The sequence below is a fragment of the Gobio gobio genome, assembly GCF_949357685.1.
Source record: "Gobio gobio genome assembly, chromosome: 11".
Lineage (NCBI taxonomy): Eukaryota > Metazoa > Chordata > Actinopteri > Cypriniformes > Gobionidae > Gobio > Gobio gobio.
The window spans coordinates 21,332,605-21,620,962 of NC_137104.1; the positions used below are offsets into that span (position 1 = coordinate 21,332,605).

Consider the following 288,358-nt stretch of genomic DNA (forward strand, 5'->3'; position numbering starts at 1 on the left):
TTTATACACTACCCTAGAAAGCCACATCCTAAGTGCACTTGCGCCATGCGCTTCAGACCATGCGCTCAGATCCTTAAAATAGGGCCCTAAGAGACCTTAACTTCTTCATTTGTGACATTACTTTTAAAATATCCAAATATCAATGAAAGTATTTTGTCAATTCACTGACAGGCTTTAAATACAATCAGGGATTTATATTGACATCATGAGAGATTAAAAGGGGCATGTAGCAAAAACATCTGCCCTCTTCTGATTACGTAAGGATGGCCAATGACATGGCTTTGAATTTGACATGAGCCTTATGTCCAGAAGCCAGATTTATTTTTAAGCCCATTACATAATCGTTTGTCCTAGGAATTAAACACTCAAGGTGAAGAAGGATGTGGCTTTCTAGGGTAGTGTATACATTTACAGTTTTTTTTATTCGCTTTGGTACTATTTTCACAAGCAAGGTGTGCATTTTCAAAACTCATAGTGCTAATATCACAACAGATCATCAAAAGTGCACTTTTTTCAAACATTTCAGCATATTTTCAATTGTGTTAGTACAATACACAAAACTACAAAGTATCTTTTTCACCACAAAAAATAACTGTTTCATCTATATAAATGTTTCATTCACAGTAACTGCCTTTCATAAAGCTCTTACTATCAAACTTTTGATTTGCATCTCTTCTCATTCAGTTTAATACATTTGTCTATTATTTAATCCAACTGATCTCAATGGTTAATCAATCAATCATTTGGTTCACCTATAGATTTCTTTTAGATATTGATATACATAGATTCTACTTTGTTTGCAATTTCCGATATGGATAACCATATGTAATTAATTATTTTTATATTATAAGCGATTTATCTTAGATTATAACTACTATGTTCAAAGTGCGTGCGCGTGTGTGGCCTGGTAAACTCTACATTATGGGGACAAAATGTCCCTATAAAGATGGCAGTATCCTAATTCCTTGTCCTTGCGCGGACTTTTTTTTTTTTTTACTGTAAAGTAAAAATGTAGAAAGTTTTGTGTGAGTGATAGGTTTATGGGTAGGGTTAGTGTAAGGGGAGAGAATATACAGTTTGTAACCATTATGCCTGCTTATACCCAGAAAGATAGTGAACCAGACGTGTGTGTGTGTGTGTGTGTGTGTGTGTGTGTGTGTGTGTGTGTGTGTGTGTGTGTGTGTGTGTGTGTGTGTGTGTGTGTGTGTGTGTGTGTGTGTGTGTGTGTGTGTGTGTGTGTGTGTGCAGAGTAGAGCAGAGTAGAGTATAAGGGAAAGGAAATAGTAAATGACAATGTAACATCAGATCAGAAATGCATCAGAAGAAGGGAGATGGCAGATGGCACCAGATACAGCATTTTACATTACAGTATGTATGCATTTGATACTGAAAACAGATTACCATGTTAGAGACTGCCACATTACTGTAACTCACCTTTATAAAGCTCAACTACAGTAGATTCAGTCATATGGTACAGTGAGAGCATTTACTGTATTGGCAGCAAACTCTGTTCTATAGCCCAGAACCTCATGGCTGTGTCGTAACTTCATCACACCTTTTGATAACACACTGAATAGATAGATACTATTACAAACATTATAGATTAAATTACATAAATTAGGTAATGTAAGTGTATTTTCTTATGAGACATATATAGTCTGTGTTACTGTAGATAATTCAGCAATGAGGGAGATTTGAAACATGTATCTTGGATTGTTTGCTGTTGGATGAACTGATTGTTAAAAGTACTGAACTGAAAGAAGATCACACTGTTGTGTTTCAGTGATTAAACCAAATGTTCTCATTACATATTACAATAATCTTGTGTTTGAAACAATGATTATGTGGACTGAAGATATGTGCCACTGAATGAAAGCATTACATCAGGTTTTGAAAGAATGACGAGCTGTGTTACAAGTGTGATCAGTTTAGATTTTTGTACTAAGAGTTTTGAAAATGTGCACCTTACTAGTGAAAATAGTACCAAAGCGAATAAAAAAAACTGTAAACAGGTTTAAACTGGATTCGAGTTAATTGTGAGCTACATAGATAGATAGATAGATAGATAGATAGATAGATAGATAGATAGATAGATAGATAGATAGATAGATAGATAGATAGATAGATAGATAGATAGATAGATAGATAGATAGATAGATAGATAGATAGATAGATAGATAGATAGATAGATAGATAGATAGATAGATAGATAGATAGATAGATAGATAGATAGATAGATAGATAGATAGATATAGCCTTCATCTGTTTCTGCACTCAGCAAAAAAACTTAGTTGCACATTCAGGAGTTTGAGACTTTCATGTGCAGGTGGGTATTTGTGCAAAGACACACAACACAGCTCAGTGAGACAGATGATCTGGTTTAAAGTGCTGACTCCTGACCACTAATAATAGCACAAACATCACAAAAACTTACTTTAGGCTGAGTGAGACATTTCAACGAGAAGATACTGAATGCATAGAAAGCATTTTACCAGCTGTACTGCAGAAAAAGACTCTTATACCCTCACTGAAGCTGACTGTTTGTTGTCATTTCTGTTGTCATTACTGTTGCAAAAAATACATTGATAGGAATAATCTCTCTCTCTCTCTGCATATACACAATGTACTGGGAGGTTGTGAGCTAAATTGTCCAATTAGTTTTACAACTAGGGGTGAGCGGGGCACAACCTAACACTTGGTTAGTTGTAACACACATGGTTTAAAACTTTCCACACATGCCAGCATGACAAAACTTAGTAAATTTACTAGTTGCCATATCAACACTATAAACAGACAGAAATCTTTGGAAGATATTACTGAACATTTATTAAACCATAGCAAAAGTTAATTTTGTATCTCTGTTCTTTGTGTTTATTTAAAATGTGACAAATGTGATATTATTTTAATCTTATAGGCCTATCTGTTATTTAAGAGTTGAGATAATTCTTTAATGCTGATCTAACCAGCAGAAGACACGAGCCAGGTTGAAATCCCAGTAAACAATGTGCCCCATGAGAAAAAAAGTGAATAAAGACAGAGAGTCAATATTCAGAAATTATTAATTATTATTATGTTTTGAATTGTGATGTATAGCTGTATTTTGCGATGTGTTTTTGTTGTCAAACTAAACATTTTTTTTTTTTTTTTAATTATTAGAAAAATGCCATTATTTGAAATGAAAAAGTTGATAGTTGTATTTTATTGACAAAATATTTTAGTTTGTCTATATATATATATTTTTTCTATTAGATCAGATAACATTTAAAGTTGTCATATGGTCATGTTACATTGTATTTATATATAGTATAAGTATTTAGTCCGCCACCAATTGTGCAAGTTCTCCCACTTAAAAAGATGAGAGAGGCCTGTAATTTTCATCATAGGTACACTTCAACTATGAGAGACAGAATGAGAAAACAAATCCAGAAAATCACATTGTCTGATTTTTAAAGAATTTATTTGCAAATGATGGTGAAAAAAAAGTATTACTTACAAGCCATGTTTCTGCCTGAACTATTTGCCAAGCTCCAGTTGCTAACCTGGGCACCTGTTCTTAATGGTATCAAATTAGGGGTTGTTCAACTAGTCTGTTTTGGTCTTTGTGTGACTTTATAGCTGAACTATAACATAAATGCCTGTATTGATACTCAAGCACGCTGCATACCTCTTGCCATTTTTGTAATCCTATTTGAAAGCCCCCATCCCCCAAGTCATGCAAGTCATGCAATCAGTATCAACCTGCATTGTCCTTTTAATCCCAAATTGTGACCAGACTTTTTTTTCTTTTTTTTTAGGCTAGTCCCAGATTGTTTTTCTTTTTTTAAAGTAGACTGGCGCTTTAATAAAAGCTGGTTTAGTCCCTTAACTGATGTATCCCACTTGGGTTGCTGCTGAGGGCCTGTTCATACCTGGTACTAAAGCGTTTATCAGTCCGATCACAAGTGGAATGCTAAATACAGGTGTAAATGGGGTCTAAAATGTTTTGAGCTTGTCCTTTTGACTACAATTTTAACCTTCACTCATGAAAGGCGTCTTTATAAACTGTTTCCAGAGTGTGACATTAACCAGTCTAAACCATGTCAGTTCTTATAGAGATTTTGAACGTGCTTTTTGTTTTTGTTTTGTTTTTGTTTAAGTGCTTGTTCTTGCACCATTAAAGACAGCATGTGGGAGGCAACTTGACTGTAGTGTCCATGCTGTCAAGGAAATGCATTCCATTTTAATTATATTTAACTGGTTTGAAGCGCTAAATATGTTAATAATGTTGGTGTATTAGGTTTGTGAAATAAACATTTCAAAATGGGGTCTCATATGATAGTCCATTTTAGTGTCACATCATTAACAACCCTTTCATGCATGGTGTCCACATTTGTGGAATGTTAATTTAACTCCATTTAGGGTTCCTTTATCATGGTAATTTTCTCCAAACCACTTGAGGGCAGTGTCAGAGTAGATTGACAGCAATATTGTAACAGTGGCTACTGTCTTGTATTCCAAATATGCATTGCTTGATGACATCATTAATCCAAGATGGCTGACAGCAATAGCCATGTGCCAAATGCCCCTGGCACAGTATCTGTGAAAAACTTTTACACAAGGAGGTCAATTGAGCTAAAAAAAAATTATTAGTATGTACAGTAAAGTATGATGAATATGTTAGTATTTTATAAACAAAAATTTAGAGTACAATGTAGTTTTTATACACCAAAAACTAACTGTCCATGTATGTGGACGTCACAGTGGAGTCAGATTGCATAAAGTCTGATTTCTGTAACCATATCTGTTCTATTTTTGCAAATATGTTTTGAATTGTCTTATAATGTAATAAAACAGACATTTAACAAATATAGCAACATAAATAACCATTCAAGATGACATATTATGGCATTAAATGGCAACTTTACACATACATACTTAGACAAATTTGCAATTTGCCTTCCAAACAGGGACAGCATAGGTCAAGCACTCAGTACAGAATAATACAGAATATCCCAGAGGACAGTGGACGTGTCGTGACAGCATTGATGAGGAGTATGTGCCAGCAAAGCCCAGCCCATATTGCTACTAGGTTTCCGCATATATGTGACTCGTCATTGTTCCTACACTATGTTTTATCGTTGTTATATTAATGTTTCTAATAACTGAGCTGATATACATAGCATAATATGACATAATAAAAACACAATGTTCCATATTGCAATCTGTGGCTTTATGACCCATTGTTTGCCTTTGTTGCATGGTTTTAATTCATTTTTAAATAAAACAAAATTTTTGTACAAATGAAAATTGATTTAAATTTTAGCATCATATTAAAGTAATAAAAAGAATCTTAAAACAATAATGTTTTCCATAATTCATGCATGAAAGGGTTCGTCATGTTTTGGGAGGAAAATTTATCAAATGTAGGTCTGTGGCCAGTTGCATAAACTGCTTAAACTAGCCTTAAAAGTTAGTCATCTAATTTCTTCATGATTTTTCCTAACTGTTTAAATTCGGTTGCATAAAAGGTAGATCAGTCTAATTTGAATCGGGAAAAGTTTGATTGGTCAACTCTTTCGTAACTGCTATAGGTAAAACTAGTTCTTAAGACAGAGTCTTAACATAGATGCTAGGATTGTGCAACTGGCCCCTGTTGTTAAAAAATAAGAAGCTGAGGGCAAGTGGACAAAAATGAAAGGCTGTGTTTCAATTCACTTTTTCATGCCCTTCCCTCATTGACTGCAATGTATAATAAGATAAATGAACACGACAGTGACTATAAAGTTGTAGAAGTTCATACTGACATCTTTTTGTGTTGCTGATGTGTCTCTAGTTTTCTAGATGTTTTTTGCTGATTCTCTTTTTTGCTGATGTACTTGCTCGCAACCCAAGATGAGCCACTGAGGAGCATAAATAATCAGGGACATGTCTTTGATTTCACATAACTTATTGATAGAAGTGAAGTACTGTAACTATTTCCATTCATTCACTTTTAATGAGCTCGTTGGTAGTTGATCCTGATTACATGAATATTGGCAGTGCTTCATCACATCTTTATCAACTTTAAAGGTAGGGTAGGCAATTTCGGAGAGGCTAGCAATAGCAAGCTAGCTTTGAAAGCATAAGATCCCATCCTAACTTGATAGCCTCACGAAATGTGCTGATGACGTGTCTGCGCAAAGGTATGGTAATACATAGGCTGACATCCAATCATTGCATTTGGACCAAATGCAATGATTGGATGGACATTGTTTGGTCCTGAGAATTCCACAGAAGATATATATATATATATTTTTTAATATTTAGAGCACTTCTTTTTTTGATTATCAGGATGTGAAGAGAGTTTAAATCAGTATAACAAAAAGTGTTTCTGAAATATAGCCATCCTACCTTTAAGAGACAAAATAAAAACTAGTGTGCTAAATATTATTATGAATACTAGACGGATCAAACTTCACAAAACTTCACAATACCACCTTTGACCGATATTTTCCACTTTTTTTTTGCAAGAGTGCATAAAACACCTACAGTACACATGTGACATGGAAAGTGAAATGTAGTCTTGCTCCCCAGTTAACATGAATCAGGGTTTGTTAAATGGTAAATCGAACCCTATACCGGCAGATAGTGTCCCAGAACGAAAATGAAGCAGTTGGAGATTATAATTCTCATTTGGGTGTGTGAAAACAAAGAAGGGTTAAAAGAGTGACGGTTAGTGTAATGGTTAACTTGCATAATAATAAGACCATGTCCTTCCAACAGGGGGCAAAGTGAATATATAGTAATTATTTATAATAATTATGGTTACATTATTTAAATTACATTGAGTGTAATCCATGTTTTGCATATTAACTAATGTTTAATGCTAAGGGTTAGAGGTTTGTTCAAATCCTAAATATAGAGTGCTGCAGGAATAAGCCTTAAATCCCTGAAACGAGTTAGCATTTTAGCACTACTGGTTCCAACATCCTGAAGTCAATAGGTTTTTTGGATTGTTGTCAGCAGTCATAAGAACACAAGTACAAAAACAACAATTTACCCCTGCTTATATTTATTTCAGTTAATAGCTATAGTTCATAACTATATATCTGGGTACACTGTTATTCCCAAGGCTCTCCACCAATGACAAAGTCATTTTCTGATTAAGTGCTGCTTCTGAGTGACTGAGTAAATGCCAGGCTAGCCTGGCCAATGGCACGCTGGCACAGGCTGAATCGCTCTCTATCTCACTCAGCTGGGCATCATGCCCACTGTTTCTGTCAACAGTGCCTACACACAGGTTTAAAACACTCATCCAAAATAGCCCTTCATCTGTATTTAGTGCTCTGTCTCAGCTCATGCATAGAATAAATCATAAATATTCCTAATCCCTGTGTGTGTTTGTCAATGATTGCTGCCCTTCTCACACATAAAGAACAATGTCTCTTAGACATTCAGGCAAACATACAATTACTCCCACACACATGCCTATACAAGCGTGAGGCCTCATGCTGAACGCAGGCTGGTGTGGGCGGCTCTGTGCCAGCGCTGCTGCTGTGGCGGCCCCACAGGAAGAGCCCAGGCCGCTGGTGTATGTATCCTCCTGTCTCACTGCTCGAGCAGATGTTCTTCAGACGTGGAGATCTGTGTGATGCACATCTCCAGAAAAGGCTTATTTATAGCTCACAAGCAGCAACACCTGTTATGCTTTCCTTATGAAACTTTTAAAAAGAGTATATACTTTAAGGTGCACTATGTAAATTTTTTTCAGTAAAATATCCAAAAACCTCTAGGCCAGTGTTATATATTTTGTTCAGATGAGTACTTATAATATCCCAAATGTTTCCAATTGTTTGTAAATCGTGAGAAAATTGCTATTTTAACCAAGGAACTGGAACGTGTGAGGGAGTCGCCTGTCAATTGCGTCATATCAGCGTTACCCTCGGTTTTATTTTGCAGAAATGCTTTACTCTTACTGCAGTGTGCAACAAGTGTCATAGCAGCCGGAGAGCGAACTCATATGATAAACAGAGCTGCGTTACCTCATACTCATGACCGGAAAAGCGGAAATGGCGCCGGCGACTGTGGCATAGTAAAAGTCACGCTGCTTGCGAGGCGTGTGTTACGTTCTTCTTATTAACAATCGCTCCAGCGGCCTTGCTCAACTCCCACAACACTCAGTCCTGCTCTGCTTCATACTACAGTAACGTTAATAATCACATCCATGAACATGATTTCTGCCCGAGTCCTATCCTGATTCTTTTCCACCGGGAAGAACACATCCCAAGATTCTGCGCTCAAACTTGACGTCATCAAACTATGCCTTTGTTTTGAATAGGCGACCACTAGCGGGCGGAAAAGTTACATAGTGCACCTTTAACTGAAAGTAATTCATTGACCATGTGCAAAGACCCTCCTCTTTTTATTGCTACGTCCGACAAGCCATGGGGCACCACACATCATTTTCTCACACAGTGAAAAATACATCACGGAGCAAAGAGAACACTGACAATGCGCCGACAGACAGGTGCACTTTAGAGGGGGGGTCGGCGTGCCCGGCGCATGGTCCAAAAGGGTTTTACCTATAGTCTTTTAATATTTTGGGCATAACTTGCAATAAACCAATCATCTCCCAAAATACATCTTTATATTGTTTTAACAACGGATAGTAAAGTTTCGGGTAGCGACAGACTTCTTCACACAGCCTCTCTTCAAATTTGAAGTCCATGTTGTTTTTCCAGCGCATGCGCAGTTGGTGCTTTTGTTTTCCAGGAAATGTGTGTACTCCCTGGACCTCTGCTTCTCACAAATAATATCATGTATTGTGCACGTTATTGTTTGACAGACATCGATGTTGTGATTCAAATTATCAAAATAATGTGGATTTGAAAACATTTGGATCGTAAGGTAATAATTATTTATTTCTTAGCCGACAATTATTCAGTGAAGTGATTGATGCCCATGAGTGTATGTCGATGTTTTTAGTTGTAATATTCCAACCGAATTTGGAAGTTATAACGTGCGTAAAGGTATGATTTTAGGGCAATTATAAAGAATGTTTTTTGTTTAGTTCATTATACTTATTTTATGGAATGAAGTTTATTTCATGGCTTAAAGCTGCTGTCCTTAACTTTTTTTGTGTTCAAGATTTACAAAAATGATATAATGAGAATGTACAACATGAATCCATTTTCCAAACCATGTTTTTGTCTTACCCTGAATCATTATGGTACACTTATAATAAGTGTTTATATTGGGACTATTTCAGGCCAGACTGGTAGGAACCGCTGCGTGACTCGCACAGTCCCTGCGTGACTCGCCATAGACATAAACAGAGAGAAGTAGCTCCGGCTGCAATGTTCTTTCGCAAGACGCATGCAGTTCTATTTATTAACCGCTAGAGCACCAAAAGTTACGGACTGCAGCTTGAAATAAATAAACAAAAATTTTACATTCAGCTATTTCAAAATAATTTACTTTTGAGATTTTTTTTTTTTTTTTTTTTTACCAGGAAAGGAGTGGTTTTGATGTACAAATTAATTTTTATTGTCTATTAACAAAAATCTTGAAAATGCAGATCTTATTGTAAATAATAGTGAAAAATCACTTTTTAAAACTGTTGTTCCAGTATTACCCCTTAGCAGATCTTGGGCCCTATCACACACCTGGCACAATGCGACGCCAGGCGCAAGTCGCAATGCAAGTGTTTTTTGCTAGTTTCAGCCCGACGCAGTTATCATTTTCACATCCAGCACCATGTTATTTAAATAGCAAATACACTCGGACCCAACTGTCCGCCCATGGGCATGCTGGTCTGAAAACGAGGTGTGTTCAGGCGCATTTTTGGCGCGTTGCTATTTGGAGGCAACTGAAATAGACTGCGCCATTAACCAACAAAAACCTAGTCTAAAGTCAATGGCGCAGTATTTTTTGTGTTAATTAAAGTTTGCGTTAGTAATATGCGCCTATAGGTACACAACACGTGGCTTACATCACAGGGACGTACCACAGCAGCACACAATATGCCAAATATGAAAAATAAAAGGATTACAATGTATTGTGTACATAAAGATAAAAATGCCTACATGCCATAATGGATAGTCATTGCATGTATCAGAATTGCAGTATATATGCATTAATGACAAATTAAATTGGCTTCTTATTTAACCAATCGAGGCAATACCCTGTGTATTGCCATGATTGGTTAAATAAGTAGCCAATATCAACTAAACGCTGGATTTTCAAAAGTATGTGAAGTGAGTGGCTCTATTGTTGTAGTAAACTTGCACAACATTCTTGAATGAATCATTTATAGACGCACACCAGTTTTGCAGGGACATTGACTTTTTCACGGCCCTAAACATATGACACGGAACAAAACGAACTGTGATTAGTTGCGTTACATGTCAGTCAAACGTCCTCTTGGGCGGTCCTTGGCCAATGATAGCTGTGATGGATCCCAGAACTTCTGCCGTCAGTCTGAAGGTCTGGCTACACGAGACTAGGTTGAGGGTGTCTATATTCCGCCATGTAAATAGCGAATCCGCCATCACGCAAGTGCAACTGGCTTTTAAAGGGAATGGGAGGTGAGACTCTGATTGGTTTATTGCACGTTACGCCCAAAACATAGCACTGACTCATTAAGAGACTTTGTACAACACTTTTGGACCATACACCTGGCGTGCCAACCGTTTTTTTCCGTCATTAAACTGGCAAAAGTGCATCTGCTCACATCATTAAAATAGGGCGCTTTGAGTCATATTCGAGTAAAATGGTTTCCCGAACGAGAAAAAAATGTAGGGCGCCCTCAAGACGGTAAACACATCATCAGAGAAGAGAAGTGATGTTGCTGCAAGAGGGAGGGCAAGTTATTTTGATTAAAGATTAAATATTACAAGGGCACGTGAATTTCAATAATAATAATAATGTGAACAGATAAATCATTCATAAACACTGCAATATTCCAGAATATTCCAAAAAAAGAACTGTCAATTTTGATTTCATGGTGACTTTAAAAATAGCGATCCACTCAAACAGAACGATGCCCTAAGAGCATCAGATGAGATTTGCATTCTTGAAGTGTTCTAGTTTCTAGGTCAGTTCAACAGTTCAACAGACATCAAACCAAGCTGAACAAAAACTCATGCTCATCTGCCTGGCTGAGCAGGTCATATATTCTTAATATTTATTCAAGATAATCAGACCATACAGTGGAAAAATAGGTTTGTGTGCTGTTCAAAGGCATCTCTTATTTATCCCAGTTATTTGTCAGAATTAAAAGATACGAGCTGGCGGAGAGTAAAGTGGAATTGATTCATGTGTCCTTTACATAAGAGTGTGCATTCAGATATTAACTGAGAAATAATCTATCTATGACCACACATATGTAGATTGGGTCACGCTCAGGGAACAGACCCGTGCAAAGGTACAGGCAGATGGTATAATTTACGTTTGAATTAATTGTATAATCAGAATCCTAATTAAAAAGCTGTCATTGGAAAAATGGCATAATTGAGTTAGCTCTCCAAGTGCATTCATCTGGAATTTTATTAAGTAGATTAAATGTTATTTTAGCACAGAATGAATTTGAAGAACTCTCAGAAAAGCTAAAATAGTATTTGTTTCTCTTAGAAAAAAGGTACATGATGTTACAATTATGTACTTTTTATTAATTAATTCATTGTACCATCAATCAATCAATCAATTAATTTTTATTTATATAGCGCCTTACAGCAGCCAAAAGGTGCACAAAGCGCTTTCCAAAACAAGCATCAAACGACAACATAAAAACAAGTCCAACCAAGCAAGTCCAGCACTAAGAGTCAAAAGCTTGATTAAAAAAAAAAAAAGCAGTTGATTAAAAAAGTGTGTTTTGAAAACACTCAGCACTGTGATGTTTCGGAGGTGCACAGGGAGTGCATTCCACAACTTTGGTCCTTGAACACTAAATGACCGGCCTCCAAACTTTTTATACCTGTATGTTAGGGTAACCAGAGAAATATGATCAGAGGAACGGAGTGTTCTGGCTGGCTGATATGTTTTTACTAGATCAGTGAGGTACCATAGTGCATAGTACACCTTATAACACCATGGATTTTTAAGGGCATTTTTTTTCATATGAATTCATGTTTTAAGAGTTTAGATGTATAGGCCTATTCTTGGTGATTATAGGTAATTTTGTATTCTTAATAAATTCAATAAAATATTAAACTCACAATTTGTGAACATTAAAGTTATATGATTTATTTTCATCACAAGAACATAGTATGATCTGTAAACAATTTTGCTACAATTTCGCTGATTTCATGTCCTGACTGCTGCACCAACATGAAACTGTCAGTTTATTAAGAAATATTCTGGATGTTTCTTTGCTTTTTCTATTCTCTTTATCAAATCATGTTATATTTTTCATATATAATTTACAATATTTTTTATGAATATATATACTGCTTTAATTGGTAATAAATGTAGCTATGGATTTTTTATGCGTCCTCATAATCACTTTCCACGCTATTAGACACAGTGTTAGTCTTTTGTAAAATTTTAAAAACATTTTGCACAAATATCAGAAATATTATCATAGGATGGGATGAATTATGTGATGTTTTGTGATAATAGCAGTTTGATAAAATGACAGAATTTGATATGATTTCAGACGTCTGTCTAACTGTCTTTAGCTCTATTTTAAATATATATATATATATATATATATATATATATATATATATATATATATATATATATATATATATATATATATATATATATATAATTATTTTAATTAATTTTTTTTTGTTTCTATTTTTTAAATAATCAGGTTTAAATTTTGAAATTTGATGTTCCGGAGCTTGACCAGAGCATATTTCTGAAAGTCCGGTATAATATATAGGCCTTTTTTTAATTAATTTTTTGACAAGGTATATAGTTCATTAGTAAATGATCACAGAATTGTCTTTATTTATCTAAATCTAAAAGAGTGTCACCATAGTGTTTATATCATCAGAGGCTCCTGCATTCTGAGCATGTGCTGCCCTCATCAGGCGAACAGCTTTCAGTATTGTTTCAGTCAGTCCTCCACAAATTCACAGAATTTATATCAAGACGCTTTGTTTTTCTCGCATGAAAATGTTTACACGTATGCAATTACAATTATAAAGAGCTCATAAAGTGTGCATTTCTTTCATATTAAGGATCAGAGCACATCGGCTACATCTGCTTTAGGCTACAAAAGAGCTATTACACAATCAGGTTTAATTCGGTTCTTATGGAACACGACTGATAGAATATAGAATGTAGGCTATCTTGAGGATACTGAGGATCAGTATTTATGAAATTCCATTCAATTTCCAATCCATCATTTTTTCACCATCTCAGAAAGCGTAAGATCCATTAAGATAAGTGAACCTACTGAAATGAATGATAAAGTGGCATAAATGCAGCAGTCAGAATTTCAAAAGGACTTAGAGGAGATAGCCTCTTTGATGAGGGGCTTCATCAAGGCCAGGGCCATGTCTGGAACACTGAACACCATTTTTTTTTATATATATATTGACCAATGATGTTATTAGAGATGCTCCGATCAGCATTTTTGGGGCCGATCACCGATTACCGATCACCAAGATCATGATCTGCCGATTGCCGATCACTGCCGATCACAGAATGGCAATCTTTTATATGCTAAATGACTAAAAAATGTAAATGTAAATGTTTTATCTATAATCTTGCAGAGTTTGCACCATTTGTAGAAATGAAACTAACTCTAAATTAACTGAGTCAAGATCTTGAAGAACCACCAAGTGTTTATTTTAGAAAATGAGATAACTTAAGACTATTGTAGGCCATCTTTCCCAAATAAATGTATATAATAAATGTATATAATTCTCACCTAAATATTTGATCATGCAGTGCATTTTTGTTTTTAAAAACAATTTTTCAGGTAGGTCTAACATTAGTATTGAGGTAAGAAATACTAAAGACATTTAATAAGAAATCAAATGTAAATTAATATTGGTCTTCCCTGAATAAATTAAATTAGATTCATCCTTACACTTAAGGTTGCAAAAGTTAGTCATTCAAGAGCAGTGGGTGTCATAAAGGTTCAACACAAGACAAAGAGAAACTCAGAGACAGCAGCAGTTTATTCGACAGCTGTCACTTTAAGAGTGAACACGGTTACGGTTACATGCAGTTGCACAAATGTTCACTCGCGAGTCACGACGGGGTTTACGTGCATACTCGTCAAGACGGTCATTTAGTACATACATATGTGTGTATCTGACCATTTCAGCGCACTTTGTACTCGCAAGCTTTTTGTGAGATGGCCTGTGTGTGTGTGTGTGTGTGTGTGTGTGTGTGTGTGTGTGTGTGTGTGTGTGTGTGTGTCCAGACCGTGCGCGCGAGTGCGGTTTGAACACTGGCAAGACTTAAAAATAAATGCAAATGATAAACTTTAGTGACAATGCGACACTGCCTCGATTGTGCAAAGTGGCAAATCCTGTGTCAACTGAGCACCTCGATTTTAGTGCAGATGCGATGCGCTGATGTGAAGCCATTTGAGCATTTTGAAAGGGAGAGAGAGCGCGCGCGCACGCTGTGATTCACGCGCGCTGTTTGTGAACTTATGTCCCACAGAACGTTTTCAAATGACTGCGAAAGTTATCTAATATAGAAATATGAATTGTACCTCACCTTCAGCATTATAATTATTTTACCCGCACTGGAAAGAGAATGAGACGGTGTCGCTGCATATTATGCCCTAGCTCTCACAGCAGGCGCGGGGTTTATGTGTCGTCAGCATGCGATCGGTTCATGAGATCGGCCTTTTTGGAGACCGCCGATCAACCATCCCAAAGCGATTATCGACCGATCATGATCGGTTGCCGATCGATCGGAGCACCCCTAGATGTTATACTGCTGAGGCAGACCAGCTTTTTTTCTTTTTGTGATCAAAGGCTGGCCCTTGTACTCCGAACAGACGAGCTACTGTAGCTCAAATTGCTCAAGAAGTTAATGCTGGTTCTGATAGAAATGTGTCAGAATACACAGTGCATCGCATTGTTGCGTATGGGCTGTCAGGATGCTGACCCCTGTCCACCGCCGAAAGCGGCAACAGTGGGCATGTGAGCATCAGAACTGGACCACGGAGCAATGGAAGAAGGTGGCCTGGTCTGATGAATCATTTTATTTATTTTTTTACATCACGTGGATGGCCCGGTGCATGTGTGTCGCTTACCTGGGGAACACGTGGCACCAGGATGCACTATGGGAAGAAGGCAAGCCGGCGGAGGCAGTGTGATCCTTTGGGCAATGTTCTGCTGGGAAACCTTGGGTCCTGCCATCCATGTGAAACACTTTGACACATACCACCTACCTAAGCATTGTTGCAGACCATGTACACACTTTCATGGAAACGGTTTTCCCTGGTGGCCGCTTTCAGCAGGATAATGCCCACTGCCACAAAGCAGAAATGGTCTGAGGAGCACAACAATGGTGTTGACTTGGCCTCCAAATTTCTCAGATCTCAATCCAATCGAGTATCTGTGGGATGAGCTGAACAAACAAGTCTGATCCATGGAGACCCCACCTCGCAACTTACAGAACTTAAAGTATCTGTGGGATGAGCTGAACAAACAAGTCTGATCCATGGAGACCCCACCTCGCAACTTACAGAACTTAAAGTATCTGCTGCTAACATCTTGGTGTTACCAAGCACACCTTCAGGGGTCTTGTGGAGTCCATGCCTCGACGGGTCAGAGCTGTTTTGGCAGCAAAAGGGGGACCAACACAACAATTAATTAATTTATTCTTGTGATGGATTTCTTCAGTGTCATATGATCTTTCAGAAATCATTTTAATATGCTGATTTCATACCATAATCTTTACCGAGTGTACATTTTACTCTATTTCTCCACTAGATGGCATAAAAGGCTGATGAATTGTGTTCTTTGACCTCCATCATTTGTTCTCTAGTCTAGTTGAGAATAATCTTCATAAAGCTGTTTATAACATTCTGCAACAAACTGACTACTGATGCTGCTTTCACATGCTCTGCTTGTTTTATTATTAATGGTCTTGTCATTTGCAGACAGTAAAATTGACCCAAACAAATCCAGTCAGACTTTGAGGACCAGGGCCGGACTGGGACAAAATTTCAGGCTGGGAAATGTCACACCCATCCAGGCCATCCCATTTATCGATTTATTTTCGAATGCTGCATTCGGGAATTATCACTTTAGTGCATTGGGGCAATTATATATAATTAAAAAGGCAATAATATTATAATTAAAATAATTTATTATTTTTTTAAAAAGAAAGAACGAGGCCGGGCAGCAGGCCAAATCAGTTGCCAGGCCACCGAGAATTCACCCGGTGCTCCCGATGGCCAGTCCTGGCCTGTCGAGGACACAAAGAAGCCGTAACGCGTAGATGTACTTGTCACTTGTTTTTATAAGATTAAGCCATGATGAATTAAAGGCTTTTTAACTTTTTCTACACCATTCGAGTGCCTTGGAAATTCTTTATTTATGGAGGACACAAAAAAACAGGACAGCATTTCTAAGTCTAATAGACTACAAATGAGGACATGGTTGTGACTTACATCATAGACAAAATATCATAATCATAATCACATCTGAGAGATGCAGAGGAAAATGACAGAGGTAGTATTAGCAGTGTTTTTATTTGTTTATTGGTTTGTTAGACAACACATAGCAACAAGACAAAGGACACTATCAATGCATAGCAACCAGGCAGAATACCCTAGCATGTTTTTAACATTACAACAACTGAGAACACACACTATATTGCCAAAAGTTTTTGGACGTCTGCTTTACACGCACATGAATGATCATCCCATTTTTAATCCTTAAGGTTTAATAAGCCTTTTCAGCTATAACAGCTTCAACTCTTCTGGGAAGGCTTTCCACATGGTTTAGGAGTGTATTCATTGGAATTTCTAACCATTCTTCAAGAAGCACATTTGTAAAACTTTGTCTGAGGGCCCCTGTCAGTGCTTACCACGTTACATAATTCGACTGATTTGGAAATTACGTATGGTGACCGCGCACAGCTTTAAAGGAAAGGAGCGGAAGCGGCATCATGTTTTCATAATCAATTTAAAGCAAAAACGAAACTAAAACACAGCCCTAAATAACTGATTCTTGAGAGCAAGGGGGCCTGGTGATTTGGGGGCCCTACGCAGCTTGCGTACTCTGCTTTTGGCTCTGGGTTGAGGTCGGGACTCTGTGCAGGCCAGTCAAGTTCCTCCACACCAAACTCGCTCATCCATGTCTGGACCTTGCTTTGTGCACTGGTGCACAGTCATGTTGGAGCAGGAAGGGGCCATCCCCAAACTGTTTCCACAAAGTTGGGAACATGAAATTGTCCAAAATGTTTTGGTATGCTGAAGCATTAAGAGTTCCTTTCAATGGAACTAAGGGGCCAAGCCCAACCCCTGAAAAACAACCTCACACCATAATCCCCCTTCCACCTAACTTTACACTTGTCACAATGCAGTCAGGCAAGTACCGTTCTCTTTGCAACCGGCAAACTCAGACTCATCCATTGAATTGCCAGACAGAGAAGTGTGATTCGTCACTCCAGAAAACACGTCTCCACTGCTCTAGAGTTCAGTGGCGGCGTGCTTTACACCACTGCATCCGACGCTTTGCGTTGCACTTGGTGATGTAAGGCTTGGACGCAGCTGTTCGGCCATGGAAACCCATTCCATGAAGCTCTCTACACACTGTTCTTGAGTTAATCTGACGGGCACACAAAGTTTGGAGGTCTGTAGCTATTGACTCTGCAGAAAATTGGCGACTTCTATGCACTGTGCGCCTCAGCATGAGCTGACCCCGCTCTGTGATTTTACGTGGCCACAGTACATTGATCAAAAGTGACAGTAAAGACTTTTATAATGTTATAAAACAGCAGCAAATCATCATATTAGATTACATCACATGCATAAATTACATTTTAAAATACATTCAAATTGAAAACATTTTTGTGGTAATATTTAAGAATATTACTATTTTTTACTGTATTTTTTAAATAAAATAAATGCAGTCTTGGTGAGCACAAGAAACTTCTTATACAGCATATACATTTTGTAGGCTTTTATAAAACGTTATTTACATGGAAGGATCAAATAGTACATTTTCACTAAAACACTCCCCCAGAGAGATATTGACATTCATTAAGCTGGAAGGTACAGTATTAGGAAAGCTAAACATCTTTAATCCATCTACTACTTGTAGGCAGGCAGTGGTTTTTACAGTCACAGTAAGATTATTGTCATAGAGATTGGGTGATCAGGGCTATCATCCCTGTGCTATTTAGCTTCACAGATTAATGCTATTAAAAACAATCAAGTGTTTATGGAAAAATACAGCTTTTTAGAAGAAGTACCAGTTTGCTGCATGGTCTGTTGTTTCTAAGGTGTGGGTGGTGGATCATGGTCCATGTAATGACAACCAAACAGGATAACAAAATGCTTCATAAAGCAGTAAGTTAGCTATTTGACACATAGAGCTCTGTTAAACTTGCTTACATCAGCATGTTTAGGTTACATTACAGACTCCCTGATGATGTGCGCTAATTATCTATTTTCATTTGCAGTATGGGATTAAAACAAAACACACACCTGTAAAGACTATCCCTTTAATTATCACATTGAAAAGATAGAATAGATACTAATGTGTACTAATGTTTAAAACCATAACATCTAAATTAATGGATTTTATTCAAGCCAAAAATATTAAACATCACTGACTTAACCTGTACATTAGGTTACAGTGATAAATCAAATTTAAGGGTTATACTGGGTAGAAATAGCTTGCTAAGATAACAATTACCTAGTTCTGGCATGAAACTCTAGATGGTGCAGGATGATAAGTCTTTAACTCATTTGGTAGTGATTACATCATTATCTACATAGCACAGCTGATTGGTGGCTGTTGCATCAGCGGCCAATAAGCTGCGGCTCAACATTCAAACACATACCGGTAGTGTTGCTGTTGGCAGTCTGCAACGCATTTTCAGAAACTCTCCACCTTCCCCAGCTCCACCTGTATAGATCTGACCTATGAATGTATCCTGGGAGATACAAACATTTGAGAGGCTGTGGGGAGAGGCAGGGAAAGTGTAAGTCTCATTTCTTGGTTTCATGTTGAAAGGGTGTTCGTTGCGAATATTTAGATAGGGAGACTTTTTTCATACATTCTTTGTTTAGCTCACGGGTAACTTTTAAAAACAATCAACTTTTAAAAAGTTGTTGTTAAGCATTAGCTTAATACGTTTATGTTGAAATTTTATTAAATAAATAACAAAAAAAATTCACAATCTGTCTGTAAATGTTTGTATCTGTCTGTAAATGTTTGTTGTAGGATACGTCGCCAGTTTGGGGGTATAAATTCATTGAAAAAAGAAAGCTTGATTGGCAAAGCGTCACAACATTTTAGCCATATTTTTAAAAACATTTATTCTCTCATAACTTAAACTAAACATTATTTGTAAAATTCTGTTGAACAATAAGCATAATGCCTATTTATGAATATATTATAGCGTATCATATTTAATACGCAAAATTTCTAGGGCCTATAAATTATCATTATGACCAAAACTTTGCTGAAAAACCTGTTGTACACAATCTACTTCATAACTTCTGTCTTCTGATTGATAGTTCAGCCATTTTTCATGGACCAACCAGCACTGTTTTTCAGTTGTTTTCATCTGTGAACATGTGCTAAATAGATGTCTGTTTTCAGATTTAAGTGAAGTTCAAAACATAATTTCGGGAGGAGTGAACCCATGTAATCTTTCAATTAGCAACGTACACAAACGCAAATTCGGGAGGAGTGAACCCATCTAATCTTTCAATCAACTGCTAAGCATATAAGCAGCCTCCTACCTCCTTCAGGCATCAGTCGTTTGCATCCCTCCACCTCCCCAACTCCACCTACTTACATTCATGTTTACCTTTCTCTTCTTCCTAGCACTAGTCGTCCCTGGGGGGTAAATCTAAGCTTGAGTGGAAGCGGCTTCCTCGAGCCCCTCCACCGCGGACAGCAAGCCAAATATGCTAAAAACCTTATCAGCTAAAGAGTATATGGGTAAACGAACTCGTGAAAAACGTTTAAAACATCTAGAGATTGAATAGACTAAACTCGTTCTGCAGTACCGTTGCTCTCACTGATGGTCCGAAAGGTGCGTAATAGATAGGTTATAGGCTTAATTAACTTTTTTGTGTTAAAGGGGGGGTGAAACACTCAGTTTCAGTCAATCTCGTGTAAATCTTGAGTACCTATAGAGTAGTATTGCATCCTTCATATCTCCGAAAGTCTTCAGTTTTATCATATTTATAAAAGAAAGATACGCTGAACCGAGTCTTTCCAAAAAAAAAAACGAGTGGCTGGAGGCGTGTCGTTTGGGCTAAACAGCCACGAGCGTGCGCAGCTATTGCATTGAGAGCGTCTGAAAGCTGTGAAAAAACGTGGAAAAGAAAACGTTATCCTAAATAAACCATTACTATCAATCAGATTCAACCACATACAGTATATATGATCCAGAATCTGATCTGGAGGCTGAAATTGAACAGGAGCAGCAGCAGCAGCAGCAGCAACTACTACAGCAGGACAATGTGGTATGTACTGTAACTGTATATATTTGCTTAGCAGCTTGTCATGCACAAGTTTTACAACATATGTGTGTTTACTCATGGTTTATGAGGACATAAACCAGGTTTATAAGGACTTAAAGTTAGCAGTAGCAAGCGGAACGGTTTTGCACGTAATGTTGTTAACTTGAGGTGCACTTACATGCCGATAGCTAACAAATCAAAGACATTTGAAACAGTTTTACTCACCGCCTTCTTCTAACGCACAACCATAAACCTTAATCGCTGGGACAGCTCCATCTTTCAGCATTAGACGAGTTACAAATCTGGAGTTGAACCGGGCCTTGTTTATAAAACGATCGTTGCGAAATACAGGGAACAAACAAAAACACTTGCACAACTCCGTTGCTGTTCCGGAAAAACAAACTGCATCCACTGTCCCATTAACGCTGGGTTCTTTGGGAAGCTGTATAGGGTTGTCTTGCCCTGACAACCAAAAACGCACTTCTTTGGTGAAATTGTTGATTTCGTGAAGTCCTGTGACTGCAGCGCAGCCGGCTTCCCTAAAGCCGGGCAAAGCGCGTTAATGGGCGTACATTTGCTCTCTCGCTCTAGTCGCGCGCCAGAAATTTTTGCCACAGAAATACTCCTTAAAACGTCCAACTTTTTTTTGTTGAAACTTTGTCCATGTTTAGCATGGGAATCCAAGTCTTTAACAGTGTAAAAAACTCAGTATGCATGAAACAGCATTTCAACCCCTAGTGAGACACATAGTCTCACTTTTAGCTATGTCTTTTAACTATTATATAGCCTAAATATTTCAAAGGACAAAAATATGAACTTTAACAATTCGCTTTACATCATTAAGTCAGTTGTCACTTTACTTTGCGTGAGGCCCTGGGGAGGCATGAGGCCCTGTACGGTCGCATACTTGGCAAAGCCCTTGCGATGACTATGGCTACGGTGGTTAATTCATGTATGTTACATGTGCAGCAGCAGCAGCATGCTCACAGCAATATTGGCAGTACCAAGTCTCTGCACTTGCTCTACAGGGCCAATGTCAAATACATTAACATTGCCATATCATTACCATGCCAATCTCTATTATCATACCAGTCTCCGAAGAGTTTTCATGACAGAATTACAGTTAACCCTCTTAATAGTGTACCGTAGATTTGAATATGTGTGTTTCCCAAACTAAAGTGTGACCAAAGGGTCTACACTCCCATGCTTCATGCTTATTTTTCCTAAAAAGCCTAAGTTTAATACAAACCACATTGGACGAATAAATGCTAAATTGCCGCCTCGTAAAACAGTTCTCATGAGATAAAGTTGGAATCTCTGTTTTCTAGTATATGAAGTATGTGTGCAGAGGCAGAGCTAATCTGCCTTTAATCCTCTAATTGAGTTTCAGCAATCACTGCCTCAGATTGAGTCTAATATACACATGCACTCTCTCTCTCACACACACTCCTTTAAAACTCAGCCGTGCAGTCAAGTGTATCTCTCTGTCTCTGCTATAGCACTATTCCGCATGCACTTTCTCATCTGCTTTCACCCCACAACTCTCCCTCTCTCGCTCTCTCAAACGTTTCAGTCCCTCAACTTTACTTCACTCCCTCTTTCTGCCTCCTTCAGTTTAACTCTCTTGACCTGTCAAAAGATTCCCTGTGTCCTGATCATTTGCAATTATTATTTGCAGGATATTCATGCTGCTCTTTCTGATACATTGAAAATGAATAGCCACTGGTGCCTCCATTAAAAATGCCTTAAAAGTAATCACTATAAGAGCTTGTTTACAACATTTTCATTTTAAACAGCTCTGTGCAGACTCCTCATTGCCATGGAGATTCATCAACGACCCTTAAATTACAATCATTGTTCAGTGATACTGCATTTCAAGGCTGTTTATGAGTGTGTTGATTCAGGTGTGCCCCTTATGATGTGTGAGAGCCATGGTCTGAACCCTGCTTTAGCAATGTAATTACAGACTGAGATTTGATCATGGCCGGCCATCAAAGCACAGTACGTGTCGTGAGTGCTGTGTGCTGCTGTCTGGCTGAAGATGAAGGATTTTGCTCCAGTGCTCCAATGGATCCATTTCTATGTTATCATTACCGCACACATCACACTTTCCTGCTAAACTAATGCTTTTGTTAAGGATGGCAGATGTAGTCATTGTTATCAAGCCCACTGAGAAAAGTCATGTTGTGCAACGATAGAAGTTTAAAAACACCATGAAATCAAAATGAACAATTCTTGTTTTTATTAAAGGAACACTCCACTTTTTTTGAAAATAGGCTCATTTTACAAGTCCCCTAGAGTTAAATAGTTGAGTTTTACCGTTTTTGAATCCATTCGGCCGATCTTTGTATCTGGCGGTAGCACTTTTAGCATAGCTTAGCATACATCATTGATTCTGATCAGTCCATTAGCATCTCATTCAAAAAATTACCAAAGACACTTTCAATATTTTTCCTATTTAAAACTTGACTCTTCTACAGTTACATCGTGTGCTAAGACCAACTGAAAATTAAAAGTTGCGTTTTTCTAGACCTATATGGCTAGGAACTACTTTCTCATTCCTGCGTAATAGTTGCGGATCTTCGCGGCAGTACCATGGCTTCAGCAATGTCTGATCTGTGGCAAGAAAGTATTGTTGGAGAATATTATTTATTAATATTTTTAGTCAGTGATGAGTTTAGTCAAACATTTTTCTTCATGATAATTTTTGTTTATGACTTCTTTGGATTTGAACAGATTATGTGTTTTGTTAACTCTGTAACAAAAACCATAAACTCACATAAAAAGCCTAGAGTCAAACTACCCAACTAAAGCAAACACTAATCACCATAATGGTGACCAAACATTTTCAATAAAATCATCAACATCTAAACCTATGTTAATTATAGTTAACAAGAGCTTCTATGTCTTTTCAGGGTTGGAGCCAAACTCTACAGGACAGGGACTCTCTAGGACCGAACTTGCCTTCCCCTGCTCTAAGTAGAGGAAAACTATGGTATAATTGTACAATAAGGACCAATTGTGTACCTGTAAAGGTACAGTTATACATTTTGTTCCCCAAGGAACAAAATTGTACCTCCATTGTATCTTTTTGAGTGTGGAGAAAGGTATTTAGTTCATCATAACATCGTAATATACATCATATACATAATTCACCCCCTATAACAGAAAACTATACCAGGATTCACCCTCAAGCCATCCTAGGTGTATATGACATTCTTTTTTCAGATGAATAAAATCGGAGTTATATTAAAAAAGTCCTGGCTAATCCAAGCATTATAATGGCAGTGAATTGTTGCCTCGTTTATGAAATCCATAAAAGTGCATCTGTCCGTCCTATAACTGCTCCACGCGGCTCCGGGGTGTTAATAAAGGCCTTCTGAAGCGAAGTGGCACGTTTGTGTAAGAAAAATATCCATATTTAAAACTTTATAGACTAAACTAACTACCTTCCGGCGGATTGCCGTACGCATTGATTTACGGCGAAAGAGTAACCCCTGACCCTTGAACCCTTGACGCATGCATACTGACGAACGCAGAAGCGCAGAGGATAGAGCAAAACAAAACACCAGTCATGAATTAGAGTCTAAAACGAGAATTTTTAAAGAGAAATGGCGGAGGATTTCGATATAAGAGAAGAGGGGCTTGAGTTTGTTGCCCAGCACTATCCGCGAGAAGCATCAAATCTTGCGATGCTTCCATACATCGCGTCAGGCCATAAGTCGAATTGCGTACAGCTTTCCGCCGGAAGTTAGTTAGGTACAAATTTAATCATAATTAACTGGATTGGAAAGTTTGAAAAACAATTTTATGTTGGCCTGTTGAAAAAAGTTTTGTTTTAGGTGTGTTGCTGGGTAGTTGCTATACAGTTGCTGTAGTGATTTTATATGGTTGCTAGGGTGTTCTGGGTGACCTTTTGTAATGGAGTTGGTGGTCCAGTGGGTTTAACCATGGAACTGATACGCAGAAGATTGCTGGTTCGATCCCAGCAGTTACCACCAGTGTGTCCGTGAGCAAGACACTTTACTCCATGTTGCTCCAGGGGGATTGTCCCTGTAATAAGGCTTTGGATAAAAGCATCTGCCTAATGCAGAAATGTAAATGTTAATAACAGAATCTCAGTGCTTTACTATTTCGGCATTTCTTTCTAATGTTAGCAAACTCCGTTTTTGTTCCTCCTAAACTTGCACAGAAACGTGTGATTTATAATTACAGACATGTGATTTATATACCATTCAAGTAGCCTGCCTAATATTAATAAAACTACTTGTCTAATTTAGTAATGATAGACCTAATCTAATGAGCTCAGAGACAATTAAAGTCTTTTGATGTGTCTTGACTTGGTGCCCTGGATCTTGACATTTTGTTATTTACTTTTTAAACAGTAGATGATTATACTTTGTGGTAATGCAACCCTTTCGGGTATTCACACAAAATAGTATGTCATAAATCCACTAGATCTATGCATGGATGCTTGTTTTGGTGTTGCCACCCTTTATAGTAATCATGCCACACCCTTGCCACCCTAAACACATTTCTAGATCCACCCCTGGACATTTTTTATTATTTATCACAATAAACTATTCTCCAACCAAGTAATATAGTTAATTAGCATTACTTTATGACACAGAGTAATTGTGCATATATCAATCTCTTAACAACGGCTTCCAACATGGCTAAAGCATTCAGAGTCAATCTGTTTTACAAAGAAAACGCAGCACTTATCAGGTTAGATCAGGTCTGATTTAATTTCCACAAATCCAAGAATAAAGCTGGCCATGGACAACATGTATTATGAATATTTCATCCCAAGCCTGGCACAAAGTTTGCATATGTAACTGTATAGAGAAGCAATTAGAATGGTGCCACACTGCATGTTTGATCACTTTTATGCCTGCCATCAGCTTAATATGACAATCCTTGTGGTGAATGTAAATGAATCTGGAATGTCAGCTTTGCTGTCTACATAATTTTAGCTCATTAGTAGTTAAAAGCTCTGAAGCAGTTTGCAAAACTTATGTCAGTGCTGTGGTATTCATGAGATTTGTCTTTTTGACTAGGCTGGGGACGAATTAAGAAAGCATGAGTCTGGCTGTTCAGGTGGGAGATGCAGGTTCAAATCTAGCTTGTTAGTTCTGCAATTTTCTCCCTATTGATAGTTTTAATACAAAGCGCTAAAAATAAGGCATGATACAGTTGTTACATTTGGTATGTTTTGATTGTAGATCAAATTTCTGTTTCAGATGTCAGGATCTATCACTCAGTTCCATACTACATGACTAATATTTTCACATGAAAAATCAGCCCTTATATTTCCCCTGTTCATAGGTTTTATTGGCCTCTTGTTGACCTGCTCTTCCTGAATATGATTAATATCCTCATGAAGCTACTGTCTGTTCCTGTGGAGCAATATTTAAATTAGCAGGCAGCGCAATACACCGAGCCATTACAGTTCATGATTTGCAGAGAGTAAATGAAATGAATCTAATAAAAGAGAAACTGACACTGTTAGAGAAACAAACAATGGTGATAAGCTACCATTCTGTTTATTAAATGTATTTCTGGGTTAAACTGAAGCACCTTCATCATTCACCAGTTGCTGGTAATGCTTCTGCTTCTGCTTCTGCTGGTGATGTTGTTTTGTTTTATTTTATTTTATTTTATTTTATTTTATTTTATTTTATTTTATTTTATTTTATTTTATTTTATTTTTTTATTTTATTTTATTTTATTTTATTTTATTTTATTTTATTTTATTTTATTTTATTTTATTTTATTTTATTTTATTTTATTTTATTTTATTTTATTTTATTTTATTTTATTTTATTTTATTTTATTTTATTTTATTTTATTTTTTATTTTATTTTATTTTATTTATTATAATTTGTTTTGTTTGTTTGTTCTGTTCTGTTTTATTTTATTTTAGGTTGTTTCATTTTATTTTAAGTTGTTTTGTTTTTTTCTGTTTTGTTTTGGGTGTGTGTGTTTCAAGATATTCTACATTTGTACATAAACATCAGGACTTACTGAATGTTGTTCTTCTTTTTTTCTTTTTTTACCTAGCTGCTGAGCAAATGGCCTCTCTAAATCTCTTTAATACTAATTTGGAAAGTATGAACCGTAAAGAAAAGAAGGCCAATCCAATTACATAGGCTTCAGCATAATACAATAAGAGTCACAGAAATGGAGGACGAGAGAGCTGTTTCAGACCATCTGAAGATTATTTTAAGATGCTCATTTAAAATAAATAAATAAATGCTTAATTAGCACATCTGAGAGCTTTAGAGACACCATGCTAAAGTAGCCATTTTGAAGAAATGTTCTGTATTCTTTTGGCAGAAATTTCAACCAAGTACAAAAGGCAGACTTGCCTAGGCTCTTCACATTGCCAGGGACCTCCTATAGACATTGGCTGCATTTGAATATGCTTACTTCCCTCTTATATAGTAGGTGAAAAACAATATGTGAAAAGAGTAGTATGTCTAAAAACTGGCATCCAAAGGACACTTCACAATCCCATGAGGCCACAGGGGAGGAGTTGTGAATGGCAGTGAAGCAATGCCACTGACGCTGTTCACATGAAAATGACAACATGATGGATTACATTCATACTACCTTTTTATTCATACTACCTTTTTAATGGTCACAAAGTAATGACTTCTTCAAAAGAAGTACTTAGAGAGTATGGAATTTCGGACACAGTCCTTGTATTTGAACTTAGTGGCCACCTTTTTGCTGTCTGCTTTATTCTGTTATGACTGCTACTGTTTTCTGCCTAGTGGCAGTCGTAATGAATTCATTTTTTCAGTGTTTCTGTTTGTGTCTGCAGTAAAGGAGCACCAAAGAAAGAGCATTGAGCTTCTGTTTATTGACCATCGTGTGATGAATGAATGAGGATTGAATAGCTACCCATATAGGAAACATGAACACCAAAGTGTACAATTTTGCTCATAAATCAATCTTAGTTTCCAAACCAGAAAGAATGACTTTTGTTGAGAAATAGATGTACTACAAATTAACAATTTAAGTAGTAGTATACACTAATGTTGTGTAAACTACTACTATAACCAACAGTATCGTAGGGTCTGTAAGATTTTCTAAGTTGGGGGAAGTTACATTTCAGAATGATTTCTGAAAGATCATGTGACACTGAGGACTGGAGTAATGATGCTTTTCCATCACAAAAATAAATACAATTTTAAAGTAGCCTATATAAAAATAAATATAAAGAGTTTTTTTATGGTAAGAATATTTATAATATTATTATTTTTACTATTTTTGATTAAATGTAGCCTTGGTGAGCAAAATAAGAGGCGTTTCCTTCAAAAACATTAATATATACTGTATATATCCCTATGTATTTGTAACAATATCTTGCAACTGATCATGCTTGAGTAACACAGACTTCAACATTCAGCATGCAAAACACAATGGTAACAACTATGGTAGCTATACTAAGTCAAGAGTAAACCTACAAAAAAAAAAATCAAGTACTCTCTACAGTTCTTTTTTAGTTAATATAACTCTTATGTAAGTGAACTATACTAACTAAGCATTTGTGAACACAACATACTATTCCTATTTCAATTTACTTGTTTTTTTAAGGCAATCGGTTTGCATGCTTTTTCAAGTAAGTCTAGCTAATTAGATTTTACAGTGTGATAAACTCCCAACTTCTAAGATCACCTAACTGCGTGACGAAAATTACGTTAATGACGCAGCTTCATGTACTTCTGTAATTTATTTGCGTTAATTACGTAATTGCAGACAGAAAGCCATGCTTTCTTTTAAAGCGGTGCTGTAAGTTCAGGAAGCCATAACGATGCAGGAAGTTCAGGGGACATAGAAAGCATCTGGCTTACACAACTTTATAGGGAAGAACAGGGGTGCCGTTCTTCAGTCCTGTTCCTGCAGATCTACCTTCCTGCCAAGTTCAGCTCCAACACTGATCAAACACATCTGAACCAGCTAATTAACATCTCAGCAGCTCTTGATAATTACAGACAGGTGTGTTGGAGCGGGGTTAGATCTGAACTCTGCAGGTATGTAGATCTCCAGGAACAGGACTGGGCACCCCTGGGGTAGAACAATTTGCTTATCAACTCATTTTGAACTAAAAGATTGAAGAACTGTGGAAAAAACGTAGGTGGCCTACTTCATCTTTGAAATGCAGAAATGTGTGTCTCTTTAAGAGGACTGTATGAACAGATGGCCTGCAAGAGATACTGCAAAAACTTTCTGTGTGTGTGTGTACTTCTCAACTCATGGCAGGAACTCCTGCTGAGGAGTGTTTGACACAGGTCTGAACTGACTCTGTCGCCTGCTGCTGTGGAAAAGTCCATGTTTTCTGTATTTAAGCTCAACTACGGGCATATGACAGATTGGGTTGCAAACGATCCTGCCTGTGCAAAAGAACACACCTGCCGGAGTGACAGAACACCTGCCAGAACATGTCAAAACACTACCTGCTTGCTTCCCACTTCTCTGGCTGTGTGTACAGCCGTCTTCAATCAAACCCCCCGTGAAGCCTTACAGTTTTTCTGATTTCACTGACACCAGTGCAATACTCTTGTAAATGTATGTTTTTCCTCTAGCGGTAACTGTAAAACCTTGTACAAACACTCTCTCACCTCTGATTCTAAGGAGAAGCCAAAGGGAGCTGCGATTCAAAATTCGAAAGTTGCCCCGAGCATAGTGTTGCTTAGCAACCGCCTCCTACCTTCACAGTCATGTAGCTGGTAGCAGCTTTCAGAGTAGTTAAACTGCAGGCCTGGACACTGAAGTCTGTTGGGGCTGTCATCCACACATGCCTCAGCACCTTCCTTTTCATTTGCTTTTCTTCATCTTTTGCTTCAAAATTATCTTTGAAAGATTGAGATTATATATTCAAATCAGTCTTTTTTTCACAGAGCCCTGCAAGAGACATCAGCAAGTGTCTGTATAGGGCTCCAAATACTGCACACAGAGCATGCATCATTGGATCAAGTTTAAAACAACAGACATCAAGTCAAGTGAAATTTAAACATATATGGTGGAACAACTTACAAACACAGCCTGCTTTATTGCACAAACACACACACACACACACACGCACACACACACACACGCACACACGCACACACGCACGCACGCACATTATAACATAATTATTATACACACATGTTATAAACAAAGCGCATGCAATATCTCAAACAATTATTTCATAAAAGCATGCATACACAAACATTACACAAAGCATTATAAGCAAGCATTATATGACTAAGACAAAGAGTGCACTTTTGCATATTTAGACATACTAAATAGAGCATGCATTTTACAACAAATATTAAAAGGCATGCAGTATTATATAAACATTGCACAAAAGCAATGACTATTTGACAAAAAAGCATATTATTGCATCACTGCAAACATACTCAACAGAGCACAAATATTACACAAAGTGCAGTCTTTATTAAGAAGAATGCAGTATTATTTAATCATTGCACAAAAACATGAATGCATTAATATTATACAATTATTTATTTATGCATATATATATATATATATATATATATATATATATATATATATATATATATATATATATATATATATATATATATATATATATATATATATATATATATATATATATGGGCATACATTATTGCACACATATTAAACAGAGCATATCAGGCATAATATTTTGACCTAATTAACTAATATTGTGTTGGTCCCTCTTTTGCTGCCAAACAGCTCTGACCCGTCGAGGCATGGACCCCACTAGACCCCTGAAAGTGTGCTGTGGTATCTGGCACCAAGATGTTAGCAGCAGATCATTTGGATCGGACTTGTTTGTTCAGCTCATCCCACAGATGCTCATTTGGATTGAGATCTGGGGAATTTGGAGGCCAAGTCAACACCTCCAACTCATTGTTGTGCTCCTCAAACCATTCCTGAACCATTTTTGCTTTGTGGCAGGGTGCATTATCCTGCTGAAAGAGGCCACAGGCACCAGGGAATACCGTTACAATGTACATGGTCTGCAACAACGCTTAGGTAGGTGGTACGTGTCAAAGTAACATCTATGAATGGCAGGACCCAAGGTTTCCCAGCAGAACATTGCCCAAAGTATCACACTGCCTCCGCCTGCTTGCCTTCTTCCCATCGTACATCCTGATGCCATGTGTTCCCCAGGTAAGCGACGCACACGCACCCGTCCATCCACTTAATGTAAAAGAAAACTTGATTCATCAGACCAGGCCACCTTCTTCCATTGCTCCGTGGTCCAGTTTTGATGCTCATATGCCCACTGTTAGTGCTTTCGGTGGTGGACAGGGGTCAGCATGGGCAGCATGACTGGTCTGCGGCTATGCAGCTCCATACACAACAAACTTCGATGTACTGTGCATTCTGACACCTTTCTATCAGAACCAGCATAAACTTCTTGAGCAATTTGAGCTACAGTAGCTCGTCTGTTTGATCGAACCACACAGGCCAGCCTTCGCTCCCCACGTGCATCAATGAGCCTTGGCCGCCCATGACCCTGTCGCCTGTTCACCATTGTTCCTTCCTTGGACCTCTTTTGATAGATACTGACCACTACAGACCAGGAACACCCCAAAAGAGCTGCAGTTTTGGAGATGCTCTGACCCAGTCGTTTAACCTTCAAAATTTGGCCCTTTTCAAACTCGTTCAAATCCTTAAGCTTGCCCGTTATTCCTGCTTCTAACACATCGACTTTGAGGACAACATTTTGACTTGCTGCCTAATATATCCCACCCTCTAACAGGTGCCTTGATGAAGAGATAATCAGTGTTATTCACTTCACCTGTCAGCGATTTTTGAAAAACGCTGTTGAAAGTAAATCGGACCAAGCACCACAACAAACTTGTCGTCAGGAGGAGGGGGTGTGTCCACTGATGATTGGAGAGGAGAGTGAGCTGAGCAAGAGGGAGATTTGAAGAAAGGCTTTAGAAAGAGAGATGGCTGAGAAATATTACAAAAGAGAAAAACTCAGGAATATCACTGGAAAAAGGAGGGTTATGATCAGGCAAGAGCTTTAGGATGTGCGTTAATATTAGAAAAGATTTCCAGCGCTGAAAACGGGCATGAAAACGGACACAGAGGTTGTTTTTGCTCCATACGTGAGTAACATTGGTTTTGAGTGTGTGCTGCTGGCGTCTAAAAGCGAATGCTTTCTTGTATACTCTTGTGTACTGTATGTAAATTTTTGTTGTGTTCAGGAATATATTGTGTTCAATCGTCATCTTAGCTTTATTTTTTGCGAATAATGATTTTGCTTCGCTTCTGCTATGATAAAAGAAACGCTCTTGCATTCCATGTCCGTGCATTTTGAGGGGCAGAGCAATGAAAAAGGGGTGGGTTTATTTGGGTGGATTTCAAATATTTCAACAACGATTTTGAGAAATAGCATACTGCACTGTTAACTGATAAATAAGAACCAACAATGAACCGAACATAACAGGGAGTATAAACAAAGTCCCTTTCAGGCAAGTCATTTCACTCGGCAGTCATCTTTGAAACACCTCTCGGGCAGCTATTTCAATCATGCGATCTTTGAATGGGGAAACATCAAATCTCAAATCTGTTCACTAAGCTTATGATTAAATTTCATATTTGAAATCACCAAAGAATTCTGACAACAACGGTCTCATAAATGTTGATTCTAAATGCTCAAATCTTGACAACGCTAGATAGTAGTGTTTTACATTTTTCACATCTGTGTAGTTTGATGTGTAATCATTTGATGGTTTGTTTGTAGAGAAAAACACTAGCTATGTTTGGAAGAGTTAAAATAGTTTTAAATTAAATGTTTGCGTTTGCAAGAGATGTGTGACGTTTTGCATGTTGTGTGTGTTGTGGCTTTGTGTGTAGAGTTTAGAGAAAAGGAGCCATAGTTTTAGAAATTGTAAGCAATTATTATAATTTTTTTTAATTCAATACAGTGAATGAAAAACGGTCTCCCAGTGGCTAACATTATTGACAGTTTAGTGTTAAGTGATTAATTGACATCAAAACAAAAGATAACATGTATGCCTTCATCTCCGCAAAAAATAATGAACTCAGACAAGCACAGTGCCGACTTGTTTTCGATCAATTCTTTTTCATGAATTAAAATGTGTGCAAAGGACTGTGGGTGATTGAAGGACGTGAAGGAAGCACTTCAAAATGAGCTGAATGAAAGACATGAAACAAAGGCTCCCATAGCTTATAGAGGGTATGCAATGACGTCACTTTCCCACCGGAACACCCCCTCAGCCGGACTGAGTGGTAGAAGAGCTGCTTCATGACAGGATTTAAAGGGATCCCCTGGTGTTAAGACTTGTATGGCTTAATATGACATAAATGATGTCTCTTACTGAAATTTCTGGTAGAAAACCCATGAAAGATCTACGTTATTTAAAAATCCATTATATATTTGGACAATGGGCGGCGCCATTTTGTTTGCGTTTTATGTCGATGACGTAGAATGGTTGCACTCGGCAATCAACTGGCGCTACCTGTAGCTATTTTTACCACAACACAACTCGAAAATTGTTTCAGAGTTAAACAAAACCAATTAATTGCTTTGTAATTGCATTTAAAAAACACTCAAACGCACACGTACACACACCAACAGATCGGCGCGCACACACACACACACGCACACACACACACACACACACACACACACACACACACACACACACACACACACACACACACACACACACACACACGCTGATTTGTCACCTGGTTCCGATTCGGCAGGCCAGCACTCTCCCTGGCTGAATCCGAAATCGCCCCCTAAACCCTCATTCACTATTCCCTAATTTAGTCCACTAATACAGTTCACTTGAAGGAGTGAATGAAAACGAGTGCGTGAAGTCGGACAGCCGCTGTGTGTACATCAGCTGTACACTCGTTATTGTGGTGCAATGTGGGATTGAATGAGTGCACTCAAACATGTCCACTATGGTTTCGGACACCACTACAAATGGCTGTCCCCTCAAATAGTGCCCTATTTAAGGGTATTGGGGGGCAATTTCGGATTCAGCCCCTGTCGTGGAGACTGACGAGGGCAACAACACATCTCGATTGAGACAGAGCAGTCTGTCAGATATGTGTATCTGTCATATAGGGTATGATTTTACCCCAAAATTCAACATATTGACACAAAATAATAACTGTAAATCCACGTTGTGCCTGGAGTCCAGTTGTTTCTGTGAATTTCAGCGATACATTTGATTCTCTTTTCTGTAGCTTTCAGCAGTCTGTAAAAATATACCTCAGATTTCTTGTCAAATCTATTTGTACAGTCAATCTCAAAGCGCTTTCCCGTTTTAGCAGTTGTTTTGTATTTTTCGCGGCATTCTCTCAGAAAACAAATGCTGCCTCTCAGCCTTTTTGCCACTCAGTGGGTGAAACCGCAATTACTCCGGCCAGGCGGGGACGTCATGTGCATAACCTCTATATACACTCACCTAAAGGATTATTAGGAACACCATATTAATACTGTGTTTGACCCCCTTTCACCTTCAGAACTGCCTTAATTCTACGTGGCATTGATTCAACAAGGTGCTGAAAGCATTCTTTAGAAATGTTGGCCCATATTGATAGGATAGCATATTGCAGTTGATGGAGATTTGTGGGATGCACATCCAGGGCACAAAGCTCCCGTTCCACCACATCCCAAAGATGCTCTATTGGGTTGAGATCTGGTGACTGTGGGGGCCATTTTAGTACAGTAGTGAACTCATTGTCATGTTCAAGAAACCAATTCGAAATGATTCGAGCTTTGTGACATGGTGCATTATCCTGCTGGAAGTAGCCATCAGAGGATGGGTACATGGTGGTCATAAAGGAATGGACATGATCAGAAACCTAAAGTGTGCCAAGAAAACATCCCCCACACCATTACACCACCACCACCAGTCTGCACAGTGGTAACAAGACATGATGGATCCATGTTCTCATTCTGTTTACGCCAAATTCTGACTCTACCATCTGAATGTCTCAACAGAAATCGAGACTCATCAGACCAGGCAACATTTTTCCAGTCTTCAACTGTCCAATTTTGGTGAGCTCGTGCAAATTGTAGCCTCTTTTTCCTATTTGTAGTGGAGATGAGTGGTACCCGGTGGGGTCTTCTGCTGTTGTAGCCCATACGCCTCAAGGTTGTGCGTGTTGTGGCTTCACAAATGCTTTGCTGCATACCTCGGTTGTAACGAGTGGTTATTTCAGTCAAAGTTGCTCTTCTATCAGCTTGAATCAGTCGGCCCATTCTCCTCTGACCTCTAGCATCAACAAGGCATTTTCGCCCACAGGACTGCCGCATACTGGATGTTTTTCCCTTTTCACACCATTCTTTGTAAACCCTAGAAATGCTTGTGCGTGAAATCCCAGTAACTGAGCAGATTGTGAAATACTCAGACCGGCCCGTCTGGCACCAACAACCATGCCACGATCAAAATTTCTTAAATCACCTTTCTTTCCCATTCTGACATTCAGTTTGGAGTTCAGGAGATTGTCTTGACCAGGACCAGGACCACACCCCTAAATGCATTGAAGCAACTGCCATGTGATTGGTTGATTAGATAATTGCATTAATGAGAAATTGAACAGGTGTTCCTAATAATCCTTTAGGTGAGTGTACATGGTGAACCGGAAATGTCAAGTCAGGGACTGATGTGGCAGGAACAGTTTAAGTGTTCAAAATTCAGGCAAGGACTCCCTCTGGTGGATGGAGGCCTGTTCAAAAGTTCATATGTGGTTCCATAAAAAACATTCATGGAAACTTTCAATTGCACAAAAGTTCTTTATAGTTAAACATTTATAGTTGTTTTTTTAATGTTCTTCACACAAATAAATGTTCCATGAAAAGTTCTTATGTGGTTTTTAGCTGTGAAAACCCCCTTTTGGAACCTAGTGGAACTTATATGAAGAGCACATGAACTACCTCACATTTATAACTGAAGTCTGCCATAATTTATAAATGAGTTTTTGGCTAAAATTCATGTTCTGTATTAACTGTGGTCCACTGAAGTCATTAGTGCTGTAATAGGAGATTCACATTTCCCCATAAACCCTGTATAAGCTTCATGCTTAAGCCTGTGTCAGATTTTAATGCTAATCTGTGTGCTGGCCCGTTACAACTAACACATTCTGACATCAAACATGCCCAAAGGTCTCTGGTGCTGACCCCAGCCCTTAAAATACACAGTCAAATGTCAAGTGCATGCAGCTTTTCTGTTTCTTAATCTCCCTACTGAGGGAATGAAGGCAAGGTGGAGAACAGGAGAGACACTTCAGTTCAGAAGCTTTAAAAGCTCTTCCATAAAATGCACCATTGTTAAAATCGTTCCCTTTGATGTACAGTATCTGAATGAATTCAGGTCACAGTCTGAATAAATGAATGAATTGCAAAGAATGCTTGCACAAACAACTATCATAAGCACATATGGAGTTCATTTCAACACATGTGCAGGTCTCGTGTCAGTGGAGTGAGTGAATTGAGGAGTTGAAAAGTAGTATATGATCAGCTGAGGGTTCAATGGTTCATTCCCCGTGGTAAAATGTTCAAAGAACAAACAGTTTTATGCCTCATTACACACAGAATGTACACACTTGTCAAGTCTCATTTTAATGAGAAAAGGAAAAAGAATCTAGTAATCCAGTTTGCTGATCTGGCACACGTGTACAGCTGGAGTATGAGCTCACCGCAGTTACTGGGCAGAAGTGCACACAGTTGACTTTGAATAAGCACTGCACCTCAACAATAATATTTCATTTTTTGCTGGGAGGCGATTTTATTCACTTTGTGTTTTTCACATTCACTCTGTTCTGTACAGTTTTCTTGGGTTCAAATCAAACATGATCCACAGCTGCCCTACAGGCTCAGAGTGTTTTTGATGTAGCTTTTAAAGGGTTGCAGTGTGACTCCATTCAATTAGGGAACAAGACCTGTGCATTCATTATATCTACTATTTATCTCTTTCTTACACACATACACACACATGTTGAGTTATTGTGTTTTATGACATAATGATTTTAATACGGCACAAACTTTACAGTCTATCCTCTAACCCTAACCTTAAACCTAACCCTATCAGAAAACATTCTGTGTTCTTACATTTTCCAAATCAACCAATCAATCAAGCATAATTTAGTATGGTTTATAAGCTGTTGTCCTCATGGGAACCAGGATTTTGTCCCCACAACATAAAACAATTTCAGGTTTTACTATCCTTGTGGCAACATATGATCCCCACAATGTAGGGAATACCTGAACAACACACACACACACACACACAGACAGACAGACAGACAGACACACACACACACACACACACTCACGCACGCACGCATGCACGCACGCACGCACGCACACTTTGTCTTTGTGTATAGGTCAAGCTTTAGGTGCCCAATTTTTGTTTAATAGTCTTAAAACAGCATGTAATACAGTATGATTTCCAGCGTAGTTTATGCGCACGTTTTCGTATCGGATAGAAAATGTATCCGACTCAAACGAGTGCATACGTTTTTTATGTGCATTTATAGAATTAATTCGCATCTTGGTGTTTCCATTCAGCATTTTTTGATGTGATATCCCAAAATGCGCATAAAAATAGGTGGATGGAAACATAGCTTATTGACATTCAACAGTTGACAGTCATTCAAGCTCTCCAAATTTGCTAACGATGTGGGAACACAACCTCAACTAACTTTCAAAAGGGTGAAACAACAGTACCTTTACCCTCCGCGGTAGTTGGTTGGGAGGATGACATGAAGAAGTGGCCTCGTATCACGTACGGTAGACTTTTTTAGCTATTTTATAGATTCAGTAGCCTGTGATGGTAAGGCGATGAGCAATTTGAAAAGCTCAAAGGCGTTTCAGTATCTGTCGGAAACGATCTAAAAGCGGACATTGAGCCGAGCCTGAGCCTACACGTATACCATCACAAGGCATGGGTTCTAGCATCAGTGACAGGTGAAGCGGGTTGTTCATGTATTAGGGTTAGGACGCTGTTGTAGTCATGCAGCAGCACTTTTGTGGAAGGTCAGTAAATTAAGGAAGGACAATTAAGGACACGAAAATTGTATTGTTTATTGTATTGTGATATTATTAATTAACTAATAAATGTACTAAACTGAAATGTTTAGTGTGTGTCATTCATGTTGCAAATGTTGCTTCACAGTAACCTTCACTTAACCCTTGTGGCACCATCTGATTAAAAAAAAATAGTAAAAATTATCATTTTGAAACCTTGCCAATGATCCGAAAAACATTAGCCTCTTCACTAACTAGCACACAAAATACCATTGGTAAACTTCCGCCGCCTCACCGGAAGTTGTACCCACGTTCTTTTTTACAGTAGTGCCCCCCGGAGACAGGTGGATAGAGCAGTTTGTCCATTTAGGGCTACTGTAGAAGGAATGAATGAATCGGATTCTCATCAATTTTCCTATAGTGTGAAGTCCTATGGTGTGATATTAACATTTTTTAATTGTTTTTTAATTTTAAAATATAAAATATTTAGTTCAACAAAAACAAAAAAATCTATAATATTGACATATATTTTGAAATATATAATATATAATATTATAAAATAATAAAATAATATTAAAATTAATATTTGTAATAAATAAAACAAAATAATTAAATTATAATAGCTACATTTGCCATTTTATTAGTAAATTAAAGGTTTAATTTGCTTAGAAATATATAATAGTTCCTTGTACATTTCCCAGATTATTTGATGTGTCACACATAACATGTTAAAAATTTAATTGAAATATAATCTTATGAATGAATAATAGATTTAGCCGCAGTATGTACATGGTGGGGTGGGTGGAGTGTAGTTGAACATTCTATTTGATCAAACGTGTTTGTCAATATCCATCCTTAGGCTGAACGTCTTGGAACCAGACTGTGTCTTCCAGCTCCTTAATCTCCAGAGACACAGTGAGGTTGATCATGTGTCTGGGCTGTCCAAAGAACTAACAGCGAAATAAAATAAACAAATCAAGTTATTTTTGTTGCTGCAGACCTCTGGTGATCAGAAACCGCTGCGCGAAGGATATGTGGTGGCAAATCAAAAGCCATTCATAGTGCCTGACTGGATTACAACAGAGAGTTGTGAATTTCACAGAGCAACATGTGAAAGGGAAATGTTTTGTCTGGAAAACAAGTATTTGTCTCATAACACAATTTCTATTATATTTGCTACATAGTCTAAATCAATTGGCATTCAATTCTAGCATACCTGTATGATATTACTGTATGTCACCCAGAAACCTTTGCTCATATGGTTTAATATATATCCCAGATCCTTCTGAGATCAGCAGTGTTTATAATGCTATCGATGCAAGCACTGCAGACTTTAATGTTGGCTGCACCTAAAGGCGAGTGAGAATCATAGCCGCTGAGGTCATTATTGACATTATGGTGATTGAGAGGCATTGCTTTTGCCTGGAGTGCAGCGTGCAGGGCATTTCCTGCCTACGTGGCTATTTTCCACAGCTGCTGGGATTAGATTGAGTGAACCCGTTTTTTTTCCAATGTGCTTCCCACAAATAATGCTTTCTTACTATAGTCCTAAATGACGTCTAGGTGCTTTAGGGGCTTGTTAAGAATATATTTTTTTTTGTGTAAAGTTCTGTACCTTTAATAGGTTTTCCTTAAAGGGGGTATAACACAGTTTCAGCCAATCTCATGTTAATCTTGAGTACCTATAGAGTAGTATTGCATCCTTCATATCTCCGAAGAGTCTTTAGTTTTATCATATTTATAAAAGACAGATACGCTGTACCATTTTTTTCCGAAAACAGCCGAACTCGTGGAGGTGTGCAGTGGGTGGAGCTAAAGAGAGAGCGTGTGCGTGTCAAGAATACATTCTTGACATTATCCCTCCCTGGATAACTTTCTATTCAATATACGTTTGTGTTGTTTACATTATATGCACTTATACACCGATTGCCAAAAAAACACAAGCATTTGATGCAGTTTCACTCACCGGTTTCGACTCATGACCAGGAACAAAAAAAACACACTTGCAGAACTCTGTTGCTGCTCCGGAAAAAAACAAACTGCATCCACTGTTTAACGCTGGGTTATTTGGGAAGCTGAAAAAGGTAATCTTTCAATCACAACCAGAAACACACTTCTTTAGTGACATTGTTGATTTCGTAAAATGACAGCGCTGCCGACAGCTCCCATAACACGGACGAAGCTTGTTGATGTGCGCGCTCCCGCTTTTGCTCATGTGCACATGTGTTCATCCGGGAGAAGTGCCCATACAAGCGATTCCACCTATTAGGACCTCACACAGGCCCATACTCGAAAAAAAAAAAAAAACTTTCCGAAACTTGTTTGAATCCTAAACGAGTGTATTTGGCATATTTGAAATACTCCTATGTCCAACTCATTGTTTTTACATTTTGGCCATGCACGTTTAGCATGAGAATCCAACTCTTTAACAGTGTAAATCAGAATGCATGAAATAGCATTAGACTCCCCCTTTAATATATATATATATATTTTATTTTGTAATATAATTATTTATAATATTTAACTTTTGATTACAGCATATAATATGCTCCAAATGTAAAAAAAAATAAAAAATAAAAAAAAAGAATAATCTATATACTATGAAATAAAGTTATGTCTTAGGTTACAACTGTGAGCCTGGTTCCCTGAGAAGGGGAACAAGAGCGTTTTGGATTGATGCTATGGGGGAGCCATCAGCGTGACTGGTGTCTGAAGCATGTGTGGCAATTTATTGCCTGACAACAGTGCATGTCACAAGCGGAGCGCCTGTGTGCATAAAAGGGTGGCTGTAATACGAGACATGCAGGCATTCTCAGTGATCCAGGGTTACAGTCATAACTGCAAGACGTTAACTTTCCAAGTGGAACTCCGACACTGTGTCTTGGATTGACACTATGGGGAACCAATACCCACTACGCCATGCTGAGGGAATGCTTGCCTCATTAAGCTGGGAATACGCACAAACATAATGGGCATAGCATAAATTCACTCTGGTGCATTCAAATGACTCATATATACTGTATAGTGCCACCACCTTCCTGAGCCAATATCTTTAAATAGTAGGAGAAGACACCCAAGCTTCTATGCTCTATAGCAAGGGAAGTCCCAGCCTTTACAACCTTCCTCCCTTCTTTGCGGGACAGGCGTCATCCTTATTAGGCCCCAAGAGCAGAGCTCGAAGAAAAAATGGCTCAGCTATGTCAGCTTCTATTGCATTGACAAAGCGCTTAGGGAGTAGCCGACCAAAGAGAGAATCTCAACTACAACCTTCGATATTACCACTACATCCAGGGGGAGAAGGCATCTGAAGGGATGCAAACACGAGAGTGGCATAATATAATTGGCAAAGACTCTCGCCATCAAAACTCAACCCCTAGGGAAACCGTAGGAAAGCACCAGCTCTACTTATATACCCTAGCCTGTTCTCTCCAGGATCCATACAAGCCTCCATTCACTCGTCTAAGTTACAGAGTGCAAAATAACAAGGTGGGATGCTTTAGCAGGTACCTCTACTCAGGTTCTTTGAACATGGATCATACCCAACCAAAGGGGAGCAAAAAGACCCTACTTTAGGACCCAACAACATTGCCCGCCATACTTCAGTTCACCTTATTCAACCCTAAGCGGTACCCTATAGAGCAGCTTACTAAAGGGAGCATGCAAGGCGTTAAAAACTCAGTAATTAACCCTTCAGGCTACAACCTTCGATGTTGCTGCTCCTCCAAGGGACGACATCCTACTTGTACTCAGGCAATAGAGGAAAATAAAAGCAAGGTATAATGCAGTGTGGGCCTGGCCTTGTCTGGCTATCACCAGACCAAGCTCAATTTAAGATTGAACATTGGTCTGGGGAGTCTGCTCTGTATTTTCTACTGCACACGCGAGCATAAATGTGCATAAATTAAATGACTCTGTACGCAATTGGACAGTCCTTCAACCAATCAGACCACAAGAGGCGTGATCAACGGGCAACGACCCATCGCTTCTTTATCCGTCATCGTGATAATCCCTCCAATAGCGGGCCAGGTGGATAAGCCAGTCTGTGGTTGGTTCCCGCAAAAGTGTAACAGAAGCAGTAGAAGTGAATGTACAGGTTTTCAGACTGAGTTGCCGGGCGAAATCAAATCGCTGGCAGATCAGGCTGGGTTTACCCAGTCTAGGCCTGGCCAGTAACTGGGTGGAGATTCCCACATCACTAACGCATCACTAAGAATGCACTCCCTCCAGAGCCGAACAAGCTAGATTCTTATCACTCTTTCGAGAATCAAGTGAGAACACAGCTTCTTACCGTGAATTCTTCATCATCATTGCCTTCAAACGGACTCATGCAATCACTATATTCCTGTCCCTTTACACATTTTACACCTATAGAAACAAGCGGCTCCTGAAGACAAAAAAAGCTGATGACTGTAGTTACCTTTGTAGTTACAGGTACTCTGCTTGTGACGCCATGGACTGTCGTCAGCTAAATTGGTGTGTTTGTCACGCCTATGCCGTTCCACATAGTGTCAATCTAAGACGCAGTGTCGAAGTTCCACTTCGAAAGGGAGCAAACGGACTTATTATTCAGACGTATTATTTAAATAAATAAACAAACTCAGCATGAAACAATTAAATATATAAACCATTTTATCTTTCTTACAACCCTACATAGGGCAGCGGTTTACAGAATGGATTTCATTTATTGGTTTATAATTCAACTATATGTTTCATGTACATGACTGTCTTTGAATAACATCAGATTTGTGTTTAGCTGTGTTAATCTAATATTCTGCTTATTGAGCTCACAAATGATTCACTCTGGGATGGCGCTACATTTGGCGTCCAATCATTTGGAGAGGCAATCAAGAGGAGCTGTGGCTCCCTGCCTCTCAAATCAATTACATGTATTCGTTATGATATCTAATTAGCTTCATATTGACTGCTAGGATGTATCATTCATGTCGGATGAAATCCAACTAGTACTGGCAGCTGTCGTTATTCACACAGTTATGAAATTGTTAACTGGCAAATGGCGTTTTTGTGGTCCTTTGACAAATGAAACAAGTGGTCTGCAGGTAACAGCTGATTTAAAGATGACTGTGAAGGGTCATAATATATCCATTTTCTAATAATAATTATTTCCTCATGTTTAATTGTAGACTTGTAGATTTGGTTGTACTCCAAGGTCAATGATGAAGGTTTTGCTTGAAACTACACCTTTCTGCTGCCAAAAAGCATTTCTCTTTTGAAAGCTTTTGAAATGCAGTTAACTAAAACTAAAATCTTAACATTTTCATCACTTGTAATAAAATAGATGTTAACTGAAATAAAATACTGTATAATAAACTTGGTAACACTTTACAATAAGGTTACATTTGTTAAAATTAGTTACGAATACACTACATTAACTACAGGATTCTCTAGAATGTTAGATCATTTTTACATGTTCTCTGTGAGTGTTCTAAACCAGAATGTTGTGGGTGTTTGCCTGCGCATTGCTACATGGTTGCTAGGAGGTTGCTTACTGGCCCAAGTCAACAGGGTTTTACAGCCAAGTGAACTGAACATTGCTACTTTAGTTGAAATGCTACTTTAAAGAAGATTTGCTACTTACTAGCCAGTGGCAGGTGGTATCAGCCATTCTTAAGCCCTATTCGGATGGGATTCGTTTTACAAGGGTAGATGGAGTAATGCAATTTTACCACAGGACATCTGTAATGTTAATGGCCAATTCGCACGGGATAAGAAATCTCAGTAAAACGTGCAGAAGTGCGAGGGGTAACTTGATTTAGGTCTGATCAAACGATATATTAAATTAATAAAATTCTGATTGGATTCTGTTCGTAATAGGCACTTACCTAAAGCTACAATAAGTTTTGTGCCTCTGACAAATGCTTTCAACCTTTTTTTGATCTGAATGGTAAGCAGAAAACACTTGGGATTTCGCACAGACTTGTCCCACTGCCTAGAACGCAACTGAATGCGTTTTCAATTGCCTCCATACTTGAAAAAACAGAGAAAACTACTTTTAAACAGGAAATGACCGAATATTTACGTACGTATTTACAGCGGGTCTATTCGCACAGGATTAGTATTACCTGAGGTAATTTTTCCAGACCTTTTTCCAGAAGATAAAAGTCACCGTAATCTTTATTGACATTTTCCGTAATAATTACTGAGATGGCACATTAGGCCGGGACGAAAACCACTGAGAAGCTCTAGAAATAATTACTTTACTCCACATCTCCAAGTTAAACTAATCCTGTCTGAATAGGGCTTTAGTCTATAGACATTTGATTGGACCTTGTGAATATTTTTGGTTTATTTTCTGTTTCACATTAAATTGTAAAGTCAGCATGGAACGGAAGTTGCAATAGTCTTTTCGTCCAGATTGTGACGTACAGTATATTCAAGTGAAATGGCTTCTCTAACAAGACAAAATGTAGGGCAGGACTTGATTGTGGTCAGGCCATCAGAAATTGATTGGATCGTTATGGTTTGCTATTGCTGTGATCTCATCTGTGTGACCGGCTGTCCCGCCCTCAAACCGGTAAACACATCATCAGAGAAGAGATGCCGTTGCAAGAGGAAGGGGAAGTTATTTTGATTTAAGATTACAGGGACACATGAAAAATAATGATGTGCGTGGATAAATAATTTATAATACATACTGCATTATCCATGAAAAACCAGAAATGCCCATTTTGATTTTATAATGACTTTAAACGCATAATATATCATTTTTGTCCAATGTTTAGTAGTATAGCATAGATGAACTATGCTAACACAAATAAGCTAAAACCTACAACTTCACAATTTTATTTCCCTCTGGTTTTTAAATGAATGTCAAGTGTTATCATTGTGGTTACTGGGCAATTAAATAGGATTTTGACATACTGTACTTCAAGAACTCTCACTGTTTCTTTTTATCTTCTCCTTCTTCTCTTCATGCTCTATTAATGCAGTCTCTTTTCTCTCTCTGAGCGGTTCCCCTCCTGAGATGCTGAGTGGTACATTCCTATCTACTACTCACTGCTGCTCTGCCTCTCGGTCCATCAGACAGCCGAGCGCTCACTGCACGCTGCACTCTCCACAGCATCACTGGCCATACGTAGGTGTGCAAGTGTGTGTATGTGTCTAACCCTCCAGTGCTGCTCGTCTAGACGTTCAGGATGTGTGGCGGGTGGCCTGTGCTGTAAACAAACACAACACCCCCTGCCCACTCCGGCTCTCCCACTGCAAGACTCCTGGTCAGACTCAGCAGCGGCTCTGGGATGGCTACCCCAGGATCTGCCAGTGGCAGCAAGAGGAATTCCTGTAAGTGGCATCTCTCTTTCTTTCATTGCTGATGTTTTTTCTGACCCCACAGTGCTTCAGTGACTCCGCATGGGTTGTTTGTAGATGTGTGTGCTGGAACAGGGCAGCTGTTGATCAGGATTTCAGATAACAGTTGTTTACTGGACTTGGCTTTTTTTTTTCCTTTTTGGAGGGTGGAATTTGTGGGTGGAGAGCTATAATGTAATTCTGATCACTTCCGATGTTTATTAATCACTAAATGGCTTTGTAATAAGTTTAAAGAAAGAAAAAGAGACAGATCTTTTTTAGCTCAATGTTGTTTTTGGCTTCAGGATCCAGGATTTTACACTGGACTTCAGGTGGTGTCAATCATGGAAAAGTAAACAAATTTGTACTTAAAATCAAACATTGGAATTTAATCACATTACCATGAACTACAATATGCAAAATAATAGTTTTTTATTATTTGCAAATTATTGTGCCTCTTGAATTTCAAGAGCCAATAATTCATTGCACAGACCACTGTAGTTGGCAAAAACTGTTTATCCTCTTTTAAGCATAAGAATGTAATGTCATGAAGCCTGTCCATTTTGTCATCTGCTCAATTCGGCTAGCTTCTACCAAATACAGATTAATTTGCAACAAAGTACAACAGAATTTGATTGGACGCACAGCCTTGGGCGTCACAAAAGGTGTTGTTGACCGCTTCGACATTAACAATGACGTAAAAAAAAAGCATGTGTTCTCCATCTTTTAAATGTTGATTAACCTATTTATTTAGTTATGCTAACAATGTGTGCTTGTATTTTTTATTAGCATTTAACATTGCTCATAGTTTTCACTAGTTGAGAAGCGCTGCTCTAAAGCACTGTTGCTACCGTCTCCAAGCTGCAGTTGTATAGCTTTGTCCAGTGCTATTTTTCCACAAGAAAAACTTTTGTTAATATTTCATTGCATGTGAAGATGTTGGTGCGGCGGCGAGTGGAATAATAGCAGCATGTATGAGTCAGTGTGAAAGCTGTGTGAGAGAGAATCCTCAGGGGATGAACTTGAGTACTGAGTATTGATAGAGCACAGAGACACACTGTGATATCGCACACACATACATAAACAAAACCTCGCATCTCTATGTGCCATTTTTCAAGTGCTTTTGAGTCTGTTTGGCTTTTCATGTTGATTAGTACTGCAGGAGAGCTCTCTAAGTCTCGTTATTATGACGACCCCACCCATCCCCCCCGCCAGTCTCTCCTCCTCAGGATTTGATTTACAGTCAAGGCTCTCTCAGACCCTGGAAACCACATCCCAGAATTTCTTTAATTACTTAACCAACCAGCTCTCAATGACTCCTCACGCATTTCGGTTTCAAATCAGCATCAGAGTGGATAGTGTTTTCACACAAAATGGTTTAAGTAAGGCCATTGAGGTAATCTATCTCATTTGGATCTTAAAGGGATAGTTACCCAAAAATTCAGCCATTTACTCAGCCTTATGTTGATTCAAACATGTCTGACATTCTTTCTTCTGTGGAACACAAAAGGAGAAACTTTGAATTGTCATGCATCCACGCAAAATCTCATTCTTACTAGCGTATGATACATCAATCAATGAGACAAGACAAGAGAACCAATTCCCATTCATTTTCCTATTTTTAACCCTTAAAAGCATACATCAGGTGACGGGTCTTTAACCTTCTAAGTATTCCTTAAGATAAAAAAATTATAAAAGAATGCCTGTTTTCCCATTCTTCTTTTTTGTAAAAATTATATAGGGTGTGTAACAGTGTAAGTATATATATTTTTTCTGCACAACACTAATTGAATCTTTGATGACTGCATAAATGCAATTCACCTTTATTCCAAAAGGTGGCAATGTCTGATACACAATAGCCACTTTTCCACCATCGGACCGAACGGTTCATAGGCCCTGTCCCAAATGACACCCTAAACCCTCACGGTCTTCCTACGAGTCCACACTTTCATGACGTAACGCCGCTTTGACTGTCGGGAAGAAGTCCGCTGTGGAACCTGCATCAGTGCGGGCTCGGCAGAAGTGCGGATTGAGGGCACATATCGACTGCAAAGGGGGTGCTCACGAACACCCTTCTGAGACCTAAAATGACAAACGGGACACCCTACGGTCTTGTGGACTTAACGGGCACGCGGCAGCTATTGTAAGTCCACAAGACCGAAAGTGCATATGAAGTGTGCCATTTGGGACAGGGCCTTAGAATGGTAAGGAACGGTTCCAGTTGTGTTTCCTCTTGAGCCTGGTAAGGCACGATTGCAAACCTTTCTCGGCACGGTTGTCTGAATCGTGCTGGTAGAATTCGTGAAGTGACACTCAGGATTGGTCACTTGTCTGTTGCCTGGCTACCAGTTTCTAAGCACTCTATTTGAGCAACGTAAACAGAAATTCAGATTATGCAGATCATCCTCGATAACACGGTCGTTATATACATCTCGTATCATCAGTTGTGTTGTGTTACCAAGTGCTTTTGGACTGATGCTTTTGTATTACATTCCAAAGAGCGGCCGTTATCAGCCACACAGAGGAAAATGTAACCGTAACTGCACCAGCTGCCCCGGATTGGCACAGAATGGAATGGTTACGCAAAGAGAACCTTTCGGCCCAATGGTGGAAAAGCGGCTAATGATGACGTTTCACTCATAGTTAAAGGCATAGTTCACCCAAAAATGAAAATTAGCCCATGATTTACTCACCCTCAAGTCATCCGAGGTGTATATGACATTCTTCTTTTAGACGAATAAAATCTGAGTTATATAAAAAATGTTCTGGCTAATCCAAGCATCATAATAGCAGTAATAGTTGCTCTGTTTTTGAAGTCCATAAAAAATACATCTGTCCGTCAAACTCAAATAACATGCACCACACGGCTCCAGGGTGTTAATAAAGGCCTTTTGAAGCGAATCGATGTGTGGATCAAAATACATGCAAAATACCGGCGCGATCGTAGATATATACATAGATTCCTCATTAGTGCCTGCGTGGATCAGTTGAATGAGGCATCTATGTTTATATATCTTTGATCGCGCTAGTATTTTGACCTTATTCGCCGGAAGTTATGACGCTGGGAATACTAGATGACATTCGTCTGATAAGAGGTAAAAAATAACATAAATACTGTTCGGTTTCTCGCAGAAACCGATCGTTTCGTGTCTTTAGACATCAATTTGTCGCCACGAGCCGCATGGTTTAATTAGGATTTGTATGTCAATGTGTTTTTAACTCTCATTGCTCTCATACTCTAAAATATCCCCATTGACATGCATTATACGACTATCACACTGCAACGGTTGGAGTTAAAAATCTTAATTTGTGTTCTACTGAAGAAACAAAGACACATAACATCTTGGATGCCCTAGGGGTAAGCAGATAAACATAAACATATCGTTTTTGGGTGAACTGTCCCTTTAACAAACAGAAAACAAAAGAATAGGAAGTATCATCAGCAAAACTTGAAATGGCTCAGTGATTTACTACAGAACAAGTACTGAACGAGCAAGAGCAAGTACTTTTTTATAACATGAATAACAGAGAATTGTGCATGGATTACACATCAATACATTAGTTCAGTTAAATACGCAGCTAGCAATGTAGATGCATCACAATCCCCATAACATTATTTAAATACATTTTTGAATCTGCTTTTATAACTTTACTTTTATAACTAACAGGCATTTGTGTAAGTACTGAACCAACATTTTGAAACATTCAGTCCTCTTTATAAACTGTTCTAAGACTTCGCTGACACTGAAATAAAATTAAATTGCTTTTTGTTGCTATACAGTCTGATACAACACCATTTCAGTCCATTATCAATCAACAGATTAACCACGAAATACAAAAGCAAACTACATTAAACATAACATTTGTTTCACACGCTTTTCACAATAATTAATTAGTATGGATAACAGTATCATCCTCATCCGTATCAACCCCTCACATTTTATAACCAGTTTTACGAATACTTTATTGTCTTAACTCACAGTTAAAATACATCATTAAATGTTCCATACCTGGAAAAGGGGGGAAAATAGCGATTCATAAATGATGACATGAACCCATGCTGTTCTCTGTTCATGTTGTATTGACTGTAATGCACAGCACAGGTCACTTCTGCAGCCTAGATCCCCCCTACAGGATATTATCAGAATTACACCTCAGTCATACTACTTCATTTCGGTAGATTTCAAGTATAAAACAGAAATAAAAATCAACACTCCTAAATCATAATGATTGCATATTTCCTTATATGAATCATGTGGATTTTTATAACCACTACATGTGTCTTTAGTAAATCCTGGCAGTAGTTTTTTTTACGCCAAAATATTGTTTTTGACACAATGTTGTTAGTAAATCTGGCCCCAATTCTTTTATACAACTCATCTTAATGCATCATGTTTGAATGTATGCAAATGAGGACATAGATGAAGAGTGAATTTATTTTACAGAGTAATTAATTAAATTGGGTCTGTTCTTCAGATAAATTATTGGGTGTGTCTCAATCAGCTCCCTAGCTTCCTAGGTTGTGAATCAGTATATCATACATGACTGTGGCCGACTCCCTGATCAGTGCCCTGACAACTGAACTAGGGAGCTGATTGGGACGCACGTTAAAGCTGGGAAAGAGATGGGTCTTGTGCATGTTGCCCACTTGGGTCCCACCTAGTGGAAAGTGCCATTCTATATGAAATCCATGAGGGCAAGTAATATGGGGCCATTATGAAACCCGCTAACAATCCCATATTGAGCCCATTTTTTCACCCCTTTTCAAACCCACATGGGCCCCATATATAAATATTGTCTGGGTTAAAGCTGGGAAAGTGATGGGTCTTGTGCATGCTGCCCACTTGGGTCCCACCTAGTGGCAAGTGCCATCCTATATGAAATCCATGTGGGCAATTGGCATGGAGCCATTATGGAACCCGCGGACAATCCCATATAGAGCCCATTTTTCAGCCCATTTCATACCCACATGGGCCCCACATATAAATGTTGTCTGGATTAAAGCTGGGACCGAGATGGGTCTTGTGCATGTTGCCCACTTGGGTCCCACCTAGTGGCAAGTGCCATCCTATATGAAATCCATGTGGGCATATGGGCCCCACATATAAATGTTGACTGGGACCCATTGTAAGACTTCAGAATATAGGTAATTTTGATTACTTTTATGGTGCTCTTTTGGTCTTTCACTTTTATTGTATTGAAAACAGAAGCTTGGACATTCTGCAAAAATGTTCCTTTTGCATTCCACTGAAGAAAGTTGTACAGGTTGGAACGAAATAAGGTTTAATACAGTAAATAATAACATAACTTCTTAAAGAGGCTTTAGAAGATGCTCAAGTGAGGACTATTGTTGGATAGTCCTGTGTTGGATTTGTGTTGGATTTACACACAGCACTTTTTGCTGACAGCTAAAGCCAGTCTGTCAGTGAGATGACAGAGATGCTGATTAAAGACTATTGAGTAGAATTCAGCAGAGAGCTCTAATCTTACTGTCTTCTCGCTTGTCTCTCTCTCCTCAGCTTCATTTGACTTTATGCGTGCCGGATTCACTTTCTTTTACATTAAATATTAATATTGTTTAAATTAGCATGCAACAGAAATGACTAGTGTCTTTGCATTGAGTTAATTTGGCAGTCTGCTGTATAGCCTTTGCGCTCTCTATCGCTTTCTTCTGGCATTGCTCTGTGTTCATACACTGCAATTAATTCATAAGGATGACAGCTGCAGACATGGATTGGATTTGGAGGTGAGTCTTTGCGTGTGTGTTTTGAGTATGAACAAAAGGCAGTGTGGTGAAAGACGTTTACAGACGTGTTTTTGACAGTATAGAAAAAATTAAATTGCAGGTCAAAGCTTCTCTTCATAAACAGGATGAATGTGATTGATTGTCATGTTTATTATACTATATTATCATCAATGATATACTAGGATTGTAAAGGGACTTAATAAATAGAGAACTTGTTCATCTATATCTTCTTTATCCAGTACAAATATCCTCTCTGGCCTGCTATATAATTTTGTGAGTCACACACTTTGTCTTGATTGTCTCTATATCACTAAGATCGCAGAGCAGATCTGACTCATTATTCATCTGTGGGTTGACAGTCTCTGCTGAAATTCTACTGGTATAATCAACAAAGCTGTTTACAGTATGTTGCAAGCATGTAACACAACCACAACAAAACCAGAAAACTCTCATTATAATAAATAAACAGTGGAGATGTTGAAAATCATGAAAATGCTATTTAAATTTGCATTTAGTGTAATGCTGCTTAGTATAACTAAAATAGCATGCTAATGTAAGTCATTATTTTTTTAATAGGGCAATCTAATAATAATAATGTCAAATAATAACTGTCAAATATTCAAGTCAAGAAAGATATGATAAATATGATATCACTTGCAGCTCATTCGTCACACTGGAAACGGTCCAGAGGTAAAAATCCCATTCATCTTCCCCATAGGGGAATTGATTTTTATGAATAACTTATAAATCACTAAAGACAGACCTACTGTGAGCTACGAGGTTGTTAATCTAGCAATCTTTTTTTAATAATTGTATTTTCTGATTACAAGATTTTCTGGTGGAAAAACTCTTCATTGCCCACCCACTCCCATGAGTCTCCCTATGGTCTCAAAATACTTTAATATTTGTATGTATATATACAGTATGTGTGTGTGTGTGTGTATGCAGTATATGAGTGTGTATATAATATGTGTGCTTATAATTCTTTAAAGGGATGGTTGATTATGATTGATTTCACTTTTTAAACTTTAGTTAGTGTGTAATGTTGCTGTTTGAACATAAACAACATCTGCAAAGTTACGACGCTCAAAGTTCAAAGCTAAGGGAGATATTTTCTTTTAAAGAAATCAATTTTAAGGACTAACAAACGGCATGAGCTTATTCACGGGTTAGTGACATCAATAACCCTAAAATTTACATAAACCCTGCCCCGGGGAAAACGCAACAAAGGCCATGTTGAGAAGAGGAAGAGTTGTTGTAGAGCACATTTGGGAGTCTTCTCAAGGTGTCAGATCCTACTTTTCACATTTATTGCAATACAGTATGTAACACAAATGCAATAGCTGTCATAAAAGCAAGATGAAACTAGACTATACCTGTTCTATCTTCATGCAGCATATATTCTTTGGCTCTGAAGGCATATTACAACAGATCCCACACGAGTGATTTATAGATTATCATGATAGAATATGCTAATCAATGACTTGAAGATAGTTAACTCTATCAGCTATAAGTTCATCAACTAACCATTCAGAAACGTTGCATTCTACAGTTTGAGACATTTTCAGTGTGTGTCTGCATGAGGTAATCGGAGCTGCTAACACAAGCTCTTGAAGCGCCGCCCTCTACTTGAAAGGTTGCTGAGAGCAGCAGCTCATTTGCATTTAAAGGGACACACACAAAAACGTCACGTTTTTGCTCAACCTCAACAAGTGACACTTTTAACATGCTATAGAAATTATCTGTGGAGTATTTTGAGCTAAAAATTCACATACACATCAGAGACTTATTTTACATCTTGTAGAAAGAGGCATTATAGGACCCCTTTAACAAAGACTTCCTATAGGAAAAATCAATGGAAAAAAATACTGCAAAAGTGGGCGGGCACTGTTGCACTCAGTGAAAGGTGGAGCGCATTGCATTGTGGGATATGAATATCCCACACAGTGTGATGTAGTAGGTCATCTGGGTTTATGCAAAGGCAAAGTTAGCAAACTGAGCACAGTGTACAGTATATTGTCGGTTTCAACCTTCCAGATTTGAAAACGATACCGTTATCGTTGTCATGTAAACTACAAAAAATGTGAATTTGTGAAAATGGTGACATTGTGGGCATGAGTATTACGTGTTCAGTCTAGTGTTTCTTTACAAAGTGACATCACGATCCTGGCCTGGCAGCATAATACAGCATTTTTAATTGAGTCAATGTGATATGAGAAAGCTAGAATGTCTCCAAAGGGGAGGGTGTAGGGAGGATGTCTTAATTGCTTCTCATGTTGCCCTTTGTTCTTTACATGAAGGGAGGCTAAATGTCTTTACAACATCCATATAGAAGCAATCGTGATGGGAATACTGTGTTCAGTGTCATGCTGCATTACACATGTACAGTAAACAGTCTAGGGAGGTTGGCACAGCAGCACGCTCACACTCGGAGAGCACCTGTTTAAACAGGTGTTTGTACGGAAAACAGGCTTGTGCTGCTCAAACTACTTAACCTCCATGTGAGCAGTGAAGTGTGTTGACAGTGCTGGAGGTTGAAGGGGCATCTAAACATTTGGGAATAATGGACATGGATGCTCAGAACGAGAGCTGGAAGTAAAGGAGCAAAAAAAGAGAATGTTTTTTTTTATGTAGTATCTGTGCTGCTGCTGCTAATTGGCGGCGGATGTGGCTGAGAGTGCAAAAGGAGGACTCGCTCAGAGGGAATTATTCTATGTGTGTGAGTGTGTAGAAGACACACATGGATGTCTAGATATAATAGTTGAACTGGGACTGACCCATATTCCATATGCAGCTTTATATCGGGGTAAATGGAATGTTACTTGTGAATGAAGATGCTTTGCTGATTTACATTTTTCTTGGGTGATCAGGAAACCTTTTCTTCTAGATAGAAATGGCTCATTCTAAGGGTTCATTATGTAAGGTCTTTATACACCACTGAAAACATAGTTATGTGTATTATATTGCCTTTCTGTCAATAGATCCTCATAAACATTACACACTGCACCTATAATTATCAAATAATTCCAGTAGAATTAAAGAAGAATAAATAAATAAAATAAATACATAAAATCATTTAGGTAACAATTGAATTACCATGGAGTGCCATGTAAATATGGTAATTGTTCAGTACCATGGTATATCTGAAACCATCACTGTCCCATGGAACTGCTACAGTGTTTCCAGGGATGCCGGTGTAAAACGGATTTGAGTAATTAGCATATACTCTACGAATGTGTTTTTGAATAGCCATGAATTTGTGGGTTCTGTGATTGTGATTTTTCAAAATGAAATGGAAATTAAATAGGGAAGATAATTAGCTAGCTTATGCCGGTTATGTGGACTGTAAATCTGTTTTTCAGTTCTGCTATCAAACAGGTCCAGACATGATTAACCTGCTTGCCGGGATAATAAATATAAACATATGAGCAAATCTGTTATTTTGAATGACATTTCACACTAACAGGATTGTTTTCTCCCCTCAAACTTTTGATGAACAAACCTCTGTGCACAGTCCCCATCTGGGACTGTCTAGAAATGATTTATTCCAAATGATTTGAAGTTAGGTAAAAACCTGGAGGGTATGGTGCTGTATAGCAAGTCAAGTTTCCCTCAGAATTGTGATTCAATTCAAGTCCAAACCTCTGGTTCCCAGTGCAGGCAGATGAGATGAGACTAAGCCAGAGCACTGAGACCTCAGACTCTCTCAAAGAGGTTCAAAGGAGAGACAATTCTGAGATGAGATTGATATCCAATCTATGCTAAGGAGGTCACCCTGCTAGCGTCTTTATTAGGCGTTTTTTTCTGTTCTCGACTAGAGCATGAGAGACCCTACTATCCTTTTGATATATAGGTCAAAATACATAAATGAATTGTTGTTTATTGAAAATTCTGTCATCATTACTCATCCTAATGCAGTTCCAGACATGTATGACTACTTTTTCTTCTGTGGAACTATATTATGAAGAATGTTTTGGTTCCCATTGACTTCCATTGTGTATATATAATGGTCAATGGGAACCGAAGTGGTTTTGTTACCAACATTCTTCGAAATATCTTCTGTTTCACAGAAGGAAGAAAGTGATACAGTGTTGGAACATTATGAGGGTGAGTAAAGGATGAGAGAATTTACAGTGCATCCCACAGCGCTTCACTTTTTCCACAGTTTGTTATGTTACAGCCTTATTCCAAAATGGATTAAATTCATTATTTCCCCAAAATTCTACAAAAAAATCCCCATAATGACAATGTGAAAGAAGTTTGTTTGAAATATTTGCAAATATATTAAAAAATAAAACCGAAAAAAATCACATGTACATAAGTATTCACAGCCATTGCACAATCCTTTGTTGAAGCACCTTAAAGGCACCAATTACAGCCTCAAGTCTTTTTGAGTATATTGCTACAAGCTTGGCACACCTATTTTGGGGCAGTTTCCCCCATTCTTCTTTGCAGGACCTCTCAAGCTCCATCAGGTTTCATGGGGAGCGTCCGTGCACAGCCATTTTCAGATCTCTCCAGAGATATTAATCGGGTTCAATTCTGGGCTCTAGCTGAGCCTCAGAAAAGCTGAGATATATTTTTGTCTTTATAGTCTCCATTCGTGAGTGTGAAAGAGTAATCTCACACACACACACATGTACGTGCGCATACATGTACACAGGGAGGTAGACTGGGAGAGCAAGCTGCCAGTCTGTAGTAAACAGCCTTTTAAGCAAATTAGATGTGTTGTTTGACTTGGACTCTCAGCAGATGAGAGCAGGATTAGTGTCCCTTCTGCAGGTTAATTACAGAGGGACACACACGTTGGGTTTTACTGCATATTCTGTCCTCTAACCTAAGCCTACCCCTAAACCTACCCATCACAGAAAACTTTTTAACAGTTTTAGATTTTCAAAAAACTTTGTATGATTTATAAGCTGTTTTCCTCATGGGGACCAAAACATATCCCCACAAGCTCAGAAATGATTGCTATTACTATGTTTGTTTGGATATTTAGTCCCCATAATGCAATAGGACCACACACACACACACATACAGAAAAAGACAGAGTGCATCTCATGATTGTCCTCGTTCAATTTCATTTGAATTTCTCAATTAACAAGTTTGTTTGCCTATAAATTAAGATATTAGGTTAAACTCATTTGGCTTGCTGTCCACTGATGAGGGGCTCGATGAAGCAGCTTCAACTCGAGCTCTGATATACCCCACAGTGACTAAATATAGTATATGATTATAAAGGGCAGGTACTACAAGATGAAGGTGGAGTTTCGGGAGGTGGAGGGATGATGGCACAGCTGAGACTGGAGAGAGGTAAGCAGCTGCATATATAATCTGGCTGTTGATTGAAATATTAGATGAACTCGCTCCTCCCTAATTTACGTTTAGGAACTTCATTAAACTCTCTGTTCTGAGCAACTCTCAGAAATCAGCATCAGCACTTTGCTGCTCTTTTGCTAAGAATGTGGCTTTGCTGTTGGGTCAAACTGCTCCATTCTTCCGTTGTGACAGGAAATGTCTCAAACTATTAAAATTAAAATGATGAGATCTTGCTAATAAATAAACTTTACTCATGTTCGTAAGATCCATAATGCTGCGTTCACACCAAACGCGAATTGAGCGTCAAAATCGCGTCTACCGCGTCTAGTTTCACGCGCGTACATTTTGAATGCATTCGCGCGTCAGCAGAGAATTGGACGCGCGTAGAAATCGAGCGCTGGAAGCGAAATTGACGCGCGTTCAAGGCACTCCAGGAGAAATATGTCATAAAACACCACTCTGCCTCTTTTCATTTTCATTAAACATATATATTAAGCATTAATAGCCACACAAATGTGGTCCAGGCAACTCCTACATTATCTTCACTGCATGTATGTTTAAATATCCTTAAAATATAAAGTTATGAAACTTCTCTTTGCCCTCAGTCAAAACGATTTGGCAGACAACAAATTATATATTCATGAGAGCAAAGATCGCCCGTTAGATCCACACAAGACGAACCACTACAGGACATCAGAGCCAGCGGCAGACGCCAGAAGGACTGGCCGAGGAAAGGCTGCCTTCGCTGGGGTTATGAGCAGTGATTGCCCGGTGATAGCCTGGATCTCACAACTCCAAAAACACAAGATTATTTTTTTTAAATAGGCGCTCTCTTTATAAATAAACCACAGATTTGAGCTTTACACAACTACATTCCCACCTGAAAACGTCTTAAAACTACATTTTGTGACACAATAGTAGGCCTACTGTTTTTAATTTATGCAGGGTTTCTCATACACGTCACTTTACCACGTGACAGCAGCGAGCAGGCTCCTGATTGGTTAACGCGGCGCGAATTGACGCCAAAGTTCAAATTTTTCAACTCGGGCGTCAGACGCGAATTCGCTTCAAACGCGTGAATGCACAAAAGCACCATTCGCGTGTAACGCGCGTATCGCGCAAGACGCTCAATTCGCGTCCAATTCGCGCCATTCGCGCGAACTGGACGCGCGAATGAAGCGGATTCGCGTCCTTCGCGCCGCGCGTAACGCGCCTTCCGCGCCGCGGGACCTCCAGACGCGCGTCAACGCGCCTTTCCATTGACTTAACATTGAAATCACTCGCGCCTGACGCTCAATTCGCGTTTGGTGTGAACGCAGCATAAGAAAGGTGTGCAGAGCAGTAGGTGCAACGCACAACCGGTCAAAAGTCTTGATTTTTTAAAATAAAAAATACAGTAAAAACAATAATGTTGTGAAATATTATTACAATTTAAAATAACTATTTCTATTTCCAGCTTGGAAGGATTTCTGAAAGATCACGTGACAATGACAACTGGAGTAAAATTCAGCTTTGCCATCTCAGGAATGGAGTAATATTAAATATACTGTATATTAAAACAGAAAACCGTTATTTTACATTGTAATATTTCTCAATATTACTGGTTTACTGTATTTTAACTAGACCTAGACCTATTACCCCCTGTTGTACAGTGTCCGTCTGTGTGGTTGAAGAGAGTGCTTTTACAGTTTCAGCAGTCTATAAAGTGTCACATCCTATCAGCAAAGCAGCTTTGCAGGGTTATAATTGACTGTCCTGTAAAAATGAAATAAGAAGTAGAAGTTCCTTTACAATGTGTGTGTGTCTGAATGAGAGAGAGAGAGAGCGAGAGAGAGAGAGCTGTGATAGCACCTTTGCCCATTCAACCCACATCATACAGCACACAAAGACTTTGACAGCCGGAGGGAACATCTAGCGTATTGTAAAGGGCCACAATAAAAGGAAACATCAATAAAGGGGGATGGTGAGACTGCTCATCCATGCTTTTCACAGTCAGTGGATGAGCTACAATGCCCCTCTGGCTTGAAAAAAAAACATACTCTACTTAACTGTATCAGTGTCTTTTAATAATTTAAGTAGCTAACACTTAGGCACAGTAGTCTAACTCCTGTCTGAGAGAAAGAGGGGGACATTAAGGCTCTAGAATAGTTAGACATGACCAGGGAGCCATGTACAATATTTTCTCAGTTACTTTGCAACAGCAACAAAAATATTTCCAAACGAAGCCACTGGAGAATTGACCAAGCAACAATCTCTAAGCAACACACAGTAGTTGCATTCATCAAAAAATCATTGTTTTTAAATAAATGAGTTGAATGAATGATTCAGTGACTCACTCATAAAGTCAATAGCTGAAGCCTAAACTGCATACTGTCTGAGTAGGTACTACATTTGAATAAGAATGTACTTCATGACTGTAAGTTCATTATAGCATGAATGTGTATAGTATTAAATCCAGACGTACTACATCCAACATGTTATCATTGTCATGTGACCTACGTCAATTCTGATGCTTTACTGCCATTCAACTTCTCTCCCATGGCCTCATGGGATAGTAAAGTGTCCATTGGATGCGCACTTTAGAATCTCACCGGAAGTAGCAGGTTTGTCAGGACCATATAGTCAAAGATGATTGACAATTAGCATATAGTTTGGATTGGCGGTATGGTTCTGTTCTGGGCAAGAACTCCCTGCGCATTCATGCAGCCTAGCATGGATAAGAGCAGGGAGAGCAGCAATAACCCCCCTTAGGGTAAACAGAACAGAACCAACATGTATTGCAGATATCATTAAAGGGTTGGTTCACCCAAAAATGAAAATTCTGTCATTAATTACTTACCCTCATGTCGTTCGACACCCGTAAGACCTCCGTTCGTCTTCGGAACACAAATGAAGATATTTTAGTTGAATTGATGTCTCCATTGTCTCCAAATGTCTCCATTGGCACAATGCACGGTTCACTCTCAAGACCCTTAAAAGGTACTAAAGACGTCGTTACAAAGTCCATCTCACTACAGTGGTTCTACAATAACTTTATGAATCGGCGAGAATAGTTTTTGTGCGCAAAAAAACCCTAAATAACGACTTATATAGTGATGACGATTTCAAAACACAGCCTCATGAAGCTTCGAAGCGTTATAAATCATTGAGTCGAATGAGCAGTTTGGATCGCCAAATTTCAGCAGTTTGGCGGTTTGACACGCGATCCGAATCATGATTCGACTCACTGATTCATAACGCTTCGAAATATTGCATGCACTCGAATCCACTTTCCTTTTTCAAATGTAGACAAATCTACAAACAGACATTAATTTTATATTTTTTTATTTGAATTTAAGAAATACTGTGTTAAAATTAAATTATTATATTATATTATTATTAAAAATAAATAAATAAATAATATATATATATATATATATATATATATATATATATATATTTAATGTACAACATAGTTCAGGAATTTAGTCTGATTCAAGTGGAATCAGAATGCCAAATCCTGACTGGATGACAGGAGGAGCTGGGGATGGAGGAGGGTAATTAGCTCTGAAGAAATGTAATAGCTGCTGATGATACTGAAGGAGCTTATATATGTATGCAGTGATAGACATCGTATTCCTATAGGTAGCTGTAGATCAGCTGACAGCCAGCTGATGCGAGCTTGACTGACGTGGCCTGCCAGAACTAATGCTATACGCTTGATGTCATTCGGCTATTTGCTGACTGTTTTATGGATATGGTAAATTTGGACTTTGATACTCTTTTCATGTACTGTTTTTCACAGAATACATAGCAGGGAAATATACATATTTGGATGCAGCGAGTCACTTGTTTAGACTTCACTTCACACTAGGTGTGATGATGTAACCTGCAGAAAGCAATATCCACGACAGATTGGCAGCCTTTCTAAACATGCACAAATACAAATGGAGTGATACAATCAATGACTCCCTGACTTCATATCTGATTCTTTAACTCTTTCCCCGCCAAACGCCGAATTTTCCGGGTTTCTGTGTTTTCACTGTTATACACTAGGGGGCGCAATTACGCATCTTCTGAATGAGTACCAAATCTCCTGATCAAAACACAGGCAAAGAAGACGCAAAAAAACCAAGCGATCGTATGTAAGCAGATGCATAAAATAACGTGATCATCAACATTAAACATCACATAAATCAAAACTGCCTAATGTTACTGAATGAAATGTCGACCCAGAATGAGCTATAGGACTGTGCAAGCAGTAGGGTTGTTGATGGACTCGATCTACTCCATCTGTGTTTGATCATCACTCTGAATCTGATCTATGTGTAGTCTTTGACAAAAACGTGATTTTCTCAGCTTTTTCTCTCATTTTTGATCAAAATCTTGTCCAATTTGTGCCCACTGTAGTCAGTTTGGAGCCCTACTAATTTCTACTTATTTCAAATCCATTGATGTTCAAGTGATGTTGCAAGATGTTTCATAACAGAGTGCTGCAGTGTTTCTTGCATTTTGATGTGCTACACTATTTACTCTTCCTGTCACTGATCTGAAGGGATTATGGGTTCAGCTCGTAATGCCTCTCCTATTAGAGGCCACTCAAAATAGTTTGTGCCACACTGGATCTCTCCATGTTGTGGCCCCTCCAGATGCAGCAAAGCCCCTGTCAGACCAATGGCAAATCCAAACTGACACCCGAGTCGGCAACATCTCCCTGAGCCTGTCATTCTCAAAGACACGCTTGTATTTTCATTTCTGACATGCTCCCATGTCAGCCGTCACACTAACACTACGGCTAATGGAACGAGACTGAAGCACATCTGCAAAAAGACAGCAAGAAGCATTTTTTCCGGATTAAATCAATGCTTATGATGTATATACTGAATTACTTTACAAGATCCTTTTGATTTAAGCAAATAACAAAACCTCATCGTTTCATCGTTTAATTTAACCCTCCTGTATTCAGGTTCGTTTTGACTCGGAAGAGGTACATAAAAGTGTTTTTAGTACAAAAATTAAACTTTGGATATGTGTTAAAACTGTCAAAATACACATCATTTAATATATAATATATAATATTTAATATATAATTTAAAGGTGAACTATGTAGGATTTTTGCAGTAAAACATCCAGAAACCACTAGGCCAGTGTTATATATTTTGTTCAGTTGAGTACTTAGAATATCCCAAATGTTTTCAACTATTTGTAAATCGTGAGAAAATTGCTATTTTAACCAAGGAGCCGGGACGTGTGAGCTATGCGTGTGAGGGAGTCGCCTGTCGATTGCGTCATATCTGCGTCACCCTCGGTCTCCGGTTTTATTCAGTGAAACACTTTACTCTCACTGCATTGTGAACAAGTGTCATAGCAGCCGCCGAGCGAACGTCATAACTTCCTTTTCAACACACTCAGATATATCTAATACGATAAACAGAGCTGCGTTACCTCACACTCAGCACTGGAGAAGAGGAAGTGCCGCCGGCAACCGTGTCATAATAAAAGTCCCGCCAGCGACTATGCCATAATAACAGTCCCGCTCTTCAATCGCTCCTGCGGCCTTGCTCAGCTCCACAACACTCGCTCCTGCTCTGCTTCAGACTACAGTAATGTTAATAATCGCATCCATGAACATGATTTCTGCCCGAGTCCTATCCTGACTGTTTCCCACCGGCTGTGAGGTGAAGACCACATGTCCCGAGATTCTTCGATCAAACGTGGCGTCATCAAACTACGCCTTTGTTTTGAACAGGCGACCTCTAGTGGACGGAAAAGTTACATAGTGTAGCTTTAATATATATATATATATTGTTTATTTATTTATTTTTAATAATAATAATATAATATAATAATTAAATTTTAACAGTATTTCTTAAATTCAAATAAAAAAATATAAATATAAAATTAATGTCTGTTTGTAGATTTGTCTACATTTGAAAAAGGAAAGTGGATTCGAGTGCATGCAATATTTCTACTATAAATTCAAATAAAATGACAAATTAAATGAATGTCAGAATTTCACACACCAAATAGTGTAAATTTGAATAAAGGAAAGTGGGTTCGAAAAAAGAGAAGTCTACATTTCACTCTGCTACCACCTAATAAACCATTGTAGCATGAAAAGGAGATTTAGGCTGTTTATCCTCTTTTTTTTACCTCTTTTTTAATCTGAAAGTAAAAGGTTATGCAAATAAAAGTATTATTTTCTGAAACATTTCAGAGGAATATTGATGTTGTTTTGTTAGAAAAAGGATGTGTAGTTATGACTGTTTTATAAGCTTATGTTTCACCGGATCCGGAACATTAATCAATATGGTATCTATTTAAAAATATGAAGCATTCAGATCTTTACTATATGTTAGTGTCTTTCATTTGCTAATTATTGTATTTTTAAATTTAAAACGTTTTTTTTTTTAATCTAAAAAATACACATAAAAGTTCAAAAGTTGAAAGCCAGAAATTAGCATTTATTCAGATAATAATACTGCTACATAATTAAGATGTCACAAAAGATTTCTATTTCAAACACATTTTCACATTATCATCTTTCTATTCATCAAAGAATCCTGAAAAAAGTGTCACAGTTTCCTAAAATATTAAACCACAAAACTGTTTTCAACATTGATAATAATAGGAAATGTTTCTTGAGCAGCAAATCATCATATGAATGATTTCTGAAGGATCATGTGATACTGAAGACTGAAGTAAGCTTTGCCATCACAGAAATAAATTACATTTTAAAATAGATTCAAATAGAATACATTTTAAATTGTCATTTTTACAGAATTTTTTAATTCAGAATTCAGTCTTCTATCTTCTAGGACACAGGGCACAGGACACATCCTATTATCTGCTGTAATAACAGCACCTGTGTGCTGATGTCAGACAATGACACCCTCCGGTGTGTGACATGGATGAGCTCAGAGGTCACTATTGAATGCACCTCACAGTGAATGTCAACTTGTGATCTTGAGAGAAATGAACATGGCATTGTGAGAACTGTGTGAGCTGAAATGTGATTATAAATCGTAATTTGTATGACAACAGCGGCAGGAGATTTCTGTTTAAGAGGGCTACTTAGAGATCCACTCCTTGTTTCTTTTAGTTGCATCATAGGTTTGACTCTCATTCAGCCTGACGTGCAACTCTTCCACTCGTGTGCACAAATACATTTGCTTCCCTATCTAGGTGGCCTCATTAATAAGGCAGCTACTAGCCAGGTTCAAAGGGCCAACACTGGACTCTAATTAACATTTTACATTACACTGGTCATTCTCATACTTTTCCTCATTGTTGCCATTTCGATGGCAGTTGTTTTAACTGAGCGAGCTGTTTAACGGATTCCTGCAGGGTGTTTTGTGTGTTATTTGTTAGGAGTAGCCTATTGTATGGCACTAAACTTTAATGAATAGTGGCATTTTCAGTGGGCAGGAATTCTGTGTTTTCTCATTCTGTAGAGAACAACAGCCTGAGGAATCAAAGCCTTTCCATTTACACACTGATGTTCATTCTGAAAACCCAGCCTGCATGATTCACTTTTTCACCCAACAATCTAAATCATGTCATCATTTAACCCTATAAAGCCTACAGTATCAGATGCACAAATTCCTAAGGCCTCTAAATTATCAACATGATCAACTATGTTGTACACAATCTACATGCCTTCTGTCGTCTGATTTATAGTTTATACTTTTTTTTAGTAAGTAAAAGGCTTTTTAGTATAACTCTGAAGACGTCTCCTTTCAGGTAGCCTATGTCTTTTTGCTGTGAAATATTTACTGATTTTTATAAAGTAATCATAAGAATAACTTGTATATTGTTATTAATATTTCAAGATGAACACTTAATATATTAAAACAACTTTTTTTGTCATATCAAAAATCATATCATTTTAAAATGTATCAAATATATATATTTTTTATTTGTTCATTTCTCAATCATCATTGTATTGCATTTCATTATAAGTTTTGGCTCCCAAAATAAAATGAAAACTACAATTACTTTTTAGGACATAGGAGATATGGAGTGACAACTGATACTTCTTCCACAAAACTATTCATTTTATTTAAGGGAGTGTTTCACACACTAGCCCTGCTGTTTTATGGTTGAAAGCACGGTGATATGCTCAGGACTGAAGAGAAGTGACAGAAAGAGGAAGTCGGATCAATTTAAGCGAACTCTCTATGTTTAGAGCCTTCTTATCTAATCATCTTCTTGTCAGGCTGCCTAGTCCTTTTAGACAGGCTATCATTGCACCGTCAGACTACTTCTAAGCCCTTTATATCATATTTCAGGGTTAGAGTGGTATTTATAGCTTTATCGATATTAAGACACATGGCAGAATGCAGACAATTGTAATTGATACCCACTATGAGACATGCATCTGATTTAGCCAGTGGTTGTGCTAGCAGAACTCCCACAAATAGCAGCTTTACTAATGATAGCCTTTAAGAAAAGTGTGATTTTTTTTTTTAATTCCATGTGTGTTAGCGTTGATGCATTGTGTGCTCCTAAACGTTGACCATAATTAAAATGTTATTTATTTAAAAGGCCTCCAACTATAGCAATTCATGGGTTGGCTGTGTCTTCTGTTGTACTAATAATGGAACAATGTAAAAAATGTTTGTAGCTTCAATTGTAAAAAAAAATAAAAATACAGTAAAAACCTGTTCATTGGTTAATGCAAGTTCCCTCACAATATACATTTCATGTAATTTTACAGTAAAATACTGTTAAAGGTATATTTTTGGTAGTGAAAAAAAAAACAAGTCATCTTGTTTACAATGTAAAACCTTAAAATGACATTCCCAGAATTCCCTGTGTGACACTTCACATTTGATTGGTTTTTCATTTAAATAACTGTTCCTTATTATATATTTTTCTTATCAGTTACGTACATTAGGGCTTTATGTTGTACATCTCATGTTATTTTAGTGTCACGTTACTATGATGGTGTTTTGTATTTGTGTGTCAACGTGCACTTTCTATATATCATTTACCTGAGCTTGTTGAAAAGCTACTGTAATTCATAATGTGTCTTTCTCTTAACCATATTATAAGTTCATCATTCTTTCTTTCATCATTCGTCTTTCTCTTAACCATATTATAAGTTCATCATTCTTTCTTTCATCATTCGTCTTTCTCTTAACCTATTATAAGTTCAAAAAAGAACAATTGATATTTTAACAGGTTATTTATATCAGTGTATAACTATGACAAGTCTTTTTGTCTTTAAATCATTCGCAGGATATGAATTTGTGATATCAACTATTACATTTTCACTAGTTAAAATGTTAATTCTTTTTGAGTTTTTGTTTTTGTTTTACAGTATGCTTATCCCCTGCAGTGAAATACTATGGAGTCAGAATAGACTCATTAATAATTCACGCAAAAAACAAGATGCACACATGTGTAACCAATTTCACATGCATGAAACCAAATTCACGTGCACAAAAAACAATTCACGTGCGCAAAATAAAATTATATATTCATAAAATACATTTCACAAATGCAAAACACAATTCGTAGATTTACAACTGTGCACAAAAACTTTTGAATGTTTAAAATGTACACATTCATCCTGTAATGCGAATGTGCAAATCGTCATTCACGTGTGTGAATTGCCTTGGATGTGTGTGTGTGTTTTTGAGACTTTCCTGGCAGCGCAATCCTCCCTACACAGAGGAGTCGTACTCTTTAGCCAATCAGATTTAAGCTCATCAATCGGCCAATCATAACCGCGTGAGGGCGGGCCCACCTGAATGTTACGTCATCAGCGTTCGACCGCAGTTATGGCTAAGCAGCAGAGGTATGTATGTGAAGTTTGATCGGTTCATTTCTGTGTTTAATGAAACTAAGAACTTAGCAGTTAAGAAACTATCACTTCAACTGATCTTTGTGTGAAAATAAACATTTAGTAGTATTGATGGATTCTTATGTTTACTTCATAAAGAATTCTGCATATGCACACCATACAAATGTAGGATTTTAGAATCATAAACTCCATAGAAAGCATAACAATGGTTTGAATGAAGAGAGAAAGTGTATATAAATAGACGAATTAGATAAATAGATATTTTTCACGTGGTCTTTTATTTAACTATTATTTAATTAGGAAAGAGCAGTCACAACAGTGTGTTTGTACCTGCATGTCATGTCCACCACACATTCAACTGATAATAATTTATGTAATGAAGTGCATACATTGGAGACCATTTATATTTAATATAGGCTTTGTTTTAACTTTAAGCTGCACATATATGCAGTTTTATTGTTTCAGATTTCCCAGACAGATGATGTATGAAGTTGCAGAGACCAGTACCGTTACCTTACCATTCCTACTGTAATTCTTTCTAAACACTCATGTTGCATCCCTTCATTTTGACTGTTGTTTCAACAAGAGGCTGAAAGTCATGCATTGTTACTGTATTAATGTACACACTCAAGGAATTAAGCCCTGCTATGCATTATTAAATGTTCTTGTTTTATGTCAGAATTAAAAGATTCAAAGAGATTTGCTACAGTTGATGTATACGGTTTATTAATTTGAAAGTGTCTGAATCCTTTGGGAATAAAACCTATATGAAATGACTTGGCCATGATTAAAGAGAGTTCATCCAAAACATTTTTTTTTTATTCATTTACTCACCCTCAAGTTGTTCCAAACCTATATGAATTTCTGTTCTGCTGAACACAAAGGAAGATATTTGTAAGAATGTTTGTAACAAAGCACATCTCTGCAGCCATTGACTAACATAGCAGGGAGAAAAATACTATGTTAGTCAATGGCTGCAGAGATTTGCTTTGTTACATTCTTCTAAATAACTTCCTTTGTGTTCAGCAGAACAAACAAAACTCAGTACAGGTTTGGAACAACTTGAGGGTGAGTAAATGATGAAGAAGCACAACATGTAGTACAGAGCAATATAATATATATATATATATAAAACATTGTATATAAATATATTCTGTAGTTGTGAGATTGGCTGATTAACAGTTTGAAGCTGGGTTAGTTCTTCAGTCACGGGGCACTGGAAGCACAATGTCATTGCATGGCTGGTCAGGGATGTTGGTAGTGTTCCAGTAAGTGTCTTCTTTTCTTTTAAAGTAGATAAATGTTTATCGCCAAATGATACATTTAAGTGCAATACATCAGGTGAAAGTTAACAAATGAAATGTGTTCAATCTAGCCGCCACTAGCCCTTTCTCTGTCAGAACACATCAGATTTTGGTTTGATATTTAAAGCAGTCAGCACGCAGTACAAGAGCTGCAGACAGAGGAAGAGCAGGAAGCAGGACATGAAGTGATGGTAATATAATTGAATATAGTGTACGGAGTAATCTTAGTAGTATGATGTTAATTGCATCTTTGTCTGATCAGCATAAAAACGCTTTTTTGCCAGGCAAAGTAAAATGAATGCTTCACAACATTGTCCTGTGACATTAAAAATCTTGAGATGACAATACAGCACAGAACATGTAAGTACATGTGTACTGAATAGATTAAGACATTAATACAAATTATAAAAGAGAATAAGGAAACATGAATTTAGATGTTTGTGACTGGGTCACGCCAAAGGTGTACAGGAACAATACGTGTAATAACAATTTAACACTGTATACTGTTGCACAAATGGCAAAATATCTTCATCACTAAACAATGAGTGCTCATAAAAAAAATTGTACATAGTGAAAAAATATCTTGATGAGGCCAGTGCTAAATGGGAGCTATTGTCCACCCAGATTATTGTTTTACAATCATTTGTGTGATTGTAACTGAGAGAGATGTCTGTCTCTGTACCTGCAGCTAAAATACAAAACAAGCATCATTTCCTCTTCATATGGGACATCTGATTACCACAGCAGTTGCTTACATCTGTTAATATTGAATAAACTCACTTCAACTGATCTCTAAGTTCTTAGTTTCATTAAACACAGAAATGAACCGATCAAACTTCACATACATACCTCTGCTGCTTAGCCATAACTGCGGTCGAACGCTGATGACGTAACATTCAGGTGGGCCCGCCCTCACGCGGTTATGATTGGCCGATTGATGAGCTTAAATCTGATTGGCTAAAGAGTACGACTCCTCTGTGTAGGGAGGATTGCGCTGCCAGGAAAGTCTCAAAAACACACACACACATCCAAGGCAATTCACACACGTGAATGACGATTTGCACATTCGCATTACAGGATGAATGTGTACATTTTAAACATTCAAAAGTTTTTGTGCACAGTTGTAAATCTACGAATTGTGTTTTGCATTTGTGAAATGTATTTTATGAATATATAATTTTATTTTGCGCACGTGAATTGTTTTTTGTGCACGTGAATTTGGTTTCATGCATGTGAAATTGGTTACACATGTGTGCATCTTGTTTTTTGCGTGAATTATTAATGAGTCTATTCTGACTCCATAAAATACAGAATCACCATGGATGATGGCAAATATTTCAACATCTGATTGCTGAATGCCATTTAATAATTGTAAAAAGCTTTCGTTATAGATAAGTGAAAAAAGTACACCGTGACTGATAAAACATTTTATTGTGTTTTATTGTGACATTTCATCCATATTTTGCTGAACATCATTGTACACACATTAGTGTATGAGTATATATTTGTATAAATGTGCAAATGAAAACTTTGCTTAAGAAAGCACAGCACAACGGTGTCATCTTGTACATTCTTCAGTCCTTTGTATACAGTCTTAATTTACATCGGCTCATTTGCTTATGGTGACCTTGATACGTTGGGATTGTTGCAGCTTCCTCTAACAATCACCCTGGGAAATGTGTGGGTTGGCATGAGGATGGCACATATTTAACATCACACCATTTTACCTCTATCAAAGGGCAAAAGACACCAACAAGGCCATTCAGTCAACTCAAATTAACATGATATGTACAAATCTGGAGGGGTTAGAAAACACGACCCTGAGGAACACGCTTACATAAATGCTTGAATCTATTTTCGTCCTAGTGTCTTCCACCCCCCCAATCCCCCCTCCCCCGTTCCTTTCTCATGCTCGTGGCCAAATGCTTTTCATGCGTAAGTCCTGTATTCAGGAACTATAGTTTGGGGTCATAGCAAAAGAAAACTACGCATTTTTGCTTGACTTCAAAAGAGGAAGAAAAAAAGAAGACACACAGAAACACATACAGACATTATATAATATTTACTAATAGAGTGCAACAGTGCACCCACTGTTTCAGTAGCCAGTATCCTTACTTGTTATTTTATTCATAGGGATTTCCACAAATTATTTAGTTAAGACTTTTTACATATACTGTACATATGAATTAAATTACATATAAATATGATCTCTTATAGGGAATTTAGTTATACACATACACAATTTATCCATTTATTTACTGTATCTATACATAAGATGCAAATTACATTGCCCATAAGATATGCATGGGTAATGTAGTTCAACTATTAAAGCTATTTTATTTTTAACCATTGTTGAATCTATATGATGGCAATGAATGGCCTCTGTAACAGAGATAGTTGCCTTAGAATCACAAAAACTGCAAAACAAAAAGAGGATAATTGAAACAACCATGTCTCCACTTTTTCCACAGCAGTTTTGTGCTGAAATTGCAACACTGGGGAGAATAAATTCAGAGAAAGGACCAGACTATATTAAAGAAATATCTCACAATGCTAATGGTCTCAGCTGTTTGTGATAAAACAACATAATTTGGTTTTATTAGTTCACTTGTACTCATCATATAATGAAATTGCTAATATTTGTGGGAAATTATTTTTCACACCTGCAAGCATAATAGATTGCAATATATTAAGCTTTTGTGAAACATCATGTACGGGAATGCATCAGGTTAATGCACTACACATACAATTCTCTATTGTTGTCATATATCATTGGCTTAATATATGATGGAAACCACCCCTGTCTTTCAGTTGGTACTGTCTAATCGTATTGGTCTGCCCAGAGCTGACACCTCTGATTTTTCCCATGTGGATGTGGGAGGAGGATTATGAGCTCTGCTGGCTGTCACTAATGCACATGATTGATTGACAGCTTAATGTCATTATCGGAATATTACACTTTTGATGCCATTGGATTTCATTGAGCACACTGTTCTACTCACATCTGATGGGTGTGAATCTGACTCTGATCAATGCATAAATGAAAACCCGTTCCTGGGCTGTTTAGAAAATATTGAATGAATGAATATTGAAATAATACATAAATGTTTCGCCAATCATTATGAAATGTTCGGGTCTTTAGTGACCTGGTTCTATCTGACACAGAATTGATCTCTACCTGTTGTGATAATATAAAAATCTCCTGATATTAGATTACAGTTCATCAAACATCTTCAATACATGTTCTGCAAATACTCACAACGCTACGCAACCAAATACAAATACACTCTGCAAATACAACGCACATACGATCAGGATATTAAAATAAACAAAAAGATCACCTTTCATGTCATCAATAACAACACTGACCAGTAGACATTGAACAATAAGCATGTCCCATCCAGGTTTGACACTTGTTGAGTCCTCTTGAAACATTTCCATTGTGGTTTGTATCATTTGTAGCGGGTTTCTGTATTTGGTTGCATTGTGATTATTTGCAACACGTTTCTGTATTTGGTTGTGTTGTGAGTATTTGCAACGCGTTTCTGTATTTGGTTGTGTCATGAGTATTTGCAGCGCTTTTCTGTATTTGGTTGCATTGGGAGTTTTTGCAGCACATTTTTGTATTTGTTTGCATTGTGAGTATTTGCAGAGTGTTTCTCTATCTGTATCAGCATTGTGAGTATATGCAATGCATTTCTGAATTTGGTTGTGTCATGGGTATTTGCAGTGTGCACCTGTATTTGGTTGCATTGTGAGTATTTGAAAGCGTTTCTGTATTTGGTTGTGTTGTGAGTATTTGAAAGTGTTTCTGTATTTGAAAGCGTTTCTGTATTTGGTTGTGTTGTGAGTATTTGAAAGCATTTCTGTATTTGGTTGTGTTGTGAGTATTTGAAAGCGTTTCTGTATTTGGTTGTATTGTGAGTATTTGCAACACGTTTCTATATTTGGTTGCATTGTGAGCATTTGCAGAGCGTTTCAGTATTTGGTTGTGTCGTGAGTATTTGCAGAGCATTTCTGTATTTGGTTGTGTTGTGAGTATTTGCAGCTCTTTTCTGCATTTGGTTGCATTGGGAGTTTTTGCAGCACATTTTTGTATTTGTTTGCATTGGGATTATTTGCAGAGTGTTTCTGTATCTGTATCAGCATTGTGAGTATATGCAATGCATTTCTGAATTTGGTTGTGTCATGGGTATTTGCAGTGTGCACCTGTATTTGGTTGTGTTGTGAGTATTTGCAGAGCATTTCTGTATTTGGTTGTGTTGTGAGTATTTGCAGAGCGTTTCTGTATTTAGTTGCGTTGTGAGTATTTACAGCGCATTTCTGTATTTGGTTGCGTTGTATTTGCAATGCGTTTCTGTATTTGGTTGTGTTGTGAGTATTTTCAAAACGTTTCTGTATTTGGTTGCATTGTGAGCATTTGCAGAGCATTTCTGTATATGGTTGCGTTGTGAGTATTTGCAGAGCGTTTCTGTATTTGGTTGCATTGTGAGTATTTGCAAAACGTTTCTGTATTTGGTTGCATTGTGAGCATTTGCAGAGCATTTCTGTATATGGTTGCGTTGTGAGTATTTGCAGAGCGTTTCTGTATTTGGTTGCATTGTGAGTATTTGCAAAACGTTTCTGTATTTGGTTGCATTGTGAGCATTTGCAGAGCATTTCTGTATATGGTTGCGTTGTGAGTATTTGCAGAGCGTTTCTGTATTTGGTTGCATTGTGAGTATTTGCAAAACGTTTCTGTATTTGGTTGCATTGTGAGCATTTGCAGAGCGTTTCTGTATTTGGTTGCATTGTGAGTATTTGCAGAGCGTTTCTGTATTTGGTTACGTTGTGAGTATTTGCAGAGCGTTTCTGTATTTGGTTGCATTGTGAGTATTTGCAAAACGTTTCTGTATTTGGTTGCATTGTGAGTATTTGCAGAGCGTTTCTGTATATGGTTGCGTTGTGAGTATTTGCAGAGAGTTTCTGTATTTGGTTGCATTGTGAGTATTTGCAGAGCGTTTCTGTATTTGGTTACGTTGTGAGTATCACACTTACAAATAAGTCAGATAGAATAAATGGTATGCATATTTGCCGTGCTGTCCGAGGAGAGGGCTTCGAACTTTGTATTTGGCCTAAACCCAGAGTACTCCCCCTGTAGTCCTGGCTGTGGTAGGAACAAGCCAAGAGTGAGTCAGGATGCTGAAAACTGTTGAGGAATGTTGGTGGGTCGACTGTGTGTATATATATATATATATATATATATAGGCTTCCTCTCATGCTGATAGGATAGATTTGGTAATTGGTTGTTTTGGATAGATCAAAACAATAGCTCCTCCCAAACTTTTTTATAATAAAACGTCATGTTGTGAGTATTTGCAGAGCGTTTCTGTATTTGGTTGTGTTGTGAGTATTTGCAGCGCATGTGTTATCAAATTGATGAATATGTTTTCTTAATTTGCTGGTGTTTTTTTTTTTTTCTTCAGTTGAGCTCTCTCAGCCACCATGACATTCACATTAACCTGGAAATATTTGAAAAGCATTTTCATTTAAAACACTCTCCATTCACAATTCCGTTTTCAAAAATTGGTCGTCGACAGTGAATCTGAAAATGTATATGCATAAAATGTAATAAAAGCTTCCTGAGACTATACACAATAGTATTCTCAAGCTATTTCTTGTATGGTCATTTTATTAGCAAAATATCCCACCACTCCCTGCTGTGTTTAGGTTGCATTAAAAATTAAAGTTAATATTCTGTCATCTATGCAAAAATGTGATATGAAGATTGTACGAATTAAAATATGAATCTTTGAAACACTATGAAAGTGAGTAGCAAGCACAACATCAGTCAACTATAGATATCTATTGTACAATATGCGTCACATGACTAAACATACGTCATCATTTTAGAATATTATTTTCACAGTCCACGCTACAACGCAAAAAAAATGTGGTTCCAAATTTTTCCACTTGGACCTCAATTTTCAATGTACAAAAATGCTGTCTCAGTGTGGACAAAAGGCCAAAATGTAGAGAAAAAGGTTCAAAGTTATCAGATTAATGTGGATGTGTGAACTGACCCATACTCAATTGTATCGCTCCATCACAATCCCACATGCTCTCCAAGATCACAGTATCCTTTCCAAAACATTAAACACCCACTGCATGTTACTCTGGTGTTCAAAAGAAGCCAGCTGAAGCTGCTGAAAGCACAAGTCAGTGATCTCCATGTGAGTGTCCAGCCATTTGTGTGCAGAAGAGAACAGCGAGTATGAGGATGTGATGATGTGGGCGAGCGCAGGGGCAGCTTGTGGATGCTGTTTTTTTGTTGTTTGCTCGTTGCTTGGTTACCTGTTGAACATCATGCAGTGTCATTGCCTGTCTCCTACTCAAACCTACAGAATGCTCTTCAACAGCCTTGAAAGCAGTCACAAGAAAAAACATATCTAAAGTCATGGCAACAGATGCACCTGCAGAAGCTTCTGCAACATAATACGAAGTCAATTAGTATTTTTTAGTATTTCAATTCAAACAATGTATCTTTTTACTCACAGGATTACTCTTTCTTACATTTTGTTTTAGCTTTTCATACTGGTACTTCCCTTAATGACACAACATTGATGATAATGATACATCATTTGAATTGTTCTCTAATCATTGGTAATACAAATGCCAACATTAAATGGAAATTGAAACAATAAATTAATCATGTGAAAGGACCTTAACCTTCCTAATGCTTCCTAACTGCTGACACCTTTTGCATTCCCGGGTCATTTTTGACTCGGTGGAACGTGAGCTTTCAAGAGCTTATAAGCCATAACTTTGAACCATATTGAAAATGATCAATAACTTCAAAGTTCCGGATGGATGTTTCAGTGTTGTTACTAAATGTAGAAATTCTTTGACATTTTAAATTTTACAACTGTGACTCATTTTTTTTTTTTATATTCATTTGCAGTACACTTTAACCATATTTCAAAGAGAATAAAAATAATTATGAAATTACATATAAAGATGTACTTAAGTAATTTTATTGCAATTACAGTTTTTCTCCATTGATTTGGCTCATTTCTTGAAACAGAATTACAGTCTCAAAATTCTAAGTTAATTTGGCAAAACAGTCTTACAGTTCAGCACAACACTATAGCTCACTTGCAAAATCTATATCTCTCCCAAAACTGTTCACTCATGCTTCAAAACGAAATTCCTTTCCCATATAAAGAGTCAAAGATCCTTCTCAATTGCTTTGGCTCATTTCTTGAAACAGACCGGATGTTCTCAACACTCTTGGTGCTTTTGCCAAAATAACGTGGATGGTTCGGCACAACACCATGGTTCACCTGCAAAAGCTCATACCTCTGCAAGTCAAAATGTTTAGATTTTTTATCACTATGGCAGAGGACCATTGAAATATCCCTCATGTCCACCTTTCAGTCTTGGCCCAGTCCTTCATTGACAATGGTTACTGTACTGTTTTTTGTCTAGCTAACAGAATACAATTGTCTATAAAACGGAAAAAAAAGAAATAGGATTTTAGGGTAAAAGTAGCCTCCAAGGTTTGACATCACACATTGCAGTCATACTGCCAAGGAAATTGTAACCATTATCATTCACACACATAAATGAGACATAAATATTCCATAGTTTATGTTCTCAAATGTTTTTCTTGTCATTTTTAGTATCATAACATCCCATTGAGGTAAGATATTACTGTAGGCCTATCTCTCACACGCACGCACGCACGCACGCACGCACGCACGCACGCACGCACGCACGCACGCACGCACGCACGCACACACACACACACACACACACACACACACACACACACACACACACACTAAATGAATAGGTCTGGCTCTATGCACAGTGTCCTGTCCTATACAAAATATAATTTCATCATTGACTGACTACATAACTGTTTTCCCTGCGAAAGGTTTGGATGATGGAGGAGACTGTAGAGCGAGGCACATTAGGCTGCACTCGGCGACCTGCCTCCGCCATTGTGAGGCCATGGTTGATGACATGGTCTATAATTGTGGCCCGAATTTCATCCGGGACAGCATGGTGTATTCGTGCTCCTCGGCCTCTTCCCCCTATTCCACCACCACCACCCTTACTCCTCCTCCTCCTCTTCTTCTTCCTCTTCCACTTTATCTTCCTCGAGCAGGCAGTTGCCCTTGTTCATTCACTTGGCCAGGTGTCTCCATGTTCAGAAATTGTTCTGGTCCTGCATGGTCAAGCTCTTTACACACATGTTTGGCAGCATTCACAGTCATGGACAGCACCTGTCAGGTAACTAAACATACTGTTTGATTGGTCATCTGATATGTGTGAAACTCCTCCTTCGATAGTCAAGTTCTAGTTCCAGCTGACTGTCAATTGCTGTAATAAATCAAATGTTCCAAGGGATTCATATATGGTATTCATGGTAGCCTATTATGTTCTTGACTAATTTTGACAATTGAACAAGTGCATGTGATGACTTATACAATGAAATGACGCTGACACGTTTTGGAACGAACAACCATTAGACTGAGAATCAACAATCAGTTTAGATCAACAAGATCTATTCATTTGGAAATTGTGCTAAATGTCGGCTACCTGTACCTAATCATTTGCAAAGATGTACTGAGACATTGAGACATGCACTTAGGCATTTGCAATTTGATGAAATGAATGAGAAATGCTATTCTGTTATGAACAATTGCCAAGTGGTTTGGAGGTTTGTCCATGTTGTTTTGAGAATATAATTTCTGTTTCAAGAAATGAGCCAAACCAATGGAAAAAAACTGTAAGTGTCCGGAAACATTGCATTCCGTTCGCACTCAAGCATATTCTTTTAAAGTATATTATTTTTGTAATAAGTACAAAAGGTATGCTTTTAAAGTATGCTTAAGTTTACTTCTTTTTCACAAGGGTCACATTTCAGCTTTTTACCCATTTACTTGCATTGTACGTGCCTCACCTCTCCATTTTGCTTTTAAAGAAAAGAATGGGCAAGTCTAAATTATTATTTTTGTGGTAATCGACGCTATGCCACAGATGCTGTCATTTGAGTTTAACCTGTATTGAAGCCAGAATGTTTCCTTAAAGTCCCAATGTAGTCAATAATTTTATCCGTTTAAACTCATCTTTGATCACCAAAATTACATATTTAAATGTTTTTTTTCCTGTGAAAAAAAATGTCTTCATGCCTTAAAATAGCTTGAATACAACTCTACACCCAGGCTTAATTTGCCATACACGGAACCATGAATATGCAAATGAGCAAAATTAGCCCCACCCCATCAGATACACAAGCAAATTCAAACCGCGTTTTTGAGACTGTCTTTGGTTCACTGCAAGGACAAAATTCTCAGCAATGGTGTTGACTTACGAACTTGTACATGGTTTGTCTGAAAGCATATTAAAAACACTACATAGACATACAGGGAGTGCAGAATTATTAGGCACGTTGATTTTCTGATCATATTTTTTTTCCAGGCACATTTGACCAATTCCAAACCACAGTAATCCTAATAACTACTATTAATTTAGTATTTAATAATGTATAAGTGATATATAATTGTTCATGAAGGCTGGAAATGAAAAACACCTTATATTCAGGTGTGCAGAATTATTAGGCATGTTTTCTTTTACAGATAAATTGAGCCAAAAAAGAGATTTAACTCAGACTGAAAAGGCAAAAATTATTAAATGCCCATGAGAAGGATGCAATACTAATGCAATACTAGACATTGCAGTTAAGGCATGACCATTGGACAGTGAAATGCTCGTAGGGTCAGCAGGGTCAGACAAAAACATGTGGCGGAGAAAATTTAGTCTCATGAAAATTAGTATCTATAGAACAAATTGTATTTATCGTGCAATTTATATGGCAAAATTAGTTTTTACGTGCATATGTTCCGCAGTTTTCGCATGCATATGATACACACTTTATAACGTGTTGTATGCACCAGTGATGCGCGGGTCAATGTATAAACAACCCGCACCCGACCGACGTTTTCAACTAACCCGCCCGCAACTCGGACCGCAAAAAAAAAGAAGAAAATATTGTACCCGACCCGCTTCCTGACCCGCATTTTTTAAAAGTAGTAAATGCTCATCGTAGCTCATTGGGCCATTGAGAAAATGTTTCAGGCCCTGGCGTGGTGCGCTCAGAGGTGCAGCAGCGAGAGCAGGAAGTTCTTGAGGCGATCATTTTCCATTTCAGCTCCAGATGCATATTATTGATGAACGCGATGTGTTTCGACCCGGCTTGAAGAATTCATCAGCCCACATTTGGAAAACATTTGGAAAAGTGTGAAAGCCCTTAGGAGCGCAAACTGTTATTTTTCTGAATGCTGTATGATATAGCCTAGTGTTATGTAATACAGGCTTGATTTATTCATTTATTTCGTTTAATTTTCTTAACAATTAAGATGCTGCATGTGTTTATCCAGTCTAATCGAAGTGTGCGTCTCTCCCCCGACTTTCCCAACAAAAATCCCGCCCCCTCTCAGAAAATACATAAAACTGACTTTAAATGCGTTTAAAAGTAGCCTATTAAAATGGTACAATGGCATTGCTCAGTTCAACGTTTTGGGAAATCGGGCATTTTGTCCCGCGTCAGCATTTATTCAAAAGTTAATAACGCTCAACATTCAAAAGGTAAATAAGGATTTATTGACGATCCGACCGACCGTGACCCGAATATCATTAAAAATATTTTTGGATGACTCGTAACCGCGGGTAACCGCGGGTGGCCGCGGGCACCCGCTCATTTTGGATCAACCCGCGCATCACTGGTATGCACGTACCCCACACCACTAAACCTACCCGATGGGGTGACAATGTGTATCATATGCACGTAAAAACAAATTTTGGCATATAAATCGCATGATAAATACAATTCGTGCTATATATACGCACTTCATGAGAACGTGTTGTATAAACAACATTAAAAACTTGATTTTCACCACAGGGGTTCTTAATGGTAGTGCTTACAGTAGGAGGCCTTCTGGTGAGAAGTGTAGCAATCAGTAATTCTGAGGGTAGGGAAGCTGTCGCCCTAAATGTAAGTGAAGGATTTGTTTTGTCTTCATCTTCCTGTTCCTGCTAAACAGCCTGATACCCACTGACTTTGGGGCGGGCATCATGGGTCCATTACACATGAAGACATAACATGCTCACAGCTCGTAGCTCTGACAGAAATGTGAAGTAATAGTCTGAAGCAGTCCTTTGATCCTGGGCGGAGGCGTTTACAGCTGTTCAGCATGGATAATGCATTCTCTCAGAAAGGCACATTAAATAACACTGATCGAAGCTCTAGGCTGTTACATTTTTATACCCCTGACTGGGGTGGGGTGGGGTGTGAAGGCGGTTTAACTGAGACTTAGTTAAGATGTCAAAAGATGTTTTTTTTTATTAACCCTACTAAAGCACAGGAGAGATGTTACCGTTTTCTGGTGGTGCAGGCAATTTCACTTTTTCAATTTTCAAACTATGGTGAGTTCTTTGGCTAATGTAAAGTATAAGATAATCAATCAAATTGATTATTGGTTTGAATGATTGACTGATGAGAACTTTCTGACTAGCAGAATGAATGAAATATTATGAATGAGCTACCAATAAACACTAGTATATTTATAAATGAATGAATGAATTTATAATTAAATTAAGTTAAAAAAATTCTTAGTTCATGATACTGTCATTTACTGATGTTAACAAACTACATCATTATAAAGTGTTACATACGAATAAACAGACAGACGGACGAACGGACGGACGGACAGATAGATAGAGAAAATGAACCCCTTTGTGTCAGTCAACTAGATTCAAGGATTCAAATGCTTTGAATTCAAATGGTTTGTTATAGTGGACAGCAATGGTGCTTTTGTGTTTTTTGAGGGAAGTCAAGCTCTTTCACCAAACAAAAGCTGAGGTTTCTTGATGTAAATTAATATGACCTATTTCTCAGCACTACAGAAAGCAGCCCAGACAAGAGCAGTGTGAAATAGTCCACTAGGAGGTTCACACTCCTACGATCCTATACTGCAGTGTGCTGAGGAAATGAAGGAAATGGGACACGACAGCAGACACATCAGGCTAAATGAACAATGACAAGAAGAAAGAATACAGCCTGTGGACTTCCTTATGTATGTGTGTGTGTGTGTGTGTGTGTGTGTGTGTGTGTGTGTGTGTGTGTGTGTGTGTGTGTGTGTGTGTGTGTGTGTGTGTGTGTGTGTGTGTGTGTGTGTGGACTGGTAATCATCACGTTATGGGGACAAAATGTCCCCACAAAGATAGCAATATCCGAAATCCTCATCCTTGTGGGGACATTTTTAGGTCCCCATGAGGAAAACATCTTATAAATCAGACTAAGTGATGTTTTTTGAAAATGTAAAATTGCAGAATGTCTCCTGTGAGGGTTAGGTTTAGGGGCAGGGGCAGTGTAGGGGGATAGAATATACGGTATGTACGGTATAAAAACCATTACGCCTATGGAAAGTCCCCATAAAAGATGAAAACACTACATGTGTGTGTGTGTGTGTGTGTGTGTGTGTGTGTGTGTGTGTGTGTGTGTGTGTGTGTGTGTGTGTGTGTGTGTGTGTGTGTGTGTGTGGCATGTTTTCGTGAAATATCAGGACACAAATGTGTATAATGACATGGGTATGACACAGGTATTACAAAAAGAGGGTGAAATATGAGGACGTTCCCCATGTCCCCACTTTTCAAAATGCTTATAAATCACACAGAACAAGGTTTTTTTCACAGAAAGTGAACTGCACAGTCTCCTGTGAGGGTTAGGTTTAGGGGCAGGGGCAGTGTAAGGGGATAGAAAATACGGTTTGTACGGTATAAAAACCATTACGCCTATGGAATGTCCTCACATTTCACAAAAACAAACCTCAACTTCAACCTGAATGCACACTGACTCATGGGGACTTGTGTCCCCATGAGGTCCCCATGATGAAACAAGCTTATAAATCATACAGAATGAGGTATTTTTGAACAATGTAAAAATGCAGAAGATTTTCTGTGATGGGTAGGTTTAGGGGTAGGGTTAGTCTATGTCAGGAAAACGTCTATGGAGAGTCCCCCCAAAGATAGTGAACCAGACATGTGTGTGTCCAATATACCATGTTGTTTTGTAGGACTCTCATTGGTAAAGATCTCTCACAGTGAGAAAGGGGGAAAAAATGAAGTCTGTAAGATTCACTGCTGACTCCAAATGATACGTGGTTTATGATGTGTGAAACAATCCAGTCACGATATGTGCGTATGCGAGCAGACACAGACAGGAAATCAGTAACGTGCTGCGGCTCACCTGGGAGCACTTCAATCAAACTCCCTCTGCAAAGTCTTCATTTATTAAACATCTTCTATCTCTGTCTGGAACCATTAAGAATGACAAGAGTAACACCGACAGTGAAATCCTGAAGAACATGCTGAGCACTTTTATTCTCTCCATGAGCAAATAAAATCCATTTTGTCTTATCATTTTTAATCATTTTCTCTGACATCCATATGTCATTAACACCACTAAGTTCACAAATAAAGCAAAAGGAGCATAAATGGACTCTATAAGGCTGAAAAATATGCAAGCAAACCAAATATAATCTCATTTATTTTTTGGGGGAGTTGCACCATGACATATTATACAACCTCAACTTTGCCTTGTCATACCAATTATCTCATTATCTCATATTTTAATAGACTTATTGACCTTGACACACAGTCATGAAGGTCTGCAAGGGTCCTTCCTATAATGTAATTTTTTGTTTTAAGTTTAAGTTTGTTGCATGACTTTGATTTGGTGGAAGTTTTTCAAATATTAATAAGCAGTGGAGCTGTGTTGTTTCTACAAAATTAAAGATTAAGCCAATCTATTTAATAAGCTTTTCTTTTCTTTTTGTTAGCAGGACAGTTTTATTACCTGACCATTTCTGACTTTATGCTATTAAAATCAAAATTAATTTTTAATACAGAAATTATAAACATATACATCAGTGAAGACATAAAGTTGTTGAATATTATGGAAGCTTGTTTCCCCCACAGAATAAAACATTTTAAAAGATAAAGTCGCAAAGTTTATATCTCACAATTCTGCCTTTTTTTTCTCAGAATTGTGATTTTATATCTTTATATCTTGCAATTGCGAGTTATAAAGTCAGAATTGCGTGATAAAAAGTCAGAATTGTAAGATATAATGTCAAATTCTGGAAAAAATAAGAAAAACATTTTCTCAGAATTGCGAGTTTATATCTCACAATTCTGACTTTATATCTAGCAATTGCACGTCATAAAGTCAGAATTGCGAGATGTAAACTTTGCGACAAAAAATGAGTCGACTAAAAATTGCGACTTTATATCACGCAATTCTGACTTTATAACTCGCTATTGCGACTTTATATCATGCAATTCTCAGAATTACCATTTTAATTTTTTTATTCCAAGGCGGAAACAAGCTTTATAGTAAATAGACATTTAAGTTGTATGAGTGAATATTTATGTATTTATTATGCAATTAGAAACTACTGAGAAACAGTAGTCATAACTCTGAAATCCATCTCTGGTCCTGCATAGTATTATGAATTACATTGCACGAACCCTCATATCGTTTTATTAATTTGCAATAATCATATGTAGCAGTGTAAAAAGTCTGATCTTTCACAGTAGGTGAGATTTGCTTTAATTTCTCACTTGAACAGCCGCACTTTCTCCCTCACTCTCACCTTAACAGTGTCAATCCTAACCACTTCACACATAAAACCCCTCATGTAGAATACAAAATGGCATGCGATCTCGTGACGAGCCGTTACAGAGCTCTGAATGAGGCTAAATTAGATGGAGCATGGCATAGTAAGAGCCGCAGGTGTTGCCACACAAAGACTGAGATGTGAACTAAGGCTTGTGTGAATGAGTCTTTACAACAGCCCATATGGCAAACCAAGCTCATCGTCTTCCACTCAATAGTGCTCACTCTGCTTGCAGCACGAGTCTCTGTTGTTTCTACGTCCCTACAATCTGTCATTGCAATTACACACAAATGAAGCCATTACAAGAACACAAACCAAGATAGATGGAGTTTTTGTAGGGGTATCTGCGGGCAATCATTCATGTGCTCATTGGGGAATGACGCAGTCAATAAGTGGATCCAATTAATCGGCATTAAATCACACAGCCAGATGACTGCCATCAGAGTGATGACTATTAAGCATCCTTTCCTCCCTGTCTCCCTTTCTCTGGGGATCATCTAATTACGGTCTTTAGGTCAGCACCTGCTCTCTCATGCCTGCGTCTCACCTCTAGGTCTTTTACCAAATGTCTTCTCTTTATGTGGAAAGAAGAAATACAAATGTCTGGGCACAAGCACTGAGTATACAGAGAAACTTCAAGGTTTCATATAAGGCCTAAACACACAAGAGCATCCTGCGAACTCTGGCACTGGCAATAAGTTTGGCTCTGCTGCAAATTAAACATCCTCTTCTGAACAGTTGAGCATTCACAGCCCTGGTCAGAAAGAAGTGCGCTTAACTGTATTGAACGTGTACTTGTTGTGTACTTTAAATTCTTACAAGTATATGTAAACTGGACATAATGTAACATTAAATAAATAAAAGGCCACTTAAGTGTAGTTAAAGAGAGTACACTTTCATGACTATGTTTCTTAACGCACTAAAGTACTTTCAAATAGCATATTTTGTAATAATATCAATTGAAACATTTTACTTTAAAGTGCATTTTAAAACTATTTTGAAGTGTGCACATGTAAAGTACTTGATTATAATGTGTTATTTGATTTCATTAGAAATACACAACATTTCATTAGAAATTATATTAAAGGATTTACAGTAGTTCACATTCAATGCTTGGCAGAATATTCGTAAAAGTACACTTTAACCCTAGTCCAAATAGACAGAAGTAAAGGTTGTAAAAACGTACTTCAGTCCTAGTTAGATGGGTAAAAGAAATTGCATTTTACTGCATTTAACATAAATTTAAACTAGAATATATTTTCATTTAAAGCTGCAGTGTATGAGGATCATAAAAATGAGGCAATCTAATATACATAACTATGTTTTCAGTGGTGTATAAAGACCTTACATAATTATTACCTTAGAATGAGCAATTTCTATCTACATACACCGCGGGTCCCCTTACAGGGTAAATCGTAATTTTGCGCCGTCATGATTCTACAGAAGCCCTAAATGGACAAACTGCTTTACAGAGCGCTAGCTACTCTCTGCTGTCTCAGATGATGACATCTTTGTCCTGTGTCGGCCACCGTAGCTTCTCTATGTGCTTTGAAAGGGAGGGGTGAGCGGTGGGCGGTTGCAATTCGCAACCTACACAGTGCACCTTTAACTGCAAATTACATGGAATGAAATGTTTGAAAACATTACATTCAGTTTGCGCTTAAGTTTATCTTTATATTTTTCCATAAGTACTCTTTTAAAAAGTATGCTCAAAGTGTACTTTGTTATATAAATTAATATAAAAAGTATTAAAAAGATAAAAAGACCTTCATGTTCTTCCAGACCTCTATGACTTTCTTTATCACATGAAGAGAGAAATTTTGAATAATGTCACTTTTTTTCTATGCAATTCAAATGAATGGAAACTAACGTTCCCTTTCGTTCAGTCACTACGACGTACGTTAGTGACTAACGAATGGGGGTTTCGCTTAGAAGCCAATCATCTTCATCGTATTCAACAGCGCCCAATGGCAGTGCCAATGCCATGGGCATGCGGAATTTGCATGCGTAACTCCGCCCCACCTCGTGGGTATATAAGGAAGTACGCTGCGAACATCGCATTATGTTTCTGCTTTGGAGCCAAGAGGATCTCTTCACTCCTACAAGCCTGATCTGAGTCATCGACAGCTTTCGAGACGAGCAGCTTTCCAGAGGCGTTGGTGTTACGGCTCGTTCCAGTGATCATCATACTGCCTGCCTGCTGATCTGCGCAGTGGTCTGCTAGACAGCTGGTGTGTGGTCCCTGGGCGCTTCGGCGTTCTCTGCGAGGCTTTCCTCTCATAAAAGAGCTTACACGTGACGCGTCCTTTTCAGGATGTCTCGTCCGTGTACTTCTGGGTGTGGTCGGTTGCTTTCCTCCTCTGATGGGCACGAACACTGTCTGGTATGTTTGGGCTTTCAGCATGCTCAGACAGCGTTCGCGGATGAGTCATGTTCTCACTGCGGGAACATGACCATCGCAATGTTGCGGTCAAGACTCCATGACCTTCGTACTGAAGTGAGAGTCCCCTCTACCACACCCCGATCTACTGAGTCCCAGAGGCCCAGTACTTCGGCTGGTGGTCAGGGTGACTTGACGGTTACGGTGTGGAACAAAGCCCCGACGCTCATGCCTCGGGCCACACCCCCGTGAGGCATGAGTGTTCAGATGCAGATCGCGGGGCCGGCTCCGGCCCCCCCGCGCATCTCATTTGGCGCTCCGGAGGAGGATGCGATGTCGATCACCGCATCACAAGGTGGGCTCGAGTCCTCTGGAGATGATGACTCGGCTGTGCTGCCGCCCTCGGGCGTGCCAGCATTGCCCGAGTCAGATCCAGAGCTGACAGCCATGTTGTCTCGGGCAGCCGCGAGTTTAGGGATCGAGTGGAACCCTCCACCCTGTCCCGAACGCTCAAGGCTCGATGATTGGTTTTTGGGGGCTCGCGCTGACACCCGTCAGTCCTTGCCCTCAATACCTTTCTTTCCCGAGCTGCATGAGGAACTCACGCGGTCCTGGAAGTCCCCGTTGTCTTCCCGTGACCGTTCACTGACTTCCTCCGCCTTCTCCGTCCTCGATGGGGCGGCAGCTAAAGGGTACACTGGGGTCCCTCCAGTTGAACGTTCTGTTGCGATGCAACTGTGTCCTCAGAGCGCTTCAACCTGGCGTGGTGATCCTAAGCACCCCTCCAAAGCCTGTCGATTCACATCAACCTTGGTGTCGAAATCGCACAGAGCCGCGGGGCAGGCTGCCGCTTCGCTGCATGCCATGGCGATCCTCCAGGTCTACCAGGCCAGGATCCTCAAGGACATGCACGAGGGTGGAGTTGATCCGGGGCTCTTAAATGAGCTGCGTGCCGCCACCGACCTCGCTCTCCGGGCGACGAAGGTGACCGCACGCTCCCTGGGTCAAGTGATGTCCACAAATGTGGTCCAGGAGCGTCACCTGTGGCTGAACCTGGCCGATATGCGGGACACCGAGCGAACCCGGTTCCTCGATGCCCCCATATCCCAGGCCGGCCTCTTCGGCGGGGCGGTTGAGGACTTTGCCCAACAGTTCTCAATCGCCCAGAAGCAGACTGAGGCAATCAAACACGTACTGCCCCGGCGGCCAGCTGCTGCCTCCACCCAGCCGCCGGCACAGTCGCCTCAGTCTGCTCCACGCCGAGGACGCCCTCCTAAGGCTCCCGCCCCTCCCACCCGGTCCAAGCAGCAGCCTTCACCCGGGCCGGGTCGCGGAGGAAGCCGTAGGAAGGCGTCCAAGTCCCCTCAGGCCGCCCCGCGCCCCGCTAAACGCCAGGCCAAGCGGCGCTCCTGAGATGGACGCTCAGGGATGGGAAATTCTTTCAAGGAGATGGTAGCAGGACCACTCCTTCCCCCGGTGGAGGGCCGGGGGAGAATCCTTTGTTCAGCTGCTGGCCCCCGGGTCAGCAGCACCCTATGTTGGTCAAAGAAAGAATTAACACTCCCATCCCTGAGCCCACAGAGTCCGGTGATGACGGTGCGCGCCACCCACGGGTCCCGCCACTCGCATCCCACTCTGTCGCCAGCCTCCTGGCAGAGAAGACCCCAGTGGAACGCTTGTCCTTCCCTGGTCTCCTCTGTCAGGACGCAGCTGTCAACCGTGCCCCCGCACCGGGACGCCCCACAGCCTCCCATGTCCGGGCCGGTGACGCTGCATCGCTGCAAGCCCACACCGGGTACGTCTGTACACCGTATGGCCCCGCTGGTGCAGTTTCTGGATGTCTGGCTTCAGCTTCCAGGGCTGTCCCGCTGGGTCGAGCGGACCGTCAGGCGCGGCTACGCGATTCAGTTCGCGCAGGTTCCTCCCTGCTTCCGGGGAGTCCGTTCCACCATGATCGGGGCCAACGCCCCCGTCATGCGAGCGGAGATTGCCACCCTACTGGCGAAGGGTGCGATCGAACCTGTCCCTCCAGCCGAGATGAATTGCGGGTTTTACAGCCCGTACTTTATTGTACCCAAAAAGACCGGTGGGCTACGGCCAATCCTGGACCTGCGCGTCTTGAACCGTTACCTTCACCGGTTTCCGTTCAAGATGTTGACAGCGAAACGCCTTTTCGAATGCGTTCGTCCACACGATTGGTTTGCATCGATCGACCTGAAGGACGCCTACTTCCATGTCTCCATTTTGCCTCGACACAGACCGTTCCTACCGTTTGCTTTCGAGGGGCGGGCATATCAGTACGCAGTTCTACCATTCGGGCTATCTCTGTCCCCTCGCGTCTTTACGAAGATTGCCGAGGCAGCCCTTGCGCCCCTTCGGCAGCACGGGGTCCGCATCCTGAACTACCTCGACGACTGGCTCATACTGGGTCCCTCTCGAGAGCAGGTTTGCGGACACAGAGATCTGGTGCTCCATCACCTAGCCCGTCTGGGCCTTCGGGTCAACTGGGAGAAGAGCAAACTTTGCCCCGCGCAGAGGATCTCTTTTCTCGGTATGGATATCGACTCGGTCGCCATGTGTGCGCAGCTTTCGAGCGAGCGCGCGCAGTCTCTGCTGACTTCCCTTCGACAACTCGAGGGCAAGAGTGCGGTTCCACTGAAACACTTTCAGAGGCTCCTGGGGCATATGGCATCTGCAGCCGCGGTAACGCCGCTCGGATTGCTTCATATGAGACCGCTTCAGCACTGGCTACGCGATCGAGTCCCGAGATGGGCATGGCGGTCTGGCACGCTCCGGGTCCCAGTGACCCGGGCCTGCTTACAGACACTCACCCCGTGGTCGAACCTCAAGTTTCTACGGACCGGAGTGTCCTTAGAACGAGCTTCCCGGCATGTTGTTGTGACAACAGATGCATCATCCACGGGCTGGGGTGCCATGTGCAATGGACAAGCAGCCGCGGGCTCCTGGACAGGACCCCAGCGCCTTCTGCATGTCAATTGCCTCGAGTTACTGGCTGTACGGTTCGCCCTGCACCGCTTCCGAGCGTTGCTGAAGGGTCAACATGTGCTAGTCAGGACAGACAACACGGCCGTAGTAGCGTACATCAACCACCAGGGCGGTCTACGCTCCCACCGTATGTCTCAACTCGCCCGCCATCTCGTTTTGTGGAGTCAGAAGCGCCTGAGGTCCCTTCGTGCTGTCCACATCCCTGGAGACCTGAACTGTGCAGCCGACGAGCTCTCACGGTTTCAGCCTCTCCCCGGAGAGTGGAGACTCCACCCCCAGACGATCCAGCTGATATGGGAACGGTTCGGCGACGCACAGGTAGATCTGTTTGCCTCCCAGGACTCTTCCCATTGCTCCCTGTATTATTCCCTGACCGAGGGCACCCTCGGCACGGATGCACTGGCGCACAGCTGGCCGTCAGGGCTACGCAAGTATGCGTTTCCCCCAGTGAGCCTTCTTGCACGGGTACTGTGCAAGATCAGGGAGGACAAGGAGCAGGTCGTCTTGGTCGCCCCGCTTTGGCACGGCCAGACCTGGTTCCCAGAACTCTTACTCCTTGCGACAGCCCCTCCCTGGCCTATTCCTCTGAGACCGGACCTCCTTACTCAGAGACGGGGCACCTTTTGGCACCCGCGTCCAGCGTTCTGGAAGCTCCACGTGTGGCTTCTGGACGGGACACGGTAGGTTTGAGTAGCCTTCCACCTGCGGTGGTCGCTACCATCACTTCCGCTAGAGCTGAGTCTACACGACGTCTCTACGCGTTGAAGTGGAACCTCTTCGTCACATGGTGCTCTTCCCGCCAAGAAGACCCCTGGAAATGCCCGATCGGGTCCGTGCTATCGTTTCTCCAGGAGGGGGTGGAGCGAAGGCTGTCTCCCTCCACCCTTAAAGTGTACGTGGCCGCAATATCTGCCTACCACGATCTCCTGGGAGACAAAAAGGTAAGTCAGCACGACCTGATCATCAGGTTCCTGAGGGGGGCGAGGAGACTGAATCCTCCTCGCTCTCCTCTCGTTCCCTCTTGGGACCTCTCAGTAGTCTTAAGTGCTCTGCATAGGCCTCCCTTTGAGCCTTTGCGGTCGGCCGAGATTAAGTTCTTGTCTATGAAGACGGCTCTGCTGACCGCATTGGCCTCGCTTAAGAGGGTCGGGGACCTGCAAGCATTTTCGGTTGACGAAGCGTGCCTTGAGTTCGGGCCGGCTAACTCTCACGTGATCCTGAGACCCCGGCCCGGATATGTGCCCAAGGTTCCTACCACTCCGTTCCGAGATCAGGTGGTGAACCTGCAAGCGCTGCCTTTGGAGGAGGCAGACCCAGCCTTGGCATTGCTCTGTCCAGTACGCGCTCTCCGCGCCTACGTAGACATGACGCAGTGTTTCAGGACCTCAGACCAGCTCTTTGTCTGTTATGGTGGAGAGCGGAAGGGAAGCGCTCTCTCAAAGCAGAGGTTGTCTCACTGGATAGTGGACACCATTGTTTTGGCATACCAGCAGCAAGGCCGACCATGTCCCCTTGGTGTGAGGGCACACTCCACCCGGAGTGTGGCCTCCTCTTGGGCTCTAGCGCATGGCGCCTCGCTAACAGACATCTGCAGAGCTGCAGGCTGGGCGACACCCAACACATTCGCCAGATTCTACAATCTCCGAGTGGAGCCAGTGTCCGACTATGTACTCGCCCCTACGGGTGGCCGGTAATGGGCCAGGCTCAGGTGTCTTCGCTTGCTCGCCATTCCACTCCAAGGACTGGATACGTGCGATATTTTCCTCAGGTGAGCTCCCCGAGAGCCCTGAGCTCCTCCAGCACTGTCGACGCCGACATCAGTTCAGTCTGCCCTTTCGAGCCCAGACCCTCATGTCCGGCCAGGTGCTCCGTGTGCATGGTTCCCCTCCGGCGACCCCCACACGAGTATTCCCACCGTAAGCCTCCTCAGTGAGCAGGTGTCTTTCCCTTGGCAAGTCCCTGCCACCCCTAGGGTTAAAAATCCACCTTCGGCTGGTACCCTAGAGATCTTCCATATGCAACCCTCAGCGGGTCATATGTGTATTCTCTAAGTCCTCCCTACGGTAGGCATCTTGGCATTCCCTCACTGGGATATGCTTCCCAGTGTACCTTGGTATTCCTGTGATAAGTGGGAGTCCTAGGGCCTTAAGTGGCGGGATCTCACACTTACGCAGGGCACTGGATGACAGCTGAGTGGCGTTGTTGAATAGGATCCCCCATTCGTTAGTCACTAACGTACGTCGTAGTGACTGAACGAAAGGGAACGTCTCGGTTACGTATGTAACCCTCGTTCCCTGAGGAGGGAACGGAGACGTACGTTTCCTTAGCCACGTCAGCTGTGCTGCCTGGAACGCGGAGTTCAGTCTTGGCTCCTGCAGCAGTAACATAATGCGATGTTCGCAGCGTACTTCCTTATATACCCACGAGGTGGGGCGGAGTTACGCATGCAAATTCCGCATGCCCATGGCATTGGCACTGCCATTGGGCGCTGTTGAATACGATGAAGATGATTGGCTTCTAAGCGAAACCCCCATTCGTTAGTCACTAACGTACGTCGTAGTGACTGAACGAAAGGGAACGAGGGTTACATACGTAACCGAGACGTTTTCCAGCTTTAAAGTCCCATAAAAGTAGTCAGTATTACACCCTTTTCTAAACAAAGAGGTCTAATCAGGGAAAATTGTGGTCTAAAGGTTGAATGTGGAAAATATCCAATGTACGCTATTCAAAGTTGGAAACACTGTGGCTGTGCAGCTGTGAGTTTTGATATGGAATCCAAAAGCTCTTGTATTGTGCAGATTTTGCTAAGTACCAGTGGAAGATTAAAGGCCAGTTCATACCAAGAATGATAACTATAACAATAACTTTTTAAAAATAGCAAAGGAGTCCAACTATAATGATAACGACACAGGGAAATGATATCATTGGGATCACTTATGCCATGTTTTTACAGAACATTACTGCAGTGAGTGCTTACAATAAAGAGAGCGCAATGTCTGTTGGTGGTGCTTTTAGACTAACCATGTATAAATTCTTAAGTCAACACCATTGCTGAGAATTTTGTCCTTAATGTAGTTATTTTATAGTTATTTTTATTATTATTTTAAGTTCCAATATTGAAATTCTTAATCATCCAAAGTGCTACGATTTGCTAACATTCTGTGAGTCTCGACTCCACTAGAACAGCTGTTCTCAACCATTAGGCAAACATCCATCTCAAGATGACAAAATGCACATAAAAATGGGAAGATCCAGAGATCCCACTGTCTGGAAAACCTGAATATATAAGATATAGCCTAATTTTAAAACTGTGTAGACCTTGTAGACCTGAAAAATGTGTGTAAATTAAAGGTGCAGTATGTAATATTGAGTTGTCATATTATAATAACTTGCTGTATAGAATTGTTTTTCAGAGAAACAAGGGAACTTGTTTTCTAAATATCTGCAAACATATTATGTATGGTATTTTAATGCTTTAGTACAGTCAAAAAAAATTATTTAATGAATATACATTTTAATAGTTATTCCCAGCTCTACAATATTATATCATGCAAAAACCTCTGGAATACTAAAATGCAATGCTGCGTTCACACCAAACGCGAATAGAGCACCAGGAGCGAGTGATTTCAATGTCAATGGAAAGGCGCGTTGACACGCGTCTGGAGGTTCGTACAGTTCGTACAAATGACGCAAATTTGACACGAATTGAGCGTCTGACGCCCGAGTTGAAAATTTTGAACTTTACCGTCAATTCGCGCCACGTTAACCAATCAGAAGCCTGCTTGCTGCTGTCCCGTGGTAAAGTGACTTGATGAGAAACCCCACATAATTTAAAAATACTACTATTGTGTCACAAAATGTAGTTTTAAGACTTTTTCAGGTGAGAATGAGGTTGTTTAAAGCTCAAATCTGTGGTTTATTTATAAAGAAAGCATTTTTTTTTTTTATTATCTTGCATTTTTGGAGTTGTGAGATCCAGGCGATCACCGGGCACTCAGCGTTTATTAACCCCAGCGAGAGCAGCCTTTCCTCGGCTAGTCCTTCGGAAGTTTTCCGCTGGCTCTGATGTCCTGTAGTGGTTTGTCTTGTGTATATCTAACAGGCGATCTTTGGTGTCATGAATCTATAATTTGTTGTCTGCCAAATCGTTTTGACTGAGGGCAAAGAGAAGTTTCATAACTTTATTTTTTTTTAGGATATTTAAATATACATGCAGTGAAGATAATGTAGGCTAGGCAGTGCATTGCCTGAACCACATTTGTGTGGCTATTAATGTTTAATATATATTTTTAATGAAAATGAAAAGAGGCAGAGTGGTGTTTTATGACATATTTCTCCTGGAGCGTCTTGAACGCACGTCTATTTAGTTTCAAACGCTCGATTTATACGCGCATCCAATTCGCTGAGCGAATGGATTCAAAATGTTCAAGCGTCCAACTAGATGCGGTAGACGCGATTTTGACGCTCTATTCGCGTTTGGTGTGAACGGAGCATAACTATTTTAATTTTAATGATAATTATTTTAGTTATTTTTTTTATTTACATATACTGTAAACTAGGAGATTAAAATAAGTTTTTAAAACAAAACTAGCGAGCCTTTGAATATTCCAGTGGACACTAGCCGCTTTTCCATCGTTGGGCCGAACGGTTCTTAGAATGGTAAGGAACGGTTCCAGTTGTGTTTCCACTTGAGCCTGGTACGGCCCGGCAGGATTACAAACCGTTCTCAACCTGAAATTCTCGGCACGGTTGTCTAAAAGTGGCTTCTGAGGGGCCTTGGAGTCAAAAAGGTTAAGAACCACTGCGCTAAAAGTTGAAGTATTCTCTATAGCTCTCTATCTCTATATTCTTTAGGCCTCTGTATTTCTTAACTCAAAATTCTCTGGTCCTCTTTAAGACTCAGTATTCGCTGAGAAGAAAGTAAGGAGGTTTTGGTCTCAGGTCAGTGCATCTGGACAGCAGCAGCAAAGAGTGAAGCTCCTCTCAGGAGAAATAACAGTCTGAAGGAGAACTAGACTTCTAACACAAGCTGAACTGTCTTTCTGAGCAGCTCTTTTCTCAGACGGCCCTTTGGGAGCAAATTCAGTCTGGACAGGCTGAGAAGCAATATCTCATGTTTCTGTAGGCTGTCACACACAGACTCTTCTATTAGTCATAATAATCAGATTGCAACATCATCTACACACAAGCATATGCACAGAGCATCATTAAATTAACTGTAATGAGGCATTACATAATACTAACTTGCATTAGTGAGAGAATGAGTCTATTATGATTATAAAATGGAAACTGGGAAGATTAATCATGTCACATGCAAAGGGATAAGTGTGGTATCGTGGTATCTAGATGCCCATGTTAAAGACGATCGAGACAGTGAGTCCGAAAAGTTAAGTCAGAAGTCAGTGTATTGAAGTATGTGTGTGTGCCGTGAACAGACTTGGTTAAAGAGCGTGTATGATGGTAAATGGAGAGGAGACAAGCATGCACTGGAGCACTATTCTTTGATGAAAAAACAGAGACCAGAGCTGCTTCCCTCAGGACGACCACAGACATGAATTAATGGCACAGACAGACCAAACAAAAAGACACAAACACACATGCTGTGCTTTCTGCTAAACTGAATATCACACACACACGCACGAATGCACGCACGCACGCACGCACACACACACACACACACACGTTTGTTTTTGTGAAATGTGAGGACATTCCATAGGCGTAATGGTTTTTATACCGTACAAACCGTATTTTCTATCCCCTTACACTGCCCCTGCCCCTAAACCTAGCCCTCACAGGAGACTGTGCAGTTCACTTTCTGTGAAAAAAAACTTGTTCTGTATGATTTATAAGCATTTTGAAAAGTGAGGACATGGGGAACGTCCTCATATTTCACCCTCTTTTTGTAATACCTATGTCATACCCATGTCATTATACACATTTGTGTCCTGATATTTCACGCAAACATGCCCACACACACACACACACACACACACACACACACACACACACACACACACACACACACACACACACACACACACACACACACACTCACACACACACTCACACACACACACACACACACACACACACACACACACACACACACACACACACACACACACACACACACACACACACACACACACACACACACACACACACACACACACACACACACACACACACACACACACACACACACACACACACACACACACACAGAGGGTCAGGTCTCTAGTCCAATAAAGGAGCCATAGCTTTCCACATTCATTCCAGCTCACAGGAAAGCTAAAAGAGTCAGTGAAATTGATGGAAAGACGACAGAATATGAGAAATTGAGACAAAGGATAAGAGAGATACAGACCTGGAATTTCTGGAATCTGGAAACTGAGGGATGGAAAGAGGTCTCCTCTTCCCACAAACACTAAGCCAGCACAGTAATGAGATATTACTGAATATGTGGTTGATTCTTACTTTTTGCAGGACTATAGAAGTGCCACTACTATAACAACGATCAAGCTAAAAGTAAAAATTAATGTTTACATAAACACTTTACAAACTGACCAATAAATGTCCATATTACATATTTAAATACATTTTTAAAATGTAGTTAAATATAACAATAACACACACACATGTCTGGTTCACTATCTTTGCGAGGACTCTCCATAGACATAATGGTTTTTACTGTACAAACTGTATATTCTATCCCCTTACACTAACCCTACCCCTAAACCTACCCATCACACAAAACTTTCTGTATTTTTACATTTTCAAAAAACATATTATGTATGATTTATAAACTTATTTCTTCATGGGGACCTCAATTTAGGTCACCACAGTGACACGAGTCCCCATGAGTTAGTGTGCATTCAGGTTGAAGTCCCCACCGGAATAGAAAAAAATTTACACACACATAGGCAGACACACACACACACACACACACACACACACACACACACACACACACACACACACACACACACACACACACACACACACACACACACACACACACACACACACACACACACACACACACACACACACACACACACACACACACACACACACACACACACACACACACACACACACACACACACACACACACACACACACACACACACACACACACACACACACACACACACACACACACACACACACACACACACACACACACACACACACACACACACACACACACACACACACACACACACACACACACACACACACACACACACACACACACACACACGTTATGTTGTCATGTGTTATGGGGACTTTCCATGGACACAATGATTTTATACTATACAAACTGTATATTCTAGCCCCAAACCTTACCCCATAAACCTACCTGGCCGAGGGACTGTAAGAACCGAATGAGCGCCACCGGCCTCGCCCCATTCTCACGGTCCCTTGCCTCGCTGCTTTCCCCAATACCCATCACGCATTTTTACAATTTAAAAAAACATAATATAGTCTAATTTATAAGCTATTTTCCTCATGGGGACCAGCAAATGTCCCCACAAGGATTTCAGATTTTGTCATCTTTGTGGGGACATTTTGTCCTCATAACGGAGGATTTACCTGGACCACACACACATTGATTACTGATTCCTCTAAATTGTTTGTTTTAAAGATCCTATGAAATAAAAATGGGTGTTTTGTCCACTTAGTTCTTGTCTATTAGCTTTGAGGCCATCTACTGTATGCTAGAGTACTGTTGACAAACATCTTTTAGCAGACAATTTACAGTCTTTCACTTATTGGTGACTCATCTTGCAATCAAAGGCATGTCCATTTTTGTTATTGCTTTATTATTGCAGTTTCTTTGTTATTTAAGGTGCATTCAGTAGTTTTTAGCTAGTTTTTCCATGTACACCGCAATGGTGTTAGACGCTGCACTGCCCTAATGAACTAATGAGTTTTAAAGAATGGTTTACACAATAATTAATTCAATTACCTGTCCAACAAAACAAAAGCAACTTGGGCATCAATACTCATTTTCTCCATTATCAAATCTTTCCACCTTACATATGCCGTAGAGATGTTTAAGGTTTTTTTTTTTTTTCATTCTTTCTGGCTTCTGACCTTTTCTACTTCTTGTGACGTACAGGTACTGATTCACCTGTTGTCTCCACTGGTAAAGCATGATATTTTCACCTCACAGCACTACGCTACTATTGTTTCTGATGCGGCAGCCAATGAGAATTAATTTGGACATTTAGTGAAACACAGCGGGCCATGTCATTTCAGCATTAGAAATACATTAAGGAGGCTGACGCGTCGACCCTGCATAATTAAAAAAAAAACTTTTATAGAAAAATATTATGAGTACAGTCTTCATCTCACCCATTCAATGTTTCTTAATGTGTAAATCTTTTAAAATTAGCACCAAACTACTGAATGCACCTTTAATGCAGCAAAACAGATAAAAAAGTTTTACAACTATTCAATATTTCATTAGACCCTTCAGCAAGATGTACAGTAAATGCTATAGCACAATTAACTATTCAGCGTCACAGAGCTATGACGGCCGGACCCAGTTTTAGGAAATGTGGGCTAGTTATGTCCTGTCATGAGAAGACCTCTTTTCCTTTGAATATGCTGATTCAGTTCAAGCTGAGCAGAACAGAGAACTGAAAATCACTGCTAGACAGCCCTGACAACCCCCCGCTGTCCTGTCCGGACAAACGTATGCTCTTGGGAAAGCTCAGAGTGTACAGTCTGTGTTTTCAGAATGTTGCCTCATGGTTATCGCTCAGTATGAGATGACAAATTTGTGAAATGAAAAAATTACTTATTTAATCTGAACCTATCTCTGAGAACAGTTTGGCACTTTTTATGACAGGGTTATGTGTTTAATGCAAGTCTTTTGAAATGCTAGTTTACATCCCTAAACTCAAATGTGCTGCATGGGTGACTAAAATTGACAGAATCTTTTAACAGGTGTGCCTTATGACCTCTTTTTTCTTGTCCTCCAAACACAGCGGAGCTGGAGCATGCTCAGAGAGTACCGGAGGCGGAGCCTGTCCAGCCACAGGTAAAACTAAAGGACAGGCAAAAGTTCTTTGAAGAGGCTTTTCAGCAGGATATGGAACACTACCTGTCCACAGGATACCTACAGATTGCGGAGAGAAGAGGTGAGCTATGCCCATGCCCTCGGCTCAAACCTAAACCAGATCAAAATGTGTGACACTAATAAAAACAGATGCAGTTTAACAATGTACAATCTAACAAATGTTTTTATATCCCTGGGAAATGTCTCTTTAGATGATCTGGTACAAAAACACTCAGCAATCATTATTACAAATTAGAGTGCCAGCTCCACAGCACCCAACATATTCGATTGGGAAGGGTGTTCCCAGCCCTGAAGTGTTGCTTTCATCTTCCACCCGGTCAATTTGTCTAAAATGACTCAGGAGACACATGGTGCATGGAAATGTACAAAAGCAGCAAAAAAGGAATTGGAACAACAAATCCAATGGGTAATGCTGATATAATGGTAGATAAACTATACTGAAGCAGCCAATGGAAGGATAGAGAGGTGAGGCTAAGATCAGCCAGTGGGTCATTTAGAAGGTGGGGCTAGCAAAAGCCATTACTTCATTAGGTGCGTTTGACTTCATGGAGCGTTGCTCAGTCGAATCATTTTGTCCGACTTGAGACAGCGCTGACACCATATCACTGAGATGTATGCCATCATAGTACCACAAGAATGATTTGAAAGTCTTCAACTGGTTCAGTTGCTGCAGTTTCTCCAGAGTGGCCACACAAGCTCTGACGACGATATATACAGCTGTTTCATAATTGGCCAGACTGACCTTCTTGTACATACAGGCACTGTTCCCTGTGTTAAGCAGCACATAAACCTATGGGATAAACCGTACTTTCTGGTTTCTATAGGTAAAATTCAAACATATGTTTACCTGACACATATTAGATCTAATCCATTTCATCTGCGATACAGTACGCAAACACAGTGTCACTATGGGAAACAGAAAGTGTTTGACTTGACAGTTGTTTTCAACTCCTCCCCGACTGCAAGAGGCAAATCTTGCCAGCAGAAGTCGAACACACCTATTAAGAAAGCAGGTCTAAGATCAGCCATTGGGTCAAAAACAAGGGGTGGTAAAATCACCCAGCAGATTATTAAGAAGGCGGGCCAGAATAATCCATTAGGTATTACGTTAAAAAGCTAAAAATCTGCAGGGCTATGGCCCACCAGGAACTGAGTTTTTTTGCACCCCTAGGCTAGGATCAACTAATGGGTCATTAAGAAGGTGGGATTAGAATCATCCAGCGGATAATAAAGAAAGTGAGGCAAAGATCAGCCAGCGGGTCATTAAGAAGGCAGGGATACGATAGGCCATCAGGTCATAGAGAAGGTAGGGCTTGGACTAGACAGTGGGTAGTTAAGTAAGCAGTGCTTGGATCATCTAGCAGGTAATAAAGAAGGTGAGGCTAGGATTGGCCAGTAGGTCATTAAGAAGGCAGGACTGGGATTGGCCATTGGGTAATAAAGAGGGCGGGCTAGTATCAGCCAGTAGATCACTAAGATGGCAGATTGAAGATCAGCTATTGGGCAATAAAGTAGGCAAGGTTAGGACCAGCCAGTGGGTCATAAAGACGGCGGGCCTGGGATCAGGCAGCGGGTTATTAAAAAGGAGGGGCAAAATTCAGCCAAAATATCATAAACAAGGCGGGGCTAGGATCGGCCAGCAGGTCATAAAGAAGGCAGGCTATAATTGGCAAGTGGGTCATTAAGAAAGAGGGGCAAAGATCATCCAGAGGGTCATAAAGGAAACAGGCTAGCACAGGGATGCAAAACTCAGTTCTTGGAGGGCCACAGCCCTGCAGAGTTTAGTTCCGAACCCTGCTACAAAACACATACCAGAAGTTTTTTAAATAAGCCTGAACGACTTGATTTAGCTGGATCGGGTGCGTTTAAAGGGTTGAAGCTAAACTCTGCAGGGCTATGGCCCTCCAGGAACTGAGTTTTGCAACCCTAGGCTAGGATCAGCCAGTGCAGGGGTGGGCACTTCCAGTCCTGGAGGGCGACTGTCCTGCGGCGTTTAGCTCCAACCCCATTCAAACACTCCTGAACCAGCTAATCAATGTCTTCAGGATTACTAGAAGGCCCCAGGCAGGTGAGTTTTATCAGGGACAGTGGGCCTCAAGGACTGGACGTGCCCAACCCTTGGCTAGGGGGTCATTAAGAAAGTGGGGTTAGGTCATCAGGTCATAAAGAAGGTAGGAATAGGACGAGGCAGTGGATAATTAAGAAGGCATGGCTTGGATCATCAAGCAGATAATAAAGAAGGTGAGGTAAGGATTGACCAGTGAGTCAATAAGAAGGCAGTACTAGGATTGGCCATTGGGTCATAAAGAGGGTGGGGCTAGTATCAGCCATTGGGTTATTAAGAAGGCTGGGTTAAGATCAGCTAGAGTATGCCATTAAAATGGTGGGGATAAGATCAGCCACAGGTCATAAAGGATCAGCCAGTGGGTCATAAAGAAGGCAGGGCTAGGATAGGCCAGTGGGTCATTAAGAAGGCAGGGCTAGGATAGGTCAGTGGGTCATTAAGAAGGCGAGGCTATGGGCAGCAAGGTGGGAATATATGTTAATCTTCTCTCAAACCTTTATTTTAAAGGATATTATTTTTTGAGTATGGACTGGAATTATGTTGGAATTGTGTTTTGGAGAAATTCCCGACAAAGCGTGACACAGACTCTGAGTGTATGAGTGTACAGTTGTGTTTGTGTCTCAGTACTGTAAAAGGGGAGCTAACACGTCTCTCTCTTTGCTGTCCACCTCCCTGTGCCGCTGCGCTCTTACACAACCTTGAGGTACGCAGTTCACCGCTCTGCTTACTGATGTCACGCTCACACACGCACATGTGATGGGCATGCCTCACGCTGCAGTCTGTGTTTGTGAAGCATGTGCTAATGTCATCACAGAATCAACATGACTGCAAGGTGACGAATCCAGGACATAGCTTAGTACATCAAATGAGATCTGACATAACCAAATTTGTTGTTTTATTTGACAAGAGTTGACTCAAGAATTCTCTGTCCACAGAAATGCGAACTCCTTGTGTTAACATTCATCCTGGACTCAAATCCTTGATACATATTAATGATTGAAGTGTGATGCTGCAGTTATTGATGCTGTGGCTCTTCCTTTGGTTCACAGAGACAATAGGAAGCATGTCATCAATGGAGGTGAACGTGGACATGCTGGAGCAAATGGATCTGATGGATATGTCTGACCACGAGGCGTTGGATGTCTTTCTTAACTCTGGTGGCGAGGACAACAGCATGGCCTCACCGATGCTGGGTATAAATACACATAGTGATATTTCACAATAATCAATCTATATATTTACTCTGTTTTGTGTTTCCGTTCTGCACTGTAAAATGTAATTAGTTGAGTTTACTTGAAAATCGGAATTTAGCTTATTTTTGAGTTGATAAAACTTACTACACTTAGTAGAGGTAATTAGACGTCATTAGCAAAGGAGTATTGCTAACTCAATTTTACAAGTTGAGTATTTATTTGTCAACTTAAAGATTTAAGTACACTGAACTCAAAACCGTTTTCTTTATTACATTACTAGACAAATATGTGGAAACTTATTGCTTTTAATTTCTAACGCATGTATGCAAAGACAATCAAAAGAGTGATGGGAAAACAATGGACAGTGCGTTCATTTTTATTTATTAAACTGCAAATACTGTTCAAATACTTTGTGTATCAAAAATGTTCCTGAAACACAAACTTAAATAATTAGCTACTAGACTTTTAACTGCCTTTTAAATGAAGAAACATGCAGCATATCATCAGTGTTTCCTGGTCTTCACCTAGGCTGAAGCACAGGTTCTACTCTTCAGCTCAATGGTGAACTCACAAAACTCAACAGAAAATCTCAACGGCTTGTTACAAAGCAGTTTTACTTTATTTCTGTGCGTTTGAAGTCACCATTACGATGATTAGTGTTTGATTAAACACAAATAAACGCACGCTCCACTGTTGTCCCGACACTTTTGTGTGTCTTTGTATTGACAGCTTAAAACTTTGAGTAAAACATACTTGAGAAATTTAAGGCAATATTTAAATAATTTTAGGCATATTTGTTTAGTAATGTGAACAAGCTTGTTAAGAAAACGGTTTTGTTTGCTTGTACAGTGTACTTTGTTGACTGAACTAAGTAGCCTACTCAACTTTACCAATACTCAAGTTTTCTCAGTGGTTTTCTAAGTAAACTCAACTAATTACATTTTACAGTGTCTTTTGTTTTTAAGTGGAGCCTGATTGAGTTCTATAGATCTAAACCACTAGCTAATGACAAATGTGGCTTCCCTGTGTGGCGTCCTTCCTCATGTTTAAAGAACTCTTTAGCCTCACTTATGCTGAGATGCCAATAAATTAGTGCTGACATTTACCGCTGCCGTCAGCAGAACACGCTGAGATGATGTCTGTGCTGTTTGATTGCATCCAGAGAGATAAACAAACAGGTTTTACAATTATCACTAATTACAGTGCTGCACTGAAAGCCGAGTTCTCTGGATTATACAGGCAAAATGAGGACACTATACTTCCTGTTCCAAAGCCAAGTGCACTGCCTCGCTGTCTACCATTTACTTATGCACATGCCTATGAAGGCAGAATCCTAACTTAAAATGGAACCTGATAGTGACACATTCGTTTCCACTAGCGTTTGATGCCAGCATGTTGCTAAGCTAACAACTCGATTTCTACACTCTAAAAAATGCTGGGTTAAAAATAACCCAAGTTGGGTTGAAAATGGACTAGCGATTGGGTTGTTTTAACCCAGCAATTGGGTTGTTTTAAGCAAACATTTAACCCAACTGCTGGGTTAGTCCATTTTCAACCCAACTTGGGTTATTTTTAACCCAGCATTTTTAAGAGTGTAATACTTATTTTAAATACACTCTAAAAAAATTCTAGGTAAAAAATAACCCAAGTTGGGTTGAAAATGGACTAACCCAGCAATTGGGTTGTTTTAACTGGGTTAAAACAACCCAATTGATGGATTAGTCAATTTTTAACCCAACTTGGGTTATTTTTAACCCAACATTTTTTAGAGTGTAATACTTATTTTAAATACACTCTAAAAAAATTCTAGGTAAAAAATAACCCAAGTTGGGTTGAAAATGGACTAACCCAGCAATTGGGTTGTTTTAACCCATTTAATAAAAACCCAATTGCTGGGTTAGTCCATTTTCAACCCAACTTGGGTTATTTTTTAACCCAGAATTTTTTAGCGTGTAACTTTTTTTAACCAATACCTAGTATTGAAGGAAATGCAGTATATTTTTAAACTGTGTTTCTCCCAAGTACAAATTAGAAATACTGTCCTGCATCTAGGATTATTTATTTATTTTAGTTTTAAAGTCACAATGAAACGGAAGTATACTCTAAAAATGCTGGGTTAAAAATAACCCAAGTTGGGTTGAAAATGGACTAACCCAGCAATTGGGTTGTTTTAACTCAGCGGTTGGGTTAAATGTTTGCTTAAAACAACCCAATCACTGGGTTAGTCTATTTTTAACCCAACTTGGGTTATTTTTAACCCAGCATTCTTAAAAAATTCTTTAGTATTGTTTAGTATTGATGATACTTCTCCATGAAACGTATCATCATAATTACCATAATTACCAAATGACAACCTGGACGTACTTTGAGGTGTTCATGTCCTTGTCCTTATGCATTTCTATGGCAAAATTATTAACACCAAAATTAATAAGTAATTTGTGTGATCAATAGTCAAAACCCACAGGCTTTATTAATAAACTTTAGTTACACTTTATTTTAAGGTGCCTTTGTTACACTGCAATTATACATTTAAGTACTGAGTAATATTAAGTAACTACTTACTATAGGGTTAGGGTAGGATTAGGGTTTGTGATTAGGGTAACATTGACACTGTAAAACAAAGTGTTACCTAAACTTTTAAAGTTTATTTATCTTTGTTTACCAGGACTGTCCAAATGTGCACCAGGTACATTAAACTGTATTGTATGTCTTTCTTTTTTTATATTACTTTTGCGTTATTATGCAAGACATTAACAATAGTAATAATTATTAAACAGAAATATGAGATTATGAGAAGTTATAACTACTTAACTAAATTTTATTGCTGAAGCCGCCACCATTTTAGTGTTTACTTTCCACTTGACATTGCAGCAGTCAGGTGCTAGTCAGAGCTTTAATAAAAATGTACAAGTTTACAAATTCCATGAGAATGTGAATGCTTTTTACAAGAAGGAATCTCATAACTACGATAAAATCTATAGGTACATGCAATCTTTTGGAGCAGTTCTCACCAATGATGCTTTAATGTGCTGTCACATTTATCTTTGAACTGCTAAAATTCCAGGGGTGAAATGTAGTCATGCCATTAGGAATCCTCACAATTGGGAATTTTGCATGGGGGACATGTGATTTGAAAATTTCCCCACATGGATTAAAGTTTGTTGAACTTTTAACGTGCATTTGCCAGGTTTACCCATATAAAACTACTTGGTTTGGCAGTGACCACTGAGCAAGTTTGCTTCCTGCATTGCTATACTAATGACAATGGACGTGCTTTGCCCACATTTCTCTAATGTGACAGCGCTGTCACAATGGACGGTGGTACAAGTGGTAGGCATCTTACAAGGTTTTGGAAGAGATCTCCTGTCTCCTCCTGAATGTTGTCTGACCAGTGTCTCGTTTTTAAAGAGAAATTTCCATGCCTAAACCCTTTTGTTCTTCCTGTCTAAATGCTTCTCTCTCAGGTCCAGATGTGGAATCGTTCACCTCTGAGATCACTCTTCAGGTGCCCACACAGGCGGACCTGAGACACAAGCTTGCATCGCTGTCCTCCACCTGCACGGACTCAGCCAGCCAAGACACGGAGGCAGGGGAAGAGGAGGAGTACAACGATGATGATGATGATGATGATGAAGATGTTGAGCGGGGACAAGCAGCCAACCGTGGCTGTCTGCTTGTCCAGCCAGATCTGGAAGAGGTCGAGGTGGATGCCAGGTTACCCGAAAGAGAACAAAACAAGCCAATTAAGAACTGTGAGAGCAGCAGCTCATCATGAAAGCACAGAGGATGAACGACAGACTGTAAGAGGAAGTGATGCAATTAGCGACGTGCTATGCATTTGCGTCAAACGGAAGAGTACACATTTGTGTTTTATGAAACCCTTTTGGTTTTTGTAAAGAAATTCTTTGTCATGTGCTGTGAAGTATAAGCCCGATCCTGTGCCTGCCCTCACAAATCAATAAATCTCTTTTATTCTGTTGGACATTCACTGCATATAGGTTTGCTATTGTTGTCAGTTACAGCAATATAAAAAAAAGACAAATTACTAATTATATGCCTTTCACTCTACAAACTTAGTTTGATCAATTTCTATATTGTACATCAAGATCTGGAGTATTTCCAGCTTTTAAAATGGCTTTAGATCAGAAATGTTCCAAAATGTCAGAACTGTTGTGTATTTTATGAGGTACATGTCTGTCTCATCTTGTGTATAAAATCAATAATGCTTTAGAGGCCTCGGGCTCACCAGAGTATGACTTTCATTGTTATGATGAAAACACCAACATTTAGTCTATGAGTCAAGCTTCAATTCTTCAAACTGTCAGCATGTTTCTACACCAGGGAACACAATGTGGACATGTAGGGACTAGGAACTAAGTTCAAATGTAACATTTAAATTCAGTTTAAAAATCTCTTGCAGATCCTTGACTTTTAAAATATTCTAAGATGATAATATATGTACTTTTCACCTCTGTATTCACCTCTTATTGTCCAAGCACCAGGATTTTACACCAGGGGTCAATAAATGTACAATGGGCAGTCTGTAGACTACCACACTACTATTAGTACTAAATAAATAGTTATACAAAATAATTGAATAAAGACACATTAAAAGCGTATTATAAGTAATAATAATAATAATAGCTACTACTACTACTACACTACTTTGTATGTGTGTGTGTGTGTATTATTTAAAAAATTATATATTTTTAAAACTTTTGATTCATTTTAACTTTCATTAATACTACTACTACTACTACTACTACTACTACTACTACTACTACTACTACTACTACTACTACTACTAATAATAATAATAATAATAATAATAAAAGGTATAAATAGTATTTAATGAATATACTTTAACATTTAACATACAAAGACATATTTCAAGGACATAAGTATTATTAATATTACTAGTGCTAAACAGATATTTTAAAGTATTATTTATAACAATTTATTACTATGACTAAATATACAATTATTGGATATTTTTAAAGACGAGCATTTAAAAAAAAAAATTAAATATATTTTTTCATAAAATTATTTTTATTTGAATTACTGCTACTACTACTACTAATACTACTACTACTACTACTAGTAGTAGTAGTAGTAGTAGTAGTATTAAATAGTAAAAAAACGATTTTAAAGATGACAAGTATTATAATTTATAATTATAACATGATTATTAATAATTCTTTCAAAATGTGTTTTTAAATGTGGTTAACTAGTAATATAATCTTGTTATTAATGACAATTATACAGTTGAATTCTAACAAGAACCTCTGAGAGTCTGTGGGTCAGAAAAAAATTATCTTGTTTAACACATTCGCCCTTCAAACCAGTATAAAGGTCAGAAATGAAGGCACAGACTGACAGTGAATTGTCCATGAGTTTTTATTAAACCTTAAGTACAAATTGAAAAAGTAAAAAACAAAACAAAACAAAATAAAAACAAAATAAAACTGGCAATATAACCAACATGAAATCTTTCCTCGTGAGAGGAAGAGCTGAGACGCAGTACTAATAAATTAACTCGCCTGACCGTGAGCAAATCTCTCATATTGTAGAAAAAGGAACCAAAAACAGCAAAACAAATCTGAGTAAAATACATTGTAAGGCCATAACTTGACTTGGTTTTCATTAAATACTCCTAAAACAGTTCAGTCTTCTGTTAAGGACAACAACCAATAAATTGGATTATAGTTTTTTTCCCTTGACAGTCACCACTGGCAAGCTCAGTGCAACATGAGTAGCTACTACAATGTTGAATTTTCAGTAATGAAAATGTAAAAACCTTTTTTTTTTGTGAAAGTATTTTCCCTTTTCTTTAAAAAAGTAAACCTAAAAAACAAAACTAGGGGGAAATCGCGACTCCTTATCTTAGTCCTCAGTGATGTAAGCAGCACTTAAAATTTATACACATTACCAGAGCAACCCTGTATGCATCAAACTCCGCACAGCTGAAGAAACTGAAATGTAAGGCTTTTCTTCATCTGACATCATCCATCTATCTATCCTTTCCTTCTGTCACTCCAACAAAGGCTCAAGTATTAAAGACATTTACAGGATTATGTACAAAAGGTGATTTCCTTAACTTTCTTTAAATCAATGATACTTCTGCAAAAATGAAAAGACAACAAAAAGAAACAATAATAACAACGATTAAAAAAAAAAAAAAACTTGGACTTGTATTTCACATTTTACACCCTCTGAATAGTGGCTCTAACTTGAGATAGCAAAAACAAAAGATCAAATAAAAAGGCAAAAACACAAAATATAATAATTACAATAATATAATATAATAATTAATGTTAACTGGTACAGATGAATCAATAAGTCTGGAAGAATGGAATGTTGACACGATTGCACATCTAGAAGCGGAAAAAGCCTCTGGGCTCTTCCGTCCTGTGGGATAAGAAGGCTTGCGGACAGCACTTCTTTCTTATTACCTTTTTTTGTATTGATATACAATAAAAGAAGAAGAAAAAAAACAGCACCAAAAATAAAGAAAGATCTCCCCGCTAAACATCAGGCACAGTTATCGCTCGTAAGCGTCAGCGTGGGAGGAACCCTTCTCACTATCGGGACGGGACCCACTCATTCATTCCCCAACACCCGCTTCCTCAAGTACAGCTCGACCCGCTGCCATGGAAAAAAACAGCGTTCCCCGAATCCACAGAGGACAGTGTGAAATGAAAAGCAGATGAAAAAAACAAACAAAAAAAACAAAAACATTAAAACAAGACAAATTTCAAGTGTTTACCATCTTTAGAGCTGCGTATACCGCAGAGGAGCTGCATGGGGAGTAAATGAATTCAAATCAAAACAAAAGTGATGTCATAAAACAAAAACACGAAATGAAAAAAAAACAAAAAAAACAAAACAACGTTCTTGGGCAGCTCCATCAAGCACCAACATTCAAAGGAAAGGGGCCAGGAAAAATGAGGAGAGAAGCACCCATTTGTCCCAAGGTTCACAGTTCAGGAGGAGCGTGTGTGCAGTCAATGGGGCCGAAGACGAGGGGGAAGAGGGTCCAGGCAGAAAAGATGACATCATACTCACACCTGTCAGTGAAATGCACACCTGGGACCATGTGTCTCTTAATGCTATCAAACATCTGGTGAATAAAAACTAGTGCGCTAGTGCAAAAAAAGGCAGCCTGCTTTCAACACAGGAAACTCTGCCCTGCTATGTGGGTGATAAAAGACAGACAAAATGTAGGGAGGGAGAGGAAATCGATTGGTTGACGTAGGCGACCGTGCGGCGTTTCTCACGAGACGGCAGCGGTGGCACTTTTGGATAGGTGGGTTGGCAGGTGGGTCAGGGACAGCTCCACGGTGGCTCTCTTGCGGGGGCCGCGCTTGCCTGGCGGTTTGGTGGGGCTGGAGCCGTTACAGCCCTCTGCCACGCTTCTCACCAGGGCTTTACCGCACACCTGATTCACCAAACTATTGATCTGCTCCTGAGGGACCACACAGAGACAAAGAGAAAGCATGGTGAAAAACTGCAAGCCTTAGTGCTCAATTGGGATTTCTTGTTCGGATCAGATTTTTTTGATTGGCTGTTCACATTTCTTTTTAAATGTGGCCAATATCAGATTCGAGTGTGAATGGATCACAGTCCCAAACTGACCCGCATGCACAAAAGAACAATAGCTAGGTGGCGAGCAGCAAGCTGTCATACAGATGTAAACGTGGAGGAGTTTACGTGATCATTTATAAGCTGATTGTGTGTGAATGCAATAAGGAGAACGAAAATGAGGGGAAAGAGAGCAAAGTTTCTCTTTTCTATTTGATCGTTTTCCCTCAAGTTTTGCTTGTATAGAGCTGTCACCATACTTTAGACCTCAATGAGTTATTCTTAATCGCTTTGACTGTCTTAAAATTCTATAAACTGTAAGTGTAATTGTCACAACTGTTTATGGGACTCACTCAAAACAATTTCATTCATGCTTAAAAACCTAGTTATCGTGTGATTAAATTGGCCAATAACACCAAAATTAAATGCTAGCAAGAAGCGTTTGGGAAAACATTTGCGACAACTGCTTTCTATTTGAGTATATTTTAAAATAAAATGTATTTCTGTGATGCAAAGGTGAATTTTCAGTGGCCATTACCCCAGTCTTCAGTGTCACATGATCTGTCAGATATCATTTTAATATGCTGATTTGGTTTCCATCACAGAAAATAATGTTTTAAAAACAGTCAAATCAAAACAGTTCTTTGAAATGTTCATAATATTTCACAGTACTGCTGTTTTAACTGTATTTTTGATCAAATAAATGCAGCCTTGGTGAGCATAAGAGACAACTTTCAAATAGAAAAATAAAATAAACAAAACTAATTATTAAAAACTTTTGACCAGTAATGTATACAGAAATGTTCTGGGAAAAGGCAATACTGTAGTACAGGGGTTTTCAAACTGGGGTCCGTGGAAAAGTCTAGAAAAAAAACTGTAAAATTAAAAAAAAAAATAATAATCATAATAATAATTTGATTAAAATTAAATAATAAAGCAATAAAATAGATTTTAAAAAATTTGATAAAAAATATTAGTTATTAATCTATTAAATAAATTACATTAGATTAAAATTAAATAAAAAATATTAATATAAATAAAAATGTTATTAAAATTAAATAAGCAGAAATAAATAATACATATAGCAATACATGTGTATCGTCTATAAATTAGTGTTAAAGTGAGTGTTTATAAAAGACAGATGCCTGATAAATTTTAGAATGGGGTCCCTCACACATGGATACTCATATTTTGGGGTCCATGGCATCTAAAAGATTGAAAACCCCTGCTGTAGTACACAGAAAAAATCTATTTTTGTAGCTATGTGACATGTAAATAGAAAATATACATGCATGTCTGACAGATTATGCAAATTGAATGGATCATTTTGTACGTGCTTGCTCTTTCGATGAAAGACTTTAGAAGTTGTGAAGAGCGTGAGCATTTCACTGAGAATCAACTTGCTCAGAAATCATTTAGTGTGCAAATTGTAGATATTTGTACTTACTCTTTTGCACACGTGCCAAAACACATGCAGTTTGCTTAAATGAACAAGAAACTCAAATCTGGTGTGAACAAGAAACTAACAAGAGATCTGAACTTATTGTTTTGAGAGAGAAAAACAAAATCTAATTTCAAAACTGAGCCACAGCAATTAAATAAAAACTGTAACAGAACACTGGATCCACAGAAGCTCATTTGCATGGGGAAAATACATGCGCTTGCATCATTTCAGTGGTAATGTTTATCAAACGCTTGTTGCTAGCATTTGCCAGAGCACAACATTTTAGGAACGGACAGCAGCAGTACAGTTAGGAGGGTTGTTGAACCCTTGAGGGACTTCTAAGCAAAAGCATCACAACAGCGCCCCCTGCAGGTATGCTTCTGGTCATGTGTCTTACCTCATCGTAGCGGTACATCATCTTGAGGCCGCGGCAGCTTTTGTTTCTCTCCACGTAGTGCAGCGCACACTCCAGACAGAAAACCACATTTTCATTCTCCTGCACCACCTGCAGCATTAACAACAACCATTAGCTCAATTAAGATCATAACTCATTTGAAACACTCATGTGTTAGTGATGACTGAAAGTGAATTATCAGCATTGGAAGTAAATTACAGCTAGGAACACTAGAACTGTTAAGTTCTGTTAAGATGAAAAACTCCACAAAAAAGCTACTATAATGGTATACTATTATAGTATACCAAGAACAAATGATATTATAGAATACTACAGTATATATTGAAATGGTTAATAAAGCATATACTGTAGGCTGCACTGTAGTATAGTGCTGTATTGATTAGATCAGGGGTTCTTAAGCCTTTTAACTCCAAGACCCCCCATTGTCAAAGACAGCATTTATAATTCTCTCAAATTATTTCTGGTACTTCTGCTATTAATTACAAAACTGTACTTTCTACTCTATAAAATATTTTAGAGCTTGACAATTTGTCTAATTAATCAAATCTATATTCCTTATAAAAATGTCCATGACTTTTGAAGATTTTATTAATTGGCATGGATTAGAAATCACACTTTTCAAATTCCCTCATACTGTATATCCAGGTTTTCCAAGACCTTGAGAGCACCTGATTCATAAATAAAAATGACAGTTGTTGAGAAAACAAATTTAAATAAGATATATGTCATCATTATATTACATTTGAGGTGTTTTAGCTCTTTTTTTAGTTTTGTCTTATTCTTAATCATTTTAAAATTACCCTTAGTGGTTCCTGCAACAAATGGTATAGGTTATATGCACTACAGCATTAATATTATTATAGTATAGACTGTACTGACTGTCGAAGTACAGTATAGTTTTTACAGTAACACTTTAGAATGGTGAACACATTCACTATTAACTACGACTTTTGCCTCAATAAATTCCAAATTTTATGCTTATTAATAGTTAGTATTAGTAATGCATTTTTGTAACATTTAAGTTTAGGTATTGGGTCGGATTAAGGGATGTAGAATAAGGCCATGCAGAATAATGCTTTGTAAGTACTAATAAACAGCCAATATCCTAGTAATATGCATTCTAATAAGCAACTAGTTAATAGAGAAATAAACCCTAAAATAAAGTGTTACCATTTTTACACGATGACTCAATAATTATTAAACTATTGATTCTAAATAGTATATGAGAAATGAATTAGTGCATCCCAAATCACAGTATGTTGACAATAGGGTGTCAAATTTGCCTATATGATACACTATGATATAAATGTTTTTGGGCTTATATGGACTAATTTGGGAGTGTGTAATGGTTTCGAATCAAAGCTACAGTACAAGTACATGCTTTTAGAGCACAAACTAAACATTCAAATTAGGACAGAATCTCACCATAGATAAGTAGCAGAGGTGCTGGCACGTTTGGCAGCGTCTCTCGGATGACTCCAGCGCCAGCCACTTGCGTGGTTTCTTCCTGGTGTCAGCAGGTGATTGGTTGTTGTCATGAGTGCAGTAGCGTGCGGAGGAAAGCAGCCCTGCTTCATACAGTTCCTGCCTTTGCTTCATCTCTATGTTCCTGTAGGACATCAGCACACGCTCTTGACGACTGCTTTGCCATTGGTTATAATGTTTAAAGAGGCCATATTATGCCCTTTTACAAAGTCTTGATTTTGGTTTGAGTCTACTAGAATCGGTTTTCATACTGAGGAATTCCCAAATGAGGAATATTGTGATGTGTACGTTCCCAGAAGAAAACTCAAGACTACAATTGGGGCGTCAGGGAGTTCAGAAACAGTGCTTACAGATATAGAGAATAACTCCCTTTGTGCTTTGTAACTTTGCAGGCCTTTTTCATGCTCAAGCAGCAACATTCCCCACTAAATAAAAAGTTCAGAACCATCATGACTTCATTGTTTCCACATCAGGATGGGTTTGCTTACCTGAGATCTTTGAGAAGAGAAGAGATTGTACCAAGCACAAGTCTGTTTTCTCGTTTGGCCTCGGCTGTGGCGATCTGGTAGAGTAGCTTCTCCATAGAGAAGGGTTTTGCTATGCGCCTGCATTTCAGGTCCTGCGAGAGAAGTGCAAACATGTAGAGCGTCTTCGAAACATCTCGTAAACGTTTATTTGTCGTCCTGCAGGTGGATGTGGAAAATGTGAAAGTCTCACCTTAGCAGCCTCGTAGCCCAGGTTCATCCACTGTGGTGTGGCAAAGTGCACAGTTTCGGACACACTGTAGCCACAGCACACCCTGGACACGAACGCACCGGGGAAGACCACCACGAACTGCCCGCTCTGCTGGACCGTACGGTGGACCTTTATCCCCTCGCGACAAAGCACCTCCGGAGAAATCTGGAGAAATACACATGTTTAAGTTCTTTGTACAAGAGCACTACATTCAAAAGGCAATGTGTGCGTGAAGTCAGCAGAGCCAAAATTCCACACAAAGGTAATGCTATTTTTACTGACTTACCATTACATTCTTCTCCAGCATTTCCAGTCCCGGTGTGCCATTGGCCTGTAGCAGTGTGTGCACCACTTTATCAAGCTTTGTCTTTTCCTCAGCAGGAATAGAATACCTGTAATGCGACAGGCAAAACTTCCTGTCAGTGTCATTGTTTGAATGACATAAGGTAACAGCCCTGTCTGCTGGCCCCTAAACCGGCCTTGGCTTTATAATGCATGTAAGAAAAAAAACAAACAGCTGACACTAGTCTGAGTGAAATGCACACTGTAATCGGCTGTGTTTAACAGAGCACAGCGCCCTCTAGAGGTGAAAGATTACAATACAGCTGAGTAAGGAAAGACATTATTAGAACACAACCCTTTTACACTGATATGACTGTTATCAGTGTTAACTAAAACAAACGATTAATCTCTAGAATAAGAATTAGAAATTTTGCCTTGGCAACTAACTGAAATAAACAGCTGAAATACTAAAATGACTAAAAATACATTTAATTATTTTATTTAAAACAAAAGCTATATAAAGAAACAAAACTGATAAAAATGACAAAAGCACATGAATGAAAATGAAAACTGAAAAATATACAAATAAAAGTGAACTCAAAATTAATAAACACACACATATATAAGTGTATTTATAGAATAAATACTATAATAGTATATATTGTACACACAATTGTACACAAAACAACAATGCAAATTGTATGGTGTTCTGTTACATTCTGAAATATGTATGAAAATGTTTTAGATTTCCCAGATTATTAAATTATTAAAATAATTTAGTATATAATAACAAAACATTTTAAGATAATTATGTAAAAAAACAGTAACATGAACAATGTATACACTGTCAGCAATATTTATTTATAAAATGTAAATTATTAATAAATAACTATTAAATTGTGAATTATTCACTGTTATTTTATACTTTATTTAAATTTTTAATCATTTTTATTAATTTACTGTTTGTTAATCTGCTATTGAAATGAACATCACCTAACAACCCAATACTGTTTTATGGGGCAAAAATGTTCAATTCAATTATTTTAAAGTCAATGTAGCCCCAGTATCTGGAAACAAAAACTTACCAAATGCAATCAGCACCAGTGTGTAAGTAATCAATGTATGGAAGGCGGTTTTGGTCTTGTGACCAGCATGAGGTAGAAAAGACCATGCCGATGTTCAGCCAGGGAATAGTAACCCCTGTGAGATAGAACAAGAGAGATAGAGACAGAGAGGGGGGTGATGACTTATTCAACAAAGGAACTTTGTATGATGAGGAGAGGAGTGTACTTCCTGCAGCTGATGACAATAGTGCACTCACCAGGCACAGCACCAAGATGGCGCAGAATGGATCCAGAGTTATTGGGAACGACATTGAGGTTCCATCCATGCCTACAGAGAAAGAGAGAGCGAGATTATGGCAGAATAATTTTTATAAATGGTAATACATATTATGCCTTTAATTCATCTCTCAAAATGAAAGCAGCGCTTACTTGGAGAAGGGTTCGGACTTGCCCACAGGGAAGCCGCTTCCATGTGTGTTTGTGTCCACTTTCCCATAATGCACTGCTATATGGCAGTCCCTCTGCTCCACTATCCGCCAGTAATCTTGCTATATAAAGAAAAGCAGGACAGATGGAGATGAAGAGAAATGGCAGGATAAAGAAACAAGGAAATATGACAGAAAACAAGGAAACTACTGTTGTGGGACATGCTTACAAAACATGCAACATGGAAAATACATGCTATTATTATTATTATGAATATTATTATGTAAGTCACACTGCCTAAAATACTTGATTTTTCAGTGTGGATACTGGTCACTAGGGGGATCAGAATCCACATTTTACATCAATCATAAAAGTTACAAACTAAACCTGTACATATGTATCTGGTGAATGGTTAAAATACAGGAAATATGTGTGTACCTCAACTTCAGCAGCCCCAGGCTCTTTGTTGAAGCACATCATCATAGTATTTCTTGCTATTCTGTAAAAGGTGGTCAAAGATACCGATCTCCCCTGGAAAAAAATATTTTAAAAAATGACAATAAACAGTAAGAAAATGTGCAAAATAATCTGACATAAGCTCTCTTATTAACAGATTCAGGAAGTTCTCAAAAACAAGCTTTAGATTCAATTAAATATGTCAAATTAGCATTGCATTCTGTATATTGGTACCATAAATATGGATTGTTCTGCTCAAATTAAGGATAAAACTTCTAAAGTTCTTTATAGGCTGGTCTAGCTTAACACACACGTGCTTTTTGATATGGTTTACTTTAAAAGGCAGTTCTTTATTTCCTTTCTTTACATAGATGTCAAGTTAAGAACAGCAGTTTACCCATTCATTGTTCTACAAGTTGTCTATTTCCTCTTCTTAAACGCCACACACACACACACACACACACACACACACACACACACACACACACACACACACACACACACACACACACACACACACACACACACACACACACACACACACACACACACACACACACACACACACACACACACACACACACACACACACACACACACACACACACACACACACACACACACACACACACACACACACACACACACACACACACACACACACACACACACACACACACACACACACACACACACACACACACACACACACACACACACACACACACACACACACACACACACACACACACACACACACACACACACACACACACACACGTAGAAAAAAAAAAACCTCACTCTTCAACCACATAACAGCACAGATAACTATAGACAAAGGCAATCGCCAGGTACCGCACTGGAGATGAACATAGTGCTGTGTGTGTGTGAAGCTGAGCTGTGACCTATATTCAGTCACCATTCTGTAAAGAGGCCCACTCCCACACTACCGCCCAACAGAGTGTGTTACCTCAGACAACAACATTCACACAGACAGACGGGGTGCTATAAGAGTCAGCGGGGTATTTTTTATAGGGCTAGAGAAGCAGACGGAGTCAACTTACATCGACTATGGCTAAGAACTCAGCCTCACATACACCAGGAACTGAGGGCCTGGGAACAAGCCCTCTCACAAAACAGCCACTCTCACGATACCCACAGTTATAGTTCTTTTTCCTTTTACCACTGGTTCTCTCGCAAACACACAAACCACAAAAACTCTGCCCCATATTTGAATGAGCTGCCTCACTTTCTACATTAGCAAGCTGCCTTCTAATGCAGCATTCTAATCGAAATGAAACCGCATGAGTGACTGAATATAAAAGCTCTTAACACAACTCAACTGTGAAATTAAGTCACTTTTTTTTTTGGTGTGGTTCACATGAAGAGTGATTTTCACATGGCCTGTCTCAATGCAGTCAGGTGCTAGCACTTTGCTAAGCTAATAACTTGATACTCTAATAAACACATCAAATGCACAGCATGCACGAATGCTGGGTGAAATTGTGTTTTAAATTAGATGGAACTATTTTCTACTGGCATTGGTTTTAGTACCGAGTAAAACTAGAAGTCTCGGCAGATAATTGTACAAAAATACAAAAGTGTGCATACACTGCTAAGACTAATTTTGGCCAGAATGAGCACAATCATTTTGCTTCAATTCGGGAATGTGTAAAAGAATGTCTAAAATATTGCCAAGGCAGGCAGCTCACTAAAGCTGGTAAAAGATCTACAGTGTTTTGTACCTGTAAATCTGTCTCAGGAACAAAACAGATGCTCATGCTGGTAGCTTAGCGAGTCAAAAGAGAATACATAGCTCTGAAATAAAGCTTAGACCTGTGATGCAGAGCACAGCACAGAGACACATCCATCAACCACTGTAGAGCCAACCTCAGCAGCATTAAAACCAAAAACATAATATATTAAGCTTTCCTCCCTTTATTCCCAAGCGGTGTGGCACTGTGTTCAGTGTACAGACGAACATAGTTATCACACTTGATATTTTGGCACGTTCTCTGGCAGCTCAGTAGTGAGCCCTCTCTACTCTCTCTAAACACTTCATTACCTGAGGATATGGCACATCTGCTAGTCTGACTGACTGAATAAAGTGAATGAAACAAGTTTGACACACAATACTACCATTTCCGAAAGGAAGCACAATAACGTTAGCTTGCCGATTAGCTATTATCAGTAGGAGTGTCTATCACGTCCCTTACCTTGTATATACATTTGTGCTGGTCACTAAGAACACCTTCCTCTTCTGCCTCCTCTTCTGCCTCCTCACGGTCCACTTTCACCCCTTTCTTTTCCTGAGCAAACAGTCTGCGGCGGCCAGCCTGCCGCTGGGTGTCTGGCTCTTTGTTGTGATTGCGGAAGCCATTGCGGTGGTTGAGGCCTGTGAGTCCATTCTTGGGTTCGAAACGGGGAAGAACCAGAGACCGCTGGCCGCTATCCGTGTGGCCCTCCAAAGGTCCCCGCTTGCGTTCCAGAACCTCCTTTTCTGCCAGCACCTCTTGCTCCAGTTGGCAGTGCTCCTCAGGAGAGAGCAGGTCATAGGAGAGCAGGTACTGGAGGTAGGCCTCCTGGAGCTTGGCCAGACGATCCTGTGCTGATTTGGGAATGCGAAGCAGGTCGGCCAACCGGCTCCATTTTTTCAGGTCCATCACCTGCTGCATTCCACCCATGTCGCAGACAAGCTCAGAAAAACGAGCCAGGTCTACTTCACAGCCACCTGAAGGGGCGACAGAAAGAGGGAAGAATGCACAAACATATGTCAGAAACGTATATTAGCAGTTAATGTATCGTTTCCAAACATAACTCAACTAAACCACTGCAACTATGAAAGACTGAACCATCTGCCGCAGAATGAGTATTGACAGCTCCAGAGTTAAAATTCATTACATTTCCCGGTTCATTAATTCTCTAAATACGTTGGTGGAAAAATGGTGGCATCGTTATTTGTCTTTTAAAACATACCGAGACATAACGACTGGAGAAAGTGAGCTAAGGAACTGATGGAGCGTGAGCACCAACAAAGGTCAATTATCAAGTTTAAAACTCTTGTAGGAATTATTGCAGCATACCGGCAGCATTCTAACAGGCTCACAAAAAAATTATTTCTACCATATAATCTGACTGGATCCTCAAACAGCACACAGAATGCTGATGCAAAGCAATGGCTCAAAGCTGCTTTAAAACCGCATAAGCTTGTAACAGTGCTGGACAAGTTCTGGATAAACGGATTCAAAATATGGTATGAAGTAACACCAGTCCAAAATGTTCAAGTTATCCAGATTAAATTGTTCAGGTATGTTTAGTTAGGGTTGCCTTATACCAACAAAAGCAGCTGTAGTCAAAAGGTAATAAAGGGACTCACCTATAAGGGGCGGCTCGTCCATTGAGATGCCCTGAGATTTGAGGTGCTTCTTAATGCAGGCCAGTTTCTGAACATTGGGGCCCCAGCGCCGACCCAGCTTGTGGGTGCGCTGAACCTGTGTCACAAAACGCATCTCGTCGTTGAGTTTGCACTCTGGCCTCCAATCGGGAGGTGGCAGCACTCTGCACAGTCCACACGACTCGGCCCGTTCCCGTACTGAGTCGAGGTACACCAAAGGGTCCTGGAACTCCCTGGAGCTGGGCTTGAAAATGGGCACCTCCCCCTGGGTTGCCCACCCTGCCTTGCACCTTTCACGCTCCCTGTCTGGACGTGGTGAAGGTGTGTGTGTGGGCTCTGCTGGTTTGAAGGACTTGTTGGCTGAGGTAGTGGATGTGGTCCGATTGAGGGCAGGGTTAGTTTGGGCCCTCTGCTGTGCTTGTCTGATGAACATCAGTTTGCCAGCAGAGGCGCGCTTGGGCCGCTGACGTGCTGGCTCAGGGGTTGCGGAGTTCTGGGGCATGCCTGGGGAGGCTGGAGCAGCAGGGGGAGATGGAGGAGGGGCAGGACCCGTTTTCTGAGTAGGGGAGGCAGCCATTTCAGTGATACTATGTGCAATAGTGACGGTGTTGGGGGACTTGAACTGACTCAGGGCCTTCTTGCTGCGAGTTTCCAGTGGGCTAGTTTGCACTTTAGCTTTCTTAACCTCATTAACAGGCAGCTTAGTTTTGGCCTCATCACTCTCAGTTCCAGCTCCAAGGATCGTAATGGCATCACTTCTGCGTTTAGAATTCCGCAGTCCCTGCCGCACTTGTCGGCCATCTTCCTTCTCTTGCCTGGCACTGTGGCGTCCATTAAGCCTGCCATTAAGCCGGCCACCGTTAGTCATCTTATGCACCCCATTCGATAATAGCACCTGTTTGCGGGTTTTTGCATTGATACTTTGGGCTTTTCCTGAGTGAGAGAGCTGAGGCCGGCCAGGGCCGTTGCTGGTTGGATGATGAGAATGATGGAGGTGGTTGTTGCTGTAAGCACGGAGGCCAGCAGAAACAGCATGCTTGCTGTGGTTGAGTTTGGCTTTCTTAACCAGTTCTCGTTTTGCTTTGGTGTAGGTGACGTGGCCCTTGGTCACGGTGGCTGTGTACTTCACAGTTTTGGACGGCAGACGGAAGTCTTTCTGCTTTTTGGCACCGGCCGTGTGCGCGCCGGCTGATGATGCCCGTGTGAGTCCATTTACTTTCGAGACCTGAAGTGAACAGTGGAAGGAGATTGTCATTATCATGCTATATAAAGTGGATCAATGCAACTTACAAAAGGAACTGAGAATTCTCCTTCTCAAACCATCCCCTCAATCCTGACGGCAAAGAATAAGCTCCTAATGTCTATTTGCATACTAAGACAGTCACAGTGCATGTCTCAGCTGACACAATAATACGGACCACAACAGAGCTCCAAAAACTCTAAACCAGAGAAAACAGCAGGGGGAAAAAAAAGAGGGAGGGGAAGTGTACTTGATAGAGGGAGAAGAAAGAGAGGAATGTTTTTATTCAGTGCCAACAGCTGCACAAAAAAAAAAATCCTTAGAAGTAAAATTTAATCATAAAACCCCATTCAAACACCAATTCATAGATGGTTTTATACAGCACATTACACTAAAGTTCTTCAAATTTGGCTTTAATGCCCAAATAAAAGGATCTGTGCTTTCAGCTGATCTGAGGCCCCCAATAAACTTCACAGCAGAGCAGATGCGGCTTGGGTTACGCCCGGCCTCTCATTGTTTAACAGCCACCATGGGAATTGGACTATGCCAGGCTACAAACATAGTCAGCCTCGACTTCTCTCTTCACATTGTTTTCTTTGGCTCTATTTTTCCTGGCAAGACAGAAAGGGTTTGATTTCCTATGCGTGTGTTCTCACAGAGGCAAGAAAAGAAGATGCAGCCGGAGGGTTTTAGTGGGCTAAAACTCCAGGTGAAAAACACAATGTGTTTCTTTGCATTAGAGTTATCTCCAGTGATGCACCGATATGAAAATGTTGGCCAATACCAATAACCGATAATTATTTTTATCTGAAAGCAGATAATCGATATATTGGCCAATCAAAATGTTTATATAATTTTTGAGAGCCTGATTACAAAAACAAGTCTCACTATTAAAAGCCATGTCCCAAGCACACAATTATAATGTTCTCATTATAATTGTATGCAGCATATCTGATAGACCAATCATAATTCAAGCAATTCAAAACCATCATGGCAAACAGTGCACACCTGAAGCATCTCAGCTGAAGGAAATAATCCATTCCTTATCAGCTTTAATATATCGGCCAAATTTTCTTATCGGGCCAATAGCGATAACTTAAAAAAAATGAACATATATCAGGTGATACCAATATGGTGGCCGATGTATCGTGCATCCCTAGTAATCTCATTGGATGGGAAGGAGTCCTGACTTTTGGCTTAAAGTTCTCGACAAGCCTCAAAATAGCATACCACATGAATGATGCATTCAGGTATCCAAAGTTTTCTTTGAACAATGTTTGTGATGAATAGTTTATATAATGGCAACCAATCTCAATGCTGGCTCCAAAGCCAACCTAACTGAAGAAAAAGTGTATGTGTTACATTTTGTTATCTCTTCTTTCAATTAAATTCAAACTGTGTACTGCACATGATTCAGTTCCTAATAAATTTACTGACATTTAATTAAATTTTTATATGCATTTGCCATTTGGAATGCCTGTTATGCTTTTATCCTACTGGTCAGGATAACGAAACACCTATACAAAGAAAAAACATTGCTTCTGGTCACAATGTGAATTTTCACACTTGGTCTGATGGGGTTCATTTTATTACACAGTTTAGATTTTTGTTGGAGCCCTTTTGTGATAAATTCACTCTTTGTAAATAGGTCTTTAGATGTTGTGCCACACCCTCTTACAACCCTCCCCATCCCTCCCACTTTATTTCTCTCTTTAAAATCTCTGTACGCTCTTAATGAGAGGCTGTGTTGCGGTAACAGTGGCCAGGCGGCGGTGATCTCTGGGCCAGAGGTTTACTGTCGGACAGACGAGGAGATTGCCGAGTGTCTTTGAAGTAAGACATCGGCTGTATTGTATTCCTATCAGGTGCAGCCAAACAACAAAGAGAGGCTATTAAAAGATAAGGGGGACTGAAATGTGACCTCCTTCATCAATCGCTTCCCCTTGTCGACGGTGGAAAAAAGCAGCAGGAGGGAGAGGGGGAGAATATAAAAGAAAGCGACAGACTCCAGCCTCAGAGGCAGGCATGATGGATGCTCTCTGCAGGTAGAGTAAGCAAATGTAGCATGATGTCAGCTGCGGCCATGTCTATGTAGCCCCCGTCATCACACCCGCCCCCTTTTGAAATAACACGTCAGTGGTCTATGGCACGCCCCAGCCCATCTGCAGGGCTCTGAGAGTGCAGAATGTGATTGTAATGATAATCCCACTCAGCATAATGCCCGAGTCTGCTGGATGCTGAGTAGAGCTTGTGCGCCGACTGCGCAGCAGAAATTCCACGTCTGGCTCGGTGTAATGAGCGCCATGACCACTAGAGGGCTCACTGATCCCAGAACACTGCCGGAGGGTGCAAGCGAGCCCTGCCGCACGCTGCCAGCTATTATTTAGACTGCCTGAAAAGGTGGAAGAGAGAGAGTGAGAGAAACCTTGTAGGCGAGAGAACACAGGTCACTGGACTGTCCCCAGTGGGCAACCCTTTGAAACCAGGGGAAACGGAGAGTAGGCTGGAGGAAACATAGAAGAAAGCAAGGAAAGAGAATGGAAGGAAGGATGGAATAGTTAAAGGCCGCCCGGCCAGAGACGTGCGATTAAACCTGCTTAACAGCCAGAAACAAAAACAAGAGAACACACACAGTCAGCGGCCAGGCCAGCTCTCTGAAGTGGATCTTGGTCGCACGTGAGCGTGGAGGAGGACAGATGACATCATGTGTTGCTACAGGCCAGCTGCAGCAAAGCAGAAGAATTAACTGAGAACATCTGCAGCGCTGCAGCCCTCACCCCACACACACACACACACACACACACACAGAGTACATGTATATCTATTGGTTAAGACAAGAAAGTCTCTCTCTCAATTCAATTTAGTGCAAATTAGCTTACGTAAATTAAAATAACACAAATCACACAGATGGAGTAAACAAAAAATATATAAATAAGTTGTATAACAGTTATTTGCATTCAGTAATGATTAATGCCTATATTATATTCATTTGGCACATAGACATTAAGCAAACATGTTTTTATCTATCAAAAAAAATATCAATCAGGTTATTAGGTCACTGATTTATTATGTGTATGATCATTTGTTTTATTCTGTCTATAGGTCTATTTCCTTTGCATGTTTTATTGTAAATGTATATTATAATAATGAATATCTATAACATTAAATGAGGGTGGTGTTCAACACGCTTTCTCTTTGGAGAAAGTACCCATGGGCCAAGTACCACAAAGTACAAGAAAACTTCAAAGACAAAGACAAAATATCAAAAAGATTCACAAATATAGTCGTAATTTGGGACAACAATTAACACAGATACAAAAGCAAATCAGTTCAATAATAATTCTGCTAAATCTGATCCTGCACCTGCTGTGAGCAGCATGAGAACTCTCTTATTCCCTGATTATGCAAGTCTGTGCAATGGCAAACACTCATAATAAATAAATAAAATGAATAATTATAAATGTTCCACTACCATTTCTCTTCACAAAATGAGTTGCTGCACACCAATAATGTACTTTACAAAGACTATATATATATATATATTGCCGTTGATGATGGAAGTGTTTTTATAAATACTTCCTTTAAAACAGTGTATCATGTAATACTGTCTCAGTGTTACAAAAGTGTTTATTAATTGCTAAAATGGACAGTAACTCAACACATGATAAACATTCAGCTCATGTGCAAAGGGTCATGCACAGGCCATAGCTCTTCAACACCTGAACACCCTTCAGAAAATTGGCTTTTAAAGAGAGACTGAGAAAGAGAGAGTGAGAGGTCAACAGCTGTCTAATAGATTCTCACAGTATCGCGGACTATGCCGCATCTATCTGTGTTGTTTATTGTGTTAAGTACAGCAGATGAGTGGTAATGTGTTTATGTGCATGTCAGTATAATAACAGGCTTTGTCTGACTCAAGGGTTTAACATTGGGTCAGTCATTGCGGTTAAACTGTTAACCCGCCACTTACAGGTGCCACTGCTAAATTCTGATTCATCGCAATGATTGAAACCGTTCCAAACAGTTCCTCAGTTTGTACTCAGTTTGTAAAAAAAGGCAAAATGTCATCCCATGGTTGAAAAGCTTACAGTGTCAGTGGCATAAAAAAGAGAGAAAGAAAGAGAGAAACAGGGAGGCTGAACCTATCTTTCCCTGCTCTCTGAGGTTCATTGTTCACTTAATCAGTTTTGTGGCCCTCAAAGACGACAGGCTCGTTAATGCCGGAGATGGTGCTGGTCTGATTGTCTGAGGGCCATGTCAGGATCGATGTTCCCTACTGACTAGCAGATTGTCAGCGTGCAAAGCAACTTACATGGGCAATCACTGTACAATCCCTTGTTCTTACAGACACTGGGATGGTTAAGACGGGTGGTACCTGCTTGCGGAGTTCCTCTGCGGCTCTTCTGTAGTTGTGGCCGTTGGTGTTTTGGCTCTTGGCGGTGGCTGCCGTGTGCTTGTGGGAGATATCACCAGACGCATCACACCTCTCGCTACAATCTTTCCCCACAGTCGACTCTCTGCCTCTTGATCTGGGAGTGAGCTCTTTGTCCTTGTGTACCTTATGGCCATTTAACACTGGGGAAAAGAAATAACAAGGTTATTAAAATACACAAAAATATTTGGTAATACTATTTTAGTGTCCTTGTTACATATGTTACTATATGTTAATTTACTATAGTAATAGCTATAAATCAGGCATAATTACATACAACTAACAAAACCAAACCCTAATCCTAACTCGAAACCTATAGTACATGTTGTTAATTAATATTACCCAGTCCTTAAATGTATAATTACACTGTATCAAGGACAATTATTCAGAGTAATGTTACCATATCATCACGCTTAACACTGAAAATTACAATAATTGTAATGTGACGATGAGGTGTTGATATCTAAATCAGAGAAAAAGCATAGGTTCAAGTCGGTGGCAGTTGGATGATTGATATTAACAGCGAATTCGGTTGACGTTAGAACTGATCCGCATATCTCTAACTGACAGCTAGTTCTGTTGCCAGTAATGACTCGTGAGCCACCTACGGGTGCATGTGCAAGCATTCTCCTGAATATTGCCTTTTACTTGACTATTTATTTACACATGTGACCATGAAGGAACCCAAAAGATTACATTACTTTCATATTGTGGTGCTTGGATTACGTTACTGAAATACTTTTTTCTGCAGTAACTTGTAACTGTAATGGAATACATTTTTAAAGTAACCCTCCCAACTCCGGTTCTTGTTCTTGGTAAAACGCAAACAAAATAACAGATGAAATGCACTCAACCTGACCTTCCATTTCTGGTGTGAGGGATGGCCTAAATATGGGATTAATAAGGCAAAACAACCATTTGGTACTTTGATATGGTCATAAATAAAGTAGCAGGAAACATTTATGATGGGTGGAATAATTCCCAATTGATTCACTTAACATAAAAAAAAAAAAATAGGAGTATACAGTACACACTATTCCGTGAACATAGCTACTGTATAAAACACCAAAAGATGCACAGGCAGTCTATAGCAGTGACAAACAAAACCATTACAGAGAAAGAAAGAGCTTTGACAGACATGTGAGTGACAGAAAGTGTCAAAAGCAAAAACTATTAGGAGAAATAAATTCCACTGCAAGAAAAAACTTGCACAGACGAGAAAAAAAGTCAGCACTTCTATATATACTATAACCAGCCCTGAGAAAGAAAAATTGTCGAGTAAACTGTTGTGTAAAGTATCTTCATAAAGTAGCATAAACAAAAACAAAAAAAATAAAAACAAAAGTAAAGCAAAACCAAAATAAAACTAAAATGCAAAAATAAACTAAACAAAATAGACAAAAAAACTAAAAGTAAAAAACAAAACAAAAGTAAAGTAAAGCAAAACCAAAATAAAAGCAAAACCTCCCTCCCTCCCTCTCATCTGTAAGTTTGTTTTTAATATGCATTTGTACATGCACTTTTTTTCTACAGATAGCACTGTAAATAGTTATTTTCAGCATTTTTGGACAGGGTAGTCTGTCTGTTATCAGGCCCTCTGGACTGCTCTAATTAACACATATTCAAACTGTTCTCTGTATTTATGACTGCTCACTTTAATTTTACAGTGTTTAAATATCAACAGGCAGCAGAGCGTGTCAGCGAAGGGGAAACGGACGGGCTTTCGCGCTGTAAGGCTTGCACTTGGAACTGCTACCGACAGCTGAACTCAATAAAAGGTGTTTAATTTAGAAATGTAAACACGCCTCTGGGTTACTGAGGTTCAGCGAATGAAAGCCGAGCACTGTGGTTTCTCTCGCTCTGAGAGACACACAGAGAGAGAGAGACAGAGAGAGACTGGAGCTTTGCCTGCGCTCCATATTAAAGTGTCACATCTGACATGGGCCAGCTCAGACAACGGGCTGCCTCCAGTCACCGGATAAGATGAGGACAGACAGCACGAGAGCATACGAGAGAGAGAGAGAGAGAGAGAGAGAGAGAGAGAAGGACGGGGAGTTTCCTGATCCTGAGACAGTGTGCATTTCACGCATCCAACCACCTCAGGCGGTCAAGGTGCTCTACATAGACGAAACTTAAAAGATTATAAAAAACAAGGTGCAAATTCCTGAATCTGGGCCAATCTGGAGCAATGAAGATCAATTTTGAATAAAACTGAGCTAAATTATGCATGAACAAGAATAGACAATAGCTTGCACGCTGTCACTGAATCGGTACAGTATGTAATAATCATTGCCACTTACATACTGTACGTTTTAAATGGTTTCAAATTATTTCATGTTTTTACAATTTAGCAATTATATCATTGTCTGTTGTTCTAAAATTACATTATATAATAGTATTATCAGTGATAGCATTCACTCAAAATTATGCATTTCCAGAAAATTATGTATTAAATCTAATAGTGAAATCAAGCATTATGAAAAATATATAGTAGTTTAATAGCATCATTAAAATGACTTCATTTCGTCCCATGTGCTTAACACATAAATATAAACAAGTCTTTATCGCTGACGAAGCCATGTCTTTTGGATGCGAAAAAGGTTGAAAAAGACAATAGACAAGTGAAGGTTATGAATGAATGATTCACAACCTTAGTTGGAAATATTACCCTCTCTGCTGCTCAAATTGGCCTCATATCAGACATTTTCTTTCCTATTAAAACACTTATATATAACCGGTTGTCCCAGTGCTCCACATGGTCCAACACTGTTCACTTTACAATGGAATTCACTGTAATACAGTTGAACACATATTGATTCATTTGTTTGGATTGTGAATTAGGGATTTTCTTGAGCTAATATTGTATTTTCGCCCTCTCAGGAGAACACCGTTTTGTGGACAAACTGCAGAAATAAGATAAAAATGCATGCTGCCGCAAATAAAGCTACATTCTAAAGGAGGAACTATACATGCCAGCAGGCTTCAAAAATAAATTTGATAGCTACACTACCATAGAACTACAATACTTACATAAATGCTTACACAACTAATGTGTGCATATACACAGTATATGTATGTTTATATATAGATGGCAGATTGATCCTCTGATTGCTGTTAAAGACACTTCAACACACTAAATTAAACGCCTCTTGTCTTTCAATTATCTACTGACAGACTATTTTTGTTTGTTAACATGTTTCATTAACACGCATACTCCCCCAATACCTTGCTGCCCTTCTTTAAACTCACACAGCATCTATGAGAGTCTCAACAAAGTGCTCAAAGTGTCTTATAGGACTGTTTTTCCATCATTTGTTGGGGGTGTGTGAGCGTGTGCGTAGTGTACAGTGACACGTTGCCCGCCGTTACTCGGCACAGCTGTGAGCTGAATGCATAAACACCTTGTTACCGCCTTTCCTACTAAAGTGATAATTGGAGTGGAAAGATGGAAGCGTCACGTTCCACTCCAACACAAGATTCCCGTCTTCACACAAGAAGCGGCATTTCTCCTCTCTCTCTCTTAGTGCGCACAGCTTGCACAAAACATGTAGAGTTCCATTCAAAAACTTGGGGTCAGTAAGATTTTTTTAAGAGTCTCTTATGCTCCGCAAGGCTGCATTTATTTAATCAAAAATACAGTAATATTGTGAAATTGTTATTTCAAATTGTAGTAATGTTTTCTATTTTTTTATTAACTTTAAATATTATTTATTCCTGTGATGGCAAAACTGAATTTTCAGCATCATTACCCCAATCCTTCAGAAATCATTCTAATATGCTGACTTGCAGCTCAAGAAATATTTATTTTCTATTATCAATGTTGAAAACAGCTGTTTAATATTTTTGTGAATAGACAGTTCAAAAGAACAGCATTTATTTGAAACATAAATAATTTGTAACAGTATAAATGATTAATGCATCCTTGCTGAATAAAAGTACTTTCTTTAAAAAGAATCGTATCAATATCTGCTATGAAATCTCATAAATTAAGATATTAATGAGACTATTAAATGTAATTTATGATAATATTGCATACTTTTTCACACTAATTAATCATGTAATCATGTAAGACAAACTCAATTTTGCTGTGATTGTTTTTCACCCTCTGTTCTTACCGAATCCGTTGATCTTGCCAGTAGGTTTGCCCTTCTTGGGTGTAGACTGGCATGATGTGGATGCCACACTGGGTGTTTTCTCTTCCTCAATTTCATCTTCATCATCCAGTTCCTCCTCATCCTGAGAGCTGCCGAAGTAGGCCATGTTACTGGGTAATGCCGGTGAGCCTGATAGGCGGGAAAGAGACAGAGAGAGAAAGCGTTAAGGCAGCCACAGGCCCAGCACATTTACTGAGAAGTGGCCGAAGAAAATGGGATAAACCGGCACAGCTCTGTAATCTCAGTGTCTATTGCAGCTGTAATCCTCTCAAAATCAGCTGCTGCTCTGGATGAGATTAGAGACTGTTGCAGCCGTAGGAGCGCTCCTCTGAAGCCTGAGTACATTACATTCCCCTGTTTCTGTGTGTGCTGAGTGGAGATTTGCAGCCACAAGTGACTGTGTCTGACTGACGTTTCGTTTTAAGAGAAACCACGCTTTAAATAACACCAGCAGCACACTGCACATTGCACATTGCAGCCCCAACGTGAAGAGCCCCATAATACACCACTGCTTCTGGATCAGGCAAAGCTTGAAAGATAAAAAGTTAGGCGCAATACACACAGTATACAAACCCACTGAATGACATGAAACCTTCGGAACAAAACAGAACTAAAGCAAACAAAAAACTCAAAACAAAAACAAAACAAACCAACACATTCAAAACGAAAAAAATAAAATAAATGTAGACAGTCATAACTCCAATGCATTTAATTCATTTTATTTTATATAGATATAATTAACATCATAACCATGGTAAACTCACTAGAAAGTTTGTTGTTGTTGACTCAGAAATTGCTAGTAACATACTGAGCTTAACAAAATTTTGAAGTAGAAAGCCTGAAACAGCTTTTTTTTTTTTGTGGACACACCACATTACACAGAAGGTCCAGTAATAGCCAAACATCCATTGGCAACATCAACATTTCTCATACAAACATTGCAAGTGATGTATGTCAAATGCCTGTTGCCCATTAGCTGCTAAAGATGCCCCCTCCCCATCAGCGCAAAAACCTGCACTACTGCACGTCTGCAATTCGTCCGCACTACACCGGGCAACAATTATCATTATCTAGTGCTGTTCCCTGCCAGCCTCATGAATGAAACATGAGTGTGTCGGCCACGGCCCTGCAAATGTGCTCTCATTAGCTCTCTATTAACGTGAAGCTGCAGCCGGCGTGGCTGCGGTGATGATGTCACTGCATACATGTAGCATTTGACATGCCACATTAATAGTTATGGTCCGTGTGACAACATTTATAATAGCAATTGAGACAGGTTGACTGTTCGGGGGAACAAATAAAATGACTGAATGAAGTAGAAATCTTAATGAGGTGCTATTAAATAGACTTCTGTAAAAGAGAGAATTCTGCATTCACTTGAAAGTGATACAATGGATTCTTGTTTAAAATCAGTTACTAAAAAATAAATAAAAAAAATCCTTTTCAGAAATTAAAAAAATACTGAAATAAAATAAATAAAATAAATTTGATTAAAAACATTGCTTTGGAAAGTTTGAGCTGAAGTACTAAAATTACTAAACTAAAAACAAACTGAAATAAAAATGAAAGCTTTACAGAAATATTTAAACAAAAAAAACAATAAAAATTATATTTTTAAAAACTTAAAATTAAAATAAAACGGATAATAATATAATAATAAATACTCATTCAGAATATTTATAAATACTAGAAAAATATTCCAACTAAAATATAACATGGTTTCATAGATTTCATGTTTTTGGGTCATTAATGTAATACTGTGCATGTTAATGCCAATGTTAGGAGTGGTAGAATATTGATAAATTGATACAATTTTGAGGTAAAATATTACAATATCTATCCATCCCAGCATCCCCGTGACACTGCAGAGGATAAAACGGTTTGGAGAATGGATGGATATTATAAACATTTGAAATATTGGCTCTAACCACCTCACGTTTACAATCACATTCTCCACTCCAAGGATTGTCACTCATACAATATGCATGATGAGTTAGAGAAAGAAATTCCCGACAAAGACATAGATAAAGTAACTTCTATATGCTAATGTGAAAAACAAGACTACAGCCTGCTTTGAAACAAAGTAACTATGATGGTTACTCCATATGGCACAAGCCAAACTATTTTTAGCATCATTTCTAAAAACAAAGAGATTGAACAAAGGTGCCAACAAACAAACAAACAGGGCCACTTAATGTCAGCTGAACTAATTAAGAAAATGGCTGCCATTATCATTATCTTGCGCTCCCATGCTGTGGGAGGAAAAGGTCAAAACGCCAATAGCTCACAGACTATAGGGTTAGCCAGGGTCATGAATGGGGGAGGGAAACCGCTGGCATTGTAAGGCAGCCATTTTTTTTCCTAGTTTTAGATGCTCTGCAAAAAAGATGTTATTGTCGTGTAATCTGTTGCAGACGCCCACAGAATGAGTCTCAGGCTCATGAGGTTTAGCGAGTGCCCCAGGGAATGCTGGGTAGGGAGTAGCCCAACTATAGCTCCCGGTCACTGCCGTCAGGGGTGCACAAACCAGATTTTTGATCGCAATCATGCGCCGTCTGTCACAGCTTCTCCCCTCAGCTTCTTTCTCTGGAGCCAAATCTAAATCTGTCATCTCCCAGAGAGAAAGAAAATAAAAAACAGACTTTCCCCAATCCCCAATTATACGTGCTCTCATATTCACAGGCTGACACAAATCATAATTAAAGATGAAGGCATCCATTACAATTGTCAGTTTTAATTCAAGCAGAGACATAATTACAAGCAAAGTGTTCTACTTCAGATGCTCTGTTTTTGTCCCATCATATAAAGCAAAAGAGGTTAAAATTGAAGCTCAAGGAGAACCAATCAAATCTGCCTGAGCAGATGTCCTTGCTCTGATTGGATGTTTGGGTTGCCGTGCGGACTGTTTTGATCAGAAACATAGAGGGAGTGAGGAAGTATTCCTAAAAGAATAGTTCACCCAAAAATGAAATTTCTGTCATCAGTTACTCACCCTCATGTCGTTACAAACCTGTATGACTTCCTTTATTATGTGGTACACAAAAGGTTAGAGCATTGAAGAACTATCTGATCTTTTTGTCCCGTACAACTAAAGTATATTTTGTGAAAAAACCCTATACTTGCAGATAACAATATAAATTTAATTGTTTTGATGTGTGGGTTAACGTACTAAAGCACATGTAAAGTGCTTGATTATAATTTTAAATCTAGTGTGTTACTCGATATTACACTTAAAGTAGTTAATATATTTTAAATGTAATGAATTTGCAATTCAGTACATTTAAAATATATTAACTACTTTATTACAAATATATTTTATTACATGACATGACAAGTTTCAATAGAAATGGCATTAAAGGGTTAGTTCACCCAAAAATGAAATTTCTTCCATTAATGACTCACCCCAATGTTGTTCCACACCCGTAAGACCTCCGTTCATCCTCGGAACACAGTTTAAGATATTTTAGATTTAGTCCGAGGGCTTTCAGTCCTTTGAATGTAAGTGTATGCACACTTTGCTGTCCACGTCCAGAAAGGTAATGAAAACATCATCAAAGTAGTCCATATGTGACATCATTTGGTTAGTTAGACTCTTTTGAAGCGTCAACAATACATTTTGGTCCAAAAATAACAAAAACTAAGACTTTATTAAGCATTGTCTTCTCTTCCGGTTTAGTTTGAATCCGCGTTCACGACGCCACATTGACGCTGGTGACGTAAGACGCTGTGATGTGTTATCTGGTATCTGCTATCCCACCAGATAACACGTCACAGCGTCTTACGTCAGCAGACTACTTTGATGATGTTTTCATTACCTTTCTGGACGTGGACAGCAAAGTGTGCTTACACTTACATTCAAAGGACTGAAAGCCCTCGGACTAAATCTAAAATATCTTAAACTGTGTTCCGAGGATGAACGGAGGTCTTACGGGTGTGGAACAACATTGGGGTGAGTCATTAATGGAAGAAATTTCATTTTTGGGTGAACTAACCCTTTAAAGTATATTTTAGTTTACTATAAATGCTTGTCAGTTCATTCAGCAGTACAGTTTAACAATATTTTAAAAGAATTTTGAAATTACATATATAGATGTATTTAAGTCCTACTTAAGCGTCGAATATCACTCCACCCCCCCCCCCCCCCCCAGCTAATTGCATTTAATATTAATTTAAACCAATACATCTTCATTTAATTACAATTAGCAAGCGTCTTAAAACATTACATTCAGTTTACACTTAAGCATATATATTTTTTATTATTATTATTCTTTTTAAAGGATAATATTTCTGTAATAAGTACTCTTATTCACAAGGGTATAATGACCAGGGGCTATTTCAAGCTCTTAAAAGGTCAAAAAGCGCCATTAAAAGTATCATAAAAAGCATCTCAAATGATTTGTGTGCTAATTCCAAGTCATACTACGGTTTATGTGCAAATTTAAAGTTGATATTCACTGAAAAAGGTTCCCTACGCCATAGTTTACAAGTTCGCCCATTATGCCTATTAAAATTTGGCATGCAGTGCCACTGATGTCAAACCAACTTTCCGTGAACAGCCTTACACCATAGAAAAAAAAAGAAGCTATACAGGTTTGAAACCGCTTGAGGGTGAAAAATAATGAGAACTAATTTTTAGCTGATCTATCCTTTTACAGCTTGATTTGAACGGATCGCCCATCTTGACCCAATGTTGTCAAGGCTCCTGTCAGGTTAACAGGTTTTCAAGCAGGTCAAGGTGCATGGCAGTTGAGTGGAGAGATGTTAGACAGTTAGCAGCCCCCTTGTCTGGCACTATATCCCTTCTATGTGACAGCATATGGCACTATGGAGTGCACTAGAGAGCGGCGAGTGAGGGGAATAAGGGGGGGACATTAAAAACATTGTCTCTGGGATGTGGCGGCAGCAAGAATGCGAGGGGATTATGGATTATATCTCCTCTAATTTACATTCCTGAATGTCTGCAAATCCATTAACCCAGTTTGCCCTATGCTTGAGGAGTCGCCGGGAGAATTTAATCAGCTTGCTGCCCCAACGCCAAGCCGCACACGTCAGCGCACTTAATTGAATTGAAATCAGCTATCTTTGTTCTTTCGTAGCACCGCGCCAGTGCAACAGCTTCACGCTGACACACGTGGCTGTGGCTTGAATGCGGCTGCTGTGGCCTAAGAGACATAATTAAGAACTTTAAGACAGTCTACAATAGCCAAGAGACACTGGAATTGAACTAAATGCTCATGAGGACATTCAAATTCACATAAAAATACAGTTACAACAGCCTATTATAACACGGGCAATAGAGTACATTATTACTTTTGAAAAGGATTTAGTATAAATAAAATAAAAGAAGACATATTTTGCATTTTTTCTCAAGTACAATGTTACATTTACACTGCCACGGTAAGCAAATCACTTGAACAGTTCATTGACGTACGCTGATTCTCAAAAATGAATCAGACTTCCCAGCACTAAATGTATAGAAGAATTTAAACAAGAAATATGTCTCTCTATCATAAAGACCTCCAAAAAATGTTTAAAACTTGTTCTAAGGTATCATAAAAGCGGTCCAAAAAAAGCCTAACTAAGGACTGGGGCTGCAAATTATTGAAATAGTAGCAATGTTATTCTGCATTGTCCCTGTGAAATAAACAAACAAATAAATAAATAAACTATTAAAGATGGCGAAGACTTACAGGTCATAGAGGATTACAGGCATGGATGTCATCTGCACAGATGTCTAGATTACTTTAAATCCTAGTGTTTGACTAGATTCCTCACACACACAGACACAGACACAGACACAGACACAGACACAGACACAGACACAGACACAGACACAGACACAGACACAGACACAGACACACACACACACACACACACACACACACACACACACACACACACACACACACACACACACACACACACACACACACACACACACACACACACACACACACACACACACACACACACACACTTCTCCATGCAATGAAACACTCATCAGGATTTAAAGTGGCATGTGGTGTGAAAACATAAACAGCTTACGTCAGAGTGTAATTCCTGCATTGTGTTTGCGGCACATTACTTTACATTGCATCAGAACACACATATAACGCAATGCGAAAAAAGAAAAAAAAAAGATTTTAAAAACAAAAAACACTTATGTTGTCGTCTCAAAAGGCAAAACCCTAGAGATTACGTCTTTGCAAGACAAAAACAAAAAGCTTTTCTTTTGAAAAGACTGTCAGACTCATCACAACGTCACATTTATCACAGCCTGAGCTCTATTCAGCAGTCGGACCCAGCGGTCCGGTTGAATACTTTTTCTATGTCAGATAAGAGTGGCATTTCACTGGCAGTCAGCCATAACTGAGCTATTGTAGAACTGCCCATTTGACCCTGGCTATATTTACCCAGAATCCATTGATTGAAAGATCAACACTGCCTGCTTACGACCACCTCTCCTGATGGCTGGAACAAATATGCCAAAGTATATTGAATGTCAAGGATTCTTTGAAGGATAAAACGACATGGCGGTATGACAACTTCTTTACTTCTCATTACACCAGTGTAAGTGTAATGCCATTTGGACAACATTACGCTCCATACACACAAATATTCACAGCGGCTCAACTTCAGCAGGGGAGTATCATCTATAAATAATACCAAGGCTGGTGTACAGTTATTGAGGTGCGGCCCATCGTCTAATTGCCGCTGTGGAAAATACTGCTAAGAGAGTCACAGAGTTGAGGCTGATACGTAACGCCCTCAACGCGTGGATTTGGCCTCTCCATGACCTCACACGCCAGGCCAAGTCAAGTTACGGCCAAGTCTGAGAAGACCTGAGCTGACCCGACCGCATACATGGAGCATAACGCATCTGATACAACTAGCTAACATTTCATACGGTCGCTGACACAATCACGTGACAAGGTGATTAAAGACTACTTTTACAGAAGCAGCGAGCGATTGTTCATAACCATAAATTTGGGCTAATGAATGTCTTGTTTTCGGAAAACATGATACAGGATAGTTCTGGCTGCTATTCTGAAATCCCGGTGAGGAAGGAAAGTTTATACTGAAATGAGGCAGTCTAAACCATCTCCCGCAAGGTTTAAGTATTATGTTGTAAAAACTCCAGCCAGGGAATAAATTCAAAGTCCAGCAAGTCTATGTTCTCAATTTTTGGAGTGGTACAAACGGAACATTCTGCTTTCACTTTTCCTACCTTTTACACATCTCAGGACATGCATGAAACGTGAGAGAAACGTTTCTTTTTTGATCATTGAGTTCTTATACTAGTAAATGAATTTAAACAGTCAAATAAATATTAATATAAAATAAAAAGGGCCACACAAAGTCTACAGACAGCGCTAAGAGCAGAATTATGCGAAATCTATTGTGCATTTTTGTATTTTCTGCACAGATTTGTAGGGAAACCCCACAAAATGGACTGAAATGTAAAGTAACAATTGTTCGCTGAAAACATTAAATATTTTATAAATTAATTTAAATGAAATAACTTTCTCTATACTCTGATTCAACACAAATTGGCTATGAGGCTCTGTGCTACCCTGGAGCTTTTAGTTTAACGTGTTCTGTAGTAAAACTAATATTTGAGCTTCACTCTATAGAAATACTGTGTACCGACCTTGAAAGCAGGAGGTACCCATAATCCCTTGTGAAAGGCATAGCCTGGTTCACAGAGGTGGGTGTGTTTGTAAAAGTGTGTGTTTGTGACAATTTAGGCTGATAACACCATTATTCAACATGAAACAGTACCTCCTAACTTTGAAAGTCAACGTTTGTGTAGCAAGTGCATAAGAGTTCAGATGCCACCTCTGCCGTGACACCAGACAACAGTCCTACGGTTCAGATAATTTACCTGGACACCAGGTGAGCAGGCCAGAGGTGTCGGGCGAAGGCTGTAGGAAAGTTTATAATAAATAAAAGACAAAAACGAGCAATAGCAAAACCCCTAAAAGTTGGATTTCCCAAAAGGAGAAAACAAGAAGCTAATACGAACAACAACAAAAAACTGATTTGGGGAGGGGGGGTATTTCATCTTTCAATGCTGAGTGGTTTGGTTTAATTAATTTCCCATGGCTGAATTCTGACTGTTGCTGTATCACACGTGATGTTCAGGGGCAGGCAAATCTGACACTGGCGAAACCACAATAATTAACTGCGAAAAGCAAATTGGTTACAGCATATAATGGCTCAGCTCATTTTGTGAAACCAACACAAAACACATAAGAGTCTTCTTTAGTTCATCTAAACTGCTTCAAAACAAAGTGTCTAAATGGCCTCAACAATAACTCCTATTTTCCAAATTGGCATGTTGTAACTTGGCAAATTCAGCAACTAGTTGTTGCACTGAGTGGATAGTCAATGCTGCTGTATGCCCTATAATGATGGCAGTTACAATTTACTGCTGAATGTAGCAGCAGACACATTTATTGCACATTTAATTGTCCACTTGGACTGCAGTGCACTGTGTTAAGTCTTTTTTTTTTGGTGCAGTTTCTAATAAAGTGTTGTTTGTCATCAAAAGTAGAACATATTGTGGAGCTGCTACTAGAGATTATTTTCAACAAAAAAAATCATGCACCTTTACAACCAAACTAAATGAATAACCAAAATGCAAAAGGAAAAAATATACATTTGTCAAAACTATAATAACTCTGGATTTAAAGGCGAGAAAGCAAGGGCACTGAAAAATAAGGCAATACCTCGAAGGCATATGAAGGTAAGGAAGTCTTCTGTCTTGGGTTTGCGATCGGAGAGGAATGTGATATGTGTGAGCGGCGTGGGCAGAGAGGGGTCGGCCATCTTCACTGGCGTGGTGCTGGGAGAGTTGGGTTGAGACTGAGCAAACTTCCTCTGTGCATGCAGTCTGGGCCTGAGAGAGAGAGAAAATGGAAACAATAGATTTTAAATACACTTGCGTTCTATATAACAGAGACTTTATGGATACAATATAAAAACTTTTCTTCTGCAAATCCCCACTTGGCACTGGGACTCGGATAACGTTGCCCAGAGCAATACTTTTCTCTTAACGCATTTGCTCTTGCGATGGTAAAACTCCACTTGGGGCCTTGCTGTTGCCATGACTAATTCAGTCGATCTGGAACCCTTTCAAACACGTTTTTGGTCCTATTAGCACACAAGAGCTGCTATTTCTGATAGTTATCCAAATGCTGATAACTGGGTTGAGTACTGGAACAATACAAGCTACAAAACTGGGATTTTTTTTTTTTACCTCAATGAACTGATAGCAGGTGAAACATGGAAAGGTGCTTAAGGACAAGGACTGACTTTCAAATGTTTCATAAAAATCTGACAGTGTTTCCAAAAAGTAGGGACATTTTTTTGTAGGAATATTTTTTATAATAAACCTTTTCTGTCGGTCAGGAAAAGGTAGTAATGTTTGTTTTTAAATAGATAAACAAACTGCATGAGTGTTTTGTGGGAAGTTATTGATCATGTCAATTCATTTTGAAAAAATAGCGAAAGCTGAACCAAACTAAATGGTAAATGTGTTATGAACACTATTGTTGACCATCTCTGATTCATTTCAAAGTGGAAATACTGCTATTTTTCTCCCATATCTCTAGAATCAGCTTAGAAAATCTCTATGAGTGAGTGACTTGAGACAACGCTAGCAGACACTTGTGCTTCCTTCTTTAGCACTTATGCTGTCCAACTCAACCTCTGAATGTTGATTCACGTCAAGGCTACGCAATCAAGTTCTCCATTACGTGCTGCGAAGACTTCAGCAGCAGCTGATGACTGATAAATAGCACTAAGGATAAATCAAACTGCCAACATTCAAGGCCTCTCACACTCACTCATTACAGAGTCTCCTTCTGGAGACAACCAACTCACTGACTCTACATTTTAGTTCAACTCTCCACGGGAAACAGCATGGAATACTAATAACAGTGGAAAGTCGTATGTCTCAATTCCTCCTCCACCCTCCGTGCGCTGCCAGAGGAGGCACGCGTGTACGCACTTTCCATTTCAGCTGCATTTCATCATTTTACCCACACGCACTCCCCTCGGTCCACGCCTGATGTTTGCTGCCAAATATGTTCTCCCCACACAGAATTAAAGAAAATAACGGGGATGGGTAGAAGACAAACATCATTCACTCCTGTACAAATTAATCTCATTCAATCAAAGGACCGTGCCTGAGATGGTTTGCCAACCGCCAGCAGTTTTGACGAAGCTGCAACGGCATCGCTAATCAATTCTCACCAGCGCTGTGTTCAGCAGACAGATTGTTCCCCTTTTTTTCTTTTCCAGTCTCTCATGACTGTGACTGATGGCATGGGCACCTCACCTCCATTATGCCACAATACAAGGAGAAATGCTGTTTAAACTACTGTTTATGTATATTTTGAACAAGGTAAAAACACACTTTCTGACTAATTTGGAATCTTAATTTTGAGGTTCCTAAACCATTATTGAAGCATTTATGAAGAATAGTTGAGTAAGCTGTTCATTAAGTCTACATGTACTTTTTAAAGACACCCTTTTTGTAATACCAAAGCAAGGACAAAACTACCAAACTGTGATAGTTAACTATGAGAGTCGGGCAATTCAAAGTGTTGAAGTCTGAAAGAAGACATGAAGGAGGAGGAAAGAATGAGACTGAATGCCTCACAGACATGGATATAAACAAGAAATTACAGTGACCTATAGTTTATTTACAGAACAAAAAAATGGAAGTGGGCAAGATTAAAATACAGCATGTGTTATGTTTCAAAAAGGATGCATAATCACCCTATAAAACTGTATCATCTGTTTAAAAAGGAACTGCAGGTTCACACCCAAACGCTGACGTTAATTAATGGAGATTACACAGGCAAAAAGTTCATCGAAACATTGGAGATAGCTGGAGGACTAGATGACAGCTGAGTGAGATTTCAGCCAACAAACACACACGTCCTTGCCTTAAAAACATTGCTGCTAGATATTCAACAAAGCACTTACAAGCCGGCCAACTGCCCCATTATTTATTGATTGCTAAAGTGTTTCAGGCAGAGGTTTAACCTCATTTAGACTGGTCCAGGGGAGGATTGTTACTTCGCAGGAGAAATAATGAAAACAATCTCCTTTTCTTGCCATGGTTTTCATAAGAAACCTAAATATTTTTAGGAGCTGAGAACTGCTGCTTTAGAAGTATTAGCGCAACTAAGTACCAGAGTAGTTCTGATGCAGCTGTGCAAAAAAAGGATCCAATAAAACAAAGGAGGATGTCACAGTTCATCAAGTCAGTCTAGACTGCTCTCAATTTCAGAGACGGCCTGCTTTTATTGGACTATTTATCCTATCTGTTCCTCATTACAGGGTATAAGGGCCAACTGTTTGGCATGCGAGTATCCAGTGACAGAGACAGAGATGCATGCTGGGATAGACGACATGGTGTAGCGTAATCCCTACACATGATGTAAAAAGCTATTTTACAACTTAATGCATGGCTCTCACCACATCTATACAGTCTAAATACAGACCTCACAGACCTGAGAGAGAAACAATACAGCAAGTCTAAACAGAAAAGGGAAAAGCCCTCGGAAGACGCTATGAAACCGCAACTTTTCTGGGATGTTGTTGGCTTCATGCAAATGTGTGAGCTCTCTGAAAAAAGAATGGCTATGAAAACTTCTGTTGACTCTCATGCTCTTAAGACTCTAACAATAATTGCTTACTTAAATGATAGCTCTGTTTTAAAACCTAGTAAGTTCCCTGCCCGGCTTTTCAAAGCATTGTAGGCACTCAAAATACAAACGCTCTTTCAAAAATGCAGGAAACAAAATATTCAGCCTTCTCATTTTGGCCAAATTCTAAGACAGAATCACTTGTATCTTTTGGAGGAAAGACAAACCCAGAATGCATTGCACCAAAAATATTTCATTGAATACTGAAGACTCTCAATAAAAATAGCAACAACTGTTTAAATATTTACACCATATTTTTGCACTACGCACATTTGGGATTGTTAGATACCTCGTCGTTTTGCCTCAATGCTAAATGCCAAACTTTATTGAAATCATATGTGTTAAATACCATTTGTATGGCATAAGGCATTGTTGCATGTGTTCCAATTCAGCAACTGAAGGCTGGCATGAAGGTTCACAACATTTAGGACGTTGTTTTAGACGGTAGTCGCCCAAGTAAGCAGGATACAGCACATAACCTAACATGTTAAGTTTTAGAGCGTTCCAGTGTTTTGAAGCTCTGCTTATTTTCCCAGGAATATTTGAGGAGTTGTGGCTGTCCCCAATTATAGCATGTCTGTACAAATTAACGACACACTCCAAAAAGCCAGACTTAGTTTCAACTTCAAGACACTCCTGTCAGCCAGGGAACAATGATATTGAACCTTCTGTATTCTCAGCAAAGGAGAGTCTGTAAACTGCAATATGAGTGATGGAGGGTGGAGATGGGATCCAACCACATCCTCCAGACAGGATGGGTAAAGAGGGGCCATGAGATTGACTGATCTGGGCATTCCGGTTCTGCTGGTCTTTCCCTTCCTCAATGGGCAAGAGACACTGCAACACAATAGCCCCATGGAGCTTCCCAGCCTGTGCACTCCTTAATGGGACAGATATGGGTTCTCTTACAATGCCAGTCTTTTAACAAGAGGCTCATGCATAATTTACAGCTGATAAAAACCACAACAGGGTAAGGTCACTCCAGGAAGTAGGGCTATGATCCAATTACCATTTATCTCATGGAGGCCAAAAACTTATGATGAAGAGGTGTGACTGAGGGCATGTTTAAAGGGTATGAGGGCACGTTTAAAGGGTATTTGGTGCATTTACGTTCATATAAAAAGAGAGCAGACTGGTATAAATAGAGATGACCAAGTCATCCATGAGTGTCAATATATCTGTCTCTAGTGTCCAAGTCTCTATCTCCAAATCCACCTCCAACTTAAATTTATCTGCCTTTAACTGCCTTTAAATTCTGTCTGTTTTCAAATTATCTACCTCCAAAATTGTCTCCAGTTTAAATGTTTTTGCCTTCAAAACAGTCTACTGTTGTCGATGTATCTGCATCCAAAATTGCCTCAAGTTTCTAAATTTATCTATATTCAAAATATGCTACTATTGTCAAAGTATCTGCCATCAAATCTTGCAGTTTCAAGGCATCTGCCTCTTAATCAATCTACAGATTTCAAGTTACTACCTGAATTTCAACCGACATTTTTCGAGCTCTATACCTCCAAATTGGTCTACACTTTTGGTCAAAGTACCTGCATCCAAATCTGCCTCCAATCTGCCTCTAGTTCTTTCTCTCTCCTCCACCTGTGTGTAAGCGGGTGCTTAAGATAGAAGGACAACAAAGAGGTCAGAGCAAATTAGGCCTCCTGGAGATCAGCCCAGCTGGCCAAGATGTGGAGAGAGCCAGACAGAAGAGGAGTGGAAAAGTGAAGAAGGGGCAGTCAAGTGAAACATCCAAAAGGGAAAAAAAATGAGGGGCCAGCACCTGCTGGGAGGCACGGAGGGAGGGATTATGGCAGGATGTCCAGATTCATCCTCTTCTAATCCATGTGCCTCGCCCTTCAAAGAATGCCCCACTCTGATGTTACATGTGGAGCTCTTCTGTGTTACTGATTAGCTTTTAGGACAGCCACAAGAGAGGAGTTGGGTTTGCCATATCGGAAAGGAAAAGAATCAGTGATTGGATCCCTGGGGCTTAATGGAGGTTAGGAGAGGAGGTGAAGGAGAGTGACAAAATGCTTTGGTAACCTTTATGTTACCTTGCTTTACAAGCAACAGCTGTTGTGAGCTAAAGAGAACAATCAGAGGACACAGAGTGGTGTATATCACTGAAATATATGCATGAAGTCTAATATGATGGTGGCATAAGGAAACGCACACACTTTTACTGGTTTACATTACATATAATGACATGAAACATGTTAATGCTTAATCATTTGCATGTTTGGAAGTTGTCTCCAGTTTCCTCCCCTTTCAATGTATCTGCCTCCAATCACAGGAGGCAGCCACAATTGCCAACATTAAACAACTCAAGCGGTGCCATCAGCATCAACAGTAGAGGACACATATTAAACAAGCCTCATTCTGGGTGGCTAGTCACGTTCTGTGATCTCTGCTGGCGTTATGTGAAATCTTTGGTAACTTGATATCTCTCTCCTCGATCATAAGCGCACAGCATGACAATAAAGTAACACAGGTACTGCAAGCACTCTGGGAATCCACTGAATGCTTGAGCACTCTGTAGTGCATGTGATTGTTTTGAAGGATGGCACTCCTCTAAAAGAGCACCAAATTGTGCCGAACTGGAGGAAGAGTTGGAGGGCTTCCACAAACAAAAGCACATTGGCGGCGCCAGGGGTAAAAGGGACAACCCCTCTAGTGTCAGCACCTCCCCCCCAAGATCACGAAGCATCAAAGCATTCCACAGCGGCTGGAGTCACTCCTAATCTCAGCAGCAGGCTCTGGCTCTCTCCGGATCAGATGAGTGGAGCAGGGGAGAAGCTCACAGGGAGGGAGAAAGAGATGAATGATAGCAGGAGGGAGATGGATGGAGCCATGAAGAGAGGGCAGGCACTGATAGACCCCGGGGGCAGAGATGTTTGAGTTTTAGCAGGGAAAAAAGGGGGGGGGGGGGGGTGAATAAAAACCCTTTGTGTGCAACACTGATTCATTCAGCTTTTCCCTCAAGTGCATGTATTAACATGGAGGAAACTTTAAGATAACAGGATTGCTATCAAAAGAGAAGCGCAGCCCTCGTGGATCAAACAGTGGTCTGTAGAAAAAGTATGAACTGGAAGACAGTAAATATAAATAAAGGTATTTTTTGGATGCGTTGGTTGGTATGGCTCGCACCTAAAACCTAAGCTGGGCTTTAAACATGAACATATATATTTTTATATGGTGAAAACTGTAACTTAGGGCTCATCTTAAGCCTCACTTAAAGGGATAGTTCACACAAATATGAAAATTCTGTCATTGACTCACCCTCAAGTTGTTCCAAACTTGTATGTATTTCTTTGTTCTGCTGAACACAAAAGATGATATTTTGAAGAATATGGGTAACTAAACAGTTGATGGACTCCATTGACTTCCATAGTCCATGGGGTCCATCAACTGTTTGGTTACCAACATGCTTCAAAATATCTTCTGTGTTCAGCAGAACAAAGAAATTCATACAGGTTTGGAACAACATGAGGGTGAGTCATTTTTGGGTGAACTATTCCTTTAACTGACAAATCCTATAATATTTTGATATTCTGATAATGACCATATCATGATGTGACACTATTGTTTTTGTGACTGCAGAACAGACACTCATAATTCTCAGCACACAGCATGTGTATGTGTAATATGCCATCTATTTGATTTGTATTGTTAGAGATAAACAAGCATTGTAGATTGACTGTGATCTCTAACACAGTTTACTTTGAATCTACTCATTCAATTCTGCTCAGTACACATCCCGTCATCGTTGAATCCATCTTCTGTCATGCCCAGCTGCTCTATGCTATAGTATAGGCTGCACTAAAACTGATTGGTGACACACACACACACACACACACACACACACACACACACACACACACACACACACACACACACACACACACACACACACACACACACACACACACACACACACACACACACACACACACACACACACACACACACACACACACACACACACACACACACACACACACACACACACACACACACACACACACACACACACACACACACACACACACACACACACACACACACACACACACACACACACACACACACACACCTGTCAATCTTGTTTTTTTTTACTGTATACAAAGCATAACGATAATAAAATACCCTTAGCTATAGTGTCATGTCTCTTTGTATGTCAGTGTAGACTTGAAAAACATGAATGTTGCTCTGATGGTAAGTAAATTCGATTTACTTACCATCAAAAAGTTATTTAACACAAAATGCGATTAATAGCATTCATTTTAAATCACTTTATTTAATTTATAATTAATCACATTGAATAAACATTTAGTGTTAAAATAACAGCTGTAATTTAAACTATTCTTACTGCTATGTTACCAGACAGAGAAGGGTGAAAGTAAAGATTGATAAAGAGGAATGGCCAGTTTTTCTGTAAAGTCAAACATCTTTCATTCTCTCGCTGGCTTCTAGTACACATGCTAACTCTCTCTCTCTTTCTCGCTCTTTGCTAAATCTAAACCGCTCCAGATGGGCCACATGGTCCTGATAAACTCTCTCAGCAGCCTCTGCCAGTGCGGAGCAGCTGGCTCTGAGAGCGCGGTGAGGAGCCAGCGGCACATGTGGCGGGCAGCCCACGGCAGCCAAGAGAGCGCAGGGGGATCCCTGATTCTGGGTCATTCATGAGCCCGGTCTAATAAACAGCGCTGAAATGATAATTGATACAAAACGGTGACATAGCAGAAAAACGGAGCGTGGGTTGGGTTAGATGGTCAATAAAAAAATAGGGTAAATATTTGTAAACGAACTGTTCTTTCAAATTTAGTTCTTTGTAATTATTGAGTTGAGTCGATTTGCAAAACATTTCTAAACAATCACTCAACTGTAATAGTTTTGTTTGAGTGTAAGACGGTGAAGTGGAAAATGCTCAGCAAGTTACACAGATTCTGTAAAATAATGTGTTAATCAATACATTTTATATTAGCTTAAAGGGATAGTTCACCCAAAAATGAAAATTCTGTCATCATTTACTCACCCTCAAGTTGTTCCAAACTTGTATGAGTTTCTTTGTTCTGCAGAACACAAAAGAAGATATTTAGAAGAATGTTGGTAACCAAGCAGATAGAGCAACTATTGTAGGAAAAAAAAATACTATGGTAGTCAATAGTTGCTGTATCTGTTTTGTTACAAACATTCTTCACTCTATCTTCTTTTGTTTTCAGCAGAACAAAGAAACTCATACAGGTTTGGAACAACTTGAGGGTGAGTAAATGATGACAGAATTTTCCTTTTTGGGTGAAATATCCCTTTAAGAGAAAATTTGCTGACAGACAATTTTACTTTTTTTTTTATTTGAGTGACGATTCAAATGAATATTTTTTTTAACCTGTTCAATAAAAGTATCCACCTGAATGAATGTATTAACTAAAATTAGTCTAAAGTATTGTGTGGAGTTTTTAAATTACTTTTATTTTTAATTGAGAGAACATTCAGTTTAGGCTAAGGGTTAGGGGTTAGGTAACCCTAGTTAGGTAAGGTAAGGGGTTAAAAAAAAAAATTCACTAAAAGCAAGTTTGGGGTCAGTAAGATTTTTTTTAAATGTGCTCACTTGGCTGCATTAATTTGCATTTATTTGAAACAGGAGCAAAAAAAACATTAAAATTGTGAATATTCCAGTCTTCAGTGTCACATGATCCTTCAGAAATCATTCAAATAAGCTGATTTGCTGCTCATAAAAACATATTATCAATGTTACAAACAGTTGTGCTGCTTAATAGTTTTCATGAAATCATCATACATTGTTTCAGCATTTATTTGAAATAGAAATCTTTGTAACATTATAGATGTCTATACTGTCACTTTTTATCAATTTAATGCATCATTGCTGAATAAAAACTTTAATTCAACTACGGACTCCACATTTTTGAACGTTATTGAAAATATTAATTGAATCTCAAATGTTCTTTGTGTTAGTCCTCTGAGAGAATACAGAGAGCATAGACACTCTGATTCAGTAAAAGACGAGTGAAAGAGGCTCTTCGACCCTGGGCTGGAGAATAAATGAATGTGATTTTGATGACTCTCCCTGTGGAGCGCTCTACATTAGAATAAACTTTGGACCTGCATATACACTCCAGCTAATTTCTTATTGCTTTTCTGCCTACCTGAGTCAAGTTCTCTGCTCAGAACCATGAAAGATGTTTGGTATTGGATTGACCTTTAACCTTGCACCCTACTGCTCTGCCTTCATATATCACCTCATTAGTCAGGTAAGCCCAAAGACATGGGGTCACGAGGAGAAAAATACAAACCTGACTCCTCAGGGGTAACCTACAAGTACCACCGTTCATCAAAAAAAAATACAGCTATGAAATTAACATACACCTAAGGAGAAAAAAATATGGATTTGTGCAACACAAAGCCCTTAGCATCTAAACACACAAGAGATTGAATTATAAAAGGTAGATAACCTTTTTTAGCTATCATGTTTTAGCTTAAGTGCACTGCATCAGCATTAAACATTCCCAACCACTAAAATCCTAACATCATTTTTTTCGTTTCTAGGGATACTGATTTTTGGAAGGCAGCTGTCTGACTCTGAGGTGGCGAACGGGAACATGGTTTGTGTAACATTAGCAACACATTATTAACTGTTTGAAAACAGTCAAGCCAAAGGCTAATCATATTAATTACCGTTGTATCCGACATTGTGGAGAGTGATAGATAAAACGCATTACCATTCTAATACATCGACTTGTAGATGAGCCTGTGTGAGTGAGTGGAGGCAGGGCTAATTTGCATATTCATTTATCCGTGTATACTAAATGAAGCAAGGGTGTAGAGTCACATTCAAGCTTTAAGGCATGAATACATTTTTTTTTTTTTTTCAGGAAAAAACTTTTAAATATGTCATTTTTATGATCAAAGATGAGTTTTAAGGGATACAATTATTGACTACAGGGGGACTTTAATTCAATCGCTTGCGATTTCATTAAAGGCAACTGAAGGCTGTTTGTTACGTAACAGAAAGCTTAAGCTCTTGAGGCTGCGGAGTGGGGAGAGAAAGAGACAGACAGAGATACCAGTACTCCTATAAAATCCCTGCCTAAACCCCGTGTCCCCACTTAAGATGTCTGTCACTCTTTATATAGGGCTGCAACTTAACCTGCCAGTGTGGTTTAACAATAGAGCAGACGTGCTGCGCTCAGACAGGTGGTCTCGACTGGCACAGAGCCAGATGCTGAGGGCCAACGCCACCCTCCTCTCTGTTTTAACACATCCGTCTGCTGCTCATGCGTGATGTCACACTGATGCACCCGAACGCTGTCAGTCAATGCCGGGCATTAATAATACTGTGCGCAGCTAGAACGCTTCAAGACAAAAAGATGAAGGGAGAGAGAGCACAAGGACATGGGGGAGCTTTTCATGCACAAAATCAGAAAGAGATTTCTGCTGTTGGTACAAAGTCCGATCCAGCTTTTTCTCAGCCTGAACTGCCATCTTAAACAGAAAGAGAACATCTGACAAAGCAATCGCAGTATTGTAAAAATCTGTCATCATTTCCTCACCCTCATGTCGTTCTAAACCGGTATGACTTTATTTCCTCAAAGGAACATCAAATATATTGTGAGAAATGTATTTTTGTCCATACAATGGAGGCCAAAGGTCATTTCTTTGAATACAATTCTTTAAATTGTATTCTTTTGTGATTTATCAGAAAGTCGTATAGGTTAGGAGCGACTTGAGGTTGAGTAAATAATAACAAAGTTTTCATTTTTGAGTGAACTATCCCTTTAAGAGTAGGTAAATCTACTGTAAAATCAGTTACACCATAGACCGACACGCAATGAATTGGTACAATTGGTAGCTCATTTAAATAATGGTGCATTCATTTAAATAAATCTAAATCTTTTTGATCTTCGTGAACCACAGTGCAGGTAATACTAAAATAACAATTGTAGAAAATGTAGTATATTCATAGTTTCCGTTAGTCCAGGCGTAATGCACCAACTATATAATGAACAACTCTGAAAGCAAAGTATAACATTCAGTTCTGTAAGCTGATGTCCTGTTTATGCTACCCAGTGTCTTAAACTTAAATCAGACTCTCTTTAACAGATTTAATGCCATGACCCTCGTAAACCTGGGCAAAATATGTAGACTACTTCTTCTTAGCTCATCATAACAGCCTGGCACCTTGTGAACATGAATTCCATGGTGGACTGACAAAAACCTGTACAACATGAATCCTGGAAACTGGATAAAGCAAGACAATCAGACTGGTCCTTTTGGTTTCAAAAAACCTTTGCCCCCCAAAAAAAAAAAAACTTGCTGTGTTTGTTGTCATGCATCATATGGTCAGAGAAGAGTGAAACTATAGGCCTGTTTACACCTGGTCACTTCATGCGTTTTTCCTGATAGTATCGCTATCTGATTTCTTAAAACGGTTCCATTTACACTTGGCCGGCCGCATAAACCTGTGTGGTTGCTAGGGAGTTGCTATGTTGGTGCTAGGCAGTTGCAAGAGTGTTATAGGAGGTTGCTAGGGTATTCTGGGTGATTGAGCAGTCTTTCAAAAACAATCAAACAAACAAACAAACAAACAAACAAAAAAAAATGTCACCCACCCTAAACTTTTTCACACTGGTGGAGAAAATTGCTGAGTGGGAGTGAAGTGGAAATGTTAAAAGAATACACATTAAATGTATTGGCTTTATCAGTACAACTTCTTTCGTAACACACAAACAGATACAAACACATCAATCTAAAATAGGTTTTGCTTCTGTGTAAGACAAAATGAGAAATTTAGCAAAATATCCAATCTGCTTTTCATATAATGAAAGTGAATGGGGACTGGGGAGGTCAAGCTAAAATTTAATTGAACAAAGCTATCATCAATATAGTGTTTCCATGATACTTTTAATGTGTTTTTTTTCTTTATGGCCCTCGATTGCCCCAGTCCCCATCCACCATCATTGCATGGAGAAGAAAAGCAAAGACATTCTGCAAAATATCTGCTTTTGTGTTCTGGGGAAGAAGAAGTGTTTCATACTGGCTTGGAACAGAATGAGATTGATGAATGAGGACATGACTGGATTTGAATTTCTGGGTGAACTATCCCTTTAAGAGCAGTGTTCAAAACTCAAAGGTATTGCCAAAATAAACCCAAAGCACAGCTAATGGAGCATGGCTGCCATTCAACACAGCTCTCAACATGGCAAAATGTTTAAGAGCAAATCAAAAGACAGGAATCAGAGCGACCACAAAAGCATATATAGAAAAACATAAGTGCCGAGGTGAATTAAAACCATTGAGCATTATCAGTAACATTAAAATGACATGTCCTAACACACTTGGGCACAGCAGCCGAGATTATGGCCCACTGCTCCCACTCATCCAACCCCAGCCAATAGGCAGCCACGATTGTCTGCTGTGCAAATACCTCAGCCTGAGTCCTCAAACACAGGACATTCCTGCCCTGTGAATCAACTGGAGTTTGGAGCCAAACAGCCTACCTGAGAGTCTTCTTCTCACGCTATACCTCTCAATTCATCCCAGTGTACGGCTCCGAAATCATGCGTCATGCTACAATCATGTTTAATCGCCTCCTCATCGCAGACATTGATCTGTTGTACCATTAGAGTGGATTGAAGTATGTAGAACAACCAGCAGATTTAGAGGAAAATCAATGTGGCTATTATAGAGCCATATGTACCGAAGGCATGATTGGCCCATATGTCATGAATATAAGAGTGAGAGTAATACATTTAAAAAGTAATAAAGTAGTATGCAATGTTTATACCGTGCCAAGCATGCATGGAAAACCCCACTACAAATCACCAAAATACTGTATACAACCTAAAAAGTATCCCATAATGCAATGCTCTCAACTGGTGATGATGTACTATATTATTTTAATATTTTATTTAATATACACTACCATTCAAAAGTTTGGTAAGATTGGTTGGTAAGATTTTTTTTTATTAACGAAGTCTCTTATCAACAAAGCTGCATTTATTTGATCAAAATACTTCGTTTTGTGGAAACTCAATTTTTCAAAAATAAATAAATAAATAATCTTACTGACCCCAAACTTATATCAACATGCATATAACAACACTGAAAAGTCAAGTTATATGTGTATAACACTTGACCTAGGAGCAATGTGCTGCCTGTAGAGTTGCACCGGTGAACACTGACACGAATAGTGTGAAAGGACCTTAAGAAAAACACTAGTGTTTTATTCTCAACACCGCAAAGAAATGTTTGTAAAGGTGGCATTGGCCCAACACAAAAGAGTAATTTGGCAGCAACTGAGCAGCCACTACACAAACAATTCAAATGATCCTCTCTTTAAGAAGGGTTCTCAAACAAGTAAACACAAATACACACTAAAAAGGACGGGCCTCTTCAGCGCCTGCCACATTTGGTGCCCCCTTGTCTCCTCTAACTGGGCTTTTTGTGTGTATGCAGCGCGTCTAGGCGACTGCGATTTTAAACGAAGGATGGGAAGTTGCTGCTTTGACACTTGGCAGAACTTGGAGGCCTCTCGATTTCCCAATCCTGGGAATGCAAACAGCAGTCTTCTCCCAAACGGCTTTCCACATCCCTCCCCCTGCAACCTGGCCAGCCCCTGCACCTGTGCCTCTGTCTGTCTCTCCTCCCTTTCGTTCTCACTTTCTTTTTGGGTTTATTGTAGGCCAGGTGTGACAGACGTTGGCACTGCCTCAGTCAGACTCTTGTTGTTGTCTTATGTGGGCAGCAGATGCCTAATAAGTTGCCCAGCACACACACAAGTACACAAACTTCCAACACATTCAAAAGTCAAGTAAAGCGCCAAATGTTGTACAAGGAGTGATTCATAAAGGGAAAGCTCATCCAAAAATTAACATCCTGACATAATTTACTCAACCTCATGTTGTTTCAAATCTGTATGCAGACTTTCGTAGGTGGTATGGATGTATGGGTGGATGGATGGATGATGGATGGATGGGTGGGTGGGCGGATGGGTGTGTGAATGGATGGGAATAACAATTTCTGTTCTTCAAATCTGTCATATGACTTCAGAAGACTTGGAATATAATGCATAAGTTATATGGGCCACTTTTACGATACTTGTATGGTGCTTTTGAGTCAAGCTCTTTTTGAATCTTGAAAGTCTACATTAATTATAACTACATGAAAAATCCCCAACGTTTCTCAAAATTTCTCCAAATGTTCTTTAGGAATCATGCAGGATTGGAATAACATGAGGGTGAGTAAATAAATGAGAGATTGTTATTTTTGGGTGACCTATCCCTTTAAGACCAGGTTGCATGCAGACTTCTTCACGGCCCACGATGCTTTACCAATTACACTGCATCTGCTGCTCTGTACTTCTTTGTGCTTACTTAAATCTCTGCACTGCCCATCTCAAACCGTTTCTGCCTCTTTTTCGCCTCCCACTCGATCTGTCTCTCCATGCGAAGCTGTTTTAATGATGATGTCTACAGGACAGCGCTCTGATTATAACTATTATAACAGGGTATTAAGTGACAGGTAGAGCAGCGGCAGGTGCTGCACACTGATCTTCGCTCGCACACACACCATTTCTCTCTTGCGCTCTCCCATAGGTGCTTGTGGCTTGATAGACAGAACCCCCAACAGAAGGTCTCTGTGAATGTTTTTTTTTCAGGAGGGGGTTGAAACGGACATCTGCTGGGGTCTGGCCGCTGCGGTGTGGAAGTGCTGCGTTGTGTGGCGTTCGGTGGGCGCTGGGCAGCATCGTCTTTGAAGCGGCGCCTGCGCTTAGAGCTGTTTTGTTCTCTCGAAGCCGGTGGTGGGATTAATTCAGACTCTCGAGAGGAAGAAAAGCCTCTTCAGTGGGCCTACGCAACTGCTTGTAAGGGGGTTTATGGCACGCCATGAAAGTTGTGCCATTAAACAGTGGGCTTGATGAATAGGTCTTCCATAATGCTAATGCCACCGCATCTATGTGAATGTGTGATTGAGCATTGAATGTGGTCATACACTCAGATCAAAGTCAAATCCTGCTTGAAAGGAGATGGGCGATGAGCTCAAATGCTGAGTTATAATGCCAAGTACAACATAAAAGATAGGAATTAGAATGAGGTTAACACTTAGGCAGCTGCTTCACAGGTAAAACAATTTTAAACATTTTTATCATTAATTTTTTAGCAGTGAATGACATCTATTTCATTCAGTGTTTCTGTAAAAAATAGATGTTAAAAGATAATACCACTAATTCTACTACTAATAACAATATACAACGCACTAAGGATTGATGAGCTGCTGGGTTCATGAATATTAAATCACGTTATCAGCGTTCGCTCAAACTGATTTGCTGAAATCAAAACAGGGACGGTACTAGATGAGTGCCAGCCAATGAGATGGCCGATTGCACATTAGTTCCGCCCACTACCATATTTTCTGCTTGTTCTTAAAAGCTAAATAATTCCAAATGAACACTTTGACAGGAAAATACAACAAAGAATATGGCTTACATGTAGCGCGTCTTTTCTTTGTGGCATTAAAGACTCTCTCTCTCTCTCTTTGCGCGTGTAAGAAACACAGCACTCTCAGCAAAGCGACGGCGAGTTGTGTTTTTTTACGGTATGTCAAATACAGGAATGCTCCACATCCATTTAAATGAATTGAAATAGAACAAATCGCTTGACGGAGAACTAAACTCTCAAGCACTCAGTGTTCAGCGAGTGAAAATATGTCTATGCTAATCTTATACTTAGCCTCTATCACACACAATGGCGAATAAAATCTAAGAATATACTAGCAAATAGCTAAAGATAGATTTAGTCGCATATGCGAGATATTTACTTGCATTGTAGAGGGTTGCATTAGACTACATGATTGGATACAATCACTTCTTTCATGAATGTGCAAAAAGAGAACTACTACAGATAAAGACTTTCATAGAATAACGACTTAAATGTTGTCCTGTTCCTCCTACAAAGCAATAAAATGGTCCTTTTTGAAACTTCCTAATTCATTGTAAGCTCATGGAAAAGAATGACTAGTAGCCTACATTATTCACAATTTCTCTTTTTGTGCTGCACAGAAGAAATAGAGTCAAACGGGTTTGAAACGATGATTTAAGGAAGACAGAAGTTTTATTTTGTGTGAACCATCCCTTTGAGTCCTCCACTCCACCAATAAATGTCACACAAATCACAAGACGAGCTGCTTTGCCGGAATCCAAACACAACCAGGTCATTTGATGAAAAATATGAATCAACAGCACTGAAAGTGCATTGCAAGCTCAGTGTGGCCGAGGAAATTAGCAGTTTATGATTTTGCAATTGAAAAAGACCCATCACTTTGTCTTTCTCACCATTTCCAGCCAGCGTCTGCCTCAAAGGCACAGCTAAACAACAAAAAAAAGAACGCTTGTCTATTATGTTTCTTCCCCAAGCTGCTTGCATCCTCCCTCTCTCTTCAGAGCTTTTCCAAATCACAGATTACAACATCCTGAAAAATTACACGCTGAATAGTTAATTACTGCACTTGGACACATTAACTCTCCTGCTTTTTAATTAATAATTAAAAATGTTTAAGCATGTGTTAAAGTGACTAATTAAAAACGACCATGACAGCAATTCATTTCAAAGAATTACCACTTGTTATAAGGTCCTCAGACTCTTTTTAATGAAGCTGCTTCATTTTTTTCCTCACTGTCATTTTCTGCTAAATAAAGCCAGAAATAGAAACAAATGGGCAAATTAAAAACAGGAAGTCTGACATCTTCAGTAAGTGAAAGATCTCAGTCTGAGAATGCCATACTTAGGTCCTAATAATGGCATCTCTTTTAATACTCTCTTCTACAGCTGTCTTTAAAAGTGCCGCCTCAGCTGGAGTTGCCTGCCCTGGATCCAAACTCTTTAACATTGACCTCTGAGAGAGCAAGAGTGGGTCACTCACCTCTTTTTGGCCGGGCCGTCCTCAGAGTATTCGCTGCCTCCATCTGTGCTCCTTGAGAGAGACCCGACCTCTTTATGTCCTCCCTTAGATCCATTCAGCTGCCCATTTGACAAGGAAGCTGTACAGAAAGAAACACATTTTCACTTAAAATGGAATATCGTCACCACTGTGTGGTTTTACTCTAATCATGCAATGCAAAACTGAAAAGGAGCATGAGAAAATGGGAAATGGTTTACTTTTCCAACCGTAAAAGCAAGGAAATGTTGTAGTGTACTGGGATTTTATATGACGAAAGTCAATTTTAGACTACGAAATTGTGCTATTACTAATGCTTGAGTTAACAGATTCAAGGTGGGAAAAATGGGACGGTGTATCATTACACAAACAATTAGGGAGAAAATTGGTGGAGTAAGCAGGATATCAGTAGTAGTATTAGTTCTAATTAGTTGCAGTTAAGTTGAGTAGTGATTTTTATTACTGTTCTATTTATTTAATACAATAACTTATATTTAAGGTTGGAAACTCGGTCTCCTCCTCTCTGTCTCAACACTCCATCTCAACACTATTGGGTTTCAACTGGCAGAGAAACAATTAAATGAGCAAAAATAAGTGAAAATAAATAAATATTTCACATTAAGAGTAAGATAAATATTTCTTCAACACCGGTAACACAACATCGAAAGAGCTCTGGCCATTAATGCTAGTGCAACAAGGATTACAAAGGTAAATCTACATTTATGCGGCTCAGCTGATTTAGTGACATTCGTTAAGCGAATATCCAGAATCACCAAACATTCTCAGAGCTGGACCTCAAATCTTCAACCAGCCGGAAAAACAGCTGGAGAAGCAAGAAACTACAATAAAGCTGCAATCCAACGCATACATGAAAAGCCTTAAAAATGCTTCTCTTTCATATACGGACCAACATGGCTGAACTTCAAAGCATCCAAGTGAAGTCTTAAGAGGTCTATTCTCATAAGACCAAACATTGTCTTTGAGAAAATTGGGTTTAACTCCAAACAGAAAAAAAGTGACCTATATTCGAAATGACTCCTCAAGTGCAAGAGCAAACAGGCTCGCGAGCTTCTGCCTTCATCACAACACGGGAAACCAAAACCCGAGAGAGCCGGCCAAGCCAAGCCAACGTGGGTGGAGAGGGATCAGATGTAAACAGCTTAACGCGGGCTGCTCGCTTCCCGCGCCGTGTTTTACATATGTTGGTCTCACTTGAGTGGCTGTGTGAAAGACAGTCTGAGTCTTGCGGAGCCAAACGTCCTCTCTCGCTCTCTCTCTACAGGCCGGGAGAGCGTGTGACGGTTTATCAACCGTCTGTCCTTCAGGGCCTCTAATCATATTTATGCGTGTTTAACTAAGCCCGTCGCGTCACTACGTTCACCTCCTGGTTTCCACAGAGAGTGGGAAGTTACGCAAACAGTGTGGCGTTATGATGTGCAACCCATTAGATCATTTACACTACGAAAGAATGCAGAAATGTGGTATAGAAGTGTCCCGTCTCAGATCTGATGCTCAGAATGTAATTACAACACAAAGCACATCTAGACTGAATTATGACACTCCTAATGCACAAATTGCTTGTCCCTAGAAACCTGTCGCATCATGCCTGGTTAGGAGCTATTTTAGTGGCCGGTGACCTTGGCCACTTGTCTCAAACTGATCTGAGGATTAAAAAAGACAGATTATTCATTATATGTTTATACTTCTCTAGTCTCATCCACCCTATAAATCCTACTGTATCATATCTGATACACAAATTTCTAAGGCCTAAAATCATCAATGTAATCAAAACTTTGCTGAAAAACCTGTTGCGCACCTAAAACATGTTTTGTGTTGTCTGATTGATAGTTCATACTTTTTAGCAAGTCAAGACTTTTAGTTTAACTCAAAATGGCCACCGTGCCTTTTTGCTGTGAAATCTCTACTGATTTTTATAAAGCACTAATAAGAATAACTTTTATATTGTTAGAAGTATTTCAAGATGAACACTTGACATTTAAATTTAAGAAATTACACCAAATTGCATATTTTTACTCAGTCTAGGCCTCTGAATAAAGTTGAGGGTTTTTTGCTCCATATTGTAACTATATAATAATTTATTAATCATAAAAACCTGATGTATCAAATATGATGCTCAACAAAAAAAAAATGTCTAAAAGGTTCCATTAAAAAAAAGGGGGGAAAATTCTAGGAACAACATATAACGGAAAAAAAGAATCTGTGTTGACTAGTTGGCACTATTTACCTCCCTGAATTTTGCAAACAATTATGGCAGTTGCATTGTTACTTATTCTTAAAAGACACCGAAAAAATTAAATACTCACACCGTTTAATTTTAAGGGTTGTAGAGAAGTAGGAAAACCATCATGTGAATCTAAATTACAACTGCTTGACCAATATTGCAAGTGGGCTTTGGTGCAAAAATAAATGTTACAAAAGTGTAAAATACATCTCCTTTAATAAGAGGATGTATGGCCTGTGGTGGCAGACGCAGTTGTCCTCAACGTTGCCTCAAAATGGACGCCAGTGCCACATTGTTTGGAACACACATACCCAGACATTCCCCTTTTGTCTGTTTCAGGAGCTGCCATCACATGCAGTTTAGTTCCTTCAGACGTGTGAAGACTCTCCAACACTCATAGATCTGTGCATTGACTATAATGAGCTTCATTTAAAATGATCTGAGCTTATGAAAACAAAAAACAAAAACAAAATGCAAAGCAAAAAACTATTCAGAAACAAAGAACTATGGGATTATTACTGAGATGCATCAACACTTTGTCCATAGATACAGTTGTTAAGTCACAAAATGCTGACACACTGAAAAACAGCAGTGATTCAACAGACCAAAAAAAGTGCATCTGGTGAATGTTGACAGACAGACAGACAGACAGACAGATAGACAGATAAACAGACAGATAATCCATTATTGCTTGCTAATGTACAGATGATAGCCAAATCTGATGCTGAATCCTTTCATGTCAAAACATGCTACGCGTTCTCATCTGTGAACAAAGACTTTGTGCATCACCCTTCATTAAACACCCTACATTCAAAGGGATTACTGCTACCCTGAGGTAGCAACGCAACCTTAATGCATACAACAACAAGAAAACAAGATTAAGGGCTGTTGTGAAACAAGCATATTATCAGTTTAAGAGATTATTCAGAGACTGCCGTAGTCTACTCTCAACAGAAACCCCTTCAGCTCGAGTCTCTCTGCATGTTTACATGCGGAGTGAAGGCAGGGTGTTTGAAATGTTGTTGTTAGTTCCACTGGGACGAGCTTCACCTGTCACCAGACGACCACACAGCAACAACTAGTCAGATACAACAAACTTTGTTCAGAGTAGTTAAGAAATTTGTTTGCGAACAAAATAAGGTTGTGAGAGACTACATGCCATTTAATATGCTGTTTGTCAGCATCAATCATTTAGCAGACGGAACACTGAAAGTGTATGAAAAATATCTAAAAGTCTTTCAAAAATATTAACATCAGACAACAAACTCTGTTGTTAAAACTAGACTTGATCTAGGACCTTAAAACTGACATGAAACAATTTTACCAATATTTGTGAAACAATACTTTATACGAAAGTTAAAATACATCGACATACTAAGTAGTCAAGTTCGGTACTCCACTTCTATTAAAATCAATTAAAATATGCTATCTCTTCTCTAATTAAAGTCTTTGAGAAGTGTCCTCTCACTCCTGGCAGAAGCTTATCAACTGGTTAAAGGGAATAAAGTCTCACATCGGTTGTATTTCTTTTATTTTTCTTTCCATTTCCCAACAGAGTGATAAAAAGGGCAAGCCCATATCAAAAAAAGGCTTCCCCCTTTTCTCTGTCTGGCTGTGCAGACTCGTACGTATAAGGCCTGTTCTTTGTTCCCTTTAGAGTCTCAGAGCTCTTTTTAGTGAAAGCTCTGGCTTTCTGAGGCCCGTGTGAAGTGAAGTCCCACAGTGCCAAGCGGCAACGTCAGACGCGCTGCTATCAGACGACTTCGAAAGCTCTGAAGTAAGCTGGATCATATGGCACTTTTACACATATACTCACTGGAAACCTCCTTAGGAAGTTCCTTTGACCAGACAAAAGTAGATGTTTGCACTGTACTGAAAGGGAAAGTGCTCAAATCAAAGCTAAAATATGTATATTTGCAAACATTTGATGGAAAACATGTTCTGATAACCAAGAATTTAACAAACTGGTGAAAAACATGTCTGCAAAGTACAGTTTAACGTGTAACCACCATAGACATTGAGGGGGACAAGTCCCACCGAATAATTAGAAATGGCCAAATTGCCCCCCCACCCCAATATTTGATATTCTTGATACTGCTCTGCTGTACTCCATTACACACCGCTCTGTTTGTTGCTAGATGACAAAAGTAAAGTGTTAAATTTTTAGGTTGGTCTGCCTCAGCGGTCTAACAGCACTCGTCGCTGTCAGAATGAGTGAGATGGCCAATCAAATCAAAGAAGGCGGAGCTTGGTGTTAGAGCGAATTCCAACCATAGACCGTGACGTCACCCATAGGATTCTGAAGAGCAGCTTTGAAGCGTAAAGTAGGGTCGAGCTGGCCGTAGCCATTTTGGCAATTCCCAGATAACAGAAAATAGGCAAAGAGGCTGGTCGTGAGTGAATCTGAGGAGACGTGATGACTGACAGACAGCAGACAAACGGCAATCCACGTCACTCAAAGTAACCACGCCATTAATTATGCAGAACTTTAAGGCTTTATATAAACGTAAACTAATGAGTTACAAAAACACTAGGGCTGTAATCTCCCAGTCGATTAGTCGATTATTGGTCGATACGTTCTGGCTCGACCAAAATTTTGATTGGTCGATTTTTTGCAGCGTTCATTTAATTAGTTTTTGCCGCGTTCATTTAATCAGTTTTGCCGCGCCGCGTTCATTTGATCAGGTAGAAAGCACTAATTGCTAATGGGGGTGTTTTCATAGCACCCCTGTTTCACAGGTATCAGTCTGCCTTCAGAACACCCCCATTGTTTTCACTTCTTTTGGATTAGCCCAACCAACTGGCGAAGAGAAGTCTCTCGCCGGTCCTTTTTTTTCATTCCCCGCTGGTTCAAACGCACGACCATAGCGGTAAACTTGAGGAACGCCCATCAACATACACATGAGGGGAAGCGTCACAACACCACGCTTCAGTCGTGCCGCAAAAGTGGATCTGTACTGTCCGTTTTGCCGCGTTCATTTCATCAGTTTTGCCGCGTTCATTTCATCAGTTTTGCCGCGCCGCGTTCATTTCATCAGGTGGAAAGCACTAATTGCTAATGGGGGTGTTTTCAGAGCACCCCTGTTTCACAGGTAACAGTCTGTCTTCAAAACACCCCCATTGTTTTCACTTTTGGATTAGCCCAACCCACTGGAGAAGAGAGACAGATTGAAGAAGGCTAGTTTTCTGTAACTTATATTATTTATTTAATTGTGAGAGCGTTTTTTCTGCTCTTGATCTGGGTTGTTTAATAAATATTAATGTTTTATTAAAGTGGACGTGCCTTTTGTGTTTAAGAGTAAAAGCTTTAAGTTAATAGTCTATTCGTGTCTCAGCCGCGAAGCTGAGCTCAGCTGATCGTATGTTCGAGCTGCACAGAGCGGCTGAAATTATACTGTCTGTCAGTTATTATAATACATATGACAAAAACAATTGTCTAAATTATGTTGCATATTCCTCAAAAGTTCTTGTGATGATATTTAGTTGACAATAGTACTATATTTTGGGAAATCATAGGCTATGATATTGCGCAGGTGCACGTGACGCAACGCTGTCAGAGCCGACAGACTCGTGTGTCAAGACTCATTTCAGTGCAAAATAATCAGCTCAAAAACTATTTAATATACTGCAAATAGCCTAATAGTTTTTTATGTTTATTTATAATTAATTTATGCAGACAACAAGGCTACCAAGTACTTCGCACAGTGCGCAGCTAATTAATTTAACTTTTTTTTTCCTAACGTCATTTTTAGTCGATTTTTAGTCGAAAATTTCAGGACTTCAGTCGACCAAGATTTTCTTTGGTTGATTACAGCCCTAAAAAACACTCCCCTCACAGTTGTCATGAAGGGCAAAATTAGATATATAGACCAAAACCACAATTTGTACCAGGCTGTAAACATGTTTTTTTCTGCATTTTAACATGGGGCTCAATGAGATTCTGCTCCCTTCTGGAGCCTGTCTCTAGAGGCCAGTCGATGAATTGCAGTTTAAGTCACTTCCGTATTGGCTTCAAGAGAAACTGGGGGAGGTTGCCGCTTGATTCCAACGTAACACTTTAGTTATAGCAGTGAAAGACGTAAGTGCGAGACGTAAACAGCTAAGCATTTAATATTTGACAACTGTTTTACGATAAAGCATTCAACCAACAGTAATATCGAGTGATGCAAACTACTTGACATATTTCTACTACTAATGAAATGTCACCATTTTGAATTGAAAATATGACACTATGTAAATCATAACTGAATTTGACGTGACAAGAAATGTTTTGCATTTTTACATATTAGGCAGACAAAAATAAGAGTGAATGTATAATGCATATTAAAAAATATATTATTTTGCAAATAGTTTACTTCATAACTACAATAGAACTGGAACTTTTGCCACTCTTGTTTCTTTTTCCTTAAATCCCTTGTAATCCTTTAATTCCTTTAAATAAAACAATAAGACCAATACCCCACCCCCCATGAAAAAAAAAAACGTGTTTCAAATGTGTTTATATCCGAGAACCTTTTATACACACACTTAACTGCAGAAACTGAAATAACATACACTTTGAGTGTCCCTTATAAAGAACCACGATTGTCCCTTATTTTTGTCCCATTTTTTGTCCTTTGTTGTGTATGTTTGGATTATGTTGTGTTGTAAATAAATGCAAACACTTAAAAAAGTCATTCTTTTAATCTCTTTACATTCTTTGTTCTAGTTCCCTCACAGTCATTCAGCTGATAGGGCCATTAGAGCGAGTGTCTTTGTCTTTTTTTAGGTGTGAAAAACATCAATATTCATGATGATTCCTGGCCTCCCCGCATAAGTCTTCCTGACACAAAACATGTCTTACAAATATTCAGTATGGGTTTTATAGCCTTATAAATGTGACTTCCTTTCTTTTTTTTCTTCACAAACCACGCGTACGCATCATTTTCTCAAAACTACAAACTTTTATACACATGCTGCTCACATATTATTGCAGCAGAGTTTGTGCTTAAAACAGTGTAATCAGACTTTAGCCATGAAAATGTTACAAGTAACAGAAATAAGCACAAATGTCAGAGCATGTCAAAACACCTCCAGGGCCCAGAAAACAGCTCAGGGCTCAGAGGGTTAACTTGAGTGTTTAGATGCTCAGTGAAGAAAACATGTGTCTTACCATTAGGTCCTTTTCCTCCATTGCTGAGGCCGTCACAGAGCTGGCGCTTTTGTGCGCTCTTGAACTCCTTCAGCGAGAGATAGAGCACCTTCCGCACCACTCGCTCCTCCGACCACGGCATCCCATCATTATCATCCTGTAAAGTAAGAGATGATCAGCACTATATTAGAGACAGACATCAATGCAGCTGCTTTAGTAGAAAAAAAAAATCAATCTACAGCATTGAAAGAGAGAAAAGACGCGCACAGATCACACTCAAATGCACACAAACACACAATTCTCAGACCAATATCAAATTGTGTTGTGATGGTTCGTGATGACATCATTTTCCCTATTCTGTAGAATCAATGATTTGTTTGATCTTAGACTACTTCAAAAAGTGCATCATCTTTTAAGAATGGAACAAAGACAAGAACTTCCTTTCCAAAAAAAAAAAAAGACATTTCCTTTCCAGACAACAATCCTTGATAACATTTCTGAATCTATCTATAGAATCATTTACAACATGACTCACACAGATCAGGTTCTCACAGGCATGCTATAAATAGCAAAAGTGTAGATCTTCACAATACGGTAGTATTATTTAGTATAGAATAAAATATTTAGTGGCAGGAATCACCAGGATTCACCTCTTGAAGTTCTTATAGGGGTGCATACCCATGTTATAAAAGCTGTAGAAATCCCTGTCCAAAAGCATAACAGTCCAAAGTTAAAATTGTGGACTGATTGAAATGGGCATTGCAATATCTTAGCTGTCAGACAAGAGAAACTGATATGTATTGAAATTATTTTCTCTGTTTGATGTAAAAATGGTCCTGGTGATGGGAGCAATTAAAATTACATTATCATTAATAGATTAAATATTTAGACCTTTGACAGCAACTGTATTACAGAATGGCACCAAACAGGAAAGGTGAATTTATATGGATTGACTTGAGTAAATTACTAAGTGATGTCAGTAATGATTATTAATGGAATACAGTACAAGACAAGGCAATCAAAAAGGACTCAATCATTCGATTTGCTAGATTTGCAAGGAATAACTCTGTAGCAAATTATATATTTTAATGTGGTGAGTACATAAGTTTCAGTGGAATTCATTGTAGATGAGATGAAATACGCTAGAGGTTGCACATATCTGCATGTGTTAATATTCAGAGCCAGTTAAATAGTTATTTCCCACACAGACATTAACTGCTTCCTCTCTCTCAGAGCGCTCGTCTCGAGAGGGGAACTATAGACATTCCCGTGTCGTTGAGGTAGGAGAGTTGTGTCATTCACAGTCACCGTGCTAAAGGAGAAGCAAGTCAGTTAGACAATTTTTTTTTTAATGAATTAATTAAATGAATTAATTAAATCCTGAAAAGAGATCTCTATGTTCGATGCTTTGATATCTGACAAAAAAACACAGCCAACAGAAGTTGGTGCCACCAAACTAGACTTTATGGTGTTTCAGGTGGTTGTCAAGGAGATGCTATGCCATTGCCTAGGAGTTCAGAAAGATTTTAGCACATTGCTATGTATTTGCTAGGGTGTTCTTTCTGAAGGATCATGTGACACTGTAGACTGGAGTAATGGCTGCTTTGCCAACACAGGACTGCATTACGTTTTAAAATATTTTTTAGATCAACTAAATGCAGCCTGACTCGCTACAAGTAAAAAACTATTCCAAACTTTTGATCGGTAGTTTATGTGATCATCTACCAGCCAAAAAAATTAATACAAATAAAATAAAAGTCACCTGATCAAGCATATCACCCAACAAGACGCACAGTTTGGAGAAGCATCATTCATGTTCATTTCACAAAATGTAATGCTTAAAGTCGCCATGAAATCAAAATTGACCATTCTTATTTATGTAATATTGTAGTGTTTATTATAAATGATTTATCTGTGCAATTTAAAATTCATGTGTCCTCATAATCTTTAAACAAAAACATTAACCTTCCCTCCCCCTCGAAACGACTTTGCTTCTCTCTTCCTGTCATGTGCTATAGCGAGGGCGGGGCTATCACGATCTGTCTCGTTTCCTCCATTTTGTTAGCAACGCCCAACTTCCACTTATCTAATCAATTCCCTAAGGATGAAATCAAGCCCCGCCCTACATTTTTTCTAATTTCAGAAGCCGTTTCACTCGGATATACATCACAATAGTGGGAAAAAGAGCAATCGCAACTTCCATTTCATGCCAACTTTAATGCCGAGTTCAGAGTACACGATATCAGCCAGATCTTGGCACAATCTGCTTGACGTAGGGTGTCATGGTGATTCGTAAATGACAATGGACGTTGGGACACAAGAATCAATAATTTCATCTCATATAGTGTGTCATAGTGGACGACAACTTTTCTGCAAATTTTCACGATGTCACGAAAGAAAGACTAGCATGTTTAATTTTTCCAGTCCTCCACGACGGGTTCTGTCACATCTGTGATGCTGACCAATAAGAACACAGAAGCTCTTCAGTACACAGCTTTCAAACACGGCGAAACAAAAGCGAGACGATGGTCTTGGTGCTTCTAGGTGGAATTATGCAATAGAGGAAATGTTCTTGGAGCTATGGCAACAATACTCTTACCTTAATGAGGTTTCATTGAGGGACTACCACGACAGAGTGAAAAAATATAAATTCTGCTGATAGTAACGGCGCTTTAGCAACCCGGTGAATACAGGAATTAGCATTAAGCTAGTACAACCATTGTTTGATTTCGTTATTGTTAGGATAGTCGGAAGTCAGTCTCTAATCGGTCTTCTCGGTGAGATCCCAAAAGTCATTAAAGATGGCCAGCGATGATTGGTCGGGAAGCAACATATAGTCAGACATGTTTCTGGTCCACGACACAACAAGAATTTAGTGAGTCAAAACTGCATCTGACACAGTGACTAGCCTAACAGACACAAATATTGTGTCGTCTAAACCCAGCAAAAGGTTACAAAATAATTGTAATCCCCAATGCTAAGTTACTATAAAAGACGTAAAACCTTCAGCAAGCACCACTAACGCTTACTGAAAGCTACTGTGCTAGACCTGACTTTTGTCAATTTAATGATTTATAAACATAAACCTGGCCAAATCTTGAGGAAATGCCCAATTAGAGATGTAAGGTTTGCATGGTGGCATTGTTTCCTGTGGGGTTAAGCAGAAGGCGGGGCTTAGTGAAACAAAAGACATGGGAGTGTGTGCATGTGCGAGTTCCTGTGCGGGGGCTGACACTGACAGGTGAACATCAGATCTCCCAGCAGACACGTCAACAAACACACACACCTCGAGACTCCTATACGCACTGATGCGCTGCAAAAGCCTGACAGCAGCTGATTGGGCGTGTGGTGTGTGAAACCACCAGAGCACCTCGTTATACACACACACACACACACACACACACACCTACACACACAGACAGAACGCGGCTCAAAATAGCCTGCGTGCAAAGCCGCAGCTCAACCACAGCGCAGTTCTCACAGACACCAGTATTTGCAAATGAAAGTGTCAGTTTAAAGAATTAACTACATATTATTGCTCTAATGCACCATAGCCGGGGTCCTATGCCAAGAGACGGCAATAATAACAGCGTGCGAGCGCACGTACAGCACCCCGCGCAGACGGTGAGGTGGGCTGAAGCGCTCAGAGGCGTGATGCTGTCACTGGATCCCAGGAGCACAATCCAGCAGGCTGCCGGGGTAGGCAGCAATTACCCCGCGCTCGCTATCACCTCGCGGTCTGGCGCCGAGCCAGTGCTGCTCTGAATAGAGTATTACTGCTCAGAGCACACACACACACACACCTCGCCAGTCTGAAAAACTCCTCTCTCAACTCTGGGAGCCGACCACGAACGCTTTGCCTTCAAGTTTGTTTTCTTTTCTCCTTTCCACCCTCCTCTCTGTCCCCCCTTCCCTCAAACCCTGGCAAGCAGCCACAGTTATTTCCTTCTTGCGCTACATATAGCATTCCAGCTCGGAAAAAAATGCTGAGCTGGATACTGGCATTAACAGAACTGTAGGAGCGCAGCACGGATCGCTAGTCTGCAATAAAAACAACGATCAGAGGAATGGAACAATCATATTTCGGCCTTCAACGTTAAAACAAATGCCAAGTCATAGATGCTGTGCACAACTACAGATATTCAGTGTTAGTTTGCCTTTTGTAGCGTCCATTGTTCACGTCATAAACAGGCTGATGTCAGAACAGACCCATCTCTCAGGAACATGTAGCTATATAACGTTTACATTTAATGCTAATTTTACACTTTTCGGAATTCAAGAATGTTAAAAACTATTGAAAATGCCCACATTTACATTGCTTTGTTTGGATTTACAATTAAAATTACAATCATGACAGGATCCAAACACAATTTTCATTCAGTAGCCTATGAGAGTAGGCTATCCAGTCAGTATAGTATGTAAGCTGCATCTTGTTTAAAAAAAAAAAAAGTATATACATAATGCAAATTTAAAACAAGTATGAATGTCGCATTGTTAGGGTAGTCGCAGTGGCCTTTATAGAGGGCATCAGCATAAAATGTGTTCTACTTGTTTTCATCAACTCAACTAGTCATTGTACTGACAGAGCAACAGTTCAAAGTGAATTTTGCTGTGCAAGTAATCATAAGTTTAATTAAACTGTCAACATGTTTCTAGCTAGTTAACTGAACAACACACAATTCATTTCAGCAGTCACTCTATTGACCCCCCATGTATAAGCTGGTTTATTTCCGCCAACGACACAATAATGCAATGTGTTGGCCAAGCATTTGCATACTAGAATGTAGCATGTTTCTGGGCCAAATTATACTGTTTTTGCATGCTGTTATACAGTTTGTCGTTACACGTATACTTGAGTATGTGTACAGTGCCTGTGCCATAAACTTCATTATCAGCATAGTACACGTGTACTTTAAGCGTGCAAGAGAATTCTACAGTACAAAGATATTCTTAGTCATAACTTCTAGAGAGAAACAGCACAGAAACGCCTGTTCGCACATGCTATCCAATGAAGTACATGCTGAAAGGCTATGATCCTTTGGACTTAAGGATCATATAGGAAGCTAATCTGCCCACCTTGTGCACAGCCATATACACACACAAACTTGCTTGTGTCAGATAAAATTTGTCAAAAAGACAAGCATCAGAAAACTGCTCCTGGCAGTTACCGTGATGATGCCAGGCTCATTCATAGACTGGCAGAATTGGCTGGCAGCACCGGTACTCAGATGTGACGAAACACAGAGAGCTGGCACAAGCTAAGAGACGCCACTTACCCACGCCACACTTACGAACACTCACCCTGCTTCCCAAAACCCCCTCTGCTCTATCCCGGAGGAGCTCGGAGCCTCGTTAATGAGCACCAGGAGCACATGGGTGTGTGACAGAGCGAGGAGAAGTGTCTCTCATTCACACACACTCATGCATACACACACCCATCACATAGACGGCCCAAGTGGGACTTGGGGCTCCTAGCATACTTCAAGCATTCCAATGAGGGCATACGCAATGAGGATGCAAGATCCCCATCAGTCAACAAGACACCAGGCACGTGACATCACTTGCTCTAGGTAAATACAAAGTTTCTTTTCGAAAGGTTTAAAGACCCAACAGAGGCTAAATGAACACAGAGCATCTGTCTGTAACCACCATTGAGCACGCATTTCCTGTAGAGAGTGAGAAACTTCCCTTTTTATTGCAATCTTTTTTTTGCAAACATCCCCTCCAGACAGGCTGTTCAGCAGCGTTAACATACCCTGAGAGCGACTGAATCTAAAAGCATGTGCACACACCACAATGGACAAGGCAAAGTTCTGTTTGATTCAAATGACTAAGTTGATTAACAAAGCGGACTAGATTCATCTTTACTATTTTAGTAGTAGCCTAGTTCTTTAAAGGGAATTCATTTAACATGTGACTTCGCAGTGCTGTACTTTGCTGATCATGCTTTAGCGAGTTAACAGTCACAATCAGCCAAGAATCTGTGAAAGCATGCTAAAACCATTTAAATGTGTTACAACCGTCAACATGCTACGTTTGCAACAAATCCACTAGCTTGTACAATAAAACAACTCAACATTTTCAGCAAATATTTACTGAATCTTAAAAAGCCATGGTGCAATCATTAAGTATCTAAACTTATAACAGCTGTCCGGAGTGTAATGCATCAAAATCTTTGCTTTAGAAGCCTGAACACTAAAGAGTTCTTCTACCAAGTATCAGTCAATCAGATCGTAGAGTGAATGCACACCATATTAACACTGAAGAAAGCACGAATGAACAAAAGAAGAATTCCTTTATCTGCAAGTTCATACATCCTCTTTCCCAGATGAATATGAAATGGCAATGGATTCATTAGCAGGCGAATTTTGCGAATGGGCTCTTTTAAAAACGCACTGGAAGCCTGTTCAGATGAAAGACGCTAAATATAGCCACACAGTCCTGGATCTCATCAATAAAGAATGTAGGCCAAGCGCCAACTGAGATCTTTCTCTTAACATCAAGAAATTTGTTATAACACGAATTCCTCGAAAAAGACAGAGCAAGAGGGGGGGGAAAACAAGGCCGGGAGAGATGGCCTTAAAGAGCAAAAATGTTAAAGCGCTTCTTCCTCTCTCTACACGTGTCCTCCAGATGTTGGAGGAATAAAAGAAACAAGCACACATAGCGGTATTTGCCTGAGATTTGGGTCAGCACTGCAGAGCGTATGTCTACGCTTGCTTGGTCTGCCGTAAGCAGATTGAGGGTGATTTGTTTGAGAGCGAGGCACAGCTAGAGTCAGCCATGACAAGAAAGTGCTTTCGTTTTGTTTGCTCAGAGAAAAAGCCATAGAGGGGACGACAGAGGGAGAGAGGTGATCCAGTGCGGGAGGCCAACAGAGGCACCCCATTACACCCTCTACTTCACTGCATTGGAATGTCTGCACAACACGGCACTGCAGAGCTAAAGGTCTTTAGGGTCCTGCCTTTTAAAAAGTATTACTCCGTCTCCTGGGGTGTCACGTTAACCCCTTTTCGACCAGCAATGAGAAAATAAGATCCCTACCATTACAATGATGGGGTGCGTTGGACAGTCCCTCCAGAAAAAACGCGATTATGCGATCACATGATTTAATGCATAATCAGCCAAAGTCCGCATATTTATGCGGGGGCCGCATTTTTTCAAATACGCCGCACTTTTGCCGCGTAAATATGCGCGGCTAGCATGATTTCATAATCCCCGCATTTTCGTTGCAAAAAAGTAATATATATTAGCAGAAAGTTGAAAAATGTTTGTTTACTTCACACAAGAGCCGCCATTTCCCCCTATTGCCATGGGAACGTTTTGAAGTGACGTAACTACCCGATGCAAACGTCATTGAAAAGCTGCAAACCCCGTGGTGAAACCATAGATATCGGTGAAACCATGATGATGCACGCAAATTCCCATTTGCCAACAAAAATAACAGCAAAAGACTGCGCAAAGCAGTTTCCCGGTGTGTTGACCGATTTCAAAAAACAGCATCATGAAGCTTCAAAGCGTTATGAATCAGTGAGTCGATTCAGCGGTTTGGATCGCCAAAGTCACGTATTTCAGCAGTTTGACACGCGATCCGAATCATGAATCGACTCGCTGATTCATAACGCTTCGAAGCTTCATGATGCTGTGTTTTTAAATCGGTCATCACTATATAAGTCGTTATTTAGGTTTTAGCACAAAAACTATTCTCGTTGCTTCATAAAGTTATTGTAGAACCACTGTAGAGAGATGGACTTTGTAACGATGTCTTTAGTACCTTTTATGGGTCTTGAGAGTGGACAGTGCATTGTGTCAATGGAGGCCTTTCTGAGCCATCGGATTTCAACTAAAATATCTTAATTTGTGTTCCGAAGATGAACGGAGGTCTTACGGGTGTACAAGGACATGAGGGGAAGTCATTAATGACAGAATTTGTATTTTTGGGTGAACTAACCCTTTAAGAGATTGCACTGTGCATTGGAAGCACTCAAATGTCTGTTTTGTATAGCTACCTCTGTAAAACAGGAAGTTATTTTCTTAATTTTTTCAGAAGTTGTGGCATATTCCTTTTGTAAAGCTACAGAACTTTTTTGACTCAATGTTTTGTAAATTTGAGCCATGTGTTTATTAAGGTCTTCAATAAAACAAGATGAGAACTTAAATAAATATTCCCAGCATTTTCTGGGATGTAGTGCTTTTTTTCTCTTTTTCATCAAACCGCAGTTTTTGCAAGTTCCCGCAATTTTATCGCATAAAATTGCATAAATATCCCGCATTTTCCATCGCATTTTTTAAGAAAACGTGCCGCATAATCAAGGATTTTTGCCCGCAACAATCACAAAAAAAAGCCGCATTTTTCTGGAAGGACTGGTTGGAACCTGGAGCTTTGGAGTTGCTCAGCTGGAGCATGATCCTCAGGGAACAATATGAAAACCTTGCATCTTTGCTAATTTTTCTGCATCCATATTTTCACGAGAAAAACGCTTTTTAGAAACGCATGGTACGCGGACATTGTACACCAGGGCTGGGCGACTCTGGTCCTCAAGATCCACTTTCCTGCAGAGTTTAGCTCCAACCCTGATCAAACTCATTTGCCTGTAGGTTTCAGGTAATCCTGAAGACCTTGAATTGCTTATATCTGACTCATACCTTCTCAAATTTAAATCCTGCGACCCCTGACGACTCTGCATGTCATTCTGTCCTGTGGGTATGCTTGCATGGTGACTGTGCAGGGTTGCAAAAGCAGGTCTGTGTGTCGAGACAGGACAGCGGTTATTTCAACTCCGCTCCGCTGATCAGCTTGGCACCGGTGCTGTGCCGCGGGCAGCCCGGAGATGGATGGCACAACCAAGCTTAACATGCTTGACTGACAAATTGTCATCGCCAGTCACTGCCGTCAAGTGTGAAGCCCTGGCCAAAATGTAATAGATTTATAAGAGAGCCGTGTGTTTAGTTTTTACAGAAATAAATAAATGCCAGACTGAATTACAGGTTATGGGAGAAAGCTGGCCACCTTCAGTGCTACAGCTGGTCCAATAAAAAGAGGCTTTATCAACAAAACCTCCATACACAACAGACCCGGACTGGGGCCCCACCGTTTTTTCTACTAGCGACCAAGAGGCAGAAGCTTTGCTGATGAATTAACACAATAAATCTGCACCTCAGCGGCCTCCTGAAAAGCAGACAAAGATAAAGAAGGGAAGGAAAACAAGATGGCCAGAGAGATAAAGCATCAAGAGAGCAGTGCATCAGAGATGATGTTGATGATCAGTCATATGGCAGTATATCAAAGATCACATGGGCCAGGATTGTCCAATTCTTCTCATGGAGGGCCACCTTCCTGCAAAGTTTAGTTCCAAACCTAATTAAACACACCTGAACAAGCATAGCAAGGTCTTGTAGGCTGTATTCGAAATTGCCCCTATGCCCTCATTCACTATTCCTTACATTACACCACTAATATATATATAAATCATTAATATCAATAATATTATCCACTAATATCCACTGAAATTACCCAGAACAATTTGTCCCAGGAACTTTTCCCCCCCAGACCTGTTGCTGTCTGCGTTTCCATTGCGGTCTAAAGTATCGTGAAGATTAGGCAAATTAGTCCGGTGATGTAGGACTGCGCGCGACTTTCAAGTTCCTGCTGGATTTGGTCCTCCGCATAAAAGCTTAATAAAGCCTGAACCTCATCGTCGGTCCATCGGCCATATTTTTTAAACTCAATTGTTGATTCGAATAGCAAACAACTCTTACTGCACGCACCACAACAGACTTTTAAAAAAATGGTGGTTGAAATAAAATGCTGCGTGGAGTCAACCAATCAGCATGTTCAGCGCCCAAGTCCCACCCCTAAAAGTTAGTGAACTTTGAAAAAAGTACTACCTCACGAGCAGGGACTTTCTGAGTGGGAAATTTTTACCTGGAACTAAATTTAGGCCCTGGTCCCTGCGGTCGTACCACCCTAAAGTCCCTAGGGAAAGTGCCTGCGGTGGAAAAGGGGCTTAAATGAGTGAATGAAAAGTGCTGCATCAAATGTGCACTCATTATTTAGGGTGCATTATGGGATTGAATGAGTGTGCTCAATAATGCCCACTATGGTTTTGGACACCACATAGACACATACAAAAGAGGGCTAAATAGATCCAACTCTCTGCTGTGGTTGATGAAATCAACCTAGGAGAGGCTAAATGCAGGGTATTAATGCAGAGTAATTCCAACCAAACGCTCTCATTCAGTGTGAGTCTGAGCAGGCCTGATATCTGTCACAGGCTGCAGGAGACCACACACCTAAAGAAGCCTCTAGCTGTACTTTAAACACGTGGAACAAGGAACATGTGTTTAAAGGAATAGCACCATACAGTCATGAGCAATTAGGTTTGACCAAAATTAAACCATCCTACAGAAACAGGAACAAACTCTTCTGTGAGAGTGAGAGAGAGAGAGCTACAAGGAAAAGATGGTATAAATTACAAGGACAAATCCAGATGAGTTTTCCATGCAGGCATGTGCGAACGGCTCCAAATTCTCCCAAAAGGGTTGAAGAACCCAAATCAGGTTAACTTGATCTATTAAAATAGCTCAGTATTTGAAGACACCAACCACACTGGAGTACAGTTGTCTACAATTCCCACAACATTTACATGTTAGGCAGCATACAGAATTCAGAGCAAGATATGCTTGTTCGACTTCACCGACAAAGCAAATAGAGACTGACATCTGTCATTTTTTTATTGGACCAATACGCGTTATATTTGGTTATATTGTCAGGTAGACTCAGATGGTATCTGCCAACTTTTTTTCCACATTTTGTGAGCAGATTCGGGGGGAAATGTATCAAAATGTATTTAAACATAATTGTCCAGCGATTCACTTGCCAATTAATTAAAACAGCAAAAATATGAATATACCCACATATGAATGTACTCACAAATCACACAGAGTGTCGAAGAGCTGATCATGCGTGTTTAAAGTGTGCAGAATAACACTCCCTCTCACACACACACACAGAGATTAGCAAGAGTGCGAGCGCTCTGGACAGAGGCAGCGGTGTGTGACTGGAAGGAAACCCCACACATTAGACGTGTAAAGCATGAGAGATCTCAGAGCTCACAGTCTTACTGGATCAATACACTCAACACCAACAGAATGAAAGGAAGATTATAATGTAGCCTTCAATGACTAACACACCTTAATCCTATTAAAAGCAAAAGATTACACATGCACGCATACTGTATGTTTACCTATATACATTTATCTAAATGTGGACACATCATGGACTTCTATTGCTTTTAGCTAGTCACTAAACCGTGAATCTATCCCTAAAATGCAACCCTTTTTTCTCTTTTTTTTTTTTCTCCTGAGATGACATTTGTGGAGAAAATGCCTTGTGGAGTTGGTTCAGAGATCAGCCTTATGAAACTGGAGAGTTCCTGTCGGCGCTGTGTGAAGTCTTAATGCAGCTCTGCTAAATGCGTTTATATTACCACACCGCAACCAAAAACCCTAGACCCCCATCTTTCAATGCCTTTAACACCCTTTTTCCACAATTTATAAAACCTCTCCTTCACATTCTCCCATTCTTCCTTTTGATAAGAGATCGTCTAATGGATCTGACAGGTCGTCCTACAGCCTGTGCAAGCCTTTAATAAATAAACACAGAGATTTCTCCACTTCAGCAGCAGTTGGAGAGGAACAAAGCTAAAATCAAAGAGTGTAATCAGCATGGAGGGATTTAAGAGGAAATGCAACTCTTGTTTCTCCTGGGTGGCACAGGAAGATGTATACAAACCCACAACAGCCATGCCACCCACCATAACACAAACACACACAGATGGAAGGAAATCAGATTTTCAAGTGTGTGAACCTGAAGGTGGGACTTAATTGACTGACAAAAGCATCATGTGTGGGAACCTTCAAAAAAACATTTTGCTGAAAGATTTTGGAAAATGCCCCCCATTATATATACACAGTACTGTGCAAAAGTCTTAGGCACATTAGTATTTCCACCACCACACACACACATAAAAAGATTTGAAGTTAGTTATTTATATATTTTTCTGTAGTGTGTCAGTAGGAAATACCAGTTTAAATTCACAAACATTCCTTTTGCCATTAATTGTAATAATCCAGTGAGATTTTTAACAGAGGTCTGTCTAATCTATTACTGTCATTTTAATTTTCATATTTTAATGCTTATAAGACATTTAATAGATTCTGTTTTCGTTCACATTTTCATCACAAACTCCAGGAACACATTGTTTTGTGTGTGAAAATTCTAAATGTGCATAAGACTTGCACAGTTCTGTAAAAAAAAAAAAAGATTCTGCTGGGAAAAAAACAGACACAACTATCACATTTTCCAAGATCTAATCATATATTCCAATACCTCAAATCAAATGATACCTAACGCAAGGTAGTTGCGGTTTTCTGGCTGGTCCAGTACTGTAGGTCATTTATGGCTGGTTCAAGCTGGTATTGACCACCAGCTCGTGGACCTAGCTTTGACCTGGTATACCATTCTGGGTCACATTGGTTAAAGCTGATACATCACCTTGGACCACAAAAGATTTCAAAAACAGGTTTTATCTTGCAACATCTCAGCTTCTAGAGCTGTCAACTGTAATCTCCCTTCATGTTTCCTTGAATGCCTTGTTCAGTTTGGGCCTCTAAAGATCACGTGTAGAGTTAGCGGAAGCTCTTAATGCTGAAACACACACAAACATGAGTTTCTCTGAGTCATATGTAAGAGTTTAAGCTGGCGGTGGAGGGTTTGGGGAATCTATGCAAGGAAACACATGGTTTTGCTAACATCAGTGTAACTACAGAGAAGAAGTCAGAAGAACAAGTAAACAGCACGCTCATTACCGCTTAGCAAAAGTCAGCTGTTAAAACACTCCACTTACAAAATGTATTATTTTCAGAAAGTGGCAAAAGAAAATTCCAAATCCTCCACAAAACAAATGTAACTTTTCTGTGCTAATAAGGAATACATATAAGGATGAGGACAGAATAACCGCCAATTCAGCCACCCGAGTGACTCGGAGCACTCAAAAAACAATCCATATCATGTTCAATCAATATATTTGTGCTGGGCAGTGTGTGTCAGGCTAAGTGCGGCCATCAAATGGCACACACGGCAGGGGATGTTCAGCTTAAGTGGATGATGGGGAAATGGACTGCTACCGTTTAAATGCCAACATAAAGTTGTTTATGAGATCTTTGTACACCTACAAGACACTCCAATCTCAAAACTACAACTGAATCTGGAACAAAGCATTTTCCTCTGAAGAACATGGGACAGTTTAACTACAGCAGATACAACAGGTACTGTCCTCTCTCAGACTCCTAACACTGACATCAAGTTTATGTTTATTTTACAATTATCTAACACTTATTATCTAAACTGACAAAACATGGGAGATGTGTCATGCTGTGTTATAAACGCACACAATTTTACTGTGCATGCTATGCCGGACGTCTCACCAATCTCCATGTGGTGAATTGTTTGAGGGATCCGTAAGGGAGCGGACTGAATCACAGTGATAGATTTAATAAAGATATACTGTAGATTGAAGATATTTGGACACATTGAAATATTGGACATTGTGAAAGTTTTGCTTTACAATTACATTTTTCTCCCCCCTGGATAAATGAGCAAGAAGCCAATGTCCTACTCACAGCAATGTGTCTTACATGCACTTCTTTGTGTTCCTGACCTCTCCTCCTCTCAGTATCTCCATCCATTCCCCCATTTGCTCTTTGTGACTTTAGTGTAATTGACCAAAGTTACTTCAGTACCAGTGCCAGCCAACTGGAGGAGGGCCAGGGGCAGTGTTTGTGTGTGTGTGTGTGTGTGTGTGTGTATGTGTTAGGGTAAGGACGTGAGGGGACAGTAAAGCAGGTTTCTACTGATACTGGCCAAAGCTGACTCAGACAGTCAGAACTCAAAAGAAATGTCTGTGCTAAAACATCTCAATCCCATTTACAGAGCAATAACAGAAGAACTGGACCTTTATTTCAGTCTATAAACCACAGTCATAAAATGTATGAAATATGCTCATAAACTCATAACCACAGCATTATCGGTCGATTCTGACAGTTCAGCGCTAAAATACTGGGGGATTCGCTTTTAAGCACTTGGGACAATTGTAAAAGATCTCTCTCTCTCTGTCAACTAGCATCAGCAAAAATTACAAGAATATGCCACTGCAAGCCAACAACATTCTCAAGATGCCTGGCAACTCTAGTTAAATCTCTTGTACAGGGGCAATAGTGTCCAAAATGAACTTTATGCCAATGCAGAATGAACTGAGAAAATGTGCTGTATTTTCAAACTGCATTTTGCATTATTTTTAGACCACCCAAGTGTGCAAGAGGTATTTATTAAAATACATGCTTTTTTTTTTTTTACACTTTATAAAATGTATAAAGCTGTCTTCTATATTAGTGACAAACAGCACACGGTCACTGTCACTTTTGTTCATTGAAATAAAGCTGAATTAAGTTACATTTAAGTTTTTCTCCTAATATTTTTTTTATTTTAATTTTAAGGAAAATTAGAAAATGCTGCCTTGGCAACTAACTGAAATAAAATAAGTTTAATTAGAATTTTGAAAGTTGAAATGAAACTTAACAGATATATTAAAACATGACAAAAGCACATACAATTACTAAAACTTTAAACTAATTGTAAAATAATAATAATGTTTTAATTGAAAACATAAAAAGCTAATAATAACTCAAACGATTCATAAATACTATAACCGTATAATACTAAAAATAACACTGGAGTCATCATCATATGTGAGATGAGCTCTTCATATTTCAATTAAACAAAACAAAAAATTAATGTCAATCATCAATAAAATGTCATTTTACAGCCAATCATCAGACTTGGTGTCAATTTATAATTTCTGCTGTGGAATTGGAAGTGTAAGTCTGTATCTTTCTCTTCTGCAAATGTATGTGAAATTACACTCTTCAATTATATGTATTATAAGAAACTTGTGTAAACGCATATAACCATGTTGCCATATAAACATCTAGTTAGCAAGTGATTCAGATGTTAATTCATTACTTGTTAGACTAGCGCAAACGTGTTTTCATTTATAGTCTCTCTCATCACACTTAATTCAGACTGCAAACACAACAAAACTCAAGTAAAGCAATTTCCTTTGCCGTGGTGCTGCTGACATCAGCCTCTGTAGGTCACAGCGTGCCAGCAGGCATATCTGAAGTCATAACTTACACTTCAGGGACATAATTGGAAACCCTATTAAACAAAGTTATCAGACAAATAAAATGCTAAGGTTAATGGAGGCAAAACTGCTCGATTGTGTTTTTTTTTTTTGTTTTCTTTATATATTCTCCCCCTTAAAAGTGTTAAGAAAACTAAGCATTTGTTTTGGGGTGAATTTTGAGGGAAAAAAAACAACAGGAAAAGAGAAAAGACGAAGAGCAGCTAACAGACAGGGCTAGGACAATGTGTGCCCTGTATGGGGCTGAGAGGCTTGAGAGCACAGCACGGCGTGCGAGGATTAGCTTCTCTGCTCACAGCTGCTGTAAATATTTTCCAAACCATTGGCAAGAAAGCAGCAACTGCAGAGCTAGCTAACACCATGATGTTGCTCAGTGAGGGTTTTATGGCAGCGGGGCAAACAAAGCGCCACGTCCTGGGATGCCCTCCTGAGGTTGGCACGATCTCATCAGATTTCAGAGGTGTTTATGCCAGGCCACACTCCTGACTCATGCACTGGGAGACAAATTGGACAGCTGGGCGGTGAACACTGAGAGACTGCACATTATTAACTCTCGAGACCGCACTTCTACAGACTGACACAAACCATCTGACTTAAGAGATCTTAAACCTGCGCTGTAACTTATGCTGATCTTAAACGAGAATACTCCCTGTGGAAAACCCAAGCGCGACATGAGTACGATGATGTCTAGTTGTTCCAAACTGGTTATTTATGGTCATTGGCTGGCCAAGATGATTGGATTTTCAGTCTGTTTACAGTGTTAAGCCAGAATATGGAGTACCCTGAAAAAATTCAGCGAATATGGTCCAAAATCTATGAAAATACCTTTTTTTGCTTTAGGGATGAGATCAGTTTTGAAGATGCTGCTATTTACAATGCACAAAGCATACTGTATTTAAGTTAAACAAACACACAATATGTAAGATTTGTGGATTAAAATATCCAAAAAACACTAGAACAGTGTTTTATATTTTGTTGAATTGTGTACTTACATTATCCCAAATGTTTCCAAGAAGGTTTAAATCCAGAGAAATAAGCAATTTTAACCAGGACACAGGCCATGTCTGTACGTCACCTAGCAATGACATCATACCTGCGTTACCCTCGATTTCTGGTTTTATTTTGTAGAAACCATGGAAACAACAAAAACACTTTAATGTGTTTTATTAGACAGGTGAGCTGTTTGGATACATTCGTCGACAGAAAACGAATTATTGTTATATAGCTCAACACAGTTAGTCTTATTGTTTAAATGTCGTTTTCATGATTTACCGCGAGTACCATGTTTTACCATGTCTAATATCGATCAAGCTTACTGCAGTGCAACAAGTGTCTCATAGTCGCAGCTGAGCGAACACACATTGTAGCATTATAACATAACTTTCAACACACTCAAATGTATCTAATATGATAAAACAGCACTGCGTTACCCCACATACGCACGAGCGGAAGAAGCAGAAGCAGTCGTCTGCGTCATAAAAGCTCAGCGAAATCCATTCATCATCAAGCTACGTCTTTGTTTTGAATAAGCGACCTCTATGACGATTTTATTCATCAGGATTTGAGTGGATCATGATTGTTATATATTGTTACGTTACGTTGTACGTATGTTATGCTATATGTTTTGTTGTTTAACTACACAGCCTTAGTTATGTCAGTAGAAAAGTCATGCATTTTTATATGCGCAAACTGATGGTACCTTTTGATTAAATTGAGAGCCTATTGTGGAAGAGTCTTCAAAAATAAACAGCATGGGGTTGTCTTTCCACATAAGAATAAAATAAATAAATAAATAAATAAAATAGGGTCGCAAACAGCACCAGGTCTATTTGCTCAACCATAAACATTAAAGATGCACTAAGAAGTCCAGCCCATCCCAGAGAAACATTATGCCAACCTTCCAGGCCTCTCTCTGAACAGACACTTCCTCTCTCTCACCTCCATTTTCTCTCTCACTCCACCTTTAACAAGCTTCATAAATATACATCAGCTCTGTTATTTGGACACCTTGGCAGAGCAAGTGGTGCTTTAACTGTCAGGGAGTAACAAGCGATCCCTTCAGGAGCGTTTCCCCGCTTCATTACCTACACGCCTGGCACGCCGCATCACACCGGGCCACATGTCAATCACAAGACAAAGAGGAGGGCAACTCGGCCTGGCGTCGGAGGCACCAAAAACACCCTTCTCTTTATGGAGGAAACATTACACCTTTAAGACATGCAGCAAACATACAGGAGACAAGGATAAATACGAGCAATATATCGGTTAGGGTGAATTAGAGCAGTGCGGTATGATGATATATACCGTACAAGAGAAGAAATGTGTCAGTCGTTAAAGAATCAGCTATACTGTTTATAAAGCATTACATTCATGGTGCCATTTAAATCATTTTGCAATGATCCCAGTCTTCTCATTCATTTGCCATTCAAAACAATGTTTTTTTTTTAAATAAAATTAAATAATTAATATTACAAATAAATAAAAACAAATAATAAATCTAAAATAAAATGCATAAATAAATTAGATGAATTCCCATGTAACTAGAAAATAATTAAGACACTACTATATTGTTATGTAATATATTTGAATTTTCAGCAAAAAAAAAAAAAAAATGTATTGATGTGATGTAAAGGTATCAAGGTCATAGCGCCCACAAAACCTTACAGATTTACTCATTTTGATTGCATGAGTAAATACAAAATGTAGATTACATATAAAACTGATTTCAGAAATGACTTTTTAATATTTAACTCGTACCATTAAAAACTTGTATTATATATACTGCATTCAAAATACACAAGATACATGAGCATTATATCAGCCATCACCCAAACTGCTCTACACCAGCCATTGAAAAATGCATATGGGTGTAACAACAACGGGGCCACTGTTGTCAGTGCGAAAGGGAAAGAACGGTTATTATCCACCAATAAATACACAATGGACACCTTACACAAATATTACCTCACTGACATGCTAATTACTTGATTAGACTTACCAATAATTAAGGGAGGATCATCTTCACTCCATGACCTCTATTTTAAATGCAAATGAGTCTACTTTATGTGATAGTTACAGCTGCCCCAGGAGTGTTTTACAACGCAGGACTACAGTGTCGATGAATAACCCGCACAATATGCGGTAGGTTAAACTGTTATGATCTTAGTCACAGACGTCTGAGATCAACTAACCTTTCCCGCTCCCTTTAGTTAACCTGTGAGTGCCGTAATTGAATCCAACTTGTATGCACACACTCCATAACCACATCTATAGGCCCTCCATTCTGTCCTTTACGAGTGATGTAATTAAATTCTCTCCTGCCCCATCAACCCAGCGCAGGTCAGACAGCAGAAGCGCCAGCCAGATCCTGGAGAGTTCATGTGTGCTGCGCACACACACGCACACACACACACACACACACACACACACACACACGCGCGCGCACACGCGCACACACACGCACACACACGCACACACATACAGTTGTGAAGCATTTCCTGACTAACACACAACGCACATGCTAGCAGTTTCTATTATTCACCCTACATATGGGCCAGCATTAATTGAGACCAACAGGGGTCGAGGTAAACATATGTCGGCCACTAAACACACACACACACACACATATATAAAGTCAGCAAATGGGCAAAAATCTTTCTTAATAAAAACAATCTGGGGAAAGACTGAATACACATTAAAACTAGCCTTGAGAGAAAATAAAATAAAACAAAAACACAAAAAAAAAACCCAAAACTTAGCATAATGAAACAAAAACAAAGAAAAACAAGAAAAAAAATATAGCCTACTAAACGAAATACAACTTTTATTTAAATTAATCAATTACAAAATACAAAGCTATACAATATATATGCTATACAACCTTTACACTGACGTTGTAGGCAACTGGTGATTTCATAACTATTAATAAAGTTGACATCAAGCATCCCAGACTGCAACGAACCAAAAACATTATTGACCTGAACATAAAAAAAGGCCCAATACGGCTGAATAGAGCAAATGAACAATTTTACGAGAGAAACACACTAACATAAAAAGGCTCGTACTGGGTGAGAGGGGGCACAAAGCAGCAGCTGTGTGCTTCATATCGCCGCTGTGGCCATTTTATTATCACAAACCAAAGAGATGGCTTTATTCTCTCAGACATAACAACCCAATTTCAGTCCAATAGAAAATGAAATCTGCCTCTCTCCAGTATTGTGGCTTTTTCGTTCATCTATTAAATTGTCAAAGTAAGCGGGTAGTTACAAGACATGACAAAACAAATTCACAGCATGCCAAAGGCTGCAAGATATAGCGCTATGTGCAGAAGCACATGGGGAGAAGGATTTGAAGAACACGCGAGGAAAGGAAGACGAGAGGATTGTCCCCGCTGGGTGTGAAGTCTGACACGCGTCTGCTAGTTACAGTAAGGCTAATTTAAACTCTACTTTAAATTGAAATGTTTAAACTCAACGAACTTGGTAAAAGGCCATACTACAAGTTCAATATAACATGAAATGACATACGAATTGAACTTATTTCGGAGCGAAATCACACATTTGGCAGGAAACAATTTAAGAGGGGCAAGCATCATATTTTTATTAGATAATTTATACTACTACTACCACCATTTGTATGTAAATTGACAAACTGAGTAGAACAAAAACAGGCATTTAAGGCAAGACACTACAGGTAGGCACTTTTTGTCATGCACTGGTCAACTGTAAGATTTTGGGTTATTTGGCTTTTCATAGAAGACGTTTTTGAAGACTAGTAGAAAAAAAAAAACATGCAAAATACACTTTTAAGTGTTCATTGTATTGCACTGAATCTGTATGTGTCTGTAGATTTCAATTACAAATCATATCTTTAAAGGCCATTTTCTAATGCATCAAGTCAGAAATCTCCACTTCAGTAGCACTTAGCCCACACCCTTTTACCATTTTATTCCTATCTATATTTTGAACGTTCAGTTGCCTGGGTTTATCAATGTTTTATTATTTTAAAAAAAAATAAAAAAGATGGTTGTTGACAGCATTTTCTAATTTAAAAATGACTTAAATTTTTTTTTTTTAATTAAATTAGTTTTGACTAATAAGTCAACAAAATGAAACAAAAGTTTTGAACCTGGCTTTATCCAATTAGAGCATTATATAATACCTCATTCACATATTTAAACTAGTGCTGTCAAATCGATTAATCACATCCAAAATAAAAGTTTGTGTTTACATAATATATGGGTGTACTGTGTATAATTATGAATATTTGACACACACACACACACACACACACACACACACACACACAGTATATACACATGTAAATATTTCTTAAATATATACATTTATATTATATATAAATATATTTTATATTATACATACACATAAACATTATGTAAACAAACCTGTATTTAAAAATCGCAATTAATCGATTTGACAGCACTAATGTAAACAACATTTCGGAAAATGTTTTAATAAAATGTTTGGAATTCTTATTACAATCAATCAACTGGGATTGTAGTGATATATTAGTTACATTCTTTACCCTATTCACCTGAGTTGTCTTGCCTTAAGAAAACGAATAGGGTCAATTTTCATTTCATACAGACTTTTACTGCACAAGAATTTTAGCCCCGGGTGTTTCCTGTCCATTCATTCACTGGAAACCTATCAAACGATCTGTACATTTACTTAAGCAAATATGTTTGCGAACAAAGCATGATTAAGCAGGGAGGAAGTAGCAGTCACGCTCGTGTTGGGGTGTCCATGCGTGGGTGTGAGGGGTCAGGGCAGCCAGGTGGTCCTGGTGTTAGAGGTCACGCCCACCAGACAGCTTGCGGCGAATGGCTAAGCTCCAGTGCTCAAAGAGCCTGTCAATCAAGATTGATTATGAGGAGTGGGTGAATTTGCCCCTCCACTCCGGGCTGATCTCACCCCCCGTGGCCCTCTCTTCATCCCCCCGCTAAAGAAAAGAGCCTTTGCATGACAAAGTGGTGTGGATTTCATGAAGAAAGAAAGAAAAGAAAGAGAAAATGAAATGAAGAATCCCTTTGGGGTCCCTCAATCCCCCCATACATCCCAAAAGGATGGACTTTGGGAATAAAAGAAAGGTTCGGAAAGGTTACCCCTATCCGCCCTTTAATCTATAGGGTTCCCCCCTCAACATTTATCCAATATATTACGTGGTCGCATTCAGCCTTCAAATGTCAGAAAAAGTCACAGCACTGCTTTTTAATAATCACAACGGCATTTGTTGGTTTTCAGAAGCAAAACGAGGAGGATCCGACAGTCTCAGCGGAGGGTGCGATCACCAGAGCTGCAGGTGTTAACTTCAACTAAGTATTCAGTGAGCGGGAAATCAGCACCTTTAGAAAAACAACTACAGTGAAAAAATGTGGTGCAAATGTGTGATTAGCATATGACACGCACACACACACGTTGCTTGGCGCTCTCTCTCACTCTACTACTGAACCAATTACAATAACACTGAGTTTGAATTGTGTCGAAGCCCCCCTGACAAGAGCGATTACGCTCACCTTGTTTAAACAACGGCGCTTAATTAATACCAGTGTGTGAGGGCAAGCCAGACCTGATTCAGATTCCGTTAGCCACTTCCCTGCGAACAGGAGAAATAGCCGTGCTCAGAGGATTTCCTGGGAGCTGCAATTCACTGAAGAACAAATGGCCATGTTAATGACGGTCCGCTGCCAAACTGGGTTTTTGTTTAATATACATAAAATCAACTACAAGCTCACATTTTCTTTGCTATGCAAATTATAGAGTGTTAAAGGCCCACTTGACTTGAAACGTGCAGTGTTATTCAATGTGTTGACGTAATTTCCACTGAAACATGAAGACAGGGCGGGACATATCGACCAGCTCCTCCTCTTTTTTAAAACAGCCAATAGAGTTTTGTTTATAATCACAGCTCGGCCAAAGCGTTGATCTCAGTAAAGCCACAGTTTCCTCCCAATCTCGGATCGTTTCTCCTCCATATCACTTTAAAATATAGCATTCTATGCAGAATTCAAATGGGTCCGCTCTGTGTGTGCGCTGCGGAAGTTCGCATGACACTAACGTGAAACCAGACTTCATTTGCCCCAATGGAAGGCATATTTACCCTGTCTGAATCATTTCCTATCCCCTATATAGTGCACAATGTGCCATTCACGATGAAGAAAATAGTAAATGTGTGAACAAGTGACCAATTTCAGCTGCAGATTCAGCGTCTATTTATAATGTAGTAGGGCTGGCTTCAGATTCTAGAGAACTATTTAACTGGACAGAAAATCTGATGAGAAGCTGAAGTGCAGAGTGATGTCATCAAAATCATTGGTGGAAATGAGAGACTATAAAAGTTTTGAATGCTAATTTCTTCTAAATGCAAATTTTGTCATTGTTTTGGAGCACACCAGCTTATTAGATAACAGTAAGGCTAACATATCCATACTAAAAGCCAACTTTAATTTTGATTTCAGGGGGACTTTAAAGGGATAGTTCACCCAAAAACAATTTTTTTATGTTTAAATGTCAAAATACTGGCACGATCAAAGATATACGTAGATGCCTCATTCGACCGATCCGCGCAAGCACTAATGAGGAATTTATTTTATATCTATGATCGCGCCGGTATTTCGCATGTATTTTGACCTTATTCACCGGAAGTGATGGCGTGGGGACGGCTGATGCAGAGCCATAGAAAAAAATGAAATACATTTTTAAATATGGATATTTTTCTTACACAAACGCATCGATTCGCTTCAGAAGGCCTTTATTAACACCCCGGAGCCGCGTGGAGCACGTTATTTGACGGACAGATGCATTTTTTATGGACTTCAAAAACAGAGCAACTATTACTGCTATTATAATGCTTGGATTAGCCTGGACATTTTTAATATAACTCAGATTGTATTTGTCTGAAAGAAGAATGTCATATAGAGGGTGAGTAAATCATGGGCTAATTTTCATTTTTGGGTGAACTATCCCTTTAAGAAACTGGGTCATGAAAGTGTATTCACTGCAAGTTCACTTAAGTGGTGTTTTATTTCAGTAACATTAACAGTTTTCTTTTAAATGTACTTTGAAGATTTGAAGTACACTACAAGTGCACATTCAATACAATCAAAGTCAACATGAAACCGAGTGTTAGTCTTTTCTTCGCTATTGTGACATATAACTGAATGAAACGGCTTCTCGAACAAGAAAAACATGTAGGGCACGACTAGATTTTGTTTATCGGGAATCGTCGAGGTTTGCTATTGCTGAGATGTCATGTGAGTGACAGTTTGTCCCGTCAGGGGACATAATCATTAGAGAAGAGAAGACATACTGCAAGTATGAGGGGAACATATTTTGATTAAAGATTACAAGAGCACATTAATAAAAAAACAAAAACAAAGATTAACTAAGCACACTTTTATTGTGAACAGTTTAAAAAGTAATGCCTCTCTTCAGTGAGTTGCATGATTTGAGGTATCATTCAGGTCTATCTGCTGAAGTTTAGTATGAGTAATAGTGACGCTTGCCTTAGCAAGCACTGTTAACTCAAAAAGACTTATTTTGGACAGCGCTCTCATTCACTGCATCAATAAACGAACAGGACATTGATGCCAGGTTTTGATGGTTATGAATGACTGGCGGTGAAGACCTTGACTTCCTCTGTCTGAGGTTCTTCTGGAAAAAAGCCCTACCAAACAACATCCTTTCCAACATGTGGCGGAAAGAGCCAGTGAATACAAAAATGATATAGTTGACAATGACCCAAATGTGCCAGACTTCATAATTAATTTCTCTCCTTCCTCAAGGGTGTAAGAGGAGACTCCTTCTGTGTCATTCTATCTCACATGACTTTTGACCCCTCTTATCTGGAGCCGAGCATTGAGTGATGATCTGTGTCAGAGCTTAAATATTCCAATGCTTACACACCTTTGTGTGTAGTTAAAAAAGAGGTTGGGAGCAAATAAACGATTTACTTAACTACCTTTGGAAGTGAGATATCCTGACGCCAAAGCCTTGGCAACCCCCCACAATACCCTAAAATGTACAAAACGAACTATAGATTCCAGCAAAAGAAGCTTTTAAATTTGTAACTCTTCTTCATTCTTTCTCTCAGAGACTCTCACTGTGTGTCCCCTTCTCTCAGTTTCACACTGGCATTATTCCACAGCAGCGGCTGCTGGCAGCAGGGCAAAGCCAGTAGCAGGATAAGCAGGCCACAGCCGTACCAGCGTGCCTTCCACTCGCTCGCAGGTGTCGTGCATGGCTGCCATCTTTTTCACAACGGGGAAGGCTGAAAGCCTGCAGTGTTCAAGAAGAAAATGAGGCTGTCAATATCTGGTCACTCAGAGTCTTTCTGGGTCTTGTGTCTCTTAAGCCAGTGAGAATGTTTATTTTATTGGCTGGGCTGATCCACAAAGCATTTGTAAATCACTTAAAAATGTAAGGAATAATGTTGGACCTAAACCCTAACTCAAATAAAGCGCAATAGCAATGGCTAAATTATGCAAGCAACTAACCCAATACCATATAAATAAATGAATAATCAGACTTCTCAATGCATTCCTTCGATCTTTAACCCCCCCAAAAAAACACAAAATGGACCCTGCAGAGCAGACAGGACTTCAAAGCACCGAGCCACATCTCTGCTGCCACGTCCTTCATTCTGATGCGTGTTTGCGCAGCTGTGGATTCTTCTGCTTTAACTTAAAACCACTGGAAAAGAGCTTTCCAAACTCTGACAGGCAGGATCTCAAAAAGAAACTCTACCTGTCCAAAACACAGTGCATCTATACAGGTGATCCAATGGCTCTGATTGGACAATCGATGTTGATTGCACCAAATGTAAATCTATAGAAGTTGACAATCCCGGTTACCCTGTTACAGGGGAGCGAATACTCACACCATTACATAAACAACCTGCCAAACCAGTCCAGATCTGGGCACAAGCTCAATATCAAGGGAAAATCTGCAGTTTTGACCATGTTCGCAAATTAATTAACTAGTAATTCCAAAAGGAATTAAATTAAAACAATAACTATTCTTCCCTAAAATTTAACAATTAATATTTTAACTTGAAATTGTACCATTTACATCCACCATTACCCCGGTATCAGCAAACATGGCACTTCAAACAATAATAAACAAACAAAAACCAGTCTCCAAACATGTATAAACATTGAGTTATGCATATGCACTACCACTTTAACTTGTCAAACCAGTATAGCCTACCACTGATGTAGCAAAACTACTCCTTGTCACTACACGTCTGTGTGTCACTGTAAACTGTGAACAATGTAGCACGTGGGTGAAGCACATGCCATTCCTATTAAATTCGCACGTTAGCGGTTGGAACGCCTCTGTGTGACGTGACATGTTGATTTATGAGCGCAGTAGAAGCCAAACGTTGTGGACGAGGCCAGCACCTGTCAGCTGAAATCATACAGGGTCTGCTCCGTGCATGCTGGGTACACACCGGCCTCCACAATGCTCTCCGTCATGGAGAGGAGTCTACTTCAGAAATAAACAGATCAGAAAAGTTGGCCTGAAATGAACAGATGAGGTGAATGTGTTTTGAGCTTATGTGTGATCATGGCTGGTTGGGATTGCAACAAATGGTTTCCATCTCTGCTTTAAGATATAACTGGAGAAAGTAATTATTTTGATTCTAAAAATTATTATTTAGCTAGATGATTCTTTTAATAACCATTGACATATGTACTGTACATACATTAGTATGGTACTATAGGGCAAACTGCTATAGGCTTAAATGCAGGTGGACCTGCTCTATTACTACAGGGCCTGAAAAAGGTGCAAAGGTGACCCTTGTTCTAGATTAAATGCAATGTTCATTAACAACTAATGATGTTTAGTACCCTATCTAGTAAATCGCAGCCAGCAGTGTTCACGAGTCGGAGGCGTATAATTGTACTCTACGAGACTTTAATTCATCTCCAGTCTTTTAAAATTTGTTCGACATGATTTATTGCTCACCATAAAACAATTTAATTTCCTTCGTATTTTTTTCTGTAACCAAACTTTGCAATAACTTGCCTTTGTTCACTAACTGAGCTCCCAGCAGTTACAAGCACATATTTTTAGTTCAGCTTATAAGAAGAAAAGTCTTGGGGGAAAATTGTACACCAGGCTATATATAATCCATCTTTGTTCGTGCAGTAAAAAAAAAAAAGGAGAAAGAAATATGACAAGCATTCAATACCCGCAAAGCAGAGTCATGCTGGTAGCTTGTCAATTTCCATTACAGAAAGATTAGCTGTTAAGACAGCTGGTGCCAAGAAAATAAAAAAAAACCCTCTGTTTACTCCTGAAGAGAAAATGCTGCCGTCCACAGACGTTTTTCATGGAGGATCCGTGTAAGCAACCTCTTAGTACTAATGCTATTTTTTAGGATTTGAAGGAACTAGCAGAGCGTCTTAGACATTAATGCACTCTATAGTCTGAGCACTGACTGCTTTTTCAGCGCTATTGATTCCGGGGGTTTTTTTACATTCATTTTTTCCTTAAGGATTTGAAAAAAAAAAAACTTAGTTAAAGCATAAGCCATAAACCAAACCAACATTACAAACTTTCATTTGAATCAAAAAAGTATCTGAAAATTGGACAAAGACAAAAGGTATAAGACTGTGTATTAAATTTTAATTGGGAACTACAAATATTATGCATCATGGTAAAGCAATACATAACTCTTTATTCATCAAGTACCGGTAGATAAAATTGATAGAAACTATACATTTTAGTTCATTGCAATAAATAAATAATAAAAAAATAAACAAATATCGAAGCATTTTGAGAGCATATAAAGACTGACTCGATTACATCATTAAAAGGAGTTTCATGGGAGATGGCGCTCTGACTCTCTGATTGGTGGAATTTTCCTTAAAGCATCATGGGTAATGTAGTTTGAAAAAAATCAACATTGCTAGCAAGATATCAATGAGGTGAAAATGACACAAATATTAACAAACACCACGTAGAAGTGAAATGTCTTTGAAGACTCCAAATGAACAACAAACCACCACTCGTTTTTTAATGGGTCAGTCACACTCCCGGTTAAACCGCGGCCTAACCATAAACCAGCCATAACAAGCCTAGAAACACTATTTACACTGATGGTTTTGTACAAGTCAAAGCTCCTCCCCTTTCCCACAATGCTCTACTGTGCCAGACATCATCCCACAGGGGTCACATGGGACACTCGACTCCCAGATTTCCTGTCCACAATTAAGCCAGCCAATAATGTAGCCGGCGCCTGCCAGGACTGTAGGCACTCCCGCTCTCTCTGTCCTGCCAGTCTTTTACAGAGTGCAGTTCTGCTGATGGTGCACTGGGGTGAGAGGAGGGTACTTAAGAAAAACAGCCATCCATTCAGCACGGCCAGGAGACAAGGTCTAATGAGTTTACAGAGACCAGGAGAAAACACACATAACTCTGCATACACATCGACTCTGGACAGGCAGGCAGCGATGGAATGGAAGGATTGGGCGGTTATAAGAATGAAAACGGTCCACTGCCTCTCTTTTGACATGGCACATTTCAGCTCAGTGTTATAAATGATTGAGACACTGTTAAAACCGAAAGAGACGGACAGACAAAAAGGGGAAATATGAGTTTATCCTTCTTGCCACTGAAACAGAGGAACTTAGTCTGTGAGAAGGCCTGGTTGAAGCTTGAATCAGACTGAGGTCATCAAGCCACATCCTCTCTAGTACATATCAGTTTGTGCCAATATATCTCTAATTCCCAGAATGCTCTACTTTCCACTTCCAAATGAGGATCATGTGCAGACAAATCAATTTTATTCAATTTAAAACTGCCTTTGCAGGGACAATGAATGAAGCTCGAAAGAAAACTGCTAGATGATGCTCTGTATAGAAGGATGAAAAAAGAAACTCATCTTTGTATTGCATAATCATTTAAATTTGTGAAGTGCTTTATCCGATTGATAAAACTGACTAAAAAAAAGAACCGCTTGATGACAAATAATATTACATAAAGTAGATTCTGGAAAAAGAGAACATAGGAATCTAAAGGCCATTGGAAACCGTAAAAATGTGAATTGATTCTACCGTTCAAAAGTTTGAGGTTTTTTCACAACAATGTTTTTTTGAAATTGTAATAATATTTCAGAATATTACTGTTGTTTCTGTATTTTGTTTTATCTAATAAATGCAGTCTTGGTGAGCATAAAATACTACTATAAAAAAAAACAAAGACAGAAGTGAATATTAAAGCCACAACGATTCAGTTATCAATGTATTGCATGTTACAATTATCAATAACTAAACTATGAATCAGTCAACATCTGTCTGGTCCGAACCAAAACGAGCCCTTTTTGATGCAAGTCAGGTAATGACAGACAAGACCCTGAGCATGAAATGGAGAGTTAACATGGAGAGACAGCAGGTACGGAAAGCAAAGTGCTTTATTAGCCCTTCTTTCAGTCCCACACATACACACACAGCACTCCCTCACCTAATTTAGCCCAAGGATGACAGCACGTCAGTCTGCAAGAGAGGAAAGAGGGGCTGAAGGAAAGAGAGAGAGAGACAACTGCAGGTCATAAGACAGGCGCACCAGTCCTGTTAATGAAGGACAAGGAGGAAAGGGATGGTTCACCCAAAAAATGAGAATTGTGTCATTATTTTCCTCCTTCACACCGTGCTGTGAATCTGCATGAATCAAATGTTTGTGTATAATTTATTTAGTCTGATTTGTAAACTTGATCAATCACTATATTTTGGAGAGAGAGAGAGAGAGAGAGAGAGAGAGAGAGGTGGCCTTGAAACAAGTCAATACTTTATTTAGGTGAGCGTGCAGAAAATCTAGAGAGAAAACCATGAGACGCAGTGAAGAAAAAGCTGAGGTAAGAAAATAAATACTTAGAAGTCAGGAAGAACCATAAGTCAAAACAAAAACAAACACTACAGTCGAGACAATGTATAACAAAAACATGAGAAGATAAAAAGGACAGGGAAAGTGAGGTCAGGCTAGAACACACCATCTCCAGTATCACTGTGGCCTAGTCATATCCTCTTAAAATAGCTGTTATTTTGCAGCGCGTCTGGCAACCTTTCCTCTCACAAAATCACTTCTCTTCTACCCACTAACTGAGAAACACCTCTATGGTCAGTGCTAGCTGTGCACAGCTGATCAATGACGCCGATACGCGAACAGGATTAAAGTCTGTCCCTTAAGCCCAGAAGGTCACCGCAAATAATCTGCCATCGATTATTCTTTATGTCCCGGCTGAGATGGCGGGAACAGTAGTGCTAATGTCAGCTGATTAAGGTGCATGGACACGTCCCATCCTGTTCCGTGCTACTCGATACTCAATCGGCTTGAATCAACAACAGCCGCCGACACCCGCATCTCACACAGACCTCGGCCTGAGGTGAAAGACAGTGAAACAGGCACATGAAACAGAGAGAAAGTGATATTAAATGGGCCAAATTTGTAAATGAATAGATGTTCTGCTAATGCTAATGTAACAGTTTATGTAATTGCTTCATGGAAGGCTTCGGCTGTTTACATACAAAAAAAAAAAAAAGGTTGTCGGAAAATGCTGTGAATCTACTTATTTCAAAGAAAGTGGTGCATCGCAAGGCAATAATAACTCTGTTTATTAGTGTTAATGGTTTAAAAAAAAAAAAAATCAGCAAACAATATAACGCTGCTAATGCCAAAACGCTTGATATTACTTTAAAGGACACACAAAAAACGTATTACAGAACTGTGAGAGTTCTCCTTTTTCTTTCGCTCGTCATCAGTCTCTCACGAGATGGGCGTCTGAAAATCGTCATAATAAACCTGCTAAACTGCCAGGAATCTTGTAGAAACAAAACCGCTTCAAAAAGCACAGCCACAATTCCATTAAGATGAAAGCAAGCGTGTAATTATATTCTCTGCTTCAGTTTGGAAACTCTGCTTTGATTACGCACTCAAAGATATGGGCAGGGTGTGTCCCCAGTGCCACAAACACATTAAAACATCAGTCTGCCAGGATGTGTACATAAAGACATGTGCATATGACAGTGTGTGCACAGACAAGCCAATACAGGCAGAAGTGCTCCTGATGCGTAGCAAGGCAAAGTGAGGATACATCAAAATAGCAGCAGTATTGTGAATTATGGAAGAATCCAATAGCTCTACGATTATGATATGAGCTGGCATGGAACACTTCCTCTCTTACTGACCTACATTACACAAAAACACTCTTTCAGTGTCTCTTGCACAAACAAACATATACCTGAAGAGACCCTTTTAAGCAGTCAAATCATTTTATCCCTTAAAACGCAAATCTTTGATCACCAAAATGACTCATTTAAATGTTTTTTTTCCTATGAAAATAAAAATCTTCATGCCTTAAAATAGTTTGAATGTAACTCTACACCCTTGCTTCATTTAGTATACGTGGAGTCATGCATATGCAAATTAGCCCCATCTCCACTCACACCAGCTCAGAGACCCACTCAGTCAGCTTTTACTTAAGTTACTGTAGTAAACGCTCCACAAAGCTATCGCTCTTTACAATGTCGGACACATAACGATGATTAATTTGATTAGCCTTTTGCTTCCCTACATTATCAAACAGCTAATAATGTGTAACCATGTTCTAAAACGTAGTCAGACAGCTGCCGTCTAAAAATCTGTATCCTTAGAAACACTTTGAACATCATAGAACGTCAGTGGAGAACGGCATATATAGTTCATCATAACATACATAATTCACCCCCTATATTTCTAAATGTACACAATTTTTCATAACAGAAAAATCTACCAGTATGACTTCTCTCGAGACTCCCTGCTTTGCAGCTTAGTAATTATGATATGCTAAAGCCCACCCAAAACGTTGACGTGATTGGTTACAAGGTAGTTTGTGATGTCAGAAACACCAGCGATTTTAAACTGCGTTTTTTGAGACTGTCTTTGGTTCACTGGACTTAAGGGAGAGAAAAAAAAAACTCATCAATGGTATTGCACATGTTTTTTTTGAAAGCATATTAAAAAAAAAAAAACCCACATAGTCATATAAACTAAATAAAAAACTTGTTTTTCACCACAGGGGGTCTTTAACAGTTTCCTATGCGTCCCCCAGTAAAAATTATTTCAACTAATTTCGCTTGTGAAATAGGCCATGCCACTGGTTGAGATTAGGGCTCAGGCTGATCTGAGAACAATGACATACACAGACTCTAAACAAGCCTTTAGAGAATATATATGGCTCACACACACTCTAAAAGCCTCAATCCAGTGAACATCTAATGGAGGGAAAGATGTCCTCCAAGGAGCGAGCACTGGCCCAATGCATTAGATCAACTCAACACGCAGTTACACAGGCTTAATAAAGACAGAGTTTCTGTGCCTACACACTTGAAAGAATTTCTTATGTGGTGAGGGGGGACGACTGTGGGGATAAACGTGTTCATACAACCACTTAGCTCATGTCCCAGTTTACAGTGATGTTCGTCCTCACAGATCTCATCGATTTAATCTCTTCAAAAACAAAAAACAAAAAAAGGGTCACTATATTGAAGGTTGGGGGGTTTTCCTCCCTCTCCAAAAAATGGAACGCAAGACAAAATGAACATAGTGTGAGATGTTCTGTACAGTTATACGACCTCAAATGGGCCTTTCGTCAAAATCCCCCTCATCTGCAGACGTTCAGAATAAGGAGAAATAGTGAGGTTTGAGGGAATGGTTAACCACACACAGAAATAATGAGGAGAACATCTCAGTTCTCACCACTCTCTCACATTACCCAGCCCTTTGTGGTCTTCGGCTGGACCTGACAAAAGGGGCCATGGAAGAAATAAAACGCATGAAAGAAAGAAGAATAAATGAGAACAAGAAAGAACAAGGAAGAATGATGGAGAACTAAAAGACAACAGAGGAGAATGAAGAAAAGCAGGAAAGGAGGAGGACAATGGGAGAATGATGGAGACTGAAGAAGAACAGAAGAGAATGTGGAATAGTGGAGATCAGAGAAGAATAACGGAGAAAATGGTTGATTAGGGGACTGACAAGAGAGAAGGAAGGAAGGAAGGAGAGTAAGAATAAGATATAATGAAGGAGAATTAAGGAGAATGGCAAGTAGAGCTCGTCCATAACCTCATACTTGCTCTTCACTATCAAGTGCCAGTCTAAACATATCTAGCTTGCCCATTTCCAGAACCATCTGAAGCTGTTTTTTCTCGCGGAGGAGGTATCTTGGACAAGCTCCTGTCCACAGTCATGTTGGCTGAAGATGTACAGGATGCACTTTCTAAAATACATCTGAGCTCAAACATCCTCTGCTCACTTTTCACTGAACCCAAGCCCACTGCTCTGCCATACTGTACTGCTACTGTGTGAAGCTGTCATGGCGAAACCACTGTGTGGGCTTAAATATACATTCACTCATCACAGGGGGCTTTTTTCCGGTGGGGTAAGTAAATAAATGACTGTGATTAAGTGGAACACTGTCTCCAGGAGGCCACGGGTGGATTAAATCTGCTCACTCAGTCATTAAAAGGTGCACATGACCAGTATGGTTTTTGGCGTGACATTTCACCATTCAAGATTTGCCAGGCTTTTGTCCAATTGGTACCACCGTCTGACTCGTCTCCTCAGTCCTTTTGCCAACTCTATAATTCTGCCTACCCAGACGTCTTTCTTCCAGTCACCCTTACTCAAGCTCCACCACAACCTGGGACCAAGCCACCCAGGGACAGTCTACGGGAGGTCTACCCGGTTGCTTCGTGCAGACTTCCCCCTATAAACAAGTGGAGACACTAGCATAATGAAGTCATAGCCTCAAACCCTGAACCACATCACACAAGTCATTTCTATGCTACTAATGAGTCATATCTTTGTAGAGGACATGAAAGAAACATTTTTTGTGATGAGTCAAAGAACAGTAGCGAGAGTTTATGTCTGAATGCACAGAAAAACATCCAGTTGATGATGTCATGGAGCAGTAAATGACATTAGAAGGCTCAACCTCTGGTAACACATTTTCCCACTTTATTGTTTGAGAAACATCTAATAATTTAAATCAATTTCAAGAAAGTCAACCAAAAATGCACATGACTCATAAACATTAATGTTCATAATCAAACCCTATCACACAAACAACTGAAGAACTGAGCCCTGGATTAGAAGAAAATCACCATCCTAGTTCTAACATGACATGCAGGATTTGACAGGCAACCTCAAAGAAGTGATAACATTTGCAACCTCAGCCTCAAGTGACAGTGCTTTAACAATACCTTGGAAAAGTCTTAGATAAGTATATTAAACTAAATATCATGTGTGCTTCCTTTCTATTTCCGACCATTGTCCACTTGATAGGAACACTTCAGAGTTTTCAGACAGTCTTTACTGCTGGCTTGCATCCACACCATGTTCCCGAAGGGTGGAGTTTGGTCACTCATCCAACTCCAACTTCCCTAAATCACACACTGCCTTATCTCAACAAACATTCCTCCCTCCCTGTCCCCACCGGACATCTAAGTCCCTGTTTTTATTCTCGTTCTGTCCTGGCAATGTGTTGATTGGGCCAACTCATGTTTCAAGGTCCCGACAGGTTGCTAACCAGGTCTGAGTGGAACCAGATCTAGAACACACAACTTTTTGGGGTTGGAATTGGACTCCAAACATTGGCCTTATCTCCAAGCAACCAGAAAGCCAGCAGTAAAACTGCCGATCGGAATCTGTTAACATTGAATGCTCATTAAGAATCAGTTTACAGAGCCGTATTCCTCTAGGTTTAAAGACTTCATGCCTACAGAAAGGTGTCAGCTTGGCGGTCAAAGCAGCACTGATATACTGTTGCCACAGGTGAGAAAGACACTTTATTCATTCTTTTACCACATAAGCCTTTCAAACTTCCAGTGAAAATCCAGTTGCACATGACTTGTTCACATAACCCTTTCAGACGTAAATCAAAATGATCACCATTAAGACAGACCATTAAAAGGTTCATTAATATCTGGCAAGTTTGCTTCTTACTGGGCTAAAAATATGCTGTGCCACTAACTAAGGGGCTTGAGGAAGCTATTTTTAAATCATTCATGAGGTCATGGGTAACATCCCAAGGAATTCTTGAGGTCATGCCGACACACTCCAAACTCTCATTCCAGACATTCCTAAAGCCAGACTTAGCCTTTGAATGCTGACTAGCATCAAACGCCAAGAAGTGAAATGCAACGCTGAACAATGTGTGACTAGCACATTTTCTGCCGTGTAAACTGGCACAATGACACTGGAGGTGTGATAAAAGTTGGATGAAGAAATGACACCATCTTGACTAATTGGATTATTTTCTCACAAGCTCTCCTTTCGACCTCTCCCCTGCAAATGTACATTAAAACACATCTCACACCATCGGTACCAGACAGTCTGCTGTTTTGAGGTAAACTGAGAACGAGGGATCTATTACCTACTGAATAAAGTAACAGGAGCCGTGTTTTATGCAGTTGCTTCTGAGGGTCAGGTCTGCCTGCCAACATGACATGAAATTAAAATTGATCCAGTTTATTTTCTTCATGCATATTCCTGGTATTACATATAATTAATTGTAATTAGATGCGCCACTTCTGAAACAACATTTGTTTTCAAATGTTTTCACATGTTTTTCAGCTGATTTTACCAAGTCTGCTCAAGATTCAGCAAACAACTAGCCTCCAAAAAAAAAAAGAACTGTTTTAAGAAAGGGTTTATTGATATGTTGTGCATGCTTGTTTCTTCTGTGTTGTAGTTGTTGATCTGGCACCACCAGACATTCACTTGAAGCACAGTAAAGGGTTGAACCATTGTTCTCTTCAAACACCAATTTCCACAATTGGTTGGTAAACCAGACTGTCCAGAGAAGCAACAACAGTGAGATCTGGCCAAACATCTGTTCTTGAGAGCATTCATTAATCTCTGCCACTGTCTTACAGGAACCAGAGGACACAGCCTGGGATTTCAGATGTCCAGATATGCTGGTCACATGGTTGGCTTGCATACACAGCTCTCAGAAAAGTATTTATAGTACTCCCTGGCTGCTCTACTGAAGTGCCAAAGCCTCAAAGTCCCAACCCTCAAACACATTTTTCTCACTATAACTCAAAGCTTGCTGTGAAGTGCAGGATCATAATAAGATTCTATCAAGTCGCAACTTGCAGCTCAATTTTCAAGACTCAAGCATAAGATGCACTGGTACAAGGAGAATAGGTCTGTAATGCACCGAAATGCAAGTCAGACTGCTGGAATTGCAAAACAGCCGGCTTTCTCACCAAAGACACAGCGCTATTCAGCAAGCCGAGCCGGGGGAGGAATGGATCACACGTATCAGCCAGCCTTCCCATCCAGATCTCTCCCTCCTTCAGCGGCAGGAACTACCGAGTTCTCTGCTGGGAACCGAGCCTACAGTGTTCCCATTGTAAGGGCCAGTCACCCACACGTGATTGAGGAAGAAACTTGACACAAATGCTCCCATTCTGCAAGGACGTGGAAAGAAAAGAATGATGGGGATGTGGGGGGTAAACGGATGCGCCGTCACCACTGGCTGAACCTCTGGACCTTAAGTGGGAGGTAGATGGCCAAGGTACGAGAGCAACTGTGGGAAAAGAGACTGATGTTTAAGGCAACAAGGGGTCAATAACCAACATCCTTTACAGCAACTGGATTTGGAAAGAACATGACAACGTCACTTCTGATCAGCCCAGAGTGGGATACTTGTCACGGAAAAACAGAAAACTATTGATGCGTGTGCAAAATACAAAATATTGAAAATGGAACATTTTCAAAATGAACATCCTATTCCAAACATAACGACTCAAAGAAGAAGCCTTAGAGCCTTAACATTTAAAAACCAAAAGTTTACTCAACCTCAGTCGGAAACTGCATTACGCACACAGAGATCCATTTAGATATTTCCCCCGACGTGGGCCTCCAAGAAAATCAATGAAACGCCAGGAAGCGGTGCTGATTAGATTCCGCGATTCAGCTGCGTGCATGAGCCTTTCATCATGTTTCCTCCTACTCACTTCCACCTAAACATGTGTAACTGTACTTTTTAATCAGCTAATACACAGCGGCAATGAAAGCTTCCATGAGAGATTTTGAAACTTCACAAACCACCCACAATCATCCACGGTGAATAGCAACAATGACCAACAAAAAAAAAATGCTACAAAAACATACAGTAAGCTCTGTAACTTTACAGTTGGCATGGTGCCTTTTAACATTTTCCATACTAGCATTTTATGCCATTTCATTGTATACATGAACAGAAACTCGGGACATGGTTCAATAAGATTGTGATTAATTAAACTAAACCCAATAAAACTAATACAATCTTGGTGTATACAGGAGTATTAGTTTTAACTAGTAATTCGTTTTGCATTGGTCACCAAAAACAAAAATGGAAACTCATGTTTCTAGGCAACAGCCGGCTCAACACAAAACTGATTTCTGCACAACTCTTCACCTGTGATCTACATATATTTACAATCCGTACGAGTCAAAATGAAACTGATCTCAGAACAGACAACACTGACTTCCTGGTAAATGTCACTGGCAGGGAAGCACAAGGGAAACCCCATTTCCTTAGCATAGCTAAAAGCAGACTAACCTTAAACACGCATGCCCTTCACTCCACATACGCTCACCACTTGAGGTGCAGAATATACAGGGAACCACAGACTAATTTTAGCCAAATCCATCGTAAGAGATTATTTAAAACAACTTCTACGATATCCCCCATTCTAAAGGAGGTGCAAATGGGCTAGCATGCGTTTCAGTGAAGGCTAGGTTAATAGATTTACATCTGAAACTAGCTCAGATCCCAACATGCTTCAGTGATAACAATGAGGTGAGGCACAATAACATCTCAATACAAGGTTTGGGAGGGTACTACAGGAAACACAAGATGTTTCTCCCTAATTACAGGCAATTGCAACTGCTAATGTCAGGCTGAATTTAAATATCCAGGTTAAGCAGAGCGTTCATTCAGGTGCAGGTGACTCAGACACTTTCACTGAGAGGAAACAGTGACTGTAATAGAAGAGCAGATTGAAAATAGAGGGAGGGGGAAACACAGATAATCAATGCTCAGAATTTACCATCATCCTCCACTCTCTCCTTTAACAGTAGTTATGTCATGACAGAAAAAAGGAGGAAAATCTGAAGTTTTTCCTGAGGTATGAACGGCAAAACTTTTATATTTTCTGCTGAAAACACAAGTGACCATTGCCTGAGCAAAAGTCGTCCTCGCGATGCTAGGGTGTTGCTATGTGGTTTATATAGTGTGTTCTGGGCGATTTGTTAAAACGCTGTGAAAAAATTCTTGGTGATTGCTAGGGTGTAAAATACAAGGTTACTTCAGTCAAGCCAAAAGACCTTCCCTTTCAATTGTCTAGGTAAGGCTTGGGTCCCTCCTTCAAAAGTAAATAAGTCTTTGGAATGTTCCTGTTTTTATTATTAAAGCAAACTGCAACATCAAGCTTTCTGCATGTTAAAAAGTGTCACTCTCTCACTCTCTCTACACATACAGAGCCTTTGATTTGGGTGCAAATGAACTGAATGAACAATGTTTATGGCTGTTTAAAGAAAATTTCAACAATGGCAGATGGATTGGCACGGGGTGGGGGGGGGGGGATAAGTGTTGAGTGTCAGAAAAAAAAGACAAAGCAAGAAAGCAAAATTAATTTGTAAGTCGCTAACGGTGAGGCCAAAAAAAAGACAATTTTGAGAAATGTAAATTGGCAGGAATTTCAAAGTTTGCTGCGGCATTCAGCTCAGCGAAAATAAGATGCTGAAAATGGCACAGCTTCAAATAATCCCTCAATCCTTGTCAAATAAGGAACAGTACATGCTAAGAGAGAGATTTATTTTAAGGGCCAAAACACTGTGTTCTTGGATTGAGCACCTGAGCATTTACCAATTTTTGTTCCAAATGACATATTGCACAGTATACAGAATATAAATATATTTCTATAACTTCTTATGTTAATTATCTGTAGTTACTGTTTGTCTCCATCTGCTTGTCTGCTTGTTTGATTATCATAATAAATAGACTGCCTGTTATTTTGTTTGTCAATTGATTGTACTATTTTGTGAAGCGACCTCAGGTTCTTGTAAGGTGCTATAAAAACGAAACGTATTATTATTATCATCATCATTTACTATTTTAACAATGCATATTATTGAATAATACACATTTCAAACTGCTACACTGTGGTTGCTTGAACTCATGTTGTTGCAAGCTTAATTCTGTGAGTGGTGCCCAGTTATTATCTCTAAAATAAATATGGCTATTTTGCATAATCTAATAATGTATTCAAATTGACTTTGACCATCTCAAAAAACACAATTGACATTGTTTTTGGATGTCACACTGGAAATGGAAGGTCAAGTCAAGTGCAGTTGACAGTGAACCTTGGTTCTGTACTCCACATTGTATTCAGAATATTTGCATTCTTTGCATAGTATACGTACTGTACGCAGCAGAAAAATGGTAGCATTTCAAACAATTACCACAGCAATGCTAGGGCCTCTTAGCAGCCGGCTAATGGCAGGACAATACCCCCCCTCCCCCCCAGAGCCCCATTAGACCCAGGGATGTGCAGCGTACCCATCAAAAGTACTTTGTTCTCCTAACGTAGTGCCAGCCAATCAGAGGCCCTCTAGAGACAGCAAGCGACCACAGACTTGGCCTGGCATCTTCATAGCTCCGCCTACCTCTCTCCCCCTCCTACACCCCAACAACAGCAGCATGCTGCTCGCTTTCACAGCCATTCATTTGCTCGCTCGCACACTCTCCCTCACTGCTGCGTGAGTAGTTAACTCTTTCCCCGTGCAGGAGGCAAAGCAACTCTTCTTCTTAACCTCTCTGAGCTTTATGTTTACTCACAGGAGGCAACCAGCCATGCGGCGACAGAAATTTACACACGGGAGACGAGGGACTCCGAATGAATGGCTTCAAACGCACACACTCAACGGATACACAAATAACACACGCTCTGCCTCCTGGCCGTCTGGCTAATGTGGCAGCAGCCGTGGGAGGTCAGGCTGGTTTATGCAGGAAGTAAAACACGTTCTCTCTTCTATTAACAATAAAACAAGTCCTGAATTTTCTCGTGGCATTTAAAAACACCCTTGAATGACAAAACAAACGTGTTTAAATTTGATATGCAAGAAATGACTAGCCATCCAAAATGCAGCTAGCTGATTAGAGAGGTCAACTACTAGATTTTGTTCATTTTTATATTTTTAGTGGAAGCATAATGTAAAACCCTCTCGGAAAGATGAATCTTTAAATGAATCTCCTTAAAAAGGAATGTCCATTAAAAAAAATGAGTCATTTTTAAGCACCTCAAGAACCCTGCACTCCTGTTCTCTGCTGTATGTCTAGCCATTTTAAACGCACTATGTAAATGGACCCTAAGAAACGCATCCAATCAAGGACAAAAGAAGCCCAAACAAGCCTAAATATATTGGCTGTGGTCAACTAGTCGTTCAGACAACCCACTGACTAATCAGTTTTGAAAATGTCACTTTGCACTTCCTTAGTGTATACACACATATAGGTCTGAAAAAAGAAAAAAAACTATCACTTCCATGGTGTTGGACATGAGCCGATGTATCATTCTGCAGAAGTGTGGGTTTGGGTGGAGTGATGGGCCTGTCATCATGGCTGTTATCGCTTCAGGCTCTGTATTCTCCTTCCACGATTTCTTTTTCTCTTGGTGAGCTGCAACAAAGAAAGCCCCCGCGCCCCCTATGAGCAGGGGAGAGGTGTTAACAGCAGCCTGACAGGAAGAGAGCCTTCAGAGGCCATCTTAAATTCAGCTCTGACTACAGGCGACAACTATCTGTATTCATGTACGCAAATGATTCCTTTATAACGTGGATCCTTGTACTTAGATTCACACCAGCATTTTTTTGTAATACGCATTCTTCCCCACATATCCTTTTCCTCAGGAAATAGTTTATGGCACATTTGTGCATCAGTGCTTCTGATTTTTCTGAAAGCATGACCTTACAGTCAAGTTAGGAGTAAATACACATCTCACTCATGGTCAAGAACAACAATTCATTTTCCTGTTCACAAAACTGGTGTCATATTTTCTGGCCTTAATCATTATGCATGCTAAAAAAGCATGCCATTATGCCATCTAGAGTGGTTAAAGCATGTGCTCCAATGCATTGAGCCATGGTGCTCATCAAGGTCATGCAAGTTTGAATACAGCTTGCAACAATTCCTGACCCAGTTTATTTATTTATATATTTATTTATTTGGCCAATCTCTGTTCCTGGTCTTATATACAAACTGCATTACAATCATTTCCAATTGTAATTTGTGTGGAAATATTACAAAGTCTGTAAACAGGACATTAACGGAGGTCAGACAAGCTGAAGACGGACACAAAGAAGAGATAAGAGCGCAGACACGCCAGCAGAGAAAATACCAGACACAGCAAGCTCACTGTGATTCTCGAAATATTGGAAGAAAAATATAAATATTGAATTGGGAGTTGGTTTTTTTAATGATATCTATTGCTGAAGGGAACATCCACACAAAGCCTAAGATACCGACTCAAAACGATGTAGTATACATGACAGATCAGTATGTGGTGCTGTAAAACTGAGAAGACGACTTGGAGTCTGCGCGAGACGTGGGGTGATGACATCACCATTTCACAGAATATATACGGATTGACTGTACAACGAAAACGCAAGGGTGTCGTTTTCAGATTTATCCACTCTGGGACACAGTTTCAAAAAATAGTGCACTTCAGGCTCCCAAAATGCCGGAGCCGTGTAGACGAAACACCGAAACGATAAAAAAATTTTTAAATGCCTGAATGTCTTCAGAAAGGTTTCAATGGCTTTTTCTTTCCCTCTTACCTCTGTATAATGCCTATTAAAGACAATTACCATCTAATTTAAATAAAAAACAATTGCTCATGTTATGGCCGTAGAATCTTTCTTTGGATTGTGATTGAAATGTAGCGGTTGCCTGTAAATTCAAATGGCTACAGATATTTGTTGTTGTTGTTTGTTTAAGGCCAGTTTGACCTGGAATAGAGCTAATAAACAATAAGTAAATGTTCTTAAAGTTTGTGAGAGAAATCGGCAACTGGTATCAGAATCTGCCCGTTTACTTGTAAAAAATAATAATAATAACAATAAAAAAAAGAAGAAAAAAAAACGGAAAACGGAATCTGCTATGAAAAATCATGACAGATGCATCCCTTCTGCTCTCCCCTCATCATTTCCTGTCGTATGTTCCAATAAGTGTCAAAAAGGTTTAAAAATTCTCATTAACCTGATAAAATTCAACACAATAACAGGTGATAAAAGTTTACGGTATCTAGCAAAATCCAGGTACTTCCCAACCCATGAATACGATCTGTCCAGGAATTGATTTCTTGTCATTACCAATGACGCCTGAAAACTGATAGCGTTCAATGTCCATGATGTTAACCACGGTAGTTTCCATCATAACAGGTACGGTTCTATGATGCTAACTGGACGCTAGCGGTAAGAGTGATAGCGTGATTGAGGCTCTCACATTACAGGATGTCTCTACACAGTCATGCACGGTTGACCTGACAGTTAAGCCGCCCCACCTGCGAATGCAGATACCAACGCTTAGAACTACCAGATTGCCTCACAACAGCGAAGAAAAGCAGGCTGGCTTGTGCATGTTCCCTTTTATTTTAGCATCACCACTTCCTTTGTTGGAGAAGTCATGGGAAAACATTAAGAATTAGTGCAATCTGTCCAATTTTCCCTGACAGACGAAAAACAAGCAGGCCCTGAATGTGTGCCAGTCATCTCCCAGAAGAGCCCGTCAAATAAAAACCTCAAAACCTCCTCACTCTATTTTCTTCTGCTATAGGCCTCAATTTAGCCATCAGTAAAAATACACTGAAGGTCTATTTTGAAGAAAAGTCCTAAATTCTTCCTTCAGAGTGTCATCCTAACTGCAATGAGCTGGTCTCCCGCCAAGAGAACAGCATATGAACAGTACATGAGCGTGAATCCACTCAAATTTACAAACCTCGGTCAAACTTCACATCGGAGGTAAATATTCAAAAGAATAATCAGCAGTTATACATAAAAACACATAGCACATTATTATTGCCCATATTTGGGTTTGGGTAATTCCGTCCATTAAACCTAGGCGTTAAACTTTACTGCATAACTCTTAACTTGCACTATTTGTGCCACAGATAGGAATGTTACGTACATATTGTTGAGAAGTGTGCTACAAAAAAATGTTGTGAGTGAACAGATGATATTTTGCCTGGAGGATCATACACTGAAGTTTTAATTTCACACAAATTTTACTTGTCATTTCAAACCTGTGTGATTTACTTTCATCTGTGGAACACAAAAGAAATTGGTGAAAAATGTCTCAGTGTTCTTTTCCATACAATGAAAGGCAATGTCTCTTTTGTTTGGACCCCATTGACTTTGACTGAATGAACAAAAACATAATTTAAATTGAAGGAGAGGCCCAAACATCATAGACAGTGACCAAGCCTAGCCAGGGTATGGAGGACACCTACTCCTCTACACACAGTTCCCACTCTACTCCATTTCCCATAATGCAACATTTTGCCAGCCATGCCATAAAGTGGCTTGAAAGCAAGAGAGCGTTAAGTTAATCTAAACTAATGTTCCTCAAAAGGTAAACTAGTTCAAAGGTACCAACCCACCACTTTTCCAGGAACTGTGATAACGTGATCGCTCAGCACAAATTCGATTTGCACTTTTCAGGCACTTCGTCAAGCATGAAAGATCAAGCCATTGTGACCATTTGTGTCACCACAGTGCCTGGTAGATTTACGGTCTTTCCCCCATGAGAGGGGTTGACGGTTTGCGCACTGCGCACGTTATGCAATCATCAGTTTGTGACAACAGCCGCTGTCTACGCGAGCCAACGACAGCATTCGTTCGTATCTCAAGAACAGGCAGAGAAAGTTGACCATTCTCGCAGAGACATCATTATTACATTACACCATATAACAGTGCATTAGCTAGAGGAAGAGGACAATCTGGCGGGATAATACAGAGCCAAAAAGAGTTAGGATGAAAACCAATCTCAGGTTTGGAAGGGGCTCTCCTCTATGGGATTTCAATACCACTGGTCTGTGGCTGACAAACCACTAGCGATTAGCTAGCCTGCTATTAGTTGACCATCTTTATTTTAAGGACTGTAAAAAGCATCCGTACAATAAAAAAATAACCACAGCAAGAGAGTTTTTACTGTGCATGTTTCTAAAAATACACAGAGATGTTTTATTTGCATTTTATTTTGAAAAAAATACCTCATGCTGTGCTAGCGTCACATGATCAGCTTGCCAAATGCAAGACAAAAAAAAGAGAACATCTCTAATTTACAATTTATAGCTTTGATTGTATGCTAGCATATCATTTAAAAGGACAACCCTCATCTAAACTGGTTTAAAAGGACATCCCTGTTGACAAAATGGCTAAAATCAGCCTAAGATGGTTAGCTAGTTTTAACTGGATTAGCCTGGTTACTTTGAAATGCTCAAAACTCCTCAAAAATGAGTCAGCAGACTTGCTAAGCTTATATTGTTTGATTATCGTTATTAAAAATGCATTTTCTTTCCTTATATTGTAATTGATTTAGAAAAACAATAAGCCATTCAAAGCAATAGATTACAGTGATGTTACCATGGTTAAGTGCTGTGTCTGCCTAATAACTGTGGTAACTGCGGTAAAATAATTGTTAATGCACAGCCCCTCGTGGTTAATTGCTTTATAATCCCTATTAGACCAGCACAAACAGGATTCTGAGTCAGAGCAGGAGAGTTGGATTTATTAGTGCAGAAACTGTCAGAGAATAATAAGGTCAAATATGGGAGTTCGACGCGTGTTCATTTTCTCAATCTTTCTTCGTAAGACAGAGGGGAGGTGACAGATTGGCGGCAGCTTGAGGTTCGAGGGGTTAAAGGGGGCTCAGAAGGCAGGCAGAGAGTAAGGCGAACTGACAGTGAGATAAGATTACCAGTTACTCCGGTGCTGAAGGATGCAACCACAGCAGAAAGTGACAGTTGACAGGAGCACAGCGGCCGGGTGACCACAGACAGGCACTGCGCAAGACCTGCTGTCTCTCCACCACACTGAAATAGAAATGGTGTAGCATGCAAAAAAAAACAAAAGTCCTTCTCTGGACTCATCCATCTCAATTTTTCCTCTTTTTATACCTCTTCATATTCTATAGGAACAGCTCACAAAGACTAGTAGATTAGTAGTTGACATTAACATTTGACTGGTTACAATATTATTATTATTATTCAATTAATACACTATTAATACGCAACTAATACGCTACCATTAATAAAATTGGAGACTCTAAGATTTTGTAATGTTTTTTTTTAAAGACATCTTTAAAAATATACAGTAGACAGTATAGTGTGAAATATTACAATCTACAATAATATTTCTGTTTTAATATATTTTATAATATTAAATGTAATTTATTCCTGTGATGGCAAAGCTGAATTTTCAGCATCATTACTCCTGTCTACAGTCATATGATCCTTCAAAAATCAATCTAATGTGTTTTCAATTTCTTTTTTTTATCAATGTTGAAAACAGTTTTGCTTCTTAACATTTGTGTCATTTTTTGTTTGATGAATTCTATGATGAATAGAAAGTTCAAAAGAGCAGCATTTATTTGAAGTAGAAAAACTTTATAAATGTCTTTACTCTCACTTTTTAATGAGAAAATAAAAATTGTATTTCTTTAAAAATGTGTAAATAAATAAACCTACTAACCCGAAACTCTGAACAGAAGTATATAAACACTTAAAATAACTGTACCATAAAACAGTTTTAGATGGAGCATAAAATGTCACACAGTGCAAATTGACTGAAATGTGAATGCAACTGCCCACAGATGGCAGTAAAAAAATATATAAAAAGATTGAAAAAAACTGACTACAAAGAGAGTAAAAAAAAAATTGAAATGGTGACTGGTGTCTGTAAGCAAGTTCTGAACATGTGTGCCATAAAGGCGAGTTAAATTAATACAAGAGCACGAGACAATGTTCTACACATTAGCCATTAACTATCACAGCAGAGCAACAAAACAAAAAAAATCCATACTGTCTGAGAGGAAAATAGATCATAATGTGCAAGCCTCCCATTTAACACACACGCTACAGCCAAACAAAGCCTTTTCCTCCTACCAAACCAGCTTTTTTTGGGCCTGATTAGGCAGTGTGGGCTTCAGACAGGCAGCCAGGTGTTAGAAGCTCGCTCAGGGCATTTTCAGTTCAAACTAAACCCATTCTCACAAGCAGGTCACTGTCTAAATCGCAGCAATTAAGAAATGATTTTCACCTCATGGATCGCGGTTACTTTCTCGCAGATGATTCCCTTCCCAGCCTGTCAGCAGAGAGTCACTGGAAAGGACAGCTAACGCAAGAAAACAGAAATAGAAAAGAACAATAAAGGATAAAAAAAAAAATGGTGAGCAGGAAAGTATGCTAGTAGAGCAATCAGGGTGTGTGAAAAATGATTATGTGCAAAATGAAAGAAAGATCTCTGACAGGTGGGAGGGGGGGAAAACAATAACAAATCCAGCGTTCACTTGTGAAGAAGGCTCATGGTGGAGAGGGAGAGATTTAGCTTTTTTTCCACTTAATGTAAAAACAAATCTACAAAAAGGTGAACATCTGAGCATTTACATCCCTCGTTTCAAATACAACACAAATAGCTGCTGACTTAAAATATTCAAGGCCAAAAACGAGGTGATTTCCCCACATCTGTGCATGAATGAGGCTGCATAAAAACAGAAGTCGTTCTTATTCTCCTCGCCCGTCACAGAGACTTTCCACAGGAAGAAGCCAGCGGAGAAACTCGGGCCCTTCGCAGACACTAAATACGAGACTATGACTAATTTGACGCTTCAGCAAAATACTAGCAAGAAATGGAGACGCCGTTCATTCCGGCTAAATTACAGCGGTTGAAATTAATGGCTGACTAAATCTGTAAATTCTACCTTGTGTGTGTACATTAAAACATGCTTACTGGAAACATGATGCTGTCACTCAATATTACTGCATTTACTGTGACAGGAGTGACATCCTATAATATGAGTTTGCTCATAAATCTGTCAGCGCATATGCAAGGCAACTTCACCTCGGCTCCTGCCAGTCTGTCTGAATTATATTATGATATTTAATGGGGTTAACTTTCCAACAGGTAATGTTTTGGATATAAGTTCATGTAATGCAACCAAATTGTCTGTGGTGCGTCATGTAGAACTAATTTTTACAGTCTTGAAACCATATACTGTATAAAAAAATTAAAAGTTGCTGCCTTAAAGGTGCACTGTGTAAATTGTAGCGGCATCTAGCTGTGAGGTTGCGAATTGCAACAGCCTACCGCTCACCCCTCCCTTTCGAAGCACATAGAGAATCTACGGTGGCCGACACATGACAAAAATGTCAGAGACTGTAAAGAGTAGCTAGTGCTCTGTAGAGCAGTTTGTCCATTTAGGGACACTGTTGAAACATGGCTCATTCCAAGGTAATAAAAACATAACGGTACATTATGCAAGGTCTTTATACACCACTGAAAACACAGTTATGTATATTATATTGCATTTGTGTCAATAGATCCTCAAATATTACACACAGCACCATTAAATTAAGTATAAATAAACTTGAAGATGTTTAAGTCATTCCAACTTAAATTACATTAAACTGACTTAAAACTAAATCTTGTATAACTTACTTAGATAAGTTAAGCCATTTTCAACTTTTTAAATTAAAGCAATGTAAAAACACATGTCAACTTATTGATCATTTAATTTTTACGGTGCACATTTTATCATATTTTAAACCATACATACACACATACCAAGTCGCCTTGAATAAAAAGTCACTTTCTAAATAAGATTTATGCAAATTAAATGTTAAATGTAAATGTACTTTTCGTTTGATTTTCTTTAGGGTAGGGTTCTCTAAAGTCTGTTTCAGGCCCAAATGATTTCTATTGGATCAATGAAAAAGGCTGAAACAAATTTCAAAAAACCTCCTTGTGTTTCATAGAAGAACAAAAGTCCTACAGGTTTGAAACCATGTGAGGGTGAGTCAATGACATCTGAATTATTCCTTTAATTATGGCAGTCAGATCCCTACAATCCACGTAATTCGTACCCTGATTGGCAGGCAGCTGTAGAAGCGGCTACATGAGCCTTCAAACGCAAAGAAGCAGAGACCAATAACGATAAGTACATGTATATCCAATGAGCGCGACACTGATTCAAGTGCTGCTCTCAGTGGCCAGTAGAGTAGCAATGAGACGATATAATAAAAAATAAAAAAACCCGCAAAGACAGGAAGAGCAAAGGAGCATGAGGCTCACGTCTGCCAGCAGACAAACAGCTAACAGACGCTGCCATTAACCACAAGTCTGGACTAAAGCACCACTTATCAGCAACAGAATCAATATCAGCCCAGCCTTGCTGTTGAGTACCTGCATAAAAACAGACGGCATTATGCACGCATTTAGTGCTAACATGCACGTGTGCATTTGTGTGTGAATGGGCCCCATTAAACCGAACCTCAGTCGGTCTGGTCAGTTGAGCGCCTGGGCTTTTCTGGCTACGAGTGTTTTTCTTCTTTCACATGTTGCAAAAAAAGCACTTGTGGATTTGTTGAAAATATCTGATTTATGAGTGAGCAGTTAAGAAGCTTGTTCCGTCTCCCCCGGAGCAGCCAGAGCTCATTATGAGCTCTCAGCATCCGCAGAGCACCACTATTTTCAGACACTCAAGTGGCGATTCAACAAAAAAAAAAGGGTGGGTGGGGGGCAGAGACGCCGTGTTCTGGCACCGGGGTGGTTACTATGGAAACATAGTGGCTAGGCTCTTCTTGTGGCAAAGTGCATGTGTGATCAATGATCCTTTTTTCCAAGACACTGTTTTTAGTTACTGTGGAAACGTTAAATTATCCTTTCAATTATATTTACTCCTAAAGTGATTGTTTGTTCCATGTTAATTAATTTGAAACTTCGGTCTTAAAATAACAGTAAGTAGCTCATTTAGAAAAAGCTCAATTCCAACCTGACAATAAACGTGACAACTGGAAAAGTTGCACATAAAATGCTATAATGTTGTATACGGCCGCCTGCCAAGGGGACTGGAGCTGATGACTTTGATGAGCTTATTGTGGTGTAAAAAGTGATTTAAATTCAGATCAGTTTACAGAGCTAACAGCACCATTAGTCACCATGGCTGAAACTCTATCTGGAACTGGATTTAATGATATTATCTGGATCCTGTCAGATTTGTCCTTGACTGTCAAAAGGTTTCGTGGGTTAAACAAGAGACTGTCATTAAATCCATGGACAGGTTTGCCTTTCAGTGCCTCAAACAGTGTTAAACAGACACCGGAGATCCTTAACATAAGGGTTAGCTTATGCTTAAAAGCAATGTAGACGCATCAAGACATTAAACCGGAAAATGAATATATTATAAGTTTCTCGAAAATGTCTATTTTGTGCATCCAAAGGTAATATGCAATTGTAAAAAAAAAAATAGTAGTGTCTAGCAAAGTGGGATATAATGTATTTTTCCATTCATTTATTGGATATACAGTATGGATTTATAACTGCCTAACAAGACATAAAAACATTGTATTGCGTTTCAACTGTACATTTTAAAAAATGCCGCCTTGTGTGTTGTCACTTTCCTTGTAGCATGCGCAAGTGACGATTCTCTGTCAACCAATCAACGTTCTGCAGTGACTACTGTGCTAGGTACCCCAACAGAAAGGTCCCAAAAAAGCGGTACGGTACGGTACGGTTTGGTATTTTGGTATCATTCACAACTTCTAACAATCGGAGCGGAAATAATAGTGTACCATACTGTACTATACCGTACCGCTATATGGAAAGGAGCCATGTACACATATGGTACTATTATGAACCAATAAGGAGTCAATAAGGTACAAACAAAGCTCTGCCTTTAAGGGAACCGTCTCAGTGACAAGCTGATGTACCTCTAAAAAGCTAAACATTTTTACACAATTCCTCTGAGACTGTAAGGCTAAACCTTTTGGAATCCTAAAACAGTGAATTAGACTTTATTTAAGCACTTTATTTTAGAGACAGCAATCAAGTTTTTAGTAAAGTACAGTTTGTTCAAAAAGGACTACAACGAAATAAAAGAGCAACGACCAATTATACTAACCACGCCTACTACTTCTCAAACAATTCATCATTGAAACTTGTGTGACTAGCTAGACTATCCATCTTGCACTTGGGTCCAAACATTATCTACAACTATTTACTCAGTGTAAATAGCATCTATCGTCTATTAAACTTAGTGTAAATAACTACCGCGCAATATAAAAACCATCAAAGCACCCCTGTCTCTAAACATAACCTGCCCAAATATCTCAGTCACACTAATGTGGAGATGAGGAGGATGAATTCAAATGGGTAAAGCTTTAGCTGCTGGGAGTTTCCTTAGGCACGATCCAAAAAAACAGCCATAGAAAAATCGCCAGGCCGACAACAACATCGAGCACAGATGTCTGGCGATCCAGATGAGCCACAAAACAAATGATTAATGCTGTATACAAAGCCGAATGTACACAGTGTAAATAGTTCAACAGTGGTTTCCACTGTGCAGGTGTCTTCACAACAATACAAGAAGATTCTGTGCCGAGCAACACCTCAAACAGATCTCACATCTTTTGGTCTAGAATAGTAGAGCTGTGCAAAATTAAGCACACTTTCTGCCACAGCAAGTCAAACACTACACGACTGCATGTCTTACTAGGGCCCTCAACGGTAAACAAAATGACTAACCCCAGTGTCAGGCCTATGAGAGGCCCCACTGGCCTCTCCTCAAGCAGCTGAACTTGCACAAAAGCAGCCACATGGCTCCCAGTGGCACGCATCTCGCCGGCTAATGAGAGATGCAGCACTGAATTACAAATGTTCTGGCAGGAGCGTTAGCGTACCCAAAGACACTTCCATTACATCGCTCTTAGGGGGAGGACTTCCATCTAAAAGCGCTCTCTCTCACTCGCTTTCGCTTACACGCACACACACATATGAAAACCACAGAGGCTGATTTTTAAAAGCCTGAAATGATTACGGTATAAGCCACTTCCTCATTACAGTAAATGTTTTCAATATGGCTGCTTCCACAACGTACTGTCGATCCCAGTCAGCACCTGATCAGCGCATTCGGAACGTATCGGATAATATACTGCAATTCCAAAGACTAATGGCACAATGATTCATAAAAGCGGACAGAGGAAAAGACAAAAACACCTCAAGAGAATAAAACAGTCCGTCAGCCTCACAGAGAGCAACACAGTTGTGAAAGGGAAGTACTACTGCCAAGAGTTCTGCCTGTTGCTGCCACGTCTTGGCCACATGTCAGCATTCACGACAACATCAGTGAGGTTACCCTGCCTTGAGCCAAGTGCAAGCAAGACAAAATACAAAAAGGAACAGAGAGAGCATGTCTGGAAATACAGATTGAAAGGGGAACAAATCATTGTACGTTCTTGATGTACCAATTCTGGGATTTACTAGGCATTAGGATGTAATAAAAATGACCGATTTTTGACCTGAAGAATACTGGTCCAGTGAATCTTTGGATCTCACCATTTCAGCTTCCTCTATTGCTTGGACAGTTCAATAGATATCAATTCCAACACCTTTTGGTATTCTGGATTAAAAGAGGTGCTTGGAATTCAGTCTGCAGAGAGAAGTTTAAGGGTTTATACAATCTTTGTAGTAGGGAATAACATTTTGGATTATTCGGACAGTGTTTTTTTTGCCCTACAACAATAAAAAAATTAAAAAATCTTAGATGGCAAAATGATTCCAAAATCGTATAGTGTGAACCTAGCTTAACTTCTGCTCTACAGAAAAATCTAGTTGTACCCTTCGTCCAGATCTAGTTCAAAACCGAACCCTAAAATCTCTAGACCCAGTCCAATTTTAGTTGGACCGATAAAAAGGAGCTTAAATAAAAGCGGCCGTTTTAAAAAAGTAGACGTTGTAATTCTCTTGAATGGCTTTGGTGAAGGTAATTCTCACAGAATTTTCACAGATGAAAGTCACTTCTGTGTGAGCTATGCTTCATACATTGCTACAGTAATAGACGGACAATTCTGCAGAACTTTTGCTAATGTGACCGCACCTTCAGTAAGCTAGAAATTGACTATGACCTTTTAAGAGACATTATGCCAACACTTCACTTTTTTTGGCCCAAAAACAATACATCAATAAAGGAACCATGGACCAAAGCCAAGTTCATGCAGTCATTCTGCTGATACGGTCTTCCATCAAAGCCCAAGCCCTCTCCAATGCATGATTTACATCATCCACCACAGCTCTCTCACCACATTGACTGAGAGCCTCCATCTGATATTCTGCCCTCTTATCTCATCATAATACAAAGTACAGGACAGAGGAATGAGAGGCAGGGAGGGAGAACATTCTTTTTGAGCGCAATACTTAAGCCGTACCACTTATCAAAGCGCTGCTGCACCTGTTTTTATGTCTGCAGAGCAAATTCCTCACATTACGTGGGCACATCCGTATAAGTAACCGCCCGTTTGCTGATGTGGGAGTGCGTCCTGTGCATGCAGTCACACATTGACCAAGGAGCTCCGCACTTGTGAAGGTTAGATCACATATGATTGTAAAGGTCGATAAGCAAAAGGTCACATTGCATAATGTACCAAGCTGGTGACGCAACAGCCATAAAGGAGAAACGCAACACTTATCCATGGCTGCACCAGGCTAGATTCTCGTACTGATGTCCTGAGGTGAAGCATTGTCACTTGGCAGAGGTTGTCACTATGGTTGAGAAAATTTCCTTCTGAAAAAATTATACAGAATTAATAAACTGTCAATCGTGCAGGCCTCTATCTGACCAAGTAATCTATATTTCACACGTAGCCTCTGCTGATATTCAATTTTGTAAAATTGTTTGGAAATTACCCAAATTTTTTAAACAACGTGAAAGACCGTAAAAGACCTGCATACACACATTGACTCAAATGGATGCACATTAACGTGCATTATAATTACAGAAAAAAAATCCAAAACATCAAGTATTCACACAGCTAATTAACTAATGCCACTGTTTATTCAATATCCCCTAGAATCAATCGAAGGTGTTTTGGCTTTCCCATGACATTTCAGATTATACCCTTGCAAAAAAAGGTTTATTTGCAACTAACTTGTGGTTCATTTATATCACTTATAATATCAGAGGTAAATATCAGAAGTAAAAAGACAGTTTTTCATTATAGCAGAATTTATTCTTATCTATTATGCATCTATGATTAAGTAACATTTATGCAGAGGAGGTCCAAATTGCTTTAGGATATTAAAAGTGTTGCATCTAGGGCGGTCCATTCAAATACAACCCTCTACTAACAAACTTACAAAATTAACTCCAGTCTTTTATAACAGCTGGCCTCAGGTATGATCCGTGAATTTTGCCATGTCATGTCTTAGGAAAATGCAAGGGTGAAAACCCCCATTTGCATTAAAACAGAGGGTTAAATGAACCACAGTGGCACTAGCGGCAGGCGCTGAAACACAAACATACAATCTCTCACACGCAGGGCTTCGCAGCTTTCTCCTCACAAATGGACGAGGTGCCCACATTTACATTGTAAAGCTGGAGGACTCGGAGCGGGGGAAGGGGTCAGAGGGAGGGCTTGGTGAGCTTTGGCCCCGCTCTCTATTTTTGTTTCCAGCTTTTTTTGTGCGCCACACACTGCAGTGGATTTTTCAACTTGGCCCTCATCAGTTGTACGCCTGATGAAACAAACACTGACAGCTTCTTTACATTTGTAAAGGCCCCTACAGCAGCTGTGCCTATCTCACCACACGTCTATGAATCAGGGCCCGACCCCAGCTGGGCCTGCAGAGAGAGAGGCAGAGAGCGAGAGAGAGGCAGAGAGAGAGAGAGAGAGAAATAGAGAGGAAGAATAGCCATGGGTAACCCCCCGTTCCCCCCACACCATGTGCCATGTTCACTTCAACAGAACAGGAACACAAACGCGAGCTCTGGCTGCATTCATTAGCCAAAGTCTGAAATCAAAACCAGCGTAACTCTTCGCTCTAAAAACAGCCCTCAAAAATAATTATACAGAGAAGTTGTTTCGGAGAGTGTCAGGACGGCCTGAAAGCCATTAAAAGGAGCTCGTCTGAAAGCAGAAGTGCATACTTGCCCCCCCCCCCCCCCCCCCCTTCTGCTTTTCACACACGTCTATCAATCAGGGACGGTCTAATTGCATTTCCTTGTTTGCTCTTATTAACATCTATTATCATATTTTTTTTCTCCCGCTCTCGTTTTCCACTAAATGAATTTTAATAATATTCACAGCACATGTGAAGGAAAATGGGGTAATAAAAAAATTGGAAGGGAAAAAAAAACAAAAAAAACTTTGCACTCATGTTCCAGGGGATATGGTTAAGCCAAGCATGTATAATTGTCTTACGCTAATTAAGGGGAGGCTGAATCCAAGGGGCCAAGAGTTGTGCAGGCCCGGGGGACAGATCCTTCAGGTTGTTTTTGTTGTTTGCCTGACCAGATTTTAACACAGCCTGCACTGCACAGATGTGACATTATCAGCCATGTTCTGAATGGTTCAGGTCCATTCCACAAATCCAAATATATGTTTTTTATTTCATTTTTTTTATATTGGTCACCAGATAACTAATGCATTAAGAATAGAAAACATGGCTACACTATAATACAATCCAAAGCTTATCCTGGCAGTATTTTGACAGCTTTTCCAAGGAAGGCTTTTAAAACTTAGTAGCCTACAGTGGGTTCAACTGAACCATTCTTCTCGGGGAAAACAAGTCACCACGTGGTATACTTTTGTCATCACTTTCATTTCCCTTATCAATCAACAAAGTAATTGCGTCACACTTTTGTGAGCTACCGTTGCACTACAGCTACGTTCAACAAAAATACACAAAGTTAGACCATTTCCACCACCTTTATGGAAAGCGATAAGATGTCATGGAGCTCGAGCACTGCCGATAATGTGCGTGGAAACTGCCCCCGTGGTGCGTCACCATAACCTATACCCTCCCAATGTTTGTTTCATAACCTGTTGCGGATTAACTGAAATGAAAAAAGATCAACAAGTTAATTTCCATGTTGCCATTCCGTTCAAAACATGGCTCTTTGAAGAAGAAAAAAAGTTTAATATGAGAGCACGTGACAAGCCTACTTCACGGGGCAGACAAAATTGGTTGCACGAGCTAACCCTTTCACTCGCCAGCAGGAAATTATTTCTCGGCGCTGGCTCGGTTTGAGAAGAAACTAAAGTAAGGACATGGGTAGTGAGAGATGTAACAACAGCCTCACAAACTCTGATAAAAGAAACTTCTCCTCAACTGCAGGTAAAGCGCCCGGAAAACTCGGTTTACGAGTCAGTCAGTTCTTTGAGGGTTAACTAATACGAGGTTTGATCGGCTGTCTCCGAGGGGACTCGGGTTTTTGTTATGGTAGCCTTGTTTAATTCCGCTCATGAGGAGAGTAAATCACCATCCAGAAAAGTTCAAGCACTATGTGTAGTCCCCCGTTCTCCAATATACCACGACAAGCTCGCCGGTTCACTAACCCATCGTACTGGCGGAGATAGTAAAATGGTCGGTTTCCTTTGCACGCGAACCTCTGCAATGCGACTGTATATATTCCACTATAAACGGCATTCCATGCGCTTAATCTAATCAGTGTAATATTACGACCCGTTAACATTCAAGGTTTTACTCTGCTAAAACAGTAAACCGTGCAAAACTCTCAGGAAAAAGCAGACAAAAAGAGAAGAGTTTCGGGCACAGCGATACCCACAATGCTGGCTGCTGTACAAGCTTGTGTTTTCTAGTTCGGCGTTTGTACTTAAAATTGTAAAGACTGAGGACAATCCACTCTTCTGAATCTTAAATAAAATGCCTGCATCTGCCATAAATTTCGAGCTTTCTCAGTTGTCAAGTTCCTTACACAGTTAGGCTACTTTAAAACATTAAAGAGCCCATTGCTTACACTTGAAGACGAACGAGTTACATCCCAGATAAACAAATCAAAGATACCAGGGGGAGTTGGGATAGTTGCATTTATGATCCGTATTCCTGCGGATTTCAGTTCGGGAAAACAAATCTCAGAATTAAAAGACGGCGATATGGTGGTCCTTGCGGCTTTGAAGCGGAAAGCAATGAAGAGCAAACAAAGCCATTCTAGTCACAATTGTGTTTTAACATTGGAGTTTGAGTACCAACTAACGTTACATACAGCCCCTAACAAAACACGTCCAGGTTTATAAACGAGTTCTGCAAGCTAACATCTGTCGTGCAAAACATAAGCACTCCCAACGAGGATACCAAAGCAAAAGCGAGACAAATGTATACATTTAAGTGTTGTGAACATAGTGGGATGCATTTTCGCCGTGCTTTAAATCCAGACTAAAACACAACAAGAGCCATCCGTGATCAAAGTTTACGCATTTAACATCGACACAAGCGCGAGACCATCGAGCAAACTTAAGGTCAACCGCATACAAACGATCAATACTTACGTATTTCTTCTGAATGATATTCCTCTTAGGTCTTTCCTTGCTCATTCTGCAATCCAAAATGATTTACTGTTAAGGAGAGAATCGCCACATGAATTTTCTTCCTGCTTCTTTTTCTTTTTCCCGGAGCAATGCGATTTAAATCCCCTGTAGTTTGCTTGGCTGTGTAGAATTCCCTCTTCGATCGGTGATGATTCCTAGTAGAAATGTGGAATTACCGATACTCCCCAAATTAGGGATCCATCGCCAAGGGTAAAGGGCAAAATAAACAATCGCATCGGCATACCATAGTTAAAACCATTCGCCACAATAACTTCCATCAGTGATGTTCATCCCGGTTCTTTAAAACACGTAGGTTTATTCAAGTAAGGATGTAAATGTTCGGTGCTGAGTTACATCTTGTTTTTAAAAGGCTTATCCGATGATAGGATGAAATAAATAAAAATTTAAAAACGAAAAGGGTTCGTGGTCCGTTTTGGCTGGAGCTAGCAGACGGTGAGTGAACTCTCCAGCAGCACCACGGGCTCATCTGAACACAAGGCGAAGCTTCTTTCTTTAAGCAGCCTATCACACCCGACAGCACGCTCAGCGCTAACTTTAAAAGGACTGCCGCCTCAGGGAGCGTCGCAAAATGACCCTGCGTGCAGAGGCACGGAAACGAACACCACTTCAAAGTTACCGAATCAAAGAACGAGCGATTCAATCAACATGGGCTCGGTATGGACAGGGAAAAGACTTCAAATATTTTCCAGCTCCGAGGGATTCAAGGCAGTCGATAGATACAGTTTTTGTTTTTGGGGTCGTTTTAAATTGTTAGCTGCATTCTCACGACGCCCCTTGGAAGATATTCATCTGCTCTCTAGAAATGTTTGTGTTCGTCGTGGGGGGAAAAGAAGCACGCGGTCCATTTTTCCCCCTCCACGGTAGGCCCGTTTTCATATTTAAACCGTTTTGGCTAATTGTTACAGGACACCTTAGAATTAAGAGCAATATTTACCCTCTAGTTAACTCTGTACTCTGCAGTGTTACTGGTAAAACTCCCTAAAGTAGTAAGCTATTTTTTTTTTCTTTTCAACTTTACAACTAGTCTTTAAGTGACAGTGCCATAATGTTTTTGTGGTTGCCTAACAAAGTCCTGTATTAGTTGGAATGATTTTGTAAATTAAATGCTAAATAGATTTTTTCCCCCGAGTTTTACTTTTAGCTTATTAATTACAATTTTGACTGTATATGCACACATTGTCAGCATCCACACATTTTAAAGACAAACAGTTTCCTGTTTTTGTCATTGTTGTGCACTTTGAACAATTAATACTAGACTTTAAGACAAAATCATTATTTATCCTGGTCGGTTTTGCACTGATTTTCAAAGAACATGAGCCAAAAAGTATTGATGAAGTCATGGGCAGTAATTTGATGTATTTAGTTTTTTCATTTTATTTTATTTATTTACTTTTTTATATTTGCTCCCAGTTCCCCTGCCCTGACATTGTAAAGTGTTCTTTTCTCTCACAATTTCATTCACTTTTGCTCATTACTACTGTTTTGCTTGTCTGGACAGTGTGCGCACCATGTTAGTAAAAAATGAAAATAAAAATGTATTTCTGTGACTACTTGAAGCCTGTGTCCCAAGTACACATAAGAACATTTCATCACTTTGAGAGTCGGCTATAATCTAGTGGTCACAAACTGAAAAAAATGCAAAGGCTAAAAGCTTTTTAGTGTGCACTAGACTTCAAGGCCTGGTTTCACAGACAGGTCTTAGATTAAGCCAGGATTTAGTAACTTTAAAAAACCTGCCATAGGAAAAACAATACATTACTGGTGTTCATCTTGAGACTAAACAATGCCAATTACATATTTTAAGATATGTCAGTGCAAGTTGCATTCAGTTAAAACAGCTCAAACATGCATTTTAGTCTGGGACTAGCTTAGGCCTTGTCTGTGAAACCGGGGGCAAGTGTATTATACTAAAACACTTCTGGTAATCGGACAAAAGCAAAATGAATCTCTAGAAATGAGTCACAATCAGATCTTGAAACAATGACAGGAATCTGAAAGAACTGCTTAAGTGATTCACAAAAACAAGTTTGTCACACCAAACGGAATATTCACATTTTTCGTCATCATGGGTGACGGTGGAATAACCCTTGCTTGGGAAAAAAAACATGACAGGTGAAGAAAAACCTCCTGGCACTTGTGCATAGTGCAAGATTTTAGCCTACAACTTCCCTCCATTCTATGATGATGCCGAAATGTGTGTTTATTTATTTTAGTGCATACATGGATTCAGTCTGAGAGCTTGTGTTTGGTCGGTGTTAGTAATGGAGAAGCTTATTGATAATCTTAGGTCTCATTTAGAGTTTCTCTTGTTGATGGAGTAAATGTTGTCTGTGTTGGTGTTGCTTAATCGTCCATATAGTAACATGAGAAGCATGATTCATGCTGTAGATTTTTTTTTACAAATCCTGCTGATCAACGCCTCAACTTGCCCATGAATCGGATGAACAGGGATCATGGTAGATCAATTCATAAAATATAAATAATTTAGTTTTAGCCTGGTGTATTACATATATCATGTAACACATTGCATCGCCTAGCCTCCCAAATTCAAATGGAGCATATTTAATGGTGTTGGCAGCACACCGGCATGTTTAATCAATAATAAATTGTAGGGGGAGATAATTACACAAATAGTTCTGTTAATTTGTATTTGGAAGCAACACCGGATACAAGGATAAAAGACAGACAGTGAAAATGTGAAACATAAGCACTTCCTTGTCATGCAGCAGCTGCATTTTTTTTTTTGCCAGTGCATGCGTCGTGATAAGTTCCTATTAACTGTATTGTGTTTTGTTTTGTTTTTTATTTATGTATCAATATAAAAGACCTAGCAAAGATTAGGGCCACACTTTGATTTCAGAACAGCTTCAGGAACTTTGGTTTGTTCTGTGCACTTCAGAAGCTCTTGAAAAAGTTAAGATATTTATCTGTTTTGACTTGGATGGGATTTGACTCTTGATTTTCTTGACATTTTTGTGACTGCAGGCTGTTCGAAATGGTTCTGTTGTCAAGAGTTTTTACAGAACTTTAAAGAACCATCAATTATCAGCTCTAGGGTGCGTTTTCTGCACTTTACAATGCATTCGGCAATGTTAGCAGAAATTCCAAATTGGGAATTAGGGTAAACATCAAAGGAAATTTAACCACTAGTCATAACACATGACTTCTAAAGTGGTAAACTAAGTATTTATAGTGGTGTTCTGCTGTAGTGACCCCTGCAACATGACCATTACGCATCCTCCAATGTCCAATCAACAATTGGCAACAGACAATGTGGCTGAAGACATAATCTTTTGTCATAAATCTTTTTGTCTCATCAATCAGTTTTTTACTGCATAAGATAAGGGTACAGGACAGATTATCCTTAAAAGTTGATACTTGCTGCCAGCTGTCAGTCAGCCTGTGACAACTGCATATAGTTAGTCCTTTTAAAATCCTTTTAAATCATTAGGTATTTTTTCATTTGTGTATCTATGCATCGTAGGAGTTCTTTATTGAAACGTTTCTCTTTGTGAGCTTTGGTTAGAGGGGGCTGAAATGCAACTTCACGCACAAATAGGTTCTCCAGAGACACCAGCAGCTTCAAAAACCTGTTTGCTGCTCAACACTGGCTTTTTATAGCTATCCTTTTAATACAATTAACTTTGTTTTCTTTTTTTTTTACAGAAACTTTCCTTAATAAGCTGTTATCTGACTGAGTTCTCTTATGCTGTAAATTACTTACAAATCTTATGGTTCGATAATCTCAATTCAGTTTTCACACAATATTAGTTGTCTTCATGCCTTTTTGCAACAGTGCACCATTTAATGCTTTTCATCTTTATATTGCTTGAGAACTGTGAGTTGCTTAATATTGTGGAAATAGGGTTTCCATTTACCTATAAAGTAGACCTGGCAAACTATTTAAAGGGGTGATGAATTTCAACTTTCAATATAGAACAATATAGAATCAACTTTCCCTTGAGCTTTTGATATATAAAAGGTCATGGTTATATAAGAATACCCTGTAAGTTTCAGAGCTGAAAACTTACTTGTTAGTCAAAAGAAAAGCTTGTATAGACACCAGGCCCAGCAAACGACAGGTTTTTCAAAGTGGGGATATATGACGTCAAAGGGAGGCAAGCACCGCCTCAGCAGAAGAATATCAACACCTACTTCATCACTGCCTGTTTAGCTCCGCCCACCGATCCACGCATGTATTATAGGCCTAGTGTGTTAAACCAGATCGAGTTACCAAGCAATAAACATTTTACAAAGTATTGTGCAGTGACTGGGTTCAACAGTAATGCAACATGTGAGTAATTGTTAATTCTAATGCCTGATCTGAAATGTAATGATTCATGTACAGTCAGAATCAGATGTTCTTTGTCTGTGTGTCAGTAAATCAGACCAATGACTAAACGTCAACTTGCGTTGTTTCTCTTAATATGATGAAAATAATCTGTTATTTAACGGTGATTAAATTCTTTAAAGAAAGCGATCAAAGAAAGCTCCCTTTGCAATCGTTGGAGCAGCGCGCGCTGAAGCTGTCGATCAAACAGGAGAGTTTATCAGTGACTCCCGTTTTATTCAACAAATTTCTTAACTAAATCATGTTTGCACTGTTAGTGAAGATGAAAGCATTCGTTAGTGTACAGAAACTGAGTTGCAATGACGAGATCGCTGCTTTCATGCGCTCAGCATGTGTGTGATCGGCTACAATGATCATCACTGCAACCTTTCATGCCACGATCTTAATATAATGCCATAGAGCTAAATGTAATGCAACACTTTTCACGATTAGTTAACCATGAGAGCTGTAATTGTAAAAACGAGCTAAAAGAGGGAGTAATACTATTTCAAATGCAAAGACGTTAACCAATCACAGCAGTGGGTGTTTACACTGAAGTCTCCCAGCAGACACGCCCCTTAAAACGGAGCGTTCAGAGCAGAAGGCTAAAATCAGGGTAGGAAAAATGGCTTTATTTATAAATTATGACAAATTTTGATGTAAAAAGCATTCTAACATTATAAGTGCACCCCAGGAAACATCATAAGACAAAAAAAAAAAACGCAATTCATGACCTCTTTAACAAACCTGTCTGATATTGATACCAGTTATCTAAATATATGGAGAAAAAAAACAAACAAACAAACACTTTCTTAGAAAAACAAAAAGTCTAAATGTTTATTGTACTGAAATCCTACTTATACACTATACTGCCAAAAGTTTTGGGACGCCTGCCTTTTCATGCACATGAACTTTAATGACATCCCATTCTTAATCCGTAGGGTTTAATATGAAGTTGGCCCACCCTTTGCAGCTGTAACAGCTTCAACTCTTCTGGGAAGGCTTTCCACAAGGTTTAAGAGTGTTTTTATGTGAATTTTTGACCATTCTTCTTGAAGTGCATTTGTTAGGTCAGGCACTGATGTTGGACGAGAAGACCTGGCTCGCAGTCTATGCTCTAATTCATCCCAAAGGTGTTCTATCGTGTTGAGCCATCCCCAAACTGTTCCCACAAAGTTGGGAGCATGAAATTGTCCACAATGTCTTGGTATGCTGAAGCATTACATTTACATTTATGCATTTGGCAGATGCTTTTATCCAAAGCGACTTACAGTGCCCCTATTACAGGGACAATTCCCCTGGAGCAACGTGGAGTAAAGTACCTTGCTCAAGGACACACTGGTGGTGACTGCTGGGATCAAACCTGTAACCTTCTGCATATCAGTTAAGTGGTTTAACCCACTAGACCACCATCTCCATTGCATTAAGAGTTCCTTTCACTGGAACTAAGGGGCGAAGCCCAACCCCTGAAAAACAACCCTACACCATAACCCCCCCCCCCTCCACCAAACTTTACACTTGGCACAATGCAGTCAGACAAGTACCGTTCTCCTGGCAACCGCCAAACCCAGACTCGTCATCAGATTGCCAGACAGAGAAGTGTGATTTATCACTCCAGAGAACGCGTCTCCACTGCTCTAGAGTCCACTGCTTGGTGATGTAAGGCTTGGATTGAGCTGCTCGGCCATGGAAACCAATTCCATGAAGCTCTCTAGGCACTCTACTAGCACTAATCTGGCAGCCACAAAAAGTTTGGAGGTCTGTAGCTTGACTCTGCAGAAAGTTGATGACTTCTGCGCACTGTGCGCCTCCGCATATGACCCCGCTCTGTGATTTTACGTGGCCTACCACTTTGTGGCTGAGTTGCTGTTGTTCCCAATTGCTTCCATGTTGTTATAATACCGCTTACAGTTGACCGTGTAATATTTAGTAATGAGGAAATTTCACGTATCGACTTATTGTACAGGTGGCAACCTATCACAGTACCACGCTTGAATTCACTGAGCTCCTGAGAGTGGCCCATTTTTTCCCAAAATGTTTGTAGAAGCAGTTTGCATTGCTAGGTGCTTGATTTTAAACTCCTTTGGCCATGGAAAATATTGGAACACGTTAATTATTTCAATTATTTGGAGGGGTGTCCCAATACTTTTGGCAATATAGTGTATGTCGCATGCATAATAATTTGGAACACAGTGTAGTTCGAGTAACCTGTTATGATGTAAGCCCAATAAAGACATATCCAATGCAACCACAATGAGGACAACTGTGGTGTGAAAAAAACCAAACAGTTTTTCACATGATGCTTATAATTACTCAATCATGAAATATAAACAAGTTATTGCAAAATTCAGTGGTTTTCTAGCTGGTAATAGAGGTAGTTAATTAAAAGGCATGAAAGATAATATTAGACTAAATTACTGGCCCAGACAACTGTGATGTCTTCATTTTGATTCTCATGGGAATGTATTTAAGTGGGAGAATTTTAGATGTCTTTTAAAGAGAAATGAGTTATGGCTTGGGTAAACCATTAAAATCCATTAACTTTGTTTCAAGAAAACACAATACCCTGATCTCATTGAAAAAGTTTAATTTTAAAATGTTAAAATAATTAGTGGTGCTTGCGAAGCAAGGCATCACTATTACTATCTTGCCTCAGAACGCTTTTTAGTGATGCCTTGCGCAGCAAGGCATCACCATCACTCTCAAACATACTTATTAGTGGGCCTTGCGAAGCAAGGCATCAATATTGTTATTCTCCATACTCATTAATATTCGTGGAGCTTGTTTAGCAAGGCGTATATATACTATGTAACCCAGGAATGGCTTATTAGTGGTGCTTGCGTAGCAAGGCATCACTATTACTATCTAGCCCCAGAACGAGTTTTAGTGATGCCTTGCGCAGCAAGGCATCACCATCACTCTCAAACATACTTATTAGTGTTGCTTGTGAAGCAATGCATCAATATTGTCATTCTCCATAATTAAAATTATTATTGGGGCTTGCGTAGCAAGCCATAAATATTTAATATCTCACCCCAGATCGGTTCTTATTAAGTTGGCTTGGAAGAGCCAACTTACTGAAATCCTAATAAACTTATTATTATTAAGTTGGCTTGGAAGAGCCAACTTACTGAAATCCTAATAAACTTATTATTATTATTATTATTATTATTTTTCTTACTCAAATTTCTGACTCTAACTCCTCCTAGAGCTTTAACTCTACAAACTCCAAACTCGGCTCAGATCTTCAAACTAGTCTGACTCGCGTTGCTATATCTTTTCTAACTGATCCGACTCACGGTTTTCCTAAAAATGACGATTAAAACTCGGAAAAACTCCCATAGACTTAACATTGACGGAATGTTCAGATTTTCAAACTGTCCAACTGTCAAAAATTCAAATCTACACACTGAAGCCCAGACTCACTCCAACTGACATTCTGTGAAATACATCTGAGCCATAGAGACTCATTAAACTCATCTATCTATCTATCTATCTATCTATCTATCTATCTATCTATCTATCTATCTATCTATCTATCTATCTATCTATCTATCTATCTATCTATCTATCTATCTATCTATCTATCTATCTATCTATCTATCATCTGACTATTTCTATCTATCTATCTATCTATCTATCTATCTATCTATCTATCTATCTATCTATCTATCTATCTATCTATCTATCATCTATCTATCTATCTATCTATCTATCTATCTATCTATCTATCTATCTATCTATCTATCTATCTATCTATCTATCTATCTATCTATCTATCTATCTATCTATCTATCTATCTATCTATCTATCTATCTATCTATCTATCTATCTATCTATCTATCTATCATCTGACTATTTCTATCTATCTATCTATCTATCTATCTATCTATCTATCTATCTATCTATCTATCTATCTATCTATCTATCTATCTATCTATCTATCTATCTATCTATCTATCTATCTATCTATCTATCTATCTATCTATCTATCTATCTATCTATCTATCTATCTATCTATCTATCTATCTATCTATCTATCTATCTATCATATTAGAACGGGGTAAACTGGGGCAAATCATTCTAGAGCGGGGTAAACTGGGGCAAATCATTCTAGAGCGGGGTAAACTGGGGCAAATCATACTAGCACGGGGTAAACTGGGGCAAATCATTCTAGAGCGGGGTAAACTGGGGCAAATCATACTAACGCGGGGTAAACTGGGGCAAATCATACTAGCACGGGGTAAACTGGGGCAAATCATTCTAGAGCGGGGTAAACTGGGGCAAATCATACTAGAGCTGGGTAAACTGGGGCAAATCATACTAGAGCGGGGTAAACTGGGGCAAATCATTCTAGAGCGGGGTAAACTGGGGCAAATCATACTAGAGCGGGGTAAACTGGGGCAAATCATTCTAGAGCGGGGTAAACTGGGGCAAATCATACTAGAACGGGGTAAACTGGGGCAAATCATACTAGCACGGGGTAAACTGGGGCAAATCATACTAGAGCTGGGTAAACTGGGGCAAATCATACTAGCGCGGGGTAAACTCGGGCAAATCATACTAGCACGGGGTAAACTGGGGCAAATCATACTAGAGCTGGGTAAACTGGGGCAAATCATACTAGAACGGGGTAAACTGGGGCAAATCATACTAGAGCGGGGTAAACTGGGGCAAATCATACTAGAACTGGGTAAACTGGGGCAAATCATACTAGAGCGGGGTAAACTGGGGTAAATCATACTAGATCGGGGTAAACTGGGGCAAATCATACTAGAGCGGGGTAAACTGGGGCAAATCATTCTAGAGCGGGGTAAACTGGGGTAAATCATACTAGATCGGGGTAAACTGGGGTAAATCATACTAGAGCGGGGTAAACTGGGGTAAATCATACTAGAGCGGGGTAAACTGGGGTAAATCATACTAGAGCGGGGTAAACTGGGGTAAATCATACTAGATCGGGGTAAACTGGGGTAAATCAAACTAGAGCGGGGTAAACTGGGGTAACTCATACTAGAGCGGGGTAAACTGGGGCAAATCATACTAGATTGGGGTAAACTGTGGTAAATCATACTAGCACGGGGTAAACTGGGGCAAATCATACTAGATCGGGGTAAACTGGGGTAAATCATACTAGAGCGGGGTAAACTGGGGTAAATCATACTAGAGCGGGGTAAACTGGGGCAAATCATACTAGAGCGGGGTAAACTGGGGCAAATCATACTAGAGCGGGGTAAACTGGGGTAAATCATACTAGAGCGGGGTAAACTGGGGCAAATCATACTAGAGCGGGGTAAACTGGGGTAAATCATACTAGATCGGGGTAAACTGGGGTAAATCATACTAGATCGGGGTAAACTGGGGTAAATCATACTAGATCGGGGTAAACTGGGGTAAATCATACTAGAGCGGGGTAAACTGGGGTAAATCATACTAGATCGGGGTAAACTGGGGTAAATCATACTAGAGCGGGGTAAACTGGGGTAAATCATACTAGATCGGGGTAAACTGGGGCAAATCATACTAGAGCGGGGTAAACTGGGGTAAATCATACTAGATCGGGGTAAACTGGGGTAAATCATACTAGCACGGGGTAAACTGGGGCAAATCATACTAGATCGGGGTAAACTGGGGTAAATCATACTAGAGCGGGGTAAACTGGGGCAAATCAAACTAGAGCGGGGTAAACTGGGGTAAATCAAACTAGAGCGGGGTAAACTGGGGTAACTCATACTAGAGCGGGGTAAACTGAGGTAAATCATACTAGAACGGGGTAAACTGGGGCAAATCATACTAGCACGGGGTAAATCATACTAGAACGGGGTAAACTGGGGTAAATCATACTAGCACGGGGTAAACTGGGGCAAATCATACACATGTGTAAACTTTTTAAACTATTTCAAACTATTTATTTAAAACTTTTCAAACTATTTCAAACTTTCTGGTCTAGCTTTTCCAAGCCAACTTAAAGTTTGTCTCGACGAACTTTTTTATCTAGTTATTATTATTTTTCTTACTCAAATTTCTGACTCTAACTCCTCCTAGAGCTTTAACTCTACAAACTCCAAACTCGGCTCAGATCTTCAAACTAGTCTGACTCGCGTTGCTATATCTTTTCTAACTGATCCGACTCACGGTTTTCCTAAAAATGACGATTAAAACTCGGAAAAACTCCCATAGACTTAACATTGACGGAATGTTCAGATTTTCAAACTGTCCAACTGTCAAAAATTCAAATCTACACACTGAAGCCCAGACTCACTCCAACTGACATTCTGTGAAATACATCTAAACCATAGAGACTCATTAAACTCATCTGGGGTAAACTGGGGTAAATCATACTAGAGCGGGGTAAACTGGGGCAAATCATACTAGCACGGGGTAAACTGGGGTAAATCATACTAGAGCGGGGTAAACTGGGGTAAATCATACTAGAGCGGGGTAAACTGGGGCAAATCATACTAGAGCGGGGTAAACTGGGGCAAATCATACTAGAGCGGGGTAAACTGGGGCAAATCATACTAGAGCGGGGTAAACTGGGGTAAATCATACTAGAGCGGGGTAAACTGGGGCAAATCATACTAGATTGGGGTAAACTGTGGTAAATCATACTAGAGCGGGGTAAACTGGGGTAAATCATACTAGATCGGGGTAAACTGGGGTAAATCATACTAGATCGGGGTAAACTGGGGTAAATCAAACTAGAGCGGGGTAAACTGGGGTAAATCAAACTAGAGCGGGGTAAACTGGGGTAAATCATACTAGATCGGGGTAAACTGGGGTAAATCATACTAGATCGGGGTAAACTGGGGTAAATCAAACTAGAGCGGGGTAAACTGGGGTAAATCAAACTAGAGCGGGGTAAACTGGGGTAAATCATACTAGAGCGGGGTAAACTGGGGTAAATCATACTAGATCGGGGTAAACTGGGGTAAATCAAACTAGAGCGGGGTAAACTGGGGTAAATCATACTAGAGCGGGGTAAACTGGGGTAAATCATACTAGATCGGGGTAAACTGGGGTAAATCATACTAGAGCGGGGTAAACTGGGGTAAATCATACTAGAGCGGGGTAAACTGGGGTAAATCATACTAGAGCGGGGTAAACTGGGGTAAATCATACTAGATCGGGGTAAACTGGGGTAAATCATACTAGAGCGGGGTAAACTGGGGTAAATCATACTAGAGCGGGGTAAACTGGGGTAAATCATACTAGAGCGGGGTAAACTGGGGTAAATCATACTAGATCGGGGTAAACTGGGGTAAATCAAACTAGAGCGGGGTAAACTGGGGTAACTCATACTAGAGCGGGGTAAACTGGGGCAAATCATACTAGAGCGGGGTAAACTGGGGTAAATCATACTAGATCGGGGTAAACTGGGGTAAATCATACTAGATCGGGGTAAACTGGGGTAAATCAAACTAGAGCGGGGTAAACTGGGGTAAATCAAACTAGAGCGGGGTAAACTGGGGTAAATCATACTAGAGCGGGGTAAACTGGGGTAAATCATACTAGATCGGGGTAAACTGGGGTAAATCAAACTAGAGCGGGGTAAACTGGGGTAAATCATACTAGAGCGGGGTAAACTGGGGTAAATCATACTAGATCGGGGTAAACTGGGGTAAATCATACTAGAGCGGGGTAAACTGGGGTAAATCATACTAGAGCGGGGTAAACTGGGGTAAATCATACTAGAGCGGGGTAAACTGGGGTAAATCATACTAGATCGGGGTAAACTGGGGTAAATCATACTAGAGCGGGGTAAACTGGGGTAAATCATACTAGAGCGGGGTAAACTGGGGTAAATCATACTAGAGCGGGGTAAACTGGGGTAAATCATACTAGATCGGGGTAAACTGGGGTAAATCAAACTAGAGCGGGGTAAACTGGGGTAACTCATACTAGAGCGGGGTAAACTGGGGCAAATCATACTAGATTGGGGTAAACTGTGGTAAATCATACTAGCACGGGGTAAACTGGGGCAAATCATACTAGATCGGGGTAAACTGGGGTAAATCATACTAGAGCGGGGTAAACTGGGGTAAATCATACTAGAGCGGGGTAAACTGGGGCAAATCATTCTAGAGCGGGGTAAACTGGGGCAAATCATACTAGAGCGGGGTAAACTGGGGTAAATCATACTAGATCGGGGTAAACTGGGGCAAATCATACTAGAGCGGGGTAAACTGGGGTAAATCATACTAGATCGGGGTAAACTGGGGTAAATCATACTAGATCGGGGTAAACTGGGGTAAATCATACTAGATCGGGGTAAACTGGGGTAAATCATACTAGAGCGGGGTAAACTGGGGTAAATCATTCTAGAGCGGGGTAAACTGGGGCAAATCATACTAGATCGGGGTAAACTGGGGTAAATCATACTAGCGCGGCGTAAACTGGGGCAAATCATTCTAGAGCGGGGTAAACTGGGGCAAATCATTCTAGAGCGGGGTAAACTGGGGCAAATCATACTAGCGCGGGGTAAACTGGGGCAAATCATTCTAGAGCGGGGTAAACTGGGGCAAATCATACTAGAGCGGGGTAAACTGGGGCAAATCATTCTAGAACGGGGTAAACTGGGGCAAATCATTCTAGAGCGGGGTAAACTGGGGCAAATCATACTAGAGCGGGGTAAACTGGGGCAAATCATACTAGAGCGGGGTAAACTGGGGTAAATCATGGTAAACTGGGGTAAATCATACTAGCACGGGGTAAACTGGGGTAAATCATGGTAAACTGGGGTAAATCATACTAGCACGGGGTAAACTGGGGTAAATCATGGTAAACTGGGGTAAATCATACTAGCACGGGGTAAACTGGGGCAAATCATACTAGAGCGGGGTAAACTGGGGCAAATCATACTAGAGCGGGGTAAACTGGGGCAAATCATACTAGATCGGGGTAAACTGGGGCAAATCATACTAGAGCGGGTAAACTGGGGTAAATCATGGTAAACTGGGGTAAATCATACTAGCACGGGGTAAACTGGGGCAAATCATACTAGAGCGGGGTAAACTGGGGCAAATCATATTAGAGCGGGGTAAACTGGGGTAAATCATACTAGGACGGGGTAAACTGGGGCAAATCATACTAGAGCGGGGTAAACTGGGGCAAATCATATTAGAGCGGGGTAAACTGGGGTAAATCATACTAGCACGGGGTAAACTGGGGCAAATCATACTAGAGCGGGGTAAACTGGGGCAAATCATATTAGAGCGGGGTAAACTGGGGTAAATCATACTAGGACGGGGTAAACTGGGGCAAATCATACTAGAACGGGGTAAATCATACTAGATCTATCTATCTAAACTACTAAAACTCAAACTATTTCAAACTTTAAACTTTTCAAACTATTTCAAACTATTTATTTCAAACTTTTCAAACTATTTCAAACTTTCTGGTCTAGCTTTTCCAAGCCAACTTAAAGTTTGTCTCGACGAACTTTTTTATCTAGTTATTATTCTTACTTCTGGACACTTTTTCGGCGCGCTTCTCCTCCCACATTTTTTGTCACAGACCCATGAATGAGGCGTCAAATCGACCGGCCTATACGGGAATGGTGTGCTATATCTTTTCTAAGAGGTCGGGGGTACGATGTTCGCCCCAGGGGCGAAAAAGTAGCCCAAAAATCCCATTGACTTAACATTGCGACGAATTTTGACCCCTCGTAGCTCCGAGCGAGGATTTCGTAGAAACTCGTGACTTACCACATTTGAAGAGGCTGACAGGCCCAGTAAGATGACACATCGCAATGGGGTATAAGTTGTACCCCTGGGGTGCAGGAGCTGGCCAAAATTTTACCCCATTCATTGTCTATGGGGAGGATGTCCCGTTAAGCTTGTGTATCTCTTACTATGGGAAATTGCATAGGGATTTTGTATTGACCATAGCTCTGGCTCACAGTATCTCAGAGACAAGGGGGTGGGCTCAATTTACTCAGCCAACCAATCACTATCTCAGGATGATTGTCAACATATGAAGCCACGCCCTAGCAACCATTTAGAGCTCCCTAGCAACTGATCCCATAGACTTCCATTGAAAGAGATCAAAGGGATATCTTTTGATAGAAGTGTCATAGAAACACGAGGGTGGGTTTGTTTGACTCGGGGCATCAACAGCCAATCACAAATCACCTTCAACACTTCCTAGCCACGCCCTAGCAACCATTATCAAGCAGCCTAGCAACCGTTTACCAAGACCTATATCTCTGCCTCAGAGCATCATAGACGTATGGGGGTTGGTTTATATCATTCATACTGACAAGCAGCCTTTGGAGTATCATCATTGGATGCTGCCAAGCCACTCCATAGCAACCAAACAGAGTACCTTAGCAACCGTTTACCAAGACCTATATCTCTGAATCAGATCATCATAGAAACATGGGGATTGGTTTATATCATTCATACTGACAAGCAGCCTTTGGAGTATCATCATTGGCAGCTGCCAAGCCACTCCATAGCAACCAAACAGAGTACCCTAGCAACCGTTTACCGAGACCTATATCTCTGCATCAGAACATCATAGAGACATGGGGGTTGGGTCTTTTGGCTCATGCTAGCAAACTGGACTTTCAACATGCTACACATGTTAGCAGTGAATAGCTACATGCTAATAATGATTAGCTAACAGCTAAATCAGGCTGAGAACATGCTAACAACTCTATAAAAACTCCATAGTAACCATTTGTGACAATTGACAACTGCCTAACAACAACATAGCGACCACCCACAATACCTTAGCAATGCCTAGCAACCACCCAGAAGACCTTAGCAACCGCCTAGCAACGCCCTAGCAACCACCCAGAATACCTTAGCAACCGCCTAGCAACCGCCCAGAACACCTTAGCAACCGCCTAGCAACACCCTAGCAACCACCCAGAATACCTTAGCAACCGCCTAGCAACACCATAGCAACCACCCAGAATACCTTAGCAACCACCTAGCAACACCCTAGCAACCACCCAGAATACCTTAGCAACCGCCTAGCAACCGCCCAGAACACCTTAGCAACCGCCTAGCAACGCCCTAGCAACCACCCAGAATACCTTAGCAACCGCCTAGCAACGCCCTAACAACCACCCAGAATACCTTAGCAACCGCCTAGCAACGCCCTATCAACCACCCAGAATACCTTAGCAACCGCCTAGCAACGCCCTAGCAACCACCCAGAATACCTTAGCAACCGCCTAGCAACACCATAGCAACCACCCAGAATACCTTAGCAACCACCTAGCAACATCCTAGCAACCACTCCGAATACCTTAGCAACCGCCTAGCAACGCCCTAGCAACCACCCAGAATATCTTAGCAACAGCCTAGCAACCGACCAGAACACCTTAGCAACTGCCTAGCAACGCCCTAGCAACCACCCGGAACACCCTAGCAACCGCCTAGCAACACCCTAGCAACCACCCAGAATACCTTAGCAACCGCCTAGCAACCGACCAGAACACCTTAGCAACTGCCTAGCAACGCCTTAGCAACCACCCGGAATACCCTAGCAACCGCCTAGCAACACCATAGCAACCACCCAGAATACCTTAGCAACCGTTTACCAAGACCTATATCTCTGCCTCAGAACATCATAGAGACATGGTGGTTGGTTTATATCATTCATACTGACAAGCAGTATTCATTGGATGCTGCCAAGCCACTCCATAGCAACCAAACAGAGTACCCTAGCAACCGTTTACCAAGACCTATATCTCTGCATCAGAACATCATAGAGACATGGGGGTTGGTTTATATCATTCATACTGACAAGCAGTCTCATCAATGGATGCTGCCAAGCCACTCCATAGCAACCAAACAGAGTACCCTAGCAACCGTTTAGCAAGACCTATATCTCTGCCTCAGAACATCATAGAGACATGGGGGTTGGTTTATATCATTCATACTGACAAGCAGTATCATCAATGAATGCTGCCAAGCCACTCCATAGCAACCAAACAGAGTACCCTAGCAACCGTTTACAAGGACCTATATCTCTGCATCAGAACATCGTAGAGGCATGGGGGTTGGGTCTTTTGACTCAGACTGGCAAATAGTCTTTAAATGTCACCCCATAAATTGTATAGCCACTCCATAGCAACCATATAGAGTACCCTAGCAACCGTACAAACACATGAATAGGACATATCTCAGCTCCACAACATCGTACAGACTTGGGGGTGGCCTCTTTTGTTTCGGGTGAGAATCCAGTACACACAACATAGCATCCGAGAGGATTTTTTTGCCACGGCAAGCACCACTCACATTTTCTTCAGGAAATGTACATTCTAGTTAGTGGTGCTTGCGTAGCAAGGCATCACTATTACTATCTAGCCCGAAAACGGTTTTAGTGATGCCTTGCGAAGCAAGGCATCACCATCACTCTCAAACATACATATTAGTGTTGCTTGTGAAGCAATGCATCAATATTGTTATTCTCCATATTTTTATTATTAATGGTGCTTGCGTAGCAAGCCATAAATATTATTAGAACGGTTTATTATTATTCTTATTATTTCACACTACATTTCGGCGCGCTACTCCTCCCACATTTTTTGTCACAGACCCATGAATGAGGTGTCAAAACGTGCGGCCTAATCGGGAATGGTGTGCTATATCTTTTCTAAGGGGTCGGGGGTGCGGTGTTCGCCCCAGGGGCGAAAAAGTAGCGAAAAAAATCCCATAGACTTAACATTGGGAAAAATGCAAAAAAAATTTAACAAGTCATAACTCTAAGCGAGGATTTCGTAGAAACTCGTGGGTCACCACATTTGAAGAGGCTGACAGGCCCTGTAAGATGACACATCGCAATGGGGTGTGAGTTGTACCCCTGGGGTGCAGGAGCTGCCTAAATTTGCCCCATTGACTTACTATGGGGAGGGACGTCCCATAAAACTCATGTGTTTCTCTTACAATGGGAAATTGCATAGGGATTTTGTATTGACCACAGCTCTGGCTCACAGTGTCTCAGAGACAAGGGGGTGGGCTCAATTTACTCAGACAGCCAATCACTATCTCAGGATGATTGTCAACCTATGAAGCCACGCCCTAGCAACCATTTACAGCTCCCTAGCAACTGATCCCATAGACTTCCATTGAAAGAGATCAAAGGGATATCTTTGGATAGAAGTGTCACAGAAACACGAGGGTGGGTTTGTTTGACTCGGGGCATCAACAGCCAATCATAAATCACCGTCAACACTTCCTAGCCACGCCCTAGCAACCATTATCAAGCAGCCTAGCAACCGTTTAGCAACACCAATATCTCTGCCTCAGAACATCATAGAGGCATGGGGGTTGGTTTATATCATTCATACTGACAAGCAGCCTTTGTAGTATAATCATTGGATGCTGCCAAGCCACTCCATAGCAACCAAACAGAGTACCCTAGCAACCGTATAACAAGACCTATATCTCTGCATCAGAACATCGTGGAGACATGGGGGTTGGTTTATATCATTCATACTGACAAGCAGTATCATCATTGAATGTTGCCAAAACATTCCATAGCAACCAACCAGAGTTCCCTAGCAACCGTTTACCAAGACCTATATCTCTGCATCAGAACATCGTAGAGACATGGGGGTTGGTTTATATCATTCATACTGACAAGCAGTATCATCATTGGATGCTGCCAAGCCCCCTTAGCAACCAAACAGAGTACCCTAGCAACCATATACCAAGACCTATATCTCTGCCTCAGAACATCATAGAGACATGGGGGTTGGTTTATATCATTCATACAGACAAGTAGTATCATCATTGGATGCTGCCAAGCCCCCCTAGCAACCAAACAGAGTACCCTAGCAACCGTATACCAAGACCTATATCTCTGCTTCGGAGCATCGTAGAGACATGGGGGTTGGTTTATATCATTCATAGAGACAAGCAGTATCATCATTGGATGCTGCCAAGCCCCCCTAGCAACCAAACAGAGTACCCTAGCAACCGTATACCAAGACCTATATCTCTGCTTCAGAACATCATAGAGACATGGGGGTTGGTTTATATCATTCATACAGACAAGCAGTATCATCATTGGATGATGCCAAGCCCCTCCATAGCAACCAAACAGAGTACCCTAGCAACCGTTTACCAAGACCTATATCTCTGCCTCAGAACATCATAGAGACATGGGGGTTGGTTTATATCATTCATACAGACAAGCAGTATCATCATTGGATGCTGCCAAGCCCCCCTAGCAACCAAAAAGAGTACCCTAGCAACCGTGTACCAAGACCTATATCTCTGCTTCGGAACATCGTAGAGACATGGGGGTTGGTTTATATCATTCATACAGACAAGCAGTATCATCATTGGATGCTGCCAAGCCCCCCTAGCAACCAAACAGAGTACCCTAGCAACCGTTTACCAAGACCTATATCTCTGCCTCAGAACATCATAGAGACATGGGGGTTGGTTTATATCATTCATACAGACAAGCAGTATCATCATTGGATGCTGCCAAGCCCCCCTAGCAACCAAACAGAGTACCCTAGCAACCGTTTATCAAGACCTATATCTCAGCCCCAGAACATCCTACAGACATGTTGCTTGGCTTTTTTGCATCCCAGTAGCATCCGAGAGGATTTTTTTGCCACGGCAAGCACCACTCACATTTTCTTCAGGAAATGTACATTCTAGTGTTGTGATTACTATTCACTTTTATGAAACTTTGGGGCGCTACTCCTCCGGCACCGTATGTCGCAGACCCATGAATGAGGTGTCAAATCATGCGGCTTATTGAGGAGAGGTGTGCTATATCTCTTCTAAGCGATCGGGTGTATGATGTTAGTTTTCGGCGGGAAAAAAATCGTCCCAATCAAGTCCCCATTGACTTAACATGGAGAAGAGGTTTATGTGATCATATCTCCGCCTCACAACATCACAGAGACTTGGGCCTGGTCTCATTTGAATCGGCCTATCAAGCAGCTAATAACTAGTGACATTCAAACTTCATAGCCACTCCCTAGCAACCAGCTACAGCACCCTAGCAACCATATATCAACATTAACAAGCCATATCTCAGCCCCAGAACATCGTACAGACATGAGGGTGGTCTCTTTTGACTCAGACTGGCCAATATTCTTTAAATATCAAAACATAAACTGTATAGCCACACCCTAGTAACCATTTACAGTACCCTAGTAACCGTACAAACACATGAATAAGCCATATCTCAGCCCCAGAACATCCTACAGACATGTTTTTTGCCTTTTTTGCATTATCCGGGTGGCGAATTTTGCCACGGCAAGCACCACTCACATTTTCTTCAGGAAATGTACATTCTAGTTATTAGTGGTGCTTGCGTAGCAAGGCATCACTATTACTATCTAGCCCGAAAACGGTTTTAGTGATGCCTTGCGAAGCAAGGCATCACCATCACTCTCAAACATACATATTAGTGTTGCTTGTGAAGCAATGCATCAATATTGTTATTCTCCATATTTTTATTATTAGTGGGGCTTGCGTAGCAAGCCATAAAAATATTTAGATCGGTTTATTATTATTATTCTTATTCTTATTCCGGACAACATTTTGTCCCGCTACTCCTCCCACAGTTTTTGTCACAGACCCATGAATGAGGTGTCAAAACGTGCGGCTTATTCGGGAATGGTGTGCTATATCTTTTCTAAGGGGTCGGGGGTGCGGTGTTCGCCCCAGGGGCGAAAAAGTAGCGAAAAAAATCCCATAGACTTAACATTGCGAAAATTTTTAACGAGTCATAACTCTGAGCGAGGATTTCGTAGAAACTCGTGTGTCACCACATTTGAAGAGGCTGACAGTCCCTGTAAGATGACACATCGCAATGGGGTGTAAGTTTTACCCCTGGGGCGCTAGAGCTCCCCAAATTTCCTCAAATTTCCCCATTGACTTATAATGGCGAGGGACGTCCCATAAAACTCATGTGTTTCTCTTACAATGGGAAATTGCATAGGGATTTTGTATTGACCATAGCTCTGGCTCACAGTGTCTCAGAGACAAGGGGGTGGGCTCAATTTACTCAGCCAACCAATCACTATCTCAGGATGATTGTCAACATATGAAGCCACGCCCTAGCAACCATTTAGAGCTCCCTAGCAACTGATCCCATAGACTTCCATTGAAAGAGGTCAAAGGGATATCTTTGGATAGAAGTGGCGTAGAAACACGAGGGTGGGTTTGTTTGACTTGGGGCATCAACAGCCAATCACAAATCACCTTCAACACTTCCTAGCCACGCCCTAGCAACCATTATCAAGCAGCCTAGCAACCGTTTAGCAACACCAATATCTCTGCCTCAGAACATCATAGAAGCATGGGGGTTCGTTTATATCATTCATACAGACAAGCAGTATCATCTTTGGATGCTGCCAAGCCCCCTTAGCAACCAAACAGAGTACCCTAGCAACCATATACCAAGACCTATATCTCTGCTTCAGAACATCATAGAGACATGGGGGTTGGTTTATATCATTCATACAGACAAGCAGTATCATCATTGGATGCTGCCAAGCCCCCCTAGCAACCAAACAGAGTACCCTAGCAACCATATACCAAGACCTATATCTCTGCTTCAGAACATCATAGAGGCATGGGGGTTGGTTTATATCATTCATACAGACAAACAGTATCATCATTGGATGCTGCCAAGCCCCCTTAGCAACCAAACAGAGTACCCTAGCAACCGTATACCAAGACCTATATCTCTGCTTCAGAACATCATAGAGGCATGGGGGTTGGTTTATATCATTCATACAGACAAGCAGTATCATCATTGGATGCTGCCAAGCCCCCCTAGCAACCAAACAGAGTACCCTAGCAACCGTATACCAAGACCTATATCTCTGCTTCAGAACATCATAGAGACATGGGGGTTGGTTTATATCATTCATACAGACAAGCAGTATCATCATTGGATGCTGCCAAGCCTCCCTAGCAACCAAACAGAGTACCCTAGCAACCGTATACCAAGACCTATATCTCTGCTTCAGAACATCATAGAGGCATGGGGGTTGGTTTATATCATTCATACAGACAAGCAGTATCATCATTGGATGCTGCCAAGCCACCCTAGCAACCAAACAGAGTACCCTAGCAACCGTTTACAAGGACCTATTTCTCTGCATCAGAACATCGTAGAGGCATGGGGGTTGGTTTATATCATTCATACAGACAAGCAGTATCATCATTGGATGCTGCCAAACCCCTCCATAGCAACCAAACAGAGTACCCTAGCAACCGTTTACCAAGACCTATATCTCTGCCTCAGAACATCATAGAGACATGGGGGTTGGTTTATATCATTCATACAGACAAGCAGTATCATCCTTGGATGCTGCCAAGCCCCTCCATAGCAACCAAACAGAGTACCCTAGCAACCGTTTACAAGGACCTATATCTCTGCATCAGAACATCGTAGAGGCATGGGGGTTGGGTCTTTTGACTCAGACTGGCAAATAGTCTTTAAATGTCACCCCATAAATTGTATAGCCACTCCATAGCAACCATATAGAGTACCCTAGCAACCGTACAAACACATGAATAGGACATATCTCAGCTCCACAACATCGTACAGACTTGGGGGTGGCCTCTTTTGTTTCGGGTGAGAATCCAGTACACACAACATAGCATCCGAGAGGATTTTTTTGCCACGGCAAGCACCACTCACATTTTCTTCAGGAAATGTACATTCTAGTGTTGTGATTACTATTCACTTTTATGAAACTTTGGGGCGCTACTCCTCCGGCACCGTATGTCGCAGACCCATGAATGAGGTGTCAAATCATGCGGCTTATTGAGGAGAGGTGTGCTATATCTCTTCTAAGCGATCGGGTGTATGATGTTAGTTTTCGGCGGGAAAAAAATCGTCCCAATCAAGTCCCCATTGACTTAACATGGAGAAGAGGTTTATGTGATCATATCTCCGCCTCACAACATCACAGAGACTTGGGCCTGGTCTCATTTGAATCGGCCTATCAAGCAGCTAATAACTAGTGACATTCAAACTTCATAGCCACTCCCTAGCAACCAGCTACAGCACCCTAGCAACCATATATCAACATTAACAAGCCATATCTCAGCCCCAGAACATCGTACAGACATGAGGGTGGTCTCTTTTGACTCAGACTGGCCAATATTCTTTAAATATCAAAACATAAACTGTATAGCCACACCCTAGTAACCATTTACAGTACCCTAGTAACCGTACAAACACATGAATAAGCCATATCTCAGCCCCAGAACATCCTACAGACATGTTTTTTGCCTTTTTTGCATTATCCGGGTGGCGAATTTTGCCACGGCAAGCACCACTCACATTTTCTTCAGGAAATGTACATTCTAGTTCTTATTATTCTTTATTCTGGACACTTTTTCGGCGCGCTTCTCCTCCCACATTTTTTGTCACAGACCCATGAATGAGGCGTCAAAACGTGCGGCCTATACGGGAATGGTGTGCTATATCTTTTCTAAGGGGTCGGGGGTACGATGTTCGCCCCAGGGGCGAAAAAGTAGCCGAAAAATCCCATTGACTTAACATTGCGACCAACTTTGACCCCTCGTAGCTCCGAGAGAGGATTTCGTAGAAACTCGTGGGTCACCACATTTGAAGAGGCTGACAGGCCCTGTAAGATGACACATCACAATGGGGTGTGAGTTGTACCCCTGGGGTGCTAGAGCTGCCCAAAATTCCTAAAATTTGCCCCCAGTCATTGTCTATGGGGAGGATGTCCCATTAAACTCATGTGTTTCTCTTACTGGATTTTGTATTGACCATAGCTCTGGCTCACAGTGTCTCAGAGACAAGGGGGTGGGCTCAATTTACTCAGACAGCCAATCACTATCTCAGGATGATTGTCAACCTATGAAGCCACGCCCTAGCAACCATTTAGAGCTCCCTAGCAACTGATCCCATAGACTTCAATTGAAAGAGATCAAAGGGATATCTTTTGATAGAAGTGTCATAGAAACACGAGGGTGGGTTCGTTTGACTCGGGGCATCAACAGCCAATCACAAGTGACCTTCAACCCCTCCTAGCCACGCCCTAGCAACCATTATCAAGCAGCCTAGCAACTGTTAATCACGACCTATATCTCTGCCTCAGAACATCATAGAGGCATGGGGGTTGGTTTATATCATTCATACTGACAAGCAGCCTTTGACATATTGTCATTGGATGCTGCCAAGCCACTCCATAGCAACCAAAAAGAGTACCCTAGCAACCGTTTACCAAGACCTATATCTCTGCCTCAGAACATCATAGAGACATGGGGGTTGGTTTATATCATTCATACAGACAAGCAGTATCATCATTGGATGCTGCCAAGCCCCCCTAGCAACCAAACAGAGTACCCTAGCAACCGTATACCAAGACCTATATCTCTGCCTCAGAACATCATAGAGGCATGGGGGTTGGTTTATATCATTCAAACTGACAAGCAGCCTTTGGAGTATCATCATTGGATGCTGCCAAGCCATGCCATAGCAACCAAACAGAGTACCCTAGCAACCGTTTACCAAGATCTATATCTCTGCATCAGAACATCATACAGACATGGGGGTTGGTTTATATCATTCATACTGACAAGCTGTATCCATTGGATGCTGCCAAGCCACTCCATAGCAACCAAACAGAGTACCCTAGCAACCGTATAACAAGACCTATATCTCTGCATCAGAACATCGTAAAGACATGGGGGTTGGTTTATATCATTCATTAAGACAAGCAGTATCATCATTGGATGCTGCCAAGCCCCCCTAGCAACCAAACAGAGTACCCTAGCAACCGTATACCAAGACCTATATCTCTGCTTCGGAACATCGTAGAGACATGGGGGTTGGTTTATATCATTCATACAGACAAGCAGTATCATCATTGGATGCTGCCAAGCCCCCCTAGCAACCAAACAGAGTACCCTAGCAACCGTATACCAAGACCTATATCTCTGCTTCAGAACATCATAGAGGCCTGGGGGTTGGTTTATATCATTCATACAGACAAGCAGTATCATCATTGGATGCTGCCAAGCCCCCTTAGCAACCAAACAGAGTACCCTAGCAACCATATACCAAGACCTATATCTCTGCCTCAGAACATCATAGAGACATGGGGGTTGGTTTATATCATTCATACAGACAAGCAGTATCATCATTGGATGCTGCCAAGCCCCCTAGCAACCAAACAGAGTACCCTAGCAACCGTATACCAAGACCTATATCTCTGCTTCGGAACATCGTAGAGACATGGGGGTTGGTTTATATCATTCATACAGACAAGCAGTATCATCATTGGATGCTGCCAAGCCCCCCTAGCAACCAAACAGAGTACCCTAGCAACCGTATACCAAGACCTATATCTCTGCTTCAGAACATCATAGAGGCCTGGGGGTTGGTTTATATCATTCATACAGACAAGCAGTATCATCATTGGATGCTGCCAAGCCCCCTTAGCAACCAAACAGAGTACCCTAGCAACCATATACCAAGACCTATATCTCTGCCTCAGAACATCATAGAGACATGGGGGTTGGTTTATATCATTCATACAGACAAGCAGTATCATCATTGGATGCTGCCAAGCCCCCCTAGCAACCAAACAGAGTACCCTAGCAACCGTATACCAAGACCTATATCTCTGCTTCGGAACATCGTAGAGACATGGGGGTTGGTTTATATCATTCATACAGACAAGCAGTATCATCATTGGATGCTGCCAAGCCCCCCTAGCAACCAAACAGAGTACCCTAGCAACCGTATACCAAGACCTATATCTCTGCTTCGGAACATCGTAGAGACATGGGGGTTGGTTTATATCATTCATACAGACAAGCAGTATCATCATTGGATGCTGCCAAGCCCCTCCATAGCAACCAAACAGAGTACCCTAGCAACCGTTTACAAGGACCTATATCTCTGCATCAGAACATCGTAGAGGCATGGGGGTTGGGTCTTTTGACTCAGACTGGCAAATAGTCTTTAAATGTCACCCCATAAATTGTATAGCCACTCCATAGCAACCATATAGAGTACCCTAGCAACCGTACAAACACATGAATAGGACATATCTCAGCTCCACAACATCGTACAGACTTGGGGGTGGCCTCTTTTGTTTCGGGTGACAATCCAGTACACACAACATAGCATCCGAGAGGATTTTTTTGCCACGGCAAGCACCACTCACATTTTCTTCAGGAAATGTACATTCTAGTTAAACTTGTTGTGCTGTTTTCTAACAGTTTGGACTTGAATAAAGAGAAAACTTGCACTTGGAATTTTGTTTTTATAGTTAGACCAACCTTGAGTTAGACAGATATTGTGATGTGACATTAGAGGATATATTGATTATCGCAGAATTGCTGTATTGTGATTATTATCGTTAGCGTGAGCCGTGTATCGTGAGATACCCTGTGACTCCCACCCCTAATCAATGCAATCATTTCTTTTTAAACTCCTTTTTGTTGGACATGTTTGGACATTTGTTAAGAGCAAATCTTACAGTAAATAGCACTGTATCTAAGAAAACTAGTCAAATATCAAATATACATTGAAAATTAAGTGAATAATTTTCAGCCGTGCAGATAATTTAGTTTTTTTTTCTGCCCACCGCCTTTGTCACAGCAGAGAGAACAGTTGTTTTCGAGGAACACCAATGTCATTTTCTCCCCCTTTTGTTGCTTGTAGTTTGCTGTGGTCTCTAGGGCTGCCCAGACTCTGTTGTGAGTGACATTTAAACCCAACTGAATCAATGAGACAGACTGCTTTGGGGCTCCCAGGTACCGCTGCGACAGAGCCAGCTACACGCGCACACACATAGTCCCACCCAGAGGAGTTTACTAGCAGCATTCTGTTTGCAGCGTATTGCACCCTTTTTTTTTGTTTTATCAAAAGTTGCCACCATGACACTGCACAGACCTGGTAATCCAAAGCTTAAGAGTGGTGTTATTGCCTGTACGTGTGTTTACGGTGGCTGTAGCCACAGGGCTCAGTGAAGGACAAGCCAGCCATTGATTAAAGCTTTCACTCTTGATAGAACTAATTGTACGGTGAGGCTGAGCAGACTGGCTAATTCAGGTTGATGTTCGCTGACCGGGAGCAGGGCGAATTACAGTGACTGAATCAAGATTGATTTATGAGCTAAGCATAAAATCTATATTCATGTTAAAAGATTAAATTGAAATAAATTGCGGCATAAATCAGGCTCTCCTTGAAGCACAACTTTTTGTAGGGAAATATGTCATCATATTGGTGGCTGTCTTTAATTAGACAATAAATTGTAATTTATAAAAACTGCATTATGCAAGGCAAACTGTTGATTTGCGTTACATGTTCAACATTCAAGATAAGGCTAAGGCATCCTTTGAGTACAACTCAACTCCTGTAGTCTGCAATTACAGTGCAACGCTATAGCTGGGAGAGGGTGTTACTATTTAAAGTCACTGTTCCCCAGAAATGTAAAAAGAAGATGTGTGTAAGAAGGTCAAAGTTGCAACGATGCAGTGCTGAGACTGAACTCTCTCTCTACTCCTTTCATTAAAGGGGTGTTAGCCCCCCCCCCCCCCCCCCCCCCCCCCCCTTACCCAGCCTCTGCACTCTACAGAGACCAGTCAAGATCACAAACATGCTGGCTTTTTTACAGCTCAACCCCTCCAGTCCCAGTGTATGATAATTGGACACCTTGAGTAAGAAAATCCCCTCCGGAAATATACTCACCTTGGGTAATTGCATCAGGTAAATGCAATGTAAACATTTGTAATCGTGAGCTACGGCTGCACTGCAAAACAAAAAAAGATATAGAGTGGTACATACTCTTAAAAAAAGATGGTTCTTTACACATAGTATCAGTTCTATTTAGTTTAGTTTAATTTCTATTTAGGGTTCTTTATTCCTACCTTTTGTTTTTCAAATCTGTAACTGTCAAAGCCACTTCATTACTGATTTTCTGGATCTCAGCTACACAACCACACAGAATGGCAGCACAATCTAAACAGGTAAATTATTTCCTTCTTAAAATATCCATACATTTTAACTTAAAAAAAATTGTAAGTGGTTTCCTACCAATCATGTCTTTTTCTCTTTTTAGTTTAACAGAACATGCAAGTGTGAGCAGCTCTGTTCAGTTAAGTGGCTTCTCTTCTCCTCAAAGTAACAGAGATATTGAATTTATGATCCATATTGTTACATTTTTTAATTATTATTTTATGCCTAAACATACCCAGTCACTTTTTCCTTTCAAGGGCTCACATACTGTCAATTTTGTCTAATTTTGTCCTTCATAAACATAACTGTTTTAACCAAATCAAATTGAAGAGACCCTCAACTCAGTTGTGTATTTCAGATGCTGTCATACCATAACCTCATCATCTGCAGAGAGAAACTGCCACAATGAAGGACGTACAGACGTATTTCACTGGAACTTGGTCTTCATTACATCTATATCATGTTCATTGTCAATTGTTATTTATTAATGTTTTCATCTAACAACTGTTGTTAAAGCACTGTCTTTTTTGCTACAATTTGCCATGTCAATAAAACAATAATTCATGTTCATGTTTATTTAAAGTTTCAAGTCAAGTCAGGTCTTTGTTTATTTTGTATTTTGTTTATGTTTAATAAAGAAACTGTACATGGGTTCAAATCAACTTGCCTTCAGTGGACCATTGTTACACTAATTGATTTATTTAACTAATTATTCTAACTAATTCATTTATTATTTATTTTATTTTAAACCAAAATGGAGACGACAAGATATTATGGGACCAGGTAGATAGAGGACTAAAAATATTAATATATAAAAATATGAATAATACTAATATTAGTAAGAAGATGCTAATATTAATGAAAATAAACTATTATTAAAAAGTTATTTATACACCATTAAGTTTCTATGTAACACTTTTTTAAAGCATGGTTCTTTTTGGAACCAAAAAGGGTTCTGCTATAAGCCAAAGAACCCTAATTTGGTACTGTTTAGAACAGTTTTTCTTAAGGGTGTAGAGTTATATAAAGAGTAGTTTGAGTTGAAATGTGCAATATTAAATGCACTCATAAAACCATTCTGTTACTTTTTTTATCAGAAAAAAAACAAGGGCTTGTTTTGATTACTGTAACAGTTAATTTACCAAGTACATTATCGATTCTGAGATGTAAATCACTTATCTACATTTATAACTTAAGTGCAGGATAGTTTTGGCATGTGATGTGCCAATTCATCCATTTGTATTTATTTTTAACCTTGTGATGTTTAATAAAATTGTGATCTTCCCGTAAAAACGTCAGACTTCACTCTGCTGATGTATGCCAGACGAAGCGCTAAAAAAAAGTGATCTTTAATTGATTCCACTAATTTTGTTCATGTGTACCATTATCATTAGTTGTGGTGTAGACTCTGCTCTTCTCTTATGGCTAGAGGATTTTCTTTTTAACTTTATGGTTATAGTTATCATTCTTGATGTGAACAGGCGCTATATTTACATTCTGTACTGGAACAGTATTCATTTTATGGCCTGTACATCGTGGCATGCCTGGTTAGGACGTGCTGTTAGGAACAAGGATGAAGTTTTAATACTTCAATACCATCTGTGACCTTATAACTTTAGCCACTTAACAGAAGCCCCGCCGAATTATCTCTGCCAGATTAATGAACGGATTCCACCCACACAAGTAATAGGACCGGCTGTCAGTCAGGAAGCGTTTTGAGCCTGTAGAGTGACTCATCTGGGTCAGATTGTCCTACAGGTGGGTGTTTGGGTGAATGGACCCCTCAGCTTTCCCACTCTGAGCCCGAGTCCTTTCATGGTCCTGGACACCTGCATCAGGCACAAAGGCCAGCTTGAGCTTTTGTTGGAGTTACTAGAGAGAGAGAGAGAGAGAGAAGGGGAAAGGAGAGAGAAGAAGGGGGTTGGGGTGTTTCTGACCTCAGCCACAAAGAAACAAAGTAACACAAATGGGCCATAGGCAGCCCACAGCTGGAGGGAAGAGTGATGGACACCAGTGTGGGTGGTCCGAGAGAGAGAGAGGGGTAAAGATACGACTAATGACTAGAACAGCCAAGGAAACCCTTAAAGTACAGTACCTGATGAAACCTTTTATATGCTTCAGGGCCAGAGCACTCCAAGTCAAGATTAAGTGTGAGATGGTGGTACATATCAGGGTTAAGGACAAATACTAAATTCAATGTGCTATAATTTAAATTAGGTCAATATGGCACACTGTGTGCATTCTGTTACAGGTTAGTCTTTTATATGCAGATTTATCAAGTTAAAGCTGAAGTGTCATTTGTTTTTTGATTTTAGAATACTTTCTCATATCCCAACTAAATGTGAAGAGACAACTACAAGTAAACCATTTGTAGGTTCATTTCTCTGAAAAGTATAAACACTTTGGTGCAAAACATCGCCCTATTGGTTTGAGTGTCCCAACCATCCCAAAAAATCAACATTGACTCAACCAATGTCATTACTTTATGGAGAGACAATCTGTTTTCCCGAACAATGGTAGGCAGAGAGAGTATTCAGGAAAGCAGTTTGAAAAATCCAGTCCATCTAATGAGCCGCATAGCAACACCTAATCAACCGCATAGCAACACTCTGGATTCCTGGCAACAGTTTGGCATAGGCAAGCACAAATTTTAAACTAAACTAGTTTACATTATACTGAGCTCCGCACAAAACATGCACAGGGAAAAAAAGATATTGTGGCCACGAATTAAGATTTAGTTCCCATGATTTATTCATTTGTGGTCATTTTTTTAATCATTTGTTCCCACTTTACTTTAGTTGAAGGGTTAGTTCACCCAAAAATGAAAATTCTGTCATTAATTACTTACCCTTGTGTCGTTCCAAACCCGTAAGGCCTTCGTTCATCTTCGGAGCACAAATAATATATTTTTGATGAAATCCGACCCCTCCATAGACAGATATTTATTTACCACTTTCAAGGCCCAAAAAGTTAGTAAAGACATCGTTAAAATAGTCCATGTGACTCCAGTGGTTCCACCCTAATTATATGAAGCGACGAGTATACTTTTTGTGCGCAAAACAAATAAAAATAACAACTTTATTCTACAATTTCAATTTTTGGGTGAACGAACCCTTTAAATTGTAGGCACAATTAAAAATAAACAAACAATTAACCGTAATATTAATGATCAATATTAGATGCACAATATAAAAAATTTTACCTTTGAGGTGCAACTTAAGCCCTATTCGGACAGGGGTAGATGGAGTAATGTAATTTTACCACTGGACATCTGTAATATTAATGGCCAATTCACACGGGATAAGAAATCTCAGTAAAACTAGCAGAAGTGGGAGCGGAAACTCGATTTACGCACCGTCCTCATGTGCGTATTAAATTGCTTCCTTATCTATATATAACCTATATATAACAGTTAGGTCCGATCGAATTATTTATTAATTAAATTCTGATTGGACTCTGTTGGTAAATAGACACTTACCTAAAGCTAAAAGAAGTTTTGTGCCTCAGACAAGTGCTTTCAACCTTTTTTTTATCTGAATGGTAAGAAGAAAACACTTGAGGTTACGGTTTTCCACAGACTTGTCCCACTGCCTAGAACGCAACTGAATGATTTTTCACATGCCTCCATACTTTAAAAAATGCAGAAAACTACTTTTAAACAGGAATTGATGGAATATTTACATATTTACAGCAGGTCTATTCGCACAGGATTAGTATTACCTGAGGTGATTTTTGTAAAAGTTGCCATAATCTTTACTGACTTTGTCCATAATGATTACTGAGATGGCACATTCAGACGGGACTAAAATCACTGAGAAGCTCTGGTAATAATTACTTTACCCCATATCTCCAAGTTAAACTAATCCAGTCCGAATAGGGCTTTATAAACACAGGTTTAACTCAGTAGAACTTCATCAGGTGTGGCGCGGCCCTTTATGGACAGGCTGGATCTTACGGTTTGACCAGACAGCAATGTGAGACAAGTGTGTGCCTCTCTCTTTCTTTAAGGGACATTTAAATAGACATTTGGATTCAACTGTTGTCTTCAAGCATCAAGAGCAGTCATGTTAATTAATCCTCCAGGATTGTTAATGGTGGGTCAATCGAGTACGTTCTCTGTGAAGAATAGTTTATAACCCTCGAGTAGAAAAGGGGCATTGACACACAGGCCAGTCCTCCCTATGTTTCGTCTACACAGAGCTTTTCTGAGCAGCATGGTCTGCATAAGAAAAAAAGTAATTCTTGTGGGAGGTCCCTCTCATTTGCATATCCTCGGGGCTCTTGTAATTTAGCTACATATGTCCTTTTTCTTATAAGCTGCCCCCACCCCCCATACTCTTTCTTTCATTACAGTAAGAGTTGCTTTTTTTTTGTACATGCCCTGTTTGTCTCGTCCACGGCTGTACCAGCCTGATTTGCAATTGAAAGGGACTGATTGTACTTGAACTAACTGAATAAGCACAGGGTTGGTTTGAAGAGAGGACAGTGGAGAGGAAAGGTGGTTTTTGTATGTCCGCCGGGCCGTTGGATTTGGGAATCTCAAATCTTATTGTGAATGTCATAAGCATTCACTGAGCAAAATGGTGGAATTTGCAAGTCAGGTGTTGGCCATTATTGCCCACTCCCTGCTAACTTCTCTCTGTTCACATTTATTTTAACCTGACTTTTATGTGTTTTAGGACTCGCTAGGTTATTTATGGTGCAGTTAAAATAATGAATGTTAATTGGATCAACTCTTTTCTTTCAAACTGATTTCTGTGAAACGTATGGTGGTCAATCTGCAAAATTATCTGGAATGGATTTAAATAAAATGTAAAATGATTTATTAAATGGAGCTTTAAATGGGAAAGGTAAAGCATGAAACTAGCATCAACAAATTACATTAAAAAAAGAAAGGTTTTATGTTTCGATATAAATTTTGATATAAATCGCGATACTGAACTCACGATACGATACTATTATTATTAAAATAATATTATTACCTGGACCCACAAATAATCCCCCATTGCAGTATTATACACTATATTCAACATTTATACATAGAAGTTTAATGTAGTAATGTCACTGAAACTCCATAAACGTAAACGCATACTCACGCTTTCAATGCAGGCATTTATTCATTGGATCTCTTAGACTCTCCCGGTGCCCGCTATGTCCCTCCTCTCCCGCTATTAATTCACTATACATATAAGAATAAACCATCTAATACGCTTTGAATAATCATACTACTAAAACTAAATGTGATATGGTGATTTAAATTATGTTTGCACTTTCATTTTTAGTGCTGTTCATGTGCTTCAGATGATCAATCAATCACAATTCTAATTGCAAGAAAGCATGTCAAAATGACAATTCCCAAGATGTAAATGGTTAGTTCATCCAAAAATTTGAATTCTGCATTTACTCACTCTCACGTTGTAAATCTGTTCACCATAAAGCCATTATGTCTCTTCAGAAGACTTGGATTTGGATTAGACCACTCGATTGATTATTTTTACGATGCCTTTATGACATTTTTTGGATCTTTTATATTTTTGAGGAATGGACAACTTTAAATGGAGAGACAGAAATCTTTCAGGTTTCATAAAAAATATCTTCATTTGTGTTTGGAAGTTGAATGAAAATCTTAGAGGTTTGAAACGACATGATGTAAGAATGTACTTTTTTGGGATGGAATTATACCTTATAAACACAGTAAGCTAAGTCTTGGATAAAACTAACTCTATATCACGAACCATATCGTTCACATTTATTGTCGCATTTATTGCAATATCTCGATATAACAATCTATCGTTACACCCCTACCAAACGCTCCTGCCATTTGTTGGATAAACAGATGGTTCTGGACCAGACTCACACCATTGGTTGAGCCGGTATAGTTTCGTTTTGTCATGATTTGTAAACAAATAGCAGTGTTACCTTTTGTCAGGGTAATAATTCCATTAATGACTTGCATTAATAAAGAAAGACCAAAGTATTTCTACATCAATAATTACATAATAAAACTTTCATCCAGTACTTCCAAGACTACTCGTTCATCATCCATCATAAAAGACAATATCCGCAGTAAGTTCAACAGAGGTCACAGTCATAGGCCTGTGAAGTTCTGACTCAGTAACACTTCCTATCAGTTACAAGTGGAACGTGAGGGTGATTTGCCTGTCAAATGTAGTTTTGACGTGCCATCAATCCTCATGAGCTCATGAGTGCATGTTCAGAGATATTGCTTTGTCCTTTGCTCCAAAGCATTTCCATGTTTTCAGAATGTATTCTAATTCAAGCTCATTAAAGCCGATATCAGCCTACATTTATCAGGATTTATCTTTGTCACACCACCCCAAAGAGAGAAGCTGGCACTGAATACAAATTACCATCTTACTTTCTACTCGCAGCCAGCATGGAAGTGATGCTCCAGATGCTAAATGAGACTGCAGTAAGCTAAAAGGTTAACAAGAACCATTTTATAAAGTGCTTCCTCATTTTTCTGCCACAAAAGCCCATAAACATCCTCAACAACAAACTGTGATTATGAGGATATTAATTATCATTACTTTCAATTAGAAACGTGGCGAGCAGACCCATTCGTTCTGAGGCGGTGCTCCCTGCAGAGAAGAAGGGTCTACGGAGCGTCATTAGGCATGGCGTGATTGCACGGCGCTCTACCTCGCCTTACGCCCATTTAAAACTAATCAGAATCTCGAGTCCATTACTGCCAGCAACACTAAATAAAAACTCAGGAGTCTAGCAGAGCACTGCTCAACGTGAGGAGTGTAGAATGTGTGTGTGGGTTGTCTGGAATTGGTATGATTAAAGGGACAGTTGAAAATATGATAATTATGTCATTATTTACTCACCCTCATGTTGATTCAAACCTGTTATTTATTTATTTATTGTAGATAAAAATGGAAAATTAAAGAATCTCCAAAAAGGACCAAATTAAACCATAAAAATTACATTTCCATGTGACTCATGCATTATATTCTGAGACCAGAGATCTTCAACTCTGCAGCAGTGTAGGGTTACGCCAGCCGTCCACTAGAGGTTTAGGAACTACCAACTAGTTACCTACTCTGTACTTAATTTGGTTGCACCATTCTTAAAGATCACCTGCGGTGATAATCAAGTTTTTAATGTTGTTTGTATGTCTGTGTTTTTTTTTTTTTTTTTTTTTATATGCTTTAAGACAAACCATGTGCAAATTTATAAGTGTTTTCTTCTTAAAACTGCAGTGAAAAAAGAAGTGGTTTGAAATCGCCGGTGTTCCTTACGTTACAAACTACCTTGTAACCAATCACGTCAATGTGCGGGCAAGCTTTAGCATATCATTAACTATTCACTGAAGCAGGGAAGTCTCAAGAGAAGCCAGGTTATCCCAGTATATTTTTCTGTTGATAGGAAAAACCGGGTAGGCTACATTTAGCTATGCGGGTGAATTATGTATATGATGTATATTACGATGTTATGATGAACTACATGTCATTCTCCACTGACATTCTAAGTTGTTCAAAGTGTTTCTAAGGATACTGATTTTTAGAAGGCAGCTGTCTAACTCTGAGATGGCGTATGGAAACATGGTTTGTGTAACATTAGAAACACATTATTAGCTGTTTGATAACGTAGTCAAGCCAAAGGCTAATCATATGAATTACCATTATGTGTCCAACGTTGTAGAGGGCGATACATAAAACGCATTACCATTCTGACTTGTAGACAAGTCTGTATGAGCCTGAGTGAGTGGAGGCAGGGCTCATTTGCATATTCATGGCTCCTCGTATACTAAATGAAGCAAGGGTGTAGAGTTACATTCAGGCTATTTTAAGGCATGAAGAATTTTTTTTTGATCAAAGATATGTTTTAAGGGATACAATTATTGACGGGGACTTTAAGGCAGAATGCAGATAGTAGCACTAGCAATCTTCAGTGATTCTATAGCAGTTGTTGAAACACTGTGAACTTTTCTATCTCATGTAACTCACAGTAAAAAATGTTTCCACTGAAATGCATAATAGCGTAGCATGTATTTTTATATGCAATCTTTTCAGAAACTGTATTTTAAATGAATAGCAATAACAAAATACAGATACCCAAAAAACACAGGATGACATATTTATTATGATTCTATTTGGCATGCACATGGAGAATGTTTACAGAGGTGCGTTGTTTGGATCGGGTTTGTGTTGAAGAGCTGCTACCAAGCCATTTATTTACATAATATAATGTTTACATATGTGTCTAAGAATGGAATTTTGTCAGGTTAAGCATGAGCTTATTGATGCAATCCAATCAATTTAATGGTAAATTTAAAGTTTAATGGTGCAACAAAAATGATTAGTAGTGCACAATTTGTAACTTTGTGCCCCTTTTATGTTGCAAAGTAAAAGGTAATTTATGCACAGCTGGTGCAACAAGCCCTAGAGACCCCTGTCCTGCAGAGCTCCAGCCCTAATCACCAGAACCTGCTAATCAAGGTCTTCGGGATCTCTTAAAAATCACAGGGAGGTGTATTGAAGCAGGTCAGTACTTGAATAAAGAATAAAACTTTGCATGATAGTGGGTCTCCAGGTTGAAAACCTCTGCAATCGACAACAGTGATCAAATGAGATTTATTGATAAGAATAGAGTGTAGGTAGAATTGATATTAGCAGACTACATCTGATTCGCTGCTGATGGCATGAGCAAAGACTTACTGCTGAAACGGCAGGGATTGCTGAAATTATTGCTCAGAATTACAGGGATTGCCGACTGTGCTACTGCTGCAAAGTGCAGGGAGAACCCTGTAGCAGATCTAGACAGGTGGTTCTGGGGAGGAGGGGGGCTGACTCGATTGTCATGGCAAGATGCAAGTTTAGAATTCCACCTGTATTATGTTGGAATCAGCTTTTGCCATGATTCTTTAATTTGCACAGAACCCAGGAACTCGAGGCTTAAAGAAAAATCCAGCTTCCCCGCTGGAAATATTGCCATTCGTGTAAGCTCATCTCTCAAATGCGATCATTCCGACATAACTTTATTAGTGCCACTTGAATATTCAAAACTAATTTCTTTCCATTCTCTTGCAAAGCTATTCACTTCTGTCTCTCTCTCCTTCTTTTTCCAACACATCCTGCCCTACATGAAACATCCATCTCTGCCCATGAAAAATGGAGTGCTCATGAATAGTTTACAGGCGTGTGGTGGGGTTTGTGTCAGCGGGTTCGATGGTGAGCTCTCCAGTAGTGAGCGGCTGCTCTTAAGCTTGACACAAAGGGAGGTGAGAGGAAACGCTAATCTCCAAGCTGCCTTTAACACAGTCCAGGGTTAATGGGGAAATACAGGACTTGCTGTCTGCCTCGTAATGACATGGTGAGAGTGGAAGGGAAGGAAGCCACCGCAGAAACACTGAGTTTGTGTTTTCTTCGCATTGCCGCTGCAGGTGTCCTCTGAGAACTTGCTAGTACTTGACTGTGTAATTGGTGAGTGTATGATGGATGTATCATCCTGTAGGCCGGCTCTGTGGAGGTTTTTCAGCCTGGGAGAGAAAGGCAATGACTGAGCATGAGTCGATTCATTTCTCAATAAGGTTTGTGGGAATGGGCCAGTGCAGGCTGATAGGCTCTGTAAGAGGGTTGAGTCACATGTCCTCAGTGTGCTGTGATGGGTCTGTGTAAGCTCTGCCCACTGCAGTGTGTGGTGTGCAGAATGACTTGTTCATGACAAAGCTCCCACCTCCTCAATCTGATCAATATTCTGCTCCACACGCAGTCACAGACACTCACCAGGACATGCGCTTTCTTGATTACCCTCGCTCATTCATTCATTCATTTCCATACTCTCTCTCTATCTCCCTCTCACACTCACGTATTTATTCACTCACTCCCTCGCTTATTTATTTAGTCACTTATTCATATACTATTCACGCTCATTCATTTACACATTGTTTTCATTTACTCACTCATTCACATGCTCATATTCTAGGAGTGAAACAATACAGTCATGACTCGGTTCAGTTCAATACACAATGCTCATATCATGATGTTATACTTTATCTACTTTATTATACCGTTTGTTAAACAAAGCCAAAATAAAGAATAGTTAAAATGTGAAGATTTTTTTTAGTATTATTACTTTTAAGACATATGATAAACAGGTGGACTTGAATAGGCTTAGACTTGGACTCCTGGTGACACCAAAACAGAGATATTCATATTAATCTTAAAATACAGATTATACTCAGATTATAAAATACTCTGTCACTGATTGCATACATTTAAAAAAATATATTTATTTAATTATTTGTTAATTTTTTTTAGCACATTTAAAAAAAGTATGGTCACTTATTTTCATTTAAAAAAGTTTAATGGTGGTGCATGATTATCCAGTTAAATAATAGGTCAAGTTTTAACTGGTAAAATCAGACATTTGGCATTATCACCAACAAATTGCAATTCCCCCCATTGCAGTGCATACATCAAATGTAACATTATATATAGTATTTTGATATTTTAAACCTGGTATTAACATGCATTATTGTGATCACAAGCATTAACACTAAAAACAGGTGGAAGAGGGGTCTTAAACATTTTGATACAATTTGTTCATACTCGTCTAACACACTTCGCTAGCCTGCAAGAGTGCCTCAAAAAAGAGATGCGTTTGAAACTCATGCTAATACAAGTTGAAAATGTAATGAGTTTTGGCTGACCACTTGTGATGGGATCACTGAAAACACAACAGGTGGAAACAGCTTCATTCACTTCTTTCCAGCAATTCCAACAACTAGTTCTTTCTTAGAATTGTGATCTGAGAAGGCAAAGTTTTGCTTCATGATTGACTGATTAAAAACCTGTACACCTTGATTCACAGAAAATGCACAGCTGCCAATCACATTGGGAATAGGTGGATTTCTCCTCATACATTAGACGATGCGTGAACAGTCAGTTGGCGGGAAACTAGTGTAGCAATGAAGATGCATTTACAGCTGGTTTTCTGAATCAAATACTTTCTCACAGTGTCCAGAGTTTTGTTTTTGACATGCATCTCTCAGCACATTTCAGACGAATCGTTACCCCCTGATGATTGTGTAGATCGTGCAGTAACATCTGTAAATTTGTGAAAAGACATGTCTATCATTACTGTATCCCCACTGGTTTGCTCAGTTGAATAACTTTCTGTCTCTCATTCTGTCATGCCAGTTTTTAGCTGGCGAACTCAAAAAATCTTGAATCCTGGATGAGTCAGATTATCTAACACTGCCCATCTGCTTCTTGGGGCTAATGTGAGTTGGCAGTATTTGTTGATGTTCATTGAGTGATAGAGCATCAGTGGTGTGCTAGAGACTTGGATTGGAGTGAATTGTGAATTGTCTGAATCATGATGCTGTCAACGTTTTCTGAAAGTCTGACAAGGATGCCAGACCTTTTCAATTCAAAGCCTTTACAGGGATGTGAGATGTGTCATAGCTGATTCAGCAATTTAACTATAAACAGCAGTAATGACAGAAATCCTCCAGAAGTTTGCAACTTTATTGACCTCTGACTATGTTACACCTATACTTCAGAAATTTCAGTTTTGATGCAAGCTATCATACCTCTGAAGTGTGGTGAGCTTGAATAGGAAACCAGGGTTTGGTACATTTCCTCACAGTGTCGCCTACAGTCTCTTAGGTGAAGTGATGTCATTAATAATGTATGTTCCTTGACGTTGCTTCATGTGAAATAGTGTAGGTTTATTGAACCCATGAATAAGGCTTGTGCCTATGCATGTAAGGTCCATAGACATTTCCTGATTTGAGTCCAATACACATTAACCAAAATATACATGTTAGAAAATAGTCAGATGTTATAATCAAGTGAAACAAAAAAGTAAAGTAATACATTTTAATTGAACTATTATTTAATTTTGTTTGTTTGTATGCATGTATATATGTGTATATTTGAGTATATATTAGGGCTGTCAAATAACTCTTTAATTTCTGTGGTTCTTTTCTGTTTGATGAGAATTTAAAATATATATAACGCAATTAACACAGCACTTGTTTCTTTTCTTTTTTCATTGGACTAACGTTACAGTATATGACCATGCTCTCTGGCACCAGTTGAGGATAGTCTTTATGTAGGCCTATCATATGATCAGCCAATCATTCATTCATGCTTTTAAACCATTCAAGCGTGATACGATGCTAAAGAGAACTCAATCCATTACTAGCTCGCTGTCTGTGCACACACCCAAACACACTCACACAAAGCTGCTTTTCAGATCACTTATTAGGGCTGCCCTCAACTAAAGATTTTTCTAGTCAACTAGTAGTTGTCCATTTAAGCCCTTAGTCGACTAATCGCACGTTTATGTTAATAAGCCATAAATCATAATAATGAGCCTTTAATTGCCTATATAAACTCACCTAAAGGATTATTAGGAACACCATACTAATACTGTGTTTGACCCCTTTTCGCCTTCAGAACTGCCTTAATTCTATGTGGCATTGATTCAACAAGGTGCTGAAAGCATTCTTTAGAAATGTTGGCCCATATTGATAGGATAGCATCTTGCAGTTGATGGAGATTTATGGGATGCACATCCAGGGCACGAAGCTCCCGTTCCACCACATCCCAAAGATGCTCTATTGGGTTGAGATCTGGTGACTATGGGGGCCATTTTAGTACAGTGAACTCATTGTCATGTTCAAGAAACCAATTTGAAATGATTCGAGCTTTGTGACATGGTGCATTATCCTGCTGGAAGTAGCCATCAGAGGATTGGTATATGGTGGTCATAAAGGGATGGACATGGTCAGAAACAATGCTCAGGTAGGCCGTGGCATTTAAACGATGCCCAATTGGCACTAAGGGGCCTAAAGTGTGGCAAGAAAACATCCCCCACACCATTACACCACCACCACCAGCCTGCACAGTGGTAACAAGGCATGATGGATCCATGTTCTCATTCTGTTTACACCAAATTCTGATTCATCTGAATGTCTCAACAGAAATCGAGACTCATCAGACCAGGCAACATTTTTCCAGTCTTCAACTGTCCAATTTTGGTGAGCTCGTGCAAATTGTAGCCTCTTTTTCCTATTTGTAGTGGAGATGAGTGGTACCCGGTGGGGTCTTCTGCTGTTGTAGCCCATCCACCTCAAGGTTGTGCGTTTTGTGGCTTCACAAATGCTTTGCTGCATACCTCAGTTGTAACAGGTGGTTATTTCAGTCAAAGTTGCTCTTCTATCAGCTTGAATCAGTCGGCCCATTCTCCTGACCTCTTGTATCAACAAGGTATTTTCGCCCACAGGACTGCCGCATTCTGGATGTTTTTCCCTTTTCACACCATTCTTTGTAAACCCTAGAAATGGTTGTGCATGAAAATCCCAGTAACTGAACAGATTGTGAAATCGTCAGACCGGCCCGTCTGGCACCAACAACCATGCCACGCTCAAAATTGCTTAAATCACCTTTCTTTCCCGTTCTAACATTCAGTTTGGAGTTCAGAAGATTGTCTTGACCAGGACCACACCCCTAAATATATTGAAGCAACTGCCATGTGATTGGTTGAATAGATAATTGCATTAATGAGAAATTGAACAGGTGTTCCTAATAATCCTTTAGGTGAGTGTATAATACATAGCGTAATCAGCACTCAAACGCACGCCTAAAACTCGCCACAGCACACCGGCAAACGTAATGAATGTGATGTGAAAAAACAGCAAGGAGACTGTTTAAATAATTTATTGATAATCGGCTCCATGTTTACTTACATGTTTCAAGTGATAAGCCATATTTGAGGTTGATGAATGATGGGCGAATGTTTGGATTTCCTGGTTTGGATTTTTTGTTGCAAGTAAACGACTTATAAAATTTAGGTAGCCCAAGCCTCTTCTAGTCAACTAACAATTAGTCGACTACTAGGGGTTGCCCTATTGCAGATCAGTGCCGAATTGAGTTCTCGTTTATCGTCTTAGCATGCTTGAACCGACAAAAACACACAAAATTATGTGAAACGGTTTATTTGCCAAGTGTCCTTGTAAGCACAGTCTTGTGTTGAAATTTCAAAACCTTTTTTTGTTAACATACAAGGTTAGATGGGCCAACAACGACTAAATTAATTATAAAAACAATACAACACAAAATACATGGCAAATTTTCTTTGTTTGTTTGTGTGTGTGTTTATAGTGATGTATGAGTGTTAGTAGTATCCGGTGTGGCTGGACGGGTGTTAGCCAGTTTCATCCCAAACCTCCACCCAACATAACTGCTGCCCAGAGATTAACTCTACCACATAGAGTGTGTCCACACACACAACACACACATCCTGTCCTGCCCTAACTAATGTATTCATTTATCTGTGACATGCAGACCAAACGTTTCTTCTTATTTTGTTCAAGCCACACAGCCAGTTCATTGTGTTGTGGCCACACAAAAGTTTTATGAGAACAATTGGTACTCACAAATCTACTGATACAATATAACCAGGGAAGTCTAAAGCATTATGAAGCTGTAATGATAATAATTCATAAATGCTTGCTGACAATTCACTAGTACCTATTGTGTTTCTCTACGGAGATCTTAAGAGCCATGATTACATCTGGATTCACAGGCTTTGTGAGGGTCTTACAATGAATCTTTACTAACTTTACTTGCTTTCTTTCTGTCTTTGTCTCTCTGGAAGCGATTAAACCAGAGGGGCAGCCTGAAACGATTACAGATAACATTGATGAAGTCCCGTCGTTTGAAGTGCAGCCCTTTCCTGGGTCTCATATGCTTGTGCAAATGTTTCTTCTTCCTCCTTTGGCCAAGTCTGTAAGGCTTAAATGTATGTGGTAAGGAACTTGAAATAAAATCATAAGGAAGCATGAACGCTTTGAAGTTAGTGGTGATCTGGCTTAAACCAGGAGGGTCATCAAACAAATGTCATTCACCCCCGATTATAAAAGACTTCCTCTTGTGGGCATTTTCCATTGCTGTAAAGCCTCATGCAGTGACATGATGATAACTTATTTTCTTGTCACTGGCATAGTTTTGCCACGGTATGTCAGACAATAAGGGTGCTCTGATCAGGACTTTTGGGGCCGATCACTGGATCGATCACAGATCACTTCTATTTATCATGAAGTATTATTTATTTATTTAGTTATTCTTAACAGAAATGTATATTAAGTATTAAAATTAAGAGATGAGAAAGTATCATGACTTGACAAGTGACATTTCTGTGAAATTAATAATAATAATAAAAACAGAACAGAGTATTTATCAACAAAAAGTAATCAAATGTAAAACAACACTGCATAGTTTTCACTGTATAAATTAAATATAGAGTAATCCTATTAAATCTACTAGGTATATATTAGGCTGCTGTCACTTTAGGACCACGGATCCAATATACTGATACACATGCAATTTATTTCCCTACTGTAGGTTCACTTAAGACATGAACGACTGCGTTTTCATTACCATTTAGGCGCAAACCCAAATCCCAAAGTATACTTTGCTTGTCCATGTTTCACTTCGTCTTGGAGTGTGCGCACAGAAAGCAACAGAACAGTATCTCTTTCACAGCTTAAAGGGTCTATATGCAAGAATTTTCAAGTATTCGTTTGTTTATTTATATTTTATTGCCAATGTGTGAACAGCTTGTAACGAAACTTAAAAAACAAAACTTTCCCATACTTCCTATGTTGTCTATGAAAGCCTGTAGACTGATTTTTATTTGAAGGGAAATCAAAAGGATGTAACATTTATGCACTCTCCAGAGAGCCTCTCTTCCGTTCAGTGACACCTGAAATTTATATTCAGTGACACCGAAAAAGCTATTCGGTACTGTAATGTCAATGTGTCATGCAAAGAAAAGGGATTAATTCAAACTATAGTTTCATATAGCCAGATCTATATAAATCTGTAGTCTCAAATATATTTTATAATCAAACTATTTATAACCATGTAATTTGAATGGCCTCTTCTGTCCACATGATGCTGGTGAATTGCAGAGCTGGTGCAAACATATCCACATCACTATGATCAGATACTTTCTTAACTGCTGTTCTTGTTGTTGTGTGTTTATTTTAGAGGAAAGAGCACAGCACACATTTACATATTCATTTTAACGCCACTCTCAGCAGCGCTGAGATTGTATTTCCAACATCTTTTTACTTCTAGGAGAAAGACTGAAACTTCGCCATGCGTATACCGGGGCCTTGAATTACTGTCTTTTGTACATTACGTCCATAAATGCAAGCACAAGCAATACGTTTCTAGCTGCAGTTCCCTTAGAGGCCATCTGTACATCTGCACTTAGCGGCCGCTAATAACAAAGGCTTCTGAATTCTCCATATAGCCCCTTTAATGCAATTTTAATAACACTTTTTATTATTGAGCACAGGTTTCCTGCTGTCATTGCTGTAGGGTTGCTGATGTTGACATGTCCCTGCAATGACGTTGCAAATTTAGTGTCTTTTTCAGACACCTGGTAGAACTGCCAGACTGGTGAATGTAGTGAAGCAATTTTAGCACTCTTATCATCAGTGTAAAAGTCTGAAAAAGAAGAAAGATTCAAGTTTAAAAGCTTTTAAGTCTGTAGTTCTGTAAACCTCTAACCCTATATATATATATATATATATATATATATATGTATGTATACACACACACAGTGGGGAGAACAAGTATTTGATACACTGCCGATTTTGCAGGTTTTCCTACTTACAAAGCATGTAGAGGTCTGTAATTTCTATCATAGGTACACTTCAACTGTGAGTGACGGAATCTAAAACAAAAATCTGTATGATTTTTAAGTAATTCATTTGCATTTTGCATCATAACATAAGTATTTGTTACATCAGAAAAGCAGAACTTAATATTTGGTACAGAAGCCTTTGTTTGCAATTACAGAGATCATACGTTTCCTGTAGTTCTTGACCAGGTTTGCACACACTGCAGCAAGGATTTTGGCCCACTCCTCCATACCGACCTTCTCCAGATCCTTCAGGTTTCGGGGCTGTCGCTGGGCAATACGGACTTTCAGCTCCCTCCAAAGATTTTCTATTGGGTTCAGGTCTCGAGACTGGCTAGGCCACTCCAGGACCTTGAGATGCTTCTTACGGAGCCACTCCTTAGTTGCCCTGGCTGTGTGTTTCAGGTCGTTGTCATGCTGGAATTCCCAGCCACGACCCATCTTCAATGCCCTTACTGAGGGAAGGAGGTTGTTGGCCAAGATCTCGCGATACATGGCCCCATCCATCCTCCCCTCAATACGGTGAAGTTGTCCTGTCCCCTTTGCAGAAAAGCATCCCCAAAGAATGATGTTTCCACCTCCATGCTTCACGGTTGGGATGGTGTTCTTGGGGTTGTACTCATCCTTTTTCTTCCTCCAAACACGGCGAGTGGAGTTTAGACCAAAAAGCTCTATTTTTGTCTCATCAGACCACATGACCTTCTCCCATTACTCCTCTGGATCATCCAGTTGGTCATTGGCAAACTTCAGACGGGCCTGGACCTTGCGTGCGCTGCAGGATTTTAATCCATGACGGCGTAGTGTGTTATTAATGGTTTTCTTTGAGACTGTGGTCCCAGCTCTCTTCAGGTCATTGACCAGGTCCTGCCATGTAGTTCTGGGCTGATCCCTCACCTTCCTCATGATCATTGATGCCCCACGAGGTGAGATCTTGGATGGTGCCCCAGACCGATGGAGATTGACCGTCATCTTGATATTCCATTTTCTAATAATTGCGCCAACAGTTGTTGCCTTCTCACCTAGCTGCTTGCCTATTGTCCTGTAGCCCATCCCAGCCTTGTGCAGGTCTACACTTTTACCCCTGATGTCCTTACACAGCTCTCTGGTCTTGGCCATTGTGGAGAGGTTGGAGTCTGTTTGATTGAGTGTGTGGACAGGTGTCTGATATACAGGTAACGAGTTCAAACAGGTGCAGTTAATGCAGGTAATGAGTGGAGAACAGGAGGGCTTCTTAAAGAAAAACTAACAGGTCTGTGAGAGCCGGAATTCGTACTAGTTGTTAGGTGATCAAATACTTATGTCATGCAATAAAATGCTAATTAAAATTCCGTCTCTCACAGTTGAAGTGTACCTATGATAAAAATTACAGACCTCTACATGCTGTGTGTGTGTGTGTGTGTGTGTGTGTGTGTGTGTGTGTGTGTGTGTGTGTGTGTGTGTGTGTGTGTGTGTGTGTGTGTGTGTGTGTGTGTGTGTGTGTGTGTGTGTGTGTGTGTGTGTGTGTGTGTGTGTGTGTGTGTGTGTGTGTGTGTGTGTGTGTGTGTGTGTGTGTGTGTGTGTGTGTGTGTGTGTATATACACTCACCTAAAGGATTATTAGGAACACTTATTCAATTTCTCATTAATGCAATTATCTAATCAACCAATCACATGGCAGTTGCTTCAATGCATTTAGGGGTGTGGTCCTGGTCAAGACAATCTCTTGAACTCCAAACTGAATGTCAGAATGGGAAAGAAAGGTTATTTAAGCAATTTTGAGCGTGGCATGGTTGTTGGTGCCAGACGGGCCGGTCTGAATATTTCACAATCTGCTCAGTTACTGGGATTCTCACACACAACCATTTCTAGGGTTTACAAAGAATGGTGTGAAAAGGGAAAAACATTCAGTATGTGGCAGTCCTGTGGGCGAAAATGCCTTGATGATGCTAGAGGTCAGAGGAGAAGGGGCCGACTGATTCAAGCTGATAGAAGAGCAACTTTGACTGAAATAACCACTCGTTACAACCGAGGTATGCAGCAAAACATTTGTGAAGCCACAACACGCACAACCTTGAGGCGGATGGGCTGCAACAGCAGAAGACCCCACCGGGTACCACTCATCTCTACTACAAATAGGAAAAAGCTACAATTTGCACGAGCTCACCAAAATTGGACAGTTGAAGACTGGAAAAATGTTGCCTGGTCTGATGAGTCTCGATTTCTGTTGAGACATTCAGATGGTAGAGTCAGAATTTGGCGTAAACAGAATGAGAACATGGATCCATCATGCCTTGTTACCACTGTGCAGGCTGGTGGTGGTGGTGTAATGGTGTGGGGGATGTTTTCTTGGCACACTTTAGGCCCCTTAGTGCCAATTGGGCATTGTTTAAATGCCATGGCCTAGCATTGATTCTGACCATGTCCATCCCTTTATGACCACCATGTACCCATCCTCTGATGGCTACTTCCAGCAGAATAATGCACCATGTCACAAAGCTCGAATCATTTCAAACATTGGTTTCTTGAACATGACAATGAGTTCACTGTACAAATCCTACACCAAACCCAAATCCCCCCAAAAATCTGCTTATAACACATTACCCTTTGAAGTTTAACATTTTATCTTGTTAACATGAATACTGTTTTTTTTTTTTTTAGAACTAGTGCAGTGTTCGCTGTGAAAAAATAGATGGGTTGTGACTGACTATATATATATGTGTGTAATAGGCTGGAACATAGTTCTGGATAAAGCAACTCCAACAAGAAAAGGTGAAGTGGTCAAAACTGGAAAGATAATTAACTGCTGGTAAGTGTTAAGACATACATGCCCATTGTGGGTAATTCATCCTCTAACAATGGGAATTAAATCGAGAGAGGTTATTTATAACAGTGCAAAGAACTCCCAGTGAAGAACTTGCCATTATCTCAGCCCATTCTTCTGCTCTATTTAAATATGACGACTACTGTTTGTGGAACTTCCTGTCTTGACACCAGAGGTTTTCATATTATTTTAAGAAGGGCTCATTCTAACTCACAGGGCCTGCCACTTGGCGTGGTCTTAACAGTAATTTAAGACAGAGCTACTACAAAAGGAGTTCTTGGTACAAATGGTTTGGCCTCACAGGATGCCAACTGAATGTCCAGACAGCAGTACAGTCACACCAAGAAGCTCATGAAATGATGGGGAATGTTCTCACTCACAAAGATCTATTTTTGAGAGGAATATCTCAGAGTAGAAAAAAAATTGAATTCTATCATTATTTTCTGGAAGATAAAATAAGATATTTTGAGAAGTCGCAGTGTTTTTGGTCCATACAATGGGAGTAAATTAGTCACCAAAACTGTTTGGTTATAAACATTCTTCAAAATATATTATTTTGTGATCTGCAAAAACATTTTTATTTCTGGGTGAACTATACCTTTAAGACTTCCTAACAGTAGCACAAACTGTCATCTCTCGCCTTTTAAAGGTGATGGTTGTCATGCACTTTGACCACACTTTTTGCTGATAGACGCCGTGATAACAGATCTCTTTAATATCACAGTTGTTTCTTTTAGGCAGCGGTGTGGTTAAATGGGGAGCCATTGGATGGTTTTGCTTAAAGTCACCATTCATTTCTTTTTATGGTATATTTCAGTGTTTATTATGAAGGATTTATCTGTGCACATCGTTTTGCACAAATGTATGTGCCCTCATAAACTTTAATCAAAAACATGAACTTCTCTTCTCATCATCTCTGATAACTTGTGTACCGGCGCAGAGACAAGACAATAACTCCTCCCTTCTAGCAAACTGTCACTAACATGAGATTTGGGCAATAAGCAAACAACATTGATCCAATCAATTCCCAATGAAATCAAGTCCCCCATATAATTTTATTTTTTTATTTTTTTGAGAAGCCGTTTCACTTGGATATATGTGACAATAGGAGAGTAAGGTGACTTTAAAGCTATGTTCAGACTGCAGGCCAATCAGATTTTTTAGTAGTTGGCGAGGCAAGTTTGTAAAGACTATAGACTGAACACATAATATCCATGCACATGACGTCACTGCTTTCACAAGTTTGTGTTTTTGTAGTTTGCACAGAAACAAAAAGTTTGCGTTTTTAGGCCCACAAAATGGCGTTGTTGTGTAAATGAACAGCCAAGACACATAAAAAGTGTTGTGGAAACGGCTCCTAGTCTTTTTGGATAAAGCATTCTGCTTCTTGGACTGACAGGTTTTTTGAGCTCACATATAATAGCTTTGAAGGGTTCATGAGATGTTTACACCACAAATAATGTCCATGATGCACATTCACATCCTTATGTCATGCATGGCAGGGATGCATGCCAGAAGAGCCATTTTTTGTTTCTTTGGGACTTTATTTGTGTGAAACCTCCTCAAAAGACCCACAACAAACATTCATGTAAAGCCCATGACTCGTCTAAGCAGGCCCTGGAGACATGGTGTGATTTGCAAATGATAGCTTGCCACACAGCCCAGGGTAAATCAAGCTTGCTGTTTAAACCACGTAAAAGCCTGCCACTTAACCCCCTTCCTACCTCCCGCTGCTAGCCTCAAGATTGCCTGCATTTTTATTCTAATCACAGGGTCCGTCACGTATCCCAGGAGCCTCTTGTGCATCGGCCTTAAACGCCTGTCCACAGTGCCCCCCCCCCCCCCCCCCCTAAATCTGTCTTTGTCAAAGCCCCTCCCCCTCCATCTCTTTGCTACCTCTATTTGGAGAAGAAAGAGTGAATAGCACTGACTCTTCTAGTCGTGGCGCATTATTTGCAGCATAAGTACTGGCCAGGTCAGTGGCCTTACAGGGCTGTAAAAGGCCCTGCATTTGTTGGCCATGTCATTAAACAAGTCAATTTGTCTGCGGTGACCCAGTAAGAGTCATTCATCCACTGGCTGCACATTACTTTACCTCCCATCCTCTCATTTCCAAGGTCTTTGTGAAGTTGAAGATTACCTCAAGGCCTGTAAACCAAGAGGCTTACAAACACACTGAGCCTCATATCATTGGCTTGAGTGTTGAAGCTGCTTTAATGTAGGTTGCTAAGCTTCAAGCTACTCATAATTTGCAGTAGTTCAGCCACAGACAAGCTACTCTTTTGTAGAAGTTGCTACACCACAAACTAAAAACTAACAGTAGATAACTACCATAATAATAAGAAATCTTTCTTGAACACCAAATCAGTCCATTAGCATAATTTCTGAAAGATCGTGTGACATTGAAGACTGAAGTAATGGCTGCTGAAAATTCAGCTTCCATGAATCAACTGAACAAACCAATTTACTAGAATAAATAAGAATTGTCACATTCAAGAATTGAGGGTTGGGAACCCTAAAAATTGGCTGTGATATGCTATAGACACAATATGACATGAATACATAGCCTATATCCTCTGCTACTGACTTTTTGAGCAAGTACTCTAAAGTCTGGACTGGAGCATACAGGAAATGGAATGTATTGACAAGCAAACTGAATATGTATATCTTCACCTTGCTTTCTTTTTTAAATTCCTCAGGGGACACATACAGTTCTCCCAGGCCTCAGATAATCCTATCCAATCGCACCGTGTCCTCTCTCCTGTCATAGGTCTCTGTGTGTAGGGGCATGCAAAAATCCACAATCCCTAAAATAAGCTTTATAGACTAAAAAGTGACCATTTGCAAGGAGATATGAGGACTGATTGATGGGTGGGCAGGGCCGGATAAAGGTGAAAGGCGCCGATATACTCACAGCGAAGTTCTTTTTCTTTCTTCACTTGGGGGTAAAATGAAGTTTGAAATCAAGCGGCAACCTCCCCCATTTTATCTTGAAGCCAATGCGGAAGGGACTTAAACTGCAATTAATCGACTGGCCGCTTGAGACAGGCTCCAAAAGGGAGCAGAATCTCATTGACCTCCACGTTAAAATGCCCAACTTTACAGCAAAAAAAAAACTTGTTTACAGCCTGGTACAAATTGTGGTTTTAGTCTATATATCTCATTTTGCCCTTCATGAAAACTGTGAGGGGGGTGAATTTTTATATAACTTTTATAACTCATTGGTTTACATTATATAAAGCCTTAAAGTTCTGCGTAATTAAGGGCGGGTCAGGTAGATTGCCGTTTGTCTGTTAGTCATCACGTCACTTCAGCCGCCATTTCCCCCTATTGCCATAGGAACATATTGAAGTGACGTAATTACCCGACGTGAACGTCATCGAAAAGCTGCAAACCCCGTGGTGAAACCATAGATATCGGTGAAACCATGATGAAGCACGCAAATTCCCATTTGCCAACAAAAATAACAGCAAAAGACCGCGCAAAGCAGTTTCCCGGTGTGTTGACCGATTTTAAAAAAACAGCATCATGAAGCTTCGAAGCATTATGAATCAGTGAGTCGATTCAGCAGTTTGGATCGCCAAAGTCACGTATTTCAGCATTTTGACACGCGATCCGATTCATGAATCAACTCGCTGATTCATAACGCTTCGAAGCTTCATGATGCTGTTTTTTGAAATCGGTCATCACTATGCAAGTCGTTATTTAGGTTTTTTTTTGTGCACAAAAACTATTCTCGTCACTTCATAAAGTTCTTGTAGAACCACTGTAGAGAGATGGACTTTGTAACGATGTCTTTAGTGCCTTTTATGGGTCTTGAGAGTGCACAGTGCATTGTGCCAATGGAGGCCTTTCTGAGCCATCAGATTTCAACTAAAATATCTTAATTTGTGTTCCGAAGATGAACGGAGGTCTTTGAGGGGACGTCATTAATGACAGAATTTACATTTTTGGGTGAACTAACCCTTTAAGAGATTGCACTTTGTGCATTGGAAGCACTCAAATGTCTGTTTTGTATAGCTACCTCTGTAAAACAGGAAGTAATTTTTTCAGAAGTTGTAGCATATTCCTTTTGTAAAGCTACAGAACTTGTTTGACTCAATGTTTTGTAAATTTGAGCCATGTGTTTATTAAGGTCTTCAATAAAACAAGATGAAAATTTTCCATCGCATTTTTTAAGAAAACGTGCCGCATAATCAAGGATTTTTGCCCGCAACTATCACAAAAAAAAGTCGCATTTTTCTGGAAGGACTTAAATCTGTGCTACGTGCTTTCTTCTCAATAACAAAATAAACACTCAACAAAACTGAGAAAACAGCAAGCATTTTAATAAAGCACAAGAAAAGCTGGTCCCACTTTATATTAGGTGGCCTTAACTACCATGTACTTACATCAAAAAATAAGTACAATATACTTACTGTGTTCATATTGTATTCCAAAACACTTTTGCTGATATTGTAAAGGGATATGGGTAAAGTTAGGTACAGGTGTGGTGTTATGGGTTAGTTTAAGGGTAGGGTTAGGTGTAAGGGAAGTGTCAACAGTGTAATTATAAATGTAACTTCAGAAATTAATTAAAGATGTAATTACATGCAGGTGTATTTTTTTAAATGTAAGTACAATGTAAAAACATGTATGTACACAATAAGTGCATTGTATCAAATTATTAATTCATATGTTAGTACATAGTAGTTAAGGCCACCTAATATAAAGGGGGACTGAAAAGCTTCTGATCATAGCAACATGGATATGTTTGCACGAGCTCTGCAATTCGGCAGTCTAGTAAAGTCACATCATGTTTATTTATATAGCACTTTATAGAATAGATTGCTTAAAATCAAGCAGCTTTACCATATTAAATAGGAAAAACAGTTTCAGTGCCTCGTTTCATCAGAAGTAAACTTAATTGTCTGCCATAAAGCAGTATAAATTGAAGTTGTTTTACAGTGTTCATGTTTTCACTCGCACAGTGAGGACAGGATAAATTAATTGGAAAAGATTTCCACGTGAAAGGAAACTTTGTTTCGGCCTGATTTTGTTCAAAATGTCACATCAGTTTGTTCTACGATTTCACTTGATGTATATCGGGCCTGAAGCCAACAGATGGGAGGAAGAGTGGAAATGGTTTGAAGTAAATTAATTGACAGGCAGGAAAACAGCATGGTGGGCTGAAGGCTAAGTTTGAGTTAAAAGTGAAGATATTTATCTGAGCCATGGACTAGATGTGCTCCAGATATTTTGAGCCTTGGTGCTTCTGGTCAGTGAAAACCCATTCCGTTCTCTTCCCCTCATATTTTTTCTTTGTTTACGGCTTTTAAGTCTAAGATTCTCAGTCTCTTCTTTCTATTGTTCTTTTTCTTAATGAATTTTAGGAGAATCATCTGAGACAGTTGACACTTTATCGAAAAATAAACGAGAAGTCTGGAGCACACCTTTTCTTCTAACAATAGTGTTGACGATGCAGCTGTTAAAGTCATCTTGGTTTCATTTGTTTATGAACAAAATAGCTAGTAAAGGGTAAACCCGTCTCCTGCCCTGGCTTGTTTGATCATTCACGTGCCACAGCTCCCTTTAATCAGTGGCAGACAGCAGGGCATTGGGCCCATATTAATGGCTCCAAACCATAAACATTACATTTTCCAAGATGTCAGTTTCCTGTTTTCCCAGGCACACAGGTCGTGGAGTGAGATTTGGGAGTCACCGCAAGGTCATCCTTCCTCCCAGATAACTCTTTTCCCCCGAGGGGGAGTGAGCGAGAGATACCGGTACTCTAAATCACAGTGTGCTGCAACCAAACGCTCATTGTTCAAACAGCTCGCACCGATACCTTTTTAAGGAGTAACTAACTCCGGAAGTGTGACTTATGCTGGAGGTGCCAAAAAGGTGTACAAAGTGTATGAGTACTTTACTAACACCCCCACACTTGCAATTTCCTGTGAGAAGTCTCATGATAGCACAGACCTCAAAACACGAGAAACCAGTGTCAGCGTGCCCGGTTTCTGTTAGTTATGTGCTACTACGGAACCAGCAAGTTGTTTTTTGATATAGAGTTAATATGTACTCATTATATTGGAAGATTTCAGTTTCTTTTCATAAGTGAACTTAGTTCTGTTTTTACTGGCAAACTCACAGCCTTGTATGTGGAGGATTGGATCAATGCATAAGAGAATTCATAAATATTATTATATGGTTCTAGCCAAGGCTCTTAAGGCAAAATTGTTCATACCCTTGCGAAACAAAAGTGTGCTTAATTGTATTAAAAAACAATTTGCAAATATTAATGAAATAATTGGTCACTTACTTAAAGTCAGTGCACTTTCATGACAATGTTTCCTAACACTTATGTACATTTTGTAATAATGTCATATTGAAAGTTTTACTTTAAAGTACATGATGATCTTTTGTGGTGCTTTAAATAAGTACTCTTGTTTAATGTGTTGACTAACATAATAAAGCACTTGTAAATTCTTGATTACAATTTTAACTGTAGTGTTATTTAATATTACATTTTAAAATGAATATATTTTAAATGTACTAAATCATTGCAATGTGTAATTACAAATATATTTAAATACATGACAACTTTCAAATGAAATGACATTTAAAGTATATTTTAGTTTACCATAAATGCTTGTAAGTACATTAGGCAGTAGGCCTACACTTTAGCCATATTTCAAAAACATTTGTAATTATGAAATTACGAATAAAAATGTACTCAAGTCCTACTTAAGTGGGTCAAAATAAGGCACTCAACATCAGCTAACCCTTACGAAACAAAAATATATTGCAGTATATTGGAAAATATCATGTAATACATTAGGCAATATATTCCCATATTTGGGATTTAATATTTATATTTTCCAATATATTGCAATATATTGAAAGTGACAATCATTTGTATATTTTACAATATACTGCAATATATTACATGAATATATAATATATTGTATATATGTACTATCAATATATTAACAATATATTGTAATATATTTCCTTTATAAATTCCTTTAATATATTAAGTAATATTTTCCTTTCGTAAGGGAATTGCATTTAAATTTAAACCACAATACATTTTCATTGCAGTTAACAACGTGTTTGAAAACATTACATTCAAGCATATTCTTGTAAAGTATACTATTTCTGTAATAAGTACCATTTTTAAAAAGGTATGTTTCACAGGGGTTTTGAACAGACTCCTATACTAAATATGAAACCTTTTGTTTGTAACTCATCCCACACTGTTTAAACATGTATTTTTCTTATTACTTTTTAAAATGACTAGAACATTTTAAAACAGCAGACAGTCCCCTAGACTTGCATTAAAACATTATTAGATCTCTTTGGCATGATGTCTGAATGCATATTGAGAATAAAAGGATTGTAAAAGTGAGCATTTTAATGGCAAAAGAGCTCTTGGATTTCTTTGACATATTCTTGGGCTCTGATTGGCCTGTTTCGTCTCCTTTCCATGTTCTTTAAGTTGTCATGGAGATGCAACCTTTGCTAAACTAAAAGTGATCTTGTGGAAGTCAGATCATTATCAGTGCACACTTGGAAAATTACAACATGGCCTCTAAAAGGATTCATTTGTTATTCAAATTAAAAATGAATTTGCACCAGGGTGCTTTGCATTAGCTGTGGCTAATGCTGTCAAATATATTCAATTTTGGTCTTGATTAGCGAGAGGAAAATGGATTGGACAATCTGTAAGTGCTGTCAGTGCTTTGTGTGCTACAGGTTTGGATTGAAAGCTAAATGTATCCTATTTTTTAAAGCTTCTATGTTTATTATAATGGTGACTGCAGCAGTGCTCTTCAGTCTCAAGAACGTTCTTCTTTCTGAGCTTTAACATCAGCGTGAAACCCTATTCACAAGCAGGGGTTAAATTGGGCGTTTAGGAGTTTGGGGAACCATAAAATCTAGTGGCAAGATATGACATGACCAAAAAATGCAAACTACCTGCTGAAACCTTTTTGTGCTTAGTGCTATATTTCTGAAAACAACAACACTTTTTTAATAATATAATTTACTGTTGCACTGATAAATCATGCACCAGTAACATAAGTATTAAATAAGCGTTTTGATTTCATGTTGACGTAAAATAATATTTATATCAGTGTTCATTAGTGAACAGTCAACATTAAATTGTGTGAATTATGATAATGTCATAAACAGGATATGATGCACATCACTCTATCATTTTCTCTTTTACAGTCTTCTTATGGTGTTGCATCCACCTCACCTGCACTGTCTCCATCACACTCCGCCTGTCTCTCTGCGTTCCCCTTGTCCCTTCTGTTAGTTCACAGCTGTCACTCTCTTTCTGTATCACATCAAACAGTGTCACCATCTGTAAAGGCAGAGAGAGGAAATATTTAGAAAGGAAATACTACACAGGCATGTGATATTCTTCAAAATAATTTATGTCTTGTGACTGATCACGATATGCCAAGACTGAATGAGAGCTACAGTACTATACAGCTAAGGGCAATGTTTTCTGTGAACAGCTGTGGCTAGTTGCATAAAATGCTTAGACTCGTCTTACCCCCACTCCCCCTCGCTTTAAGACTGGTCATAACTTTTTGGAGTTGATTACCTATTAAAATCTACATTTAAAAAGGCAGATTGGTCTAATTTGAATCCGAAAAGTAGGATTGGTTAAGAATTGGTTAACTGCTAGTTGGTCAGACTAGTTCTTAATACTAAATTATGACAGTTTTAATTTTGGGTGGACTATTCTTTTCAGCTCGGGTTACTAACTCAATATACATTGATCAGGCATAAGTGACAGGTGAAGTGAATAACACTGATTCTCTCTTCATCACGGCACCTGTTAGTGGGTAGGATATATTAGGCAGCAAGTGAACATTTTGTCCTCAAAGTTGATGTGTTAGAAGAAGGGAAAATGGGCAAGCAAAAGGATTTGAGTGAGTTTGACAAGAGTCAAATTGTGATGGCTTGATGAGCCTGGGTCATCTCCAAAACTGCAGCTCTTGTGGGGTGTTCCCGGTCTGCAGTGGTCAGTATATATCAAAAGTGGTCCAATGAAGGAACAGTGGTGAACCGGCGACAGGGCCAAGGCTCAATGATGCACGTGGGGAGCGAAGGCTGGCCCATGTGGTACAATCAAACAGACGAGCTACTGTAACTTAAATTGCTTAAGAAGTTAATGCTGGTTCTGATAGAAAGGTGTCAGAATACACAGTGCATCACAGTTTGTTGCGTATGGGGCTGCATATCCACAGACCAATCAGGGTGCCTTTGCTGACCCCTGTCCACCCCAGAAAGCGCCAACAGTGGGCACTTGAGCATCAGAACTGGACCACGGGGCAATGGAAGAAGGTGGCCTGGTCTGATTAATACGTTTTCTTTTACATCACGTGGATGGCTGGGTGTGTGTGCGGTGCTTACCTGGGGAACACATGGCACCAGTATGCACTACGGGAAGACGGCAAGCCAGCGGAGGCAGTGTGATGCTTTGGGCAATGTTCTGCTGGGAAACCTTGGGTCCTGCCATCCATGTGGATGTTACTTTGACACGTATCACCTACCTGAGTATTGTTACTATGTACATCTTTTCATGGAAGTGGTATTCCCTGGTGGCTGTGGCCTCTTTGGTTTGAGGAGCACAACGAGTTTGAGGTGTTGACTTGGCCTCCACGAGCATCTGTGGGATGTTCTGAACAAACAAGTCCAATCCATGGAGGCTCCACCTCACAACTTACAGGATTTAAAGGATCTGTTGCTAACATTTTGGTGCCTGATATCACAGCACACCTTCAGGGGTCTAGTGGAGTCCATGCCTCGACAGGTGAGGGCAGCAAAAGGGGGACCAATAGACCCTTTTCACAGACTGTAATGACGCGTTTTAATGGTCATCAATATTGCAAATCCTGCAAAGGCTTTTTAAAAAAAAAAAAAATTAATTAATTTTTTTAAATATGTACATTTATAACACAAATACTTTTGTATTTCATTACTTTTGCATCAAATTACAAAAAACAAGTTTCCGCTGCTGTGAGGGTGTTTCTAATACAGTCTATGGGAGTGATGGTAAAAATTAACATCTTTCTCTCTTTTCACTGCCGTTATCAATCTCACTCTATTTGTTCCCTCTTTTTGAAAGTTGTGAAATCACTATTGTGGCGTTTTTCTTTTGCTATTTGACAAAAAAAAAAATATATATATATTAGGGGTGTAACGATTCATCTACTACATCGATGTATCGATTTATTTTCCTACGATCTAACTACATCGATCTGTGCTCGGCAAGTTGGCCTTCCGGACGACATATATCGATCTAACATCGTTTTAAAAGGTAATCAATCGATTGTATCGATCATAGGAAATAACGCATTGGATTTAAGCACGTCAGACTTTAAATGGATGTTTTTTCTTAGCACTTTTAATGATAAAGGCGTTAAACGTTACTCGATTCAGTCTGCCTATCTGTGACATCATCGCAACGCACGCACCAGCAGCAGCGCTAAGAAAACAAAACATAGCATGGCGTATGACAGAGGAGAAGCCAACCAGCGAGAAATTATCAAGCCACCAGGAGAAAGAGCTAAGTTAGTAACGTGTTACCTGTACGTTCAACCCTTGCTAAATGTTACCTGTGCATTCCTGGGACCAGTGTGCCTGCAGAGCGAGTTTTTAGTACTGCTGGCAACATAGTGAACGCACAGAGAAGAGTTCTGCGGTCAGATCATGTTGATATTTTTGAAAAAGAAATATGTAGAGTCATTGAAGAGTAGTTGGTTACATTTTATCTTTTGTTAAATATTGTTTGTTTATTAAACTGAGAGTAGTAGCAGGTTCAGCCAGTTTATTCAAACTGAAGAAATGTTGGTTGCACTTTATTTTTGATATTAATATTGTATTTGTATTATTTTAATGTTGAAAAACAACAGCAAAAGTAACAGGTACACCTACTATTAATTAAACCTGAAGAGAAGTTAGTTGCACTTTATTTTTGATATTAATATTGTAATATTATTATGTTGGATAACAAAAGCAGAAGTAGCAGGTTAACCTACTGTTGAAATGTTGGTTGCACTTACTGTGCTTTTATTGAAAATGTATTGAATATTGAAAATGAGAGCAGAAAAGGTTAACTTCCTGTTAATTCAACCTAAACTGTTGGTTGCACTTTATTCAAATAAAATTTGAATGCATTTGCCATTAATTGTTGTTTACTTGTTTGTTTATATCCATAATTAATTGATACCTGATTCCCTTACAAGAAACAACAGGAATCTAGGAAACTTCACCTGCACTGACCAGTATCCAGATATTTATTTCAGTCACACAATTTTTGGCTAAAAAGTTACTGAATCGATTTCAGGTCACTGAATCGTTTCGGATCGTATCGTTCTAAATGAACCAAAATCGTTCTTGAATCGTATCGACAACCTCAAATCGTGATACGAATCGAATCGTTGTTAAAACGAATCGTTACACCCCTAATATATATATATATATATATATATATATATATATAGATTTAACCCAACTATGACGACTTCCGCTCTGAGAAACCTGGAAATGTGAAAAGGATCTATACAATATTAGGAAGGCGGTCACAATGTTATGCCTGATCGGTGTATAATATTAAACAGTTGTAATTTCATAATATTATAAAATATAATAGTAATAATGTTGGCATACTCTCCTGCGAGATACTGCTATAAAGACCCTAATAAATGGCTTGACAAGCACAGTTTAATTTCCTTTGTTGACATATTTCATATTGAAAGTTTGAGACCGGAAATTTCAAAGAGATCATCCCTTTTTAAAATAGCTAATGGCATTTACCTTACAGTGCATCCGGAAAATATTCACAGTGCTTCACTTTTTCCACATTTTATGTTACGGCCTTATTCCAAAATAAATTAAATTAATTATTTTTCCCTCAATTCTACAAACAATACCCCATAATGCAACGTGAAAGAAGTTTGTTTGAAATCTTTGCAAATTTATTAAAATAAAAAACAAACAAAAAATCACATGTACATAAGTAATCACAGCCTTTGCTCTGTTCCTTTGTTACTAAGTCTTTTTGAGATGCTACAAGCTTGGCACACCTATTTTTTGGGCAGTTTCTCCCATTCTTCTTAGCAGGACCTCTCAAGCTCCATCAGGTTGGATGGGGAGTGTTGGTTCACAGCCATTTTCAGATCTCTCCAGAGATGTTCAATCGGGTTCAAGTCTGGGCTCTGGCTGGGCCACTCAAGGACATTCACAGAGTTGTCCCGTAGCCAATCCTTTGTTATCGTTGTCCTGTTGGAAGATGAACCTTCATGCCAGTCTGAGGTCCAGAGGGCTCTGGAGCAGGTTTTTATCAAGGATGTCTCTGTACATTGCTGCATTCATCTTTCCTTCGATCATGACTAGTTTCCCAGTTCCTACCGCTGAAAAACATCCCCACAGCATGATGCTGCCACCACCATGCTTCACTATATGGATGGCCAGATGATGAGCAGTGCCTGGTTTCCTCAGGACATGACGCTTCCCATTCAGGCCAAAGAGTTCAATCTTTGTTTCATCAGACCAGAGGATTTTGTTTCTCATGGTCTGAGAATCCTTCAGGTGCCTTTTGGCAAACTCCAGGTGGGCTGTCATGTGCCTTTTACTGAGGAGTGGCTTCCGTCTGGCCACTCTACCATACAGGCCTGATTGGTGGAGTGCTGCAGAGATGGTTGCTCTTCTGGAAGGTTCTCCTCTCGCCACACAGAAATGTTGGAGCTCTGTCAGAGTGACCATCGGGTTCTTGGTCACCTCCCTGGCTAAGGCCCTTCTCCCCTGATCGCTCAATTTGGCTGGCTGCCAGCTCTAGGAAGAGTCCTGGTGGTTCCAAACTTCTTCCATTTACGGATGATGGAGGCCTCTGTGCTCATTGGGACCTTTAATGCTGCAAAATGTTTTCTGTAACCTTCCCCAGATCTGTGCCTCGATACAATCCTGTCTCAGAGGTCTACAGACAATTCCTTGGACTTCATGGCTTGGTTTGTGCTCTGACATGCACTGTTAACTGTGGAACCTTATATAGACAGGTGTGTGCTTTTCCAAATCATGTCCAATCAACTGAATTTACCACAGGTGGACTCCAATCAATTAGAAACATCTCAAGGATGATCAGTGGAAAGAGGATGCACCTGAGCTCAATTTTGAGTGTCATGGCAAAGGCTGTGAATACTTATGTACATGTGATTTTTTTTTTTTCCGTTAAAAAAAAAAAAAAAAAAAAAATTTGCAAAGATTTCATTACAAACTTCTTTCACAATGTCATTATGGGGTATTGTTTATTTTGGAATAAGGCTGTAAGGCAAAAAAATCAGAAAAAGTACTTTGCGGATGCACTGTATGTTATATTCAGTCAAGATTTGCTACTTGCTATTGATAGTCAGAGTCAGGTGGTATTAGTGGTTTGGCCATTAAAGAACATCTGAAGAATCTTCAATTGTTCGGTGAAAATCTTTTAATCTGTTAATGTTGGTGGTACACTAGCATGTTGATGACCTAGACATGGACGAGTGTTAATTACTAAAGCTAAAAACTATTAAAAATCGTTATTTATATGCAATAAATCTGAAATAAGATAAATTATAAATATTAGATAAAAAACTTAGTGTAACTTTGCCGATTTTCAACCCGCTTTGTATTGTTGCAATGTCGGTAGTATATGTAAATGAACCTACCAGGACCAATAAATCCATGTTTATTTGTCAGCAAAATTCCGCCAAAAGACTTTTGACAGCTCCAGCTCTTTCATGACAATTATACTTCCACATTTTTGTATCCCCGCCAATGGTCAGTCGGATCGACAGAGTTATTAACAGAACAGTTATTTGTTCTGTTAATATATTGTATCATACGTTGTCTACTCTTTAAACAGCATTAGGGTAAAAATGGAACACTATGGCAACAGCTTTCTTACCTTTTCTCTGTATTTACGACTTTTTGCACCCTTTATCCACTGCCTACAACTTGCTGGATCCTTCACTGGAAACCAAAAATAACTTGTTCCTGCTAAACATTTACTCTGAATTCTTGCACCCAGGAAGAAAACAAGTCAACACCATTATGACTAAAAGTTTACTAAGGAGTATTTCCTACTAAAGCAAGGCGGCAACACGCCCAGTGCATTATGAGTGTTGAAGTTTTCCTACCTATTTGGCAAAAGAGAAGATAACAGCCTCTTTTCTCTGTTAACTCTAGTCAGGTAGCACAGATTTAAATCCCCCACCCCCACCTTTCTACTGTATAGGCAACCAAGTTTTACTGAAAGCCCATTTTGCCAGCGGTGAAGTACCCCTTTAAATTAAATTAGAAATACACTCACCTAAAGGATTATTAAACACCTGTTCAATTTATCATTAAAGGGTTAGTTCACCCAAAAATGAAAATTCTGTCATTAATTACTCACCCTTATGTCGTTCGAGACCCGTAAGACCTCCGTTCATATTCGGAACACAAATGAAGATATTTTTGTTGAAAGCTGATGGCTGAGAAAGGCTTCAGTTAGGCCTCCATTGGCATTCAGTACACTTATACTCCCAAGACCGATAAAAGGCACTTAAAATGTCATTACAAAGTCCATCTCACCACAGTGACTCTACAATAATCTTACGATGCGACGACAATAGTTTTTGTGCACAAAAAAAAAATCAAAATAACACCTTTATCCAGCTTGTTATTGCCTTCCGCGTGTGCCTCCACGACGCATGCGCGAGAATATGACGTAGCGCCGGGGCTCGGGATTCCATGAAATGCACACTTAAGCCCCATTTTGAGAACTACGCCGAGACCTAAAGCACGATCAATGTAGAATCCAACAGCTGAGATACGCGCGTCTTCCTCTGATTGTAAACAAATCACTTCTGGGTCATCTGTCCGAACGCCGGATCTGCGTCATATTCTCGCGCATGCGTCGTGGAGGCACACACGGAAGGCAGTAACAAGTTGGAAAAAGGTGTTATTTTGATTTTTTTTGCGCACAAAAACTATTGTCGTCGCATCGTAAGATTATTGTAGAGTCACTGTGGTGAGATGGACTTTGTCTTGTCTTTCGTCTTGGGAGTATAAATGTACTGAATGCAAATGGAGGCCTTTCTCAGCCATCAGCTTTCAACAAAAATATCTTCATTTGTGTTCCGAATATGAACGGAGGTCTTACGGGTCTCGAACGACGTGAGGGTGAGTAATTAATGACAGAATTTTCATTTTTGGGTGAACTAACCCTTTAATGCAATTATCTAATCAACCGATCACATGGCAGTTGCTTCAATGCATTTAGGGGTGTGGTCCTGGTCAAGACAATCTCCTGAACTCCAAACTGAATGTCAGAATGGGAATGAAAAGTGATTTAAGCAATTTTGAGCGTGGCATGGTTTTTGGTGCCAGACGGGCCGGTCTGAGTATTTCACAATCTGCTCAGTTACTGGGATTTTCATGCACAACCATTTCTAGGGTTTACAAAGAATGGTGTGAAAAGGGAAAAACATCCAGTATGCGGCAGTCCTGTGGGCGAACATGCCTTGTTGATGCTAGAGGTCAGAGGAGAAGGGGCTGACTGATTCAAGCTGATAGAAGAGCAACTTTGACTGAAATAACCACTCGTTACAACCGAGGTATGCAGCAAAGCATTAGCCACAACACATACAACCTTGAGGCGGATGGGCTACAACAGCAGAAGACCTCACCGGGTACCACTCATCTCCACTACAAATAGGAAAAAGAGGCTACAATTTGCACGAGCTCACCAAAATTGGACAGTTGAAGACTGGAAAAATGTTGCCTGGTCTGATGAGTCTCGATTTCTGTTGAGACATTCAGATGGTAGAGTCAGAATTTGGCGTAAACAGAATGAGAACATGGATCCACCATGCCTTGTTACCACTGTGCAGGCTGCTGGTGGTGGTGTAATGGTGTGGGGGATGTTTTCTTGGCACACTTTAGCCCCCTTAGTGCCAATTGGGCATCGTTTAAATGCCACGGCCTACCTGAGCATTATTTCTGACCATGTATACCCCTTTATGACCACCATATACCCATCCTCTGATGGCTACTTCCAGCTACTTCCGGATAATGCACCATGTCACAAAGCTCGAATCATTTCAAATAGGTTTCTTGTACATGACAATGAGTTCACTGTACTAAAATGGCCCCCACAGTCACCAGATCTCAACCCAATAGAGCATCTTTGGGATGTGGTGGAACGGGAGCTTCGTGCCCTGGATGTGCATCCCACAAATCTCCATCAACTGCAAGATGCTATCCTATCAATATGGGCCAACATTTCTAAAGAATGCTTTCAGGACCTTGTTGAATCAATGCCACGTAGAATTAAGGCAGTTCTGAAGGCGAAAGGGGGTCAAACACAGTATTAGTATGGTGTTCCTAATAATCCTTTAGGTGAGCGTAATAGTATAGGCTATGCTAGTTGTTTATGCTATTTAAAGCACAGCCAGTAAGTAAACAACAATAACGAAAAAGAACACAAGAGAACATTTCTGGGTGTAAGTTATACGCTGTATTCTGTGAATCGAGAAATTTCTCTCTCCTCCCTCTCTCTCTCTCTCTCTCTCTCTCTCTCTCTCTCTCTCTCTCTCTGTGTTTACAGTCTGTCATTGTGGGCTGTAATGGGCAGGAAGCTGCAGGAGTTGGCCCAGTGACAACCTACACAAGAGCCCTGACCCTCCCATACACACACACACCCCTCTGTCAGGCCGGGCCAGGAAGAAAAGCACTTCACAGAGAACAAGAGGGAGGAAGACAGAGAAAGAGTGAGTAAGATAAAGAGAAAGCAAGCCCAGCTGTAAGCACACAATGCCAACGAGAGCTTGGCTGAAGCTCAAGGCTGCTCCAAACGAGTGCCTCCATTTCCCCCCTCTCTTTTTGAAAGCGGGTTGCACTGCGGAGCTGGAGGTGAGGAAGGGGGTGGGGGTGCGCAGAGGGGGATTAGACATTAATGCATTTCTTCACCAGCTTAATCCTTATGATTACACCACAAATAAATACAACTTAGGCCTATTTTATCTTCTCAATTTAATTCAGTGAGCACTTGTAAGTGAGGTTGTGCAGAAATGAGGGTCTAAATACTGGCACCTACCAGCAAATATTTACAACAAACAAGCAAGTTAGCCCCTGTCATGCATGGTTAATGCAAAAATATCCCCTCCCTCGCATTGCGTTCATAAGATAATGAATTTTCAGCCCTGCTGTACAGCCTTTGTATGAAGATTGTGTGTATGTATATGTTGCTGGACAAAGATGGGCAAGTGGACATGAAGGGCTGGACATGAGCATTCCACCATACTGCTCATTCTTCAGTGTGTAGTTAAATTATTTCTATGCATGAAATACCCAGATGACCTAGTGCATTTGCCTAAATGAGTAGTATACAACAGAGCATACTGCACTAAGCAATCTGTCCCACAATGCAATGCAACTGCTTTTAATTTTTTTTTTTCTAAATACGAAATAAGCTTTTTTTTAAACGCTAAATGATGATAATTGGACAATCTGCTGAAGAAAACGTGCTTGCTAAGGTCATATGACAACAACGTAGCACACTACTGTTAAGAATTATTATTGCATAATGCATACTATTTCACATAATGTTGCCTATAGTGTGTTTTAAATGATCCACATGAGAGTAAGTACACTAGTATAAATTGTTTCTGTATTTCTCATGGCCAAATTTAGAACATCTTACTTGTATGGTAATATGCTCTTCCGAAGGCCATTCATGAGCTAAATGCAGCTAAACGTCACAATATTGATTCTTAAGACCAGTGTGAGTTCCATTTCTTTAGCTTTAGAAAAGACAGTTGATTTTGTATCGGTACATAGCTTGTGTTGTCTTTTTATTAATAATGTATGATATTTCATCGCTTCCCATCTCTTTTGGCTCCGTGAAGCTGCAAATTGTCGGGGGTGGGGTTCGGGCGGGTTGCAGACAAGTGTACAAAAGCGTGAAGTCACAATCGATTTCTGCTTTGTTGTTGTTGTTGTTATTTGTGACGGCGTGTAGCAGTCTGATAGTAATCACGGCTTTATTAGAGCAGTCAGAGTATTCCCTCCACTCTGAGGAGAACACACATTCTCCACGCACACGTCTGCATCTCTGAAGCCAGCACGTAAACATGCTTTGTGTTTACACAATTATTTATTGTGTCTCCGGTAACTCTGTACCATAGACTCTGTGTACACAAGACTTTGTGTTCAGATTGATTTGCGTGGCAGGCGCTACTCTCGCTGAGACAGTATTAATGTGGAAAGAAATGCTGAACGACAGACTGGATCTGTTCCAGCACAAGAAATGTTGAGGTTGATGTTATTAATAGCATTCTATAGTTAAATAGCTTCCTTTCTAAAGGATAAAAACACTAACAGTTTTTTGTCTCTTTCTGCAGAATTCATCCGTCTTTAGGAAAACAGCAGGTAGTAATATATTTCCTTGTGTTTTTAGCAGGTACTGCTATTATAATAGTGCCTTCACAACATTAATTGCATTAACTTTGATAGGTAGCTAAGAAAAAAATAAAGCTTGGCCTAAAATGACAAGATGTTTTCGAGCAGGTTTCCAAACACTCTCCCTGTCTTGCATTGTTCAGAATCCATACTCCTATCTCACACCACTGACAGAAAACTGCTGTGTGGTTTTATGATTGGCTAATATGCATAGACTGTGATCTTAATTGCATTAATGATAAATGATAAAGTATGCCACCATGACCCATGGAAAATTCCGTAGTGAGAACATTTTCATTTCATCAGAGAGTGTAATGGTTTGAAAATCAAATGTCTTAGTTCCTACAAGCATACATTTAGGGTATTTGATACAATACGTAATGTACCAGAAAGTACAGATTTTAAAACTCAGAAATGTTCAGAATCAGAAAGAGATGTATTGCCAAGTACTGTATGTTTGCACACACAAGGAATTTGTGTGTGTCTATTGTAGCATTGTGTCCCTGTCTCTTTTCTTTCCAGTACATTTGCTTTACCCTTTCTTTGCATTTTTTTTTGTCTTTTTAGTCCAGTTTTCTCTCCCTCCTCCTTGTTTTACTTGTTTCCTCCTTGCAGCACAAGGACTGTAATGGTATATCTGGCTGGCTCATGCAACTAGATCTGCATTCCTTTATTGCACATGACATGCTGTTTCCCTCCTGCCAACACAGTCAGTCTAGTGCAGGCCTCAGGTTTCAGTCCAGAAAATCTGCCCTGGTCCATCATCAAACCTTCCAGTCCCGGGAGCTTCTTGCCAATCTAGAACTCACCTGATTGAGGTACTTAACCACTTTTCCCTGCGGCTCCATCCATCTGCCCCATTCTGAAGTTACTCCAGACGAATGTCTCAGATTTAGACATCCCTTCAACTGCCTTGGCAATTAAAAAGAGACGTTCAACTTGGCGACAACTGGCAGAGCCTCCGTTGGGGTGGTGTGGACTTTGGGATTTTTGATTTGCTTTACCCCTGCAGGTGGTGAAGGGTATCCGTTTACTTCTCTGAGCTGTTATGTCTAGCCTTTAGAGGAATTAGTGGACATTAGTGACACTGCAGGACACAGAATATACACACAATTCCCTCAGTGGGTTGAGAAATGCTTTCAGTATCATAAGCATTGTCATATTTAGTCTTTGCATGGCTCTCATTTTTTAATTGCCTGCTTTCACATGGTGTGTTCAAGTCATGTCGCACATGAACACCACCACAAAGTCGTAAATACCAGTTGGAAGTTCGGGATTTTCTTTAAGCCCTGATCTTTACGAGTTGGGGGTGTGTCAGTGAGAAACATGGCGGAATCAATGGATGCAACGTCTGTAGTTGAATATAATGGGTATTTAGCAGTGACACTGTCAGGCTTTGTCCTTTACAACAAAGTAAGCTAGCATTAATATAACAATTAGCCTAATATAACGATACTGTTTACAGTGGCTTCATATATTATTTAAAAACGTAAAAGATTAAAACTCACCTGATGCGCATTCTTTGTTTTTCATTTTCTATAAAGCAGAGTTAACAAACCTTGCTGTATTTTCGTGAAATTCATTAAAAGAAGGTACACCGCCATCTTGCTCCGACCAAAGAGACTTGAATGCACATGATGTCGTGAACATGACTTCTCACCTCGTAAATACGAACATCCCAGGAGGACTTGAACGCACCAACAGGCTCTCACGAAACCTCAGTACATCAAGCTCAGAATCAGGAGTAGATAGTGGGACCCTTCAGGATTTACCATGTTTTGTTGGTCATGGAACAGTCCTGTCCAACAAAGTCATATTCCTGATCTTAACAAAAACCCTAACCCAGTGGTGTTCAATCCTGGTCCTGGGGACCCACCACTCTGGACATTTTGTATGTCTCATTTATGTGATATATTCAGTGCAGATCATGAAGCTCTCTCCTAACAAGCTGATAATCTAAATCAGGTGTATTAAAAATGAGAGACATAGGCTGAATCTGAAATCACCCCCTAAACCCTCATTCACTATTCCCTATTTTAGTCCACTAATACAGTTCACTTGAAGAAGTGAATTAAAACGAGTGAGTGAATTCGGACAGCCGTTGAGTGTACAAAGGCTGTACACTCGTTATTGCAGTGCAATGTGGGATAGAATGAGTGCACTCGATAACGTCCACTATGGTTTCGGACTCCACTACAAATGGCTGTCCCCTCAAATAATGCCCTATTTGAAGGGTATAGAGGGTGATTTCGGATTCAGCCATAGAAAATGTGCAGAGCGGTGGGTCCCCAAGACCAGGATTGAAAACCACTGCCTTAACCATTAACTATTAACCCGTAAAATTAGAGGGAGATGATTGGTTGATAATGTTGTTCAAGTGCCCAGTCTTAAACCTGCAATAACATAAAGCTATAACCTTGAAATCTGCTAAAAGTTTCTTCAGGATCATAAAGGATGTTGATCTATGAACATGTTCTACCAACAGTCCCATGACAACTCGTAATAATTCATAAAAGATGGCAAAATTGTTCGATATTTTAAGACTTGACATGTAGGAAAAGGTGCAACTTTTATGTTTTTTTTTTTTTTTTCGTATTACAGTCATGATCACATTTACGGTTTGAGTAATGTGCTGGACTTTATGGTTAGGTTTTGGTGTGGGTTATTCATTTAGTTTGACCCAATTCAACATTTTCATCTTGTGCAAATTATTATAACTTCTCATGAGACTGGGTTGGTCCTACTTGGTGAAATCTCAGTGAGTGAAAAGATGTAGAAGAAGCCAATGATATAAATGAGGTGTAAGTTCAAATCGACAGATGTTACAGCCTTTGCTCCTCAGTAAATGTATGCCTTTCCAATACTCGTAGGGAGCATGCGATAATATTGAGCCTTCTCTAGACTTGGGGAGATTGAATTCAGCTTCATTTTGCTGCATGTCACCTTGAACAAATCCAGATGATTAGTGACAACTGTTCCCATAAGCCAGCCTTATTTCCCAAGAAACTCAAGCATCCCGTGCCCTCCAAATTACGAACACAAATTTGAACTACTGCTATGGAAATTCCCTTGCCCAACCCCACTCGTTTTCTTTTAGCTGCATTAATTGGATTCCTTAATTAGTTCCAGTAATAATTGTAAGAGATTGACAGTGGTGGTGAGACATGTTCTCTGGCTTGTCTGGTCTCTAATGCATGCTGTTAAACTGGGTCATTAATGAAATCTATCCTGCTCCAACTGTCACTCAGATCAACAGTGAGTTCTTGAGTCACATGACTCCCAATTTCAACTCTACTGCCTTCCCAGTGCAGATTATACATGAAGAGGAAAATCAGGAAAGGGGAGATTCATTTAAACACCCTCACAAAGGGTAGGAGGAGGAGTATGCAAATTTCGGGGGAATGGAGGCAGACAGTTTTAATTACCTTGTTAAGTAGGCCCGTGAAGCCTGCAGCAGTCTGAGGGATTTAGGAGATTTGTTTCAGTAGCTGCAGAAAACAAACTGATATGACATCCCGCAAAACAATACCAGCTTAACCACAGCGAGCTTCCTCTACATTCAGCCGTCATGGTTACTGTCTGCACTGCATGTGCACTCCACTTACACACCATAGTTCACATCCCCATAGGAAAATCCACAAATGAGTTCTTATATACCTCAATTATTTCTGCTTGTTGCCAATAGGCTGTAATTCTTTCAAGCTGTATAAAATGTACATCTTGCACATGTAACGCATCTAATGTTACACATCAACAAGCAAGGAGAAGCATCATTTTAAACTCTGTTGCAGGCAAGTGTATCAGTGCATGCTCCAGATATGATGAATGCAAATGAATGCACTTTTGGGACACCCCAGAGGAGGTACTGTCATGTGCCCACATGCCAAACCTGCCATACGGAGACACACCGCAGTGCCATTAGGCTGACTATGGAAGGGCCAGTAATGTGCAACACCTCAAGGCAAGTTTAATTTGTTTTAGCCACTTAGTTGGCTAAACCAAATGCGCTTATGTTATCTTCTGGAGACATATCTACAAACACACTTTGAAAAGAGTAATAATGTCACCACAGGTACAACATTTTAAAGAAACTTCAAACTTGTGTACAGTAGAAACCAGGTGCTCTATAGGAACTGTCAAAATTCTTTAGCCTGGAATTTGTAGCATGTAAAAGGTAAGGATTAAAATGTCAAGTGGATGATAGGTTGTGTTCTCCAAGGTGAGATCAGGTAGAGACGCCCTTCAGACACCTGCTAATGCGTCTAATTTGACTGTCTGATCTCTTTGAACTCCCTTCCTTTCGCATGCACTTGGAGAGTGCACAGAGCTGTGATCGGATCTATCGACAGAAACCGAGAGAAAGAGATGTAGAGATAGAAAAAGCGATCTTGCACTTTGCTCCAAACCTCAACAGTAGATGACAACTGTGTTGCTATTAAAGAAAATGTGTTGTTTTTAGCACTTGGCAATAGCTTATTCACATGTATCAGTGCAGGAGACAAGAGTGCCTGTGAATTGGTACCGTGTCTGCATGTGTATGCACGCCTGCATGCTTTTCAGTGAGAAAATGAAAAGCTGTGCTGTTGCAAATAGCTGCCAGTTAGTGTTTGGTGGTGTCTGTACGGTTGGCGATGTTTGACGGCCTGGACCACGGCCCGTAGCCTCCCAGGGGTGTTTGGAGGCAAAGAGTCAGGTCTGCCCCCCCTGACTGGGCCCCTGCTGGCTGTTATCAATTAGAGAGCTGGCGAGCACAGCCTGGCCACAGCGGCTCTGGGCTAACAGAGGGGAAACAGGACAAGACAGGGGGTAAAGAAAGAGACAGACACTGCAGACTATACCTGTAAACACAGACAAGGCTGCCGCTAAGGATCTAGGAACAGTTCAAAAGAAGGGGAAAAAAAACGTATAGTCTACAATAAGTATTTAGTGAAGAGGATAATATTAATGTGTGTCTGCTTTCTTTCATATCGTTTGGGCTCGGTCAGCTGATACTGATGGGTTTTAGTGGCTGGATGGATGTCTTTGCCACAGAAACACTGCAGATATCATGATATTAACAGCATATATTTGTTTAAAGCATTTCCTTTCATCCGATACATGTTAACTTACTGCGAAAGGATAAAAGATGTAAGGCACAGATGTAATGATAGACTGCTCACAGACTGTTGCAAATAGCAGCCATCTGTAGGACTGAAGTTCACGGCTGATAGAGGGGCCAACCTCAAATTCAGGGCCAATCTATTTCAACTTCCTGTGTTGCTGACTGAGAACGTGAATTAGCCAACACAAAATAAACTTTGTTTGAATTTGTTTATTAAATTGGTGAACCACAGCAATCATGAGGAACTTGATTCCACTTGTTCCCACAGAGAGGGAACATCCTCGTCTCGTCTTGCCCTTTATCTTCTTTTCTTGTCACTTCTATCTTCACCTTTGGTCATCTTTTTCACCTTTGCTCAGCCTTTTCTTGCCTTGTCTCATATCATATAATTTTTTCTCTCCCCTGCACAGCCTGTCTCTTTTTGCCATTTTCTCGTCTCACTTCTTTTTGTCTTGCCTCATATGGTCTTGTCTCATCCCTTCACTCTATCACTTCTTACTTTTTCTCATTCACTTTTTAACCTTTTTGCCTATTCCTCCTCTCCTCTCCTTCACCTGTTCTTGTCTTGTCTAGTATTCAGTGTTATAGTACTAGAGACCAGACAAGACCAGACCTTGTATCCTAAGGTCCTTGCACACTGAGTCCGAAATGTTCGTATGCATTTTTTCGTATTCGTCATCCTAAAAATTTGTCACAGAAACCTTGCCCACGGTGGCTCTGAATTGTCAAAACACCTCTCAAAATGCTTGCTACGGATGCGAAAAACGCAGGAAATTGAACCCGATCCTATTTTTTTAATGACGTTTAAAAGTGGTTAGTGTGTAAAAGTGATTGAAACAACGTGAGGTTGTATTTTTTAACATGCGAAGATATCGGACAAGAATTCCGGACTCGCAAGGACCTCAAGTCTTGTCATGGACTCGGTCTTGACTCAGACTCTGAGTCCGTCTTTGAGTACTGCAACACTGCAGATACATTTTTGTGTTCTGGGCTGACTTGTACATATGATCCGCTCTGTGCTATTGTATCTAGACTGTAGGACACAGTGTGTGCATGAAAACAGGCTTTATTCACCCCAAAGGAAAGCACATATACACAGTCTGAACTGTTCAAACCCTTTTTGTCTTGACACTGACTCAAACTCGGACCCATGGGACATTACTCTGCTAGTATCATTTTTAAACTTTCACAACTGTATCTCTTTTTAACATAATTTTTCTCTAAATGGAAAGAAAGTCCCCTGCTTCTCCTAAGAAACCCCAGTAATCTCACACATCTATTCTAGAGTTACAGAAGACATCTTAACATTGTCTCAAACTGTTCAGATTTTCCTAGATAGTCATATACTTCAAAATGCCAGTATTTCTCATCATATTCTTTCAAGAACAAACAATCTAATCTATGTTATCCACGTTCATTTTATAGCCCAATAACAACAATTGTGTCATTTGTGTCTCTGTCTATTTTTTAGACATAGAATGTTGGATGTTCAAAGGATGTTAGAGAAACATCTGAGACAAAGATGATACGTAAATGATAACAAAATGACAGAGAACTGCATTAAGTTTCATGAGCATGAAAGAGCAACTTTTGAGCAATATAATGCTCCTTATGGGTTCTTCCAGTGATAATTGAGTGAGTCAAACACTCAAAATAAAGGTGTACTGCTACAGGTTTGTCTTAAAGCAACTGGGCCAGGCATTTAGGCCATTTAAATGTACCTCTGTGCCATGCGATCATACACAGCGAATGCCTGTCTTTTCCCTTCTCTTTATAGAGCTAGTGTGAGTGCAGTTGTGTGTGTCCTGGCAGGGGATGAGACAATCGTGGCCAAACCTTACCCTCGCCACAACTCCATTCAGCTGCATGACAAACCAGGCGGAGCAGCGTGGCCCACTGCCATAATATTCTGCCTTTTATCTGTCCAGACATTACGGGTGCCTTTGTGTGTGTGAGCGAGAGAGAGAAAGAGACCAGGCCTGAGTCAGTTTGCCACAGTCCCCGTCGGCCCTGTGTTCTGTGTGTAATGTTAAACTGCACTGGGGGGCCTGTGGGAGCCGGACAGACAATGAGGCTGGGCATGTGGCGCTTTTCTCCACTGCAGATGACGTCTTTGGGGGAAACATGATGTAGGGCATCTGGCTTCTTGGCATTCAGAGCCTATTTCAGCCTTTGTCTCCTCTAAGGAGAGTGAAAAAAATTGAGGTTAATTTTACAGCTCTTTGTGCTCTTTGTACATAATGAATGTTTTGTCATGTAGTTATGTCAAAGTCCAGACGCCTCACACAAAATAATGAATATTTTGGCGAACTTGTGAGCAAATATTATCATCAGATTATCAGATAATTAAAGAGCAATTAAGGATAAAATAAT

At 39.7% G+C, this 288,358-nt stretch overlaps 2 protein-coding genes across 3 annotated transcripts; one reads left to right on the forward strand and one right to left on the reverse strand.

The window, feature by feature from the left end:
* Positions 1–44,163: 44,163 nt before the first annotated feature.
* On the forward strand, positions 44,164–104,027 carry dtnbp1b (dystrobrevin binding protein 1b). 2 transcript variants are annotated; one of them, XM_079828941.1, is made up of 4 exons: positions 44,164–44,924; positions 96,204–96,356; positions 99,410–99,553; positions 103,018–104,027. In XM_079828941.1, exons 1-4 carry the CDS (start codon positions 44,882–44,884, stop codon positions 103,326–103,328), a joined length of 651 nt encoding a protein of 216 aa, XP_079685067.1. In that variant the 5' UTR covers positions 44,164–44,881; the 3' UTR covers positions 103,329–104,027. The 2 variants fall into 2 exon arrangements, with proteins under 2 accessions (XP_079685067.1, XP_079685068.1); XM_079828942.1 differs by having other exon boundaries at positions 44,172–44,924; positions 99,419–99,553.
* Positions 104,028–104,939: 912 nt separating this feature from the next.
* On the reverse strand, positions 104,940–216,132 carry jarid2b (jumonji and AT-rich interaction domain containing 2b). The gene is made up of 18 exons (XM_079830099.1): positions 215,577–216,132; positions 159,726–159,861; positions 152,317–152,434; positions 135,394–135,563; positions 126,623–126,790; positions 122,451–122,650; positions 116,818–118,060; positions 115,658–116,172; positions 113,424–113,516; positions 112,989–113,107; positions 112,817–112,887; positions 112,581–112,695; positions 111,500–111,605; positions 111,196–111,378; positions 110,967–111,097; positions 110,419–110,602; positions 108,976–109,083; positions 104,940–107,018 (listed from the first exon to the last, which is right to left on the reverse strand). Exons 1-18 carry the CDS (start codon positions 215,619–215,621, stop codon positions 106,827–106,829), a joined length of 3,897 nt encoding a protein of 1,298 aa, XP_079686225.1. The 5' UTR covers positions 215,622–216,132; the 3' UTR covers positions 104,940–106,826.
* Between the last annotated feature and the right edge of the window lie 72,226 nt (positions 216,133–288,358).

Coding starts and splice junctions, on each gene's coding strand:
- jarid2b (XM_079830099.1), bottom strand. CDS start 215,621: ATGAGCAAGGAAAGACCTAAGAGGAATATCATTCAGAAGAAATAC. Junction 135,564..152,316: donor GACGGCCCGGCCAAAAAGAG/GTGAGTGACCCA, acceptor TCTCTCTCTCAG/GCCCAGACTGCATGCACAGA. Junction 118,061..122,450: donor CAGAGGAACTCCGCAAGCAG/GTACCACCCGTC, acceptor TGTTCACTTCAG/GTCTCGAAAGTAAATGGACT.
- dtnbp1b (XM_079828941.1), top strand. CDS start 44,882: ATGGCTACCCCAGGATCTGCCAGTGGCAGCAAGAGGAATTCCT. Junction 44,925..96,203: donor TGGCAGCAAGAGGAATTCCT/GTAAGTGGCATC, acceptor CTCCAAACACAG/CGGAGCTGGAGCATGCTCAG. Junction 96,357..99,409: donor ACAGATTGCGGAGAGAAGAG/GTGAGCTATGCC, acceptor TTTGGTTCACAG/AGACAATAGGAAGCATGTCA.